We start from the raw sequence: 288,358 nt of genomic DNA, 5'->3' as shown, positions 1-288,358 counted from the left end.
TCATCAAACCTAACGTTCTAGACCCATGGAGTAGCCGAGTCTCCATGCTCCTCACCTAGAGGACAATTTGTATACTAGCACCAGTGGCTTAGAAAGCTACGTTAAGCATCTTTACCATTCTGCCATGGTTTGCTCCTCTGAGAACATATTTAATTACTGGAACGTACACCTCATCTCTCATTCCTCCTTCCCAGGCCCTCCCATCCCATGATAAATATGAATCTATCTCACCGTAAAAGAACCACGTCTCACTCTAATTAAGTTCTGGTCCTTTCTAAGCTGGATTTGAATGTTCAACTTAGGAATTTCTCTGCAGCTTTCTGGTGATCCAATGGTGGGATTTCTTCATAATTGTGTTAATGTTTAAAATGTAGCCTTTAATAAAGAGGGATTTGTTTTTAAAAGTCATTCACCCTAAGAACAGGCGAAGTGTTCTTTGGTAATACAGATCAGAATGGTGCTGGGGAGATTCTGGTGGAAAGGAGGCACACAGGAGCCTCTGGATCACAGAAGTAGTGTTCACTTTTATTTGAGTCTATGTGGAAGGCGGAATAACAGCCCCAAAGATGTCCATGTCCTAAATCTAAACTCCGAACCTATAGGCATGTCACCTTACATGGCAACACGGACTTTGCGGATTTGATTAGGTTAAGGATCTTGATATGGGGAGATCCTCCTGGATTATCTGGGTGGGCCCAATGTCATCACAAGGAGCCTTATAAGATGGACACAGGAGGATCAGAGAGAGAGGAGCATTTAAGGATGCTACACTGCTGGGTTGAAAGATGGAGGATGGGTCCATGAGCCAAGGAATGCAGGCGGCCCCTGGACACTGGAAAAGGCAGGGAAACAGATTTATCCCTAAAGCCTCTGCAGGCATGCACTCCTGCTGATCCCTTGATTTTAAGACTTCTGACTGCCAGAACTAACAACAAATACATTTGTATTGCTTCAAGCCACTAAGTTTATAATTTTTAACAGCAGCATTAGGAAACTAACCCAGAGTGTCTATATGTAAAAACACACTGACATACACATTTAAGATTCTGACGATTTGCTGCATGTCGGGTCAGATCTTGCCTTCAGCACTACTGGCCCTAGGGGCCAGATGACTCTGTTGTGGGGGACTGTCCCACGCATTGGACGGTGTTTAGCAGCATCCTGGGCCTATATCCACTAGATGCCAGGGGCACCCAACTTCCCACCCAATTGTGACAACCAAAAATGTCTCTCAATATTGCCACGTGTTTCCTGGAGGGCAAACCACCTCCCTTGGTTGTGAACCAGTGCCATATGAGTATTATTCTTCATTATAAAGAAATGTTTAATAAATGCCATGTAAAATAAACAAAATAAAAACTTTAATCCCACCCTAATCAGAGCAACCATAGAATGTGCTTACTTTTACTGAAGACACAGACAACCCTGCTCCTTCAGGGAAAGCTTGAGTCTCAGGGAAAGAGGAGTCTCTTGGCATTATCTTAGAGAAGCATCCTGAAAACACCCTGGGTTCCCAGGTGTGGGGCAAGGGCAGAGAGTGGCACGCAATGAGGAAGTGCCAGCCTCTATCAGGGACGCAGGGTGCCCTGGACGCACTGAGGCACTGCAGGTGTGGGAGCTGGCCAAGGACAGGCTGCAGGGGCCCCACTCGCCCTGAGTTCTGCCATGTTAAACGGAACTGCATAAATTAGACAGAACTCTGCCTGGGGCTGCTGAAACCTGAGCCCTGCTGAGTGGGGCACCTGGGCCTGGGGCAATGTGAGGCCCATACAAGACACTGCAAACTCCCAGGTGGCGGCTTGGAGGTGGAGTGTGGGTGGCTGATTAGTTGGAAGGAAAACAGGGTAGAAGGGACAGGTTTTGTATAGGAGAAGTCTCTGCCTGGCCATGTCCCTCTGATTCCACATACAATGCCTCTTAACCCCAATCCTGGACTAATTCTCAGGAAATCTACCTTCCCCATTTACCTAATTGCTGTTAAATGATGTTTGAAGAGCTCAAAGAGGACAGGGTCAGGGCTGACCCCTGAGTTAATTCTGCCTGCTCCCATCAGGGGCTACCTCCTTTACTAGAGTGAGTCGTGCCTCCAGGGCCTCAGGGAGGGTGGGAGGAGGGAGGCGAGCGTGGCTGGCTTCGCTCAAACGGCCACCTCCAAAGGCCTCAGCGCATTCCCACTTGATGTGGGGTCAGTAAGGTGACCTGGGAATTCAAAGGAGAGTAGATGCCAAGGGTCTGGAAACCTGGAGACAGAGAGCAGCTTGATGCCTTGGGAGACAGCCTTGCAAACAAGGTCCAGCAGTTTCTGGATCATTCGGGTCCCTTCCACAAAGCAGCTCAAGATGGCACTAGAACGCTTTCCCAGGCTGCAGGTGATCTGCGCTGGCAGAGATTCAATCTCATCTGAATGCTGAGAACAAAAGAACTGTTTATCAGGGTTTAGGGTGTAAGCCAAGTGCTGAAAACAGAGGATTATGGCCCCAGATCTTGCCTGTATGAGAGAAGCCCATTTATCACTTTTGTTTAAAAATGAGTGGGGTCTATCTTCACGCACCTTAGCAAGTCAGCAAAATGCTGCAAAGAGAGTAACCCTTTCATTTGTGTTCCCAGGCACTTTACTCCTGAGTGCTAAGCGTTAAAGAAAATATTATATCCCTCTGAAAGGGGCTTCGGGAACGAGGAGCTCCAGGGAGAGGAATTTGGGGTCAGACTCTTGCAGGACACGGTGGTAGCAGCTGGTGGCTTGCTGGTGTTTACTGATGAGGCTTTTTCTCCCTCCTCCTTCCGGACTGAGATTAAATGTACAGAACAGCCCAGCTGTTGAGAAGGCTTTTTGCAAGGTATTTAACAGACGGTGGTCACTGTCCAACTTAGCAGGATCAAGGGGAAAAAAAACAGACTCTTGCAATTATGAAACCTACAGCACTCTTGGTAACCCGGCGTGAAAATTTTGCCATCTGTGCCTTACTCTGCGAAGCAGCTAGATGCCCCACTGGGCTCCTCGGTGCCGTTCCTGCTTCTTGAAGGAGGTCCCTGGCACGGTCATGAGAGCTCCAGCACCTGGAGGCATCTGACCGAGTCCTGTCTGGTGGGAGAAGGGAAGTAATCAGCCCTATCCAAGTGTTTATTATTCACACTTCTTGGATTATTACATGTTAAAATATGTGAAAATGCAGATGTTCTTTTTATGATCCAAGAGTGTGAGGTTTAAACAAAAAGCCTCTATTGAGTTTGGCCCGTGCTCCCCCGGTGCCAGATCGGTAGGGTGGGGTTTTCTCTGACTGCTTCTTTTGAAAGTTCTCCCAAATCATTTAATTTGGGGAACCAACAGGTCCCAACACCGTGTGCTGTACGTGCAGCCTTCTTACAAGGGATCTCTCGAGCATTCAACAGGGTGATCTCTGCCCAAGTGGAGAGACGAGTATGGGGGCTGGCAGGGACGCACACAGGTCAGCGGGGCACACAGTGGGCCACGGAGAAGCAGAGGTTCCTGCACAGACAGTCACGGGTGCCCCTGAGTGGGTCCCTGAATCTCTGTCAGTCTTCCCATCTGTAAAATAGGACTGACAATACCAATCCCTGCCTCAGGGATCCCCAACCTCTGTCCCCAGAGGCCAGCAACTCCCTCCAGCTGTGACAATCAGAGATGTCTCTAGACATCGCCAGACACCCCTGACCTACCCGCAAAGGTGTTCATGGGGATTCCACAAGTGAATAAGTGCAAAACCCTCACAACAGTGCCTTGCATGGGAGGTGCTTTTAGAAAACGCTCTCTGAGTGGAAAGTGCGAAGGAGGCCCCCCTCTGAGGGTGGACGAGACTCGGAAGCTGCCTGCTGCTCCTCCCACCCCACAGGGCCCATGGCTCGCTACTTCCAGATGGCAGTGGAGCCGCACGGCCCCAGCTGTTCCCAGGGCCCTTATTTTGGCTTGGTGTCCACCATGTCTGATGGTCACAGTGCCAGGTGGCAGGCCACGCTCTCATTTTTCCCAGGTGCCCAGGGCAAAGTTCTTCCCCCTCAGCAGACGTCAGGTTTCGGATGATCTGCCAGGGGCTGTGGGCACCGGCCCTGTTCTCTCTCTGGCTTGTTCACGTTCAGGTGGAGGAATGTTCTTTCCTGACACTGGCCTCTTCTGAGGAGCTGAGGATACCCTCTTCCGGGCCTGGTGATGGCACTGCAGAAACACTGGCATCTCCTTAACAAGGCCCGGCTTCTGCCCGAGAACACACAGTGACACTGTGCAAAGTCTTTGCCATTCTAAGTGCAATGTAAACTCCTTCTGCAATAACCATCACCCAGGAACAAAATGCTCCCCCAATTAGAAACACCAAGCCATTCTCTACACGGCCTTGGAAGAAGCGAAGTTGGAGGTAATGGGGCCCAGAAATCCCTCAACGGGCCCAGAAATCCCTCAACGGGAAGGGTCTGAAATGGCAACTGGAGATGGTGCTCCTGAGGCCAGCTACAGCCTGGGGATGAGGACGGGAAGGAGGAGGCTGGCAAGAGAGGAGAGGGTGGGAGAAAACACCTGGCTGGGCCAGATGGTCCTCACATCTGCTTAGGAGGCTACGTCAGCATGTTTGGTAAATACTGTCTGTGGGCAAAGACATGTGGGCCCTTCCAGAAGACGGCCGTGGCATTTGCCACCCTTTGGCAATGCAATTTAGGAGTTGAATTATGAAACCCCAGATGGAGCCACAATTTGTCATCTGCAGCTCCTCTGGAAAAGTCAAAAGATCTGGCAATGCTGTGTTCCCATGCGGTGGAAGGTGGGTGTAGAGGGTTTGGGGGAGCTGAGAGCACTGGTGCAGCTCTGGCCCTGGGGCCAGGGCCCAAGGAGGGGCCCTTGATCCGGGCAACAGTGAATGTGTACCTGATGGCTCCAGACACAAGAGGAAGTCGGTTGCCAAAAGGCAGACTGTTCGAGGCATCAACTTCCCACCATAATTTCAAAGTGAATACACGAAATGGGGTAATAGAGTGACAGATGGAGTTGGTGGGTCTCTCATGAGGGGACGCTTGCATGCTTATCTCGGGTGGCCTCCTACAGTCCCTGGAGCCTGAACATTGGGGTGGGTGGAAATAAAACACTAATCAGCTTCTTCAGAGGTAGTTTACTTGCTAAGCCAGCATGAATTTCCTGGCAATTTCTTCTCACTCTCAACAGAGACTCTCATTGCCTCTCAAACGGCTCCTTTTAAATCTACTTTCTTTTTTAAAATTTTATTTTATTTTAGGTTCCATGATACAAGTGCAGAACATGCAGGTTTGTTACATAGGTAAACGTGTGCCATGGTGGTTTGCTGCACCCATCAACCCATCACCTAGCTTAAATCTACTTTCCAAAGTATCTCTCTCTCTCTCTCCTCTGTCTGCCCCTTACCCAATCTCTGTGTCTTCCTCATTTTTTTCCTGCAGTAACCTCATTAAAAGAACTTGAAAATAGATGTCAAGTTTTTAAAAAAATAAAATAAAATAAATAATGGCTGTATCTCAATGGCAACTCTTTATGAAATAAAAATTAATATTACTAATAATATAAACTTCCCTATCATTTCACACAGGGGCCATTTGGGGTTTATAACCCAAATTGCAGTCCTCAACCTTTTTGTCACCAGGGACTGGTTTCATGGAAGACAATTTTTTCCCGGACCGGGGAGGGGGATGTTTTCCGGATGATTCAAGCACATTATATTTGTTGTGCACTTTATTTCTATTATTATTACATTGTAACATATAATGAAATAATTCTCCAACTCACCATGATGTAGAACCAGTGGGAGCTTGAGCTAGTTTTCCTGCAACTAGATGGTCCCATCTGGGGATGATGGGAGGCAGTAACAGATCATCAGGCATTAGATTCTCATAAGGAGTGTGCAACCCAGATTCCTTGCCTGTGCAGTTTACAATAGGGTTCATGCTCCTATGAGAATCCAGTGCTACTGCGGATCTGACAGGAGGCGAAGCTCAGGCAGTAATGCCCGCTCCCCTGCCACTCACCTCCTGCTGTGCAGCCTGGTTCCTGACACGTCAGGTCAATGGCCTGGGGGCTGGGGACCCCTGACCCAAAGGGACCTTCTTCCCATGATTCATTCTGTCATCTATTATCAGTCAGACATTTTACTTCCTGGTTCATCATGTGGCTGAGTTGCTTGTTGCTTCGAAGGTGAGGGGACCACACATCCACTTCCTGTTTCCTCCTACATCTGTTGGATCCTCCTCACTGTGTGCACGACCAGAGAAAGCTCTGCCTGTTGTTCCCAAACTTCCCATGCTAATGAGGACCTAGACCGCATGTACCTAGCAGGTACCTAACAGTCAATAGGGTCTGGGAAATCTCTTCTTGCCATCTGAATGTGCTCCCTCACAATGAGTTATGCCTGATGAAGCACAGAGGAGAATTCAGATGCAAAATATAGGGTTGTTTGCTGTGTGGGTGAACTTCCTGCACCGCCATTTTTAAAGATGCCTATTAAACATGTCATGGAGCATGGAAAATACTGCAGTTCGAAGGCCAGGCACGGTGGCTCATGCCTGTAATCCCAGCACTTTGGGAGGCCGAGGCAGGTGGATTACTTGAGGTCAGGAGTTTGAGACCAGCCTGACTGACACAGTAAAACCCCATCTCTACTAAAAATACAAAATTAGCCATGTTTGGTGGTGCATGTCTGTAATCCCAGCTACTCAGGAGGCTGAGACAGGAGATTCACTTGAACCCGGGAGGCAGAGGTTGCAGTGAGCTGTGATCCAGCCACTGCACTCCAGCCTGGGTGACAGAGCAAGACTCCGCCTCAAAAAATAATCGAATAAATAAACAAAATAAATGTGTTTCAAGGAAATCTGCTCAAGAAGTAGATCGTGGTTCCTTGGGTGAGCGCAACTCCGGTTTTCCACTTCTGGTGGGGGCCTCCATCTTCTGTCTCATCCCTTCTTCTTTTGCCCCCCTTCCTTTCAAAGACACAATGCCCGAAGATCACAAAGATACGAAGAATGAGAAGGCCTCACCTCTGGGGGTAGGGCAGGGGGTCCTCAGCAGGCCCATGAGGACCAGGAAGCAACGCATGAGGGCCAGCTCTCATTTTCTTGTTTTTCCCATCCTGGCTCCTGTTTTTCCAGGCTGCAGCCCTAATTCATTTGCTCTTTGTTTCTTGTTGACAGTGAAAAATTGTGACCTTTTTTGGTTTTGTTCTTATCGACAGCAAAGGGATGGATCTGCCTAAATAGAAAATAAGACTTGCCATGCATATTTCACACTGCTTGAGAAAGATGAAGCTAGAAAGACCTTTTCCAATCACCAAACCTTTCAACCAGCTACTCTCACTCTATCATTCATTTAAAGTCAACTTGGAGCACCATAATGCCCCTGAATCTAAACAACTTGTGTTCTCACCTGAGCGCTAGGCTAGGAGCCCTGAAAAAAACATCCTACTTTTCTGGGTGTCTTGCTGAGCCTATATATTTATGATTAAAATCAGTCCTCCAAAAATGTAGCCAATAGAACTTTCAATCTTTTACAGGAGGCATGATAGAAGTGCTCCTAAATTCAAGGACAAGAAATTTTTTCCATCCAGAGTCCCACACACCAAAAAGAAAATGAATCCTGTGTGTGGAAAGAGGTTCCATGAATCACACAGTCATTCATTTCTAAAGTAAAGGACACATGAGATAAAACTCAATGTAATACACTTAATGAATAAAAGTATTACTGTACATGGTGGTCAAAGAGAGATGGAGAGAGCAGAGCTAGGAAGGAAAGAGCAAGGTGCAGAAACAGGGCTAGGGAAATGGAAAAGGGAAAAAGAAAAGAAAAGAAACAAGTAAGCAAAAGCTAAACTCCTCGACATTATCTCCCTAACTTGAGTGTAGAAAGTAGGGGTTTACTGAAGACACAGCCAGGTCCTGCTACTCTTTGTAACCTCAGGCTGAAGCACAGCCCCTGGAACACAGGAGACACTCAATAATTGCTTAAACAATTGGACAAGAGGCAGAAAGAATATGAAGTTTACGGAGGTCATCCCTCATTTTATGACTGAGATGAACCCAACGTAGCTCAATTCCCCTCTCCTCTTTTTACCCTTCTTTTATTGTTTTTCCTTCTTTCTTTATTTTCTTCTCCTCTTGAGGAGAAGATATAAAATACGTTTTCACTCCTTCTTGGATTGCAGCAAGCGGGGAGCCGCACCTCGCAAGAAACCTTACATCCAGGAATAAGGCTCTGGGATCTGGATGCACCTGCCTATGTTTATGTAACTCTGCACCCAGGTTTATCCATTTCTGATGGAACTCAAGGGAGGTATGTCTGGCCAGAGGCTTGCTAGTGCTCTAGGAAACCCTTTCTCCAGCTCTCTCTGTCCACAGATGACTTGGGAGTCAGAAGGAAGGCTTGGCCTGCTCACGTGACTGTAAGGAAGACACCCCCTGTGGGTTTACACTGAGGCTCAGAAAGGACAACTTTTGCACTGGCAACCTGGCAGTGCCCTCTTTCACTAAGCTCCTGTTTCCTAGCTGAGAACTAAAAGGTTTGGATTAGGGATTCAGACTCTTTCCTCATGGGCCTAGAGCTTGGCTGTTGTCACACAGGCAGAGGGGGAGCCAACACTCAAGCTTAGTACTCCTGCTTCCTCAGTAGGGCTTCTCTCTCAACTTTGGGAAATTGTTGTTTGTGAGGATCAACACTTGCCTTGCCCTGGATAGCTTTCCAGTCACCAAGTGTGGACTTCTCAAAGATTCTCAGAAATCTTGGAGCCCCCAGCATCACCCAGAACCTCCAAAGCCATCTTCAGACTTTGGTGGCCACAGATCCACTGCTCCTTCATTGGTCCACTGTGAAATTGGGACAAAAGATACCTTAGTTTTTAGGATTCACATGGATTCATGGTGGGGAGCAGGAACAAGTGCCTCGTGTTTAGACTAAAGTGTGAAGGGCTGATATAATTCTATTTCCAGCACATAAACATTGCAGGTGAGGTTCCACGATGAGGGCACATCCACAATGGATGGTTTCATGGCAAGGAGGTCAGTGTTCACCAAAATTTGACTTCTGTTTCCATTTCATCTAATGTAATCCAGTCTCCTCTTGGGGAAGTTCAGTCCAATGTGGGTTCAAAACATTTATCATTTGCAAATTATCATGGAGCTGAAACTTCTAAAAATAAACATGGTAAGATTTATGGCAAACTGAAAAAGTCTCCTCCTTGAAAGTGATTCTCAAGTGAAACTGAGTGAGAACAACTGTTTCGAGCCATCCAGGAAACACTGGAGTCCGCAGCTGTTTCATATCCACGCTTCTTCCTTGGGAACTCTGTAGACTGGTAATTTGGGAATTAGGCATTTTGTATCAACGACTATTACAGAACACATTTCATACTATGGTTTTGAATATCATGAGATGGGCTGTTTAAATATTTTATTTCAAACTTGGAGTCAAGGGTCCAGAGTGTGGATCTGGCTCCTCTCCCTCAGATGCTCATAAAGAAGTTGAATAGCTTTAAGTCAACGTGCAAGAATGCTGAGAACACAACAGCAATGCCCACAAGGAGACGGCTTTTCAGGGTTCATCCCCGCCCTCACAGGAGCACAGAGAGGGGCTCTGAAGCAAGAGGTCTTTGAGAGCTGACGCCATTGAGTAGAGAAAATGGACAGAAGCCGACTTGGCAAACCTTGGTCATCTGGTCAACTGCACATGGAGAGATCAAATTATGCGTTCACTCACTGACAAATATTTATTAAGTACTCCAATCCCTTACATTCTTTTTGCATCCAGCACAAGCCAGCTCTGGCCGCTTCCCTGACCACTCCTCCCCTGACCACTGCGCACCTGCCCCAGGGGCCTTCCTGCCATTCCTCAAATGGGCAGAGCTCATTCTCCCTGACCCCTGGGCCTCTGCCTGCTGCTCACTCTGCCTAGAATACCCTTCCTGCTGTTCTGCACTTTGCCAGCTCCTTCTTCTTATCCCTGCCCCCTCCCCTTGTGTAAAGGAGCCCTCTCCAACTACTCTCCATCCTATTTTGCTTCATTCACAGCCTTTGTCTTCTGAAACTGTCTTGTTTACTTATTAATACATGTATTTTGTCCTCTCTCCACCAGAATGTCAGTTCCTTGAGAGAAGAGGGACCTATCTTGTTCAGGCTGTGTCCCCAGCAGCCAGCACGGCTCCCAAAAGATAACAGGTCCTCAATAAAATCTGTTGAAGCAATGATGCTCTCTTTAGCCTATCTCAGCCAGCGGGTTGAGAGGGAGAAGTGGGTAGGACACCGGGAAGGACTTTAAAGCTGCACAAATATGCCCTGTGAGACCGGACTGGGATAAAGACAGGTTTTGAACACTGACCTCACCAGGATGGGGGGTGGGTGGGTGAGGACGACGGTGACTTTGCCTCATCTCCCAGCTGTGATTGAGATGCCCCCGTGGACCTGGCCCTGTGTGGCTCCATTAGTGGCCTCCCTAGGATCTGGCTAAGGTGGTATATTTTATGGTCTTGTCTACATTGCTGAGCTAATCCTTGTTAAGAGGAGACAAGAGGGCATCAGAAAGATTGCCGTGGCCCAGAACTTCTTAGCTGGGATACAGAGAACACAAATCATTTAAATTCCCGACCCCAGCAAAAGCAGACGTTCCTGGCATCCTCCTGAGCCTCTCCACTTGAACGCCTGCAGAGGTATCCATCCCATAACCATCCTGGGGTGGTCGATGCCAGGAAGATCCAGTTCCCCCTCGGCTGGGAGCTGTGCCTGCTTAATAATAATGATCCCTCCACCGTCTGGACTGCTGCCTCCTGAGAGCCTGTCGGGTACAAAAGCTCTCAAAGCTTCATACTTCATGTGATCTTCCCAGAAATTCTACCAGGGGGTGTGTCCTTTTAGTCCAGTTCCAGATGGGGAGACTGAGGCACAGAAAGGCAATGTGAGTTGTTCAAGTTCCCCCGACAGTGAGTGGATGGGCAGAGAATTGAGCCCACGTCTGTGTGCTGTCTGTCTGTGCTGCCTCTGGTGAACCAGGTAGGGCTGGACAGATGTGCGGGACCCACGAGTACAGGAGAGCCCCCAAGTCTGCACATTCTAGGACAGGAGATTGGAGACAAGTCCCTTTTCTTGGCATCCTAAGTGGGGTTCACTGTGTCCCTGAAATCAGGGTCTCTTGGGCCCCTAAAAGGAAAGGTTTCTGGAAGCTTCTAGAAAAGTCCCTTGGAATCTGAACATCTATGAGAAGAGAAGAAAGGAAAGGAACATTGTATACAAAGAAAGACAGCACACCTGCCCAGTGGGTCAGGGGCATGAGTCTCTGCGGGTCGGCTGAGAGCAGGCAGCTCGGAGCCAAGGAGAGATTCGGGATCCGCACAGCCGGAGGGGGGACCAGGGCGTGCGACCGCCGCGTTGCCGGCAGTTCCGCCAGAGACCTCATGGGGGCGCTGTTGTGCAACGAGTGAGCGCGGCGTGTGGGGGCGGCTTCGGCTGCACCAGGGCCCAGAGAGCTGCAGACTTCGCTGCGCCAGAGTGCGGGGGCGGGGTGGGGGCGGGGGCGACAGCCCGCTGGCCCCTTCTTCCTCGGGCCCAACGCCCCCCAGTCGGGCTCCTGGGGCAAAGTCATGGTTGTTGTCATCGCTCCTGATGGAGCCTAGATGAGACGTGGTCCCGGAGACAAGTGATTCAGGGGGCTGGAGGAGGGACCCCCGCTGGGTTGACTCGGTGGGGACAAACTTGCCTGACACCGAGATACCCGGCCCGGCTCCAAGCCTGGGGGCATTCTAGGAGACTGCTGCCCGGTGTCCTCAGGGGCCCAGCACGGGCTGGGTCCAGTGAAGTGGAGGGTCCCCTCTTTCTGGGCAGGGGCGTCTGACGCGAGGGTGTCACGGGGTACGTTGATCTCCTGCTGGGATCACCTGTGTATCCCAGCCCAGAGGAAGACAGACCGTCTCCCTGCAAGGGGAGGCCGGTTCCCACCTGGTCCAGGTGCTGGGGGCAGGAGGAAGGTCCCTGAGAGGCCCCTGGGGATCGGGCAGTGGGAGAGAAAATGCCTTCTTTCCTATGAGTGAAAGGCACTGCCTGCACAGGGTGCAGAGTAAATGGACAGAGATACTGGGCCCAGACACTGACACAAACACCCTTTTCAGACGTGGAAAGAGTGTGTGAGTGTGTGTGTGTGTGTATGTGTGTGTGAGAGAGAGAGCGAGCTATCGTAGCTAAAGAGAGAATAACGCAGGCACTCTGTTCTCATAAGAAAATGGGTGACAGTGACCCATGCCCCTTTTTCTAAAGAGTGGGAGGGGGAGCACCAGGTTTTCAGATTTGCAGGGCGAGTGTGTGCAGGTCTCCAGCCCGTGTAAGGGGTTAAGGTAGGAGATATTTCTGCTGGTGGGAAAAAGCAATAAACTATGATTTTTCCGCCAGAGGGAGAGAGAGACAGAGAGAGAGAGAAAGGTTGATTTTTCTTCTTGGAGAAAACACACACAAGCACGTGTTTTCCTGTGTGCAGGGAGAGACAGAGCAACAGACAGGGCTGTGTGCATGTACCCATAACATGTGGTACCTGGGGAGTGGGCATGTACTTACTTATGTTTTCCTAACGTGGTGTGTGTTTCTTGGCTGTGGCAGGGGAAACGTTTCCAAGACGGAAAGAGAGAAAAAAAGAGGGAAGGCATTTTCTGCCTGTAACATACACATACACATAATTTTCTGCAAGCTACAAAACAGTGTTTTTCAGGTGGTGCACACTTACCTGGAGAATGGAAGACGTATTTGCTTAGCAATGGAGCCCAGTGAAGAGATGTGTGTGTGTGTAGAGAAAGACAGAGACAGAGACAGTGAGAGGGAAAGACAGTGAGAGAAAGAGAAGAATTTTGTTCCCACTTGGAAAAATCACATACGTATTTTTCTGCTTACAGGGAGACAGATCCACACAGACATTTTTGCTTATGACCACACACACACGAATGCACAGAGTCTTCTTCTTTTCCAGTGTGTGTTTTTCATATTTTGTGCGTGCTTTCTTGGGGAGAGGGGACTTATTTTGCCTGGTGATGAAAAGCTTTAGAGAGAGACTTTTCTGAGAGGGAAAAAGAACATTTTCTGCCTGGAGACACATGTATTTCTGTGAGCCGAGAATTTCAAAAGTGTTGGTTTTTCAGGTGGTGCATACTTACTGAGAAAACAGACATTCTGCCTGAGACTGTGTGTGTGTGTGTGTGTGTGTGTGTGTCTGCCAGTGCCCCCCACGTACATGTTTTCCTGCATAGAAAAAGATGCGTATATTTTTCTGCCTGCAGGAAGAGAGAGACTAACAAAGTGAGGGTTTTTTCCTACTCCACACGTGCACGCGCACGCGCGCGCACACACACACACACACACACACACACACTTTTCTAAGTGCGGAAACAGGGCGAGAGTAGGTTATCTTTTAGGGGAGAATGCATTTGTGCCCAGTGAGTTTTGAAAAGTGACTTTTCTGAGTGAAAATTAAGAATATTGTTATTTGCCTGGAAACAAGCATGCACATAATTTTCTGCAAGCCCAGAAATAGTGATTGTTTGCTTGTTTTTCAGGTAGTACACAGAGAAGAGCCACATGTCTCTGTGTGTGTGTGTGTGTGTGTGTGTGTGTGTGTGTGTGTGTGTTGGGGTATTTTTTCTTTCTGGAAAAAAAGAACATATATTTTTGCTTGCAGGGAGGCAGCTCAACATGAAGAGACTTTCATCTGCTTGTACCCACAAACACAAACACACACACACGCACACACACAAAAACAAACACACAACCACGAACACAAACACACATTTTCCTTCTTGCTGTGTGTGTATGTGAGAGAGAAAGAGAGATTTCTGCCCAGTGGCAAACCTTTAGAGAGAGACTTTTCTGAGAGACAGAGAATATTTTCTGCCTGGAGACACACATTTTTCTGAGGGCTGAGGACTGGGAAGTGCTGGTTATTTCAGGTGGTAAATACTTAGAAAACAAAGACATTCTGCGTGTGTGTGTGTGTGCACATGTGTGTACATCTGTGTATATAAGAGAGAGACAGACAGTAGTTTTTCTGCCTGGAAAAAACAAAGATACATGGTTTTTGACTTGGGGAAAAAAAAAAACAGACCAAAAGGAAACAATTTTTCTCTCACACACACACAATTTTCCAATATGAAAAGGAAGTCAGAGTGGGAGTGATCTTCTGCTCTAAAGTGTTTTTCTTGGGGAGGGGAATCATTTCTCCCAGTGGGAAAGTGCTTTGGAGGAAGCAATTTAGGAGGAAAAAAAATCATTTTCTGTCTGGAGACACACACACACAGATTTTCATAAGCCGAGAATTAGAAGAAAATAAAGTTGATTTTTAAGTGGTGACACTTGATGGGCAGGAGGAAGGTTTCTTCCTACGCGCGTGCGTGTGTGTGTGTGTGCGCGCGCGCGCAGACATGGAAAGGCTGACAGGTTGTGTACTGACGTGCACACAGCGCTCTTCTGGTTGTGAGTGTGTGCGCACCTGCTGACTGGTGTGACTGTGTGTGTGTGCAGGGCAGGGCATGGCAGGTTGTTCAGCCTGGTGACAGAGCACTTTAGACATTTCTCAGGGAGCGACAGTATTTTCTAACCAGAGATACAGGATTTCTCAAGAGCCAAGAATTACAGAGCAAGATAATGATCTTTCAGGTGGTGCAAACTTATTGAGAGAAGGGGAAACGTGTGTGTGTGTGCGCGCGCGCGTGTGTGTGTGTTGGAAAGACAGGGGTTTTTTTCTATCTGGAAAAAAAATGCGTCTCTTTGAGCTCAGAGAAAGACTCAAACCAGACACGTTTTCTTGCCCAAGCACGCACACATGCACGATTCTATCAGTGTGGAAAGAGTGGCATGTGAGTGTGAGTTACTCAGCTGTGCCTTTTACTAATGGTGGGGTCGTTTCTGCTTCATTACAGGGAGCTTCAGATGGAGCCTTTTCTGAATGAAAGGGAAAAACATTTTCTGTCTAGAGGCGTACACGGACTGTTCTCAGGGCCAGGAACCAAGAGGAAAAAGAGCTTGTTTTTCTGGGGTGCAAACTCAGGCCTTTCTGCATGAGTGTGTGCGTGTCCGAGTGAGCTTGCACATGTCCAAAATCGTTTTTTCTGCCTGGAAAATGGCACACACGTTCTCCTGTGTACGGAGGGATCACGGGCCAGAGCACAGAGGTTTGGTTTTGGTTCGTTTTGCTTGTTTTTCCTGCACAGTGCATACACACACACAGATTTCTGAGTGTGGGAAGAGGGACAGTGGGTTTCTCTCAGTGTGTGTTTTTCTCTCCCAGAGATGAGGGCCTCCTCGAGAGACTTTCCTCATTGGGAGACACCTTGTCTCTGAAGACAAGCAATGCCGGCAGGTTTCTGGAAAACTGAGGAAGAGTGCCTGGGCTTTCCAGGGGCGCACCTTTCCTGAAGGAAGGAAAGACATTTTGCCTGCGTGTGCATGCATGTGGTATGTGTGTGGTACGTATGTGCATGTGCGTGCGTGCATGTGCATGCGTGTGTGTTTTCAAAACAGATTTTTCTGCCTGATGCCGATTTTCCTGCCCTTGGGAAGAGTAAACAACTCACAGACAGCAACTCTCTGCTGCCTGTACCCAGACACACACGAGTCTCCCAGGTGGAAAGGCGGGGGCTGCGGTCAGGGGCTTTCTCTGGGGGGTTGCTTAGCTGGGGATGGCGTCGTCGTTGCCAATGATGAGGAGCTAGTGAGAGAGACCCCCAGAGACACCTGCCAGGCAGCTTCCTGCTAGTTCAAACGCAGATCCGATCAAGTGCTGTCTTTTTGGGTGGTGCATCTTCAGTGAGAGAAAGGAGATACTTGGTATTTTTCCCTAGCGATAGAGCCTGTGAAATGTGTATGTGCGTAAGGATGAGAGAGAGGGACTTGCTGCATGTCTGCTTTCAGAGACACAGACAGAACAAGACAGCGACATCTTCCTGCATGCACGTGGACACACACACACACACACACACACAATCTTCCCGCTGTCACAGCATGACTTTTTGTCTGGTGGTGGTGGGGTGCCTATTTGCCAAGTGTCAGAAACCTTGAGAGAGAGACTTTTCTGAGAGAGAGAGAGAGAGAAAGAGAAAGGAAGAGATTAAGAGAAAAGACTTTCTGATTTTCTGCCTGGAGACACACACACACTTCATTCCACATACTGAGAAATAAAGAGTCTGTTTCACTCGTGGCACATATTTAGTGAGAGAAGGGAAAACGTGTGTGGGTGTGGGTGTGTGTACACGTATGCGCACATGTGGAGGGGGTGTGGGGGGAAAAGGGGACACTTTCTCTTCGTGGGTAAAAACATTTTTTCTCGTTGCAGAAACAAATCAACACAGAAAGGATATTTACCTTCTACACACTCACACACACAATTTTCCTCTTCCACAGACAGAATTTATGTGTATGTTTTTCTCCCTAGTACAAACTTTCTCAAGGGAACCAGTATTTCCATCCAGTAATAAAGACTTCAGAGACCCACTCTCTAAGACAGAATAATTTTTGACACACACACACACACACACACACACACCCCTTCTTTAGGGATTCATCACCCAAGAAGTAAACAGTCCCTCCGTTTCTCAGCATGCAGGAAATTGTGTGAGAGCATGTGCGTGCATGCACGTGTGTGAGAGTGTGTGCGCACAAGTTTGGCTCAATCACATCTGCATCTGGATCAAGTGCTGGCTTTTTGGGTGGTGCATCTTTAGCGAAAGAAGAGAGACATTTTTTCCCAGTGATGGAACCTGTAAGAGTGTGTGTGCATGTGTGTGTGCGCGCGCACCGTGTGTAAGAATGGGGGGCCAAAAGGAAAGGGACTGAGAGAAAAGACTTTCTGACTTTCTGCCGGGAGACACACACATCATTCTACGTATGTGGAATAAAGAGGACTGAAGGGTTTGTTTTCCCAGTGGCATATAGTGAGAGAAGGGAAAATGTGTGTGTGGGGTGTGTGTAGAGGGGGCGGGTGTCAAAGAGAGAGGGTGAGACAGAGAGGAGGTATGTTTTTCTGTGTGCATAAAGACTATATATATTTTTTCTCATTGCAGGGAGGAACAAACCAACCCAAATAACAAAGATTATTTTGCACTTCAGAAGGCAGACCCTTAGCAAATAAAAGAGGCTGTGTGGTCTAGAGCTGGTCCTGATAGAGAAGCATCTTTCTACCCACACAGGAGAGCATGGCTCAGAGAGCAGTAGTTTTCCATCCTGAAAAAAAGATACATCTCCTCATTCTGCTACAGAGAGAGGATTGGGCCTCACACACACATACAGTTGTGTCTGTACAGACACAGCTACCTGCAAGTCTGGCCCTGCAGACCAGGCAGGTCAGAGTGTGTGGGTCTCCCGATGCTATTCAGAAATCAGTGTGTTCTACCCAGAGGCAGAGAGTGGGGAGGGGCAGAAGCATTTTATCTAGAGAGGCACTCACACACACACACTCACACACGCATGCACATCACACACGCACACACACTCATGGACACACACGCACACACTCACACTCACACACGCACACTCACACACGCACACACATATGTACATATACTTTTTGATAAACTGAAAATGGCAACAATGTGTTTCAGCCCAATTCATTCTTAAATAAAAAGAATCATTTCTGCCTAAAGACCCACCGGTGTGTGTGTGTGCATGCATGTGAAAGAGAGACAGAGACAGAGAGATAAAAAAGAACACAGAGATTGAGAGAGATGAAAAGAGACAGAGACAGAAATAAGGAGGCAGAGACAGAGAGACACAGAAGAAACACAGAGACAGAGAGGGAGAAAGACAGAGACAGACAGAAAAACAGATGAAAGAAAGACATAGAGACAGAGAAACAGAGAAAGGCAGAAAGATAAAAAAGAGATAGACACAGAGGCAGAAATAAAGAAAGGGATAGAGGCAGAAAGAGATAAAAAAGATAGACACAGAGGCAGAGATAGACACAGACAGAGAAACAGAGACAAAGATAGAAAGAGAGACAAAGAGAAGGACAGATGACAAAGACAGAGGGAAGAAAGAGACAGACACAAAGACAGAACTAGACCCAGAGACGGTCAGAGACAGAGACACAGAGAAAAACAGAAAATCAGAGACAAAGAGAAAGAACAGAGACAGAGAAAGGCAGAAACAGCAAGACAGAGACAGAAAGAAACAGAGAGAGAGAGGTTTTTCTGCCTTCTGCCAATAGAGAGAAGCGGACAGTCGGCAGCTTTAGAAGGGAGGTCCAAGCAGGTGAGTGCCCACTGCTCAGCTCCCCACCTTGCACAGCACCGGCATGGTGCAGGCGCCTTACAAATGTGCTTGCGTGCTTCCCGTCCATTGCTCAGAAATGGGTCCAAGTAATAACAAGTTGTTCCTCCCAAGTTTCCATCAGACTCACATGAGTCTCAGTTGTCCCCATCCCCTTTCTGGTGGTCACTTTCCTGTGACCAAAGCGCCTGGAACGTTTTTGAGGCCCAAGGCATAAAACCATTCCCCAGTCAAAATGTTCCACATGAATGAAGACTGAAAGAGGACCTGCAGGAACAGTTGTCCCCAGTCACTTTAAGTGCTCCAGAAAGGCTGGGACCAAGGACACAATCCTGTTAATTAGAAATCACTGCCTTTGGCCTGGAATGTTGGAACATTGTGGAAACACGCAGTTGAGTTAGAGGGCAGACCCATGCCTCCTCCTGCAGCTGCTGCTGGCATCAGCAAGGCAGGGTGTATTCTTGGCTTCTCCTGCCAGACCTGAGCGAGGATGCATGGAATTCGGGAAGTGGAGGGGGAGTATGGGGTCGTTGGTGGCTTCAGAGTTTTTGTTCCAGCCTCCACTGACTGATGGGACATGCACCAGGGACAGCTTCAGGGACAGCCAGGACCAGGAACAGCTTCAGGGACAGCCAGCACCAGGTGCTCCATAGAATGCACTTGCCTCCCTTGAAAATGGGAACAAGAACAGTGGGTTCTTTTACGATCAAATTGTGAGGAACTGATGTCATTCAAACCTTTAACCGGATCACTTCTTCTGAAGTCAAGCCTTTAACCAGATGACTTGCTCACAGTAAGTCCTCCGCAAATGGAAGCTACTTTTATCTGCATCATTATTACAAACGGCAGAAATACTGACCGTCCAACCAGTAGTCATTTCTCCATTGTTCCTGCGACTAGAACACTGATTTTGTGCAACAATCACAGAAAGTGCAAACTGGTCCATTGCCACCTTATTTTCCTTTGGTTTGGTGTAGGGATGGGCATGTGACCTACTCCCCAACACAGAACTGTAGAAGAAAATCTGCTAGAAAGCTTCTGGAAGAGTTTATCCCCAAGAAGAAAGAGAGATTTATAAAGAGAAAGATCTTTGGCTTGTACCTCCTTCTTTCTTATGTAGGATACTATGGTGTAAGCATACGATGCTTGGAGCTATGGCAACCTTCTTGTGACTGTGAAGATGGCAAAGGAGACACATGCAAAACACAGGAGCCCCGGGTTACTTCCCTTCTCCAGGCTGCTTGTTGTACACAATTAATCAACCTCCATGTTTTAGTCACTTAGAGCTGGTTATTTTATCACCTGCAACTAAAAGGATTTTGACTGACACATTTATAGTGGATTAAAGTCAGCATCCTGAAAAACTGTAGATGGATGAATGTTTTGAAACAAGCAACAAGCTGGCAATGGAGTTCCCATCCTTGTAAAATTTCTTACACACAGGGTAAGCAAGCAGTCACCCTGTTCTGACCTCTTGTCTCCCAGAAGCTAAGAGCTAGAGAAAGCTGCAAATCAACCCAGCTCTCCTCCAGCAGTACTGTGCTAGAGGAAGTCAGCTCTGAGGGCCCTTGTAGCTTTGAGGATCATGTAGGACCGCTGGTCCTGCTAATCACAGTTGGCATTGATAGAGCATTGGCCACAGCTCTAGGAGCTCCAGACCTTATTTCACACTTATTTCAGTCCTTATTTCACAGGCACTACATGTGAAGTCGCTGAATGAGCTGCCCACAGGCACAGAATGAGTTGCTAAAAGAGTTAGTGGTCAAGTCCCTGTTCAAGTTGGTCTCATTCCAAAACCCAAGTCTCAACATGGTCTTTTGTGAGTATCCTTTAAGAACTACCAAGTCTTTTTCTCCCGTATGTGAAGGGCGGTAGGGTTTGGAAGCAGTCAGTGGACATCTGTAGATGCAGGAGTCGCTGCAACACATGAGGTAGGGGAGAGGGGAGGTTCTGAAAAGAGAGAGAGCAGAGGCGAGCATTGGGAGCAAGAGAAGGGGCTGAAAACAATAGGGTTGATATCTGCCCCGAGAGTCCTGGAACTGCCATTTGTGCAATGCCAGCTCAGCACGCTGAACCTTTGGGGATCATATATCCCCATGTTATCCTATGTCATCCTTTGGACGGCCCTAGAAAAATGGGAGCTTACAAAGTAGCAGCCTAGGGACCACAGTTGCCCTACAGATGTTTCCTGTGACTTGCAGAGCATTGTTGAACTTGGATTCTGAGCACTTCTGGCCGAGGCCTTTGTCCAGCAGTCTACAGATGTGGAATTCCTGGTGAGCCTTTCATGTTTCTGTTCTACCCAATCCACCACTTATGTGGTCCCAGTGGTGGGCAATTTTGGTTACACTCCCCGAGGTATTTATTGTTATCCCCATTTTATAGGTGAGAAAGGTAAATGTCAGAGAGGCTCACCAAGTGTCAAAATGACTCACCCAAGGCTACCTAGTCACAAGAGGCAGAACCCAGGTGGCTCTGTAAGCTTACGGTTGTCCGATCATGCTAAAGAAAGGATAAAAGGAAAGAAATAAATTTGAATTTCAAATAAACAACATACTTTCTAGTATAAGTATGTCCCATCCAATATCTGGGAAATCCTACCATGCTTCATGCTCCCCTCCACTGGAAAATGATGATGTGAAGTAGGCTTTGCACAGGTTTACTTCCTTGAATTACGGCCCCAAAATTCTTTAAAATGCCTTTCATTTCTTCTATGCCATTCTCCTGCCTGCATTCTTCCTCTCCACATAGAGAAAAGGAATCCACTCATTCTTCAGCCTCCCCTAGAATTCTCGTAGGGCTAGGGATGGGGCAACAATTGGTGTTTCCCAGGAGAATTTTCCTGGCACTCCCCAGGATCCTTGGCTAAGCCCATAGCTGACAGCTCTCTTTGGAGTTTTCCAGTAGTCACTATGCCCCCAAGGACACTTAAATGAGAAACATGCACCTGGGGTATGGTACATTGATGGAAACATGGATGGACGGATGGATGGATGGATGGATGAACTGCGATAATCAAATGGATGATTGGATGGATGATTGGATGGATAAATGGATGGATGATTGAATGAATGGGTGGAAGGATGTATGGACAATTAGGTGAATGGATTATTGGAGAGATGGGTGGAAAGGTGAGTGGATGAAGTATAGATGATTAGATGGATGACAGATGGATGGATGGGTGATAAATGGATGAATGATTGGGTGGGTGGAAGAATGGATGGATGGAAGGATGGATGGATGGATGGAAGAAAGGATGAATGGATGGATGGAGGATGATGGATGGATGACTAGATGGATGGATGGATAAATGTTGGGTCGGGAAAAGGGGGCATTTCAGGTTGGTCCCAGCAAGTCATAGGACAAAGCAAGGGGAAGGAGAATTAGAGGCAGAATGGACTTGGCTGTTCTGGGCTGCTCTGAAGAGAGGCGTGCACATCACCCCACTCATATCTTTGTGTCTGGGTGGCTGAGGAGTCTAGTGGTTTCTAATACCCTCCCTAGCATTACTAAGTCAGAAGATGTTGATTGTTGCCTGAGGGCCTCCAGCCTGGAGTCAGTTCCCCAGGGGACCCAGCTCAATACATTCTCTGACTCTGCTCCTTGCAATCTTCATGGGGGGCGGGACAGCTGAGCTGCTGGCAGGATTTCCAGGAGCCTCGGCAGGGTAAGAAACAGTAATGGGCTTTATTGCTTTGTCAAGAACTTAAAATTACAGTCATTTACACAACTTTATTTTAATTGCTATAATAAATAATTTTTGGTTAATTAGGATGCATAAACATATATCATTTATTCAAAAACTAATTTGCAGTAAAAATGGATGTGTTTTGCTGTTGGCCATACTCTGTAGTCTTTGGAAACCCTGAGGAGCAAACAATCACATAAACACCAGAAAAAGGCTCCATGGACTCAAATGAGCAGTGTTTTCAGGCCTACTGTGTGTCTTGCACTGTGCTGGTGTGAGGAAATCACAGAGGAAAGCAGACAAACAACAGCAAAAATCCTTTTTGAGGTCATTACAAAGAACCTTGTAGTTGGATTGGAGTCTTCTTACCAATTGATCAACTGTGTGCCACTGGGCAGGTCCCTTACTCTCCCTGTGCCTCATCTGTCCTCACATGCAACATGTAATGGTACCTACTTCTGGAACTTGTTAGGATTTGAGTGACAAGGGCCACAGAGGCGGCTTAGCATCCATTAGCCTTTCTTCTAGTAGCTGCATGCTGATGTTCCTAGAGGAATTCATTCCCCTTCTTGGTCCTTGTAGCTGAGCAGGGCAGGGGGTGGGGCTTGCAACTCAGTCCTCAGTCAGTCAGCATAATCCTGACCACAGTGATTGATTGACAGATGGGCATGTGACCCAGATTGTCTAATCAGGGCTAATTCTGAGACTTTTGTTGGAGTGACCAAGGGAAAGACATGGTCATTTTTTCCCATGAGTCTGGGGCTGCTGGGGGTCCCCAGGAACAGATAGTCTTGGCACCAGCACATAGACAAGCAGAGCCATGACAGTTCTTAGAGTCCTGTGATGACACTGGAACTACTAGGTCCAGCCAGGCCTGAAGGCAGCTACCCCTGGGCTTTTCAGCTATGTGAGCCAATAAAGTCTAGTTTGGGCTTAACTCAGTTTGAATTTTTCCTTCTATAGACACAGAAAGACCCTTAACTAACATAAACACTTAGAACAAGTCAGGCTCAAAGTGACATCCAACAACTGTTCATTAACAAGAGGGAAGACTAAAGAAGCAAAATCTGACTTTTAAAGAAGCACCCTGGCCGGCCCCCTAACCTGATCATCCCAGGAGGAATAGGAAGTGGCTCCTGCAATTCAGGAGCTTGTAGTAATTTGGAGCAATGAGATAGACACAAAATAGATGAAAATCCAAGGCCCAATAAAATCAAATGCTGAACCTAGATAAATTAGTACCAGTTGAGTAAGCTGTAGTATGTCTTTGCACAAAAAAAAGGAGAGATTCGAATTGGCTAAAGTGACTGACAGACGTTTCCTGAATTTCCCTCACTCAACAAACTTTGATTAAACTTACTACATTCCTGCTGCCTTCTCACAAACTACATCCTGAGAGCATCGTATGTAAGAACAACCATATAAAATAAGTGCCGCTTTTATTCCCATTTTATAGACTCAGAAACTGAGGCTCAGAGAAGTTAAGTAGCTGTTATAGTCAGGACTCATTAGGTTGCAAGTGACAGAAACTCAACTCGAAGTTGAGTCTCAACTCGGCAAATCTGTTGGCTCACGTAACTGGAAAGTCCTGGAGGAGAGGCTGGCTTCACATCTGGATCTGGCTGCTGAATATCATCAGACCCCTGTCTCTCCACCTCCCAGTTCCAGTGCCTTCTCTGAGGCCTCATTCCCAGCCCAGCTCTGCTCAGGAGGCCACAGGGGCCACAAGAGCTCCAGGCTTGCGTCCCCTACGTTAGCAGCCAGAGGAAAGAGAGCTGCTTCTGCACAGATTCTACCGAGAGTCCAGGACTTGACACTCAGTGGCCTGATTTCCAGTTTCTGCTTTGACCCAGTGAAGAAGCAGCATCACCCTTGGTAAAAATGCCAGACAGGGCACTGCTTCCATTCTCTGTACCCCTTGCCTGCTCCCCACCAGGATGGCAAACTTGGTGACAGTCAATAGCCTGGGGGCAGAGTTAATGAAATGCAGATCACTGCTCATACCATGTGTAGCCCAGGCTTCTGCTTCCTGGACAAAGCTGCCTCCAGGGCCGCAGGTATCTCTGCTTGCCATGTTCACACAGATGGGACTCCATCCTCTGGGTCCAAGCCAACTTTCCCACCGTCAGCTCAGGGGAAAAGGCATGTCTGGTTTGGGGTTGGAAGGCTGAGGCCACACCACTACCTGTAGCCCAGCTGATGTTCCAGCTACGTCTAGCCCTGGTACCTTCATGGGGAGGAGACAACAGCAAATGGCCCCTCTGACCACCATCAGCCTCTGTCTCTCCCTGTCCCCAGCAGGATGTAAGCCTCCCTCCCTCCTCTAATATGGTGTCCAGAGCACACAAATCGGAGACCACCTAGATCCATCCAGGAGGCTGGAGGAGGCAGAGGCTGGAGGAGGGGCTTATGAATGGAGGGAAATTGCATGGGGTCCCAGGGAAGCCTTGAGGATCTGGGCTGGGTCCCGCCCACATGGGCTTCTGCAGCATCCTGTGACATCAGAGCCCGGAGGAAGGAAGAAAGGGGAGTTCGCCAGGACTGGGGTCAGGGATGCTGCTGTACCTGCCCACATCCGCTTGGCACTCAGTTCCAGAACATTCCAACAGTGTCCTTCTGTGAGCACCAGCAGCTCTCCTCTGGGATCTCACATAACTGGAGGTGCCATGGAGTTCTCATACCCAGAAGCAGCCCTGAGCCAGGGATGGTGGGAGTTGAATGAGACCCCAGTTTCCTTGCCCCACAGCCTGCCTGGCACCATATCCCAGAGCCCCCTGGTGAGAACCGGCCTGGGTCCCTCACTGCTGTGATGCTCTGAGAACACTGCTTCACTCTTTCCTCTCTGCCGCTTTCTCGGGGTCTTAGGGCTGTTACCTGGGATTGCCTCCCAGAGCAGTTGCTTGCACTCAAAGCCTTGTCCAGGGTCTGCTTCCTGGGGACCCCAGCTTTAAACAACCAGCTACTACTATGGGTTGAGTGGTAACCCCCAAAAGATGTGTCCACATCATAATCCCTAGAATCTGTTATTGTGACCTTATTTGGGGAAAGTGTCCTTGTGGATGTGATTAAGTGAAGAATCTTGTGATGAGATCACCCTGGATTATCCTGCTGGACCCTAAATCCAATGACAGCCATCCTTGTAGGAGAGAGATAGAGTGAGACCTGATACACAGAGAAGAGGAGAAGGCCACATGAGGACGGAGGCAGAGGATGGAGGCAGAGATTGGAGGATGCAGCCACCAGCCAAGGACACCCAGAGCCACCAGAAGCTGGAAGAGGCCAGGAAGGAGCCTCTCCTGGAAGTTTCAGAGGGCACGTGGCCCTGTTAACACCTTGATTTCGGATTTCTGGTCTCTGGAACTGTGAGAGAATACATTTCTCTTGTTATAAGCCACTCAGTTTGTGGTCACTTGGTACAGCAGTCCCCAGGAAACTCCTAGAGCTGTCTTCTGTCTTGTGGGAGACTCTTGGGGCAATGGTATAGTATTGGGGTTCTAACTCGTTCACAATTCACTTGAATTTTATCCCTACGAAAAGTCACGAGCCATGGGAGAGATTTCAAGCAAAGGCGTGATATTGCCCAGTTGTGTTTTTATTTTTATTTTTGAGACAGATCTCACTCTGTCACCCAGGCTGGAGTACAATGGCACAATCTTGGCTCACTACAACCTCTGCCTCCCAGGCTCAAATGATCTTCCTGCTTCAGCCTTCCTAGTAGCTGGGACTACAGACACACACCTCCGTGCCCAGCTCATTTTATTTATTTACTTATTTGTTTATTGTAGAGATGGGGTTTTGCCATGTTGCCCAGGCTGCTCTTGAACTCTTGGGCTCAAAGGATCCACTCACTTTGGCCTCCAAAGTGCTGGGATTATAGACAGGAGCCACCATGCCTGGCCTCCCAGCTGTGTTTGGAAAGGGTCTCTGGTTGTTGTGGAAAATGCAGACCAGAGCTGGGATGAAGGTAGGTTTCCCAGGGAAGGCCTAGGTCAGACCCTAAGCTGCTCCTGCCAACCTCGTGTCCAAGGCAGGCAGGCGTTGATGATGGACATCTGTGCCGACAACTGCATCTTCAGCATCCAAAGCCCATCCTGGGCCAACCAGCAGCTCTCTGGGCAGGTGGGGCATCCTGGTGAGGGTCCTGGCCACCCCATCAGCCCCAGATGATGCTCTCCATCATGGAGGTGACGCCCTAGCATCTACTTTGTGCCAAAGGGCCTGGCTCACAGCTTTTCAGAAAATGTGAAACTAAAGGTAATTTACTTCCCTTCCCACTGAGGTCACTTTGCTCTCTGCCAATCATATTTCAGATGTGATCATCCCTGTCGCACCCTCCTCTTCTTGACCTGATTTGCAAAAACCCAGCTGAATGAATCTCCCTCCACCACATGCAATTTTCCCTTGGGGAGAAAGACAGCTCATTCTTTTTGACACCGGTGAATGTCCTTTAGGTGTGATATATGGCCTCTCTTTGACCACCAAGGTGGTGCACCCAACCTGAATTTATTCTTTTAATATCTCAGCCTAGGAGTGATAGCTCCATGTTCTTTATTCTCTTTGATGAAGCACTTAAGGGATTACCTGTACCTTCCAAGCTGAAGTGCTGCTCAGGAGAGAAAGGAAAGGAGTGTGGCCCTGTGACCTAATGGAATTAATAACTTTGGGGCAATTTATCTTCTCTTGTTGACTTCCCACACCCCTTATTTCCATCCTTACTGCCAAGACCCATTAGGGACACCAAGTTGGTGGTGAAAAACTGAGAAGCACTCTAAAAATGTGCAGGGGGTGGGACATTTGGGCATTTCTTTCTTTGTTTTGTTTTTTAGAGACAGGGTCTCACTCTGTCACCCAGGCTGGAGTGCAGTGGTGCCATTATAGCTCACTGCAGCCTCAAACTCCTGGGTTCAAGCCATCCTTCTGCCTCAGCTTCCAGAGTAGATGTGACCACAGTCATGCACCACCACACCTGGCTAATTTATTTTATTTTGTTCTCTTGTAGAGATGGGGTCTCACTTTGTTGCCTAGTCTGTCTTTGTAAGGAAAGAAGGAAGCTTCCTTATCCTGTCACTACTCAAGCTGCAGTGAATCGTACCCTTTGTTATGGCCCCTCTTGCACCAAAATGGGGAGCTCCCACCTGATGCTCAGCACCTCCTCAGCATTTTCTCTTGCTACCTCACAAGATGGTAAGCTCTCTTTGGAGAAACACAAACATCTCCTCCCACCACGTCCCGCCCTGGTGTCCCAGGCTCTTGGAGATGCTCAGAAAACACACAGAGAGGTGGAACAGCACATGCGTGACAGCTGATGATGGATGTTGTGGTGACTCCTAAATAGCTCTCCCCACAAACCCTGGAGCCCTGCACCCCAGCCCCCCCGAGCCTCCCCTCTAGACCTTCTGTGTTGCCAGAACTGTGATGGATGGCGGCGCCATCATCTGTCCTTCTCCCTGTCCTTCTGGCACACAGGACAGTGCCCAACATGAGGACAATTGGGAGGAGTTGGGAGAAAAATAACACTGTTGATGTAGCCAAGAAGCCAGGCGAGATGATTTACCATACATTCCTCATGGAGGCCACTCCCTCCACCCCTGACGCCTCACTGGCTCCAGTTTAAACATTCCCTTTGGTGTTTGAGGAGAATGGATGGAATTTGCCTGTTTCTCTTCCAACAGCAGCTAGTGCCTGGGGACAGGATTGCTGTGGCTGACATGTAGAGACAGCCATCATCAGCCAAAGAGAGGGGACTGGAGGGCCCCCACTGACCACCATGGAGCCGAGACAGAACTTGCTGCTCCTCTCTGACACCTGATCCCCACCACTCCCACCTGTATGGCCATCGAGGCTGGACTAATGGAGAGGAGGGAAACTGAGGTACAGAGGGAGGGGTCGAGTGAAATGGAAAGGTGTGGAGAAGAGCTGCAGCTGGTGTCTGAACCCAGCTATCAGACTCCCCTTTGACCTGATGCCTCTTTCGCTACATGGTGCCTCAGTTTCCCTCCGGGGTTTGAAGGGCTGCACCTGGTCAGAATTTGCTAAAGTGTGGCGTTACAATGACAGGAAAAATCTCTAATATATCCACAGGCCCCAATCACTGACAACCTTCCTTGTGAACAAAGCTGGACTCAGGCTCTGAATCCTCTTGAGGCAAGAGTCTCTAGCTAGACTTCAGTAACACGCGGTTTCTGTTTTTCACAGTTACCATCTATTAAATATGGCAAGGATTAATGATTTCCCACTTCTGACCCCGTGTAAAGAAATCTACTTAATGTTTTTAAAAGGTGAATGTATTTAGAAACAAACATGAAAATAGCACAGGTGGGAGTGAAATGGAACAAGCTTGATGGAAGGGGAGCCAAGTTTTGTCTAATTAGGCCATTATTGTGTCTGTGTCCCCAAATGCAAGACATGAGGTCCTCCGGGTCACCCTCCCTCCCAAGTCTAAGATTCTTTGAGGCTACGGAGATCAGCTCAAGGTTTGGGACAACCAGGCAAGGCTGAACAACAGGCTAACAGGACACCCTGTTCTGAGCAGATACCCTGTACATCCAAAGCTCAGGATGGGGTGGGTTGTCTGGGTTTCAAGAAGGAGGAATGCGAGACTAGCGACAGCCCCAATCCTCGAACAGGAGCCTCAGCCCCATGCTGGAGCAGACGAGGACAGACACGTGCTTGAGTGGCCACAGGATGCTGGCCACCTAACTAGGAAGGAAACCAGCTCATCTCTTTGGGTTTTGTCTGAAGCCTCCCTACTGAACTCACCCCCAACCCTCCCTCCTCTATCTACAGGGACCCTTTGAGAGAGAGAACATACCCCTTGAATTCAAAGCATCTCATAGCCTTCTGAACTCAGAAGCTCCCAGGCAGGAAGCAGCCTGTCATAGCAGAGGGAGCAGGAAGGAATGCAGTGAAGACAGCTGCCTGTCTAAGCCTCTGTGATTCCTCCCATTGGCCCTAGGAGGACTTGCCCACAGGTGCATGGTAAAGAGCACAGCCGGTGCAAACCCACATTTCCCCACTGAATCCAGCGCCACCCTCTGTGGCTGGCAGACCTGGGAGCGATGCTAGGGTGAGGGGTGCAGCCCTGTCCCTCCTTGACATCTGCAGGGCTCCAAGCTCATCATCGCCATGACTGTGGGAAGGTGGCAATGCCCTGGGATGGTGGTTGAGACCTTAAGTTGAGCAGAACACCTGGCAGGCTCCTATGAGCGCATCCCAGGTGTGAGACTGAAAGGGGCCCCTGGCCTCTCTGCCATAGCCCTGAGGTGGGGCTGCTCAGGGACTTGGTATTCTAACCCACGCTCAGCTCTGCGGAGCAAAGTTATTTCATGGGCCACTGAGGAAGGCCCACACCCAGATTGCTTGGCCTCTGCAGAATATAGAGGATGCTTAAAGAGAGGAGACATGCTCTGCCCCGCTCAGCTCCTTTCCTCCCCTTCCCCTCCCTTACCTCTTCTCCCTACCTCATCCCCCCTCACCTCGTCCCCATTACCTCCTTCTCCCCTCAAGTCCTCCCTGCTCACCTCCTCCCCATCACCTCCTTCCCCCCAACTTCCTCCCTGCTTACCTCCTACCCACTCACTTCCTTCACCTCCTTCCTCCCCATCACCTCCCTTGCCCCCTCACCTCCTCCCCTCTCACCAACTCCCCACTCACCTCCTCCCCATCACCTCCTTACTCCTCACCTCCCTCCCCACTCACCTCCTCCCCGTCACCTCCTTCCCCCCTACATCATCCCTATCACCTCCTTCCCCCCACCTTCCTCCCCATTCACCTCCTCCCCATACCTCCCTTGCCCCCCTCACCTCCTCCCCATCACCTCCTTACCCCACCTACTTACCCATCACTTCCTTCCCCTCTACCTCCTCCCTGCTCACCTCCTGCCCACTCATCTCCACATCACCTCCTTCTCCCCCACCCACTCCCCACTCACCTCCTCCTCCACCCCAATCATCAGCTCTCACATTTGAGGATGGAGGAGCCAGAGCTGTCTCCCAACACAGCCAAGGGCTGTTTGCTTTCACAGTGGTTCCAGGGCCACAGGACAGTCCCCTGGATTGGTGGAAGCACAAAACCTCAGCAGCCAAGAGAGATGTGTGGGCCAGAGGGACCGTGTATGGGCCAGAGGGACTGTGTGGGGGGCCACGTGAGCTGGAGGGACCATGTGTGGGCCTGAGGGGCCTTGTGTGGGCCAGGAGCCCCAGAGACAGGCAGCTACTAGAGGCCCCTGCCATTGTCTCGGCCTGTGGCTCTGAAATTCTGCACCTGTCAGATTTCTCTGAGAGAGCTTATTTCAGAAATAGATCCCAGGCCTCTTCTAAGAAAAAGCCCAGGAGCCCTGAGCGCTGACTCCCAAGAGCTTGGTTCTGTCAGGGTCCTGGAATCAGCATTTTTAGCACGGTTCCTCCGGAGAAAACCACTGTGGGAGCTGGGAGACCTCACTGGAGAGACACGGGCCTTGGGGCTGCACCCGCCCCACAAACTCTAACCAGGTGGCACAGAGGACACGTTTCCTGGCGCCGGTGAGCTTGCTTCCCCACCTCCCGTGTGCTCAGCACCATAGGAGATGCACACACACACGTGGAGAGGCTGCCACCTGTCTCTTACCACATGGGGACACAGGAGGTACCAGGAGCCAAACCAACATGCAGGCGGAAGGTCATAACAGTCCCAGCCTAGAACCCCCTCACAGAGGGCTTCCTGGAGGAGGTGGGCCGGGAGCTGGGTCCTGAGCAGTGGGGGTTTCAGGCCTGGAGGGGGAACACCTTGAATAGTGGGCGCAGCCTGAGGAAGAGGCCTGGAGACTGGGCAGGGCGAGTGTGGCCCTAGAGCGGGATGGGCACACCAAACAGCAAGATGGCCCGAGACATCCGGAGTGGAGCCACCTCCTGAATTACCATGGCCCCGTTTCCAGCCTTGGAAAACCGCCTTGTGCCTTCCCATCCACCCCACTTGTGGTGGGGGCACAGAGGCAGGAGAACATCGACAGGGATGAGGCCAGATTCTCAAATTGGCTCGGGTTGCAGAGGGAGGACCCTCCATTCCAGATGCCTGGCAGAGCTGTGTAGACAGACGCCCACAGGCAGACACAAGCACAGCCCAGGTCCGCAGCCCAGTAAGCCGCCCTGGGGGGCACCGGAGCTGCAGACGTTTGAGAGACAGCAGCAAGGCTCTCTCTAGAAACATCAGCTAATGGTTTCTGCAGCCCGAGTTTCTAGCGCATCAGCCGGTTCCCCTGCGCATGGGCTCTGCTTCTGGAAAGGACTACTGAGAAAGCTGCTGGTCGCCAAAGCTCCAACCTCCCTGTGCCAGATCCTTCAATGCCAAATGTGAGTTACTTGATAGAACATTTAGCAATTAATTTGGCTCCCAAAACGCTGGTTGATAAATCATGGAGAAGATGGTTTCCTAGAACAGTGTGTTTTTTGCTCAGAAACAGCAGCCACACAGCTGCAGCCTTTCAAGCCAGAGCAAGCATGCAGGAAATTAAATGCGTCTGTCTTTGCCACTATCCCGGACCTCTGCGCAGGCTCCATTTTAACCACACTTTATATATTTATATATACACAGACATATATATACATATTTGTTTGTTCTCTCATAGGAACAAATTACCATGAAAAAGGCTGCAAACCTAACGCTATAATTATGGGCTGCATCTGACCCTAGCAGGCACCTGCCGGGAAGAGGCAGGGTGAGCAGCTCTGCCACTAGACATGTTAATTGATTCTCTTATGGAACTTGGTTATTAGCTGGCTCATCTTCCTGGGGAAAGTGATGCGGTCCTCGCCTGTCAGAGTCGGGGTGAAGCAGGAATGAGGCGGTGATGACTGCCTGCCAGGCCCTGTCCCTCCCAGCTTCCTGCACAGGACACGGGAGGTGCCAGGGAGCAGAGGTCCCTTTCCTGCCTGGGCAGGGGTGGGAAGCCCTTCCCTCCCAGTGGCTGGCCTCTGTCCTGCCTGGGCCCCAGTAGCTTTCTCCCTTGGCCCTGCTGTCTTGCCTTCCTTCCTCGGCTCTGCCCCCTCCTGGGCACCCGCCCCTAGGGCTCACCCCACAGTGAGGATCCCTCCTCAGAGCCTTGCCTGTCGCCTGTCCCAGGAATGTCTTTCTGGTGCCAGACACTGCCCAAAACCAAAGGGCTGACAAAAACCTGGCCCTGTCCAGTTTCCGAGTCCTCATCCAAGGAAAAGGCAGGCACGGGCCATTAGCCACGATTGGTGGGGAAGGGATTATTTTTCTGGGGCCCTCCAGATACTGCTCTGAGGCTGGGGCACAGGGCAACCCCTTGACTCCATTTGACCTCCAAGGCAGCCCAGGGAGCACATGACTTGCCCTGTTTTATAAAAGGGGGTCTGGAGCTCAGGAATGTGGCAGGACTGGCCAGAGACCACCAGGTTAGGGGCAGCCGGACCTGAAACTGAATCCCAGTCCTGCTGCCAAAGCTCATGCTCTGAACTGCCCTTCAACCTGCCTGCTACCCTTTCCACTGAAAGAATGAGCTGTGTTTCCAGGCTCTTCTTGGGCTCTGTCCACGTACCCAGCAACACAGGTTGTGTGCCCCTGAGGCTGCCTTGTCTCAGCTGCACTGTGGTGTCCAGGGAGCAGAGAAGGGTGAAGGTGGGGTCCGGAAGGGCTGAGGCAGAGGGGTGGGCCGGCTTTGTCTCCTCACTGAGTGCCCAGGGCCAACACCTTGAGCAGGAAGAAAAGCGCAGGCACCCTCAGCTCCAGTTCTGGACCCAGCCAGACATGGGCTGGAAACCCACAGCCTCTTTACATCCGTGCACTCTGAAGGATGCTCTTCAACCTCATGCAGGCTCAATGTCTCCCAAACACAGCCACTGGCATGTTCCTTTATGATTTCAGCCCCTTATTCATCCTACCCAGACTACCATTTGCAAGACTGTTTTCTCTAAATCAACTCTAGATGTTTACTTTATAGAACTTAACCTACTCCTTGGCTATAATGACCGTGAAATCCCAGACTGCATGAGCAAATAAACATTTTCTAATACCTACCAAGGTCCATAAACCCACAGCTATGAAAACAAAAAATATCTGCACACAATCCATCAGAAATCTCCCACCAGTGGTGTGTAGACCTGACCCAGGTTGGGGCTGTATTGGAAACCCTTAGCACAGTGCCAACATGCAGTAGGTACTTCATAAATGGGGCTTCTTCTGTAATTGTGAGATAGACACAAAGAAGGCCTTGGAAGCTGGTCTGGACCTGGGAATTGTCTTCTCCGGGACTTTCGCTAATCTCTCCCCCTCTCCCCATCCCACCTTGTTGGCATTGCTCCCTTCCCAGGTTCCTGTAGCCTGCTAGCTGTTTGCAGTCACTCTGGCCTGTTTCCTCCCCTGCTCCCTGAGGGTAACCCCACCTTCCAGTTCTGCATGTTAGCCCTGAGCCCCATCTCCTTTTGCAGTTTCTCTCGGGACACATAAGAACAGGACTCTGGGACAGTTGACCCACATACCTCCTTCTCTGGATTGCAGGGAACCTATCCTCCCTCCAAGTCTAAAGAGATTCTTTGCAAGGTTCTTGCTTCAAGGGCCTGAAGTCACCCCTCTGTTTAATGACTAGATTCTTCCTTCAGTCTTTCCCTTCCTATAATTGTAGCACAAAATAAAGGTCCTCGAAAGGGGAGGGGTTGTGCCTGGGGGATCTTGGCCCTGATCCCTCACCTGTGCCTGCAGAGCTCTGAGGAGGAAATGGGTGGGGAGGCTCTATGTTCCCAGTGGACAGTCCTGGGTTCACCCCACAATGCAGTGATGTTCTGGGAGCTTCCAGTGTGCTCAAGAACCTGTTACTCCATGCAAAGCACTCAGAGACCCACTTCTGCTGCTTCTTCCCAGCACGGAGGCTCCGCCGGTGGGAGGTTCGGGGAGGGACTTTTAAATCATCTATGTTCACATGATCGGGAAGAGCAGAACTGCAATTTACCCCCTAATCATGGGAAACTATGTCCTGGCAAAACATCTATGAAACCAGAACAAAGATCAGGTTCCCTGCCACCATCACCTGCTCTTCTTTGTACTGGGACCCCATGTAGTTCCTTGGTCATGCATGTAACAACCTATCCTTATAGGTGTAGCTGTGGTGGGCCCTGTTGGATACCTGTCACCATAATAGATTTCAAGCTTCCTGAGGGCAGGAACCACATCTGCCTCCTGGCATATCACTGACTCCTCAGCAGGGAGAACAGTGCCTGGGCATGGTAGCTGCTTGGTAGGCACTTGGTAAAGATTAGAGGGTAAAAGGGCAGTTGTTGAGGGGGTGGTGGTCAGCTAACGAAGACTCCTACTGTACAGCTGGCTCTAGTGTCCAGGGTCTCCCAGACACTAAAGACCTCTCAATATAAGTTCTTTAGGGTCTTTTTCGGGATACTGAAAGGTGCTCCCCTACATTAAGGAGGCCAAATTGGACAATTTTAATTTCCCCCAAATACTAGTACTCGAGAGCTCTGCAAAACCAGAGAGGTCAGGGTCAGTTGTCTGAATTACTACTGGATGCTATTAATAAGACCTTGAGTTATTAAGAAAAGGCAAAATGATGCTGAGTATGTTCTGTTCACTAAGGCAAGAAACCGTGCAAAGTATCTGGCAATGATGTCCATCAAAAGGAAGGAAGTTTCGGTGCTCAGAGCAGTTCCTGCTTCCCCTCACTGGACAACTCACTTATCCCGAACACTTTGTGGCCTAAAATGTCAGACATAGGTCATTGTTGTGGATGCTCTGGATGCTTTTGCTGAATTTTGACATTCTTTAACCATACTCACTTGAACTATTGATTAAAATCAGGAGTTCCCCCTGCAGTTCATTTTTTCAATAATGCTAATTTTAGGAATTCATTAAGTTAAAGCTAACAATGTGTCTGCTCCTAACACGTGTAATGACTTGAATCATGAAATTAGATAACACACGAACTCCAGGGTCAAACAGGTAATTGGGCCAAACACTGCCAATAGACTTGGCACCCATCTATGAGAACATGAAGCCCACCACACGCTGAGACCCTCAAAGACCCCTGTGTGCACACTGGCTTCAAACCTCCAGCCAGGTGTTTCCTTCAGGGCCAGAAGGAAACTTTTCCAATTAGGACAAATGAGTCATCTTGTTTACAGAGTTCTTTGTATTACAAAGATATTCTACCCCAGACTGTCATCATTCATTCCAGAGTTTAATATCCTGAGACATCAGGAATTTGTCCACAGTATCTAAATTAAATTCTTTCTTCTGAAGCTCAGATCCATTTCCTTCTGAGTAGATAGTAAACTGCCAGCCACAACTGTCTGTGCGATAACTAGAGATTCAGAGATTTTTAGGATTATTCTGATCTAAACCCCTTTCAGAAGGAAACCACACTCAGAAGTGATCAAATGTCTTGAACAAGATTAATGGAGAGGTAAATGCATTGCTGGTCTTAGAGTCCAAGACTCCTGCAGCCGCTCCATGGCCTCCACCCCCAGTCCACTACCTATTGCCCTCTTGCAAGGAGCTTTGTAGAGTAGGACAGAGGCCACCAAGAGTGTCTGCTGAAGGACGGGAACAGCCACATCACAGTGAAGGAGATCATAGTTGGCTTTGAAAGTCTATAAACAGTTTCCCAGCCTCACTTATTATAAGAGCGATGCAGACAAGGCGTCCATCAGATTGGCTCCATTAGAGAGTCAGACAGCACCCTGTGATTGCTCTGCATGAGAAACTCGACGCCCTTGAACATTGCTCATGGGAGTAGAAAGAGCAACTCACAAAGAGCTGTTGGCAGCATCCCTCTAGATTAAAAAGGGATGTGCCCTTTGACTTGGCAACTCCTCGTCAAGGAATTCATCCCACAAACATTCTCACGCTTGCCCAAAGATATGAGAAGAACACTGTATAGATGCAGAGTAAAAGGGTAGCAGGATTCACCCACGCAAAGCTACAGGACATCACTAAGAATGAGTCAAGTCCATCTGCACTCATGCCGAACAGTTTGCCAAAAACCCTGTTAATTGAGAAAAGCAATGTACAGAAAAAAATGCACATTATATGTACTTACGTGCATAAAGAGTAAGAGGGTCATTATGCAAAATTATGCATAGAATATGTGTATGAATGGAATATCCCTAGAAGGATGTTCAAAAGATTATTATCTATTGTCTCTGAGGAGGGGGACGGGAGAACCAGGAAAGGATAGAAATGGATTTTGGTATCTCTCTTTAGCTAAGGTTTGAAGCTGTTAGCATGTGCTTGCATGTCTCACGTAACACATTTATTCACACATTGACATGGCATAACATAGCATGCCACGTTGATCATGGCCTTCAAAACCAGACAGGCCTGGCTTGAGGGCCAACTATACTACTTCATGCCTACTGGTGACCAAGTCTCTTGTCAAATAGGGAGAATCCTGGTCTCACGAAGCTGCTGAGAGTTCAGTGTGCAAAGTGCTGAGCAGGAGGCTCGGGTCTTGGACAGCACACAGGGAATGATGGCTGCTTTGCCAGCTGACCTTGTGGAAGCAGCTGGGGGTGATTTTCTTTGCCTGCATGTGAGTACACTCAGACAGCTGAGGTGTCTGCCATGGTTTTATTTTTCAAGGTCAGAAGCAGATCTGAGGATCGCGAGGCCTCATCTGTTCCAGGGAAGCACATGGTCCCAGCTGCTCCACAAACGCTTCCTGCTCCTCTTTGCTGGACTCGGAGCTCTCCTGGTGACTTCCCGGCCACACTCCAGGATTGTTTGTTATGTCTTCACTGTTCTGCCTGTTTCATCTCGCATCCAGGCCATCCATTAAGAAAAGGCAAAATGATGCTGAGTATGTTCTGTTCACTAAGGCAAGAAACCGTGCAAAGTATCTGGCAATGATGTCCATCGAAAGGAAAGAAGTTTCGGTGCTCAGAGCAGTTCCTGCTTCCCCTCACTGGACAATTCACTTATCCCAAACACTTTGTGGCCTAAAATGTCAGACATAGAATTCATAGAATGCTCCCCTGGTCTCCTTTGCGGACAACGTTCAATGTGATCTTAGGCAAGTTTCTCAGCTACCAGCTCCACCTCTCCACTGGAGATTGGCGATCTGATTTCAAACTTGGTGGCTGTGATGCTTAAATGATGGAGTCAGTCTAGCATTGTGCAAGCAATCGAGAAATGGTCGTCATCATCACCGTCACTATTGTCACCCTCCTCATCATTCTAAAATGTATTATGATTGAGATGGCTTGAAATATCCCTCATGGGAGCCTGAGAGAGTGAGAAGCAGGGAGGGGGCAAAAGTAGCCACGACACGATTTGCAGAGCTCTGGCAGTGTGCCAGGGAGCTGCTATGAACGAGGCCAAGACCAGCAAGCTGACCTTTCCCTGTGCTTTGGGATTTTTAAGGAGTGATATATTGAGTTCGAGCTGGAGGTGGGGGTGGGCCCCCCGTGGCTCAGGGCTGTCTATCAGGATTGACCATGCACTGGGCAGTGGGGAAATAAATCGATCTTGCATCAATCACCATAACCTTTCCCTGTGCCCAGCTGAGGCTCTTCTTGCCAGGTGGTGGCCATCTTGGCCAGCAGCAAGTGGCCTGGCCCAGCCGACTTGCCTGAGCAGATCCCTGCAACACACACCTGAATGGAGACTCCGGGCACTTGGGATTTAGCTGTGGGGCCTGGCTCTGGGCCTGTGAGGCAAGGCCTGTGCAACCCTGACACGTGGTTCATTGGAGACAAAGGAGTCAACCTGGAGAACAGAGGACTTGCCACCTCCCCTTGTCCTCCCTCGGTCCCTAACTGGACTGCTTAATCCTGAAACTGAGGGCTTTGAGGGACTAGGACTGCCCGTGAGGGCTGTTCTGAGTGGCACATGGCCCTGCCCTCCCTGATGGCACTTCTCTAAGGTGACTTCTGCTGTGTGTACTGAGACCCCTGCTAGCAGCTCCCCATTCATCCCAACTCATGGAGCCGCCAGCTGTTTTTTGACTTTGTCCATAGAGTATCCCAGGTGAAAGCAACCAAGCTTAATCATAATACAATACTACCCTTTGTTTCATAAATTAAATGACAATGCCATACCATTACATTCACGTAAGAATGACAAGAATTAAAAAGACCATTGAAACCAAGCCTTGGCAAGCATCTGGAGCAACAGGAACTCTCAGAAGCCTCCAAGCTTCATGGGAAATGGCACAACCACTTTGGAGCTTTCTGTTTTTAATAAAATCTATACAGTAATCATTGTGCAGCCCAGCAATTCCACTCCTAGGACTTTATCCAAGAGAAATGAGAACATATGCCCAAATTCCTGATAGTTTTATTCATAGTAGCCTCAAACTGCGAACAACCCAAATATTCCTCAATAGTAGGATGGTAAACATTGAGCGATGTTCATACAATAAAATGTTAGCGAGAAAAAAAAAAAAATAACAGGCCAAGCACAATGGGTTACACCTGCAATCCCATCACTTTGGGAGGCTGAGGCTGGAGGATTGCTTGAGCCCAGGAGTTTGAGACTGGCCTGGGCAACATAGTGAGATCCCATCTCTAAAAAAATCTTTTTTAAATTAGCTGGGCATGGTGGTGCACAGCTGTTGTGGTCCCAGCTATTCAGTAGGATGAGGCAGGAGGATCACTTGAACCCAGGAGGTTGAGGCTGCAGTGAGCCATGATTATGCTACTGCACTCCAGCCTGGGCAGCAGAGTGAGATCCTGCAGAAAGAAAAGAGAGAGAGAAAGGAAAGAAAGAACAAAAGAAAGAAGGAAAGAGAGAGAAAGAAGGAAAGAAGGAGGGAAGGGAAAAGAAGGGAAGGGAAGAATGGAATGGAAGAGAAGGAAGAGAAAAAGGGCAGGTAGGTGGGAGAGAGGAAGACATAACCACTTGCTAATACAACACAGATAATTCTTAGAGCCTTAGGTTGAGTGACAGACCCAGGCACGAACCAGTACATCTGCATCATCCAACCCATATGAAGTTCTAGAACAGGCAAAATTAACCTGTAGTAAAGAAATCAGAATATTGTTTGCCTCTAGGTAGCCAGGGTTGAGGTGGGGTGGTATCACCTGGAGGAGGAGGAGACAAGGGAACTTTCTGAAGTGATAAAACACCACACATCTTGACTGGGATGGTGATTCATGAGTATATACATAGCAGAATTTATAAAACTGTAAACTTAAAATTTGAGTATTCTGCTGAATGTAAATACACCTCAAACAAACAAAAAAGTGGGGAAAAAACTTCATATCTCCCAAGGCCAGATTTTTACTCAGCTTTTTTATCAATGTCTCTGAACTTTCTATTGTATTCCGTCTGCATGCAAAGACTCCATTGTCAGGGTCCTTCTATCTTTCAAGTGTATGGACTTAAAAAGTGCATCCTTTAAGCCATTTGCAGGAAAAAGGAAGCTGAGAATAATTTAGAGCTATTCTGAAGATGTGGTTGACATGCATGGAATTGTTCTGTATACATTAACACTTCCGGATGTTTTATTGCCTAATAAGGAGAAAGTTATACATGCCATTTCTCTGCCTTGGAATTCCTGTTGGAGCAATATATCGAGGCAGAGGAGGGTCTGTGTTATCAGTGATGGAATTTTGTTTATAGGGGCAAAAGGTACCCTGGAGCCTGCCTGGTAGTCTGGTGTAAGGAACAGCTCTCAGGTGATTGATGAAATGGCTTAATTGCTCAAGAAGCCGGATGTGCTGGCTGTGCCCTAGCAAGGGCTGAGCCCTCCAGAGACAGAACACAAACACCTCTGTGGAGTTTGTTGGAGTTGGTCTTGACCTTGCTGCCCATTCCCATCTCTGAAAGTTTGCTTGTTCTGCCCCCTACCCCACCACAACTCTTTTTTTTCTTTTCTTTCCGGAAACGGGGTCTTGCCATGTTGCCCAGGCTGATCTTGACCTCCTGGACTCAAGTGATCCTCCCACCTCTGGTTCCCTAAGTACTAGGATTACAGGTGTGAGCCCCACTCCTGCCCCCAACCCCCAAGGAAGGAAGAGGAGGCATCTCTTCCTCTTTCCTGAAAAATTCACAAAGAAGTCTCACCTCTTTTGCCTATTAGAACCTCGCTGTAGCCCTGAGAGATGGGGTCACTGGCTACATTATGCAGGGAGAATGGTGAAGCCCCAGAGTGGCTGAGAAGAATCCGTGAAGCTCAAACAGTGAAGAGTGGTTGAGCCAGGCAACCACTCAGCGTGTCGCCTTCATCATCATTGCCCACTGACCCCCTTCCCTCCAACTATGCAAATCCTCCATCTGCTTTTCTCCAGAAATCTCTACTCATGTCTCTGTCCAAGCTCTGTCTGCCTCCTTCCATACTACAGTTCCTTGAACTGTTTACCGTTTGATGTGAGCTCATCTCATAACACTTGGGAGATTCTCAACCTTTTGGAAAACTGCCCCCGCATTTGAGTTCCCAGAGCTGAACTGATGTGGGGAGGAGGGTGGAATGGGGCCACAGAATGCTTAATAATATGAATTGATCGATTGATTCATACCCTATTGGCAACCTGTTTTACGAGTCTCCCAGGGCATACACTCTCCCTGATTAGGATTTTTACTCCATCAACTAAGAATGCTGTGTATGATCCCACCACGTCAGTTCAAGAGCAAGCTCTGAGGAATGTTTACTGTCTGCTTTGGAACTGTGCGTGCTGAGCCTGGATCCCAGCTTTGAGAGGCCAAGCTGTGAAATGTCAAATACCACACGCAATGCAAACACACTGGGGAGAGCCTGTGTAAATCAGTTACAATAAGGTTATTAGCATTTAGGTGAAGGCAGTGCTACTGAAGGTGATGAGGTCTGGAGAGTTTTGCTCAACAACAAGGTCATTTTGCCTTCATCAATCTATTGACTATTTTTCTCCCTGGAACTAAACAATAAAGTATGTTGCCCAAGTAAAAATGCTGTGGTAAAATATCCTTATCACTCAAGTAAGGCTTCCAAAGTGTCAACTAGGAGGACGGGGGGAGGGTGGAGACAGATAGTTCTGGAATCATTCTCCTTGTCCTGATGCCATGACATTTCTAGCAGGTGCTTGGGTTTGTGAAGTTCTGGGTCTTCTTCTTTGTCTCTAATTCAGCACCCTCTTCCTACTTTGTCAGTCCCAAAGGTTTTTATTATTTTCCTTTCTTGATACTTTTAAAAATCCATGTGCTTGGGAAAGCTGGCAGAGCAGAAGGGTGCCACCCTGTGAATGGGAATAACCCTGCCATGTAATAGAGGCCAAGCCTGGCTCTGCCTCAGGCCCCGGTGGCGTCTTCAGCTTTAGCCCCAACTTTAATCTTAAACCAAAGCCTGAATGAACCACAGCCCAGCCCAGGCCAGCCCTGGCTGGCCCAGCAAAGTGGACTCATCCCTTGCCATCACCCCAGATGGAGCTGCCAAACTCACAGAGAAGGCGTGTGCTCTTCAAGCAGCCAACACTATTAACTCATGGAACAAGTAAGTTAGATTCGTGATGCTAAAAATTAAAAATGATGGTAACTCTTCTTTCAAGATGCTGACCTAAATACAAACTTAAATTAAAATGCATGCAAGGAGAGGGTGAGAGAAGGCTGCAAGGAAAGTGGAACCCAATAAAATTGGGGGCATGAGGCAGCAGCTCCCTACAAACCCATGCCGGAAAAAAACTTTAAAGTCCTTAATGTACAAATTTCTGACACCAAATGGAAGCACCAACATCAACAATAAAAGGTAAGTTGTGACTGTAAATAATGTAATCTTCTTAGGCCCTTCCAGGGCAGAGCAGGGCTCCTCTCTGGGTTGAAGCTGAAAGCACCTGCTCGGTGGCAGAACCTCTAATTGGGAATTTAATGAGTGTCCAGTCCTGGGCTAACCAGCAGTCCCGGGGGAGGTGATGCAGGCTGCTACCCTCCTGAATTCACACAAGCACCAGCACAGAGTGGCCCTTCCTCACCATCTAGTTTCATCGTCTAAAAATGTGACTGAAATGACAGCAGGATACTCCCCCTGGGATCCAAAGGGGTGACTGTGGTGCTGAAGAAAGACTCTGTGGACACTGGGCCTTTGGAAATGGCCACAGAAGCAGCTCCTTTTCCACGAGAAAGAGCCCCAAAGAGTAAGCAGAGATGGCTTGTTTTGGCCAAGCAAACTTGGGAGTTGAAGGTATCCGGATAAAGGATGTCAAGTTTCACAGTTCTGAAAACGAGTTCATCTCCAGCCAGCTGAGGAAGTCCAGGCCGAGGTTACAATCTGGTTGTTCAGCTGTCTGCACATACAGGACGGAGGCACCCACGCCCCTGGCTGTGGGCCAGGAGAGGCTACTTTATCTGTGGTTTGTCTTCTCAACATGGGGATATCGGAAGCATGCATGGAAAAGGTCAGGGAGAGGGGAAGGAAAGAGACCTGCATGTGGTGAGCTAGGCTCTCACCCCCTCTTCCCACCTCTTTCTCATTTTTCCAAGAAACAAGCCAATAGGAAGCATTCTGTTGGTCAATACTGGAAAATCTAGCAGTGACTGAAGAGGCCCAATACAATACACGAAGGGCTACGTGGACACAGTGCCTGGGCCATCCGGGTCTGGGAGCTGCAGACACAGGACTGGTGGTACAAGGTCTCCTCCAGGACAAGGGACAGCAAGTGTCACCGTTTCCTCCTGACGAAAATGTGGGGGCAGGAGAGGTTGTGATCTTTAAACACAGGGCCTAATTGACTCTTGGACATGTGTTCAGTGTGGTCCGGCCTTCCTTTCTCCTTCCTGAGTGTCGAAGACTCATCCTGAATTGGAGTTGGATTGTCTATCCCCAGACATGATCTGCCCATCAATGTTCCCAGCCACCTTTCTTATAGGTTGCGCTGTAGCCACAGGGGCCCCCCCTGGCCTCCTCAAACATCCCAGAGCATGCTTGCTTCAAGGCCCTCGCATTTGTTCCTCCTCCAGAAACATGCCTCTGCATGAACTGCTCCAGTCCCAACACGACTGTCATTCCCTTGGGGAGGCTTCGTTAACCTCCCATCTGAAGTGCTCCCCATCCAGGCCAAGTACCCCTCAGCTGCATCATCTTGTTTATTCTCTTGTTCTATTCTCTTCATAGTACTAGCTGCTGTCTGAAATTGCCATGTTTATTTATTGGATGACTTTATTCTCTGTCCCCACATGCTCTCTTGAACTGGGAGCCATATGAAGGCAGAAATCGCATCATTTTGCTTACCATTGTACCCTCAGTGTCTGAAAAATAAATGTTGTATTACTAAATGAATGAAGGGTGGTTTTGAGGGTGAAATTTATAATAGACACCAATGGGTTTGTGCACTTGTCAATAAATGTCACATTTATTATTGTTGTCAGTTATTATATTACTTATTATATGATTAGGCATGGTTCTTTAAAGAAGGCATTACCGTTCCTGACTCCTTGTCTGTGGTGGCCAGGCTCTCTCCTTGCCCAGGCTACCCTCCCTCCAGGGAAGCTTCTGGGTTCTCCAGCCTACTTTGCCCTGCCTCCTTGGAAAGCCTGTGTCATGCACTCTTTATACTCCCCAGCTAAATGGCCAGTCCCTTGCCTTGTATCTCTAAGTACATGAAAGGCTCTCAGTAGCAAGTTGATGAGAAGTAGGGTGACTATTAGATTTGTGCAAGATTTTCATTAATTTGAATGCAGTTTTGATGGCATAATAGCCATGGACTATTCATATCCCAGCTTGGCCCCACTACCCCTTCCCAGCAAGGCTCCTGAAAAGACCCTACACATACAAAGAATACCATTAAAATGAGGATGAGGCAAACTTTTTTATTACCTGGGCAAGCGTCTAATACCTCAATGCAGAGTTCTGGAAGAGTTGCAAGGGACACTGTAGCTTAGGCTCAAGAAGTCTTATTTCACCTGGGAACCCAGTTCCAAATTTTACTGCTGGGCATTGCCAAATTGAAACAGTACATATTATATTAAGCAAGTGGATCAGAGTGAGATGTAGTCATTAATTTGTTGAATGCATTCATCCCCATCAAGAAAGAAGATAAAAAATAGTTTACCATTCACTTGGCATGGACAACAGGGCACATTTACAGTCTTGCCTAAGCACTATATTAATTCTCCTATTCTCTGTCCTTCTGAAGGAACCTGGATTATAAGGATATTCCACTGAACATCCCACTGGTTCTGTGATATCTGATTATATCATGCTAATTGGACTGGATGAGCAAGAAACGGCAAGTTGGAACTCTTGGAAAGTCACATGTGTTCCAAAGGATGGGAGAGCCTGACCCCTGCAAAGAGCCAGCCATGTCAGTACAGTGGTCCAGTCATCTGTCATCTGGAGGCATAACAGCACATCCTCTCCAAATAAAAAACAAATAATTGCATCTCATATTTTTTACCACAAAAATGAAATGAAAACACTGGAAGGCCTCTATGGGACCTGAAGATGCATGTTCCATACTTTGGAAAACTGATCCAACTAATTCATTGAGTGATACACAAGGCTGCCCACTTCCAGTGGGGATCAAAGCAGAAAAAAAGCTGTGCAGCAGGTCAAGGCTGCAGCATAAGTGGCCCTGCTGCTCAGACCATGTGACTCAGCTGAACTTATTATACTAGAGGTGTCAGCAACAGGAAAAGATGGCATGGCAAATCCAAGTAAGAAAGTCACACTGTAGACCCCTTGGATGCTGGAGCAAGGCCATCTGCAATAGAGAATTGCTGACCATTTTCAGAAGAGCTCCTGGTAACCTCCTCAGCCCTGGTGGAGATGTGGAGCCTGACTATGGACCATCAAGTGACCTTCAGGCAGAGCTACCCATCGTAAGTAGGGTTCTCTTAGATTCATCAAGTCAGGAAGATCCAGCGACAATGTATTTAACATGGATAAATAACAATATATTTTAGATGGAAGTGGTACTTCCTGGATCAAGCACAAACAGGAGCAGAGGGTACATGTAAGCCCCAGGAGCAGGAGGAAGTCTAGACTCGTTTGTCATCTGCCATGATGACACCAGCCCCTCTCCCTTTGCTCAAAGCATTGCCAACTGAAGATGGGGGTGGTTCCTTTATGATGAGCTGAAAAATGAGAAAAAATCCTGAGTTTGGTTCATGAGTGGGTTAATTGCTTGTGAGTGAAAACCAAAAACAGATACCAGGTGCACTGTGTCACCACTCAGAAGTGACCCTGAAAGACAGTAGTGAAAGAAAATACTCCCAAAGGCAGAGCAAAATTGCACAGCTTTGGGCAGTGCACCTGGCCACTCATTTTTCTTTGAAAAAACAGTACTTCAGTGTAAGAATATACATGGACTCATAGGTTGAGGTAAATAGCTTGACTTGTCAGTCAGAGGTCTTGAGAACAAAGACTTAAATATTTGGGACAAGGAGGTCTGAAAAAGAGGCTTGTGGAAGGACCCGTGAAAGTTGTCATACAGTGCTAAGATTGTTGTATTACATGTTCATGATAGAGAGCATCTATCTTGGAAGCCACTAGACAATCAAGCAGACACAATGACTAGGTCAGCTGACATGAGCCGGCATTCATCATCAGCTACTGTGGACAGCATCATGGGTGCATTAATGGAATAGCTATGGTAGCACGGCTACCATATGGTAGAAGCTACACCTGAGCCCAACAGCATGAACTCCCCACTTACCAAGGTTGATCTAGCTACTGCCACCACCAAATATCCATCCTACAAAGGTCCACCCATATTAGTATAGTGGCCCAATCATCTGGGGAGACACACACAGAGTTTCTAATATGCCAGTAGCCCTTGAGAACACCACCAACCAGCTACTTCATGGCAAGTTGATTCCACAGGACCCTTTCCACCTTCAAAAGGGCAGCAATTTCTCTTGATTGTGGTTGACATATTCAGCTATCGGTTTGTCTTTACTATGCCCTGGGTCTCAGCTAGCCCTGTACTCGGAATGCTTACATCGTATTTGATCTGACAGTACAAGATCCCGCGTATATCACATTATACTAAGGACTCTTCAGCAAAGGAGTTCTGGCATTGGGCATATGACCGTGGGATTCACCCGTTCTCTCACATAACACATTACTCAGATACTGGCAGCCTGATAGAGTGACAATGTGGCTTTTTAAAAGTACAGTAAAGGTGCTAACTTGCAAATGATATCCTAAGAAGTTGGGCCATCATCCTTCAGCACACAGCGAAGTCAATGATCACCATGTGATACTGTGTCCCTAAGAGGAGCATATACAGATCCAGGAACTATGGGTGGAATTACGAGTGGCCCTGTTTGCCATCATGGCTAGTGACCACCTTGGGGGAATATGTGTCCCTTATCTGTATCTGGGCACTGTGAGTTTAGAGGTTCCCAGGACACTTCCGCCAAGGGTCACAGTAAGTGTTCCATTAAAACTTAAGCTATGGTTTTCTTTGGGCTTCTCATGCTAAGAGACCAACAGGCAACAAAAGAAGTAGCCACCTTGGCTGGAGTAATAGACCCTGATCATCAGGAACCAAGCTGCTATGAGGCAATGCAGCCAGGCAAGAGTATGCTTGACACTCAGTTGATCCACGGGGTGTCTCTTGTACTCCCTTACTTAATTTTGACAGTAAATGGAACATATGGCAACCATGACATAAGAAAAGTTTGGTAACTTGATGGCGTAGATACTTCGGAAACGTCACGTCATTGGGTATGCCCCTAGAATGAGCAGAGGTGTTGCCTGATGGAGAAGCCAATTCAGAACAGGCAGCAGGGGAGGGAGGCAATGAGTATCAGGTGTGGCTGTAGAGCACCTACAGCAGCAAGGTTTGCAGTTTGTCCCACTGACCTTTCTCTTGTAAGTCTGTCCGGGAAAAACGGTTGAATCCTGGAGGAGCCAAGTAAGTGAATCAGAAAGGTGAAGTGCAGTGGGTGCTCTGGTGCATGACCTGGGGCCTGCCTTTTGGGCAAAAGCCCTCATTCTCCCAGCTGCTGCAAGTGTTAAAATGTGAGAACTCTCAATTGAGTCCCTCTCCAGGCATTGCCCTTGGCTAAAAAAGATGCTTCATCCCTAATCAGGTCTTTCCCCCAGGGACAGTGTGCACCCAATGACTGATAATGAGTGCTAAAAAGACTCCTTGCCTCAAAGCAAGACAACTTGAAGGGCTATCCCAGCTCCAGAGCTCCCTGTGGGATTTGCAGAGGTTGCAACTCTGTCTCAGTTTGACTCCTCCTGCTGCCTGATCTATCTTTGTTCACTCTTCCATAAGTGTTGATCCTGAAGGCACATATCAGCAATTTTTCTGCATGTAAAACACCAGCTCAGAATCTGTTGCCCAGGGAAACTGACCTCAGACACCAACCATCTGCTATTCATTTATCATTTCAATATTCAATTATCTACCCAGTCACCCAAACCTCTATCCTAACAACTTTCCATTTACCCATCCAACCATCCATCCAATTATATATCTGACCATCCATCCATATGTCCATCCATCCATCAGTCCATCTGTCCAACATCCGAATATCTATCCAACCATTTAATCACCCAACCTTCTAATAACCAACATTTTATTTATCCAGACATTAATCCATTCATCCACTTAACTACCCATCCGATCAACCATCCATCTATCTATCCATTTATCCATCCATCTATCCATTTATCCATCATCCAAATATATATTTTGCAAGCACTATAGACACTATTCCATTATTCCAGTGGATATAAGGGTAGAAAAGAGACCTGGCCTTCTTGGAACTTTTTTCCTAGTGATAAAATCCTACAAAAATTCAGTACTTATTTTGTGCCTAGCCCCGAAAACATAGACAAAAAGCATTCCCAGCCTGCAAAGGGTTCCCAGTCTAGAGGAAGAGACAGATACAAGTAAGCGATTGTCATAGAACTCCAAGTATGGAGATGAAGGAAGTTCAGAATCTGTAGAAGCATCAAAAAGCACCTGACCTCAACTAGCAAGTCCCAAAAAGGCTACCTGGGAGAAATGACATCTAGGTTCTGACAGGTGAGTAGAAGAAGCCAAGTAAAAACACAGTAGTCAAAGCACAGGCATGTGTACTGCCGCTCTGTGTCTAGAACAGTATGTAGCACATGGTAGAATCAATAAGAATTTGTGGAATGAATGCTGGATGAAAGTGAGAAAAGGTGAGAGGGAGAGAATGAAGATAGGAACAGAACTTTCAGGAAACTTAAAATTCCTGCTTGGCACAGGCTCTCAGTCACATTTTAATAGAATGAAAGGATACTGAAAGATGCAACGGTTTTCCATCTCTAAAATGAGATGGTAATAGTACCTGCCTCATATGCTTGTGACCAGAATTATAGCACTTAAAACATGACTGACCTGGAACATATGATACTTGATGTTTTTATTAATAATTACAAGTAATATAATTGATCACAAGAATATAATTAAATAATACCATGTAATAATAATCATTGCTGATAGTACACAGCTATTCTAATTGTCATAACTCGCCATCATTGTAGGTGATATTTTTCTGTACCCAGCTTTGTAAGAGGGCTTTGCTCAGGGAGCCCAGAAGAGGCACATTGCCTTGGGGTTTCTTTCTCCCCAGTATAGGACAGTATCTGAGAGAAGTGGAGTAGCCCCTGACAGGAGGACTCACGAGGCTTGAGGAGGACCTGCCACATGTCTGGCCTCATGCCACTGGGTGGGTGGCAGTGGAAAGACACGAGAACAGGTGCGCCTGACACAAAGCAGGCCGCAACCCACAGCTGCAGGAGAGTACATCCTCCTCTCCCTTAATAATGCCATTACGGCTGTCACCCATGAATTTTGCTAAAACCTTTCGGGAAATTGTTTATATTTTCAGCTGAATGACCTCTTGGGGTAATGAGTTTCCATAACAACTAATGGGTGGCCAGCGTGCTTCCGCCCTGGGCTGGGGACCGCGTGCTCTTTGATTCGCATCAGCAGCGGCTGATGGCCCCTCAAGTGGTTCCTGTTTGCTGTCTCCCGGCATTGTGGCAGGCAGGCAGGGTGCAGGCACAGGGCACAGGCCCCTGCGCCTCAGTGCCTCCCACGTGCCAGTTCCGGCGGGGGCAGGGTGGGGGTGCGGTGTGCCTGGGCCTTTGGCTTTGCCCCAACCACCCTCTAACAGGGCTCTGCCCGCTCTTGGGGATGAAGGGTACACTTAGTGGCTGGAAGCTGATGGAAAGGGCTTCTGAACAAACTGCAAGCACCTGGCTCAGTGGTCACCTCTGAAGTCAAATAAAAGGAAAAGTCTGGGGCACAAGAAAATTAGTACACAGATCAAAGTGTCCATGTCCCATCTCCATGTCTGGCATTTTCTCTGCCCGATGTCCCTGATGGTAGGGGAAGAGAAGGGAATAGATTTACAGAGACCCAGACAGCTCACCTCCAATGGAAGCCATGTATCCCAGTGGACTGGATGCACCCAACACGGAGGTAGCAGCTGAGTATTACCCTGCAAGGCCTTGGCTGGCTCTGTTGGGCCAGGACCCCATCCTGGGAGTACGGGGTAGGGGCAGGTTGAGCTCAGTTTCCAGAATCAGGCCCCTGCCAGAGGGGAGAAGTGATTGTGAAATATTTTAAATGCACAGAGATGAGCTGATGGACAGGTCTTAATGAAGGATTAAATGGACATGTTTAAGAGCCTGGAAAGCACCAGGCAGATTTCCATGGCCCCAGAATAACTGCATTGTCTCTGACCTTTTCTATCTTGGGAACATGCACAGCTTTAGCTGAAAGAACTGAGCTCATGGCACTAGTTTCAACTGCTCGCTTCCGGGGCCTCAGTTCTGGACAAGGCCAGGTTGTCCCATTGGCCCAGAGGGCCCTTTGGCTGGACTCAGAAGCCTCATGGTACCAGCAACCTTCTTTTCAAATCCAAAGCTGCCTGGAGGTGCCCCCAGCGTGGACAAGGGCAGCCTGAGGACCCCACTAATAGCTGTGGGAGGATCACTCACTTTAGGATCAGCCCACCAGGACCTCCGCTCCCTCATGTGTAAAATGAGCAGCTCCAGAGAGCTGAACCCAGACTCATAAAGTGTCACTGCTGAGCAAGGCTCCATGACACTGCCTCTACTGCATTCATGCACTCATGTGACCTACTCCGTGCCAGGCCAGGGGCTCGATGTGGAGATGCGGGGCTGGAAGAGCACATCCTGGTGTGGCAGGCAGTTCGTAAGCAGGCAAACAAACAAAAAGAATAAAACTTCAGGCCGAGATAAGGGTTGCACAGAAACTCAAGTAGGTGATACTGTAGGAGGGAGACCAGGGGCTGCTCGCACACAGTGGCCCAGGGAGGTGACGGCGGGCCTGGGTATTGAAGAGGACCACAGGGTTGAGCGTGGACGGATGAGAGCATCCAGGCAGCACAAACAGGATGGGCAAAGGCCTTGGGGCAGCCACTCCTGTGAGAGTAGCACGGGCTGAAAGGCGGCCAGCGTGGCTTAGCAGAGTCTGGGAAAGACTAGCCTGGCGTGCACACTAAGACAGAGGAGGATCCTGTGGCCAAAGTCCCAACTCTGGGTTTCACTCTGAGTTGGGGGAGCAGGTGGGGAATTCTGAGCCGGTTTACACTTTATTTATTTACATTGAGACAGAGTCTTGCTCTGTTGCCCAGGCTGGAGTACAGTGGCACGATCTCAGCTCACTGCAACCTCTGCCTCCCTGGTTCAAGCATTTCTCCTGCCTCAGCCTCCTTAGTAGCTGGGATTACAGGCACACGCTACCATGCCTGGCTAATTTTTATATTTTTAGTAGAGACAGGGTTTTGCTGTGTTGGCCAGGCTGGTCTCAAATGCCTGACAAGTGATCCACTCGCCTTGGCCTCCCAAAGTGCTGGGATTAGCCACTGTGCCCAGCTGGTTTACACTTTAAAATTCACCTGGTGAAGAGCAGACATTGGACCCAAAGAGGCAGTGACCCCTGGAGAGTCTGCATCAGTCACCCTGGGCAGACTGGGCTGCCCACATTTCCACAGAGTCCCAGCTCAGGGCACAGGCTGACAGCTCTGCAGCCCCCGGGGCCTCCATCCTAAGCCCAGAAGGGTGAGCGACTCTCCCAAGGCAACTCCAGGTCTTTGGGCTCCTCAGCATTTTCTTAGCACCAAGGCCAAGCTATACCCACAAAGCCAAGAAACAGGAAGCAAAAAACTTTCTGGGCCTCCGTTAATTGTGCCTCAAGCAGAAGGGAAGAAAACAGAGCTCAGAAATGATGAGGGGTCGATAAGCAGCACAAAATTGGGCTTAAGAAAGAAAAATCCATTTGCGCTTCTTCTCAGGAAGTGGGCCGCGTGGGGTCTGAATCACTCTTCGGGGCCATTTGGTTTTGCCTTCAAATCAGAAAATTGTACTCATTACAGCCCCAGGACCGATTGGCACGGAAGGAGCCGCAGGTCTGTGCCTCGACCTTTGTCTGCTCCAAGTCTGAATGGAGAGCAAGTCTCATTTCCTCCGTGGTGGGTGGGGGTATCCGCAAGGGTGGTGAGGAAAAAGGGCAAAGGGTGGGCACCCTCAAGCGTGAAGAACCTAGCAAATGGCCTTCCCAGTGCATCCGAGCCCGGCTTGTTCAGGTCTGACATGTGCGGACATACTGCACGCGGTGGATGATAAAAGGGGTCCTGTTGGGGCTGCCTTCTTCATTCCTGTAGGCCCTGACCCCAAGACCACAGACATGCTCCGTTCCCTCACCCCACTGCTCTGTGGTCATTACCCATTGATCATCTTCAGGCTTTAATCTTAATCCCCTTAAGCCTCAGCAAATAGCCCCTAATTCACAATCATCTGAAATGCTATTGATTCTTTAAAAATTTAACTTGCAGTAAGTTTCCACCACCACTGCCACCCTAAAAATCATCACACAATCATCACACAAGGTAGATGATTTCAGGACCCTCCCCAGAGCCATTAAACCAACTCCTCCCCCCTAAAAAAATCCCCTATCTCCCAAGCACCAAACAGGCACATTTCATTTTTCATTGTAGCTCAATGACCTTTTACATTCTTAACAGCTCCAAGAACAAAGCCAAATCCCCTGTGTGCCTTAGTTTTGCAATTTGTTATTAATTTGAAGCCATTGGATGTTAAGAGCTATAGAACTTTCCCTTCGGTGTGTTGGGGCCTTCGGGTGCCCCCAACCTGTACATGGTGGGAGGTGGGCTTCCATTTGCCACCAGGTCTCTCCCGTCCCGGCTGTCCCAGGTCAGGCAGCCATGTGCTTTCTGCCCACATTACCAGACTGGAAGTCACAGTGACTCCCCACTCATCCCATTCCATCAGGGTCCACACACAGGAAGGCACTCTGTGAGATACACACACACACACACACAGCAGGAGAGTGAGCATGAGCACGAAAGTGTTCTGCCCTTTGTATATCATCTTTAGAAGAGATAAATTAACAAGACAACATTTTGACCACCAGCTCTATGTGTAGTTTAAGGGCTAACTTCATCCACAAGTAAAGTCTCCCCCATATTAATCACATTCCCAAAGGATAGAGGTGCTGGAAAACCTAGAGAGGCAGGCAGGGGTGCAGCTTTGGAGTTCAACCTTCATGCAGCTCTGCTTGGTCACCTGGGCAAATCCCTTAACCCTTTCTACAATTTGGTTTCCTCGTTTATGAAAAGGGGATAATACTGACAACACTGCATAGAACGACACACACAACACACACATATACAAATAGTACGTGGAGAACGGTGAAATCTGAAAAAGAGCTATAGCTTCAACCGATGCTAAAATCTTGCTTTTGGTAATCTACAGTCACATAAGGTGTCACCTCTAGGGGAACCTGGGGGAGAGGATACATGGAAACCCTCTATTATGTTTGTAATTTCCTGTGTATCTACTGTTATTTCAAAATTAAAATGTTGGGGATTTTTAAGGGCATACAAACAGCACCGATTTCACAAGTTTTTAGAGGGAATTTAGGGAGCTAAGTCCATGTCGAGTGCTTACCGCCAAGCCTGTCATCAGTGTGTGCTTAATAAATGGGATTTTTTTTGATCTATTACTCTATTTGTTTAAACCATCAGCAGCTCCTTTTCTCATTAGGAGTGTCCAGAGAATCAGAATGGTGTTTGTTGAAAGTGTGTCTGTCCAGCTTGGCAAAAGCAAAACTTTTCTTTTGTGATGGTTCATTTATTCTCAAGGTTAACTGTTGCTAATTGCACTATTACATTGCCAACAGGAGTGTCAACACCAGCTCAATTAGATGTGCTGAATGCTGATTGGCTCCGGCAAGGTGGGTCGGAAGCCGGTCCTTTGGGCAGTTTGGGGTCCATGAAACAAGACTACTGAAGTCTAAATGAGGGAGGAAGGGTGCGGGCTGCTGGTCAGTGTTGTGCTCGAAGTCTTCTTGTTTTCCCTCTGACCCCTTAGGAATTCGACCTCCTCTGCGCCTTTGCAAAGCAACATCCATCTTGAACATAAATGAGGTTCTGGCTTGATTTCTGTGCTTGGGCATCAGACATCTCCCTTTTGCAGATACCTACAGCTCTGTTCTTGAATTCTGTGATTGATTGCATGATAAGCACCTGCTCCTTCTTTTTAAGTCCTTTGGCACACAGTCATTCATGCTTACAGGATGTCCCAGGCAAAGCTAAACACAGATCCGGGCTCCAATCCCACCATGGCTGTGTGACCTGGGGGAGGTTCCTTAACCTCTCTGAGCCTCACCTTTCTTTTCCACAGATTGTTGATTAAAACACTTACTTTAGTGTTAACACAAGGGAAAGGCTGGGTGTGGGGCTCTATGAGAATTCTCTGTACTATTTTTGCAACGCTTTTGTGAACATGAAATAATCTAAACTAGAAAATTTTTAAAAAAGCAACCCAAACACATGCTTCCTAGGCTTTCTGAGGACTAGAGGTGGCAAATGTGCAGTGTCTGGCATGGACTAGGTGCTCATCAGCTTTGACACAGTGGAGGGACACGGCCCAACCATCACACCAGCCTGGACTCTTCCTCTTTCTTTTCCCTGCTGCAGCCTGTGCCCCAGATTAGGAAAACACATTGAACTAATGCTGAAGGGGCAATAAAAGTGGAAGGAGGTTATCGAGTATGAAAGAGTACCCTTGATACGGCGGGTAGAGGAGAAACTTATAATCACAACCTTAAACACGAGTTTCGACCACTAACTGACTTCTACCTCCCTCTCTCAGAGCAAGACAAGGTGGGTCTGGCACAAGATCCATCCTAAATCCAGCGAGAACAAAGGCGGCTCAGCATCCTCCCCTGTGGCTGATCCCACTATAATGCTCCCTGGCAAGCTCAATGCTTTGTGTCATTCTGGAGCCCGGGGAAGGTGAAAAATACCGTGCATCCATGTTAGCTATTAAAGCAGGAGAAGTCCCTGAGTGTATTTACAGGGGGGAGTTGGCAAGGGAAAGGCAATTCAATTAAACAAAAGGCAGGACACAGAGGAAGTTTGGAAGGAGGGTCGATGGCTGAAATGCTTCATCCAAATGCAATTCCGTCCCCCACCTGGAGGCTGCAGAAAAGCTGTGTCCAGCAAGAGATTTACAGCCCCAAGCATCGCCTCCACTGGGTAATAAACTGTGCTCTCTAATCAATATTGGCGCTGGGTTGTCTGTCTGCAGCATGGATTCCCATTTAGCAAAGTCACTGAGTAATGGAAAACGCAATTGAGTTGCATAATGAGTCTGGGTAATTGGATGGACCGGGCAGAATGGTCCAGCTAAGTGTATTCAGTCCGGCACATTAATTAAAAACTTGACACTTCAAGCGCCACCCAAAGTGCCCCATTAATTATTCTGTGAATCCAAAGGTCAGATGTAATGGATGAGTTACAAGACGATGATAAAATTGCTTGGCTCTGGGGCCATCACAAAAGCATGCATTGCACTGAGGCCTGGGCTCACCTGTAGCTTCAGTGGGAGTTGAACAGGCAGCCCTCTTCTCACTGGTGCCTGCCGGTGCCAGATCCAAAAGGAAGAACTGAGGCTGCCCAAGGTGCTGACCCCAGCGCGGCCCTGCTAGTGAGTGAGCTTGCGCATCTCCGCTTTCATCTCAGAGATCTGCAGGCGTAGACAGGTAAAGAAATATGCCCACAGTCAGAAATCAGCAGATGAGAATTCGAACCCAGGCCATGAAGCATCAGAGCCACAGCAAGGTTATTCCACGCAAGGAGAAACAACTTTTGTGCTTACAGTAAAAAGCAGAGTGGCATCTCTTCTGTAATGTAAGCAGCTGTGTGACTTTGGGCAAGTTGCTTCACCTCTCTGGGCCCCTGTTTGCCTGTCTGTAGTTAAACAGACCACCTCATCTCTGGGACTTCAAAAGAGGAGAGGACGGTCAGCAGGGGTGGCCTGCTCAGAAGGGCCATACTTTGTCCCCTGCACCCCTCAATAACTCCAAGCGCAATGCCACCCAAGACCTCACAGCCAGGCCTTCCAGAGTCCAACAAACTCATGTCCCATGAACACAGCTCGCTCCCTTGATCTATGTGCACCTGGGGATGCTGGTGGCTGGGAGGTGAGTTCACAAGGCCTCAGATCCGCCCCTGAAGTCAGTACTGTCATTCACCCATTCTACAGACGAGGGCACAGAGGCCTGGGAAGAGTCAGCAAGGACAGAAGCTGGGTTCACAGCCCCCCAGGCCAGCTCCAGAGGCCTCGATCTTCACCAGCTCTGTGCCTCTGGGCTTGAGAAGATTGGACAGGAAGAATATAGGAAGCTCCGAGAAAAAAGAACTGAAACTGCACCAAGAGTCAAGGACCCGCTGCCTCCTCAGACGTGCAGCAACCTGACAACATCCATCAAAATTAAAAGCACGTGCACCCTTGACTTCACAATGGCCTTCTAGGAATTTACCCTCCCAACGCACCAGTGCACGTGTCTAAGATACAAGGCTCTGCCGTAGCAGAACTGCTTCTGGCAATGAGTTTCCAACCGCCCACAGCCCCAGCCTCAAGTGAGGAGGCAAAACTCCACAGCAGGTTGGCACGGGCTGAGCTGTGCCCCTCCACTCAATGCAAATATTTCCTGGACCAAAATGGAACTGCGCCAGGGACCAAGACAGCCAGGACCTCCTCCACACCATGGAAGCGAATACGGAGAGAGGTCCCAGTGGATCCACCAGAGAACAGGAATGTCCATCTCATCTTTCAACTAGAGTGGGATCCAGTGCAAACCAGCACACACAGGAGGATCTACTGTCGTTGCTGGAATGTAAGACGGACATACCGTGTGTGTATATGTGGGAAACTTCTAGAAAATGCAATGCTGGGGTGAAGGAGGTAGGAGGCTTTTTCTTCCTATTGTTATGTCCTTCAGTCATGGTCCATTTGGTTTTGCACTATCATGAGCACATATTATTTAATACTTAATAAAAAAAGAGTTTGAATTTCAAAACTTCCATGAGCAGCTCTGAAGTCAGTGGGTCAGAGGGAGTTCCCTGCTCATTTTTGGAACAGACCCCCTCCCCAACCTCCCTGAGCTCTGCGGGAATCACACCAGCACCAAATTCAGAAGCTGACAGATGCCAGTCAGTGAGCTCCAAGTCCGTGCTCTGAGCCTAGCTGGCACTCAAGCTTAGGAGAGCCTAACTATTTATTTAACTGATGGCTGCCGTCTTCATTCAAATGATGCTCACCATGTTAGAAATGACAGCCCATTGACTCTGTCACTGTGACAAAGTGCACCTGTGTTTATCCCTCTGCCGCCAAGGCTGAATGTTCAATATTTTGTCCATTAATTTTTAACTTTAAAAAACGGGACTTTGGTGAGGGAGTGAAGAGGCCATCACTTTCCCAGGCACGCAGGCTTTCTGCCTCCACTCTCTCCCGGGATTCCGCCGGAAGCCTGGTAGAGTCACGCCCCCATGGGCCTTGCCACTCAGAGGCCATGCTCTCCCCAAGCTCTGGCTTTCTAACAGCCAGGGGACACTCCTGCTTGTGCCAAGACTTGTGCAGCTCTAGTAGGAATGTCCCTCTGTGCTTACAAAACACCCAAAGCTTGCCATGGCATCCAGGCTGCCTACCACACCCCTCACTCAGCCTTGTTGGGCCACCAGGTGCCCATTCCATGCCAAGTTTTGTCTCCTCAACAAAGGTGCTCTGGTTGAGCCAGTGAATTCTGTCTCCAGAAGGTTCTGTCATGGCTTTGTCTTCTACAAGCTCATGCCTTGGAGGGAAGGACAGAGTGACTATGACATGTCAGCCCATTCATTTATTCATCAACTCTAATACATTTCCTGCTGAGTGTCAGGTACTGGACCGGATTTGGGGAATCTGGTGATGAATGCATCAGATGGTGCTGGGCGCAGAGGCTCACACCTGTAATCCCAGCACTGTGGGAGGCCAAGGCAGGAGGATCGCTTGAGGCCCGGAGTTCAGGACCAGCCTGGCCAACAGGGTGAAACCCCATCTCCACTAAAAATAAAAAAATTAGCCAAGTGTGGTGGCGCATGCCTGTAATCCCAGCTACTCAGGAGGCTGAGGCAGGAGGACCGCTTGAACCCGAGAGGCAGAGGTTGCCGTGAGCTGAGATCATGCCACTGGACTCCAGGCTGGGTGACAGTGCGAGACTCTGTCTCAAAAAAAAAAAAAAAAAAAGCACACACACTTCAGATGGGACCCTCCCCACAGGGCTCAACTCAGTGAAGGAGCAGTGGGAAGGAGAAGGGTTTCTCCAGAGCAGCCAGAGCTTCTGGTGAACACCCTTGGCCTGCCTCCCGCCCCACCTCCACTGCGGTGCAGGAAGCAACATGGTGCCCAGCACAGGCAAACAGCCAGCGCCGGAGGCAAGCGAGGCCTGCCGAGGAGCCGCAGACATTGAGCAGCCTCCTGGGCTGCAGTATAGGGTCCTGGGCTGCAGTATAGACACCAGTGCAGCTGGTGTTTCCTGTCCCGTTTCCAGCACTGCCACACTGCCAGTGCTTAGTGGCACTGCCCTGGGAACGTGTTCCCTGACTCCAGTCCTCCAGGATCTTGTTTGCCCTTAACCCCTCAGGGCCTCCACTTCCTTATTTGAACAATGGGATGGCAACAGCTGCCATGTTGAGGGCCACTGCATGCTTGGCTGTCTGCTAAGCCCTCTCTGTGCCTTGTCCCTGTGGGTCACCCCAGCAGCCTACATGACGGGCTATGCCTTTGTCCCCACAGCACAATGAGGAAATGATGTCCTGATCCCTCCACCAGGATGGGATGAGGACTGACTGAGATGGTGTGTGAGAAAGCCTGGGCTTGCCCTGGGAAGGCCCAATGACAGCTTCCTTCCTTCCTAAGGATCCGCTGGAGGGTACATACCCGCCCACATCTGGTTAGCAAGAAATACACCACCGATGACCTGACCCTGCAGCTCCCACCACATCTGGGATGTGGCCTTGGAGGAGTGCCCAGAGGGCTCCCCTCTAGAATTCCAGCACTGTGCCATATGTAACCCGCAGATGCAGGTCCTCTGGATCTTCACAGAGCAGCTCCAAGCCCACCCCCAGGACACCATGTGGCAGCCACAGGGGCCACCTGCTCCCTCTGGGGGAAACTCCCTGGTATTCTTCATGGCCTTTAGTGCCTTAGAGTGTGAGCCCTGGCTCCTGTGAGCAGGAGGAAACAGGGAGAGAGAAGAGAGAGACAGGACAGAAAGGAGAGAGTAGAGAGAGGGGAGAGAGAAGAGAGAGATGGGAGAGAGAGGGAAGAGAGTGGAAGAAGAACAGAGGGGGAGAGGGAGAGATGGGAGTTGGGGAGAGGGGAGGGAAAGACGAGAGGGAAAAACAGGAGGGAAAGAGAGGGGAGGGAAAGTGAAGGGAGGGAGAGAGAGGGGAGGGAGAGAGGGGAGGGGGGAGAGAGAGAGGGAAGGGGGGAGGGAGAGGGGGGAGGGACAGGGGGAGGGAGAGAGGGGAGGGAGAGAGAGGGGAGGGAAAGAGAGGAGTGGGGGAGGAAGAGAGGGGAAGAAGGGGGAAGAAGAGAAGGGAGTGGGAGAGGCAGAGAGGAAGGAGGGGGAGAGGAAGAGAGGAAGGAGGAAGAAAGAGGGAAAGAGGGAAAGAGGGAGAGAGGGAGAGAGACAGAGAGGGAGAGAGACAGAGAGGGAGAGAGGGAGACGGGGAGAGAGGGAGAGAGGGAGAGAGGGGAGACGGGGAGAGAGGGAGAGAGGGAGAGAGGGAGAGAGGGGAGACGGGGAGAGAGACAGAGAGGGAGAGAGGGAGACGGGGAGAGAGACAGAGAGGGAGAGAGGGAGACGGGGAGAGAGGGAGAGAGGGAGAGAGGGGAGACGGGGAGACGGGGAGAGAGACAGAGAGGGAGAGAGGGAGAGAGGGGAGACGGGGAGAGAGACAGAGAGGGAGAGAGACAGAGAGGGAGAGAGACAGAGAGGGAGAGAGACAGAGAGGGAGAGAGACAGAGAGGGAGAGAGGGAGAGAGGGAGAGAGGGGAGACGGGGAGAGAGGGAGAGAGACAGAGAGGGAGAGAGGGAGACGGGGAGAGAGACAGAGAGGGAGAGAGGGGAGACGGGGAGAGAGACAGAGAGGGAGAGAGGGAGAGAGGGGAGACGGGGAGACGGGGAGAGAGGGAGAGAGGGAGAGAGGGAGAGAGGCAGAGAGGGGAGACGGGGAGAGAGGGAGAGAGGGGAGACGGGGAGAGAGGGAGAGAGGGGAGACAGGGAGAGAGACAGAGAGGGAGAGAGGGAGAGAGGGGAGACGGGGAGAGAGGGAGAGAGGGAGAGAGGGGAGACAGGGAGAGAGGCAGAGAGGGAGAGAGGCAGAGAGGGAGAGAGGGAGAGAGGGAGAGAGGGGAGACAGGGAGAGAGGCAGAGAGGGAGAGAGGCAGAGAGGGAGAGAGGGAGAGAGGGAGAGAGGGGAGACAGGGAGAGAGGCAGAGAGGGGGAGAGGGAGAGAGGGAGAGAGGGAGAGAGGGGAGACGGGGAGAGAGACAGACAGGGTTGCATTCATCACAAAGCCAATGGTAAGCAGCGAAAAAGAAGCCTGGCCCAGCTCAAATTCCCAACTTCTACAGTAGCTGAGTGTGGCAGGGGAGACAGGCAGAGGTCCTTGGAAAGGCCCAGCAGCATCTCCCTCTTGCTTTCCTGGATCCCAGCGGTTACTTGGCGAATGTTCCTGTGGCCCTTGAAGCCATCCCCAAGGACCAGCGATAACACCCGTGACAAGGAGGGTCCCTTGAGACCTCCCGCTGCCCCCACCCCTGTGCACCATTAATAATACTACTACTAAGGATATTAGAAATAGCCACAGTCCCTGTGGCTCTTGTCCTGCCTGAGGCACAGTGATCATTCCACTGAGTGCTCACCTCAGCCCCACGGGAAGAGGCTGCATGGTCGCGTCCATTTTTGAGATAAGCAAGCTGAGGCTCCATGAGTGAGTTCTGTGGCCACCACCCAAGGTTGTAGAGCGAGGAGAGGCAGGGCTAACGTCGTGCAGCATGGGAGCCCATGGCCTTAATGCCCCTTGAGCCGTGTTCACCCGTCTCATTTACTTTATTCACTCGGCCCCTTGGAGGTGCCAGGCCTGGGTGTGCTGGGGTCTGTGCTCTCCGCAGTGACTGTCCTCTGGGAGGAGACCCACCAGCCGCAGCAACTGCGTGACTGGAAAGATAGCAGGTGGGGTCCATCTTCCCAGAAGGGGTCATGAGAAAGGCCTGCCTCCTGCACTAGAGTGGCCGCACCTGAAACTGGGAACCCGCAGTCTCCTGACGGCCCCCAGGCTTGGTGCTGGGAGTTACAGAAGCCAAAACCCAGCCTGTTCATATCGAGCTCAGCTTTACCAGGTGATGCAATCAATACCTTTGTATAATTACGCTTAATTGAGGAGGAAATGGGCTTTTATCACAAAAGGCAAAGATCTGATTTTGCATTTTAATTTTAAAAGGTTTCTTCATCTAAAGCAGCAAAACAAAAAGCCTAAAGGGGGTATTTAGGATGAGGCAGTAAGTGGTGAGCAGAGAGTGGAGGGTGTGCACTCCAGGCAGAGAGAAAAGCAGGTAGGACCTTGCGGGGCCCTGCTGGGTGCACGCATGCAGGCAAGGCTGGTCAGCCCTGTGCACACAAGGCAAATGAGGCACCATGGCACTGCAGAAAATGCCCAGCAACGAGGCATCCATCTACCAGCTGGATGGCACTGTGGGACTCCCCCAGGGCTGTGCTGAGGTCCAAGCCGGCCCCAAAGCATAGGAGAGATTCTTATGGCTGGGTCCACCTGTCCACACGGCTCACCAGAGAGGTGCCCATTGCCCCAGTGATGAGACCAGGCTGATACAGCTCCTACAAGCATCTGACCTCTCTCACGTGGCCCGTCATGGTCCCTGAGTGAGGAATGAATGGCCTTCCACATTCCCCATCTTTTTCCCATCTCTGCCAAATTGCCCCTTGCCCTTCCCTTCTCCTTCCCCCTCCCTCTCTCCTCAAGGACACCCCACTTTAGTTCTGTAAATGCCCACAGCTGGGTGGGGAGAGTGGCAAGCGGGCAGGAACATGCCTCCTGAAGGCAGCAACCGCTCCCCAGCTCCAGCCCATTGCTGCCAGGTGGAGACACAGGACCAGACTCCCCAGTTCCTTTGGAGAAGTCAGGAATCCTGGGTTTTATGTGAAAACTGTGAAATGCACGTGGCCAATTCATTACAGGCTCATTTTTCAGGAAGGAAGAAGCTCCGGCAGGTGGTTTCCACCTGGGCGCCTGTAACACACCTGCCTGAAGGTGCAGGGACACAGGGGGCCCAGTGAGCTGCCAGAAATGGGGGAAGCAAAACTATGAGGAAAACCAGCTTGAATGACTAAAGAAATAACTGTCACACTGTCAGGGGAGGCCAACCCCAAGGGGAGCAGAGGAGGGCACGTCATGATCAGGGCGGGAGACCCTGAAAGTCTGTGACCCATCACTGGAAAGAAATAGAGCTGTCCAGGGGTGCAGGGTCAACTGTGCTCTGGGACAGGGCAAGAGGGAAAAATTCCACCACCAAGCAAGATGCTATCAGCTCTGCCATCTCCTGGGAACTAATTATTCAGATTAATTCCAGTGACATCAGCTCCAGGTTCCTCTGAGATTCCACACCGATGTCAAGACCCAGATGGATAAACAGCTCTGCCTTGAAAGGAAGGAGGCAGTGTCTGCATCGCTTCAGATGAAAGATTTCCAGAGTAGTGCCCACGTTGTTATAGCCACGCTCCATTAGACAAAGCAAGTTTAAACTCTCCCAAGCCCTCAGGATCATGAAGAGCTGCTGCAGTTTGAGAGGAAGGTAAAATCACTTTTTTATCTTTTAATTTTTGGGAAACAGGGTCTTGTTCTGTTGCCCAGGCTGGAGTGCAGTGGTTTGATCAGAGTTCACTGCAGCCTCAAATATCCTGAGCTCAAGCAATCCTTCCACCTCAGCCTTCCAAGTAGCTAGGACTACAGGCATGCACCACCCTTGCTTGGTTGATTTTTTTTTTTTTTTTTTTTTTTGAGACCGGATCTTGCTATGATGTCCAGGCTGGTCCTGAACTCCTGGGTTCGAGCAATTCTCCTGCCTTGGCCTCCCAAAGTGCTGGAATTACAGGCGTGAGCTATCACACCCGGCTCATTTTTCTTTTTCTTTTTTTTTTTTTTTGTTTCTTTTTCACTCTTAAAACTTAGTTTCACTTATCTAAGGCCTGCACTAGAGTTTCGTTGGGCTAACAAGTTGGGTCCAACTCCACGATCTGGCACATGAGACTCACCCAATTTGCTTCTCCTGCCTGCTTCCCTCTAGCCAGCTACCACCTCCCCTCAGGACAATAGGCACCTCCCTCTTGTGGGCTCCAAAATCCTCTGTTAGCACTCTTAATCCGACTGGGTTGAAATATAGGTATTTATTTGGTTATCTTTTCCCACTATGATTAGCTAAAGATCTCCTGAAAGGATCACTGTTGTGTTCCCAAGAGCCTCATACACAGCCTTCCATCATAAAATACTTAGTGACTGTTGGATGGATGGATGGTTTGATGGCTGGATGGAAGGAAGGGAGGGAGGGAGAAAAGATAAATGATGGATAGATGGATGATTTATGGATAACTTGATGACTTGGCAATAATTCAGATGGGTGGTTATCACATTTTAGATTGCAAATTCCTCATCTCTAAAATAAAAATAGTAAGAACACCTCTGAGATGGGGACTATTATTAGCCTCACTTCACAGATGAGAAGATGTGAAGTAACACGACCCAAGGTCCCCCAAGGACTGTCTCCTGGAAACCTTCCCAGAGCCCTCATCTCTCTATGCACTGAATGAATCCCTATCCCAAGAAGTTCAAGTCTCATGGGGAAGGAGATGGGCACTAAAGATACAAGCACATGAGTCATTTGTTTATGATCTGCCACTGGGTAAGGTTATGAAGGCGCAGTGCAAGATGCAACAGATGAGTTTAAGATGAGAATCGACATGGTGGGACAGGGACAGGGGTGGGTGTGGGGATGACCCAGATGGTTCTTGGACTCCACTGCCATGATGCTTATGTACTTTGCTTTGATTGGCTCAGGGTCACCCCGATAGCTGTGAAACAGTGACCTGGTCCAGTGGATTTGTCCACACTATCATGCCCTGAAAGGGCAGCCTGCGGGGAGGAATTCCTATAAAAGAACCAAAGGCCAACTCTGAAGTTGCCCTTCTCTGAGTCTCTGTGTCTTCGCTGACATCTTCAAGGGCTGGGTTGCCTCCTGGGTGGCCCACAGACCCATACCTTTTCTGGCCTGTTAAATGGTTTCTCCGTTAAAGGGGCTGCTTGGCCAAAGATCCTTGGGGGAGGAGAGGAGAGACACATTCATGAACTCATTGTGAAGCTGTGCAGTCTGCGAGGACAGTGATAAATCATCCAGGGCCTCGAGCACGCTACATTAAACTCTCATCTCACCATTTCTGTTTTTTGCTTCTTACATATTTGTTTAGATTACAACATTATCCCTGGAAAAGGTAAAAGGCCCTTCCGGAGTTTGTTTTTAAGATCCACTAGGAAAAACCTTCAGTGTTCAAATGGAAAAATAGAACCTGGGGTTAATCAACTGCTTGACTCATGTTTGTTTTAACTCAGTGTCCTAGAAAGTCAGTGCTAGAAGCAGCTTTGATGATCTCTTAATCTAAGCCCTGAGCTTTACAGATGGGGGAGCCGAGGCTCCCCGGACCAGAGTCCTATGGTAAACTTGGTGTAACCATGTAGTGAGGTGCAAGAAAATGTCACTCAAGAAATACCAAAGTGTGTGAAGATTCACTTTTTCAAATGAATTTAGAGTAGGCTCAGGGCTACCTGTCTAAACAAAACCACTTCCTGGAATTCCAATAGATTCTCTTGTGAGGGGGAGGACCCCGGGCTCCAGGCGGTTCCCCAGTGTCACACACGTGACAGCTGTCAGTCAGTCAGATGCACATGCTGGACATTCAGCTTCCAAGGAGTCCTACCCACTGTGCTTGGCATGGAGTCAGTGCCTGAAAACATTTGAGTGAGTGACTATACAAAGTGTCTTGCTCGAGATCACATGCCGTTACTGGAAGAGTAGATGTGAACTCTGTGGTGCACAGACATATTAGTGCTGCACCCGCATGCCTCTGATCCCCCTAATGTGTGTCCCCTCCCCACCCCCCGCCACCCGGCTTCTGTGTGTTTGCTCCTAACAGCTCACAGTGTCAGTCTTCTTTAGAGGATGATGCCTGTGCTACTGGAATGGCTCACTTGGACTGAGGGTCAGGAGTGCCTGGGAGTCTGGTTTCTCAAACCCTCATCTCCCAGGGTAGGTCAGAGCCAAGGGCAGAATGATGCAGAAATGCAGAAGCCCAGCTCCTTTGTCTTGAGCAAGACGAACCACAAGATAAAATTCATGATCCAGAGCTCCCCACAGGCTCAGGCTGAAGCTGGGACTCAGGTGAAGCCTCACCTTTCCTTGGTCTCTTCCCCTTCCCTCTCCAGTTTCTCTCTGTACCTTCTATCTCTACCTGATCAGTTTTTTGGGGGAGTGCCCCTTTAATGAATCACTTGTGCTCAAACCCTCATCGCAGGGGCCGCTTCTGGGGAACTTAACCAAAAACAAATTTCAAGTTCTCAATTTCCAGTTCTGCACATGCTTCCTGGCCCACTCAGCAATAGCATATGAGCCAAATAAATACTCCCAAGGTGAAAGTCATAAATTTCTTCCAAGTGTAACCCCAATATCGCAGGCCCCAATAGCCTGAGATGATGATGCTCATCATCACCATCATCATTAATTATCGTTATCATCACCATCATCATCATCATCATTTTCATTATCAACATCAATCATCATCATTATTACCACCATCATCAATCATCACCATAATCATCCATCATATCCTCATTATCATCCCCACCATCATCCTCACCATCATTGTCATCATCATCACTGTCATCATCAATCACCATCATCATCTTCATTATCAACATCAGTCATCACCATTATCATTGTCATAATCATCATCACCAATCATCACCATAATCATCATCCATCATTATCATTATCACCATCAATATCATCATCCTCATCATCACCAATCATCACCATAATCATCATCCATCACTATTATCATTATCATCATCAATATCATTATTTTTGACATTCCACAGGGCCCTTACTGTGCGCCAGTCACTGTTCTAATGAAATGAATTAATTTATTGATCCTCACCACAACACTTTAAGGCAAGTACTATGATTATTATTTCTCCATACTTTAAAGATGAGCAAATTAATGCTTGAAGGAGTTACATGCTTGGCTCAAGGCCACAGGGCTAGCAGGCAACAGAGCAGGAATAAGAACAGTTCTGCTCCAAGCCCTCTCCACTCTCCTGTGCCTCATTAACCTGTAGTAGACACCCACAGGGGCAGATGAACATTTGTGCTGAGATGCGATGCTGTTTATGAAACTCAGTACATACCCAGGATCCAATCTAGCCCCTTACAGAGGCCCCAAGTATGTCTGGATGACCCTGGAGCCTGCCAGCTTCAGTCTGGGTTAGGGTTGGAGACATCAGTATGAACTCATGTTGAGCTTTACATGGATACAGGTGGTTCCAAATAAAAATATTTGTAGATCTGTGCATATATGTAGGTTAATATGCACAATCGGATTCCCTTACTCTGTCAGTTGAGATGGTCTACAAGCAACAGCATCCCTATAGCAATGAGCCCACCTGCACCCAGATCTTGGTTTCTAATATCATTGTCCAGTAAAAGGAACAAAGGATCCTTGGGAAAGTAGCTTCTTGTAGGACTGATACAAGATGACCTTGGGGTCTTACAGTGCCAGAAAGTAAGGAAATGGTAAAGCAAATAATAAAAGTCCCACTAACAACAATGAGACTATGTCAAAAGGACACAGGAGCCAGCTGAAAGAGCTCCCCGTGGCCAAAGTTGGGACAATTTGTGCAATAAAATACATAAAATGTTATTGAATCGTAACCCAAAGTAAAAGTAAATATCCATAAGACCACAGACAATACTGATTAAATAAATGATTGAATAAGTAAATAAATTGGAGAGTAGAGATAAATCTCCCATGCAGAAGAATTACAAATAGTTTATGTAGATACTGTGCCCTCAGGGAGATGGAGGATGACCGGCTACTTCTTAAGTGTGGCTGCACAGTGACCTTCCAAAGTGTGTAATGAAGGACCTGACCTAATGTTGGAGGATAAGAGGCCCTCTTGATACTTCAGACAAGATCTGAGGATGAGAAGGAATTCGCAGACTGGGTGCATGGTGGTGGAGACGTAGGGAAGCATATCCCAGGCACAGGTAACAGCATGGGCTAAGACTCTGAGGCAGGGAGGAAGCATTTTTGAAGGAGCAGTGAGAAAATCAGGGATGGGATTCCAACTACAATGCACACGTACACAGTGGGCACAATCAGTGAGAACACATGTGTAGACTCTCACAGGGTTCCAGAGCTCTCCAGACAGACAAGCTTTATCCATAGATTGGGAGAGGTCCTGAAGGCTCCTGGGGAGGGTTAGAAGCGGGCTTTTGGGAGCTCAGGGTGGTGGTTATTTAATAACCAGCAAGGAAGGCTGCACAATTCTAAACGGGGGTGGGGGGAACAGGAAATCTTTCTGTAAAAGGCCATGTAGTATGTATCTTAGACTTTGTGAGTCACATGGTTATTAAAACTACTCAACTCTACCATGGTGTCAAGAAAGCAGCCACAGACAATTGGCAGATGAACAGGCATGAATGTGTTCCAATAAAACTTCATTTGTGGACATCAGAATTTGAATTTCACATCATTCTTTGTATCAAAAAATATTCTTCTTTTGACTTTTTAAAAATCAATATCACAAGCCTTATCAGAGAATTGGTCTTTTACCCCAAAGGCAAGAGAGCCTGGAGTGCAATTTTGGAAGCAAGCCCTGGACCCAGGCCTCAGGCACCTACTATTCCAGCCCTCTTGGTGCCGGGCCATGGGTGAGTCTTTGCCCCAGATCATCCCTTTGGACTTTCCAGAATCCCACGGAATGGCATTCAGGAGGAGAGGGCTGTGCTTGTGGGTCCCACTGCCCAGGGAGACTGGGAGAGCAGCAAGGGACTGTTTGCTGCTGGCCTGGGATTTTGACATTTGACTCTATGCTATTAGGTTGGTGCAAAAGCAATTGCCGTTTTTGCCATTATTTTAATGGTATTACTTTAATGGCAAAAACCGCCATTGCTTTTGCACAAACCTAATATTAGGGAAAGCTCAGGGTGAATTACAACTTGGTTGGCTCTGGAATGGAGCTGGGGTCTAAATTCACATCTTTAACCAGTCACCCTTCACCACCCCCACCACACACACACACACACACACACACACACACACACACATCTGATCTTGATCAATCTTGAAAGAATGAGAGAGAGGAGGCAATTTCCCCCCAGAAGGGAATCACTAGCCACAAAATAAGCTGCTTATAAAGCACATTTGTGGAAATGGTGCCGTGGTGTGGAAATGGCCTGCCTTTAGAATTTGAGGTGTGTGATAATGGCCCCTCAAACCTGCTCCTTCTCTGCACACCTTTGAAGAGAAGGAGCACAGGTGGTCTTGGCTGTCACCCAACAGCACAAGCCAGAATCCAGCAGCCAGGCTATGGTGCCAGTTGTTTGGCCAAACACTCATTGAAATGTTGCAGTGAAGATACTTTGTAGAAATGACTCACCTTTGCAATCAGTTGACTTTAAGGAGGTTACCCTCAGTAATGGGGATGATCCTCAGCCAATCAGTTGAAGGAGCTAAGAGCAAAAACTGAGGTTTCCTGAATAAGAAGGAATTCTGCCTTGAGACTGTCATAGAAATACTACCTCAGTTTCCAGCTTACTGGCCTGCCCTACAAAGGTCAGACCTGCCAACTCTCACAGTCATGGGAGCCGGTTCATTATATGTGTATGTATATCCTACTTGGTCTGTGATATGGTTTGGCTGTGTCTCCATCCAAATCTCATCTTGAATTGTAATAATCCCCATGTGTCAAGGGCAGGACCAGGTAGAGATAATTAAATCATGGGGGTAGTTTCCCCCATACGGTAAAAGTAAGTGAGATCTGATGGTTTCATAAGGGGCCTCCCCCTTCACTTCGCTCTCACTTCTCTTCCTGCCGCCATGTGAAGAAGGACGTATTTGCTTCCCCTTCCGCCATGACTGTAAGTTTCCTGAGGCCTCCCCAGTCATGCTGAACTCTGAGTCAATTAAACCTCTTTCCTTTATAACCTACTTAGCCTCAGGTATGTCTTTATTAGCAGTGTGAGAACGAATGAATACAGTCTGTTTCTTTGGAAAGCTCTGATGATATGGTATTTAAAGTACTTGTCATGTAGTAAGTATTCAGTGAATGGTGACTATTTTTTTCAGTGAATTCAGCCACGATTTATCCAGAGCCTATAACACGACAGGTCCTGGGCTAAAGCACTAGGGTAGGGGAATTTGGGGAAGAGGCTTACCATGGGCTCTGTCCATGATCACTGTCCTTGTATTCTCGTGGTCAAATGCTCCCTCCCTTTTCCAATGACAGAAACAAGGTTCCAAAAGTTAAGCAACGTATCCAGGTTGACACGGCTCTTAAGAGGCAAGAACCATACCTGAAATAAAGTCCACAGACTTGACCCCTGTGCTACACTTTTCTGTACAGCCTATTTATCTTTCAGGAACACTGTTCTCTTGCTTTTTTGCCTAGTGGGGAAGGATAATTATTACCCCTATGTTACCAAGGGAAAGCTGAGACAGAGAAGTTCTACAGGATGGCACTGAGTCCAAGCTGCTACTCAGCCGCCCACTTTCCCCCAAGGCCTCTGTTTGCGATGCACAGCCTTGGCTCTCTAGGATCAAGCCCCCAAATTGGGGAAGAGCATCCACATCTCTCCCACTGAGCCTTCCCTTTGCAGAATTGCGAGGTCCTCCCAGCCATGTGTTCCATGAAGGAAGCTTTGCTGTTACTTGTATTAGAGCTGCTTTTGGAATCCTTGCCTCTATTGGATTTCTCTTGCCTCAGTACAGCCCAAGATGTTCATTTCCATGAGCCAGGAGCCCCCACAAAGTGCTAAGAAATAGAGTCTGAGCTATAAACATGCCTGGATGTTCTCTTGCTGCTCAGCCTGGGAGCTGAGGGCCACTGCAGAGATTCTGGGCCACGTGCAGTCATGATGTGAAGCTTATTTCTACTGGAAGTTTTTTAAGGTTGTTCCATTAAACCCCTTATTGACTCTGGTTATGTTATTATGGTAACTGACTCCACTAGGGCCAGGGTCTACACTCTGGATCCAAGACCAACTAGTAATGTGACTTCGAGCAAACCAGCTCTTCTCTCTGAGCCTTGATCTATTTATCTATTTACTGTTTATCAGTTGACTTTTGCTGCATAACACACAAGCCCCAAACTTGATGTTATGAAACAAGACACATTGATTATTGTTTGTGAGTCTGGGGGTCAGCAGCGTGGCTCTGCTAAACTCTCTGGGCTTCCTCATCTGTGGTCAGGTGTAGTTCAGATGTACAACGCTGCTGTACTTGGTTGGGCTCTCTCTCGTGTTTGGGGTTTGGCTGGCTGTCAGGAGACGAGGGTGGCCTTGACTGGGACAGTTGGGCTCTCCTCCTCCTGGTTTCTCACCCTTTGCAGCCCAGTCCAGGCTTGTTCTCATGGCAGCCAGACAGGGTTTTGAGAGCTCAGAATCAAGTAAGCCTCCTGATGTGTGGAACTCTGGCTATCATTCATTTTAGGCTGGCTGTCATTCATTCTAGGCTGACTGTCATTCATTCTGCCCCTTGACCAGAGCAAGCCCCAGACCAGCCTGTATTCAAGGGCTGCACTTCTTGATGGGAGATGCCAGGAAGTCACATTGCTAACTGTATGGCTACAGGGAGAGAGTAAAACCACAGAGACTGGTAACCAGTCTATCCTCACCTGTGCAGCAGCCACTGGCTTTTCTTCTTTGTATCTTTGCTGTTCAGCATTCATTTCCTCTTCCTCACACTGTCACACAGTGACGGGGATGAAGAGCCTTCAGCAGACACGCCTACACTTCTGTGGGATTCTTTCCAGAGGTGAACAGCTGGATCAAAGAATACACGAGCTTCAAGTCCGGGACCCAGCTCCGATGACGGGAGGCTTTGTTCTGACTTCTGCCAGCAGAGTGTTGGGGTGCCCACGTCCCCATGCTCTCACCAGTGCTCTGCAGACAACTTTCAAGATCCCTGGGATCTTGTCACCCTCTCAACCCCTCAGACAACTTAGCTGAGTGTGACCCAAGGCTTGCTAGAGTGGTACGAGGAGGTGCTGAAGGCTCATTCCAACCCCCCAAAGCTCACAGGCACTCTGCTCAAGGCAGCACCAGTGACCAGAAAGGCAGGTAGAAGGGTCCACTTCCAGGACTGTCCCTCCAGGCTGATGGAGGCTCACACTTACGCAGGCGACAGAATCTGAGAGCTCACTGTCAGCAGGTTAGGACAGCAGAGGGGGTTGGCACTAGGGCTGGGGTTGGAGGAAAAGGGGAAACTGGTGACATTTCTAGGTCATCTTAGCCTTTCCCTAAAGCAGCGGGTCTCGGCCAGAAGTGACTGTGCCCTTGAGGTGACATCTTTGGTTGTCACCAAAGGGACCTACTGGCATCCAGTGGGTCGAGGTCAGGGATGCCGCTGAACACCCCGCAATGCACAGGATGGCCCCACCACAGAGGACGAGCTGCACAAAATGTCAGGAGTGCCGAGGCTGAGAAACCCTCGCCCATTGGATACAGGCTGGTCTGGGGCTTGCTCTGGTCAAGGGGCAGAATGAATGACAGTCAGCCTAGAATAAATGACAGCCAGCCTAAAATGAATGATAGCCAGCCTAGAGTTCCACACATCAGGAGGCTTGCTTGATTCTGAGCTCTCAAAATGGTGACAAGGCCAAGCTTGTGGGCTCTCAAGACAAAGGTCCAAAGTCCAAGTCAACCTTCTCCCACTTCCTCCTGAATTTTACTACTTTCCCCAGTTCCCACATCTGCAAAAGGGAGCCAGCGATCATCCCGTCCCCAGGGGGCTGTAGTGAGGTTCAGTGGGACAAGATGAGCTGAGTGCACAGCCCAGTGCCAGTGCACAGAGCTCAGTAAAGTACGGCGAGTGTCGAAAGCCATGTCTCCAAGCACATGCCGAAGTGTCTGCTCCCCACAGGTCTGAGCCAGCTCACATACCTGGCAAAGAGGCGACATGGGCCCAGCGCAAAGAAGATGCTGTGCCACCCTCACGGCATCCCCAAGAGGGCACTCCTTGTTCTCATTTCCGTCCCCAACAACACACCCAGCTGCCGGGGCCAGACCAGGTGCAGATGGGAGGAGGACACACGCTAGGGCCCCGGACCATCTGCAGAGACGTCCAGTGACCTCCTTCAAATCCAACCACCCCTGTCAGATGACAGGCCCCTTGTCACCTCGGCTGCCTGGTGGCACCTTGTTTCACAGAGCAACTTGGGACTGCCCCAAAGCTCTGCCCAGCTGACAGGCTCTGGACTTTCTGAGAGAGAACTGAGATCTGCCTAAGCCCAAGCCAGGAGCAGCCAAGCTCCCCTGCAAAGGACAGGAGAGCTGTCGCAGCCACCAGCCATAAATCTCTCAGGAGGAGGATTTTCCTGCGAGCACACAGGCGCTGCGGGAGGGCCGGGCTAGGATAGCAGCCTCCTAGGCCGCTGAGGCCCTGCACGCAGCCTCTGTCCCCTCTTGCCTGCTCGGCTATTGTTCCTGTGCCCACCCACACCCCCAGGGTGAAACCAAGTGAGGACCTGTCACCACCACCTCAGCCTCAGTGCTTCCAAACCAGGCTTGTTCCCTAAGGCCTGCAGAGGAAGCCTCAGAGCCTGTCATGTGACTGCATGAACCCCAAACTTGCTTCCCCTTTTGTCTCCTGCTGCTCACTAATGCTAAGTCCTCTCCCCTAGCAACAGACACACACACGTGCACACACACTCATACACATGCACACTTACGTGCACACACACTCACACAAGCACACACTCATACACTCACACACTCACACATTCCTATACACACCCTCATGCGCACTCACACAAGCATGCACTCACTCATATACACTCACACCAGCACACAAAGCACATACACATACACTACACATGCCTGCAGTCACACCCTCATACACACATGCACACACAAGCACATACACTCATACACTCACACATGCACACCCACCCACACACTCATACACTCACACACACATACACATGCACACTCACACAAGCACACATATACACTCACATAAGCACACACACATACACACAGGCCACACACAAACACATGCACACATACTAGCACACAGACTCAAACACATACACATAGACTCATACACACTCATACAAGCACACACATGCATGCACACTCACACACATACACGCACAGGCACACATACTCATACTCACATTCACATGCACAAACTCACACACACTCACACACTCACACACGCCCCACTCCCAAATCCTAGCCGTGGGACTGCATACATGCTTCCCCTCTGCCTAGATGCCCCTCCATCTCAGGGTGCACCTCCTCATCCTTTGAGGCCCTATTCAAGGGCTCCTTCCTCCAAGCAGCCTTCTCAATGCCCGCTGGGATACCGAGGCAGAAGAATGATCACGGGGAGCTTGCACCTGCTTTTAAAACACTTATCATCTCATCGAACCCTCACGAGAACTGCAGAGAAGGAAACCAGGACACAGACAGGTTGAATTACTTGCCTCAAGTCAAAAGGCCTTTTGGTTAGGAGCCCGGGTTTGCACCCAACGCCCCTCCGGAGGCCTGCAGGCTTAATCGCCACATGTGCTGTGGTTTCTCGAATGGATTAGCCCCCTAGGGCTCTTGCAATAACTTCTCATCTCTTAGAGCTTTGACCACACTCTAGAAGGCTTCCTGGATGCCACTACCCATAGGATCAGCCTCTAGAAAGCGACGACCATCCCCAGAGTGCCACGGCTCACTCCCTCGGCTCTGCATAATTGTTACCACAAGGCCCTCTTTACTCTGGTGTCCTTCGGAGCTGTTGGAAGAACTGGCTGGAAGACTTCCTTTTCATCAGGATCCACCTCCCCAGCTGCTCCCTAGCAAACACCCTCAGTCTCCCCATGCTGGGTGCAGATGTTGTTTTGCTACAAAGTGAGTTTGTCGCCACATAGCTGAACCCTGACATCCTCCCCACTCATCAGCGTCCCATCTCTTCTCTTGCAGCATATCATTCTTTGCAAAGATGACATCTCTGGGCCACACAGTCTGACACAGGGCACGCCTCAGCAACCCAGAGGGTCCTTCTGCAGCCAGCTTGCATCCCCATCGAGATTTAGAAAGGCCCCGAAGTGACTTATGCTCCACACAATGGGGCCGCCCATGGTGACGGATGTGACATTGTTTCATAGCAGACACATGAAAAGATTGCAAAGCAGACCCCCTTCTTCTTGTCTCTGCCTCCTCATTATTTTTATTGATAACATGTGCCTAGCACACGTTATTCTAAGCACATATAATGCATTATCTCATTTAGTTCTCACAACCAGCCCATGACAAAGTGTTACCACTATCCCCACAGTACAGATGGGGAAACCGAAGCAGTGATCAAAGGACTTGCCATGGACATTCAGAGGAGTGGGGCCAAGTTTCCAGCCTAGAGCACTCAGGCTTCTGCAGGCAGTGCTGGCAAAGATGGTGCCCATGCATGTCTGGGGCAAGGGCTGGCTCCTGCTAGTTGTGGATTAACACTGCCTTGGAAGAAAACGGAAATGCTGCTTTCAAATATTAAAGTCTCTTCTGAATGATCCCAGCCTGCATGTGCAATTAAAGGAGAGTTAACATTGATCAGACCTGACGTGCTGCTCCTACCCCCACCCACAAGGGTAGAATCTCTGGGGCTCCCCATGGTCATCTCCAGGAGTGCAGATAGCAGGTCCACTGGCCATCCTCTGGCCCCGCCAGCCTTTTCTGGACAAGCCTCCTCCACCTTCTTGCAGAACTTCCACAATAAAACAAATGTGCACAGTACAGCAGTTGCTGAGAAGGTAACGTGCCTGGGCCCTGGGCACTTCTGCCTTCCTGGTCCCTCTCCTCCATAAAAAGGATTCCCAAGTTTATGTCCAGCAGCACTGGTGTAAAGAGCATATAACCCACAGCCGCGTCCAAATTTGGCATGAATGTGGTTCCTGCAGAGCCCAGGAAGGTGGCCAGGGGTGGATGGGTCTGTTCCAGGAGTGAGCAGGGAACCCCCTCTGACCCACTGACTTCAGAGCTGCTCATGGAAGTTCTGAAATTCAAACTCTTTTTTTTATAAGTATTAAATAATATATGCTCATGATAGTGCAAAACCAAATGGACCATGACTGAAGGACATAACAGTAGGAAGAAAAAGCCTCCTACCTCCTTCACCCCAACATTACATTTTCCAGAAGTTTCCCACATATACACACATGGTATGTCCGTCTTATATTCCAGCAACGACAGTAGATCCTCCTGTGTGTGCTGGTTTGCACTGGATCCCACTCTAGTTGAAAGATGAGATGGACATTCCTGTTCTCTGGTGGATCCACTGGGACCTCTCTCCGTATTCGCTTCCATGGTGTGGAGGAGGTCCTGGCTCTCTTGGTCCCTGGCGCAGTTCCATTTTGGTCCAGGAAATATTTGCATTGAGTGGAGGGGCACAGCTCAGCCCGTGCCAACCTGCTGTGGAGTTTTGCCTCCTCACTTGAGGCTGGGGCTGTGGGCGGTTGGAAACTCATTGCCAGAAGCAGTTCTGCTACGGCAGAGCCTTGTATCTTAGACACGTGCACTGGTGCGTTGGGAGGGTAAATTCCTAGAAGGCCATTGTGAAGTCGAGGGTGCACGTGCTTTTAATTTTGATGGATGTTGTCAGGTTGCTGCACGTCTGAGGAGGCAGCGGGTCCTTGACTCTTGGCGCAGTTTCAGTTCTTTTTTCTCGGAGCTTCCTATATTCTTCCTGTCCAGTCTTCTCAAGCCCAGAGGCACAGAGCTGGTGAAGATCGAGGCCTCTGGAGCTGGCCTGGGGGGCTGTGAACCCAGCTTCTGTCCTTGCTGACTCTTCCCAGGCCTCTGTGCCCTCGTCTGTAGAATGGGTGAATGACAGTACTGACTTCAGGGGCGGATCTGAGGCCTCCTGAACTCACCTCCCAGCCACCAGCATCCCCAGGTGCACATAGATCAAGGGAGCGAGCTGTGTTCATGGGACATGAGTTTGTTGGACTCTGGAAGGCCTGGCTGTGAGGTCTTGGGTGGCATTGCGCTTGGAGTTATTGAGGGGTGCTGGGGACAAAGTATGGCCCTTCTGAGCAGGCCACCCCTGCTGACCGTCCTCTCCTCTTTTGAAGTCCCAGAGATGAGGTGGTCTGTTTAACTACAGACAGGCAAACAGGGGCCCAGAGAGGCAAAGTAAATTGCCCAAGGTCACACAGCCCATCTCATTATGGAGGAGATCCATATCTATTATTATTACAATGTTCACTTTTTCATCTGATTTTAAAAGAAATTAAAACATTTTTGGCCAGGTGCAGTGGCTCACGCCTGTAATCCCAGTACTTTGGGAGGCCGAGGTGGGCGGATCTCCTGAGGTCAGGAGTTCAAGACCTGGCCAACGTAGAGAAACGCTGTCTCTACTAAAAATACAAAAATTAGCCAGGCATGGTGGCGGGTGCCTGTAATACCAGCTACTCAGGAGGCTGAGTCAGGAGAATCGCTTGAACCCAGGAGGCGGAGGTTGCAGTGAGCCGAGATCATGCCACCCCACTCCAGCCTGGGTAACAGAGCGAGACTCTGTCTCAAAAAAAAAAAAAAAAAAAAAAAAAAAAAAAAAGAAAGAAAGAAGAAATTAAAACATTTTCATAGGACCCTAAAAGTTTCATGTGCCCTAGGCCCTGTACTCACTGTGCCAAGTGGGGAAGTTGGCCCTGAGGCTGCACCGGAGTTTGCAGCAGAAGGAACCACAGAGCCCTCTCCTAAGCCTGACACCTGCCTGCCTGCTGTAGGTCCCATGTCTGCCTAGCTGGAGGGTGGAGCTCACAGTCCACCTCAATCAACCTCAGTGGCTGAAATCACACCACAGGGGTGGACAGGGAAGGGATGAACTCCATGCTGTCCTCCTCCATCTTCTCTGTCCTTAGGTACCCTCGCCCTAAACTCTTTGAGCCCTCAACCAAAGAACAAGGGGTGTCAGCTCATGCAAGTCGATGTCACAAGGAATCAATAACCCATCAGTTCCCAGAATCAGGCTGTGAATTCCAGCAGGGGCTTGGCCAGGCTCCCATTCACCCATCCAACATTCCAGGATTCAGCAACAGTTGGCCACTTTCATGGAGAAAGAAGGCGCTACAGAGAATCTGGCACCATGCTGATATTGAAACTACACCGGAGTCCTCCCAGCGCAGCCTCCACTCTGTCCCCAGCATTTCCTGAGCTCTTCTGTGCTCCCAGAATCTGTGAGGAGCACCCCACTTTAGGCAAACATGCTCTTCTTAACAAGTTATGTGTAAAAGCAAATTGATATGAATTCTGTGTGTTCCTGAGACTTCAGTCTCACATTCTGACTTCAAGTTCCTCTGACCCGCAGACTCTCTGTCAAGGAGTCAGTGCTGATGCTCTGTAAATCAGCTTTGAACTGCCAAGAGGCCCACACATACGGCCTAAGAGTCCTTCCTGCACATGAGGAGTCACTTCCAAAATATCCATTCCAGGCCAGACTATAGCCAAACAAGAAGACTACACTTTTATTGCTTATTTTTTTTCACTCCAACAAAATCTTCATTGACATTCTTCAGAGGATGTCTTGATTTTTGCTGGAAAACTTAGAGGAAAATATCAGATTATTACTATCATTTAAGCAGTGGGTTTTTTCCAGGTGTTTTGTGATTTTAAGTAACATTATGGTAAATATGTTTGTAATCAAAACTTGGAGTATGAACATTTTCAAGTTCTTCAGTCATTTTGACAGACTGTTTATATAATAAGCATTCCAACTTAACACTTCTACTGTTATGCTGTGAGAATGTAAATTCCTCTGTGTTATTACCAGGTTTAAAAAAATGCCAAAATTCATTTTAGGATTAAAAAATTTATATTTTTTCAATTAGGGAATAAAGGGATGAACTACATCAGAGACAGATGCCCATTGGATCATGAGGAACTAAATCGCCTCGATCTAGATTACTAGATAAAATATACAACACGGTTACATTTGAACTTCGGGTAAGTCATGCTAATTTTTCAGTGAATGTCCCATTATTACATAGAACATACTTCTACTAATATTTTATGTATTGTTCATCTGAAATGTAAATTTAACTGGGTTTCCTGGATTTCTATTTGTTAAATTTGGCAACCCTACCTCAATTCCCATTTGTGAGCATGTACATTTTGTCTACATTTTCCTTCCACACATTAGCGTAAAACTTCTTACTTTACCATGTATGTGCACTTACTGTATGCTAAGACCATACTCAGCACTTGCTCTGCATTGATGAATTTCTTCCTCGGTAATCCTGTATGTCAGTATCATTATAAGTAGTATTAATTTACTTAGAACACAAAAGCATTTATTATCTTAAAAGTTTCTGCAGGCCAAGAAATCTAGAGAGGCTTAGCTGGGTGGCTCTAGCTTGGATCTTTCAAGATGCTGCAGTCCTCTGGTGGTCCACCTGGCACAATGGTGCTGACTGTTGGCAGAAGGCCTAGGGTATATGATCATTCCCATTTTACAGGCAGAAAAAGCAAGGCTCAGAGAAATTAAGGAACCAACCAGGCCAGCTGGGGTAGAAAACAAAGCTGCCTGACTCTAGACATGCACCCTTAACACCTATTCAGTTTCATTGCAGGTGAAAAGTCTTGGGTATATGATCATTCCCGCTTCACAGATGGAAAAAGTGAGGCTCAGAGAAATTAAGGAACCAACCAGGCCAGCTGGGGTAGAAAACAAAGCCGCCTGACTCGAGACATGAGCCTTAACACCTATTCAGTTTCATTGCGGGTGAAGACATGTTTCCATGTGCATCATAATGGAAATGGTTGTAATTAGCTACTTTAAAGTGCTAATGTGTGTGACCTTATGTATTACTTCAAGTACAATAAAAACTAAGAGAATATGGTCCATCAGAAGTCTGGTAGACCTGGAAAAGAACCATTTGTAATTATCCTATTAATTTATTACATGGTAACAGATACTTTGAAAAGGCCAGGAAAGAGTTTGTTCCTGTTAGAAGGCTGGGCACATCCCATGCAGTCAGGATTGTGCTCTTAATTTGCTTTTTTATAGATAATTTAAAAAAAAAGCTCCAACGCATGCCCTGTCAGAACAATTATAAACTCTGAATTTATGGAGTCCACATTACCAAGTGTTGACCGCAAACCCTGCAGGTGCAGAAAATGTGACGTCAGAGGATGATTTAATTGAGGCATCAGGGAAAACAGCACAAATTCTGCTGTTCTGGGCTTTTTTGGTAACTAACCCTGAGCCTCTGGGAGGCTTCCAGGCTGAACACCCATCTCCCTAATCCTTTCAACAAATGGTCTCCTCCCATTCTTCTTCCACGTTTCCCAAAACTCTGAGGGAGAAATGGCTGGGCCTCCGTGACGAGGGTGGGAAATATGTGGTCACTGGAGCAGGTGGTACCACCTGTGGTTGGCTCTAATTCCAGGCCCACAGCTGCTGCCCAGCTGCAGAGACCCAAATCCCAAGGTTTTTTGAGGATTTTCCCACCATCTGGGCTCCGAAATTCCCATGGCCAGAAGCTTTCTTGTGAGCCAAAGTGTCCCACTGCAAATGTTACCAGTGTCCTCAGGGGATCCCTTCACAGCCCCTTCTTTCCCTGAGACATTTCAAATCTCTCCCATGGGGCCCCCACAATTATGTCCCATCTGTCTTCCCGCAATGACTGTCGATCAGAAGAGGAGCTTCCGCCCACCCCCATCCAAGCCTGGATCAAAAAGAGCTTGGGACTCCTCCAATCATGTTCTGTCACCCTTTGCTGTCATCATGGCTTTACTATTCTAATGGAGGGAAAGAAGCATTTTAGAGATCTGAGAAAAAGCCCTCTTCCCATCCTTCCATTGTCTTGGTTACTCACCTGTTAGCTATATAACAACACAGGAACTCAACATAAGACAGGAGATGAGGAAGCAGTTTTCTTCTGAAAGAGACCCCAAAAGGGTGCCTACATTTCTATGCTTTCTTTTCCTCACAGATTCTCTGCCCTTGGAAAAGCTGGGCTTGCATCATTAATTTATTCATTCAACAAACTTTCCCTGAACACAGACTTGGTTCTGGGCTCAATAAGAGCAAACATTTTGTGCCAAGCACTTGACGTGCATTGAATGCTCACAATGACTCCATGAGGAAGGTAACCTTGCTTTCTCCGGGTGGCAAAAGTATTAGAGCTCAGAGAGGCTTAGTTCCTCAAACAACACCTAGAAAACAACTGGTGAAAACCAGAGTTACAGAGCCTGGAGCCCGAGCTCTCACTCGCCGGCCTTCGAGGCTTCCGATAAAACACAAGTGCCAGTGTATGCACATCGATGCCACGCCGCTCCATGTGGTAAAAGAGCATTTTAGCAAATGTGCATTTTGTATCATTGCCATTTGACGTAGATCAAGGTAACATTGATGACATTGTATAGAACAGACAGGATTTGAATATAGCAAAGGAATACTTTCTGTGAGGGCTAAACATTTCCTTGTAATATTGAAACAAATAAACGATAGATGTGCTAGTCAGCTGTTACGAAGATATAACTCCAATTCTCCCCCTCTTTCTACATCCACGCCCTTTGTAATGTGATTTTATGGCTCCTGCTATCAAGAGGTAGAGTTTATTCCCATGCCCCTTGAAAATCTGGGCTGCTTTTTGACTTGCTTCAAATAATAGAACATACAGGAGCCAGGCCTCAGAAACCCAAGTCTCTGAACGTAACCCTTTTTCTCACCTGCTGGGTCCCTCATTCCCACCATGAGGGCAAGCCAGGCTACTCTGCAGATGAGTGACTACGTGGAGCAGAGCCAAGTCACCCCAGCCAAGGCCATGCCAGACCAGCCAGTCCTAGGTCAAGCTATCAGCTGACTGCAGATGCACCAGCTAGCCCAGTCGAGATCAGCCCAGCTCAGCCTGGATGAGCAGAAACACTCAGGTAATGCATAGATTTATGGGGGGTGGTGGGAGGGAAGTTATATTTTAAGCCACTAAATTTTGGGGCGATCTGCTGTAAAGCAATAGCTCACTGACACAAAGCTAACAAAACTTCAAGCATTTTGCTTTCTCTCTTGATTGATCATTTGAATTTAGGCAACACTTGGACCCACATAGAAAAGAACCATATGGCAGCCCAGAGCTGCTTTAGCCCCAGACGCTTCCTAACAGGAACAAAGCTATGGCTTAGGAGCCTTCCAAGCGTTCCTGTGTTTGAGGGCTAAAAGATATAGAATCCATTGGCTCTAAAATACAAAACAAAGCAAAGCAAGGCGAAAACAAAAACAACCTTGCAAAATAAAACTGATAAATGCCTCATTACACGCCTTCAAAACAAAACATTATGTCAACTAGTCAACTGTGACTCTATTAGTATGTAACCATATGAGTTGCGTACAATTTTGTGCTCACAAGCAAAATAAATAATCTCTTAATGAAATCAAAACATTTTAAAATCATAAGAAAATTCAAATTATTATGATCTTTGTCGGCTGGGCATGGTGGCTCACGCCTGTAATCCCAGCACTTTAGGAGGCCAAGATGGGTGGATCACTTGAGGTCAGGAGTTTGAGACCAGCCTGGCCAACATGGTGAAACTCCGTCTCTACTAAAATTACAAAAATTGGCCGGGTGTGATGGCACACACCTGTAATTCCAGCTACTCGTGGGGGCTGAGGCAGGAGAATTGCTTGAACCCGGGAGGCAGAGGTTGCAGTGAGCTGAAATCACGCCACTGCACTCCAACCTTGGCAACAGAGCAAGATTCAGTCTAAATGTCTAAATATATATAGATAAAATCTCTCTCTATATATATATAATCTATATAGACTAGTCTATATATACATGTCTCTCTCTCTCTCTCTCTCTATATATATATATATACATAAAATCTTTGTCACTTTTACTGAGCCCAATTCCACATAATTTTCCAAGGAAATATGGTAAACGTTTTGGAAAATCTTAGTCCTCCGATAATTACCTAGCATGGGATGCATCTGCATTTTCATGGCATCGACGTGCCATGGCCAGCAACTTCTGAAAATGACTGCGCCCAGGGCCTGCAAAAGTCTTAAAACAGCTCTGGAAAAGCATCTTCTACAGGCTCATCGCACCCGATTGCCGAGAAAATGAGAACTGCGAGTTCCCCTGAGGAGACAATTAGCACTGGTCTGAATCAAGAAACACCAGCATGCCTTTTGATGAACACATGTGGTGGCTCCTAGAGGCTACATCTCCAGACAGGAGAGCCTTGCCAGGTAGCAGGTGTCTACACTGCGCCGATCCAGCAGAAATCTGCTTCCCCTTGGGTCCCGTTGCACTCTGTCAGTCCCTGAGCTCATGGGCCGATATAGGTCTGTTTGTTTGCTTGCCTTTTCACTAGACTGTGAGTCCCTCAAGGCACGGACCATGTGGTGCTTATCTTCATGTCTTCCTTCACTCAACAAATGTTTATGGAGAGCAATCAAGTGCTAAGTACTTGTCTAAGTACTAAGATTATAGCAGCAAACACAACAGATATCAACTCTATCCTCCCAAGAGGGGTAGACAGAGGGGACAAGTTATTTTTTAAAGTGACAAAGTAAGTATGCACAAGATAAACTATTTACAAATTAACCACGAGGTCTCCAGCCTTGGGCCTTCCTCTCCCTTTGGCTTTGTTTTCTACTGCCTCACCCTCCTCACCACCCCAGAGGATCTCTACACACTGGGCCAGTTCTCCAGACCCTCCGGGAGGTAGAATTGGGGAAAGGAGCTGAGGACAAGAGGCTCTCCAGTAGGATTGTGCAAGACATGGTTATGAAGGTGTCAAGAGAGAGGTGGCAGCAGTTGCAGAGGTGAAGGAAGCAAGCAAGAGAGAAAACGGGAAAATTTTACAAAGCATGGATCATGCTCCCTTCGCAGCATGTGGGAGATTAAGTAGAGCCTTCAAGTTGCCTTTTGGTGCCTGGACTGTGCTTCTGTGTGGCTCTGCTCTGAGACTGGACAGTGGGCGATGGCCTGCCATGCCATCCTGTGATAAATGCTATCAAACACAGAGCCATGGAGAGGCTGGACCCAGACCAGGAGGGGACGGAATCTATGCTAGCCAGGGGATGTGGAGGTAGCAGGGGAGGAAAGAAGAGCATTCTAGGCAGAAAAACAGTCTAATTGAAGGTTACAAGGTGGATAGGAATTCCGACAGCTGCAAGGAGCCTTGTGTGGCTGGAGTTTCAGGAGCAGTCGGGTGCCATGAGCCTGTAGAGATGAGCAAGGGCCAGATTATGGAAGGCCTCATAGCCCTGTGAAGCAGTTACCCTCACTTCGACTTAAGTGCTTGGGAAACAGGAGATTCTTAAGAACTGGCTTTTTTTTTTTTTTTCTTTTAATGCTGACTTAATATTTACCAAGAGAAAAGGCTCACCCACCACAGTTCTAAACTCGAGTCATATCTAAAGCTGCCCAAACGACTAGGAAGTACCTCTGTTATTAAATCACTTTGGAGAATGTCCAATAGCAATTCCAATGCAGGCTGGTGTTTCCGTATCTGAAACTTATACCTATAAGTAGGGCTCCCTGATTCCAGGTCCCAAGGTTAATCAATTAATTACCAGGAAGAAGGTTCCCCTGGTTTTTGATCCTAGCAACCAAGTGAATGCATACTTAAGATATTTAAGGTTGAACTTTTGAACTCCAGATACTCTGACCTCAGGTATGACTGGGATATGGTTGTGATAATAATTTCTTGGGCATCCCTGTCATGATGTCACTCGCTCACTGGCCACTGGCTTGTTGTTGCATTGTGATTTGGAAGGAAGTCTCCTCTGACACTTTCAAAAACAGAATGCAATTTTCCCATTAAATCATCTCTTTCAGCCGGGCGCGGTGGCTCACGCCTGTAATCCCAGCACTTTGGGAGGCCAAGGCAGGCGGATCACTAGGTCAGGAGATTGAGACCATCCTGGCTGACACGGTGAAACTCTGTCTCTACTAAAAATACAAAAAATTAGCCAGGCGTAGTGGCAGGCTACTCGGGAGGCTGAGGCAGGAGAATGGCGTGAACCTGGGAGGCGGAGCTTGCAGTGAGCTGAGATCGTGCCACTGCACTCCAGCCTGGGCGACAGAGCGAGACTCCGTCTCAAAAAAAAAAAATCATCTCTTTCCCCTACTTACAACATTAGGCTGTTTGCTGGATCACAGGTCACAGAGAGAAATAAAAGAAGATGTCACCAGGTCTTCTCTAGTGAGAAACATGGATAATGTGAATGGTTGGAAAGAAGTATCTGAATAAGCCTGTTGAGATGCATTTTCATATTGGAGGCTGGAAACTGATGGAAACCATCCATGGCTTCTCTTGGAAGAAGCATTTAATCCACGTAATTCTAGACAGGCACAGTGTCCTAATCAAGGCTCTTGGGTTACCAGGTACCTGCCATGGGCCCTTGATGGGTTTTGCTGCTCATTATCCATTTTCCCTTCCTCTGGGAAAAGCATCCAAACTTCCCTTGGGTCCAAAAGCTGAGTATGAGAGCCTAGGCCACTCCTTACACGGTAACCTTCAAGCCCAATGATTAGCTCAGGATGGACACAGTACCCACGCTGGCCCAATCACAATGGAGCCAGCACTTGCATAGGAGTAACTGGGGACAAAGCTCTCTCCCTGCCCTTGGACTTTCTGTTCCATCCCCTGACCTCTGGGCTTGAGTTCAGTCACCAATTGCCAATGATTTAATCAATCAGGCCTAGGTAACAAAACTGCCATAAAGAAGCCTTAAGTAAGTTCAGGGAGCTTCGACATTGGCGAACACACGGATGTACTGGAGGCTGGAAACCTCCTCTCCCAGGACCTTATTCTCTGCCTGTTTTCCATGGGGCTCTTCCTGGGTCACACTCTTTATAGTAAAGCTGAAGTTGTATACACAGTAGTTCCCTGAGTTCTGGGGATTGTTCTGATGGGTTCTCAAACATGGGGGTATCGCTTAGCTTATGGAATCCCCAAATTTATAGTAGGCTGGGAAGAAATGTGGATCAGCTGGGAACCCCACTTGTGTGGCTGGTGTCTGAAGTAGGGAGAGTCTTACAGGATGGAGACCTTAGCTTGCTGGCTCTGATGCTAACTCCACGTAGATAAAGTCAGAATTGGGTTCAGTTGTTGGACACTCGGTTGGTGTTGTAGAATTGGATAGCTGGTGTGGGAAACAACATGTATTTGGTGTCAGGAAAAAAACCCACACCCTCGGTGGCAGACGTGGTGTCGGAGGAAAACAGTGTTACAGGCCAACTTGCGTGAGAAAGTAGTGAGAAGCAAGACCACATGTTCCTGTTTGCTCCTACTCACACTATGCAAGATGAAAAGGTACTCCAGACAGTAGTGATAGTGGTTATCTGGGGGTGGAGGTGAGGCAGGGTGGACAGGACAGGGAGGGGTCAAGGAGTCCCTACATAGAATGTTTTCATAGTTTCAATTTTTCAATCAAAGAGTTTTACTTGTTCAATGTTTTAATTAAAAATACCTTCTCCATAAAATTATCCTGAGCCTTCATTCCTCACCATCACCTGCCATTAACTAATTATACAGTAGTACAGGTAGGCACAATGTGTTCAGGTGAGGACCAATTTCTAGCTATGTGGCCATAGGCTGGTAACCCCTGTGTGCCCCAGTTTTCCTCGTAATCCGTAAAATGAGGACACGAAGAATACAGACATCATGGAGTTATGTTGAGGGCTTAAAACGATGGCATATGCTTTGAACAAATTGGAGACTTATTCGTGTGTGTCCTGGGCTCCTCACACACATCTTGTGCAAGGAGAGATCCTAGGAACCACCATGGATTGACTGACAGTCAGGAACAAGCTTCCCGGAGAAATATCCCCCCTTGATAATCCACAACAGTCTCTAATGACAGCCCCGGGTTTTCAATACTAAACTCAGACTCAAAAATAGGGGAAAAAAGAAAATATCAACATATGCAGGCAAAGGAGAAATGGAGAAAATAGGCACTTTAAGTAAAGTTTAAACAGGCACTCCAGAGATGCCAGAGAACAGTGGAGTGGCAATGTTGGAGGAGAACACTAAGTCTTCCAGAAACAAGTAGGGGAGAGAGGTCCTTCAATTGAAAAGTCAAACCAATTCTAACTGGTATAAATTGAATGGAAAGACCTGCCTGGACACCTTATACTGAAACTGCAGAATGTCTAGGATAAAGAGAAAAACATTAAAGCCACCAGAAATTAACCCATGAAGGAAGAGTGATTGGTCTTAGAGAAAATTTCTAACCAGCAATAACTGACCTCAAAAGACAATGAAGTAACATCCTCCAACTAAGGGGCTACTACTGGCAACTTAAAATTCTATCCCCAGAAAAACTATCACTTACAATTTTCAAAATAAAGATATTTGCAGATAGACAAAGACATAGAAAAGAGAATAAAAGGTAAAAGAAAGAAATTGAGGCTGGGAGAGTTTAAACCTGGTTTCCCTAAAGGACGTGGTGTCAAATCCAGGTCTCCAGACTCCACAGCCTTTTTTGCTGGGCTTCAGCTGCAGGCAACTTTCACAGGTGAACAGGATCCTGGGCTCAGAAGGGCTTGACGCTCATGGTGGTTTAATGAACCATCTGAAGTTCTTAATCCTTCTAAGCCAGGGGCCCTACAATTTCCATAGCCAATCCTGCTCATAAATCCATAGACTGCCCCTTCATTCCTCCAGCCAGATGCCAGAAAAGCCTGCCATGTCTGGGCCTCGGACTGCCATGGCTCCTGGAAGTCCTTGGCTGTCCTCCTCTGCCTGGGGCCTCCGTGGCACCTGAGCGGGCTCCTGGACTCCAGGTCCTGTTAGTGCCTCCAGTGAATACTGCAGCTCCTGCTGTGTGCTGCCCCACATCCTGCAGAAAAAAAACCAACTCTCTCAATCCATCAAAGTCAAAACTCTCTAAAATGACTTTAATTAAAACAAGAGGCTCCCGGGTTTTCTCAGATCAGGTAGCCATCAAACCTACTCCTCTTCTTGAATTTCTCTTTGCTCTCTGGCTGGGCCTGTCTTTGTCCAATTCCCTGCCTCCGATGGTCTCTGATTCTTTATTCAAAAGGCAGGTGGAGAAGGTAGGAAAGGAAGTAAGAAAGAAAATGAAGGAAACCCCACCCTTCGGAACATCCCCAATCCCCAGAGATGTCTTACAAGCTTTAAAAACTTGCAGGTGTGATCACTGCTGCCTCTGGTTATCAAGAACTCAGCAGCCACACCCTCTCCCTAGAATCCTGAGCCCCCCAGCAGTGCCCTCTCCTGGAATCCAGCTCCCTTGCAGTATCCTCTCCCTAGAACCCTGAGCTCCCCTGCAGTGTCTCCCTAGAATCCTGAGCCTCCCAGCAGTGCCCTCTCTCTAGAATCCTGGGCTGCACAGCCATCTCTGGCAGGGCCACAAGGAAGCCTCCCCATTGCTAGGAAGGCACAATGGTCTGGAGGAAGAACCAGCACTCTCCCCAGGTTTCTCTCTTCCTGACTGCTGTGAATGTTTTGTCTTCTTGGAACGGTCCCCAAACCCCACTTCTTCCTTAATATTCAGGCAGCCCCTCATCTAGCTCCATAACTGACTTTAGATGGATTCCACTTCCCAAACCACAACTTCTTCCCATCCTCTCCAGAGGTCCATGAAAAGTCGACGCGCAACCACGCACATAAAGACAGTGATGAAAAAAATCCACAAATCAGAGCAAACTTTAGATTTTTTATTAGGCTTTTGGCAGTACTTTCTGAGTGTTTGCGCAATGAATGAGTTTCTCGCTGATACCATCTTGCCATGGTGCCAAACAGCACATATGCATTTTAAAAATGTAATTCAAGCTCTAAGGAATATGAGTTTGGATTCAGAATGCAATTTAAAATACCTACCTATCTATTCGTATATACAGTGACTACTTGGAACAGATCCACATAAAAGAGTTGGAGTAGAGAACAGTTTCACAATAAATAATCGCTTCTCTAAACTGTACAAAATTCTACCAGCAAATCAGCCACTTTCATTTCCTCAAGATAGGTCATCATTTTTATACCTGTAATAACTTATGAAATACGCATAGAGAATTTAACATTTGGTCAAGGCCAATGCTCTGTCATATACCATCTTAAATGTCTCCATACAGGGCCCTGGACACCCAACTCAAATGCCATTTCTTATCTCTCTGTGGCCGGGTGGGGAGATGGGTGGCCTCTCCCCTGCACAGGCGACTTTACATGGCAGGGCCACATTTCCACACTCATGGTAAGCTCAGCTCGGCGGGAAGAGAGCAGCTGAAAGAGATTTTGAACTGTCAGGCGGTACAATTCCCAGTTGTTGCCAATTTATATAGATAAACAGGAATTTACATAATTTACAAAGAATTTGTGTTCATGACTTATTTTGAAGCCATTCCCCAAAGATCCACATTTATTCATGAAAGCAAATATTCAACCTAATAGCCTTGAGCTGGGGCTGTCTTTATAGTCGGCTTCCTGCAAACAAGGCCTGGGAACTCCATTGTGTAGCGTCCTGGTGTCTATACAGAATACAGAGGGTCAGTCACTGAATAGGAACAAGCTCCGTATTGCAGATACTTTCTCCTTTTCTTGTCATAAACATCAAGGATCCTTTTTTCTTCTTCCTTCATTCTTTTGAGATACATTCTTTTGGTGGGTATCAAGCACAGCTGAAAATTTCTCTGACAAAATCCCATAAGCTTCAAATTCATAAACTCCTGTAGAGCTATGATCTGTGTCTAAAGCTGCTGCTCGTGGCCCTCACTGACATACACCAAGCAGCCTATTCTAGGCAAGGATATGAAAGTCACATGCTTCTGTTGCATGGGCATTTTGCATTTATTTCAAGATGGACACGTGTTTACATTTGCAAAGAGTTAGCTTGGAGTCCACTTATTCTCCAAGAGAAGTCATGTCAAAAGCCAGTAAGTGGCTTTCCAACTTGCCAAACCTCTCCAAAAACAATTTCCTGCGTGAAACCGGAGCTGTGGGCGTCATGCTCTGGGGCACATCTGGGATCATTTTACCCATTAGGAAAACTGGGGTCATTTGGATTTGGGCATTCTTGCAGTGGGGGGTATTGTTAAGTGGGGACTCTTTGGGTGGGTGTTCTGCCCCAGGCAAATTCACTCCTTGTCCGTAAAGAGGTGGAAATCTGAACTGTGTGTGAGCAATGACAGAAGCCTCCCAAGACCAGGATGCTTCAGGCCTGTCCTCCTAAGGGGCTCCTTCCTCAAAGAGGCAGCGGGGGCAGGTAGATGGAGCAAGGGCGAGTCCACTGCTGGGCACGAGCTTTGGATGGTGGAGGTCTAAAGCCTGCTTGCTTTGTCTGTCCTTGACTTCAACCTATCTTGGGGAAAGGGGGCAAAGGAAAAAAAGAAAGGTATGTTATGAAAGCATAGCTCTGTAGCTTTGTGAAGCTGAAAAAGGGAACGTCTTCTTACTGCCTCTCCAACCTGTTCCCTGATTGGAACTGTACGTACCCTCTTCCCAGTGCTTCTCAGTAATTTCCGAGCCTACCACCAGACTGGAAAAGTGTGAAAAGAACAACACCAGCAGACAAGGCTGCTGGGAGCCCTCCCGCAGCCTGGCTCCATCTTTGATTATCACAAGCTAAGGATGGTGGCAGCTTCCACTCTGAGAATGCAAATCTGGGAATTACTAACTTGAATCTTGCAAGAAAGCAAGAACATTGGCTTAATAAGAAACTTTTTCTTCCCAAGCAAAGCTTCTTACTAGAGCTTTACGTGAGTCATAGAGACCTGAAAGAACCACTTTTCCAGGCCCTGCTGGGACACCTGCACCACCAATCGCATCTTTTGAACATGTGACACAGAACAGTAATAATCACCACAACAGCAAAAGGATCTGTGTGCTTCTCCTGTATAGGGCTCCCTTCTGGCTGTTCCCTGAGCACACTCTGGGGCCTTTGTACTCACTGGTTCCCCCGCCTGAAATCCCTTTCCCTCACTCATCCCTATGGCTCCTCCCAGCCTTCCTTCAGGTCACCTGGTCAGAAAGAGGAGGCCGCGTCAACCCAATCTCAAACTGCAATCACCCCACGCTTCCTACCCCTGCCGTGTCTTTTGTTATTCTTTGCAATCTCACTTTATATTGTACATGTTTGCTGTCTGCATCCCCCACTAGTTAAGCTCCATAACCTTGTTCCTGCTGTGTCCCCAACATCGAGAACCGTGCCCAGCCCACAGCAGGTGCCCAACAAGTCTTTGCTGAACGAATGCATAAGTGAATGAATAAATGATGCAATGGATGGATGGGTTTAATTACATCCCGCCCTCACTGAGAGGAGCTTTGGTTTGGGGTGAGGAAGAGAAAAAGAGGAAAAAGAATGAAGAGGCAAAGTGGGACCATCTGGGTCTGACTCATGCTCTCCCGGGCTCTGTCTCTTCCGCCTCGGCCCTCCTCCTCCCGCTCCATTTTTATTATGGATGCTGACAGATCCCTCTCTGGACTAGACTAGAAGCGATCTGCCACCAATTTGGAAAGCCTCCTGTATACTGAGCATGGTTTCATCTTCCCTTGATCAGTCTCTGTAGAAACCCAAGCCACCTCCAGGCTATTATTATGAACATAAATTACCATCCCGTTGCAGATGTGCTGCTGAGTCTTAATAACGACTTCTGATTGATAGAATGACAAATAAGCCCAGTTTGACTACAGGAACATCAGGATCTCTCATACAAAAAAGACAAGTGGGTTAAAAAAATAATAAAATGAACTGGAGAACCAAGGGACCCTGCTGTCAAGCTGCTGTCATTCACCTCGGCCCGGAATCAGCTGCTGAAAAGAAGAAATGATTTTTTGGGGGGAGAAAGAGCACATGTTGCTAAGGAAGCAGAGGCAAAGCGTGGGCCTAGGCAGGGCAGCCTGCGGGGCCTCTGAGAGTGGTGGTTGGCTAGCTTTGTCCAGGCCAGTGAAATCCAGGCAGGACATCACTGCCCAGAGCCACAAGGGATGCAAGGGCTGGCTCCTAGGACACAGAGCAGGGTGGCCAGGGCCAGGTAAGTGACAGCAGCTGTCCACAGCTTCAGCCTGCTCTGCCCCCAGAAACGGTCCACCAAAGACACCACTGCCTGTGGGTGTAGCATCCCATGAGATCTGGGGTTCCCACTGGGCCAGACCAGATGCCATCCCCTCAAAACACCGTCCACCCACCCCCGAAGGAATGACACATCGCATCTTCACCTCCTTTGACACAGGCCTCTGTTGGCACCTCTCACCTTCCCTTCCTCTTCTTTGTCTGTTTTTTCTGCCGTCCTTGAATTACTGTGGGGAGAGAGCTGGTTTTAGTGAATCAACCTGCCTTTCCCTGTGGCTGGTTTTTCGGTGTCAAATTATGACTGCCTCTTCCCCACCAGTGAGCACATTAGTGCGTTCCCCAAGGACCGCGTCTCAGGCACAGTTTCTGAAGGCTGAGCGCTCAGTGGGTGGATTTCTACCAAAGTACAGAATATGCTCACCACTCAGTTATTCACCGGATGTTTAAACGCCCAGAAGGAGGGAAAAACCATGCAGTTCACACTGGGTTTTGCAGATGGCAGATCGTGGGGTCCTGAGCGCTACCGTCTGCCTTGTTGGGGTGTTGGGAGCTCACCCCTGCCTACGTCTCTTTTGTGTGAATCCGGGCAGCTCAACCTACACCTGCTCCAGGAAGGGTTTTGAAAGGGCTGATCTGCCTGACTGGCTTCATGAATCTTGGCCCAAAGTTAAGAAAAAGAGGAGTAAGGAGTATTAACAGGAATACCTGTTAAGTGAATAACAGCTCAAAGCCCCTGGGTCAAACATGGAGTCTGCCTGTTGGTCCCATTCAACGTGATCTACAAGCTTCCCTAAAGCAGCCAGGACAGACCACAGGGTCTCAAACTTGGGGGCCCCCAGGGGCTACAAAGTAAGATAAATTAGTGACACAGGTAAATGGATATTGCACGTCCTACTCAAACATGAGATGCCCCCGCTCAGTTCCAGCTGAGAGCGGCCAAAGAGGAGAGAGTCTCTGAGACCAGATGGTCCTACGTGCTGGGTTTTTGTTTTTGGTCTTGTTTTCCCCAACAAGCCTTTTGCACTTTTATGGGCTATTTTCGAGAAGGCTAAAAACATGCATTTGGCAGGGGTTAATTCTTCAACCTTTTAAGTGTGGCAACTTATTCAGATTTTCACAAACTGCTGTACAGGCCAGAAAAACATGTCTGGAAACCAGATGCAGCTATGGCCACTGTGAAGCCTCTTTCCAAAGGGCAGCAAGCGGGTGGGCACGCTGCATCTCCTGCCCTCCTGATGCTGAGGACCTGGGTCTTTTCTGGGCTCAGCACCTCCTTTCTCTGGCCCACAAGATGACAGTGGGTCAGGATATGACCGAACCATCCTAGACCCTCCTTTGAGAAGCCCCTGGCCTGGCCCTGCCAAGGGTTGATGCCTATCTGCAAATGAGTGAAACTGGAGGAGGGTCATACCTGCTGACGTCCAGAGTTTGGGTGCAAAAGTGCAGGCAGGCCTTGTCATATCTCCCCACACAAGCGCAGCGCGAGTGTGGTCGATGCGAAAGCTGCAGGTTCCCTGGAAGCAGCCCCGCAGACCTCTTGCCCCGGAAGCTTCCTCTGTAGTTGGACAGTCCATAGGGCACGGTCTGTCTGCAAAGCACAGGGTAATGTTAGGCAAGCACACGCAGGCCTCCCTGCTCAGGGCCCCCAAGGGTGTGGAGCGAGAACTGCTGCTTGGCTGAAAAGGTCTCAGAAACGGGTGTTCACACCCTCCCTGCTACAGCTCTGGGTCTTAGGAAGGTTCTGGAGTGAACTGTGCACTCCCTGCCCTCCGCAACCCCCAGGAAGAGAGTTGGGGCTGAGGGCATGGAAGGACATGGAGGGTCTGGGTAGCTGGGCAGCAGCCAGCCCTCTCAGAGTCCAGCAGGCGTCTGGGCATGTGTGCCTGCACTTGTGAGGCCCTTAGCCTCACCCGAGGCACCGGCTGCAGGTGTGGCCTGAACGCCCCAGGGCTCGGCGCTCTGTGAACATGGGTGGGCTTTCATTCTCTTCAAGACCAAACCATGGCTGGCCTAGCTCCTCTGGGCCGGGTTCTGCTCCTCGGCTCTGGAAGTACCATCTGGGCCTCCACCTCTCTTCGTGGAAAGCCGAGAAATAATTAAAGACAACCATAGCACCCTTTCCAGAGGCTTTTCTTCCTATGCCAAGGGCATGTGGGGCAACCTACATGCTGGTCCAGGTCTTTGCCCTGATCAGACCACCTGCCTACCCCACAGCCTGAGGCCAGAACTGGGCCTCGAACTGAGTTTCTTCCGTGTGCACAGCAGGCCTTGCAGTTTGTGCTAATGAGAGGACGGCAAATGCAATTACAGTCATTAGAGATGCATCCTGGCCTCTGAAAGTTGCTTCCTCATCAGAAGGAACACTCCGTGCCCTCAGAGAGGCAGGCAAGGGCCCAGCCATGCGGCTGAGGGTGGAGCCAGCCTCAGAAGAGCCACGTTATGAAGAAGGCTTGAAAGTGTTTACCAATTTCATCTATGGTTGGTGTTGGCAGGAGGAGTGTAATGGAGTGGTTCAGAGCAAAACCCATGAAACCTGGTTCTAATGAGTGTGCACATCCAAATCATCACTCCCCAGAGAAGAAGGGGGCGCCTGCCAGGCAGTTCAGCGGGAAGAAGTTAAAAGCAGATTCTTAACTTACTAGCATGATTTGAGGGACAAATTACTAATAGCTAGAAGAAACATGTGGCCAAATCCACTTTTTCAATAAATCTTGGTTTTCTCACTAGTCCCCAAAGATTAACCACGTAGGTTTCCATGAACCCCACTTCGTAGTAGCAATTATCCACTTCAAAGGGAGTCCTGACATCCCCTCTGCATTTTCTTTTTTCTTTCTTTTTTTTTTTTTTTTTTTTTTTGAGACGGAGTCTTGCCCTTGTTGCCCAGGCTGGAGTGCAATGGCACAGATCTCAGCTCACTGCAACCTCCGCCTCCCTGATTCAAGCAATTCTTCTGCCTTAGCCTTCCGAATAGCTGGGACTACAGACACGTGCCACCGTGCCCAGCTAATTATTATTGTTATTATTTGTATTTTTAATAGAGATGGGGTCTCACCGTGTTAGCCAGGATGGTCTGCATCTCCTGACCTTGTGATCTGCCCACCTCAGCCTCCCAAAGTGCTAGATTACAGGTGTTAGCCACTGCACCCAGCCCCACTCTGCATTTTCAAAATAAAATCAAATTGAATTTCTTTTCATTTGAATCACACACCATAAAGCCTTTTTGAGGCGGTGAGGGCAAACTGGGCAAGGGCGCCTCACAGTCTCCCTGCTGGGTTGGACACAAGAGCCTAAAACTGACCCCGCCCTGTTTTTCAACTCTTGTTCTCCCCGCTAACTCCTTCCCACCCAAGTTCCTCGAGAAACAGAGGTGGTGGGTTCCCTCCAGGCAGAGACAGGCTCCACTGATGAGCCGTCTGTGCTCAGGAAACGGAGACAGAGGGCAGGATCCAGCCCTTTACTGAGCCAGTTTTTTCTCAGGAATGGGAAATGGGGGTAAGGGGTGCAGCAAGACACAATGTAGACATTGTTTTGAGGCAGGGTTTGGCTAAAGGTGTATTTTTCCAGTAATAGGGCCACATTGAATCTCTAAGTGTTGACATTAAATCCAGACCCCATTTCTCGGTGAAAATTACACACAAGGAATAACAACGCTCCCATTTCTCCATCAACAGTGAGACCTGCAATTTTGAAATTGCTATCAGCTGATTATGCATTTACACACGTAGAGCCACTCAACTTGAGCAAAAACACTCTAAAGTGTTTTAAGTAAGGAAACAAGGCAACGTGGTATTTGTTAATAAAGACAGGCTTAGCACTTCCCCAGCCGCCAAGCGCAGCAAAGTGCTGGTATGCAAATGAAACCTGGCAGTTTCAGAGAATGTTTAGAGAGGCAGGGCCCCCCTCCCCTCCCCCACAGCCTTGAGGCACACAAACCCCTCCACCAAGGCCTGGGCCTTCCAGGTGTGCATCCTGCTGGCTCACCTGTGCGGAGGTGAGGGAAGCTGATGGCCCAGCAGGGCCTGCCCCTGACATTGTAGAGTACGGAACAAGAGTTCACAATGGAGGCCCACCTCCCACAGGGCTAATCATTTAAAGGTTTCAATCGATCTGATAAGCCCTTAAACGAAAAAGTGTTATCTCCTGTATCTGGACAACTGTGGCTTCCAAACACCTTGCAGGTCCAGCCTTTAATTTAGAATCCTGGGCTCCTGGCCATTCCGTATTGGAATGTGGTGGAGACCCAGCACCTTCTCTGCCATCCTGCTCCATCCCACACCAGCGCTGGCTTCAAGCACTCCCCGTGGATGCCCCAGGCTGCTTCCCTGTAAGCAGCTGTCACCCTGCAGGCCTGCAGATATGTACCCGGAGCCCTGCTCACCCCCAAGTGTCAGGCCCTGGAGGATACCTGTGCAGGCCCTGGAAGTGGTCTTGGGGGATGTGTGAGTAGGGAATTCCAGCCCCTGAATACCTGGAACATGGTCTTGAAGAGGGTGCATTTGGCTTTCAGTCCCAGACTCTTGCAGTGGGGTGGGAGGCATGGCCAGAGTGGTGTCAGAGGCAGTCCTCTAACCCACAGGGCCCAGAGTTGCGGTGTTTCTTACCCAAGTCTAAAGGCAGATTACCGGATCCTCAAAAGAGAGGGCAGGTCTTTTACTTCCTTTTTACCCACCATGGGCCTCACACAAGGCCAGGCGAACAGATTATTGATTGAGAACTGATAGTTCATGGTGAGATCATTCTAGTCTGGCAAGACTGGATTCTTTTCACCCTAAAGAGTTCAATAACCACAAAAATCACTGAAAGAATCTCCAACATTTTTAAGCATCCACTATATACGTAGTATCAATGTAAGTGTCATAGGGACACAGAAAGGCGTAACCCTATGTGTCCATGCCTTCAGGAGTTATATGCTGTTGGACTACGAAAACAGGTAAAGGAAAAAAGGCCAGTAGGTACAGGTATGTGCAAGGTACACACAGAGACACATGACCTGGTAATACTGTTCTTATGTTACATGATGATCACCCTCTCAACAACTTCCTGGTCGACAAAAGGGTGGTCGGACAAAGCAAAGGAGACACTGCATGGAAAATACTTAGCAAAGTGCCATAAGCAAACAGCAGCTACTACTGTTATTTATCTGGTCTGGGAGGTCAAGTGAGTTGTATCAGGAAAGTTCCATCTACTAAGCCTGGCATTTGAGATGTTTGACTTAGCAATAAAAAAGGGTAATAAGGAACCCAAGGCCACAGGTCACCTCATTCGACACCACCTTCTTACCGAGGTCTGACTCCAGATTACCAGCTCATGAGCGCTTCTATTTCAGTTGTGATAACGTACTCATATCTCATGAGCCTTTATATTTCATTTTTGTACTGCTTCGTCACTGGCTGTTTACTGAATAGTGAACAGGAAAGACCTAACAGTGGACCATGAACGTGAAATGAAATTGGCCAAGAACCTTTGATCAGCATGCCCTGCCCAGCGGTTGGGGCCTACTGCTCTGTAATACAATGGAGTTTTCAGAATACAATCCTTTATACAAGTAGGCAGCTCTTCCATCTGTTCATGTCTCAGTTATAACACAGAGCTCCATGCAAAAGAAAAGCAGGTGAGAAGATTAATCCAAATACCCTTAGAAAAAACAAAATACCCTCTAGCACACCTACATAGGCAATCTCTGGTGTTGTGTGTGTTCATCTAATAAATTATCACTCAACTTATGTATTCAGGACATTCATTATTTGATTGGTGACATCAGAGTCTTATTTATCAAAAGTTTCTTATTTGTCACATTTTTCCAAACATCATGTCTAAGTATTATTAAATATTAAATTCCCAAATCTCCCATATTCATTCTTCATCTGCAACACCACACTGAAAATGCTTTATTTCTCTCTACAAGAAGTTTCTGAATAAGGAAAGCTGACTTTTGTTTTAAAGATTCTGTTTTTAAGTTCCGTGTTGCCTTCTCATAAATGAATTAATACTCTCCATCTTTCTGATCAGGAACCTGGCCTGTATATCTGAAGCTTTTAAAGAAGAGACACAGGTATTCCCACTGACCAGATTCTAAATTCTTAGGAAAGCTTATCAAACTGTCATTCCCTATTGAAAACCCAGTTTTTATTCCACCCACCACAACTGCATAGCATTCAACAAATACTTGCCAACTGCTTTTCAACATGCAGGTGCTGGACTAGACTCCGGGTGAAACTTATGAAAAGACAGACAAGGGGCGGGGCCCTGCACACATACACTTTTAATCCAGTACTGAGGTTAGCAAATTGGCATTTTTGTCAGCTTTTTACAGTCAACAGTGTTTTGTTTTTGGTTTTGTTTTTGGTTTTGTTTTGAGACAGAGTTTCACTCTGTCGCCAGGCTGGAGTGCACTGGCGCAATCTTGGCTCACTGCAACCTCCGCCTCCTGGGTTTAAGCGATTCTCGTGCCTTAGCCTCCCAAGTAGTTGGGACTACAGGCACATACCACCACACCCAGCTAATATTTTTGTATTTTTAGTAGAGACAGGGTTTCACCATGTTGGCCAGGATGGTCTCAGTCTCTTGATCTCGTGATCCGCCCCCCTCAGCCTCCCAAAGTACTGGGATTACAGGCGTGAACCATAGTGTTTTTTGTTAAATCTGGAAATTTCACATAAACATCCCAATTTCCAGCTTTTCTTGAAAATTGGAAGTTGTGCTAATACCAACCTCATATTCCAGCATGGCAGCCAGGTAATGATGTCAGAGACTGGGCGTAAGCCCTTCATTCTGCCCCAGTTCCCACCATTTTCAGTAGTTTTATACCTGGCCCCATTCACTCATCTTTTTTATGTGTCTGGCCCTCAGGAGCATCTGAGTTTACAACTCCTAGTCTAGTGGTTTATTCCATAAAGCGAACGCAGACAGGTCAGATGACACATGAACAAAATTAGTACCTGATACTATTTTCCTCTTTACAAATAGAGGTGTTGTTTCATTTAAATAGAGGTATTGTTTTCATTTAAAAAGCCCAGCTGGTGACTTGAGTGTCTCCCCAACAAATAGAACATGTTCATGTCACACTTACGATACATGTCAAGTTGATGATTTACTTCCTCGGTTCACATTTTTCCTTCTGAACTGGGAAAGCAGAGGCAATATTGCCTTTTGGCCCAGGGGACATATTGTACAGAAAGCGTGGCTCTGTGACTTGTCCTGTGGCCAGGAGGAGGAGAAACAACTGTTTCCCACTGGCAGACAGTCAGGAGGCAGCCCCCAGCTGCCAGGCACCAGCAGTCATTGGACACCACCTCCTGCCATTCCCTGGAGAAACAACTTCTAGACCCTTGCACGCTTTCTAACTACAGCTCGATTTCAGATTTTATTACATTCCCTAGAAGGCATCCCTCATCAACTCTCCCAAGCTTAGAAATGTCTGCCTGGGCAGGGAGAAAAGTGTCAATCACCTTTATTTACCATCCGTAATCTGAACCAGTTAGAACGTGGCTCTAATGAGTAAGACAGGGTGAAATAGGAAGATTAATCCAAATACCCTTAGAAAAAACAAAATGCCCTCCAGCACACCTACATATGCAATTTCTGGTGTGGAAGTGGCTGACTATTCAAAGGCCCATGAAAGGGATCCTCTGCTTCAGCAAACATCCAGCAGACACTGCTACGCACGAACACATGGAGACAAAGGGGAGGGATAGGACCAGGAACAGGGGCACCTGCACTCCAAGGACTGAGAAGCAGGGAATTCTCTGCAGCCGGAGGCCAGCATTGGTTATTTTTGTCTCCTAGGATCCAGTCTGCCATCTTTTCTTTGGAGAATTATCCCCCTCCCATTGTGTGAGGTCCCTGGGGGGCAATCAGTCGATGGGCCTCACCTACCTCTGCCTGAGGACTGGTCAGGAGACCTAAACTGGGCCAATCTGACTCCCTCTCTCCCGAGACTCCTGAGAGGGGAAACTCAAGATCAGAAAATACTCTGGAGCTATGATTTGCCAAGCGGCCCCACCCCCCGCTTGTCCACTTGGTACACCCCTAGACCCCCAATCCTGTCCTAGCACCCCTCCTTTCAGAGCCTAGGGTTTCTTCTCACCTCCAGTCTGTGAGCTTTCCGGCATCCTTCCAATAAACTCCTCCTGTGCTTTGCCAGCTAGACTACGTTTCTGTTGCTTGTGACCAGTGAACTCTGGCTGACCCTGGACCTCACTTTCATGAGATGGCAACCACGGCCTCTTGGGTGTAAGAGGAAGGCTTGTAGTCTCCCCAGCTGCTGAGGACAAGCAAAAATTTTCTTCACTGCAACAACACAAAAAAAAGCATGTTCAAAATCAGGACAAACCCAGCACAGTCAGCTGACTGGAGTCCTTTCCCCCAGGTGTGCGCACTGTGAAATGTCTGCCCTCCACAGGTGGAAGCAGGCTATGCCCCTCCTTTCCCCTAGGTGTGCCCACTGCCCGCTGTCTGTCCTTCAGCAGGTGGAGGCAGGTATGCGATCCCTTCCTTCCAGGAGGCTCGGAGCCCACCCCCGGACACTCATTTGACCACCTCAGAAGTTTTGTCCTCTACTGAACTTATTCCTTGCCCACTCATCAAATGCTTATGAATAGTCTGCTGTGGGCCAGGTCTTATGCCAGACAGCCCATGGGGTGCTCTTCCAACCTCCAGGAAAGAAAATAGGCCAGGAAACATAGCTCCTCAGTGACCTCATTATACAAGCAGAGAACACACACGGGCGCTTTCTGGTTCTAAAGAATATTATACAAAGCTTATGCTTCCTAAACATCAGAACAGTGAACCGGCAATTCATAGCTTTACTTCTGCTGCAGAAAATTCTCACGGTTTAAAGTTGGGAGGACCCAAGGCAGACCGTTCATCCCACCACCCCACAAGATGGGAAGTCCATCTCCTGCAGCCTTCTGAAAGAGCCCATGATTCTAGAATATTTGGAAATATCAAAAACAGTGAGCAGCAATGTGCTGTGGGTTAATTGTCACCTTTTTAAAAAATACACTCTCTCCCCCTCTTTTCCCCCTCAAAAAATCTTTGGAATTATCCAGGACTTGGCTGTTTGAGAATTTTAACAGTATCACCTACATTTTCAAAAAGAATACTGAGCATTGACCCCTACCAATCAGACCTAAGAATGAGGGTCAGTTCCTTTGTTTCATTTAAGAGACGGTGTCTGGCCCAGGCACAACCCACTGGCTCAGCAACAGCAAGACCTTGTCCAGCCGGAGCCACTGGTTGTGTCTGCCCCATTCACCTCTCCGTCCAGGGCAGCTGACACCATGTCTGGCTCAAAATCAGGTCCCAATATCTCAAAAATAAATACCTGTTAAATGAATGAATGACTAAGATCCAAATCAGCCATCACTTCACAGCCCTACCCAGTGTCCCATACGACGTTCTTGGCTGACTCAATGGATCTCTACTTATTTTGTCCTTAATCAGCCAGTCTTTGAGGGGTTTTCCTAGAAAACCTTCTAGATTACTGTGGCCTCTAGATTACTTGAAGTGGAAGAATTATGTCTTGGCAATAACTCCTGCAGGCCACATCAGCACCTTGGTGAACAAACTAGGCTGCATCGATGGGTAAGGTAGCAGAGGCAAAACAGAGGCTTTACTAGGCTGGCAGACCCGGGCTTCTAGTCCCAAGGATGACTCATTCACAGGAAAGGTGGGCACCTTCCCTCTGGATCTGAGAAACAAAAGGGTTGGCTGGGTCTCTCCAGGGTCCCTCTGGCTCCAAACTCCACTCAGATATTTCCAAAGGCCCTCACCATCCCTTGAATATCCCTAAACAGCACAATCACTGGAGAAGGTCTTAGACCTTTGCCCCAGCACTAACACCAAACTCAAAGTGTGGTGCTCCACCCCACCCCAGATAAGTGGTTCCCAGGATCTCATCAACTGTATTTAGAAAGCTTTAGCCCAAACTGTTTACACTCTTCCATGGCCTATTACCATAAGGCTGAGATTAAAAAGAATCTCAAAGTCACAGAATTTATCATCCCGTCAGCTCATTGGACCGTAGACATATTCCTCCCCTAACACAGGCACCCGCACACTTAAGGATATTTGGAGGAAGCACCAGGGGGTCAAAGGAAAGGAGAACAACAGAAAAATAACTCTGTTTTTGTTATGTGGTGTGGGATTTTCAAGACTTATGGTTAAAAAAAAAAAAAAATTAGAGAAACAAACTCCTCCAAAACGTGGGGAATTAAGCTGTCTATGGAATCCTACAGATTAGCAGGTTTCCCTCCATCTGGTACAACCCAAATGCATCAAATGAGTTAGGCTAGAGTTTCTCTCCCCAGCCCCCAGTGACCCTGCTGAATTCCAGGCCGAATGTAGGCATGAGAACTCCGTGGCTGCCTGGCCCAGCCTCATTATAACTTTATGCAAAGCTGCAGACAGACAGGGCTCAAAATAGTTCCCAGCAGTGGAAAGAGAAGAGGGAAAACAGGGAGCAAGTGTTTTCGTAAGGATGGGGGTATGTGCAGAGGGATTAAAAAAATGCCAACACCATCATACATGCCTTTGAATAAAGAAAGCAAGAGAAGACACCCTTGCTAATTTTCAGGAGATATCAGGTTAAGGATGGAAAAAATCTTCATGAGCAAGACTTACGCTCACCATCACAATGACTGTAAAGATACACTCATCTTCCACCCAACCTAATTGTCTGTGTCCTTGCGTAATGTCCTTTTGGTAGCTCTGTCAGAGGTGTTCAAACCACAGCAACTCCATCTTGAATAGGGGCTGGGTAAAATGAGGCTGAGACCTACTGGGCTGCATGGCCAGAAGGTGAGGCATTCTTAGTCACTGGATGAGACAGGAGGTCCCCACAAGACATTGGTCACAAAGACTCCCACTAATAAAACAGGAGGTGGAAAAAAAAAAAAAAAAGATGGCCAAAATCCACCAAAACCAAGATGGCAACCGAAGTGACCTCCTGTTGTCCTCACTGCTCATTATACGCTAATTATAATGCATCAGCTGCTAAAAGACACTCCCACCAGTGCCATGACAGTTTACAAATGGCATGGCAACATCAGGAAGTTACCCGATAAGGCCTAAAAGGGGGAACCCTCAGTTCCAGAAATTCATGAACAACCCACCCCTTGTTTAGCACATGATCAAAAAATAACTGTAAGTATTCTCAATCAAGAAGCCCATAGCACTGCTCTATGCAGCAGCCATTCTTTTGTTTCTTTACTTCTCTAATAAATTTGCTTTCGCTTTACTCTATGGACTTGCCTTGAATTCTTTCTTGCATGAGGTGCAAGAACCCTCTCTTGGGGTCTAGATCGGGACCGCTTTCCAGTAATAGCTCCAACAGATTTATCACTTACCTCAAACTACTGAGTCTGTATTAGAGACACAGGCTTTATCCTCAAACAAGATGCCAGGACTGAGATTAAGGTGAGGCAGGTGAGTAAGTGCAGCAAGCTCAGGGCTGGATCCTGCCTTTATTAAAAATAATATTCGGTCGATTATGAATTTTTTGCACTCATTTTGGCTTTCTGAAAACAGTGCATGACATTTTACTTGTTTTTTCCTACTGAGTTTTTGGTGCCTCCTGAAAGTTTGTACGTGAGGGAATGCCTCACTCGCCCCAGTCTATTCCCAGCCCTGCAAGAGACCCATGGAAATCAGATTTCCAAAAACCCAGAAAAGTTACATGGACCTCTGCTGTCTCATGCAGTTGCTTCTGACTCTCGGCAGAGCTATTTTACACTCCGCAAGCCATGGGGCGAAACTGTCCACCAGCGGCCAGTCATGTCATCAGCCATGTCTGTTAGCACCTTTCGCATCAACGCGTATGAAATGAAGCTGTTTCTAGTTTTTAAATTACTGAGCTGGGGAACAGGCCTCCCTGATGGTTCTGTTCCTGAGTTACTGTTTATTAAGAGCTCCCTCCAAATCTGCCCTGAGGAGGCCATAGAAGAAGAGGCCAGTGCTTCCAGGCCTGTGAATGTCCCCAATTTCTCCCGAAGCTCTTGGCCCTCCTAAGACTCTGAGGTGGGGCAGATGAGAAACAGAGCCGATGCCTCATCCTGTCTGTCTATTTTTGGGAGGACTGGTGGGTGAACCAGGGTTCAGAAGCACCCAAAACTATGCAGACAAACAATTCATTCACGTGTGGCCATCTGTAGTCAGCCATGCTCTGCCATTTATTTTCCAAGTGCAATTAATTTCTATTCCAAAGTGCACAAAAGTCTGTGTGTATATGTGTGTGCCTTTACAATTTTGAGGAACTCTGTTTCAACTGAAACACCACAACGAAGGAGACCTGGTCACTTTCTCATGCAAAACAGAGACCATCCATTTCCTATACACTGGAACACGGGGCGGTGCCGTAGACAAGGTCACCCTTTACAGCTCCCCCTCTGAGGTTTGGAAATGGAATTATAAAGCAGCAGCATTGTTTGCCTCCCAGCTTCCTTTGTTTTAAATTCTTGCAGGAACAAACATAACCAGACACATCAGAGCCTTTCATCTGCCTTCAGATTTAAGGCCAAGTTCCTCACTGTAATGGCCCTTTCATCTAGCAGAAATCCAAATTCTCCCTTGGGGTCACACAGGGTCACAACCTCTTTGTACCAAGTTTTCTTGCTACAAATCAAACTGCCTTCCAGACTCAAGTCCCTGTCTCCCAAGTGGAGATTAGTTGCATTCCACCAAGTCTGTTTTTGTTCCTGGACCACTCACCCCTCCTGCTGACTCGGGGCAGAAAACGGGCTTTCTGCCTGTGCATCCCCAACAGAAAAGTCCTCGTAGGACTGACTTTTCCAAAAAACTGCGAAATTAACTCTAAGTCCCTCCAATTTTAAAGAAGTATCTTGCCATCCAGTGTTCTAAGAAATATGCCACTCCAACTCAAAACTGGTACCCAAAAGTGTGCTAATTTCTAAGGAAGAGATAGAAATGGTTATGTGAGAGGAAAAAACTCCTGAAACCATGATCAGTCAGAACCTCAAGCTCAGGGTCCCTTTTAGTCTGGCCAACACCCTCTTCTTTCACATGCCTGTCTCAAAAGCACATCATGAAATGATGTTTTCTAAACTGATGTCTGTGGGATTTCCTCAATTGCTTCCTGGTGACTCCCAGTTGGTGACATTCACTTCAGTCCTGGGCAATGTTGGGTGAGGTCGGAAGTGAGGCTACTGGGGCTCCATGGGGTCCTCAGCTGCAAATTACAAGGCATTATATCTACTCTGCTGGACGTACCAAGGACATGAGAGCCGCAGATGCCCCACAGAGCTCTCAGCATAGGTGTTTAACAAAGAGGTACTAAACAGATCATTCCTATTCTCCTGAACTGACACCCTAATCACCCCAATCACCACCCCTACCTCCTATTTCACAGACACAGCCCCAGACTGGTGGCCGCAAAGAGCACCATGCCCCATTCCTGAAAACTTCCAGTGATTTACCAAGGGGAGAGGGAAGCAATAGAAAGCAGAAAGGAGGGGCTGGAAGGGCGGGACTGAATCTCAGCCCAGCCCAGCAACCTTTGACCACAGAGTCTTTATCAGGCTCCTTATCAGCAACAGCAGACAGCCAGGCACACCTTTTCCCAGGGTCTATAAGCCTTCTGCTAATTGAGGCTAACAGACCGTCCTGCAGGGGACAGGGTGGACAGGCTTCCTCCGGGGCACTCCAGGAGCTAAGATCACAGTCAGACGGTCCAAGGAGGTGGACCCCAGCAGCACTTGAGAAAGGACTTTCTACTCACCAGCCAGCATCCTCCAGTCACAGGATGGGATATGGCAGAAGGACTGGTTCTGGCCCAGGAAGGGCTTCTGCAGGGCTGGAGGTTGTGTTGTTATCATTGTGGCCACCGTCTTCAAGACGTTGAGTGTTTACTAGATTATAGGCACTGTGCTAACCAAGCCCTGTGTACTTTCTTGTGTCATCCTGAAAACATCTTTCCTCATAGAGTGCTATCTAGTCCCCCACTCTCTAGATGGGGACACTGAAGGTCTCAGAGGTGACATCTCCTAAGTGGCAGGTCCAGATTCCAGCCCAGGCATTTGAGCCCACAGTTGGAGCTCTTAACCCATGCAAATGGATCTGTTCCTCCTCCACAAGACAATTCAGATGAGTGGGTCACAGCCCCATTTCTTTCTAAACCCCAGGAGTCCCTAAACCATAGTGTGAAACTGGATCTGCAAAGAAGAGATGGATTTGAGCAGCCCCACCTCCTATGTCTGCCCTGCTCACATAACCACACCGAGAAACAAGAAGACAGAACAAGGCACGCAGTAGCAGCCAAGAAAAGAAAAATCCTGCACCAGGAATGCAGCTCATGGCCTGGGGGTCCCTTGCCCTCTCCCCCAGACTCAGCCTCCTCTGTCCCAGCATCTCTGACATCAGGACAAACCTTCTGGTTTGCTTGGAGTGCACACTCAACCAGCCCCTCTTACCTGCAGAGAACCCACCAAGGGCTCTGGTAGGCTAAAGAAGAGTCACGTGCTTCTATGCAAGCCAAGGCTACATTTCCAGAATAAAATTTAGGACTTGTGATGGAACAAGAACTTGGGCTTTGCCCATGTCTTAACATATGTCAATAAAAATAATCTTGCAAAAGGGCAAATATATGATTACATAGAATTATACATATGAATCATCACTATCAAAAAGAACAACACCCCAGCCCTAACAACGTAACAAGACCAGATCTCTACAAAAAAAAAAAAAAAGAAAAATTACAAAATTAGCCAGGCATGGTGACATGCACCTGTGGTTCCAGCTACTCAGGAGGCTAAGGTGGGAGATTCGATTGAGCCCAGGAGTTCAAGGATGCAGTGAGCTATGATCACATCACTGCACTCCAGCCTGGGCGACAGAATGAGACACTGTCTCAAAAAGAACAAAACCACGCTGAATCAGTCACGGATGGGGAACCATGTCTTTTATTCATTCTTGAGTCCTACAGCCCCACTTGGTACTGACTCAGGTGAGGCACTCAGGGAAAACATATTGAATGAAGGAAAGCAGGAGTCACCTAAGAAGGCACATTAGTCACCTAAGAAGCCCATGTTGGGAACGTGCACCCAGCGGGAGGCTTACAGGGCAGGCTTCAGGGCCAAACTTCTGGGCTGGCAGCCCAGTTCCCTACTCACAAGCTCTGCAACCTTGGGCAACTGACTCTGCCTCCTGGGCTCAGCTTCTTCCTGTAAACTACAGGGACAAGAGCATCCAACTAATGGGGCTATCATGCCAATCCCATTAGATGACATGAGGTCAGTCATGGTCGGCCATCCTCACCATCCATGCATGGCATCAAAATTAGCAGCAGGCTATTCATGACTCCTTTCCAAAACCATGATGGCAGAAAGACTGGCCCTCTGCCTCAAATGGCCACATGTCCAACAACGATACTGCCAGGTGTGGCCCACAGGTCGGGGGACTTTTTTCTTGTTTGAGGTGGAGTCTTGCTCTGTCACCCAGGCTGGAGTGCAGTGGCGTGATCTCTGCTCGCTGCAACCTCCACCTCCCGGGTTCAAGCGATTCTCCTGCTTCAGCCTCCCCAGTAGCTGAGATTATAGGCACACACCACCATGCCCAGCTATTTTTATATTTTTAGTACAGACGTGGTTTCAACATGTTGGCCAGGCTCGTCTCAAACTCCTGACTTCAAGTGATCTGCCCACCTCAGTCTCCCAAAGTGTTGGGTTTACAGGTGTGAGCCACCACACCTGGCCCAGGGTGACTTTTATCAGGATCCCAAAATCACCTTCTGGTGCTCAGCTGGCTCCTCATATTCGGGAAGTTGGGGTTCCAGATCGAGCCGTTCTATTGGGATGTTCTAAAATTTGGAATATCTCTTCTTGAGACCATGCCAAGATGCCTTTCTTGAAGAATATAGAAGGCAAAGTCAGAATTTGTGACGCTGCCCTTTTGTGGTAGAATACATTAAAATGTAAGTTTAAATGTTTTGTTTTTGTTTCGTTAATTATTATTATTGTTATTATTTTAACTCTTTACGCCTTTAGGGGAGAAAAGAACTCAAAACAAATGGCATTCCTGCTGGATTAAGTTAAGTGTGGCTTGCTCCATGGCAGCCTGGGAAGCCGGCCTGGGCATTTTGATAGGAGCTGATCAGACTGTTGGGATTAGGAGAGACCCGGCAGCTCACTGTCCTGGAGTGGCTGATGTCTGCACCTTCCAGAGGGTCACAGAGAGGCAACGGCACCTCCTGGTTCGAGGCCACACAGAGAGTCACGGCCAGGACTCAGGGGTAGCACTCTAGGGTTCTGGAGTCTTCTCCACAAGTGGAGATTGTAAATCCCAAATTTTCCACCATGGTCATGATTCCCAACATCCTGCCCTGTTCTTTTCGTAACTACATTCCTATTTGCCAGCCCATGTGTGTCAGATTTTGGTTTAGAAAATCCGGTCACCATCCAGCATCGCAATGCCTCCCTCAGATGTCCTTAGAGGGATGAACAGGTGTAGGATCCCTCAGCCCATGGGTTGGGGAGGAACACAGCGGGGCTCTTTGCTGGATGCTTCACAGCTCAGTCAGCCATTGGATAAACAGGTTTTCAGTCTTCAGCCAGGCTCTGAGGGGCTGGTCCGCCGTGAAATGTGGTTCGAGCTGATATCCCCGTTATGGGTCACTGTAGGTGTCAACTTTGCTAGACTACTGTGCCCACTTGTTTAGCCAAACAGCAGCCTAGATGTTGCCCTGAAGGTATTTCTGACATGTGATTAACATTTAAATCAGTAGACTTTGGGCAAAGCAGCTGACCCTCCAAAATGTAGGGGCCTCATCCAATCTGCTGAGGGCCTTCACAGAAAAGACAGGGTCCCAAACAGAAAAGAATTCTGCTTCCAGACCTCCTTGACATCAATTTCCTTGGGAATTTTCAGCCTGCTGGCAAGCAGATTTCTGGCCTGTGTAGCCCCCACAATCGTGTAAGCCGAATTCATAAAACCTCTCTTTCTCTCTCTCCATATATATATTTCTGGAGGGACATTGCCCATAACTTCTGTCTTATCCTCCATAAAAATCCATGGCCCCCAAGAGCAACCAAATATTTCCTTTGGCAACTACACTTTTGATATATGCATAATCTGCACACACACCCCCTGTTGGTTCTGTCTCTCTGGAGAACTCTGTCTCCTACACTCCCAGCTACCTGGTATCTGTTTCTTCAGTCTGCTCATAGAGAACAGCCGCAGTGTACAAGGACATCAGCACACGGACCTCTTATTCACCACCTGTCCCCTTACTATCTTATTCTTGGCAAATTTTCCATGACAATAGGATGGGATATGTTTTTCTCTGATTTGGGACCTTGTTTTTGTTGGCAGTGGTGGGATGGCTTGGGGACTGTTGGGGACAGCCAAGGAAAGGCTAATGGAAATCATGCTAGCCCACTGATGAGCTGTGATCCCAGCAGCCCTGGTGGGGCAAGTATAAATTTGGTTCCTCTTTGGGGCCATGGACTCTTGGGAAGACATCACAGAACTTATGGGCCACATCCCCAAGGAAAATTCTCTTGCCCATGACCGTCTACAGGGATGTGCAGGCCCCTGAAGAGCAGCCAGGCACCTGGAGAAAGAGGCCTCCTGTGTGGAGAAGGCACTGGAGATTTAGGGGCTCAGCAACAGCAAAGATGAGGCAGAGTTCCTAGGTTGCAGGACTTAGCCATAAATCAACCAGCATTTCCCGAGTATCTGCGTCATGCTGGGTGCTGACAGAAAGGGCCGACCAGTCTCGGGTCTGGAAGGACTAAGGAGGCGAAGAAAGCAGGAGGGCCAAAGGGACAGCTGAGGAATCTCAGACCTTCTTTCCAAAAGAGACTTAAGAGACCAACTAGTCTCTTGAACCTGAACTAGACAGTTAACTTTCCTCGAGGAGATGCAAAGCGGGTCTCGGTAGTAACTCCCAACATGACTCCTGCAGCATCTCAAATCCTCAAAGGGAGCAAAAATGACCGTACTCAAGAAATTTCTGTCCAAGATAAACTAGGAGTGTTGATCCTGTCTTCACATAGTTGGATGGGCAGTGGGAGAACTCTGAAAGGTGAAAAGCACCCAAAGTTCAAGACCCCGACTGAGGCACAAGAATCAAGGCTCCTTCTAGTGCCCAGAGCAGCCACTGCTGGGACAGGCAGAAATCACACCTGGTGGAGAAGTGCGGAGAGCGAGGCCAGTCCATGAATGAAGAGGACATGACAGCAGGAGAGGGGAACACGCGAGAGGTGGGGTTGCGATCTAATGGGGAGACAGAACCACTAGAAAAGACTGTGTCACCCACTACCATGGCCTCTTTTGCTCAATTCAGTGATTTTTTTTTAGATTGCTCCCTGTCACTCATGTTCCCTGTCACTATAGCCCATTTTCTCAAATTGCAGTCTTGTCTGAGATATTTCAAAGATGACAAACAGACCTATCTACACACCTACAGAGTTTCAGAAAGGAAGGGAAGGAGAGAAGGAAAGGAAAGAAAAGAAGGAAAGAAGGGAGGGGGAGAGGGAGGGAGGGCAGGAGGAAGTTTGGAGGGTAAGAAAGAAAGGAGGGAGGCAGGAAGGGAGGGAAGGAGGCCATTCGGGAAATTCTGCCTCACAAAAATTATTTCACCTGTCTCATTTCAAAACGCTCAAGTCTGGCTATTGTCATTTTTGTTTCCCAAGTAGCTCAGGGGACGCCCAAACACCAGATTTAATCCTTCTTTCTTTGTGTTTAAATTGAACCGGGGTCGGGAAGGAGGGGAAGAGGTAAATCACACTTGAGGGGGAAAGTTATCAAGTTGGCTGTCCTGGAAAAAGTCAGAGATCCACAGCTTCATTTCAGGACAAACTCAAAATCATGAGACAGGACTTCAAACAGATGGCAGGGTGCACGAGACAGAATTTTAAACAGATCACTGGGTGTTGGTTGAGACTCTCGGACAAGTCTCAAGTCATCGCTTCCTCCCCAGCCAGTGCTCTGGGGCTTGGTAAACAGCAACGAATGAGATGGTCTCTAAATCCTCTCCCGCCTGCCCACCACCCCAGGTCCCTGCCTGTCATTCCGTTAGCTTTCTTCTTTCTCCTTCTAGATTCACAGCTGGGGATTCTGGCCAAGACAAGAACTTAGCTCCTGGTGACCGCCCAGTGCCCTCCATTCTATGAAGTGAATTTGATCACAGCACAATGACACGGGATAAGAATCAGAAAGGGCTGTGCCAAGGTGCAGGGGCTATAAGGAAAGGTGACTCCCATTGCTGTCTGAGGATAAGAGGCAATTGATGATGGCCCAACACTCACGGTTTCTATCTTCTCCACAAAGGGAAAGAAACAGGGAGGTACCTCCCATCCTCTAGGTGGACACAGCCCAGCCAGCAAATCAGGGTATCACGACCAGCTACAGAATTTGTGGGACCCAGGAGAAAATGCAAATGTGCAGCTTTTGGTTCAGAAAGTATTAAGGATTTCAAGACAGTGACAGCAGGACTTTAAGCCAAGCTAGAGTCTGTCTGAGTGCGGGACCCTGTGCAAGTGTCCTGCTGGCTCAACGTGAAGCCGCCCTGCCTGCCCTTCGAGCATGATGGCGTGATGTTCCAGACCTATCCCAGATGTGATTAGAGGTCTTGTCCCCTGGTCTGAAAGACATTCCACCCCTCAGGTTTACTACCCTCCTCTGCACTTCATTTTTGAGGTGCCGATGACACAAGTAGGTAAGTGAGCCCCATCAAAGCTGCTACCGAGGGCTCAGAGATTACAGGGCTTGGGGGTAAAGCTAAAAGTGAGGAACCTGAATCAAGATGGCCCCAGGACACGGTGGCAAAGCTGCCTTTCCAGACTTCCAGGGGTTTGCATTCACAACCGTCTCTGAGTTCCCAGCTAAAAATCCCTAATAGGGTACAAGCAGGAGTCCCAAGAGATCCCACGAACACCCAGGGAACAGAACTTAGAGGCATCTGATCCAAGTCCCAGATCTTAGAGATGGGGAAGCCAATGCTGGAGGGTTGGTGACCCAAGCAAGGTCAAGCCCTCTGGATAGCTTGCAAGATGATGTGTCAGAGGGAGGGGCTCCCTGAACAATGGGAGTCATCAAAGCCTCCCCGGTCAGAGCCACACTCTCTCCACATGGCCCCAGGAGAAGGCTGACTTCCCCACAGGGCAAATCCCAAGACAAATTCAGGTCTAGGCCCTAGGGTAAGAGAGTTCCTAAGGACTGCGGGAGAGAAGGGAAGGCCCTCTGTGGCCGTGGCAGTGGGTGACTGGAGCCAGACTGTGGAAGGCCCATGGATGACTTGATGTGAATTGGCCCTGCCTTGGCATCCAGCAGGGCCCGCAGGGAGGAAGGGAGCCCATCCCGGGGGAATTCCACCCTGAGTGGACTGCGCAGGTTCTATCAGGCTCAGCTAAAGCCACGCTTAGACTCCCTGGAGACCAGGATGCTTTCAAGGAATTTTAAAGCCCTTGGATCCTGGTGGAGTCAACAGTGAGTATGAGCCCCCTTAGCACCTGGGGAATGAGATAAACTTTCGGGGCTTTCTCTATCTCAAAAAAGAGGCTCAGAGAGACTTCTCAGGTATCTAATCCCCCTGGTCAGTTCACTTCACTCAGAGGCAGCACCCCCCCCACCCACCCCCCTTCCACAGGATCAAAGTCAGGATTGAGTTTCTCTTGGGCCAGGCCCTCCGGGGGATGTGGCTCACACCCCTGACCTGCAGAAGAGACCTGGGCTGGCAGGAGGCCACAGCAAGAGCTAAAGGCTGTGCCAGGGCAAGCTCTGGGCTGACTGAGCTGGGCTGGGGTGGAGTGAGGTCCTCCTGGAAAGGCGCAGATGTGGGCCTGGTCCGGGACCCATGTTCCTCACCACGAAAGGCTGACTTACTCGGGAGTGTTGATCCAAATGATGTCCAGGTGGCAATAGTAGACACACTCCTTGTCCTTGTAGGTGAAGCACGTGCAGCGCCTGGATCGGTGGTGCTCAGGGGCCCCCTCCGCCACCTGCTCCTGCCCAGGACTTCCAGGGCTTGGACCCTGCAATGCTGTCGGGGCCACAGTCCCCTCACCAGGGCCAGCCACAGTCTCTTCACAGTCGCCCTCAGATCTGGCTGCAGTGGGGACCTGGGACACGCCGCGCCTGCCAGCATCCCCAGACTGGGAGCAAGGCACCAATCCTGCAGGAGGCAGATTAAGGGGCTCCTGAGCTGAGTGTGCAGACCCCTCAACACCCGCCACCCCCAAACACCTGAGGAGGGGGGTGGAGCAAGCAAAATGTCTGCAAAATCTCTAAAGCTCTGCGCAGTTTCTGAAAAGTTTCCAAGCTATCTGCACACTCTGTGAGAAGCTTGCAAACTATTTGCACCCGTTGAAAACTTGCATGCATATTGCATACTTTCTGAAAACTTTGCAAGTTTGACACAGCCTCTGAATAGTTCGCAAACTTTCTGAGAAGTCCCCAATTACATGAAAAATTGACCAAATCGGCCCAGGCAGCAGGTCTCCAGCCAGTGCGTGGGCTGCAACCCCCAGAGCCCGTGGGGGTAGTCGTTGAGCGCCGCTTCTGCTCCCCAGCCCGCCCCCAGACGTCTTCAGGAGTGCAGAGCCCAGGCAAGAGTTTGCTCCCGGCAACGCACATCTGCACGCCTCAGGTTCCCCGCCCTGGGTCCTTTTGTGTGCGCTCGCGCCAGGAGAGGCGCGCCGCCCCGTGCGCTTACCTGCGGCGGAGGTCACTGTGAGCCCGAAAAGGAGCCACAGCCCCGGCTCCATGAACCCAGATCAGGCGCTGGAGCACAGGACCAGGAGGACGGCCGCCTGTGGCCGCGAAAGGGCACTGGGGCCAGGTACAGCTGGCCTCGCCCTCCAGCTGTGGGGGTTCGAGGCCGGCCGATCGCTCTCAGTGTCTCCAGCTCCAGCCAGGAGTTGGCTGCGGCGGTCATAAACTTTCAGAGCGCGCTGCCCATCCCTGTGCGGAGCTGGCCGGCTGCGGCTCGGGCTTTTCTGGTTTCTGCACCACCCCCGTCGCCTCCCCGCCCCCCAGAGGGGCTGGAGCTGCCTCGCGGGGCCTTTGAACCCGGGCGCACTGGGGGTCGCCTCCCAGGCGCTGGGGGGAGCTGGCCAGGAGCGCAGCGGCCCGAGGCGCACCCAGGACAGCGAGGGGCGGGGGCGGCGTGGCGTGGCGCGGCTGGGTGGGGTGGGGTAGGGTGGGGTGGGGGCCGGGACAGCTGCCAGCTGCTGGAAGGCCACGAGAGCGCGCGCACACACGCACACGCGCACTCACAGGCGCAACCCCGCCCGCCAGTTCGCTGCTCCGGAGTAGCAACCCCCCCCCCCCCACCATCCAAGAGCAAGAACAGATGAGAAAAAACTGTGCTCAAGGGATGTTATCTTTTCTATCAGGGCCTGAGGGAAAGACACATTTCTCAGTGTTCCCCGAGTGACACCTTCCCCTTGAAGAGCCTGCTTGCCAAGGAGCTCAGTGTACTTTACACTCTTGACTCACGCCTCAGGCTGGCTCCCTACCTCTCCCAGGAGTTCAGAGCCTGCGGGTGGGGCAGTGGCCTGGGGGCAAAGTCAACAAAGATCCTGGGTTAGCGGTCCTGGGGTGTCCAGGGATTCCTCAGCCATCCCCGCAGATGGGGTGGCTTCAGGGGAGAGTCGGGCTCCTCTCCCTAAAGGCCAAGTTCATTCACACAACCGTCCCCACCATAGGAAATGGCCTCCAAGAGCCCCCTATTTCCTTCATAGCCTTCCAAGTCCTGTGTGTGGGAGACTGTCCCCATCTCCAGCTCAGATAAAAATGTCTGAGACTGGGAAGCCCTCCTCACTTCTCAGGGCACTCGTGGTCAAAGGACCCTCCTTTCATAACAGATGGAGTTGGGGGTGGGGGAGCGGCAGTGGTTCACATCTGTAATTCCAGCTCTTTGAGAGGCCAAGGTGGATGAATTGCTTGAGCCTGGGAGTTCAAGACCAGCCTGGGCAACATAGCGAGACCTCATCTCTGAAAAGTGGGGTTGAATTTGGTCCTGCCCTCTACTAGCCTTAATGACCAGCTTCTGAAAACTAGAAAGCAGCTGAAGTGACCAGAGCAGCTTCTGAGGGGAGTCCAAATAAGTGCTACAATATCCACCTGGCTTGATGGCTCGGGACACCTGTCCTCTGAACACAGCTGCTATGCCAGGAGGAAGCCCTAACAAGCCCACTTGGAGAGATCGCATGGAGAAACCTACATGGAGAGAAACCAAGGCCTCCCAGCCGACCGCCAGTGTCAGCCACTGACCTGTGAGTGAATGTGCCTTCAGATGATTAGAGCTCCCAGCCCTCAAGACTTCCGACTGAGGAATAGCTGTCCCGCTGTACCCTGTCCGAATTTCCCACCCACACAATCCGTGAGCATAATAAATGGTTGTTTTACAGCACTAAACTCTGGGTAAATTGGTACACAGCTGCAGTAACTACAGTAGCACTCAAGCTTCCAGAATTGAAGCTGATGCTGAAGTTCTCCATCCCCCCACTCCCATCCCATCCTGCCTAGCCCTTGAATCCAAGCTTTTGTTTGTTTGTTTGTTTGTTTGTTTGTTTTTGCACTTGATGCTCTGAAAATAAGAAAAACCCAATACTCACGATATCTTCTGTTCGTGCTGGGCTAGAATTTGGATCACTTTAGTATTATCTTTGTTTGTTCGGGCTGCTATAACAAAACACCATAAATCACAGAGTTTTATTTTTCACATTTTTGGGGTCTGGAAAACCAAGATCAAGGTGCCGGCAGATTCGGTGTTTAATGGGGGCTCGATTTCTGATCGTGGATGGTGACTTCTCACTGCATCCTCAGATGGGGAAGGGTCAAGGCAGCTCTCCGGGAGTTTCTTTTTTAAGGACACCAATCCCATTCACGAGGGCTGCACCCCTCATGACTTAATCACCCCCCAAAGGCCCCACCTCCTGCCATCACCTTCATGGATAGGATTTCAACAGATAAATTTGGAGAGGACAAATATTCAGACCATAATACTTACTATCTCTTTGGAATTAAAATTTCCATCTCCAACAAAATAAAAAGTAATTGGATTGGGGGATGGCTGGAGGAATACAAAATATACTAATCAGCTAAAAGGAGGAAAGGAGTAGGAGGAGGTTTTCGGGTACCATGTTCAGACACAGGAGGTATCATGGCTGTTTAGATCACTCTCTGGGTCTATGGCCTTCAGTAGCTCGAAGCCGACCGTCACTTGTCTTCACTGGGATTAAAAATCTACCAACCCTGGATGAGCCTCTCAGGCACCAGGAGGTGCTAGCCAAATACCAGGATGGAGCTGGCCCTGCCCTCTGGGGCTTCTACTCTTGTTGAGATAAGGAAGTTCAGTGATAGATCGCCAAAGATCCAGGATGCTGAGAACATAAAATGCTGCACAGAGCTCAGAGAAGAGGACAGTGTGTTCAGCTGGATGATCAGAGGAGGCGGCATTGTCCTTGGTCCCTAAAGCAAGCCGGGCACCATGATTTGAGGCAGCAGCCTGGAGTGACACTCGCCAACACCAGCTCTCAAGCGAAAGAGCTCCCTTTCCTAGTGTTCTTCTGGCTTCTGACAATGGCCAGGGCAGTGACTCAATGTGTCTTTAACAGCTCTCTAACAAAGAGAGAGCTGTACAAAGGGATTTTTGTACAAAAGGATACAAAAGGGATATAGCAGGCCATAGGTTTGTACAAAGGGATAGCAGGCCACAGGCTTGGAGCCTTTGTCAGGCCAAGGAATTGAGCTTACTATGCATGGTAGTGATTGACATAAAATTCCTTTCTAAATTAATATACTTAAGGTAACCTCAATTAAAATATAAAGTAATTCATTGTAAAGCCGGCTTGGAAACTTGGCAAGATCACAAAGCCTCCTGGGTTCCAGGCTAAGCAATGTGCAAAGGAAACATACAGTTTATGTAACTCGGTGGCAAGCTGGTGGTTTCCATCATTGTTTTGCCCTTATGACAATTCAACAAAATTTATACTAACATTAGCCCCATCTCACAGATGAAAAAACTAAGGTTTGAAAGGTCAACGTAACCAGCCTACAACCATGCATCTAGTAAGTGGCAGTCAATCAGGATTCAACTTTAACTCCACATGATTCCAGGGAGAGTTCATAACGCTTAAGCAGCGCTGCCTCTGGAACTCATACCTAGGATTTTAATGGTTCCCATTTTCTTCTATGTATCATTGACAACTCACTGCCTCTCCATCTGTCTAGTTTCCATTCCAAAATCTCTGATGGAAGGTCATGATGACCTCTACAGAGGACACGAATGAATAGGTGTTTTTCTCCGCAGACGTCTGCCAATATTCCTTGATCTGCCTTCACTGCCTCAGCATCCAATGTGCCCCTAGGAGAAGTCATGTATCAGGACACTGCTGGGGCTCGGCCAAGTGCACGGCTTGGTCATTGTGTTTATTTTCCCTCAACTTTTTCCAAGTCAGCAGATGTGCGACTGTTACTTTGAGACCTTACCACTTACATTTTGATTCGAAACCCAACCGTTAAGAATACTGCAATTTATCTCAGATGAGCATCCCCTCCAGTTGTCTCTTTATGTGCTTTATGATTCTTTGAAGATTGTTTTTCCTTTAATTTAAGGGATTTAAGGGGGAGTAACATAATACATTATGTAGTTTTCCATCATGCTGGAATTTCTTCTCCCCACCCACCCGCAGCAGCAAGAACTCTGGACTTACTCAGAAACCAAGTAATTGAGCGCTTTTCCGTGTTGTCCAACTCTTAACTGTGTCTCCCATCATTGGCATGTGGTTCATTCTACAATGCACTGGAGGAAGTGCCAGGTTCCAAATCCCTTGCTTTACAAATGACATACACTGTGTATAATATTCCCAGTGAAATAAAATGATCACAATGCATTCTGAACTTTAGTGCTGTCAATCAAATGTGCTCAAAGCCTAAAAGAAATCAGGTGATCCCAAAAGGAACGAAAATTGTTCAAGAGAGTCCTGAAGTTTTTTCCTGTGTTTTCTGCTGTGGACATTTGCTGTTGTTGCCCTGCCAGCATCCCATCCCTCCAGGTCTGGTAATGGACCACATCTTCCCCTGGGGAACCACCCCTCCCCATCTCTGTCCACATGGTTTCAGGGGATGCTCCAGTTCCAGGCTTGTGACTATGGACTAACTAATCAGACCACCACATCATCTTTGAGATAGGAAGAATAATGGTACCCTCAAAGATGTCCATGTCCTAATCCTCGGAACCTGTGAATATGTCAACTAACACGGCAAAAGGGATTTTGAGGGTGTGATTAAAGACACTGAGATGGGAGATGATCCTGGATTATTGGGGGTGGTGGGCGGTGGGCAATGTAATTTTTTTAAATGTTCTCATAAGAGGGTGGGGGAGGGTCAGAGTCAGAGAAGCTGTGACTATGGAAACAGAAGTTGGAGTGGTACAAGGCTTTGAGCTGAGGAACGCAGGTAGTGTCTAGAAAATGGAAAAGGAAAGGGAATGAATTCTTTCCTTCAGTCTCCAGAAGGCACACAGCCCTTCCAACCTGTTTTTAGACTTCTGAACTCCAGAACTATAAGATAATCGTTGGTATTGTTTTAAACCACTACGTTCATGATGATTTGTTGCAGCAACAATAAGAAATTAATACAACTTTAAATATAGTGATTTGTCCAGAGATAGGCCCATGAGCCAAGCCTGGCTGCTCAGGACCCAGGAAATTCAGTTCTGGGACTTTGAAAAGAGGCTCTTCTGTTTTTCTGGGGAGCTGCTGAGAAAATCAGATGGAAGCTTGCGGGTGCCAGCAGTACTTGTTATCATGAGGTGAAAAGTCTCTCCGGGAATGGTGCCAACACAGAGAAATCAGTAGAAAGTAGAAGCAGGGAATTGAGGCTGAGTCATAAGCCCTGGACCCAACATGGTTCCTTGGACCTTCAAGACATCTCCATCTTTGCTGATGCCAGTTCAAGTTAGGTTTCTTCCGCTTGCAGTCAAAAGCATCCCGATGTGTTTTGTCTCAATTTACTGTGATAGTGGAGTAGGCTGTCAAGAACATGGATGCTGCTAACGGTAATTGTCTCCAGAACCAGCAGCAGAATGGCTATGTTGGTTCATTGGTCAGGGAATGAGAAGAGCTACTGAAATAAATACTTCGTTTTTTTCTAGAAAGTCTAAAATGCCACAGTTCTAGCAGGCAAGACATGAGTGCTCGTTCAAAACCATCTCTGGTGGGAGTAGAAACTATGCAGGGAAGAGAGGAAGAGTGGCTATTTGGACCCCGAAGCAGCACGTTATATAACCATCCAATGCAACACTAACCTGGAGCCTCACATCCATAGACAGACCACTTCTTGATGGAAGGGCACAGAGATTCCATCTCTCAACAGCACCCAGCCCTTAGGGGAAAAGGGTAAAGGAAGTCGATTTGTTTTTGGAACCTCTTGAATTTGGTATTTGTTTTATTTCAGCAATGCCTCTAACTCATACCTTTCCCATCCCTCCTAGCAGCCCTGAACCAGACCGCGTGAATGCACACACACACACACACACACACACACACAATCTGAACTTATCTCAAACAACATGTGTGTACTTTAACTGGAGCCTTCAATGCCTCAGCCAAAGGTGGGAATTTCAAGCATCTTAGCAGGTAAATGGGAGAGATGCTTTTGAATAAGTTAAGTCAACATGCCACAAACACACCTGTGTGTTTTAATTACCTTGAAGTAGCCTTGACTTTTATCAGAGGAATTTTTCACAAGCTGTATCCCTTTAAAGTTCATATAGTGATGAGTTCCTTTGTCCACCAAATGCAGCCAATCACTGGATGTGGAAAACTTTCCAGCAGCTGCCAAATACCTTGATCTGTTTGCAGAATAAAAATATTCACATAAGCACTCCTTCATTCCCACCTCATTGCGTGGAATCCTGACCAAAGCCACTTTAAGTCCCAGATCAAATGCTGCCCCTTCTAGCAACCTGATTTGCCTGTTTAAAAAAATAATACGTTGAGATCCTCCTGTAACTGCTAAAACATTTAGACTTGCAGGAAAGCATAATGGCCTCATTCATGGGCTTTGAAGTCAAATAGACCTGGATCAAAATACCGACTTCCCCCTTGCTTAGCTGTGTGACCTCGGGCAAGTCACTGCACCTCTTTGAGACTCAGTTTCCTCATCTGTGAACTGAGGATAAGCATTGTAGCACAGATTAAATGACAGTGAAGCATTGAATATAGGACCTGGAGCAAAATAAATAAGCATTGAATAAATGTTACCCACCAGTGGTAGTAGTTGTAGTAATTATGGTTATGTGTAAACTTTTGTCTCTCACCAGATTGGAAGTCCTTTGAGGATAGGTTATCCATGGTCACATAATGTGCATTACAAGCATTCCTCAAACCACAATGATGGTCAGCAAAGCATCCAGTGGCTAGGCAGCTCCGTGGACTGCCTAGACCCCCTGCTGGACTCAATAATTTGTCTGGGGATAGCTGCTGGAGGATCCGGGTTGACCTTGATTGAGACAATGAGAATTACTCACCTCTACTCCCCAAGTCTCTTTTCCTCCAGCAGGCCAGCCAGGTATGTCCTTCTCATGGCAGAAGAAGGGGCTCCAGAGATGAAAGCTTAACACACAGGCCCCTTGCAAGCCTCTCTTGGCTCCATGAACATCCCAAGAGCCAAAGCAAGTCCCATAGCCAAGCTATTGTGACTCAGGAGGGCACACCATGGTAAAGCGTGTAGTCAGAGAGGTGTGAAGCACTGGGTCTATCTGCAATCTACCACAAGCAGGAAACGAAGTCCTACAACAGCCTAAAGTGCTGTTGTGGTCCTGAGAAATCCATTTGTAAATGTTGGCTGAGTTGAACATGAATTTGGGCTCCAAACCTAAGTTGTCACTATTAAACATCAAAAGCAGTGGTTAAAAATAGAGGAATTTATACAGTGCAGGTGATTCATTGTTGTTGAGGCTTGTGGGTTTTTCCCCCCACCCCCCCCCAAAAAAAACCAGCTAGCTTTTTTTCCTTACATGAAACTATTTAAACTTTTGTCCTCAGTGTTAGAGAAAAAAAAAGATATTGAAGGTCCTGCATTCCTAGTATGCCACCTACTTTTCCTCCTCCCTCACACCTGGGAACAGTTCAAACTTGAAAGAGAAGTAAGGAAATGAATGGTGAGAGGGCAGCGAAAACCAATGGGGCGGAGGAGAAGCCACCGCGGGTGAGGGAAGGCGGAACAGAAATCTAAGCCTGCCTGATTCTGGAACTTTCAAAACCTAGAATAAGGAATGGACTTCACAGAACTTCTCAAGCTAGGGCACAGACGCATTTTCTTCTGAAAGAAATTTCACAATTGTGTTTTTAATGAGCTCAAACCACCTTAGCAGGACACAGTTAAACAAAAGAGTAACACGATCAAGCCCGGAAGTCATAACTCAAGTTCAGAAATGCAGGGGGGCAGGACTTGACCTGATACCTTCTCAGAGATGTAGGGCTCAGAGAGAACAAAATCTCCTGCTGGAACGTGCTGATGGACTGGGGAGGAAATGGGAATCATTTGACTTTTAAAAAAATAAATAAATAAATAAATAAAAAACCTTAAGATTAAACTCTTAGTTACTGAGATGTCAACTCATATCACTGTGAAAATACATGTAAAAGGGTCCTATGTTTTTCCCTTTATTCATTCAACTACTTATTAAGCACGTACTGGCAGTCAGACACTTTGTCTAAGTACTAAGCTTACACCTGGGAACAAGACAGTGCCTCCGTGAGACGCCTCCAAGAACTAAGACAAAACAAAGAATTCAATAATATGACATTGGGCTTGATGAAAAAGACAGTAATGGAAAGGGCAGAGAAAGACACGCAGTGAGAAGAAAATGGCACCATTCTGAGTGGAGTGAAGAGGAAAGCCGTTTGAGCAGAAACTCAAAGAGGTGAACCCACACTGTCATGCGGAGTGTTCCACACAGGTGGAAGTGCACGGTATGAATGGACTTTGTGGGTTCTGGGAGGAGCAATACCATGAGTCTATGAGGGACGCTCTGCTGCACCATCAACTCTCTTTTCAGATTACAGGTCACGGACAGCTTCTTGGGGAAAACTCTGACCTCTCAGGCTAGGTTGAGTCACCCATTGCTGATGCTCCAGGGAAGACCCAGGACTTCTCCTTAGAGCATCCTTCAGCATTTCTGAAGATGCCTCTTTCTCTGATCCTGTTTCTGGGCTGATCTGGAGAGTGTCTGTCACCCCTGCGACATTACTGGAAGCCGCAGGTCACATCTCCCTGTCCACCACTGTGGCCCCGGTGCCTAGACCGGGGCCTGACACCTGGTAGATGCTCCACAGAGGGGCTCACTGCCTGTCCCGCATTCTCTCGGTTCATCCTCACAGCTCTACTGTGCTGCCGTTATCCCCATTTTCCGAATGCAGAAACCGAGACTCAGAAGGGGAGGTGGCTTGCCAGAGCCACACAGGTAGGCAAGGGGTGGGGAGAGTGGTGGGAATCAAAGCCCAAACAGCATGCCTCACCCTCTGGACAGGTGTTTAAACAGGCATGAGCATGCCACCCGGTCAGGGCCAGTGACACATCAGCAACGTTGGTTGGAGCTTCCAGGGAAGAAACGCCATCTGCCCTACTGGAGAGTCTCAGGTTGAAGGCGAAGCCATGGAAGACGGACCAGAGCCTGGAGGGAATCAGGCCTGCAGTGACATTGTCGGAGGCACTGCATCATGCCTCACCTGAACTAGACATGCATCCGGCACCCCAATCCCTATGCTCTAAGTCCATTTCCATCTCTCTTTCACTTGGAACAATAATACTTTCTAATTGATACAAAATGTTAGTGTTGGTCACTGTCATCACCACTGGGGTTGTCATTTTTTATGGAAATTAAATATAAAGCAGGTTAAAATACAGATGTACTGTATATATGTTACCAGAGCTGGTTAGACATCCAGTGTTCTAGACAGGTTACCCTTGGTTTCCTCTTCTGCCCTAGTTCTCCAGTCTTCTCCATATGTAGCTTCGCTACCCTGCTAGACCAGCTGTCTCTACTCCCTGCTGTGGCCATCAGGACCCAAGTCAGCCCAGAAGGAATGAGATGCCTAGTGAGGCTTATAATAGGAAAATTCTAAGCCCACATCTGCCTTTTCCCTCAATACCATGACTAAGTGATTAATCCATACCAGTCGCTAAAGTCAGGCATTTGATGGCAGTTAAGCCCTCAAGAGATGAGCCCATGAATCAGGAGCAACTCAGAACAGAGTGCTTGGTGCCTGGGGACATGCAGAAGTAAGACATACTCTTTGCACATTAAAAGCCTGTGGTTTACCAGAGAGAGAAAGGAAAAGGCAGGGAATTGTCAGAGAACAATGCAAGACAGATACAATCAGAGGCTAGATGATGTCTCCCAGCCATGTCAGGACAGTGGCCACATGGTGGGTCCTCAGAAGAGGCAGGCGGGGCCTCTTTTCCACAGCCTCCCCCAGGCTGGGTCCTGCCACTACCATCACCCTTTCCACCACCATGAGGTCTGGTACACCTGGGTATTCCCCCCACCATTATTCACTTAATATTTTTCTTTTACTCGATAACGTTTTTTTCATCAAGAGTTTTGCTTTAGAAAGAGACAACATCAGTTACTCAAACAGAAACCATGTGCTCTAAATAGAAAGTATAATAATTATAAAATTAAGTAAAAACCAGGCATGGTGGCTCATGCTTATAATCTTAGCACTTTGGAAGGCTGAGGTGGGAGGATAGCTTGAGGTCAGGAGTTGGAGACCAACCTTAGCAACATGGCAAAACCCCATTTTTATAAAAAAATTTTAAAAATTAGCCAGGTGTGGTGGGGCGCACCCATAGTCCCAGCTACATGGGAGGCTGAGGTGGGAGGATCACTTAAGCCCAGGAAATTGAGGCTGCAGTAAGCCGTGACTGTGCCACTCCAGCCTGAGCAACAGAGTGAGAACCTGTCTCACAAAAATAAAAATACTTATAATGAAAGCACAGAACACCATCATTAACATTCTAACAAGATATGACTGTGGGCTGTGCAGTTCCTGGCTGGCCTTCTCTTTCTGTGTTGGGGAGGTGTTACAAATATGCTGTCATCAAAGGGAGGCTGTCCTGGGGCAATTGGGATTGGAACAGAAGGAGGCAACAGTCTTATCATTATGCGATTTAGTATCAGTGTCATGTCCATGCACATTATAACATTATCTCAGGCTTCACTCTTGAGCTTGCCTGCAGGTAGCTGGCGGCAAGGGCCTGTGCATCACAGCTTGGGTTCAGATGCCACTCTAAGTACTCACTGTGAGCATATTGCTTAGTTTCCTCCTTGGAAAAATAATCACCATAATGATACTAGCTAGCTCGCTAAGATCCTGATCGGGAGGACCTTAAGTGAGATACATGTGTATGATGATATGCACATCCTAATAACTCCACAAATATAAGCCGTTATTATTTCTGTTACAATGACAACGATGATAAAAATATTTGGAGACCTGCCTGACTGTTTGAGTGGCTGGTTCTGTTCCATGTTTATGCATCCAGCAAACACTTGAGTGCCTCCTTGGTATCAGGCTCAATGCTGACAGACCTTGCCCCTACCCTCTAGGAGTTTGTATTTTAGCAAGGAGGCAACATTTGTCTGGCCAAAGTAAAAAGACAAATGTGACAGTGGCTGGAAGGACAAGTCCAAGGTGTTAGAACAGGGCAATGCAACCTTGGTCCCTGAGGAAGTGTGCCAGCGCTGAGATGTGAAGAAGAGAACAGGTAAGAGGGAACATCCTGTTACACAGGAGGGCAGGTCTGGGCAGCCAGTGGGAGAGCAGCTCCCAGCACCTGGCTGGCTGGTGGGGCTGCTTCTGAGGCAGGACCCAGCTTCAGGCCTGAGGATTTCCAGCCAGTGTCCATCCACTCTGGCAAAAGCCAGGCAGGTCTCACCAGGCCCTGGCTGATCACAGCTGACGGTGTGGCCCATGTTCCAAAGGGCTGCCTGAGTGCTGCCTGGCTGCTGCCCCAGTGAAGTGGTGACATGCTGCCACCACCCCTCTGTTCCCATCGCCCAACAAAGCTTCCTTCTCCCAGCAAGAGCTCCTTGCTCTCTACAGAGCAACAAAAGCTGTCAGGCACTACTAGAGGTTGACTCTAAACCAACCCTGGTTTGCAAAAAAATCACTCCTTTTGCGAAATAGAGGAATTATTTATAAAGTGAAAAACTTTGTATCACGTCTGCTGCAAGGAGACTGAGAGACAGTCTGGAGGCAGCTCTGGCAACAGTCCGTCTCTCAGCCAAGAATTCTACTTTGGCTCTTGAAGGACATCTTAGGAGCAGCTTTCCACTGCAGTGATTCCTGAGTGTGACGCAAACACAGGCAGGATGCAGTTTACCTTCCACATGGTTAGATAGAAAACACGGGAGGTGGGTTTCTGCAAATTTGTAGATGAACCATAATCCATTATTGTGTTTAAAAGCCATAATTTCTTGAGTCTCCACTCTGTTCCAAGCACCACACTAAGCTCTTCCATATCTGATCTCATTTTATCTTCATGTCGACCATTGGATAGGCTCTCTTACAATCCCTTTTCACCATCTGAGGAACTGGGGTCTGGACAAATTCAGTACCTGGACTTGGGTCATAAAGCTACTTAAATGGGGGTATGAGGGCCAGAACTGAGGTCTATCTGATGCCAATTCCAGGCATTTCATCGCTGTCTTGCACTCCCTCCTCTATGGTAGCATGTCCTTGCCCTGGCACATCCCCCTGATGACAGGGGAGCCCCTCGATTTCAAGGTACATGCCATCAACACCCTCATGTCCTCAGCATCTTGCAGTACCTGGCAGGTATTGGCTCCCAACTGAAGCTCATTGAATGAGTTTGCTGAACTGAGCAAACATCTGCAAACACGTGAACAAGGAGCGGTTGGTGTCAAGATGTGCTCTAATAGATGGGGTTTCTTTCAAACAGAAGTGAACCCAGCCCCTTCTCTAGAGGAGACAGCAGGAATCCCCTGCCTTGGGGATCTGTGTGCCTGTCTCCACCTGAAACCAACTTAACATGGCACCACCTTGGGAGCAGAGGCTGGGAGCAGGTGGGATCAAAGGACCCTACGACAATGCTTCCTCATGTTACCAGGCTTTCTCCAGCCACCCCTCCCCTCCATAGCCTCTGGGTCTTTGTTCAGAAGCAAGGCACACCACCTGTAGGGCAGCTACAAGCCTGTGGAGCTACTGGGGGCAGCTGAAATGCCTCTGGCTTTTGTAGAGGCCTGAGGGCTCCCCAACCTCCTGGCTAGACTGGGGATTACCCAGGAGATCGAAGGTCAATCGGTCATAACTTCACATAACTTACAAGCATGCACACATGCTTTGTAAATAGCTGTGCTATTTGCAGGTTTGGTCCTATTGACTCATTCACTCATTTACGTGTGGGTTCCACACAGGGGCCTGGCAATGGCCCACCCAACATGGAGTTACACAGACCTGGAGAGAATAGCCCTTGATACCATGACTTTGTGAAGCTGACAAAGATGATCCGGACCCTGAGGGAGCCTGCCCCTAGAGAGGAGGAAAGAAGGAAGAACAGGACTGAGGCCAGGATTAGGGGAGGGGCAAATAACACCTGCAGGACCTCAGGACCCTACAGTCAAGAGTCCAGGGCAGTGGTGGGTAACAGGGGCACAGGAAAGCCAGGGACCAAGCAAGATGGGACCCTGGGTTCCTAGAAAAAAAAGTCCACAGCCAGAAGAGGAAAGAATAGAGCCCAGTGATGGAGCAGAGGCCCAACTAGCACCCAGGGGCCCCCAGGGTGGTGGTGGGGCGACAGTGTGAGCTCTGTCCCAGTCTTGCTGATGGTTTGCAGCCCATTTCTTCCTCTGTACACAAAGTTAAAGGAAGATGCACTCTGCAAAGAAGGAGGTCTTCCCTGCTTTCATTCCATCAGCAAATTTACTAAAGACCATCTGTGAGCCAGGTACTGTTTTTGGCACCAGGGAGCAAGATCCCAGCCCTTGAGATGCTTATAGTTCGGTTGGGGAAGAGAGGCAATAACAGGTAAATAACATAGTAGAACAAAACTACAGACTCTGAAAGTTTCCATAAAGGGACTGGACAGGGTAACGAAGGGAGGCCGTTTACAATGGGTGGTCTGCGAAGGCCTCAAAGGTGGTTGAGGTTTGAGCAGGTCCCAAGGATGGGAGGGAGCCAGGCATTTACATCCTCGAGGAAAAGGTATTCCAGGCAAAGGAGACGGCAAGTGCAAAGCCCCAGGCAGGGCTGGAATCAAGCTTGATGTTTGACAACCCTTTCTAGGCTGACGGGGAGTGTGTTAGCATGGCTGCTATAACATACTGTCACAAAATTGCTGCATTCAAACAGAAATGTATTATCTCACAGTTAATATGAAATCAGGGTGTCGGCAGGGCTGCACTTGCTCTAGAGACTCCAGGGGAGAAGCCTTCCTGGCCTCTTTCAGGTTCTAGTGGTTCCAGGTTGAGGGCGGCATAACCCCAATCTCTGCCCCGATCCTCATGTGGCCCGCTCCTCCCCATCCTTTCTCTTTCTCTTTTCTTTTAAGAACATTTGTCATTGGATTTATGTCCCACTACTATCCAGAATGATCTCATTGCTTAGTTTAACTACATCCACAAAGATCCTTTCTTTTGAATAAGGTCACACTCACAGATTCCAGGTGGAACCTGTGAATATCTTGTGGGAGACCACACTTCAGTCCACTAGAGTCTGCTCTTTGGCTCCCCAAAATGCACGCTTGTCCCACGTGCAAAACAGCCCATCCCCACCAGCTCAACCCATTACAGCATCAACTCTATGTCCAAATCTCATCTAAATATCATCAGGTCAAAAGTGCCAAATCTCTTCATCTAAATCAGCATGAGTGAGACATTGGGTACAATCCATCCTCAGACAAAATTCCTCTTCATCTGTGCCTCTGTGAACCTAGAAAACAAGCTTCCTGCTTCCAAAATACTGTGATAGGACAGGCAAAATACAATGATAGAACAGAGTAGACATTTCCAATCCAAAAGGGAGAAATTGTACTAAGTAAAGGAGTCACTTACTCCAACCAAATTAGAGATGCAGCAGGACAAATTTCAAGAAGTTGCAAGGACTTGGAACAGCACTCTGTGGTTTTTCGCACCCTTGTCTAGGTCAGGTTCTGCCTCTTTGGTTCTTAGCTCCATCCTCTAGACCCAGGCCCCACCCACTGTGACTCTCAGCTCTGCCCTCTGGACCCTCTAGCTGTATATAGAGAATGGGCTGTATTGATCGAGGATAAAAGCCAGGAAACCAGATGGGATGCTTGTGTAGGCCAATAGGCGATGGCTTAACCTGGGGTTACAGTGATAGGGAATAAAGCATTGTGGTCAGCTAAGATTCAGAAAATATTCTGGGTGCAGAACCAACTGGATTTTGCAACAAATTGAAGTTTGGAGGCAGGAGAACAGTGATGAAAAGGAATCAAAATGCCTTCGAGGATTTTGGTGGGCAACTTGGTAAGAGGGAAAGATGTGGAAGTGCTTTGAAATGTAAGAAGTTCTGTGTGAGTGAAGGGAATCTTTCATACCCCATAGTCCTGGCAGCTAGAGAGGAGACAGACCCTACATGCAAGATAAGGTCGTATCTCAAAAGCCTTTCCTTTAGTGCTCAAATAGTTTCTCCCTTTTATTCCAACCTTCATCTCTACTTCAAACTCAAAGCACATTTCCCATAGAAGAGTTCTGGGGATAAAAAGAGGAAAAGAGTTATTCTTGGAGGCCTTCCCCATAACACAGCATGCTGAGAGGGCCTCCCTCCAGCTGCTGGGCCCTCTGCCCCATACCACCTTCATTCTTTAGACACACTTTTCTTGACTGGGCCACCCCAACCCACTACCACCAGCCCAGCAAATGGACTCTGGGCATCGGTTACATAACTCACTCATTTTCACTGAGGTAGGAGATGGGACTCGACTGTGGATGTGGGACTTGGACACCAGACCAAATTGAGAACTAACTAAAACAGGGACAGGGTAGAAGCTGTTTTCCATAAGACATGCCCAGCAATGTCCCATGTCAGTTTACCATTGCCTTGGCAACACCTGAAAGTTATCGCCCTTTCAGTGATAGCAGCCCAATGATCTAGAAGTTGCCACCCATTCCTAGAAATTCCTACATAATCTACCCCTTAATCTGCATGTAATTAAAAGTGAGTGTAACTATGACTACAGAACTCTGAGCTGCTGCTCTAAGCTCACGGCCTATGGGGGAGCCCTGCTCTGCAATGTGCGGTCCCTCTGCTGTTGCTGTGCATGGCCCCTTCAATCAAAGCTGCTGTTGAACACCGCTGGCTCACCCTTAAAGTCCTTCCTAGACTAAGCCAAGAACCCTCCAGGGCTAAGCCCCAATTTGGGGGCTCTCCTGTCCTGCAGGATCGCCAGGCCTACATCTCAATACCACAGTCATTTTCAGTTTGAAATCACCCCGGCCTCTGTTGATATTGCTGCTCTCAACTGGTCGAAGACAAAAGGAATTGACAAACAAAAACCCTTTGGGAGGGCTGGGCGCAGTGGCTCATACCTATAATCCCAGCACTTTGGGAGGTTGAGGCAGGTGCATCACCTGAGGTCAGGAGTTCAAGACCAGCCTGACCAACATGGAGAAACCCCGTCTCTACTAAAAATACAAAAATTAGCCGTGTGTGGTGGCACACGCCTGTAATCCCAGGTACTTGGGAGGCTGAGGCAGGAGAATCGCTTGAACCCGGGAGGCAGAGGCTGTGGTGAGCCAAGATCATGCCATTGCACTCCAGCCTGGGCAACAAGAGTGAAACTCTGCCTCAAAACAAAACAAAACCCTTTGGGAAAACAGATTAACATGGAAGAGTACACACAATATACACCCTCCACACTTTGAGGAGTCTAGGGTGGCTTTGAGCTGCCTGTCATGCATGCAGATTTCCACATTTTAACTCTTGGTTTAATTTTTTCCAAATGTTCTTTATTGTGGAATATCTGAAAGTATAAGTAGTCTTTAGGGGCTTCCTACAGCTGACTCTTAATAAGATAAATTGAAATAATGCTGATCACTTCCTAGGTGCCCGGCATTGGCGCACAGTATCTATAATACACAGCAGCAAGCAAGATCATAGTATCCCTCGTTTACAGATGAGGAAACTCTGGCTCAGAAGGGCTCAGTGGCTTCACTAGTTCTTACAAGGGAGAGGGAGGGTCTAGAGATTTGGACTCAGCAGTTGTCAGCAAATGGATTGCATTTAAAGCTTCAGGATAAACTTAGCCTGGAAATCAATGTGGATGGAGAAGAGATCTGAGGCTGAGACCTGAGGTGATCCAAAATTTAGATCCAGAAAGAGAAAGGAGATCCAGAAAAGGGGACTGAAAAGGAGAATCCACCTGTGATTCAACCCCTCTGGGCCACGCTCCCCCAATGAGTGTAGCAGTCTCCAGTGGCTACTCCATATTCTCAACAGCTATTTATCCACAGGCTTATCTGTTTGCTCAAAACACTTATTAAGAAGTGAGCAATGGGCCAGCCACTGCCAAGATGCTCACTGGCTAGAGAAGGAGGCTGGTAGAGCAAAATCATTAGAATACTCATAATCATCCTACAACGTGCTCAGGGTGGGTAAGCTTCACACGGGGATCAATGCAAACCCACTTGCCAGGTCATTTATGCCAATATAGCCTGCCTGACTACATTGATCAGATTAGCCCCAGTAAATAAATAAAGCCACTAGGCAATGGCAACACACAAACTAGTGAAAACAATCTAGACACCATTCTCAAGAAGTTTGTAATCTGTTGGAACAGTGAGATAGGCACAGAGAACATGGATAACATAAAAATATGGCAAATTCAAAGAAAGAATGCACAAATACCGTAAAAGTTCCTGATGGCATGCCCAAGAATAAACCATCAAATGTATGTGACAATGACTTTCAACAAGGATGCCAACCCATTCAACAGAGGAAAAGACAATCTTTTCAACAAATGGTCTTGGAAAAACAGGATATCCACATGCAAAAGAATAAAATTGGACCCTTAGCTAACACCACATACAAAAATTAGCTCAAAATTGATCAAAGACCTAAATGTAGGAGCTACAATTCTGAAACTCTTAGGAGACAACATATGGGGAAAGCTTTTTCCATGCTAAATCCATGACAAAGATTTTAGCAATGATTTATTGACACCAAAGGTACAGGCAACAAAAGAAAAAAATAGGCAAATTGGACTTCATCAAAAATAAAAACTTGTGCATCAAAGGACCCATCAACAGAGTAATAAGGCAGCCCACAGAATGGAAGAAAGTATTTGCAAATTGCTTATCTCTTAAGGGATTAATATCCAGAATATGTAAAAATTCAAAACGCAACAACAAAAAAGCAAACCCAATTAAAATATGGCAAAGGATTTGAATAGACTTTTCTCCAAAGAATATGTACTAATGGCCAATAAGCACAGGACAAGACGCTCAACATCACTCCTCATTAGGGAAAAACAGATCAAAACCACAATGAGATACCACTTCACACCCATTAGGATGGCTATTATCAAAATAAAACAGAAAGTAAACCAGTTTTGGTGAGGATATGGAGAAATCGGAACACTTGAGCACCACTGGTGAAAATGCAAATGGTACCGCTGCTGTGAAAAACAGTATGGCAGCTCCTCAGAAGACTAAAAATAGAATAATGATAGCCGGGCATGGTGGCTCCTGCCTGTAATCCCAGCACTTTGGGAGGCCGAGACGGGTGGATCACAAGGTCAGGAGTTCGAGAACAGTCTGGCCAACATAGTGAAACCCCGTCCTTACTAAAAATATAAAAAATTAGCTGGGTGTGGTGGTGCATCCCTGTAATCTCAGCTACTCGGGAGGCTGGCTTCCCACCTGGCTTCCACAATTTAAAAAATACTTTTCTTTAAAAAAAAGCGTAGGGGGGAAGCTTCCTGTCTTCCCTAAGAAAAGTTACCAAGGGCAACATAGCTGAGCAAGTTGATTTTTCAGAGCCCTTTAGTTCAAAGCCAGAAAGGCATCCAGGGAAATCCTGAGTCTTTGAAAAAGTCATTAAGGCAAAGCATTTCTTCCTTCTCTTTGCTCCCCTACAGAGCATAACTGTCTCCAGTGACCCTGCTCAAAATCTTTCTCCCACCAGCTCTTGAAAGGGGAAGTGCGGCCAAGCATGTGACCCTGGATAGGGCCTCCTGACATTCGATCTTTGCTCATTTTGCCACTTGATGCCCAGGACAGAGTGAGGCACTTGGAATGTGACCAGTAGATGCTGTGTGAGTCATGTGCTGGGATCAGCTGCATCTTTTCTGAAGGCAGTCTTAGGGAGAATGGAGGCAGGAGTTTAAAAAGTCATAAACGTTTCAAGCACAAGAGACGCTCCAAATCTCTTAGAAAAAATTGTCAGAAAAGAAAGAAATAAAGGTCATGTGATTATGAAATGGGAGGGCACAAACCCCAATGTGGCATTCATTTTGCATTTAAGTCCTGTATCAGATTGCCAGCATCCTCTCTGCGCAAATGGGAAGCAGAGGTGCTGCAGTGGGGCTATGACCCCAAGGATCAAACTATGCCATTTTGTTACAGACTACACTCTTTCTTTCTCTGGGAGGAACATTGCAAACTTGGGTTGTGTTGGTTCAATAGATGCACAGAGGCTGATGTCCTGGGTGGAATGGTCTCTGCACAAAAGTAAGAGGATACTACCATTCCATTTCACACCTGCAGCAGAAGAAAAAACATCTGTGCCAACTTCTGACTGACAGTCCTCTGGCAGGTCCTCTCCTTTCCTTTGGGGTCACCTGAATTATAATGTTTAAACTTATCTTGTCTTTGGACAGAACCAACCTCTTTTTGACCAGTTCTTTTCTCTTGAGGGGGTCCTAACCTTAATTAACCAATAGGTATATGCATGAGGGTTTCCATTCCAGCTTGGGTTGTGTTTGGAAGAAACACGTTATTTAATGACTTTTTGGAAAATATTTCAAGTTAAGGGATTCTTTCGATATTCAGATACATTAAATAGTAAACTGTTCCAGGGAGCTGTGAGCAACAGGAAACAAAATTATTGACTATTTACACGTTTGGGTTTAACTTAAATATTTATGGTGTATCAGCCCCTTAGATTTCCTTGAAACATCTGTTTTCTAATGTATGTTTCCATGGGTTCACCTAGGCAGGACCTCAGACCAACCACTGATTTGATCAAATCAGTCTAAAAACATGGCATATTGAGCAATTGATCTTGCTGGGGATTTTGTTGTTGTTGTTTTCCTGCATTGGCTAATTAATTTAAAATCAATCTTTGTATGTGGCACGAGGGATAGATGATCACCTCCTCTTGTTGCCTGGCATTTCCTCTTGATACAACCCTCCTTCCCTTATCCCCAAAGTTTATGTGTTCAGGGTAGGAAGGAGGGAGGAGAGATGATTGGAAACTTACCTCAACAGATTAAAAAAATTCTGGACAAAGCAGGATTAATAAAATTTCAGGCAAAACAGAACGAGTGCAGTCAGTTATGCGATTTTTAGATTTGTTTTTTTGCCATAGGTACATTTCCCCAATGGAGTCGAGAACACTGACACTTCTGGCAAACAGAAAAGCCTTGTGGGAAAGACTGGGTAAGGATAGAGTTGCTTTTTACCTCTGGTGAAGTTATGTAAATTGGGTGCCTTTGTTCTGTCTCACAATAGAGTTATGAATAAGATTTCATGGTTAGCAGTAGCCTTAGACACTTGGGGAAGCAAGGCATGGGCCGCATGAGAAAATAATTACATAACCCAAAAAGGAGGCCAGAGGTTCTCTAAGTAAGCTTGGAGAAACAATAATTCTGAAATAAGCTGAGACCAATTCTGTGGCATAATGAACGTTCAAAGCTGTGTAAGAGGAGATGGTTGTGTCATTAAGAAACTATGTCCAACGTCAAAAGCCAATTAAAAAACGAAGGTGATGAAGGTCTGGTCCCCTCTGGCTAATGTGTCTGGAAGCTACAACCTTACAAGGCCGTTTCTGAGATTTTCACACCTGCAAAGCAAAGGGAAAAAAGCATGCATTCTAGTGACAAAATCCAATTAATTACAGGATCTGTTATAAACAGCCAGCTGCATAACTTTGGCAGAAAGCAAATTTGTCATCTCGAGAGGATTTTTCTGTTCTAAATAAATAAGTGCGATTAGGGTGATGAGCAAACTTCTACCTACTTCAACCTCCTTCATTATGAAGAGAGAGAAGGACAGAGACAGGGTGCAAATTTGAGCAAGATGGGAAGCACTCAAGAAGAAATGAAATAACTCCAAACACAAAAGCGGGTGAATGGTGACTGGTAGCTTTAGATGAATGAAACCCATTTATCTCCCAGAAGCCCCTGGAATGCCCATGGCTGGGCTCCACTTCAGTATTTGAGGATGGCAAATCTCTTCTAAATCATAAGTAGCTCGGGGAGCAAAATCTTGACTTTCATTTCATTTCATCTTATTTTATGTTTTGGTTTTCTCATCCAATCCAATCTTTTTTTTATAGAAGGTGGTCAATAAATTCTTCAAAATTAGATATTGTAGATTTATGTACATCAGTGGTACTCCGCTGGGGGTGATTTGACCCCCAGGAAACACTGACCAATGTCTGCATACATTTTTGATGGTCACAACCAATATGGAGGGAGTGTTGCTGCCTGCTGCAATCTAAACGGTAGAGCCCAGGGATGCTGCTTACCATCTCAATACACAGGACAGCCCCTATAAAGAAGGATCTGGCCCTGATGTCAATGTGCCAAGGTTGGAAAACGCTTGTCCAGTGGACTGTGCATTTTAGAGCATTCAGCAAGTCAGACAACAAACCCTCCCGAGCAACCCTTTGTACGCTAAGCACTGTGTATACTACTCAGAGGAGACTGTGGCTTACAAAGGGCAAAACCCAACTCATAAGCTCAGACAGAGTAGGGAATCCACTGGCCCTAGTAACTAATACGCATGGCAGGAACCTTTCATGAGTTAAGTATACCCGGTTCCACACATGGATTCTGTTCAGATGCACCAACATATCTACAAATGAAAGCTGTGGTTTGCACTTTTTCATGTGTGTTATCCTGTTGAGGCCATATGCCTTCTCCAAGCAGAACTTGTGTTTCTCATCAATGAAAGAGGAGGAAAAAAGAGAGTAGAGCCCTCTGATTTTCTATTGTCTTGTAGATTTGTTCTAGGACTGGTTATTCCTCTGGGGTTTGAACTTTTCTATGGAAAATAGTGGCTAACATAAATGCAATTTATAAACAGCATAAATGTAAAACTTCTGAAGCTTGAGCACATGTACTGTGCAATATGGTGCCACTTGGAGATGTTGCATACAGCTCTGCTGGGCAGCACAGTGCTGAGAGGCTGTTTGGTAAGCTTTGGAGCATCTATAAGTCCTAAGAGATCGGGCAAAGCACAGTACTAAGTTAGCATCTTCCTCTTTTCCTCAAAAGTAAAAAAAAAAAAAAAAAAAAAAAATTGGTTTTCCCTAGTCTCCATGGTTCACCTATAGCCCTAAATGTGCTGTGGGCTCTTTATTGATCAGAAGGGTTTGACTAAATATGTTCCAATAATTAAAAAGAGCAAAGGGCAATGTGCACACACACACATCACTGCTTCTTCCTCAGCCACAAAAACCATTTGAGTTCAACCAGACATTCATTGGAGCAAAAAAGAACCCAAGAAAACAAGTATCAGGAACTTTTTAGATGCCTTCTCTGAAACCATAAAGTTTGCAGTATTGAAGCAAATTGCTGAGCTGTTTCCTAAGAGATTTCAGTGGAAAATCATAAAGAAGTGATGCATTGGAGTTGTGAGGAGTCTCGCTGACCATGTGTTTGGCTTGGTTGGAGGCTTGTCCTTTAAAAAGCGCCTATTTCTTGTAAAAGATGAAGGAAGTTTTTCCTTGTTCTGCACATCCAGCCACTCAGTGGCCGCGGGACTTCCATGGCCATGCAGTGGGCCTTTGGAGCCTTACAACATTCTGACACTGTGAGCTTCTTGAGGATTGGGGCTTTGGCTTTGCACCCACGTGAACCCAAAGTTCTTGGACATCAACTTAGATAGAGTAGAACTTTCTGAGAAAAGCCAGTCAAATGTCACTGTCTTCATTGTCCATACAAGAAAACCAAAAATTGGCGTTTGGAGGGATCGTGCCACATTACATAGGAAGGTCATAAAAGATCCACAGCGGATGTCTGGGCCACATTGTTCTCCTGAGACTCTACTCCCTTCTTGTGGTTCACTTTCCCCGCCACAAGCTGAGCCATCACTCTGGAAGACTCTGTCCCTTTGTTTACTGGGCTTTTCATCTCCAGCCAGAAATTGCCACGGTTCTTTGCTTTCTGGTTTTCTACACACCCCAGTTGCCAGCAGCTATAGCCGTAACTCCAAGCAGAAAGTGACTGCTAGAAAGCAGCTGAACAAAGCAAAGTCGATAAGGTCACTGGATGGGAGATAAAGGATACATCGACACCTCAGGCCGAAGGGTCCTTGAGGACAGGACTCAGGTCTGATTCTTCTTTGTCTGAAACCAACACATTACCTGACAAAGTCGAAATCCTCAATAGCCACTTACTCAATTAACCCACTTGTCTAACCATGGGTTTGCTATGTGCCCTAAGCACCTTACATGGGTGATGTCACTGAATTCTCAATATAGTCCTATATGATCAAGGCCAACATTACCATTGACAGTCTGGACCTCTGATAGGCTAATGAGAAGCATGCTTCCCCTCTGACATCTTCCTCCCCAAAATCAATAAGCTCAATCTAAAATGAGGAACGCATCTGACAAAAACCCAAATTGAGGGACATTCCACAAGACACCTGACTATACCTTTTAAAACTGTCAATGTCAGCCGGTCGCAGTGGCTCACACCTGTAATCCCAGCACTTTGGGAGGCCGAGGCAGGTAGATCATTTGAGGTCAGGAGTTCGAGACCAGCCTGGCCAACATGAAGAAACCCTGTCTCTACTGAAAATACAAAAATTAGCCATTCGTGGTGGCAGGTGTCTGTAATCCCAGTTACTCGGGAGGCTGAGCCAGGAGAATAGCTTGAGCTCGAGAGGCGGAAGTTGCAGTGAGCTGAGGTCACACCACTGTACTCCAGCCCAGGCAACAGAGCAACACTCCACCTCAAAAAACAAACAAACAAACAGCAACAAAAAAAAACCTGTCAATGTCATCAAGACCAAGACAAGTCTGAGAAAATTGTCACAGATCAAAGAGGCCCAAGGAGACAACTAAATGTAAGGTGGTGTCCTGGATGGGACCCTGGACCAGAGAAGGACATTAGGAAAAAGCAAGTGCTGTTTGAATCAGCCATGGAGTTCAGTTAATAGTAATGTGCTGTTGTTCGCTCTGCGGCTGTGGCAGACGCACTACAGGAATGTAAGATGACGTACATACAGGAAGAGAGGAACCTGTGTGAGAGGCTTACAGGAACTCCCTGTACTTTCCTTGCAACTTTTCTGTAACTCTAAAGTGACTTTAAAGTTAAAAATTTATTTAAGTAAAAACATTTGCTAAAAAAAGAAAAAATAACCTTCTAAGGCAGCTACCATTGTTTTTCGCAATTGATGGGTAAGGAAACTGTCCAGGTGAGTTCAGAATCATTGTCTCCTAAGCTGATGATCATTCTAGTAACTTCTGGGACCCTGCTCTGAGGCTCCTGTTTACACCAGCGCTCCTGAGAATTAGATCATGAAAGATATCCAAGGGATAGTTTCTCTGCTCAGAATAATGAGTGACCCAAATTGCTGGGAGGGGAGAGAGGGAAGGACCTTGTGAGGTCTGGCTATGAAAGTCTGACACCGTAATTGAATCATTCGAACACTCCCAGGGAAAAAATGTCTGGAGATTGATTTAGAGGGGCATTTGGAGACCTCCTTAGAACCCCTGTAAGTCTTGGATGTCTGAGTGGGATGAAAAATGGTTCCAATTCAGTGGGGCCCAGGAGGCAGGAAATCGTCGGGCATAACCTCTAATGCCATAAAGACACCAAACTTTCTGTCCCTCTTAAAAGTCAAAGGACCACAGCTGCTTCCAATCAAGGAAAGCAAACTATCCAGGGCACCACATTCTCACACATTCCCACTGCTGGCCCTTCAAGCACGGTTCCTTCGTACACCCAGTGCAGGGAAAAAAACACATCCTTTCAAGATCCCTGGCCCATCTTCCTCCCTTTCTTCTCCTCACTTCGATAACGCTGTTGCATTCCTCATAGTGGGCAGAAGGAGGGTTCCCCAAGTCCTCGGATGCCTCTGGCATCACACACAGGGACTTCACGAAAGGTCTCCCTCGTCCCAGTGCTCACCTCTGCCAGCTGGATTTCCCCATAACATTCAGCCTTATAAACTCCCATGCTATCCAGATATGCAGTGGACTGCAAGGCAGGTGTCTCTGCGTTTGACCTTCCCAGCATCTGTTCTCCCTGCCTCCCAGAGCAACTAGGTCAACACTACATCCCCCATGAGCTGGCTCTCATCTCTGAGGTTCTCATAGAAAACGTCCCACCTCCGCTGTCCAGTCCCAGCTTATTCACAGTCCTAGTGAATGCTGGACTTAGGGAGAGGGAATATGAACCAAGCATATTTGACTTGGATTTTCCACTAACAAACAAGAGTCCTGAGTGCTCCACGACCAAAGGGTAAGTCCCCTATGATGTCTCCCAGATTACCTGTGTGGCTGCAGGTCAGTACCCGTTGCACAGCTTTAGCAAAGTGCCTGCCTCTTTCGTTCCCTGAAGTGCCCCATGTAGACCAATTACAGGACCATGTTGCTTAGAATACCACCTTCTTCCCATAAACTCACCACCAGCTGTTTGATAAACATTCTTCTCACTATGTACTTCTACACTCAAACACATTATTGTTTCTCCCTTATTTCTACAAAAATGCAAATATCTGGGCTGGGCACAGTGGTTCACACCTGTAATCCCAACAATTTGGGAGGCTGAGGTGGAAGGATCACTTGAGCCCAGGAGTTTAAGACCAGCCTGGGCAACATAGCAAGACTCCATCCCTACAAAAAAAAAATGTTTAATTAGCTGGGCATGGTGGTGCACACCTGTGGTCCCAGCCACTCAGGAGGCTGAGGTAGGAGGATCACTTGAGCCTAGGAGGTCAAGGCTGCGGTGAGCTGTGATGGCGTCACTGCACTCCAGCCTCTGAGCAATAGAGCAAGACTTTGTCTCAAAAAAAAAAAATGCAGACATCTTATTAACACTTGTATACACTTTTCTTTTTGGACCCAGTCACCCTTCTGTGCCATACTTATGGATTTACTTGTTCTTTTGAACACTGCAGAGTATCCCATTGAATTAACACACCATGGCTTATCTAACATTGACCTTTGGATGGACATTTATATTGTTCCCACTCAGTCACTGTTATAAACAGTGCTGCATCTTCCTACAAAAGTCTCCACACACTTGTTTCTGTAGGACAAGTGTCTAGAAGTGGATGGGCGTATTACCTGAAAGGGAGAATGTGCAGTACCTCCCTGGCGACAGACCTCAAGTGGCTCCAGTATCACTCACCTTGACCCAGGGTCTCCGTGGTCACTCCCCGCTGGGACTTTGTAGCTTGCCCTGTGAACACAGAGCTCACATTCAGTGGGCACCTCAGCGTGTCAGGCTCTCTGATGCTTCTTTGCCTCTAGAACTTCGTGTGTGTTTAACTCTGTGAAGGACGTGCAATTATAACCCCATTTTACAGATGTGGAACTGAAGGTCTGGGAAGGTAGGTAATTTTCCCAAAATCACATAGATGATACACGGAAAAATACAGACTCAGCTCCCTTCCTGCCTAACTCTGGAGCCTGAGCCCATCACCCCCACTGTCCCCCCGTCAGCTGTGTGCCTTGGAGCTGGTTCCACTGTCACAGTCCCCTCCACTTCCATGAACTCTGTTAATGCCACCTCCACAAAACTTGATTAGAAATCAGAGGAATTGGCTGGGTGCGGTGGCTTGCACCTGTAATCCCAGCACTTTGGGAGGCTGACATGGGTGGATCACTTGAGGTCAGGAGCTAGAGACTAGCCTGGCCAACATGGCGAAACCCTGTCTCTACTAAACATACAAAAATTAGCTGGGCATGGTAGCGGGTGCTCCCAGCTACTTGGGAGGGTGAGGCAGGAGAATTCTTGAACTTAGGAGGCGGAGGTTGCAGTGAGCCGAGATCGCGCCACTGCACTCCAGCCTGGGAGACAGAGCAAGACTCGAAAGAAAGAAAGAAAGAAAGAAAGAAAGAAAGAAAGAAAGAAAGAAAGAAAGAAAGAAAGAAAGAAAGAAAGAAAGAAAGAAAGAAAGAAAGAAAGAAAGGAAGGAAGGAAGGAAGGAAGGAAGGAAGGAAGGAAGGAAGGAAGGAAGGAAGGAAGGAAGGAAGGAAGGAAGGGAGAGAGAGAGAGAGGGAGGGAAGGGAGGGAAGGGAGGGAAGGGAGGGAAGGGAAGGAAGGGAAGGAAGGGAAGGAAGGGAAGGAAGGGAAGGAAGGGAAGGAAGGGAGAAAGAAAGAAAAGAAAGAAAGAAAGGAGGGAGGGAGGGAGGAAAGGAAGGAAGGAAGGGAGGACAGAAAGAAAGACAGAAATCAGAGGAATTGGCATGGGGTTGGATGTGAAGGGTTTTTTTGTTTTTTTTTTTCATCTGGTTTGAGTTATGAAATCAGGGTCATATTGATATTTTTCATGCTGTACTCAGATGACAGTGATTATTTTCTTTTATTCATTTATTTTCTTTTTGTATCAGCTTCAGTCATGAAATCCTCCTCAGTACAACCTTCCTGATCTTCCTAAAATTGCACAGGATGAGAAGGATTTGCTGTTTCCTAAGCAAGTCGGCTCCGTGGGGGTGGGTCAGACACTTCGACGGTCTTTGTCTTTTGGTCTATTTTGTCTGCAAACTTTCGGCTCCACAGAGAAAACACATTTCTGCAACACTCCCATAAACTCTTTCACAAACTGGATGCCTCTGAAGCCAAATAAAAGCAAGTTGTGCCCTCCCGGACTGTGAGAAACATGTTCCCAGCCACTGGTTCTGACAATGAAACATAAAGAGAAAACATGAAAGATTTCAAGGCAAACTTGGCTTTACTCTCCCTCACTTTTGTTTCTTCCCTGTGGCTTTCTTTAAACACTTTTCTTAGGATTTCTAAGCTGCTGAGTGTCAGGAAGGATGAGCAGGCCCTCACAGGAAGGACCAGTGAACACTGGACCTTCTTGTGGCTCGCTAGTGTCATCCTGCAGCACGCCTAAGAGGAAGTGGGAGATGCTATGCATCAGATTGAAGGGTGGGAGGAGCATTCTACATCCAGAAAGTAGCCACACCACCTTTGCCTGGGAGGTACTGAAGATTCAGCAAAAACATCAAGGACATAACACAAAACAGGCTCACCCATTAATCTCCCTCCCCCACATCCCCCAGGTTTAAAACTTGACCTTCTGGAGTGTCGGCAAACTGAGAAATCCAGCGGACTCCCATGCATGAGGACTCCGGAGATGACCACAATGCCGTGACCAGCAGTGGAGGCAGCTTGGGGGATGGACGAGGCTAAGCAGGTAAACCCTGCCTGCTGAGTAGCACACACGAGTTAGAAGTCAGGAGTTGCCTAAGGTGAAAACCTAGCAACGCATTGGGTTTTAACAACATAGGGCTTGAAAAATATGAAGAAATAGGCAAGATATATAACAAGACCATGTATGTCAATAAAAAATACATGCCAAAAATGTATCTATGGTGACAGATGTCAGAAAACGGTTACTTCTGGATGGCGGAGATAGTAACGGACTGATGGGGCATGAGAGACATTTCCGGGTGCTGGATGTCTTCTGTGTCCTGATCTGGTTGGTGGCTGTGAATATAGATATATGTGAGCTCCATCAAGAGATACGCTTAATATTTGTATATCTATGTGTATATGCATACAAAGCAATGATTCACATTTTCCAAAAATGAAAACAAATGATTAATGCATCTGTATGGTGGTCAGTGGGGCAGAGGGGAAAGGGAGTGGAGTAGGATATTAATGGGGACAGATAGATGGATGACTGGATGGATGGATACATGGGTGGATGGATAAATTGACAGATAAAGCTAGTTGGTGGAGATGGATAATGTTACCATTCTTGACCCAGCATAGCTGGCAGGGTTCTAAGTTGCAGCCATCAGAACTGACTCTGGCTAGCTTAAACATTGAAGGAATGGATCAGCAGGACATCAATGAGCACACAGAACTGACAAAAATGTTGGTTCATTGGACTCAGAAAGCAAGCCAGTTCCAAGGAAGCTGAGTTGCCACAGAGACCATGAATCTGGACATGGCAGTTGGCTCTTCTACTGCACACTCAGAACTCCACTGCCATGTCACGAGCAGGCTCCAGTGGTCCTGAAGTCTTTACCTGTCACTCCCAAGATTCCAAGTCCTCACTGAGAGTATCAGATTGGCCAAGCAAAGACAGGTGGTTGAGCCATTGCCACAGGGAGGCAGAGAAGGAACAAGAGTCTCTACTGCCCCTTGGCTCTGGTAGGGACTGACACACTAAGGGGATATCCCCCAAAGAGGATAAGTGTGCCCCACTGCTCTGACAGAGCTGGGAAAGGAAGACTGGAGGGGCGCAGGTCCTGGGTTAGGCTGTAAGGCCAGCAAAACCAAATACACTTGTCAAACGTGAAGCACCAAGCAACTCTGCCAGAAGAAAAACCAGGGAGATGAAGAAAAGTGTGGTGTAGACTCAGAGTATGTGATGCTTTCAGGCATTTGTTGCACATAGGATGACCAATTATCCTGGTTTGCCTGGGACTTGGAAGTGGCAGATCCCAGGACACTGGACTTTCCATGCTAAAAGTGGGAAGTCCTAAGCAAACCAGGACAGATGGGTCCCCTCACTGTAGTGAATAGCTCCATCCAATTAAGGAAAAGAATGAAGCTCACAGAAGACTCTGCTTGGATCACTCCCCAAAACTAGGCCTGCACCTCTTGATTCTTCAGGGTGAATTCTCAAAAAGTTTGACATCGTTTGGGAATGCAATTTTAAAAATCATTGAATATTAATGACTTCTCTTCCCAGGTACTTCTGATTAAATCTGGAGTGGTTCTCCATAATTTGGGGCGTGATGGTGAGGAAGTAAAATCTCTGTGCTGTCCTGCTGGCTCCAGCCAGAGCAAAAACTCCATTCCACACAGTTAACAGAGTAAAATCCATGGAGTATAGAACAGGGCCTTGTAAATTGCAAAGCATTGTGCAAATATAAGTAAGTTATCATCATCCTGGCTTGTGAGGGTCTCTTGTGGTATTGATGATCTTTTATATGACAAAGAGCTATGCTTTTTTGCGCTGAATTAATAATTCACTGATGCTAATAAAACAAAGAAATCCAGCTGCCCGTGTCTTAAAAACAATCTCATTTCTTCCCATGAATTCTAATGTGGTTTTCTTCTTCTTTTTTTTTTTTTTTTCCTTTTTAACGGGCACATGGGAAGAGGTAAGTTGCAAAGTCTGTGGAGTATTTTGAGCTGAAAAGAGTAAATGGTATATGGATTTTTTTTTTTAAAGAGTGGGAAACACTCCTGTTTCTGCTTGACGTCCTGGTGTAGTCCCAGATGCAAGCCATTTCAATCAACTCCTCACCTTTTTGGTCACATGAGATAAAGCAGGAGAGGTCTACGCTGAAGTCACATTTTCCACATTCTCCCTGTACCTGCTTTCTTTGTTGTCTGCAAATGTGCATGACAGTTTGGCCTCACCACAAGGTGAGGAGAGCTGCCCTGATAGCCAGGGGATTCTAATGGTTTCTAGGTGATCAGACAGACAGACATGGTCTTCCTCTGTGAGTGGCTGCAGCCCCTGTAGCTGCTTTAGAATGAAACTTAGGCAATCAAGGAAATGTTCAGATTATGAGTGGCTCTTTCCAAAGCCCTGTACATGGATTTCAAAGAGTTATGCCAGTACCTTCGGTAGGAAGTGAACTGACCGTCACAGAATGGGGTGATATCACCTTCATCACAGAAGGACGTCCAGCTGCTCACATCTGCCCAGAGCCTCCTGTGGCCAGCACTGCTCTGGGTTCTCAGCGTGAACCGTGGTATGGTGGTGGGGACACAGACCCTGAGGACAGCCAGCTGGGTCTCAATGCCAGCTCTGCTACCCTTAATTGCGTAGCCTTGGGCAAGCTCCTTAGATGTTTGTGCCTATATTTCCTCATCTATAAAATGGGAATGAAAATAGTACTTACCCTTGAGGGTTGTGGTGAGGAGCAAGTGACTTAATTCAGGTGTGCTCAAGGTGTGACCTGAGGTCCCCTAGACCCTGTCAGGGAGTTTGGCTCACAATTGGCACAATAATGCTAAGATGTAATTGGCCTTTTATGCTCAGATTCTCTTAGGAGCTCAGAGCGGAGTTTTTGAGAGACTACATGAAATGTGATTTAACAGACATGAAAGAAGATATGCAGAACGTGGAAAACAATGCCCCTATTTTTACTAAATCCTTGTTCTGAAAAGTGTTTTTTTATTTTAAAGCATGTAATAGGTTTATTATTGTTATATTTTAATGAATTAACAAGTGGTTTCAAATGTTTTCAGTTTTAATTTATAACACAATAAATATGGGTAGCTATTTTGTAATAGAGACTGTGTAACAGGAACTCTTTGGGGTTGTCAATCACTTTTAAGGTATCAAAGAGCAGAACTGCCCCCTAAATCATGAATAAACACTCTAGGTTCAATCAGAAGCAGCTGGGGAAAGAAGTCATTAATATCTAACAGTAGATGCAAAGCACTCAGAACAGTGCTAAACAGTAGGCCTTAGTATTTCATTTAATGCAATAAACCTGAGAGATGATTATTCCTGTCCCCATCGTATAGAAGGAGAAACTGAGGCATGGAGACGTTGCAAAGCTAGACAGATTCAGAGCAGAGCCAGACTCAAGTCCAGGTCTGTCTGAATACAAAGCCTGAGTGTTTAGTCAGAGATAGAATTGATTCTAATTCAATCCATTTTTTTAATCTGGTGGCTAGTTGACTATTAGTCTGCATATATGAGGCCTCTGAAAGGCTTGCTGAATGAATAAGTGAATGTGCGAGAGTTCCAGCTTAGGCAATAGAATTCAGCAGACCTTATTTTGTGCCGACACTGGGACTGAAATACACTTTGGGGACATGTCTTTATTGACCTCTAGGACTCCGATGTCCAGCACAGGCTGGACTCACAGTAGCTACTCAATATGCAAATAAGCAAGACAAAGTTTTTTTTTTTTTTTTTTCAAATTTTGGGGGGTGGGGGGTCTCTTCTCCATGAAAGTAAAAGTATTTCTTGTTAAAGAAAAATCTCAATAATTCTTATATCAACCCCAACACAAAAATCTTGTCTTTTGTTTGAACACTAGAGGAAAAACCTCTGGAAGCTTAACAAAGGAGGATCTTGCAACACTCTATGCTAAAGAATTCCCATGAATTAGGAGAATTCCTTGCTTATGCTACCCCTAATCTTATCTTGACATTTAATGAACTCCTGAAATATCATTTAAGGCCCCACACAATCCACCTTTTGTCCCTCTGAGTTTCAGGGTAGAAAATGGTTGAATACATCCAGAGGTATTTCATATTCAAGGCAGATCTGAAATCCATTCAGGCCAGGGCTATTGCAAATGCTTTGCAGGAAGAAAAAGCACATGTGCTTCAAAGAGAGCAGACAAGGTGGGGCCCTCACAGATTAGGGCTTTACCTCCTGCCCATGGCACTCACACCCTGTTCTCTAATTGCATTTTTTACAGGGTGGTGTGGTTCTGCTCAAGTACATACACACATGGGGTACAGCTCCTGGTCTGCATGCTTTCTCCTCTCTAGTACACCAGGTAGTCATTTGAAATTCATATGTATGTAATTGAAAGCTACATTTCCTCTCACTGCACATGCAACCACCAGGCGTGACCACAGTGGTGATTAATAATATAGCTTCCCCTACCCCCCAGCTCCTAGGTTTAGGATAGAAGTCAATTAAATTTCCACCTTTATGTTCTCTGCTGCTCCAAAGCATATTATGTTATTCAATCTGTCAGTAATTTCCAACAATCTGGTTAAAGAATCAGAGCACAATCTGTAGGGGTTTTTTTTCCTGCTCCATCCTCCTTGTAGGCTCTTTCTCTCCCAGACGAAATAGTAATGAAATCTGCACAACGACATTCTGATTCTTCAGCATTCCTTGCATGTCCCCAGGTCTAGGGGTCTCTCTTGACAGAGGACTGCTTCTTCTCCAGCTCTGTCATTATGGCAGATGTGTTCCATGGGAGGGGACAGCAGCTTGACTTTCTTTGCCACTTGTGAAAATTGAGTTGTCACAGCCCAGGGAGTCCAAGATCACTTATAATCTCCCCTGCTGGGAAGCGTTTAGCTGTAGGTCAGCTGTACAGGCCAATGCAGGTACCAGGACAGCTGGGACAACAAATGCATCTTTGTTACGCGCCGGCTTCATGCTGCCTTTGAACCACTGGGGGTTTAAGATGTTAAATGCCCTTCATTTGCACCAGTTTCCTTAATTAAAGACCAGTAGGCACCTTCTGTTCCCAGCCTCCAAGCCTGAAGTGTTATCTTCTGAAGACACTTTCAGGACAGGACATTTTGAGGTGCTTTTCCCTGATGTGCTCCTTCTTGGTCATGGACCTTTTTCATAAGAACCAAATAAAAGACATCTCGTAGACACCAACCCAGGAATTGGGTTTTTAATGGGATGATCTCTGTCGGGGAGAGCTCAGCTACTAATCGAAAAGGTCAAGCTTTTCAAACTTCATGTTAAATAAGGACTGCAACTGATGAACAAAACAAAGCAGCCCCAGCAGGTGAGGCATTCTGAGTGGAGCCCAAGCAAGACTGCAAAATTGTTACAGCCTGTTCTTCCTCAAGACAGAAGCGGTGTGTTTTTCAAATGCTCCGCCACCATTCTCTCGGTATGAAGAGCGAGTGAGAGACAACAAGATGGGGGTAGAGAGTGGCGGGGAGAAACACCAGATAAGAATCAAAGTTTCTAAAATTTTATCAGAGCCCAAGTCCTTTAAATTCTCTTCCTCAAACAGTTTGGAAATTTCTCAAAGAACTTAAAGCAAAACTACCACTTGACCCAGCAATCCCATTACTGGGTGGATACCCAAAGGAACATAAATCATCCCACCATAAAGGCACGTGCATGCATATGTTCATCACAGCATGATTCACGGTAGCAAAGACATGGAATCAACCTAGATGCCCATCGACAGTAGACTGGATAAAAAATATGTGGTACATATACACCATGGAATACTACGCAGCCATAGAAAAGAATGAAATCATGTCCTTTGCAGCAATACAGATGGAGCTAGAGGCTATTATCCTAAGCAAATTAACACAGGAACAGAAAACCAAACACTACATGCTCTCACTTGTAAGTGGGAGCTAAACACTGAGTCCACATGGACACAAAAAAAGGAACAATAGACACCAGGGTTTTTTGAGAGTGGAGAGTGGAAGGAGGGTGAGGATCGAAAAACTACCTATCAAGTACTCTGCTCATTACCTGGGTGACAAAATAATCTGTACCCCAAACCCCCATGACACACAATTTACCCATGTAACAAACCTGCACATGTATCCCCTGAATCTGAAGTAAAAGTTGGAAACAAAAATTTAAAAAGAAAAAAATAGAAAATCAGAAGGGAATTAAAACATTTCACTGCAAAAAACCAACACAGGTTGGGTGCAGTGGCTCAAGCCTGTAATCTCGGCACTTTGGAAGGCCAAGGCAAGAGGAGTTCGAGACCAGCCTGGGCAACACAGGGAGACACTTTCAGTACAAAAAAAAATTAAATAAAAAAATAGGTGGGTGTGGTGGTACATGCCTGTCGTACCAGCTACTCAGGAGGCTGAGGTGAGAAGATAGCTTGAGCCCAGGAGATTGAGGCTGTAATGAGTTATGATCACACCACTGCATTCTAGCCTGGGCGACAGAGGGAGACACTCTCTTAAAAAATATATATATATATATATATTATATATATATATATATATATATCTCAACACAAGAGAGATAGTAATGCAGGAAATCAGGGACAAAAAAAGCTATAAGGCATATAGAAAACAAATCACAAAATGGTAGATTTTATTGGTAATTACTTTAAATGTAAATGAATAAACACTCCAATCAAAGAGATTGACAAAGTGCATTAAAAACATGATCTATCTATATGTTGTCTACAAGAGACTCACTTTAGATCCAAAGACACAAATAGATTGAAAGCGAAAGGATATTTGTACATCCATGTTCACAGCATTACTCACAATCATGAAAATGAAGATCAACGCAATTGCCCATCAACAGATGAATGGTAAAATGCAGTATATACAAACAATGGTATATTATTGAATTTTTAAAAGAAAGGAAGTTCTGACATATGCTATAACATGGATGAACCTTGAGAACATTATGCTAAGTGAAATAATCTAGTCATAAAAAGACAAATTCTATATGACACCATTTATATAAGGGACCTAGAGTGGTCAAATTCTTAGTGACAGAAAGTAGAATGGGGATTTCCAGGGAAATAATTTAAACAACTCTCCAACCCCTCCTTCCTGAAAGGAGAGGGAGGTCAACCCTTTCTGAAAGGAGGGACTGGGGAGTGTGTGGAATACTGTACAGCTCACACTGAATGAAGCTATTTTAATCTTAGTTAGCTCCCATTTTCAAGAACAATACAAACCTTGTAGGTAGGAGTGTACATTTAAATTTTAAACTAACTTTCTAGCTTTCTGGTCCCAGAAGAACCTCATTCCTAGATCTCCAGACACAGTGTGGATTTTTTTGGTCCCAGGGTTTAGGATGAAACTCCTGAGCTCTTGAAATCCCCAGATCTCGTCTCATCTCTTCCTTCTCTCCCCTCCCCACTATCCCTGGGCCACCCCCATTGTCAAGCCAATTCCTCCAACTCAAAGCTCCCTCCACCTGGAAAACCCATTTCTCTTTCATCCTAATTCATTCCTCTGAGTTCAGCCTAAACATTCCCTGATTCTGTTGGTTCCTGGTTCCCCCAATTATCTTCTCTCATCTCACTTGGTGTGGTCACTTTCTAGTGTGTATCAAGTTGTAAATAAATAATGTATAATATTTTGTTTAATGACATCTTCTCCATCAGGTTGTGCCTGGCAGATGGCAGACACAAAATAAATATATGTTGGATGCATGGATGGGACAAAAGAAAGAAGGAAGGAAGGAAGGAAGAAGGAGGGAAGGGAAGGAGGGAGTGAGGAAGGAAGGAAGGAAGGAAGAATGGAGGGAATAAAGAAAGAAAATAAGGAAGAAAAGGAGGGAGGGAGAATGAAAGGAAGGTAGGAAGGAAGGAAAGAAGGAGGGAAGGAATGAAGGGAGAAAGGAAGAAAGAAAGGAAGAATTGAGGAAAGAAAGGAAGAAAGAAGGAGGAAAAAGAGGGAGGGAGGGAGGAAGAAAGGAAGAAGGAAAGGAAGGAAGGAAAGAAGGAAGGAAAAGAGGGAGGGAGGAAGAAAGGAAGAAGGAAAGGAAGGAAGGAAAGAAGGAAGGAAAAGAGGGAGGGAGGAAGAAAGGAAGGAGGAAAGGAAGGAAGGAAGGAGGGAAGGAAGGAAGGAAGGAAGGAGGGAAGGAAGGAAGGAAGGAAGGAAGGAAGGAAGGAAGGAAGGAAGGAAGGAAGGAAGGAAGGTTGGTTCAGTCCTCAACGGAGCCTCACAGTAGTGAATGCTGTGATATGTTACCCAGAGCCCCTTTAGTGAAAGATTGTCAGCAAGCAGCCTTCAGCAATCTGTCCCTTTAGAGCTTGCTTCAGTTGCAGAGAGCTGCCTCCCCCAAGGTCACAACTTGCTCAGGTAGCCCCAGGCAGCCCACATCCAGTGACTGAAGAATGGAGGGGTCTAAACTCCTGGTCTAGCCAACTTTAAAGGCCCATTCTAGCTGCAGAGCATGGGTTGGCCAAGGGCACTGTTGCCTGTATCCACTTCCTCCTCTACACAGATATGGATGCCCATGGTAACTCCCTAATAAGCCCCTGGCACACCGAGCTCCATTTCAGAGCCTACTTCCCAGAGAACTCAACCTGAAATACTCACAATCCCTAGTAATCTAAGGCCCTCTCCTTGCAAATGGGTGGCCCCCAAAGCTTAGGATAAACCAATCACAGAGAACTCGGGTTCCCAGGGGGATAAACACCAAGTGATATTCCCAGCTGCACTTCTAAGTTGAGTCAAAACAGTTTTTGCAAAAACCTCAGGAAAAAAAAAAAAGTGGCCTTTCTAGAGCTACTGTTGGAATCAGTAATGAGACATCTAGAAGTTTCTTTCACATGACTGAAAGTAATTTTTTTTTTTTTTTGACTGAAAGTAATTTTAAGAGTAGAAAAAGTCACAGAAAGTGTAGCCTGGTGCCTGGCAACATACTAAATATTCAATAAATGTTCGTTGCAACAATGAAAGCTTCTTTTTTCTTATTCTCAGTTTCTCCCCTAAGAATTTAAAACTAGAAGAAGATTATAAGACTAACACATTCAGCCCCATGCAGTTATTTTCTCCAAATCACTTGTTTTTAGCACAAAAGGGATAACTATCTGTGATGTATTTTTCCATTATTTTCTTTGTGCAGGAGGTTTTTAAATTAATTTATTCTCTTTCTGCATCAGGTTGTCTTACAATTGAAGATGTGAAGTGTTTGTCTTCCAAAGGCTTTCTGGTGATGTCTTTTTTTGCTGTTAACGTCTTCTTTGTCTATGCCTGTGATCCCTGCCAAATTGCCCATGGAACAGTAACTCAAGTGCATAAATTATGAGACCACATAGGCACCAGGCACATCTATTCGAGTCTAAATGTCTTAGGAGAGAAGTTTTCTTTTTGGAAAACAAACACAATCAAACCTTGATTAACTGGAACATTTGGGGGATGAGCAGTCTAGATAATTTGATTTTCTGGGTAATTTTCAGTTAACCAAAAAGTCATCAAAGTTTTCAAACCCTGATACAGAAAATCTTGATAAAAATGTTCTTCTTTCCACTTCTGGCAAAGGCGGTAGAGCATAATGGAAAATTTTGGAAGCAGAAGGTGGTGGTGTCATGGCAAAAATGTTGGACTTTAGGGGTGAAGTCCTGGTGTCAGTCACCACTTTGCCTCTGACTCAAGCTCGGGCAAAACCCTCTGGTCCTTGGTTTCCCCTAAAAGGAAGAAGGTGCAAACCAACGCTCTGGATTTTCTCAATGTGGTGCCCAGCATTGATGTTCATTATTTTTCGTTCCAGTTGGCTACAGAAGTTTGTAGAGCGTTTGGGTTGCATCTACTTTCACAGTAAAATCCTATCCTTCCCTATGTAAATATTTCCTTAGTGTCTACTCAGTGTTCAAGTGTGCTTAGGAATGGTAAAGCAATAAACAGCATCTATTCCCATAGACATGTCATCCTTTCTCCTGGCTCTTTCTCCTTGAGGTGGAATGGAGCAGGGCAGGGGGAAGATTTTGGGATTTGATTAAATTATCACCAATTAATGTTGTGCTGTGTGTAGGCTCTAGAAACATGTCCTAATGGAGCTGGGAAGAAATACTGGACTGTGGGCCCTGGACTCTGCCTGTGGTCCTGCCAGGGTACGTCTTTCTCTCCACTCCAGTCTCATCATTAGCATGAGGGCTGAGCTGTTTCTGGGGCCGGCACTACACTGTCACCCTAATGCCCAAGACCAGAGCTTCTCAACCTCAGCACCACTGCACTACATACTGGATACGTCTTTGTTACGGCAACTGCCTTGTGTTATGCACTGCAGGATGCTGAGCAGAATCCCTGCCCTCTGCATACAGACGCCTGGGAAATAAAATTGCCCCCTCTGAGAACCACTGCCTTAAAGCATGATATCTTAATCTTTCTTGGGAAAAAGAATTTGGGGATAACATCAGGCATCAAATATTTGATGGTTTCTCCCAAGGAAGTTAGGCCTCAAATAGTGTCCACCTGGGTTTCTTTGCTATGTGGGATCGAAGACGCATTCATTTCCTTTATGCTGAGGTGCCTGGAAATTACCTTCTAGCAAAAGTAGTCCCAAGTTACCATGTTCAGGTGGAGAAGACACTGACACGGATTGAAGCTACCAGGAGGATAATAAAAACTATAAGCACAAGACTAGTGGGAAGCATCTTTCAAGCTTCTGTGCTCCACGTAAGGAGAAATGAGGCTGCTGGCATGAAACAGAGGAGGAGACGCATCTTAATGCATAGGATGATTTCTTCTTCTCTACTGAGGACAATTTTTAAACATTTTATTTGCATTAAGCGTTTTGAATTAGGGTAAAGATACACTTTCTAACATTCCCTTAACATTCTTCACCCTTACCACCATCTGATATTATGTAGTTTACATATGTGTCTGCCTGACTCCTGAAATACTTCCTCTCCCGCCCCCAAATAAAAGCTCCATGGATTCTGTGTCTTTTTCACTCTTATATCCTCATGTGCCTGCTACAGACTTAAGCACCCAACAAATATTGGCTGAACTAACAAGATGGAGTAAGTAATGGGAAACAGTTGCTAAATTCTGAAGTGGATGAATAATGCCATTGTTCATCTCTGATAATGAGATAGATCTTCATAAGGAAAGGGGTTGGGGCCAGGTGCGGTGGCACGCCTGTAATCCCAGCACCTTGGGAGGCCGAGGCAGATGGATCACTTCAGGTCAGGAGTTCGAGACCAGCCTGACCAAAACATTATGTGATTATTCATTTGAGACCAAAATCCTTTGATTTGAAATGTCAATTATTTAACTGTACAGTTTGACCAAAGAAACTTATCCAAGAAACCCACAATTCTACTTGTGGTCATCAGTTCTATCGTCTTGGAGAAAAAATGGAGACAGAGCTCTGCTCAAAAAGGAGCTAGAACAACTAGAGAACTTAACTGCAAGTATACCGTTTAGGTTAGCTCGATGTTTCCCCAAGTGCACTGGGTAATATGAAGATGATATTTAACTGGCACATGAACAATTTTTAATAGTTTTACATTTTCACGCATATTCAAAAATATACTTAACTAGAAAATTCAACGAGTTTTCATAGACATTATTGCTTAGGACAATAATTGCTTCTTTAACACAGAGATAATTTAAATAAAAGTATTAAATAAACAACATACCCACATGTGGCTTCTTGATACATATGACAAAAAGCGTTAAGATGGTTCTCAAATGACTGAAGTTTGGAACAAATAGATTAATTATAATAATTGCGATTACAGTTTGATGAGTTCGGAAAAAAGCTATTAAGAGCCATCAGTTAGTATATCTGTTCCTTCCATATCCTCAATCCCACTTTTCCCTCCAATGAATTGTGCCCCACTGACTTCAAGTGTCTTCAAGAAGTATGTAAATAGACTAATAATATTGTGTTGCACTGTAAAAGTAAGTCTACTTATTCTTGCAAGGAGTACATAAATCACCTATATAAGAAGCTATGATTTTGGTTTAAGGACATGGTGAAACCCCATCTCTACTGAAAATACAAAAATTAGCCCGGTGTGGTGGTGTGTGCCTGTAATCCCAGCTACTCAGGAGGTTGAGGCAGGAGAATTGCTTGAACCAGGGAGGTGGAGGTTGCAGTGAGCTGAGATTGCACCACTGCACTCCAGCCTGGGCGACAGAGCGGGACTCCATCTAAAAAAAAAAAAAAAGAAGGAGTTGGGCTATATTATTTATCTTAGACTATTTTTTTCATCCCTGTTTACTCTCGGCGAGCCATTTTCATTTGTTTACTCAGTAAAAGGGCACTAATGCCTGTTATGAGCCAGGCACTCTTCCAGCAGCTATGAAAACCAGGATAAAGACACCATGGGCTCTGCCTCCAAGGAGCTCCCTTTTGGGCCATATATGTAGTCATCTCATTTCCTAACTCATCGGCCCTAGTCCACCCAGTTATTTTAACAAGGGGAGGACTTTTGAGGAAGTTTTCAATGTGTTCTCTCTCTCTCTCTCTCTCTCTCTCTCTCTCTCTGTGTGTGTGTGTGTGTGTGTGTGTGAGGTTCTCTGTGTGTGTGTGTGTGTGTGTGTGTAAAGGATTCCTTCAGGCAAATATGTCCAACTAGAGTATTCGTATTCGTGGTTTACACATCATGTAGAAAAAGCAAGGCTAGATATCTGACCTTTCACGTATGATGGAGCCAACAGGCCTCAATCCTGCTGTGTTATACCCCATTGCACGCAATATGTGCACAGAAGGCAACCAGATCTCTGCGGCCACAGGCAGAGCTGGGCCACTCTTTCCCAGGTGCTGCAGGTACAAAACCTCTCATTCCCAATAGGAATGAGATATCCATTCACTCATACCTTACACAGAAAAATAAGTCACCTATTTCTGGGCTGAAATAGCCATGGACTAATCCCAAGATGCTCAACGGTAGAGGCTGTTGAATTTGCCTCTGGCAGAAACTGAAGGAAAGCGAAGGCAGACTGAATCTGTCACCACTGGAAACAAAGGTCCCAGACGCCACTGAGCAACTCTGCATACACAGCCCAAAGATCAACAAGCTGACACTAAAGAGACTTGAAAGGTGCTCTCTGTGGTTCTTAGTACGGCCAAATCAATTTTCCTCACAGTTAGAAGTATGGAAGCAGTTATTTCAGCAGAACTTACAGCAGTGCTTGTAGCTGGGCATGAATTCCTAACTATGCATTCCTATATATCATTTCTGTACTCACTGACTAATCAGCCAACACTCAAAACACCAAAACAAACAAAAAAAAATGTTTATGCAACAAAACATTATGTGATTATTCCTTTGAGACCAAAATCCTTTGATTTGAAATGTCAATTATTTAACTATACAGTTTGATCAAAGACCCTTATCCAATAATCCCACAATTCTGTTTGTGGTCACCAGTTCTATTGTATTGGAGAAAAAATGGAGACAGAGCTCTGCTTAACAGGAGCTAGAATAACTAGAGAACCTAACAGCAAACATACTGTTTAGGTTATCTCGATGTTTCCCCAAGTCCACTGGGTACACCACTGGTAATATGAAGTTGATATTTAACTGACACATGAACAATTTTTAATAGTTTTACTATATTTTAATGCATATTTGAAAATATACTTAACTAGAAAATTCAACAAGTTTTCATAGACATTATTGCTTAGGGCAATAATTGCTTCTTTAACACAGAGATAATTTAAATAAAAGTATTAAGTAAAAAATATACCCATACGTGACATCTTGATACATATAGCAAAAAGCATTAAGATGGTTCTCAAATGACTGAAGTTTGGAACAAACAGATTAATTATAATAATTGCGATTACAGTTTGATGAGTTTGGAAAAAAGCTATTAAGAGCCATCAGTTAGTATATCTGTTCCTTCCATATCCTCAATCCCACTTTTCCCTCCAATGAATTGCGCCCCACTGACTTCAAGTGTCTTCAAGAAATATGTAAATAGACTAATAATATTGTGTTGGGCTATAAAAGTAAGTCTACTTATTCTTGCAAGGAGTACATAAATCACCCTCATAACAAGCTATGATTTTGATTTAAGGATGTTTTCTCTGTTAATGAGTAATGCTAAATGTCCAGAAAACATCAATTCCAAGGGAAAAAGGTTCTAGATTATTGCACTGTGGGATCGTGCCCTCCTGTGGCTTCAAAGTTTCGCTACATTTAAGAATTTAAAATTAGATTCCTCAGTTACGGACTATAAAATATGGCAGATAATGACAAACAAGCTATATGTGAAAAGGAAGCATCACAAGAAAATGAGATCATTGGACATGACCTAATCCCTTTGTTGAGTGGAATGGGATACCAATACGGCCGACGAGGCATTGGGTCAATGATTAGGAATAATCAGATGTCCCATTCGTAAAGGATATGGTTTGCAATGGTTTTAGTTAAAATATTAACAAATCACATGAGACATTTGCATTTTAAGTTTTATTTTTATCAAAACAAAATAATTTAACCATATAAAGAAATTTCAACAACCAACCCAGAAGCCAATCAATTCCCTGATTGTGAACAAGCAATTGAGTAGTAAATCCTGAACAGTCGACCACATATAAAAGACATTCCGTCATCCTCTAGTGCTCCAAGTAGCAGAGGCTGATGTTTTTCCCTGGTTCCTGTTCTTCCAATGGTGAAGTAATGTGCTCGACTGTTCCTATACTTCTTCAGACCAAATTATGTATAAGTGCAAAGCATGGATGAAAAGAATCATACAGTGTATAAATCTAGCACATAATATTTTCTAGGTCCTGACCCTTATATTTAATGGGTTCTGAAAAATAAGGACAAGAAATTGTGCTTAAGTATTGAGAAATGTCGTGTTTCAAAAGCCAAAGTGCCTCCCTACATGAACTATGGGAATAACAACTGAAGTGAGGAAAACTACACAAGCCCAGTTTGCTGCAATAGTAGAAATACGATCACCCATAGAGCCGGGCAGGCCATTTTCTCCTCACCATATTAAATTATGTCTGGGGAGTTGAGCAGCAGCACATTCCGATAATGATGACAGTTTCCATAACTATAAAAATCTGCTGCACCAGGCAAATTTTGTGCAAAATGCAAATTTCTGTGCTGGGGGAAAAAAATGAATAATGTGATCATTCTAAGTAATGAATGTAAATGCAAGGAAATACTTTTTGGCATGAGACTGCAAATTGTTTATCTTTCATGCCAAGAACTGTGGTCACAGTGCGCTTCTACAAGGTTCCTCTTCCGGTCTCAGCTTTAGAAGAGTGATTTCAGGAAGAAAAAGTCTGACTTACCCTAGGTTACCACCATGCTATTGGCAGTGTTTTCATTAAAATTCAGAGACACTCTCCTCCATCTTTTTTTTAATCACTTGGCAAATGAACCATAGGTTCTCCTGGTTACTGTGAGATGTGAACCAAAGGGGTTATTAGCTTTGTCTCATATCTCAAGGGTTAAGCCTAACAGGAGAGATGAGCTGTTTTTCAATGTGTTTTACAAGAAGGAGGATTCCAGTTGTCCACTAAAAATCACATGACTTTGAGTCACTTAACAATGTAGGTTGCCAAGGAGGGGAGGATTGAACCCTCTTCCCTCCATACATCTTTAACAGCAAGATTTAGCTGGGTGTAGGTACAGGTGGAGAGAGAAACTTGGTGAGTCTTGAACATCATGGGGAAATGTCACTTTTGAGATTGGCAAAAAAAAAATTCAGTGCCCTTTCCTTAGGTCATGACAGCGTCCCTGTAACTACTCTCTGTGGAAGAAACTGAGGCATCAGTTGGTTAAGATCCTTACCTAAAGATACAATAAAATTAACACGGGAAAATTAGCACTGGGGAAAGAAGGAAATCCCTGATCTTTAAACTCTGGTTGCTTTGTTCTAAAATAAATTTGTTTTTCCTTAACCATCATGCAGTACACACTTGCAGAGTATACAACTGCGGTAGTTATCAATTGATAATACTGACATTTTATTTTCATTAACCCAAACTGGGTTCTAGGTTGTTGATGTTACCCTTAAAATGTATTCTTATAATTGTATTTCGCTTTAAGAAACCCAAAGGAAAATTAAGATTTATAAAATCAGAGATTGTTCATTGCTTTATAAAAAGATTCTTCATTAAAAAAAAAAAAATCTTTACCTTAGGATGCTTTTCAAGAGCCAGCTCCCTTAAGGTCATTCAAAATACATTTTTAATTTTAAAAAATCCATTGAAATACAGCTTTTTCACAAATTCATGTTGATATAAAGTAAGGTACACTTGTAAACACTGCCAGCCACTAGCCAAAGACCAGCAAAGCAAGGTGGTTTGGCTACCTGTTCTACCTTTGTAAGAGATACAGGGAGTTAGAGATGAAATCAATATTCTGCCATATTTGACCCAGGTTGGGATGTGACAGCCGGCAACGGTGGCTCCTAGAAGGACACAGCTTCCACCATTATCCTGAAGTTGGTGCTATTTGGAGCTATGACTTACTGATTTACAGCCAGTGATCCCGTTCATGCCACAGTAGCCACCCAGAAAGGAGGGGTCTAGAAGACAGATTTTTTCCCCTGACCAGTGCCTCCTAAGACAAAGGAGCCAGTTCAGCCTACAGATAGGTTTTCTCCATTCTTACCGGAGAGTTCTGGTTTTGCTTTTAATTTTTTGAACTATGAGTCACATGTATAGGTTGGATGATTGCACCCTAAAATCTGGAACTCTGGGGAAAAAATTAGATGGAGCTTCTTCAGGTTCAGGTTCTTCACAGCAATAATTGGTGGAAGGTGTTTGCATTTCAGTTCCTCACTGTCCCCACCCAAACTTCTTGCATGCAAGGCCCCCGTGGCAACGGTTCCCCATGGGGAATATCTTCAAGCCATTGAGTCCACGCATTTTAAGGAGAGAGCAGCTTCTCTATCAACCATTCTCAGAAAAATTGGAACCTGGAGATACATTCATCTTGTCCAACTCTCTTATTCTTACTTAGGGAAACTGAGGTACAGAGAGACTCTTAACCAAGATTTCCCAGCTAAAGTCAGGACTTCAATCTCCATCCAAGGCTCAGACCATTTGCCTACACTGCCTCTCTCATTATAGTGGCATGAATCATTCAAAAAGGGAGATAATCACCACATCACTTTTGTTGGGTTTAAAAAGTACACTAAGTGAATGTCCAACATCCTTTTTACCTCCCTTCTTATGTTTTTCTTGGCTGGGCCTGAAATCCTTGGATATTTATGAGTGCATATGAAATGGTCACAAATATATACTAAGTAACCAGGGAAGCTGGTCTGGCATTGAAGTTTTCTATGAATAACACCAAAATTGGAAAATTCACATGAAGATACTTGAAATTTGACCATACTTAGTCACAGGCACAGACTGACGAAAGTGTATTCGTATGTGTGAGATGCTCTGCATTGCCGTGTCTTTGAAGTACAAGATGTCACATGAACATCATTACATCAAAGTTAAACCAAAAGAGCTCAGCTATAAATTTCAAATTGTACAAAATCATACCAAAAGCAAGTATAAAATTTTATTGAAATACAGCAATGTAAACCTCTTTAAGTTTCTCCTCTCCCATGGAAGGATGGGGAGAGGAAGGCAGTGGGTCTGAGGCTTTGCTCACTGGGCTGGTTGATGCAGACCTGCTGTTTTCTTCTGCACAGGGGCGCACTGGCTTGGAATACTGGAGAATTTTATCTGTGCAGTTCTGACGTGCACAATACAGAAGCTGATTTAATTTGACAGCAAAGTAACACTAAGCCCCGAAAATAAAATTACTGAGATGTAAAACAGCGTCAAAACTCCAATTAGTTTTGTATCCTTGAAGCTTCTGAAGGAAATCTAAAAGGCTCCCGTCACGATGAGCAGGCATCAGTTTAAGCTGTACAGATTACTAAAATGTAACCCTCTAATTGAAACTGCTCAGAGCACAATATGACAAAAAGAATCAGAGGAAAATAAGTGAATTTTTCCCTCTTAAAAATGACTCATTACAGACAGACAGTTCTATTAACTTTTAACACAATGTTCCTTTGCAAAAACTAGAAAAACCAACGGTCTCAGAGATCTCCACAGCAAAGGCACCAGGCACAAGAGCATGTACTTGCGTCATCTGACCATAAATAAGCATTGACCATTTGTGCAACATTTAAAAGTAATCAGCATTTCACCGGATCATAGGCATTTTGAAGTGTATTTACAACTCCACTAAGGACGTGAATACTCTGAACAAGCTTCAGTTTTTTAATGTATCCGAATTTTGTCTCCAAAATGAACAGAAGTATCTTTGTGCCCAGTTCACACTCCTGTCTCTTTGTCAAGCTACTCCAATTATCCCAAGTATGCTCTCTACCTTGGAAGCAAACCCTCAGTTTACTAACGGAGAAAGCCAGTTGCCTCGACTGTGTGGGATCCACTTGTGAAGAAACGTGTTGATTGTGGCTTTCTTGGTTAGTGCCATTTGATTGCAGAGAGGCAGTGGGGGACAGGTGCAGAAGAGGAGGCTGGGAGTCAAGGCCCAGTCACTGTGCACGTTGACCATTTCCGGAGTTTGCTTCCTTGCCATGTCTGCCCTGCCTGGCACCATGTGAACATAAGCAGAGCACTCCCAAGGAGAGCTGGGGAACACTGTGGCTGAGTTGGGGGTCAGGAGTTGGTTGGAGTTGGCTTGTAAATAACTCAAAATGGCTTTCCTAATCTGTAGGTGTTTCACAGATAGAGTTTAGTTCTTCCGCCAGTCTGACAACATTTACTTGTGAAGCGTCAACAGTCTTTGACCAAAGATACCATCTTTCTCTGGAAGCTTCATATTTCTATAACCAATCGGTCTTCATCGTCGCTGCTGGTATCACTGAACTCCACACGAGTTTGCTTTCTCATTCCTTCCAGACTCCTCTTCTTGAGGGATTTAGAAGGGGCTTCAGGAATTTCTATGGGCTGCTCTGGCTTAGAAGGAACCACAGAATCCTTCCGAGTGATTAATTCAGATACCTGACGTTTCCTACCGTCACTTCCTAAAGAGGGGCAGGGGACGGCCATTTCCCCACACCCATACTGGCCTCTGGAAGGAAAAAATGTCTTATGTCTCTCTTCCTTTTGGTGTGAACTAGCTGAACTTGGTCTTGAAGCTGGTATTTCAAGATGAGTTTTTTCAGTTGACCCCAATGGAACCGAATCTGAAATTCTTTGTCCAGATGAAGGTCTCCCTGGCAAGAGGGTCTGTGCTCTGCCCTCTCCTGTGGCTTTGCTGTCCGGGGAGCTTGGTATCAGAGTCCTCCCTGCAGTCTGGCTGTGGTCTTGTGGTTCAGCACTGTGAATTTCCTGGGCTATGTGATCTGTTCTCGCTGGCAGAGATATACAAATGGCAGACACAGAGGTAGCAATGTCGTGGCGGGGAAAAGTTCCTTTGGACCCAAAGGAAGAAGGCCCTTGAGCATCTGAGAAAATGCATGGTTTGGGATCTGTTGAGACTGGATCCTGGGAGGCCGGCAGCTGAGTCTCCAGCAACCCAAGGTCAAGACTTTTGCCAGCGGGTAGAAGAGCGTCATTAACCACTGCCAGGTAGGTGTCAGATTGCAGAGAGAATCCTGATGTGGCAGCAGTGCTGTGAGCAGTACAGTCACTGTGCTCACTGGCAGATGGAGAAATATCCTACAACAAAGTGCAAAGAGAAAAAATAGGGGGAAAAAAGGTTAATTGGTACAAAGAAAAATGTGGTCAGAAACGTGGTCCTCAATGAAAACAGGTCTTGAGGTCTTAATGATTCTTTACCAAGCGTGAACTTCAATATGACACCCTCAATAAGTTTCCATTAATAACTAATTGGTGCATTAACTCGAATAAAGCTCCCGATTGATATAAAATAGGTTGCTGAGATCCTGTGCTTTTATCTGGCTTTGTGAAAAACAGAACTGCTCAATCATCTAACCAGTTCTCAGCTTCCTTTTTTAAGTCACTACTGCTCATGAAGCGGATGTACTATTTTATAGGACTGTGTATTGAAGGTTTTTGCTTGTTTGTTTTTGTTTTTTTCCAGATGAGTGTTTTTCCAAGTGTGGTCTGGATACATATCTTAGTGGTTTTCAACACGCAGCCCCACAATCTGTCTGGGGGGCTTCATGTTGCAGTGGCACCTGTCAGCCATCTCTCTATTCAGGTGTGCAGTAATAACATACTTGGGTTTTTTAAAGAAACCATCAGAAATCATCCCAATGTTTGCACTACCAAAGCTGCTCAGTCATTTGATACAGAATGTTTTGACTTATTTGTTTGTCTTAATGGGCTTTCTGTGAGGCGAATCTTCATAAGGTGATCCGAGCAAGTTCTGCCACACTGAACAAGAGCAACAACAAGAAGCAGAGCTATAAATCTAGACCAGCAATAGGTAGGGGCAGTTCAAAATCATCACGCCCACCTTCACAGTTCGTTTGTCCATTTCCCTGACAGTCCTTGAACTTGTGCCAAGAGAGAGGGTTCCTGAGGTTTGTCTGCAGTCACCTTCCTTCTTCTCTTCCTTCCCACAACAAGGAGGTGATTCTGTGGTGGCATGAGATGGCTCCTCTTGCAGATTCAGACCTGAAAGGGGAGAGGCACATTTACGTACATCTGGAATTATAAAATTAGCAAAGAGTAATTTCCTGGGAGGTGGTCCATGACTTCATGATCGCCTCTGAGCTCATTAACCCTCATCTCACAGGGTGTGTGCAAGAACTCAATTTATCTCCAACCAATTCACGCTTGGTCAAATAAAATATATCCACTCTATGAAAAAAGGAAATGGCCAAACCAGTTCTCAAAGGAGAAAAATCCCTGAATGATACATATCATAAAATATATCTATATTTCATGTTGCTTCTTCTCATCAGAGTTGTATTCCTGGTCATGTCTGTTTAGGTAAATTTTAGATCAGCTTGAATTCTCTGGACATATTACAAAGTGGTCAGAATAGACATTTCAATCGATGTATAGTGGGAACTTAGAAATAAACCATGTCTTAATTCCCACTAGAGTGCTGGGCAGCAAGGGATGAGGTTGGCTTTTGTGATGCTGTTGTTTTGTTGTGGTGGTTATTGTTGTGATTGTGGAAAGAAAGAAGGGCCCTGACAATATCTGCAAAACAGCATTTCTTGTACCTGTCTTTCCCTCATCCTTCACCTGCACTAATGACCTGGCAGACCAGTCAAAAGGATCACAAAATTTCAGAGAGGGCAGGTTCCATCATGATATGAGATCAGGGAAATATCTTAAAACGACTGTGTCACTAGAGAAGAAGCACTAGACCCACTTTTAAATTTGCTTTCATTTTGATGAAAGGTACACATGTGCAGTCTGAAAAGTCAAGCCTAACTATGTATTAAGAAAAACAGCAACCCCTGCCAACCCATCCATCTTTTCCCATTTGGGAGTCTTTTGACTTTTATCTCCTTCATGTCTAATAACATTGTTATAGGACTATATCTGGTGGAAGTAGTAGCTGTGACTTCTCATGGGGAGAGAGGAGGGTTTCCCTCTTCTTCCAGCTCCCCCACTCTTCAACCTTCATGACCCCACACACAAGCACACATTCCGCCTCTCTATCTTCTCAACAGTTCTCTAACACTGATGGCCTGTTTTCATTTAGACGAATATTCCGTGTTTATTGTGTGTGTGTGTGTGTATATACATATACATATACATATATATATAATCTATTATTATATTTTACCTGTCAGCACTGAATCATGTAGTATACTATGATTATGTTGCCTTTCTTGCCAAAACTGCTTTCCCTGGAATTATTTTACTTTTTAAAAATTTCGCTGAGTTTTCTATGGACTTATTTCTAAAATCATTTTCCAACCGCCTCTCCAATTGTCTGGGGTTTCATTTCATTCCCTGAGAAACGTTTCCTTGAAACTTTCTGATTTGCTCCAAGTGGACCATGTTTCTCTACAGCATGGCTGTGCCCTCAGGGTCTCCCTTCATCCCCGCCGTGCTGATTCTCTTCACCTTTTTCCTGGTTCCTGAACCTCTACAACTTCTTTTTTCTTGGTTTACTCTCCTGCTTTCCTAACACAAAACTTCTAGTAGTTTCATGAGAAAGGGTACATGAAGTATAAGTCTTTAGATGTAATTGGCAGCTTGGCTGGGTATGACATTTTGAATCAGAAATCATTTCCCTTTAGGGTTGCAGACATGGTTCTATTGTGTTCTAGTTGTTGAGAAGTCTGGAGACAATATGACTTATGATTCATGATCCTTTGGATGAAATCTTTTTGTTTGTCGCTCTCTGGAATCCCCGAGGCTCTTCCTTATTTCTGGTGTTACCACAGTCTGGGTCTATCTTCATTCATTGTCTGGGCACTCAATCAATTCTTTCAACCTGAATCATGTCCTCAGGTTTTAGAAAAATGTGGTTCTGTTTTTATTTCCTTTTTCTTTCTCATGTACAATGCATTGTTTTGAAATATATACACATTGTAGGTTGACTAAATTAGCTTATTATTAATAACATACGTATTAGCCCATATGCTTATTTTTTTGGCAAGAACACTTAAAATATACTCTTAGCAATTTTTAAGAATACAAAACATTGTTATTAACTATAGTTACCATGTTGTACAATATAACTCTTAAATGTACCTGTTATTTCTGATTTTTTTTCCCTTCTGTTTTGTCTTTTCTCTCTTTCTAGAACTGCCCTTATTGGGTTATTGGATCTCCTAGTATAATCTTCTAGTTTTCTTATCTTTTCGCTCTGATGTTCTATTTCTTGGTCTTTTTGTTTCACTTTCAGGGGAATTTCCTCAACTTTATATTCCAATGAGTTTCTATTTCTGCTATATGCTTTTAATTTCTAAGAGTTCTTTCCCATGTTCTTTTTTTATAGCATCTGTTCTTATTTCATGGCTCTAACATCCTCTCTTTTACCCCCAGCAATGTTAATAATGGTTTTTTTGTTGTTGTTGTTGAAGTCCATAGTCCCTCTTCCAAAATTCCTTTGTTTCCATTAGTTTATTTTTATTTCTCTCTAGGTTAGTGGCTTTCCTGAGAAATACAGCAATCTTAGCTGCTTATGTTTAGGAAATGGGCACGAAAAGGCTGACTTGGTGTTCTTTACAAGTGTAATCTGTCAACCATGGGCCCTACTGTTAGGTTATGTGGTTGCTCTGTTTCAGTGGGAACCCTGAAGTAGTTATCTGCAGGTCTCCATGTGTGCTGGTCAGCTTCTACAGGAAGAGTCCTTGGGTCTCCTGACTGTAAAATAGAAGCCAGGCTGCTGGCATTCTGAAGTCAAAATTGGAGAAGAGATTCTGGGGGCTCATATGCAGTATTCACATTTGCTCAAACCCCATTTTCGATCTAGTCCCCTCACTCCCCTGCTGAACTAATTACGCCAAGTGTCCCCCAGCATTTTGTATGCTGTCCAGAGACTAAGCCCCTAGACTTCCACAAGGGTGAAGGAAGTTACCAAGCTAGAAACGGGGTGGGATTTGAAGTCTGATTGCTTCTTAGTCTTTCAATCAATCTTGTTTTCAGCCTCACCTGGTACCATGAATGTCTGAGTTGTGGGGAGTCTTCCCACTGTTAAATCAGGATTCCATTCCTTGGGGTCAGCTACATCAGTTCCCATTCAGACTCTGCACTCCAGCTTTCAAACTAGTGGCATCATTTCTTCTCCAAGTCGTTTCTCCTTGTGAGCTTATACATTACAAACACCTTTAATTACTAACCTCTTGTGAGTTGTTAGAGAAAAGTAGAGGTAAATAAATATGTTCCATCCTCCATCTTAAACCAAAAGAACAGTTCCACTTCTTATATCTAAAGGGGTAAGTTACTAGATTACCAAGTGTGCTAATCCTGAGCAAATCAACTTTGAAAATCCGTAGAGAAGTGCACAGTTTGGGAAAGAAAGCAATGCTTTTTTCTTCCACACAATCTTTCTTGACCCTCCCGTGTACTCTGGTAGTCTAATGGCACACAATGAGGCTTTTGTTATTCCATTCACCTGTTCAACAACCACATCCTGGGCCCCTTCAATGACCCAGGCACCATGCTCCACCTTGAAGAGTCTGAGAAGAACAAAACAAAGATGGCGCTGACCCTCAAGAGCTTCTACTGTAATGGGGAAAGAGAAGCAAAGACAAGGAAGCAGACACATATTGTGATGGGGTCACAAAGGAAACACATCGAGGAGGGGGGTATTACCGAGAGTGAAAATCAGGTATTACAGGCAGTAACGATTAACAGGAGGCTATTCCAGAGACTAATGAGAAATGGAGGGAAGCATACTACAGAGTCACGATAAGCAGGGGGTAGTAAAGAGAGTAATGAGGGGGCTTATTCCAAAGAGTAACTGGGGACGACTTTTATATAGTCAAGGAAGACTTCTCAGAAAGGCGACATCAGAAATGAGACCTTCAGAGTGAGAAAGAACAAGTCCACGAAGGATGTTCTAGACAAAAGAAGGAACAATACAGAGACCTTAAAGGGGAAAGCAGCTTGGGGGAGCAAGGGATTCATGGGGGGCCAATGTGGAAGGAAAGTCATGAATGAAGAGGCAGGGGCAAGATGATGTGGGGGAAGTCAACAGGGACTCAGATCTTGCAGAGTACAAGTGACTGTGGTAAGAAGTTTAAATTTTGAAGCCAAACTTGGGAGAGAGGTGAATAGAGGTGGGAAAAACAGGTACAAGCTTACTAGGATAATCTAGGGGCCAGATGAGATGGCTTGACTAGAGCACCAGAAGTAAAAAGGGAAAAAAGAGGTGGATTCAAGGTACGTTTTCATTCTCACCCATGAAAAATTACCAAAAATTAATGGTGATGATATGCATTTCCTTAGCCTCATCGTTCACCAAGCACAAGCGCTCACTCTAAGTGAATTAAGCTCTGTCCCCACAGTGACAAAACAACCAGGCAATTCATTCAATTCAATGAAGAAGTAAAACCAATCAGTGTAGAGAAAATAATCAGATTGGCCAAATGTCTTCCCAACAGGTTGTTTTGGTTTTTAAGCTTAAGCAGAAAGGTCATGTACACATTTGACCAATAACTTCTGACTCATCTATGAAAGCAAAGGAAAAAAATCCATTGATCTGATTTGTTTTTGACCCTACAGTCTACAGAGAAAAGTGAGTTATCTTTAATAATTGTGAAAAATGCCCAAATAATGTCACTGAAGTGTGTTAAACTGATTTGGATTATTGAGGAAGGACACTAACTTGCTTTTAAATGAATGGCCCTTTTCAAAAAGTAAGTAGTTCCCTGGCCAAATTTTAAATCACAGAATGTGATTCCGTTTCGGCTTCAGCATCATACTATATGAATCACTTCCTACATCTTCAGAAATTACAAACTCCACTGTCTTAATGCAATCTTCAGAAATTCAATCGCTCTTACACAATTATGTGACTTTTATTAGAGAGACCATCTCTCATCACAGCTCTCTGTGCCGTGCTCTTCCTTCCCTGATTAAAGGCTGTGTTTTTAATAATTTCCCTCAGAAATAATCGCCAGACTGCATTTAGAGGAAGAGGCCGCTTAAAGTGTTACAGCAATTTTAAATGTGGCCATCTTGAAAAGGCTATAGGAAACTGTAAAATACTTAGAAAGAAAATGAAATAAATAAACAACATGATGAAACTTACAACATGACTGTAGACATCTTTAATGCCAAACCTTCTTCCAGCTGCCTAATGTCTAAGCCATACTAAAATGCTATAAATATACTGCTCAAATATCATTAACTAAAAATGTAAGTAATTTGATATATGTCTTTTGGTTTGTCCCAATACACCAAAACTCCATGAATTTGGATTCCAAAGACTGAATTATTATTTTTAAAAAGGGCTAAAAATGAGTCTACAAAATCAACCTTCTAAGCAAACTGCAAATATGAACAAGAACATAGGAGTAATTTCCTAGACTATTAATTGATCTGTGATTAAATTGTTTAGAAGCATCCCTGGAATTAAAAGATCCACAATGTGCTAGCAATTACTTAAAGAAAGCTGGGCAGATCTCTAAAAGTAATCACTTTGTGGATAGTTAATTATTCAAATATTTTTAAGCCTGTTTTCGAGCCTACGTTATTGAGCCTAAATATTTACTGGGCACCGAGCACAGCCAACAACTGTGCCAAGGACTATGCTAAACACAGGGCATTTGTTCCCTGGAAAATGAGGCAGACACACCCACATGATAATTCTAGTTCATTGGGGGAGAAATTCAGTAAGCAAATAATTATATAAAAAATTCACCAAGCAAATGTGGTAAACAGCATGAAAGAAAAAGCATGAAGGTACTAGGTGGCCATGATATAGGACCCCAACCCAACATCTATCTATGGAAAAGAGTAAAACCATGCGCACAGTCAATCATCTGACATCGCCCCTGTTCTGGACGGCTTTCTAAGTCTGAATCATCTATTCATGTAATTATTCAACCAATTTTCTTTAAGTCTCTGTCGCATACCTGACGTTATGCTAAAGTTTAACAGTAAATTCATTTGTTTCTGCAATCCTATTACATTTTTTGTTTATGAAGCCTCTTTAGGAAAAAAAAAATGGCTAAAAATGATGGAAGAAAGAGGTTTTATTCCTCTCAGGCAGAGAGAACGGGAGACGTCGGATGTCAATGCCAATCAAAAAATAATCAGAAGTTAGTGGGCGGTAAGCAGTGAGAAGCAGCCCCGACTTCAGCTGCACAGGCACGGAGGGTTGTGGGAGAGGACCAGAAAGATGGATTTATCAAGTACAGCCTCGGGTATTTCTGCACTATCCTAATGCAATCTTTTGAAAGTTTGCCTCTAAGTAATCATAAACAAATCTTTTATTTCAGCAACCATTTTTCTTAGTAATTCTCATCTCTTTTCTATTTCTTTGATGAAAGGCAATCAAGATAACCGCCCTCCCCTTGCAGAAATCCTGAATTCAGTGCAAAGTGGTGTTTAAAATTTTGCTTTGAGTTAAAAATTCTGTCATGTCCAGACATCAAGAGTGTGCCCTTAAAATACAGAGTGAAAATAGGATTATGAAATTGGAGAAGGAAAAAAGATGATAAAAAAGCAAATGCCATTTGCAAGATTGAACGCCAAAACAGAAACTGGCTGATCTACTTTGTGTATCATTCTTTTAAGTTTCTTGTTGCTAAATGAAAATTGTCTTGCAGGTCTCTTCCCTGGGACATAATCGATATACCTGAAACAGCTTCTCATCTTTCCTCAAGATTTACGCCCTAGAATGAAGGAGGAATTATTCTGTTTCAGCAATTTCAGAGCACTATGACTTAATAGCTTTGGGGAAAGAATTAATACTTCTTCATTAATTCTAATGAGAAAAGATGTCGGAAGTCCTGTCAGAGAAGGAGAGTGAAGGCACAGAGAGAGAAGAGGGCTCTGGAGAGACCCCCCTGACCCATCCCCGGCCTCCTGCTGGCTCCAAATACCTCAGAAATCCCTTCAGAGGAGGATTATGTGAGCCCAAGAAGAGAGACTGTGGAGGGAGAGGTGAGCTTGCCCAGACCTGTGATGAACGAACAAAAGAAACCACTGAAGAAAACCAAAGTGTACAAAGCCAATGTCTACCTTTGTGCCAGAGATGTATTCAACCCTCTTCATACAGTATTTAGAAATTGTATCTTTTATGTGTGTGTAATTAGGTAAAGCTTTTACTTCAGAAACCACCTGTAATCGCCGTCGTCTCTCCATTTCTGTTCCTGAGATGAAAGGAACGTGTTTTGATCACTTTTTCCTCTCAAATACTTTCTCCAAACTCAGTGAATGGGGCTGGTTTGAAACATTTCGGTGACTATAAAGCTTGGTCGTGTACAGAATTCAACAGTGTTCCTTCATCAAGTGGAATAATGAAAACTGCCCAGGAACAGTCTTTGAAAAGTTTATCTCAAAATTGACTGAGGAAAATGCGTTTTGTGAGTTTGTTAAAAACCAGTGGTTCCAAAGCAATGGTGATGTCTAGAGACATTTTGGGTGGTCCTGACTTGGAGTGGAGGGGATGCTCCTGGCATGTTGTGGGTGGAGACTAGTGACCCTGCTACACATCCCACACTGCAACAAAGAATGGTGTGTCGCCAAAAGTCAGCAGTGCCCAGGTTGAGAAACCCTAGTTTAAACCAAAGATCACAAACTCAAATGCTACAGGAGCCAGACAAATCACTAATTCAGGCGCCTGCCTGGGGATGGCCAAACAGCAAGCGCAGGCCCCAGGCGCGGCTGACCCCCAGCTTCAGCCAACTGAGACAATGAAGGTTGGAGGGTCCAGCTCACCAGATCTGTTCGTTTTTCAGGAGAAAAGTCGAAATCTGTATTTCACATGCTTTCAAACATTCATAATTAATTAGTTTTCAAAACAACAGTAGCACTGTGCTACCCAACACACCTGTGGCCTGAATTTGCTAATGAGAGGCCGGTTGGTGGTGACCTCTTGTTATTTAAGAAACTCACATGCGCCGCCCACTCTGAGAGCAAAGCTTCACCCTGGTTTTGTTTGCTGTCTTGCTGAAGCAAAGTTTCTTTTTAAAAATACTGTTAAAAATATTGATGGGAGAGTAAAGCTGTTTTTGAAAAGTAATTTGGTGGTATTTTATAAGGTGATACAAATAAGTATAAAACCATTGATCCAGCAATCGCTCTTTGGGAAATTAGGCAAGCATGTGTACTGCAGCAATAGCTGTGGTAGGAAAAACAATAGGTATCAACATAAACATCCATCAATAAAGTAAGGGTTGAATAGATAAACAGTAGTACATCCAAACTAGGGGATTGGATGCCACTATTAAAACAATCCATATACATATCGGCCTGGAGTTATGTACAAAACATATTAAGAAGAAAAGAACTGCCGATTACTACATCTGATATAAGCCTTTGTATAAAAAACAACAACAACAAAATGTGTCTGTCTGTATTCGTATGTGAGTGGAGAAAGATGTAGAAGGATGTGTGTCAACCTAACTTTCGTGGCCTCAGGGGCAGTGAGGCTGGAAGTTGTCAGGCTTTCCTTGGATAAGTCAATGCTGCTTTCTTTTTTGCAACAAACGTGATTTTGTGTTATCAGTTGGAAAGAAAAATAAGAGACACAAAATCATATTGGTTCAAAAATTCAGACTCAAAATAATGAGAAAACCCCCAAAGTATATTATACCTGAATATGCTCAGGCAAAACTAAAAGTCAAGTCAGTCCTCTTACCAGAAGATCAGAACAGATTCCTGAAAGACAGAGATAAATCCTCACACATCAGTAACTAAAATTTAGTTTTTCAGGCACAGAAAAACTGAGAGATTCATGAAAGGAAGAGAAAAATATATTTTTTCCATCTCTAGCCAAATCTAGAGTATTTCTGTACTATCCTATTTTTTTTTTGAAGCTTTGCCTCTCTAAGTAATAATTTAAAATCTGTCTCTTTTTTTTCCCCCAGAAACCACTTTTCTCTATGGTTCTCATTTGTCTTCTCTTTCTTTGATGAAAGGCAATCAGTTGAAGAACACTTCACTTACCATTTTCTTCAAAAAAACTTCATTTTTAGTGGGGAAAGTATGCTTAAAATCTTTTGATAAGTCAAAACTTTAATTGTGCCCAGACAAGAAGAGAATGCTCTAAAATAAAGGAAGGATAAATTGTAATGAAGAAGGAAAACTAAATGAAGGGAACAAATTACTAATATTATTTGCATTCTTCAGTGCCAAAATTGAATCAGGAGAATCTACTTTATGGATCATTAATTTCAAACTTTCTTAACTCTAAATGAAAATTGTGGAGAGAAAAGTTCAGGCTTTGGAACATAATTGATGTGTTTAAGCAATTGCCTCATCATTTCTTAAGATTTACACCCTGGGGAAGGAGATGTTATCCTGTTTCAGCAATTCTGTAAGCAATATTACTTAACTAATGGCTTTAGGAAAAGAATATCTCCCTATTAATTCTGACAGGAAAAATAATGGTACAGAACCATTACTTCTAGTCAGAGAAACAAGAAGGGAGAGAGTGGATGAGGGAGTCCTAGAGTTCAGGCTGCCATTTTGTTTCTCCTTGGGAAAACATTTTGAGGTGATTTGTGACAGAGAGATCGGGCACAAGAAACACCAAGAGCACTTCCTCCCACCTCCCTCCATCACCTCATGGCAGAGTAACACAAGTGCAAAGGGTAAAAAGAAGAAATAACTCTCATCTACTTGATTTCAGAGAATTACATCACCATCCTCACATAATACTTAGCTATTCGACCTCTTCAACATGATTAGGTAAACCTTTTACCTCGAAAAGTATCTGTCTGAGAAGTTTTCTTTGCTTTTCTATTTTTTCAATGAAAGGCAGCTGCGTTGATAACTTCAGCCCCAGAGGAATTTTCCTAAACTATGTTAGTGGGGGAAAAAAATCCAGTTAAAATATTTTAGTCACTTAAAACCTTAGTTATGTGCTGAATTCAGAAGAAGAGATTCCAGTGAGAGGGAAAGTAAGAAAGACAAGGAGAAAGAATAGAGGTCTCCCTCATCCCCTGCCCTGCCTTGCCCTGGAGTTAAATACAGGTTTATTGCTAATAATTAAGAAGCTCTAATTCTATGTACTTGTTGTAGTATACACGTAGCTGAAGATTTAAAAAAAAAAAAAAAAAAAAAAAAACAGGACACAACTACACAATGATTGGTATTGTGGTAAATGCCACAGAGGAGATGGGTTATGAATCATCCCATCTCCACACCACAAGGGCGCTTCGTCTGCTTTGAGAGTCAGAAGTGACCAGCCTGAGGAATCGCCACTTCACAAAACTATCTAACGAGGGCTGACTTGGTGATGAAGCCTCAGCCCTGGTTCCTCAGAGAGACGTGGCTGAAGGACCCATCGAAAGAGCAGAAAAATACATTTATCAAAATCGAGCAACCCATGCCAGGGTATTTCTCTTTCCTAGTGCAATTTTTTGAAAGTTTGTCTCTTCTAAAGTAATCATGCATTTTCTTTCAGAAATTATTTTTCTTAGTGGTACTTATTTCTCTTATTTCTTTGATAAAAGGCAATCAATTTAAGATTTCCCATTTAGAGATTTTTTTTTTTAATTTTTCTAAACAATATTTAGTGGAAAGTCATATTTAAAATCAATCCTTAAGTTAAAATTTGTGCCCAGACCACAAGTGTGTATCGAAAATTTAGAGAGCAAAAGGATATATAAGACGAGGAGAAACAAAATATGATTAGTGAAAATACCTCTTGAAATATATAATGCCAAAATTGAAATCAAGAGTATCTACTGTTTGAATGATTATTTTCAATGTTTCTCAACACTGGATGAGTTCATAAACAACAGCCCATTTCTTGAAATATAATTAAGGTATTGGAGATTTTTCCTCAAGATTTGCATCCTTAAAAAGGAGAAATTGATCCATTTCAATGATAATAGCTGGGAAGAAAGATCTCCCCTTCTCTCCTTCATTAATCCTGAGAGGGGGAAAAAAATGGGCTCTTGTCAAACTAGAAACAGAAACAAGAAAGAAAATATTAGAGTTGGCATCATCAATTTTGGTTTTCTAATCACCTTAGGAAAGAAAACTCTCTAAGTCCAGCCTTTGTGAAGCGACAAATATTGAAGGAGTATTCAGGGCTTCGCTCAAACCAAGACTTCAGACGAGTAAAACTTAATTCGACGAGAAAACCAGCAAAAGATGATGGGGGAATACTGTTCTGTTTTCATAACGCGTTTAGATATTCTATCTCGTGGAGTACTTAGGCGATTGTACTTTTCTTGCTTCTCTTTCAGTTCTCTTATTTTTTGTGTCGTAGAGGAAAGTGAAGCATTTGGAAAGCAGAAAACTTCCTTTCACCCAGTTATTTCTTCTAAACAATACTAGTGGAACAGTCAATTTGAATATTTCAGTAATATAAAATCCTGTTCAGGTACCAAATTCAACAGCATTTCTTAAATACTGTTTAAGACAAGAGGACTGAGATAAAGAGGAAAGAAATAAATATCGCCCAAAATACTCTTTAAAAACTTTCACACGCAGAAATGTACCCAAGAATCTATGCTTTCTGGCTTATTTCACAAGTGTCGTTTTCTTAATAATAAAACAAACTCAACTGGGTGGACTGTGGGGGTCACTGAAATACTTTCAGCTTGGCTTCTTTTCTCAAGATTTCCACCTCAAAAGAAAAGAGTACCCTGGGAACTGCAATCCTTAGCAATGCAGCTCAAGTGGCGTGTTTTGTTTTTTTTTTTTTCCAGCAAAAGCCTCTTGATAGTTTCTATGGGTTCTGATAAAAAAAATAAATAAATAAAGTGGGCCGGTTATGAATTCTTTTAGACCAAAGCAAGGAATAAAATATCAAGAGTTAGATCTGCCCTGCTATGAACAGATCATGGAGACTTGAGCCTCAAAGTTGCGTATAACTCGGAAGCTGAGACGTGGGGTAACAAAGAGGAATGGAGGAATAATAGGAAGAGAGGGGCCACATTCTTACAGAATTCTGAGAAGTCGCTCATTTGTCCTCACACCAGTTGTAGAAATTATTTTAAAAATGAAACTTAAATTATAGGACTTTTTTTCTTTTTTTACCTCAGAAACTATCTCCTAGACGCACAGTAGCATCTCTGTCTTCCTGTAAATTTCATCAGTCTGGTTAAAATGCATTAAAAATTTACAAGCTCAGTCACGCACAAACCCAAAGGCTTACCTGAAAATACAGGTAGGACGACAAAAGCAACATTTAGGAAAGAGAGGAAACAAAAAAGGAAGAGTACTTCCCTAGATATATATATATATATTTTATTTTTTTTATTTTTTTTTTTTTTGAGAGTGAGTCTGGCTCTGTCACCCAGGCTGGAGTGCAGTGGCGCAATCTCGGTTCACTGCCTCATCCTCCGGAGTAGCTGGGATTACAGGCACCCACCACAAAGCTGGGCTAATTTTTTGTATTTTTAGTAGAGACAGGGTTTCACCGTGTTACCCAAGATGGTCTCCATCTCCTGACCTCGTGATCCGCCCGCCTCAGCCTCCCAAAGTGCTGGGATTACAGGCGTGAACCCCTAAAAATAATTTTCAAACCAATCTAATCAATCCGTAAATCTCATTTCTAGATGTTTTTAAAAGAGTAGCAATTGATGTATTGCTAGAACTGCCCAGAAAGTCCAACTTTTGAGGCATAGAAAAAGCCTTTACGTCTTTCCTGAAGAATTCTACTCTACCACTCACAAAAGGAGTCTCTTTGGCAATTCTAAAGCAATATAGGAAAGGACATCCATGATCTGACAGAAAATGGAGGTAGTCATTAACTCTCGTCCGGAGAAGAGTGTAAACAATGTCAGGCATCCAGAAAATTCCATCTGGAGAAGGGGTAGAGGATGCCGCAGGAAGAGAATCTTGTGGCAGGCACACAATTCCGCACAGAAGACAGACAGCAGCTGGGGGGCTGGGGGGAGGGGGGCGCGGGGCGCGGGGCGCGGGGCGGGGGCGGTGAGAAGAACACAATGAAAAATACGCAAACCTTCCCCAAGGGGAGAGAAGGTAATCTTTAGAGTCTTCCAGCTTGCACTTCCCTGAATCCTCCCCTGGGGGTGGTCTTGGGCCGGGGTGAGGGCTGGAGGAACGGGTTCACCATAGCACAGGGTGTCTACCTGGGTATTTTCTTGAGTGAGACAAAACTGGAGAAGTAAGACTGTGCTGCCCCAGAATCTTCTCTCAATAGAAGTCACAAAGTCTGCTTAAAATGCTTACAGATGGCCGGGCGCAGTGGCTCACCCCTATAATCCCAGCACTCTGGGAGGCCAAGGCGGGCTGATCACCTGAGGTCAGGAGTTCAAGACCAGCCCGGTCAACATGATGAAACGCTGTCTCTACTAAAAATACAAAAACTAGCCAGGTGTGGTGGTGCATGCCCGTAATCCCAGCTACTCGGGAGGCTGAGGCAGGATAATTGCTTGAACCCAGAAGGAAGAGGTTGCTTGAGCCAAGGTCATGCCACTACACACCAGTCTGGGCGACAGAGCGAGACTCCATCTCAAAAAAAAAAAAAAAAAAAACTTACGAAAGAACTAAATCAAGGATGTAAAATAAAAGTCAAAGTCAAATAAAAAGAGATGAAAGAAGGAGGGAAACTTGAACCTTAAGCAGTTGTCATCAAAAATGTATTCGAGACATCTTCTTGGCTTATATTTTAAACTATGTTATGACTAAATTCAAATCACAAAAATAATACACAGCTTAAATGATCACGGAGTAAACTAACATAATGGTTTTGAAATAAAGTAGTTTACACTGTTTCTATGAACACTGACAGAAAAATAATGAGAAAATTGCGTGAACATCCAACAAAACCTGAGGGCTGGAAGCGCTGGGAGTGGGTTCTGTTTGGTTTTCTCACTCAGGCCATCATAAAAATTTATTTAAAAAAAAAAGTCAATGTGGAGAAAGGGGAAGAAAATGGGAAGTGGGCCTGCATCCCAAAGATGCTATGTGGGGGGAGTAAAAGAAAAATAATTGTCATATCCACATGCTTTCTATCACTTTATGGAGCTTCAACTTCTCTATGCAAAAGCAACCTTCAAAACTTCTATTCGGGGAAATTTATTCGTCCATTTTACCTCCAATATTCCAATATTTCTCTCACAGAGAGGAAAACAAAGCTACCATTTTCCTTGCTGAACCTCTTCTGGCCCCACGTCTGCTGTGTGTGACTGCCAAGTATACTTCATGATTATGAAGGTTATCTCAGGGAAAGAAATCCATACCCAGGCTCTAATAAATACAAGGGGGAGAGGACGAGAGGAGATGAAATAGCATGAGGTGGATAAGAAAATTTAAAATAGGTTTTAGCGTAGAAATGTACCCTGTATATAAGATCTCATCTCGGTACTCATTATCGCTTCTGGGTGTATTTTCCAAGTCAGAAGGGTGCAGTTTTGATGCTGTCTCCCTCACGAATTTCAAAGAGAAAAGAAAGTTAACCCTTTTTCTTCCGTGTATTAGCTTTGAAAACAAAGAAAGCAAATGTGGCCTTTCCTTTGTGGCCAAGTCAAGGTTGGACAATCTAGGCGACTGGCTGCTCCTCTCCTCTGGTCAGGGTGTTTGGCTAAAATGCCCCAGGTCTTGAAAAGGCCAGGCCTTACCTAAGCCAGGCAGCCCCACACAGAGGGGCGGGCAGAGACCACATGAGAAATAGAAAGGAAGAGAGAGAGAAGTCGAGATGGACTGATTCCAGGGGAAACTGGGAGGTCAGGACACTTGGTAGATGGGAACAAGCTTCCCAGTTCTTCAGAGGTAACCAGTTTAGTATTTGAAAAACAGAAGGCCCAGAAATCAAGCCAGCTGTGAGAAGGGCCCCAGGCCGACTGAGCAGGGACGAACAGGAATGCCCAAACTGATCAGGATTAAAAAGAAACAATCAGAATTGGGTAATTTTCAAGCAGATGAAGTCCCCCAGGGAGGAATACGCCAGAAAGGACAAGCGTCCGAGGTCTCTACCGCTTTGCCATAGGGAAGGGTTGGCAGATAAAATATGGATGCCTGGTTCCCGGTGAACATCAAATCATTTTTAGCATAAGTATGTCTTACGCAATGTTCAAGGCATACTTATGCTAAAAGAAATTATGTATTCTGGGAGTTCTCTTTTTTTATTTGCAAAATCTGGCCATCCAACTTTAGGGAGGTGGAAGAGGAAGCAGGGCAGGGACTGGCCGAGCTTAGATAAGTCAGTCTGAAGATGTCAGGCCTGGCAGTCGCCACCTCCTCCCAGCTCCGGGCACTATAGCACTACAAGCTGTACATCCAAGGATGACCGCGGGCTGCGGTTTGGGATGAGTAATTATCATCAATAAAGACATCTCCATGGGGGGAGCACCTCACAAATATCCCAAGCATGGAGATGGCCCTGAGAGCCCTCAGAGAATAACTTCCATGAGCTCCCGAAACTCAGCAGAAAAAGTTCACAGCGGCTCACGCCCATAATCCCAACACTTTGGGAGGCCAAGGCAGGTGCATCACCTGAGGTCAGGAGCTCGAGACCAATCTGGCCAACATGGTGAAACCCCATCTCTACTAAAACTAGAAAAATTCGCTGGGCATGGTGGCAGGCACCTGTAATTCCAGCTACTCGGGAGACTGAGGCAGGAGAATTGCTTGAACCCGGGAGGCAGAGGTTGTAGTGAGCCGAGATCACAACACTGCACTCCAGCCTGGGTGACAGAGCAAGACCCTGTCTCAAAATAAAAAGCTCACAAGCAAGAGGTAAGACAGGGACAGGTCTGTGGAGAGAACCAGCATCCCACAGCCCTGCTATCCTCTTAGGAAGTTTTTAGGACCACCATGAAAAATAACCTTCTAAAGATCTACTTTGAAAAATCATTAGTCTATGATCATCTCAAAAATACTTCTCCCACTCTATCCATTTTCTTCCCTGAATGGTCCCCTAACTAGGAAAGGCTTTTAGGTATAGTTCACTATTATGAAGGTTCTTTCTGGGTGAGAAACCTTAGCTAGCCTCTAATAAATGAGAGTGGGAAAGGATGAGGGGAACAGAAATGGCATGATGTAGATAATAACCTTTAAAAGGGACATTATGTGGAAATGCGTCCTGGTGTTCCGGATGAGGCGGCCACACTCCAGTAATTGCAGGTTCGGGAACATTTTCTAGATGAGAGTTTTGTTATGCTCATAACTTCTCCCTCAATTTTAAAAGGAAGAAAAAAAAGAGGGAAAAAAATCTTTTTCTTCTTGTCTTAAGCTGGGATGGGGGAGAAAAAGAGCATAACCTTTGGCTTTTATTATTAAAGTTGTCAATAGCATGGCCTTCAGAGAAGGGCAGGAGTTGACTTTTTTCTACCAAAAACATCTTTGTCATCCACTTGAGGGCAAAGGGCTCATAGGAAAATGGCCCTAAGCCAGGCATGGTAGGTGGTTCCTGCCTGCAATCCCAGCACTTTGGGAAGGGGGATCACTTGAGCCCAAGAGGTAGAGACCAGACTGGACAACATGGTACAACCCCATCTCTGAAAAAAAAAAAAAAATGCAAAAAACTAGCCAAGCATGGTGGTGCGTGCCTGTAGATTGCACCATTGCACTCCAGAGTGGGCAACACAGTAAGACTCTGTCTCAAAAAACAAAAAACAACAAAAAAAGAAAAAAGGAGAAAAGAAAATGGCCCGTCATGCAGGGAAAAGGAATCAGCCTGAAGGCGAAAGCTCTTCAAAGGGAGAAATCAAGCAAGCCAGGAAGACCCTTCTATATTCATTTGTCCTCTGTACCTGGGAGAGGAGAGAGATGAAATATAAGAGGACAAAAGGGCATGTTGTTTGGCCCAAGAGACTCGTTGGCTGGGCAGGGATGGACAGACACCCTGCGCTTTTTGTTCCTCACCTGGCTGCACAGAGGCAGAGAAAGGTGCGGCCACATCACCAGTGCCTCCTGACTGGGGAGGGATCTCGAACAGACCAGGAAGGAAGAATCAATTCACAAGGATGTCAGACAGACTTGGGAGGCCACAGTACATTGACAGAAGGCAAGGGACTGACAGAGGGCCAGGGTGAAAACCTGGTATCCTCTATCCTTCTTGTCTGTTTGAGACATTGTTAACCTCACCGCGCAAAAGCAACCTTCAAAAAGTCTATCTTAAAAATTATTACTCTATTTACCTCAGAACTATTTCTCCCCTACATGTGAGGACCCAAGGCTATCTGTCTTTCAGCACTGAGCATCAGCTGGTCTTCTGCTCACTGGAAGAGAATCGGCCGTGTGCTGCACTCTTTTGGAAGGTTCTCTGAGGGGGAGAAAGCTATGCCCACCTGCTAATAAATACCAGGAAAAGAGATGAAAGTTGATGAAACAGTACAGGGCAAATAATAAAATATAAAATAGGTGTCAGTACAAAAGTCTACCTTATGGTTCTTTTTTTTTTTTAATAGGTAGCCACTCTCCTCTGATTATAGGTCCAGGGTATATTTTCTCAGTGAGGATTCTAATGTAGCTCATCTCAAATATTTTCAATGAAAATAAAAGTAAGTTATGCATCCAACAAAGTTCTGGTTTGGGTAAAGACTATAATGAACTTGGTCTCACACAGCAGCTCTGATAAGGGTCTGGGTTAACTCTGCTCTGGAAACACTAATTGCAGCCTGCATCACAGGAAATACAAGTGGGGTGAATGGGGAAACTCCTGGGGGCAGGGGGCAGAGGTTACAATGAAAGGAAACATGTGCAGCAGCAGAGAGATGAGGCAGGCACCAAATACACTCAGCAGAGAAAAGCAGAACCCCCGTGGGTCAAAAGTCTCACAAGAGAAGCAGAAAATGATCGTGGTTGGGTGTTCCAGGTCAGCATCACAATGGGGAAACGTCATGTTGGCAAAGGGGACCTTGGCTGTGGCACGATGACAATGGTACTTCATCCCTGTGGTCTTCCTCCTCAACACCCACAGCCCCAGACTCACCATGAGGAAAATGTCAGACCTACCTCAGCAGAGGGACATCCTACAAGGCACCTGACCAGTCCTCCAAAGTGCCATAAAAATAAGGACAGTGACTGAGAGCCGGGTCTGAGAGGAGCCTTAGGAGCCATGATGACTAAATGTCATGTGGGACCCTGAATGGCAAGAGGAGGGCATTAGGGAAAAACCAGGGGAATCTGAACAAATGGTGAGTTTAGGTAACAATGATGGGTCAACAGTTAACGGTCATTAATGGTAAAAAATGTGCCATACGAATATAAGATGTTAATAATAGGGGAAAGGAGGCACAGAGTTTATGGGACTTCCCTGTAGTATCTTTACAACTTTTCTGTACATTTAAAACTGTTATAAAATTAAAAGTTTATTAAAAACAACAACTGCCCAATTCCTTAGGTGGTCTTCAAAAGATCATAAAAACTCCTTTGTCTTGGGGGAGGGATTTGTGTTTGCAGGGGGCATCTTTCACTTCTGTTGTTTTGAGTGTCTCAAAACCTAGACTGTCTCTAAAACCCTGGAAGTCTACACGTTCTCCTTTATTCTCTGGGACTTGGACAATACAGCTCTTCTTCTAGGATGTTGCTTCAGGGTATCTTTCCTTCCCTGATAGGCCGTGAAATAAACACATTATTTTTTCAGTTCTCTCATTTCAAGCCACTTTCTTTAACAGTATTTGGGGTATTGTACTGTCCAGACAAACGATCTAATTGGCAGAGCCCAATGCAAATGAAAATGGAGGGCCTTGGCCGGGCGCGGTGGCTCAAGCCTGTAATCCCAGCACTTTGGGAGGCCGAGACGGGCGGATCACAAGGTCAGGAGATCGAGACCATCCTGGCTAACACGGTGAAACCCCATCTCTACTAAAAAAATACAAAAAAACTAGCCGGGCGAGGTGGCGGGCGCCTGTAGTCCCAGCTACTCGGGAGGCTGAGGCAGGAGAATGGTATGAACCCGGGAGGCGGAGCTTGCAGTGAGCCGAGATCCCGCCACTGCACTCCAGCCTGGGTGACAGAGCAAGACTCCGTCTCAAAAAAAAAAAAAAAAAAAGAAAATGGAGGGCCTTTACTCAACATTATTAAGAATTTCAAGCCCACAACAGGGGAGCATCAAACTGAGCATGGGACCTTGGTCACACACCCATCAAGATGGCCTTGGATATTGTTCTAAACTCTAGTTTGGAAGATGTTTATTTCTTATTATGAAGCAGTTCTTAATACCAACCATGACAACCCATCCAACAACCGCAAAGACAGGAAGAACCAAGGAATGAAACTCTCGTGAAAGTGCTTGCAGCAAGGTGAGGCTGCTCCTTAAAGACGAGCCCTGCCCGCCAACAGCACTGTACCCCTCTGTGTTCTGTGGCTACCCCAAGGTGGCCCACCATGACCCCTGGCTGACTTCTCTTCTTAGAAAGGAACCCAAAAGCCCATTGTAGAAAAAGCTGCTTATCATCAGAAGTAGAAGAAGCAGACAGGAGAGGATGGCCCATCGGGGTTGTTTTCTCTTCTGCTCCTTTCGAGTAGGTGGGGATGAGGGCTGCCAGATGCGTGTGTGCGCGTGCATGTGTGACCCACCCTAGGATCAACTCCTCAACAGCGGGCATGCAATTGTCAGATGAGAGTTCTCAGCTCTGATCCCCAGGAAAATTAGGGAGGGCTTGAGAAAATTCTTTAAGGTTCTTGTCCTGATTCCTGTCATGAGTTTGGGATAAAGCAGAGGAGTGACGTAGGTCTGAGAAATAAAACTTTCAAATGGCCACAGTCCCCTAAAGGGGACATGATACTTCCATATTTATTGAATACAAGGTATTTCGGATGGAGAAGAGGTTGGATGGCCACTTGTTTACTCTCCTTCCACTGAAACAATCATCTGTGGAGGCTTTGGCTTTCATAGAATCTCAATTCTTTGCTGTTTCCCGATAAGACTGAGGTTTTTTTCGTGTGTGTTTTTCGGTCTGTCATTTGCTTTGCGTTTTGGCTCTACTACTGTCCAGTGGGGAAACAGACCTATTGAGTTCCCCTTCATTCTCAGGCCACCTGTGTTCTTGCTACTCAGACTTTTTTCTCCCACTGCACCAGGAGGGACTCAAAGGCAAATGTTGGGAGAAGAACCTTGGCCATCATTTGGGTAAGCTCGCTGCGCCAGCCACTGTCCTGTGCCCAGTACTGAATGGGAAGGGAAGAGACAACAGCTCCTGTGTCTCTAGGTTGTAAAGACAATGGTGACTCTCACCTTCATGCAGAGGCAGGTAACAATGCAGCCACTAAGAACTTGGACCTCAGAGCCAGTTGCCGGGTTTAAATCCTGCCTCTGCCACCACCAAGCCATGTAACCTGGGGCAAGTCTGTCTGTCGGTCTCGGTCTCTGTCTCTGTCTCTGTGTGTGTGTGTGTGTGTGTGTGTGTGTGTGTGTGTCTGTGTGTGTGTGTGTGTGTGTGTGTCTCTGTGTGTGTGTGTGTGTGTGTGTGTCTCTGTGTGTGTGTGTGTGTGTGTGTGTGTGTGTGTGTGCGCGTGCACGCCTCAGGGTCCTCACCTATAAATGAGAGGAATCCTAGAACTTCCTGCAACGAAGGTGGGGAAAGTTAAATGAATTGATACTACAAGCACCAAGTTTAGGATCTGAAACATAGTGCTCCAAAAACGTGGGGCTGTTATTCCTGTTAGTACTGTCTTTATGACATCATTGTATGTTGTTGTCTGATTCATTCACTTGTGGTCGGTGGCTCATCTCCCACTAGCTGGGACATCAGCTCCATGAGTAATCTGCCATGATCATCAGTTTTTCCAACACCTAAAACACTGTGTGGGGCGCATAATAGATGCTCATGAGATAGCTACTAAAATTAACGAATGAAAACTAGTCTGTCTGACTCCAAAACTTATACCATTGACTACTTTTCCAGTTCATTTATCAAAATCTCCAATATAATCCCTGCACAGGGATGTTTTCTCCTTGAACATGATGTAGATCCTCTTGGAGGTTCATCAAAGGGTTAACTCAGTGCCCAGTGTCTTTGGGGTCCCAGGGCTGAACTGGACTCTGAGGAGGATTCACATATGGATAGGCTTTACAGAAACTCTCCTTTTCTGATTAATTCCCAGCAGTTCTTTCCTCCCACCCCCATGAGCAAGATCAATCATGATTTGACTCTGCTCCACTATTCTGATTACAATCATATTTTAAAACTCCGATCATTTTTTAAACTCCATTTAATGTCAATTTGCACTTATCAAGTGGTTTTTTCTTCTTTAAAAAGGTAGTTCTCTTTAAAAGCTAAATATGAATTTTGAAGGTATTTCCAAGAAGAAACGGATTAAAGGTGCCCATAAATTTCAGCCCTGTTTCAGCAGGGGCTGTTGCTGTAACGGAAAGTGAGAGCCAACCCAGGTTTGTGTATTCCTTGTGCCAGAGTTTCTCTTCTCTTGTTACATACGGTATTAACTTTCTGGAAGGGTGTATAGGTCTATCCATAAGCTCTCCCTCAGTGATCAGTGGGGTCTACTGGGAAGGAACAACAAAATATATACAAATAATGGGACGCTTTCATGCAGTGGTGATGGTCTCTCACGCCTTGTTCTGTGTCAATCACAGCATGGTGTTTTTACTTCTCTTATTACTGTAGCTCACCATATAATTTGAGAATTCTTCAGTGAGCAATAGTGGAAAAGCAGCAGCAACTGACTGGAAGTGACAAGGAAGAAAATTAACCTCCCCAGGTGCAGCACCCATAGCTGGGAGACCTTGTTCCTTCTTTTACAAACGGCAAGGGGCGGGTGGTGGGGAGAATGTGCAGAGAGGTTTCAAACAGAAGTGTTTGAAAGCAAAAGAAATTGAGAGCAATGTGCATCTCCAGGCTCATAAGCATGAACATGGAACACGGGTGCTTAGGCATAAGACTCTTGAAACAGGATCATTTGCTTTCTTCAGATAAACAAGCAAAAACATATTTTTCTCTAACAAGAATTTAAAAATTTGTCATTTTTTTTTAACTTGACTTTTTACACTGTGCTGGGGAGCGCAATAATGAGTAAGATTTTACCACTGCCTCGAGAGACTAATGGTCGAAGCATAAGGGAAATCTTAGCCTGAAAACAGCACCTGGAAAATGGCATTCCGGCATCAAGACTAACTGAAATTATTCTTTGTAAGGAAAAAAACATGTGGATTTTCACCTTATCTAGATCTCTAGCTCATGTGGCAGAGCATGCAAGTTGCCTATTTCTGATCCTTTTCCTCAGTAATAAGAACCTACTTTCCAGCTAGAGTACATTGTTGTTCTGCTAAAAACTACATTTCCCAGGTCCCCTTACAGCTAAGTATGACCGGGTAACGCATTTCTGGCTAAAGAGATATGAGAGGCAGTGATACATGCAATATCCACCACATGTCCTTACAGGGAAGTAGGTACTCTCTCCTTCCTCTTTTCTTCTTTCTTTCAGCTGGAATGCCAATCTAATGGCAGGAGCTGGAGCAGCCATTCTTGACCACAAAAAAGTAAGGAAAACCTACTGTGAAGAGAGCAGAGGAATAGGACAGAAGAAACCTGGCCTCCAGTACACCATGGAGCCTCCTTAATAGACCCAGACTGCTCTCACCTGGTGGTTATTTGCGAGAGAAACAAATTTTATGTATCTTTTTAAACTCATTGGCATTTTCAGTCTTCATAAGACTGCCAAAACTGTATTGTACTTAACACCATGGTAATGTGAAAGGTTACAGTGTGAGCTCTAAATTTTAGCCTAGTTCCTAAACTTTGGCTATCCCCATATAACCTTGGTAAATTTGCTATGTCTGTCAACCACCAAATATTAGGACTTCATTGTTTTGTTATATCTGCAAATTATCTGGACCAGGCATAAGCAAACTATAGCCTACAGGCCAAATCTTTTTTGCCTTCTATTTATGTAAATAAAGTTTTATTGAAACACAGCCATGTCCATTTATCTTTAAAGTTTTATTGAAACACAGCCATGTCCATTTGTTTATTTTTATAAATAAATCAATAAAATATAAAATTGTTTATATTTTATTTATTTATTTATTGAGACAAGAGTCTCACTCTGTCGTTCTGTCATCCAGGCTGGAGTGTACTGGCTTGATCTCGGCTCACTGCAACCTCTGCCTCCTGGGTTCAAGTGATTCTCCTGCCTCAGTCTCCTAAGTAGCTGGGATTACAGGCACCCACTACCATGCCCAGCTAATTTTTGTATTTTTAGTAGGGGTGGGGTTCCATTTGTTTACATTGTTGTGTGTGGCTGTTTTCTCCCCACAATGGTGTTGAATAGTTGCAACAGGATGGCATGGCTAGCAGAGACAAAAAAAATTTAACTCTCTGGCCTTTTACAGCAACAGTTTGCCAACGTATGATTTAGACTAGTAATTACATTCAAGTATTTAATGAATTCCTTTTTTCACTTAAATAAGATTATTTTAAAAATAAATTTTATATTACTACCTCAGATGGAAAACTAGTATTCCATGCTGGGGCAGACATTGTGAGATGTCAACCTACTCTCATTCTCCCCTTTCTTTCTCACCAGCAAGACTCCAGTGATGTTTAGTGTCACTCTGGAATACTCTTTCTCCAGGATTCCCCAAAGCCAGGGTAGTCTTGTGACCCAGTTCTAGACAATGAGCTGTACAGAGGAATTGCTGGAAGCCCTCCAGAGTGCTTTTGAAAGGCATACCCCTTAGGGATTCAGGTTCTTTATTCCCCGCCCCTCCCCACCGCTTGAAACACGAGCATGGTGCCTCACCCTGCTGCTGCGATCATGCTACCCAAAAAATTAAATGAAAAGAGTAGGGGTGGGTACGGCGGCAATAGAGAAGGATCCTAGGTCAATGGTGATATCCTGGACCAGGCATAGTAACCAGACCACCTATACCCAGATGCCTTGTTATATGGAAAAATATATCCCTCGCTTATTAAAAGTTTCTAGCAAATGTGTTCTAAATTGCTACACACGTCTAAAGTAGAAGGTATGATTGACTGATTGGGGGAAAAGAGCTTCCATTCTTCACCACTCCCTGTATTCATGCCCTTTGCAATGCGATTTTCAGGGTCTCCCATCAGGACCATCAGGAGGTGGGGCTGATTTTCCCACGCCTCAGATCTCAACTGGTCTTGTGACTCTCCCTGGCCAGCAGAATGCAACAGAGTGATGCCATGCCAGTTCCCAATCTAGGTCTCAAGAGCCTTGTGCTGCTAGGTGTTTAGCCAAAAGACGGGAAACCGTTATACCAAAGAGATACTTGCACTCCCATGTTTACTGCCACACTATTCACAACAGCCAAGGTGTGGAATCAACCTAAGAGCCCATACCTGAATGAACAGATAAGGAAAATGTGGTACATATACACAATGGAATAGTATTCAGCCATAAAAAGGAATACAGTTCTACCATTTGCAGCCACATGGATAGAAGTGCAGGTCAGTATGTTAAATGAAATAAGTCAGGCACGGAAAGAAAAACGTCACATGTTCTCACTCACATGAGACTAAAGAAGTAGATCTCACAGAGGTAGTGTAGAATGGTGGTTAACAGAGGCTGGGAAGGGAAGGAGAGGGGCAGATAAAGAAAAACTGGTGAAGGCATACAAAAATATAGTCAGAAAGAATAAAATCTAGTATTTGATAGTACAGTAACAAAATTCGAATTACACAACAATATATTGTGTGTTTCCAAATAGCTAGAAGATTTATAATGTTCCCAACACAAAGAAAAGATAAACATCTGAGGTGATGGAAATCCCAATTTCCCTGACTTGGTCATTACACATTGTATGCAGGTATCAAAATATCACATGGACTGCAAAAAATGTGCAACTAATATATATATATCAATTTTTAAAGAGGCCTTTGTGCTCCTGTGCTCACTCGCTTGTCCTCTCTCTCCTCCCTCTGTCATCATGCCTAGCCTTCATGGGAGGATGGAAGACATAAGGTTCTTTCACCCCCACTGGCTGGTCTAGGATGGCCTCACTAGGCCTAGGATGTTCCCATTGGCTGGTCTTCTACCCCTACTGGCTGGTCTAGAATGGCCTCACTCACAAGCATGGAAGTTGGTTGGCTGCATGGAACTTGGCTGGCTATCAGCAGCCAACTAACTTCCATGCCTGTGAGTGAGGCCATCCTAGACCAGCCAATTCCCCATCAACCTGCCAGCATTTCCCCCAGCTGGCTCCACAGATGAATGAACAAACCGAGCAAGATCAGCCGAGCCTGGCTCAAACCAGCACAATACCTAGCTGACTCAGAGATCCATGAGCAGAAATAAACACATGTTGTCATGAGACACTGAGTTTTGGGGTGGTTTGCTATACAACAACATCTAACTTACATAACAGGTAAACATACATTTGATAGAAAGTAGACACTGCTGTGTTACAAATATACCTGTGGTACCTTTGATATATAACAGGTGGATGTTATATATTTATGGTAATTAATATGCATATTTTTATTAAATTTTTTTCTGAATATTTATTTGCAATTATCACTATAACCTATGTGGTTGAAATGGAAAGCTCAGTGTTTCATAACAAGGGTCTGGAGTCAGACTTCCTAGATCCATAGCTCTTGCTTTTTCTGTAACCTCCAGTAAAGTCACTTAACTTCTCTAAGCATGTTTTCTCATCTTTAAAATCACTATCATTATGGCACTTATATTTTTTTCAAAGAGAGAAAGAAAAAGGGCCCATAAATAGTCACTGATCCATCATAAACACCCCACTGAGGTGTTTATGATGGTGTTAGCTAAGATTATTCCTACTACTATTCTTATTACATAATATAAGACAATGGAAACCAATTATAATATGAATGAGGAATCAATATAACTGAAGTTTGAGGGTATTTAAAACACTGAAGGTCAAAATAAATGATTATTTTAAATAATGCATGAGGAAATAGAGTTGCTCCCAAATATCCCTGTATGACTGGATCCTTCAAGTAGATACTAGGTCTTTTTCTACTTCTGTTTGTATTAAAATAAATAAGGCATTTCTCCATGTCCAGCCAAATGTTATTTTACTTTCCAAATGTTATATCTGAGTCAAGCAAGTGGAGTTGGTCCCATTTCAACCCCTCTAATGAGATCTCAGAGCATCTATTATACTAAGGAGCAGATATGCCTCAGTGTAAGAGATTTTTCTTCCAAAATTTATCTCAGAAAATAGTTACCTTAAAAATCGAATTCATACAAAGGCTCCCATTTTACAGAGAACTCTCTCAATTACTTCATTTTGAATTACAAAATACTGTTTGGGAAGATACATTAGCCTGAAATGACGCCATTCAGTGCTGGTCTGGGTCACTTATAGACATCATCTGAGAAAATTGGTTTAGAAAAAGGTGATGGAAGGGGAACCTTTAACAGAAATTTAGTCATTATTCTTGAGCATTTGGGATACAATTATAAGTAAGCATTGGATGCTATTGTAAACAAATCTCTTAAAAACTGATTTAAAAAGCAAAAGAGAACATGTTTATTTGCTGGAAATTGCAAATAGGCGCCTACAGGAGAAATGAAAGTGACTGTCCTAATGTCAGGTGAATGGGTGCTTATGGCTGTGGATAGATTTCTATTATGGCATTGTACTTGGATTCTAAAAGGACTAAATCTCAAAGAGCTGGGATGAAAGTGAAATGCTATGCTCTGAAAACTCTATTAGATGACTCAAACAAGTGGCTCTGGTAATGACAAAGACATTATCAAAGATGCCTGCTACAAGTTCAGCTAGAATTACTTTGCAAAATGTGAGCAGAGAACATAATGTCCCCAAACTAAGATTTTATGTAATGCATGATTTAAAGGGACATAGGCAACTAGATTAATAAACTAAATATTATAAGTAGAAATTTGCCTTTTTCTTCTACATCTTTATATTTTCAGGTTGGCCCCCAAATTTTCAGTCTTTGTGTTGAGAAAATAGGGGATAGCCTTTTATCTGGCATGAATGAGAAAGAGCTGCATTTCATGATTTACATATAACTTGGGCTCTTGTGAAAGTGATTTATTAAGGGGGTACTCCCAAGAAAAATGTGGAGGGAATAAGAGAAGCAGGAAGGGGTGAGACAAAGATGGGAATGGGTGGAGGCCTGGCCTGGTGGAGAGGGGTTCTAGGCAGGACACCAACAGCATCTACTACCAACATCACCTGTAGCACAAAACATGGAGAAGGCAGCTTGCTGGCTGAGCAAATCACTGAGCACCTCTACCCATTAGGAAGCAGATCAGGCTGTGATCAACACTGTGCTGTATGTTCAGCAGCCACGCCCCATCTCAATTCTCCTTCAGGGAACATCCCTGAAGGAGACTTAGGACCACTCCTTTTCATCTCTTGGAGTGAGCATATTTTACTTGCCTGGCCAAGTAGAAGGTTTGGGGCCAGGCATAAGACCCACACTGATGCTGGGATTTTGAACAGAAAGTAGGTAGGATATAAGCCAGGGCCATGGGGCCACCATGTGCCTAGGGATGAAGGCAACCCAGAGGGAAGTCTACTCTGATGTGAAGAGGGATCAACAGAGTCCTGGTGACAATGTTTACATCCCTGAATCCAGCTGGAGCTACCCTGGGCTCTTCCATCACATGAGCAAACAAATTCCCTTTTGTGCTTAAGCCTTTTTGAGCTGGGTTTTAGTCTCTTTCTACCAAGAATGATAACCCATACCAAAACATTCTCCTAACTCTTACAGACATTGCACGATTTCCCTGATGCCCCACAGAATGAGATGGGTGAACTCCATGGAGGCCTGCTGACCCGCACCACCCTCCTAACCATATTAAAGGTGGACTAAAGTTTACCTCATGTCATCTAATGACAGACCTAAAATTCAGAGTTTGATTGTCTGCTCCTGCCCCCTGGAAAACCATTTAATGTGTCTGCATATGAGCCACAAATCATGACTCTGATGAAAGAAGCCAGTCTTTTCTATAAAGAGGCATTTCCAACAGACATTGATTAATCTAGTTTCTCATCCTTCTAAGCAAAATAATAGAGAAATAATCATTTTCTGCCTTATCAAATTACACAGGTGACTGCTTGGTGACTCCACAAATTTATTGAGTGGTGAAATGGGAAGCAAAGAAGAAATATGCCCTGCGTCCTCAGAAGCACTGAAAGACTCGAGCTGTCAGGACCAAAGCAAGTCTTGCTAAACCAGCCGTGGAAAATCCAAGGCAAGATTGGGAAAGGTAAATACAAAACCTAACAAAATAAAAAAGAACAACGTCTTCAAGGAGACTTCCAGAGTAAACCACGTTAAGTGGGTTTTCTTAGCTTTAATGCAGAGTTACTTAAAACTGAGCAAAAAATGTTCCCCATTTCTTAAGTTAAAAATATATATATATATGCATTGAATCTATAATGGAATATTACTTAAATGAATCCAGATTAATTGAAATTAAACACAATGGAACACGACAGATATAGACTAATGAAAAGACTAATAAAGAGCTTTTCCCCCACCACTTAGAAGCATGCAGTATTCTACTCTACAGAATGAAAAAGGAAAAAAAAAATTACAAAATTTAAAAACCCTACAAATCCAGGAAGCAATTTTTAAAAATATTGTTTTCATATTAAAAAATACACAACCAACTACTTTTCAACAATTAGTGTATGGACTCTTAAAAATCAACAACATATTTAATTTGTTTGGACAAAGATAAATGAGAATACATGTCTCTCTGGGCTGCCCTTTTGGAATCACTGTAGCAAATAATTCTGTTGTTGTTTTCTCTATTAGATTGAGCAACTCTTAAATCTTCTCTGTTAAACTGTAAAGCCTCAACATTTTAAGAAACAATGGGAAGTCAGAGAAATGTGCTTGATTTGCCCCTCAAGAAACAATGTCTAATGCCCAGTAGTTGCCTAGCAAACAGCTGCTGAATGCATGGATGCTTGAATGAATGAAGCTACCAGAGCTGGATGATGTGCAAAGAACAGTAAGATCTGTCAAGACAATTGGGCAGTTAGAGTAGATTAGATGATCAGGGCATCAGGGTAAAGCCATCACGAGGGGACGAAGGAAGGCTGGGATGGGATGAGGCAGAAGAGGCGCCCCCCACCAAGTGCTCTCCTGCCTAGGGTGCAGGAGAGTGTTGGCCTCCTGGAACACATGAGAAGTCAGCCTGGAAGAGGATGCTACCAAACCACGGACGAGAAGCCCACGGCACCTCGAAGCAACCAGGTGGCGAGGTACCTCGGCTGGTGAGAAGCCGGGCATGCAGGGCCCATACTTGATAGGAGGGGAAGCAGGGTCTCCAGGAATAAGAGGAAGTCCCCCCACCCACCACGCACCATCACATTTCCAAGGCAGCTTCTGAAGGCCTCCTGGTGCGAAGGTACTTAAAGTGGGTGCCCTCCTATATCTCCCGGGGGAATGGAAAAGGAGGACATGGTTCCCCGTAATCCATCTACCCCCAAAAGAGCGCTGGCCACACTGGTTTCAGTGTTTGGCTCAAGGGACCTGGATGCGGGGGTGGCGGATGACAGGGAGAGGTGACTCCTTCCTTCCTCCCTCCTGTCCCGTGGCCTCCTGGCAGCCTTTGAAGTAAAGGTCTCAGACTAGCTGACTGTATTTGGGCCCAGATGGGGTATGTGTGCAAGTGCACATCCGCGCGTGTGTGTATGTGTGTTTAAATTAGCACCCTGTAAAAACTGAGAGATGTTACTTAACGTAAAATTCTAGGTTCTGTCTTCCCTGTAGAGCTAGATGAATACCAGCCAGCTGGCCTTCTCACCACACAACAGCCAAGGCTATATGATTCAAAGCACTCTTTCAAATTCCAGATGTATTTTGTGTAGTGTTACCATCACCCCCATTTTAAAGATGGGGAAACCGAGGCATAGAAGAGCTGAGACACATCCCTAGGACGACACGACTACAGGTGGTAAGACTCTGCTGTGAGCCTGAGTGCTTTTCTCCGAGGCCCGTTCCCATAGCTGCTGGAACACCGCTGCCTCTGCTGGGAGGCTGCTGCCGGCTCGCTCCTGCATCTCTCTGTTAAAACGTTTGCTTGTTAATATTTTTCCACGTGCTTTTTAAAAACATGGCTAGTTCTGAAAGAGAACCGGTGTGTCTGCAACATGGAGAGGAAGGAACCATCGCACACACTTGGCAAGCGAAGGGTCCGAGAGTCCTGGTCATTGTGCAGCGATTGGGAGCCTGCATTTCGCGGCAGAATCCTGGATTCTGCTTTACATCCCTGCGGACAGGCAGCACCCAATACAGCCTTCGGCACCCCGTTTTGTCCTTTTTCTTCTTTCACCCCCATCTCTCACCCTTTGGTCCTGGGAAACTGAAATCATGCCCCTCTCTCCGACCTCCTCCAAAGCCCCCTTCCTGCTTCCTCCTGTTCTCAGCTGGGGCTCCTGCCTCCCTTCTTCGTGAACATTCTTACTCTTGCATTTCTGGGCGGTGTTTATGTGAGGGCAGTGAAATGTTATCCACAGGCTGGGGTCGTCTGGTGCGGAGGTCGTGACGACAGTCGCTTGTTCAGCGGGGGTCCCAGCCGATTTCCAGAAGCCAACGAACTGGGATCAAAACCCTGCTCTCCCTTCCTTCGGCTTCAGCCTGCCACCTTGGTTCTACCACGGAAACCCCTACAAACATAAAATAAATTTGTACCGCCAGGTCCCTGGTGTTCAGAGTAGGTGCCCCCGATTGCACGGGTCTGGGTCTGGGGTCCGCCCGCCTCCCTCCCAGGCCGACCCCAGGCCCTGCGGCGCCGCGGAGCGAGGAGCGAGCCGGGCGCCGGCAGTACCCGCGGCGGGCGCTAGGGGGCCCCCACGGAGCTTGGAAGGCGGCTTTGCTGTAAACCCCAGCCCGCTGCGCTTTTTTCCGGGTAATAAATTCACAAGGCTTGTTTTTTAACCCCCACCAGAGGTTAAAATAGTTTCATAAAAAGTTTTGGTAAATTCATGGGTAACTTTTGAGGTTATGTGAGGTTGTTGTCAAAAAAAAAAAAAAAAAAAAGGAGAGAGAAAAACAGAGCCTTTTTCTCTGCTCCTGCAAGACTGAGGCTCGGCGCCGGCGGGGGCGGAGGGGGCCCGGGCTTTGTGTTCTTCCAGAAGCGTCCACATGGATAGGCGGCTCTCCAGGCCCCCAGGCGCCCACCCACCGGGGTGGGGAGGTCTCGGGAGCACCCAGGCAGGGGTCGGCGCCCGCCTCGCCGCCCGCCCGGGCGCCCTGCAGCCTTCTCGAGGCTTCGCTGAGCTCGACCCCCAGCCCAGCCCAGCCCAGCCCAGCCCAACCCGTGGGGCGAGTGGGGTTCGGGGCTCTGCGTTGATCGCTTGCTGCCATGCCATGGGAATACAGCAAAAGTTACAGCCCCTGAGTAGGGGTTAAAAAGAACTTTATCAGATTGATAAGCCAGGAGACAGGAGGAGGCAGAAAGAAAACAGCGCAGTTAAGGGAGGGGGCGTCGCACATTAACTATGATTCAGACTCCGATGCACTGAGTTCATTTTTCAATCTGCCTTTAGCTAGGGGAAAAAAAATAAGGAAATTATGGAAAATTGAGAAATAAACATCTCTGAGAGTGCTTTGCACCCGGGGGTGCTTAATGAACACTTAATAATTTCAAACGCTAGTACTTAGAAAAATGGCTTTTGTCCGTTCCCGGCACGCCAGGTGCCTCCTAGCAAAACCGGAAAACTGAAAACGACTGAAAATGATCGCTAATGTCTATATGGAGGGTGGTACAAAAATCACTTTTCACGTCCTTTGGAAGTTAAGGAAATAAGCAAGCCAAAAATTTTAAGAGTTTTAGCAAGGGAAAAACCTTGGAACTGAGCTTGCATTTCTTTTCCTCAACGTATGAACTTGGGCAAGACTCCTAATTAGGACAGGGCTGGCCACACATCACCTCCTGACCCCACGGGGCCATACTGAAAATTAGATGAGGAAAAACATTTGGAGGAAACTCTCAAAATGCTACTGCAGGAAGCAGTGGTTGTTTTTGGAGCAGATTTCCCATCTCCCTGCCAGCAGCCAGCAGTGGGGTGAGGGCCACTGTGAACCGTTTACCTAGAGGACGATGGGGTCCCTACCAGAGCACAATATTGCCAGGGAGGCCGCTGGAATGAGCTGGAGCTTGGAAGATTATTCCAGTTTCGTTATTTTCTCAACCTTGAGGGCAGGTCTCACCCCCGCAGGAAGAGCACAGTAGGCATGCATGTAGCACAAACTCAAGGGCCCCGAATGTACTCCCGAATCCCCAAGAGCTCCCTGCTCCGGGAAGTATAGACCTGCACCGTTTACTGACTCCTTCCTTAGGCTTGAAGACGTCTTATCCAGACCTGGGGTGAAAATTCAGCACATGCTCACCCCTGCCAGCTCCCAGCCATGATAACCACACACTGTAAAGCCCTTTGTAGTTCACACAGCACTTTCACAGTCACTGTCTCATGTAACTTGAGCCTCTCCTCAGTCTTAAGGGCAAATGAGTCAGGTATTCCTAGACAGGCTTCATGGAGTTCTTGGGCATCAGATTAAATGAATTATGGACTCAGAAACTCCAGGCCCATTCTACAGATGAGGACCTGAGACAAGGAGAAGGAACAATCCTGCCCAAAGAACTAGTAAAAGTCAAAACTCAAACCAATTCCTCTAAATCCAGAAAGCAAAATTATTTATCCTGTACCCACCTTGGCCTCAAAGGAGGCTGAGAGAGAGAAAGGGAAACATTTGGCTTTCCAAGGTTAATGGAGTAAGATGGTTGAGGAGACTTTGGAGTGTCTGGCATCAGAAGGAGCCGATTCTTCTGTAAAAATAACAATAAAAGCAGAATTGTGTTCTCAAACTCTAGCTAGATGTTGAGACCTAACCTCTTTCTCTCTGATTAAAAGGAAAGTTAGGAAGGGGTTTAGGCAAGTGTTAAAGATGGAATCAAAACAAGACTTTCTCCATGGCATGATCAAGAGGCTTGAGAGGGAGCTGAGAAGAGAATCGCCTTCCCATTATGAGTCAGTGTCACTGAAGGTTTCTCTCTGTAGCCCCTAAAGTTACTTCTCCCCTAGGCTCCACTCACACCTTAGTTAGAATTAATCCCACAGGCTCATCTGCCTCCAAAACCAAAAGGGCCTGGTCCCTTGTGAAGCCCAGGTAGCAGGTGGGTGTTGGGGAAACAGACCCCGCAAGGTATGCCTGGTGCCTCTGTGATTTTGTTGAGGATGAGTCATGCCCTTTGTGTCCCATTTGTAGCCTGTTGAGTTCCATGCCTGAGATCCTCATTTTTCTTCCTGCCTCATCCTCTGATTCTATTTGGCTACTGGTTCCAGCACGTTGCATAGGAAAATTCCAGAACAAAACTCAGGATTCATTTGTGGCTCTCTGCTGAGAAGGGGGTCTTCCAACTCAAATGTGAGAATGGTTTTCAGAAAGTCTTTCCAAAGCAAAACCGTCCCCATTTCAGGTATGGGATTGAAGAGGATTAGAAGAATTTCTCTCCCTCCCTTTTCTTTTTTTTTTTTCTCTCTCTCTCTCTCTCAACTTTTAACATAAACACATATTTATCTTTAAAATGCCCATATTTCAACCTTCTCCTTCAATGACTATATCATCCTGCCCACCCACCTCCCCACTGAACCCATCATTAGTGCACTACCTATTGTTGCCTTCCCACCTTCTGTCGGCACAGAAATCAGAATTCTAATCATGGCACTCTGTTTCTACAGGAATCTATTAGTGATTGCTAAGGGAAACACTTAGCATTTTAGATAAATAAGTACATAGTAGTTAAGTGCTCCATTCCCAGCAGTTTAGAGTATATGGCAAAAATTCTTTATGATCGAGGGACGAAAGAAGGCATGATAAAGAGTGACAGCCTTCGGTTCTCCCACATGCCCTGTTGACACTCCTTTCTGCAGTGGGGGGCCGGATGGAGAGGCTTTTGGGGTGAGCGTCAGAAGGGTGCCCCTCCCCATGCTCCTGTTTATGCTAGCACACTCTCCCTTCTCCGCTCCAGCCGGCCTTGTCAGGATCCCTCATTTGGAAGCTTAATCATATCAGCAAGCTCACCGCACTGCATTTGTAATGACTTGTTTACCAGTCTGTGCCGGCTCCCCTTGCCACACTGGGCCCTCCCTAAGGACAAGGGCCATGTCATGTTCTCGTCTGCCTCTCTTCCTGCTCCCACACATTGCCTGGCGCAGAACAGGCCCCAGTGATTGCCTGGGACCCTCAGGCCGCGTGACTCTCATCTGTCTCACAAAGGTGTCTTGCTCCACCAACTGTTTCCTAAGCTCCTTGAGGTGAGGGCTCAAGCCATCTTCTGTTCCTTTCCTCTCATGGAGCTTCAAAAGATACTCAGTGGCTCACAAATGCATACCTAATTGCATTAAGCCATGAGTAAGATGGTTTCCCCAGGTCTGCATGAAGGAAGAGGGGACATCTGCTGTGATTACCTGCCTGACCCCCCTTCTTTAGGGGGAACCATCTCTCATTTACTCTTTTTATTTTGTATTTTTTATTTTGAGACAGAGTCTCACTCTATCACCCAGGCTGGACTGCAGTAGCACGATCTCGGCTCACTGCAATCTCCGCCTCCTGGGTTCAAGCAATTTTCCTACCTGAGCCTCCCAAGTATCTGGGACTACAGGTGCATGCCACAGAGCTAATTTTTATATTTTTAGTAGAGAGGGGGTTTCACCATGTTGCCCAGGCTGGTCTCAAACTCATGACCTCAGGTGATCTCCCCTCCTCAGCCTCTTCTTAATGGCTGTAGCAGAGATGGCCCCAACTCAACCCTCAGTACAAGGACAGGTGCAGGACCCATACCTGGCCACTCAACATCCCCAGTGACGGGGTCAAGGACAGGCACATGACTAAACCAGGCCAGTCAGACTGAGTTTGGGGACTCAGTTATTTAAAAAAAAGGTCACGCTAACATAAGCATGGCACAGCTGGGCAGGACCAGAGCTGCCCAGAGATGGAGAGAGACGAACACCCACCTACAGAGCCTCTGGACCCAGCTGAGCTTGAAGCAATTCTCATTGTTCTGTGAGATAATGAATTGGGTTCTGTTTGTTTGTCTAAGCCAATTTGAATAGAGCCTCTTTTCCTCACACCCCAAAGAGTCTCTCCTAATACAGGCATGCCGAGTTTAAAGTTCTGCCTCCAGTAGCAACATTTCAAAATAAGATAACCAGGGAATCTGTTTGGGAATAATAAAAGCTTGAAAAAAGAAACACTGCTCTCATATTGTAGCCCCAGCTTTGTGAGCCTTCTCATTTTATCCCAGGAGTCTGGACGGTGGCCCCAAATCCCACCCTAACCCAGGAAGGGCTGAGAAATTCATCTCTCCAGCTTCTGTTTGTAACGAGGAATAATGCCTCTGCTCAGCCTCTGCCTAAAGCCTTGCATATTAGTGTTTGCTCGCTCAGGCTCCCGGAGGCCGGGGCTTCTCTGAGCTTTCTGGGAGGTAGCTGAGTAACACTGGGCCTCAGCAGCCTGCAGATCAACTCATCTCTTTTGCAAATTGCTAACCGGGTCTAATGAATTGGCTGGGCACAGAGGAAGGCCTTGTGTCCTTTGCAGTGACAGAGTCCCCCCAGAGCAGGCTGATCCGTCGTGCCTCTGCCGAGGAACAAATCTATTAATATTTGGTGAGAACATCAAATTGTGCCCAGTGGACATAACGTCTGGTCAAGAGAAACACACTTCTCTGTTATTTAAAAAAAAAAGTCTTATCGTCCCTCCATGTTCTTTTTTCTACTAGAGAATGCCAGCCTTCCACGGACGGAATGGATAAGAGACCCCTAGTGAGAAGCAAGGAGGGCTGGAAAGGCCCTCCCGTCCATAGGCATAGAAGGTAATATCTTTTACTCATCCAAGGGGAAAAGAAGAAAAAGTTTTATAAGCTGGAGGAAAGGAGTGGTATTTAATATGCTACTGGTAGGCGTATAAACTGGGAAGCAATTTGAAAATGGCTATTAAAAATGTGCAACACAACACTTAAAGACCCAGCAATTTCTCTTCTTGGTTATCCCCTAGAGCAAACCCTGCCTGGGCTAAGGAGATATGAACAGTGTGTCCAAAGAGCATCATGCGTGAAACACTGGTGATGACCAAACTCTTGATTAATAGGAGAATGACTTCATAAATAAGAGCATTCCCACCCAGAGGGACTCTGTCCCTGCTCAGGAAGTTGAGATAAATCTACATGTATTCATAATGTAGAACCACAAAACATTTTTGAGTAAAAAGAGCAAGTTGTGCAATGAGATATGCAGTGTGATGCTGCTGTGTTACACACACACAGAAGCGGGGGGGGAGAGAGAGAGGAAGATCTGTCAGATGCACTCCAGACTCCAAACTGTCATTTTACCTGAGGATGGTATTGGAATGGGGTAGTGGTGAAACTGAACATCAGCCTTATGTATTGCATTTTAACGGGTTAAGATAAATATTATTCATGATTACATGTGTAATTAAAAACTAATAATTAACTTTTTTGCTCCCCTATGTGGAGCATCACTTTTTCCATGTTTTTTTTAAGAACAAAGGTACTCCGCCTGTCAGTGATCTTCTAATCCGTCACCTCATACCCACTCTGTTTACCCCAATTCTTGCTCCACTGTGTGTCTACAGTGAACTTTAGAAAACCTAAATGGGATTAGCTGCACCTTGCCCTTCACCCTTCAGTGGCTCCCTGTTCTCAGGAAAAAAATTTCAGGCCCCGACTGAGGCCTGAGAAGCCCTGCAGGTGATGCCCCGTCCTGTGAGCCTCCGCTGCGCCTGCGCCCGTCCCCCATGCACCCTGGCACACTGGCCGTCTCTCTATCACGTGTGTACCACCTCCTCCTGCCACAGGCAGCATGCCCACCATGGGCTCCCAATCAGTGTCCCAGAATCTCAGAAATGCAGAGTTCCCGGGAACCAGAGGTTACAGTGAGCCGAGATCACGCCACCGCACTCCAGCCTGGGCGACAGAGTGAAACTCCATCTCAATCCATCGGCCAATCAATAAGAAATGCAGGGATTTGGGCTGACTCCGAAACTCTTGGCGAGTGTCTCTCACGCTAGCCCAATGAAGCAGAGAAGGGAAGGGTCTTCCAGGAGGGTCTGTGCAGAATGTTGCCCATGGCCTCTGCAGCCAATTCTGCTGAATTGGTTCAGTGGTTTAAATTCATACAGGTCAAGGCCTTACAAAAGTTGAGGAAATTCTAGATGAAACAATGTAAGTCAATGAGGATCCTACTGACAGAGAAAAAGGGGGTATGGCCCTCCAAGAGTGGGGGCCCAGGGAAGGGTGTGGGGGTTGGTGGTTATTTTAGGTGATTCATAAGCAAAAAGTTAAAGAAAACTGAATTGCACAATGATGAAGCTGTTCTCTCTTCTATTCTCTGTTAATCTTCTGATTAAGGAAAGAAGAAAGTCTTGACTAGGTGCTAATGCATCTTGAATGCTTCCCTAACACTTCCAAATCTCTTCTTAGCAGGAGTATTCCTAGGGCTCACGGACTTCAGCTCACAACAGATTCTGTCTGGAACTTATATACCAAAAGCATTGTAGTGTTTGTATTTTTGCAATGTTCCCTTAATGGTGCATAATATTAACTTTTCATTTTCAGTCTCGATAAACAGCTTCTCTTTGAAATAAATGGACCTAAGTTTTTTTGTAAGTGCACCTAGGGGTAAAAATAAGAATCACATAGGTGACATGCAGATGCTACAAAAGTTCTGAAGGTAGCACCTAGATGATTTCAATTTAGGAATCAGTGCTGATCCCCAGATCAATCATCTGGGTGCCTCTGGGCAAGTCACTGGACAACTCTCTAAGCCTCAGTTTCTCCATCTGCCAAAAGAGGATAAAAGTCACTCATCACAGGTTTGCCCAAGGGAATAAATGTGTCTGACCTTCCTAAATTGAAAGCGCCTCCTGATTTTAGTTATTGAGAGAGTTTTCTAAAATCTCCATTGGAAATATAGCCCTGAACCTCGCCGTGTTTACTGTTATAAACCATGCCAGCTGCAGGAAATTGCAAAACCATAAACTCAATGTAGTTCTTATCGTTCAATAAAACATCTCCCTCAATCAATATGACTTCAGATGTGTCATCTGGGCACAGGGCCACGCTCAGCTCCTCTTCACTGTTCCAATTTTAGTCTGTGTACCAGGAGAAGCGGCACGACATCCAATGTGCCCAGCAAAAGCCCAAATAATTAACCTCAACCACATCAATGTTCTCCATTCAGTTCCGCAAAATGTGTTTCTAAGGAAATATATAAGAGCACTCTTTATACCACGGAATGTTTTAATGTACCCAAGCATTCAAGTAAATAGAACAGGTCTCAGTTAATGGAACTTTTAGCACAGAGGTTTTCAATAATAATAATTTTTTACAAAGCTGATATGTCATCAGCTAGAAAGAGATGTGCACATAAATATAAAAACAGGGCAAATCTATTTATGAGGCTACTTTTTGCAGCCCAAGGGTCAATAACTATCATATTAGGAGAATGATAATAAGGCTGTTTGTTGATGGGCATTAGGATCACAGAGAACAGGACGTCCCAGTTGAAATACAAACAAAATCAGTGATGTTGCCTTCATCCCCCCACCTCCCCACATTCTGAAAAATAATCATTTCAGAGCAGTGACCTCATCAGAAATTGTGTAACCACAACCACAGAGAATCTTCGGCAGCTTTTGCTTAGGTAGCGTCGCCCTTCGTATGGATGTGTAATTTTCAGTTGCTTTTTCTAATGGAAAAATGACACAGCAGCACGTGAGCACGTGCAGACACACACACGTACATGCGAAGCTTATCTTTCTAAGCGAGACTCTAACTGGGAAAATAGTGGAAAGAGCATTTTCAAGACATGATTTGCTGTGAATTTCTCCTTAGGCTAGAAGGCATGGCTTTTGACTGAGTGGCACCAGCTGACCCAAGATGACATGGAGTAGCTGTCCGGGGGAAAACTGCCCCCAGCTCCTATGCTAGAATAAGAAAGGCGTTCCAGGTAAGAAATGAATCGGCAGCACAGTCCCATCACACATGCATTTAACCTACACCCTGACTGTTGAAGCTCACCCTTCCCTGACCCAAGAAGACACAACTCCACTCTCTTGCTTAATCCTCACCACAACAACTCAATCCATTAAGCAGTTTTAGAGGTTTAATGCTGCTGTCACAGCAGTTTTAGAGGTTTAATGCTAAAACAAAATGGCACACACCACGCAATGAAGCAGGGATACTTGGGAATTTCTCATACCCCTCTCCAGTGGGAGGATTTGCTGTTTATCTTCAAAGCTGCCTACATGGATGGATGGCCTTTTTTCTTTCCTTCTTTCATCTCAGCAGTCCTCAAACATATTGTGTGCGAGAATTTCTGTTCAGAGTTGTATACACAAATCGTACCCTTATGATAGATTTGCAGGATTCTCAAAGATAATTTTGACAATAGGGATTGTGCCTTGGGGGCCAGCTTTGGAAATGAACCTCACCACCCTTTACAACATGACCCCACTTTAGTGTGGGAGAGGACGTCAGGTTAAAAGGCATGGAAACGACATTAGCAGTTCCATTACTACTTTTACCTCCCCAGAGCTTCCATCCATAAAACAGAGGTGACATAAGATGACTCCTAAGATTGGAAATGGTGATTCCATAGAGTTGAATTTTACGGTTCCTCTACTGCCATCCCACTGGATACCCACTGGGTTTTTCCATTATTGACACAACGCACACTCAGAAACCAAGACTCCAGGTGGCATGCTCGCTCTTGTTCATGCTCAAAGAAGATTTGGGGGCTGGTCTTTGCTTGTGCTTTCATCTGAGACTAAGCTTCAGGAACCTCAAGGTAAAGAAACTTATGTTTGTTAAATTGTTCATTCAACAAACATGTATTGAGGACCTGCTACAATGCTAGGCCCCTGGATGCACACATGGAGGAGATGACCTAACAGCTTGGTAAATAAGGTCTTCTTTAGTTGACATCATTGCTACAGGGGAAAGGCCACCTAAAATTAATTCATTCACAATTCATTCGCAATACCACAATTTCACAGTGAATAGTATTAAGGACTTTGAGAATTTCTCTGGAAAAACGACCAAACCAAAAGTTGTGAAAATAAGTTAATATGCCTACAAAGATGAAAATAAAACCTCCATTTTGGAGGTTATAATGGCAAACTATGAGCTAATTGTTAAAAATCAGCAAAACTTAGTCAAGTATTGATGAGGACATACATTTTTACATAAAATTGTAGGGTAGACCAATGGACTATTTACCTTGCATTTACTTTAATTGCTAGGTCATCAAGAAGGATACCCCCCCAAAAAATATTATAGAGCTTTATCAATTTTTCCAAAGACTTCTCTTAAGCCTCTGATATTCAAGTCACTCTTCTAGAGTTATCATCTTTGTCACTCTTCTCTTGTTCATTTGTCACCTAGTCTGATTCTGCCAGTGGGTGTGAATCAGCAGGCTGCCAATGGTCTTTTCTATCAATTTCACAAAATGCAACATCTTGAGCACAATTTGCAATTTCACTTAGCGATCAATTTACATGATATTGCAAAAATTAATCTGAAGGGCATGGATGGATGTGATGGTAGGCAGGGAGACAGAGAATTGAATGGGGTCTATATTTACCAGCAGTCTATTAGGGAAGGTTATCATATTCCTACCTAACCAGCCAACCTTATGACTGGAGTGTTCCATAAAGAACATCTGGATTTTAAGGTAGACGCCTGTTTTCCCTGGCACATCAATGACTTGATATCTAAGAACTTTTTTACCAATCCCTTCAATGAGACAGCCCTAGTCTATGAGATTAAATGCACCCCTCAGCCCTTATCCTAAAGCGAATGTGATGAGGAAGGATGTTCTTTAAAATAGCAAAACTTCTGTCCATTCTTAGTCACACAGCCTGAGGTGCCTGGGAAATACACCTTAGTTGATATTTTAAAAGAAATTTCAAGTTTCCTGCACCAACTAGCTGGAAACTTGGATGGAATGGACTACTGGATTTAGGATTAGGGAAAAAAGACTCCGTTGTCCGGGGAGTCTCATAGACTCCAATCAATGTACAATCTTATACATTAGGTCTTTATCCCTCATAACTCCTCTGGCCTTCTGCTTTCAGATGACTTCACTGCCAAGCCATCTGTTAATTCAAATGATTAGAACCATGCTTTTGGAATAGTTTAGGAGTGAGGAAAATTAAACATCTTTTTTAAAAATATTTTTTAAAAAAACATCCTTTCTCCATCTTCCTCTTAAGTTATTGACAGGAAGTGTCTCCAAAAAATAAAGAAGAAAAAATTATCAGTTATCACATCTTATTTCAGTCCCTGGACAAAAGCATTCATGACTTCTTATTTCTGAATGTTTTACTGATTCTAGTTGGCCTATAAGGATTAGGATCTAAAGTTTTTCTCTACCTTTAAATTGAGAAATCCCACCCACCCCCACCCCGCGTCCCGCCCCCCCAACACACAAAGATCCTTCTCAATTTCTTTGTTGGATTCTACCAAGTTTCCCCAAGTTACAGCCCCTTGGGTCACCCAAAACAGATTACCCCATCACTGTACCGCCATGGAAAACAGGTCATCTCTCCTTCAGAAAGAAAAAAACACAAGCACACTCACAAGCACACCCATGTACACGCGCACGCACACACACACACACACAAGGTCAGCTCCCTCACCGAGGACCCAGCTCTGATCTCTCCATCCGGGACGTGCCAGGTCAAAGGAGACTCGAGAAAGTTGTTTGTAAGCAGTGGACCGCCAGGCTCAGCTCTGGGTTCCTTTGAAGTGACAGTGCTTTGTCTTCAAACACCCAGTGCCCTCAGAGTGCCTGTCACTCCACTGTGAAATATTGGTATTGGCTAGGGCTGGTAATAAAACCCCTATGCCCCTTTGATTTCCAGTGGTATTTATTTTAAAGCATTCTTCCACCCTCCGACTCCATGGTGTCCATCATGATCTGTCAAGTCCGGCTTGCTGGTTTGCCCTACCAGCCTTCCCGGTCCCCTCTCTGACACTTCAATAAGGAGCAGTTGGTGATTGATATTCTCTGGGCTGGGGCTTCTACCACGTCCTGCAGCTCACAGCTGCCCTGCAATGGACATCCTCTACATCCTTCCTAATTGCTGGAGAGGAGGGCCTCTGAAAATGGGAGCCAGGGCCCTAGGCCCCTGGTTCAACTTGATGCTCAAATAACAAACATGAAAGCATAGACATTTGTCACCATTCCAGGCTATTCCTGGGGCCTTATTACCTATGTAAGGGGATGGGGTGGTAGAGCTGTGTTCCCAGGAGGAATCTGAGCTATGGAAAGCCGCTTGTTTCTTAGATCTATATTCAGGTTTTGTTTCTGAATTTTTTTTTCCTTGGATTTGGTTTTATTCACCATTCATTGGTGCCCCCAGTTTGCTCTTGGGATTTAAGTGTGAAGAAAGCAATGCAATGCTGATGTTGAAACAGGATGTGTATGGAAGTGGGATTTCCCCCGCATGGAGGGAGCTCAGGATCTCTGGGATTCCTCCATTAGTCCATGGGGTGAGTGTGCAGGACCCTTCCTGACACTGAAGGGAAGAAGGGGTGAAAGGGCTTTTCATTCTGGGCTTTCTGCTCACACCGAGGCCCCCAGGGTCCCCATGAGCATGCAGGGTAAGCTGCAGATGAGGCAGGGGCGCCCGCTTCCATGGAGCATGTTGGGAACTGTGTCCCCTGTGGAGGGGAGAGAGGAGCAGGTGTTCCTGCTGCAGCTGACACAGTCTCATGCTCAGGGCCAGCGTGTGAGCCGGACAAGTCAGGCCACAGCCAGATTTCAGCTCCAACAAACACCATCCACATACATGGCAGCCCCGTCAAGCCCCATCCCACCAGCCACTGGGCTTTTTTCCTGAAGGGAAGCCAGTGGGCCCCATAGCTATCAGCATGGAGGCTACCCGTGGTCACTTGGACAACTGTTCCCCCAAGTGTGGAGCATGTCCTGCTGGCAGTGGCTGGGGCAATTCTGTTTGAATTGTATTGGGTTTACAATAGAACTTTCCTGCAAAAATGGTTTACAAACAATGAGAGCCCAGATTATGTGCATTCTTGTGCACTGAGTATCCATGTGTGTCCCTGCCTTTTTTGTTTACAAACACATTTTAAGGTCACTTCTGTTGGTTCAGAGATAGGATAAAACCTGTAAGGATGGTTGAATAATGGCCCTCAGGTCCTAGTCCATGGAACCTGTGGATGGTTATGACCTGAGTTAGAAAAGAGTCTCAGAAGCAGTAATCAAATTAAGGGTCTCAAAATGAGATAAGCCCATGTTTAGTGAGGCCCCTAAATCCAATGACAAGTGTCCTTATAAGAGAAAGACAGAAGAAGATATGACCCACAGTGACACAGGGAGAAGTCCACATGAAGATGTAGGCAGAGGCCACAAGATGTAGCTCAGGCCACAAACCAAGGAAATAGTTGGAGGCCCCAGAAGCCAAAAGAGGCCAGGAAGGATCATCCCCTAGAAAGTCCAGAGGGAGCATGAGCCTCCTGGCCTCCAAAACTGGGAGAGAATCCAGTTTTATTGTTCAAAGCCACCACGTTTATGGCAATTTCTTACAGCTACCTTAGGAAACTGATACAGGTGACACCCAACTGGAGACACTGTCATCAATGGCAGTCCCACGTCTTCGGGCAGCCCAGCATGTGCCCAGCCCACCTACACTCTATCTGACCTTCCCATGTTCCCTCTTCCTGACCCTGAGCCTTTATCCACTCAATCCCCAGTCCAGAAAGCCTCTGTCTGTTCTCCCTACATCCAGATTTCCAAAAGAACCACCATCTTTCCAGAAAGAGCCTCCTTTTTGTGTTCCCCCCCCACCCCCGCCCAACACTAATGAGATGACCTCGTCCTCTGCTGAACAACAAGAAAACACTCATTACCCACGTGCACACTCATGGGCGCTCAGCATGTGCTAACTGTCGTGCACCTGTGTTTATAATGCTGAGCGTATGATGATACTTGGCCATCTGTGCTGGAGTCTGCAAGGCGTTGCTGCACCTTGAATCTCACACTGACAGACCATTGACATCCTAGACAGACAGACAGATGTCCCGGGGAAGCAAACTGATCTGCCAATGTCATTCCCAGTGGCATTTGAGCTAAGGGGTGGTCAGTGGGTCAGTCTGTCTGTCTTTGTCCTGTACCACATTTATCGAGAGCAGGGGTCGCCTTTGTTCCCCTCCCTGTCACAGTGCCTAGTCCAATGCCTGGGAAGCTAAGCAGGGAGGCTGATGGGGAGTTCCAGGAGCAGCTCCATTTGGCTGTCCTTAAGGTGCTGGGAAGAGAGCTGGTGGTAAGCTCCTCCATGGGGGCAACTGGCAGAGCTCTGGCTGATTCTGTTGGATTCTACCAATGACCATCAGAACCTCCTAGGTAGAGGGGCTACCAGCTGTCTGCCAGCATCTCAGCAGGGGTTCCATCCAAGCTCTACTCCATAAAGGAAAATTCGAGAACTGGAGCTGATGGGGGCAAAAGTGAGGGAAGAGTCCATGGGAACAGGGAACGAGGAGTCAACCAGCAAGTACCATGACCCCCGGGAGCTCACTTTGCACTTGGAGTTCCCACACCTCTGGAAGTCACCCCCACACACACAATTCTGTGCACAATTCCCAGGTGCCCTGAGTTGGCACTTCAGAGGGGATTGGGCTGGCCCTGGATTCCCAGCTGTGGGTTATACATTGGAAAACTCTTAAGGAGAGAGGAGGGGCATCCACAGGGCACCTGGAGAGCACAGAGGTGACATCAATGGCCCCTGTGGCTGTCACAAGAAGGCCCAATGATAAAGCAGAAAGCTGCATGGCCCCCTGGCCTTTGCATGGGGGAGCACACCCTCTTGTCCTGGTGGTACAGACCAGCATTTAGCCCTGAGATGCCCTCCATGGGGCGTGGCAGCATCAAGCACAGCTCAATGGGCAATTCCGCTGGATATAGAGGAGGGAGATGGAGGTGCAGATGAGAGGTGCAGATGAGAACCACAGAGGAGGAAGAGAGCTCAGAGCCAGTTCCCTGATGGAATTTCCACCTACCCACCCCCCTGCATCCCAGCCTCTCCCACATGGGGCTTGACCCTTGACCTTCCTTAACAAAAACAACCTTTCCTCTTCAACAACTGGCCCCAACTGTAAGATGAATTCCTGACTGGATTTAAATTCTCTCTGGGAAGCAAGACTACTCCTTGTCCTTGCCTACTCTGGAGGCCTTTGGGGGTTGGGGAGCAGAGGTGTGGGGAGAGCACTCAAGTGCCATCTGTCTGTAGGGGGCACTGGAGCTACACAAAGGTGGAGGCGGAGTTGCCCCAGCAAAGGATCCCCTAGGGCCAAAGACCTCAAGCATGAGAAAAAGCCCAGGGTTAGCCCTTGAGCCAAACAGACAACAATGAACCACAGAAGGATGGTAATTCAGGCACTGCTGGCCAGATGGGACCCTGCAGCCTTTCCCACAGGGTATTCATTTTTCCCAATCAACAATCAAGCAAGGCTAAGGCTGAGCTCCTTAATGCTGGGGAGAGGGGAGAAAGGGAGAGGAAATTGAGGTCCAGAGAAGCTGAGCCATTTGCCCCGGTTGCCCAGTGATTGCAGCTTAAAATAGCCATTTTTTCCAGGAAGCAGCCCCACTTGGTTCGCCCTTTATTTATTTCCGAGCATGGTGAAGAGTGTGCCTCTTACCACTCCACATGTAAGCAATGTACCCTGCAGTTTCACAGAACTACTCATCCTTCTACTTCACATGGGCTCTCAAGCCCATCCACAGACCCACTTTAGCTTTACAATAGCCCTGCAGAGAGAACTAAACAAGCTTTCTTTTTAGAGATGGTGAAAGCAGAGGCACCAAGAGCTGTGATTCATGTTCTCCTGAGTCCCAGAGGGAAGCTGCACCTGGTTCAGAGCTTGGCACAGGTGGCCAGTGCTCAAGGATGTTGATGACTTCTCAATATTGAATTCTCTGTCTTCTACCGCATGCCCTCCCCACTAGTTTAGGGTCACTTTGATTGTCTCATAGACGTCACGCCTCTGTTACTCTCCCTTTCGGGCCTGACCCTTGTGGCACTTGGGGCTGACTCCTGCCCATCCCGAATCCCCAGTGTCTATGCCTTGGGTGGGTGCCTTCAAGTGCCCAGTCTGGATGCACCTCCAAAGAGAGCATTACCTGCTATTTCTGAAGAGGTCTGTCCAGGGGTCCTGCATGGCTTCACTCCCTCGAGTGGGGGAGGGTGGCGGCTTCTTCTTCGCACCCAGGTTGGTGTGCGAAGTCTACTGGCTCTCAGCTGAACACAGCTCTGCAAGAAATTCCTTTTGTACCTGTAGAAGAGAGAAGCACACTTGCAGCAACCAGCCTGGAGAGCACATGCCTGGAAAAATCTGGAAAGTCCCTGCGGGGTGCCCAGGAGAACACGGGGCTCAACCTCTAACTAGCTGGTCAGCTCTGAGCAACTCCCGATCCCTCCATACCTCACCCCCCACCTCTCCAGGACAATGCGCCTAGCTTCAGAGGTTGTTGTAGGAACTAAATGAGGTGGTCACAAAATGCTTCCCAGGATGCTAACTCATAGCAAGGGCTTAGTCAAGGATAGTTGCTGCAATTAGGTTTTAAGCTATGTGGTCTTGACTACTTGGTTCACAGACTGTCCGACAGATTATTCTTCAATGATGGAAATGTTCTGTAATCTGTATTGACAAATACGGTAGCCATTAGGCCCATGTAGCTATTGTGCATTTGAAATGTAGTTAGCGTGTCTGAGAAACTGAGTTTTAAATTGTATTTCACTTTAATGAATTCGAATAGCCACATGTGGCTAGTGACCACCGTATTGGATAGTATTCTTCGTAGACCTTCCATCTGGAGGAGACCTACGGAATCATCTGATTTATTTATCTTCAAAACAAAGTATTCACATCTCAGAGGGAAGGCATGATGACAGTAGAGAAAGAAAAATACTAGAGCTTCTATTTACATTTATTTTCATCTAGTCTTTCTTATTTCTATTGTTTCATGTCATTTCTTATTTCTATTGTTTCATGTCATAGAGTAGAATATATGTATAATTTGTAAATGAACAAATACACATTTAATAGAGTGCAGGCTATAAATTATTTTACTAATAGGACTGTGCAACCACAAACAGGCCATCAATCTAGTCTAGCACCCCCATTATACAGGAGCAAGAATGAGACGAAAAGCCAGGCCTGTAATATGCCTTAAGCTCTTTTAGAAGATCTTTGCACTGCTTCTAACTGCCTGGTCAAGCTACAAGTAATCCCTTCCCTTTACGAGCCTCAGTTTACAATATTTCTACTTCACAGTGCTCCTCAGAACTGGCTATTTTCCTTTCTCATTTATCTGAGCCACTGCCAAGATCCAGCCGCAGTCCCGTAATCACCAGGGCTGCTCACAGAATTTTAAATAAGATCTGCAGAATGCAGTATCCTCTTGGGCGCTGGTTTTTCCTGGCAGCAACAATGAGAAAGTGACATTTTGTTCATCTTTTCTGGCCTCTGTGTTTGGGAGAAGCTCCCCTCATCTGGGCATGATTGCCTCCCCTGCCTGGGGCAGGAGCTGTTATTCCCGGGGGGCGGTTGTGGGGTTTGGGGGGCGGTGGTGGCTGGTTTGTTCTTTGATGCAGTTGTCAAGACCACAGGTTCCTGAAAGAGCTATCTGAGCCAGGGTGGGGACCGACAAACCCCTGAACCAAATCCTGCAGGGCCTGGGTGGAGAGAGATTTCAAAGTGCAGAGACAAAAGGAGGAAGGAAGGGGTGGCACATGGAGAGAATTCTTCTACCTGCTGCTGGGTCACCTTTGCACGAGTCAGTGGGTGGCTGCCACACACTTGCAGGTGTTAAGAACGGCACAGTTTGAACTGCAGGGAGGTTTTACTTTTAGAAAATTAGGAAACCGGGATCTTTCTACTCAAGCAAAATAATGAGGAGAGAGCTAGGAAAGGCCCAGCCTCTGAATTCACACTTCATCAAGGTGGAATTTCAATCCTTTTGTCTTCGAGAAGAGCCCAAGTGGACCTTGGCAATGTCTTCAAAGGACTGTTTAGTTTAGTCATAGGCAGGGTAGGTTTCTGTCTTTCCTGGTTCTCCCAGAACGTTCTGTGTGCAGCCCCTCCTGGAGAAGCAGCATCCTGGCTTAGGAAGGTTTTGCAAGCTCATCTCCACCACCAGCCATGCAAGGCCCCTCAAGGTGTGGCTAGTGCTGTTGGGGCCCCATCCAGGAGACTTTCGCCAGGCTGCACCTCCACACCCGGTTGTGAGGGTGACGTGCTCCTCACCCCGCTGACACCTTCATCAGGCTCTCTCAGGGAGGGACAGTAGACCCAAGGACTGGGTCTGGCAGGTGTATGCAGCCCACGACACACACATTCCTTTCTGGGGCAAAACTATGAGATCTGACATGCTATTTCCCTCACTTTCCTCTCTTGACCCCACAAAGAACAAAGCAAAGAGAAGTGCAGTGGAGGTGTGGATGGCAGAGCCGCTGTATCCTGCTAAACAGGACCTGGGACTGCTGTCAAAGCTCTGGGGCTGTGGCCAACATGACAAAGAGTCTCAGCCACGTGTGGTGGGGGCCACATGCAGCAGAGGCCACGAGGACTCAGGGCCACATCTGTAGGCCTTTGTTTTTACCTCACTGCAGAGATTGTGTTCTCATTACTGAGAGTGCTATCTCATTGAATAAGTAAATTGTGTGATGACTAAAGTGAATAGACACATGGCTTAGACAGATAAACATCCACTCCATAAGGAAAAGCACTAGCTACTAATAGAATTGCATTCTCAAACCCCAGGATTTTTTCTTCTCTACTCTCCCCTTCAATGACTAATGTATATTTTAGGGTTTTACAGGGTGCCCTTCTCCCATACAACCTGCAATCTTCTCCTTGCTCATTTCCATTCACTTGGGGCTTCACAATTCATTGTTCCATTTGTTGGAAGCTTCCTAGGCACAAGTCTCTGAGTGTTTCATGCTTCATACAGCACGATACACAGCTACAAATTAATCAATAAAATCCAGTTCCATGGTCCTGCGCTTGCTTTGGGCAAGGCGGGGAGGTATTTTGTGAGTGCTCCGGATCTCCATGCCTCTAGTTTAATGTCAGGGCAATTAGTCTTCTGAGTATGAATTTTCTGCGTTTTTCCATTTCCACTCTGAAAGTGGATCCTGCATTTTCTAATCTCTCTCCTTTAACTCATGTAGTTTTGTTAATGAAAACAACTGTTTTCATTATAGTGTGGTATTTGTAGTTGGCAAAAAACATAGAGATGAATGAAAGCAGAATGAAAGGCCCTGAAAGAAACTTCAAGTATAAACAAGAAGTTAAAATTTAACATGTAAGTGGCCAAAAGTGCATTAATGGAGGGGTCTGCTTGATTTTTACGGAAAGGTGCAGCTAATAAATATTTTAGGCTTTGTATGCCACAGACAATCTGTGCCACATATTCTTCTTCTGTTTTTATATGGATAAGCTTTTAAAAATAGACAAACCAAGCCAGGCGTGGTGGTGCGTGCCTGTACTCCCAGCTACTCCAGAAGCTGAGGCAGGAAGACCACTGAGGCCAGGAGTGTGAGACTGTGGTGCACTATGATCACACCTGTGAATAGCCACGGCCCTGCGGCCTGGGCAACATACTGAGACCCTGTTGATCAAATATATATATGTATAAATAATGTGCTGCTCATGGTTAAAGTAAGTTAAAAACCATATTTAACCCATGGTCCATAGTTGTCTTTATAAACAAAAATAGAAATAAATATTTCTCTATATATGAATTCATATAAGAAGAAAATATAAGAGAACATATCTGCATATTTTTGAAAGTAGGAAATTGAGACTAAAGAAATATTTCTTAGATATACCAAAAAGTAATAACCATAAAGGAAAAGACAGCCCCATTTGACTACATCAAAATTTATAAATTCTTAATGAAAAAACCGTGATTATCAAGGTTAAAAAATAAGAACTCCATTTCCAACAGCACAGTGGACTCAATACTCCGACTGATTACCACCAAAATTATCCTTATACTGAAAATAATTAAAAATGCAGCATAAAATGTAAAAATTTTTTAAACTTATATTTAAATTTATTTATGTTCTGATTAAAAGGTAAGAAATAGTTCAAAGGCAAAAACCAAGTGAGAGCTGCACCCTGGAAAAGTGAGACTGCTTTCACTTCAAGGAATCTGCCAAACCAGGTGAGGATGACCTTCCCATTTTCGTGCTCTGGTGCAGTTGAGGGTACAGGACTCAAAGCCCAGAATGTTCTTCAGTGAGAGGCAAGTGGAAGACCCAACGTCCCTTCCTGCATAAAGCTGAGACCTCTGAAAGGCATACTCTCAATATGTGGGTGAATTAGAATTAAATACTCAGTACCCCTACCACCTGCCCAGGGAACATAACAACAAACAAACGAGCACCCCCAGGCACCCAGGGGAAGCAAAACAAATATTTATTGGAGGAATCCACCTTCAACCCACATCTCAAAGTTCCAAAAATATCAACTAACTGTCAAAAATTTTAACACAAACAAGGAAATAAGTTAACATATGTGACAGCAAATATATAAAACAGAGTCAGATGTGCCAAGACTTCATATGTTGTCATTGACAGATGCAAAACATTAGATGTGTTTTTAAAAAAAAAAAAAAAAAGGTTGAAAATCAGAGTCAAGGGCAAGAGACTATAAACGTGATCAAGCAAATTAGAAAAATAATTAAATAAAACTTTTTGGAAATAAAATATAATTCACATAAATAATTAAATTTAAAATTTAGCAGACCAATAAAAGTAGGGGAGATCAACTAAGAGGCACTGCAATAGGCCGGGGACTTCTGACCAAGACTTTACAAAAGTAACCAACTTTACCATCCCAAGTAAAAAACTGAATAAAGATACAAAACAATAGTGTTCAGGGCATTGGACATTGAGCAATAAGGGCAGTGATCCATGAAAGAAGAGAAACAGATGAGGTAAGCCTGATGACACCTCAACTTATTGATGAAGAAATTTTCCAGGTCTGGAACCATTTGTTGAAAAGACTATACTTTTTCCACTGAATTTCCTTTGAGCCTGTATGAAAAATCAATTGACCACAGCATGGTCTATTTCTGTATTCTCTATTTTGCTCTACTGATCTGTGTATCCATTTTGATGCAAATACCACACTCTTTGGCATACCTTAGCTTTATAGTAGGTCTTAGAGTCAAGAGGCGTAATCAAGTCGGCGTGCTATTTGCATTGAAATAGACAAATAGATCAACAAATGATGCTGGAACAACCAGATAAGATATCCACAGGCAAAATAAGAACTTTGATCCATACATCACACCATATGTAAACATTAAGTGGAAATGTATTATAAACCTAAATATAAAACTTAAAGGTATAAAACTTTAGAGAAAAAATTAGAAGAAAAGCTTTGAAGCTCTGTTAAGGCACACTTTTCTAAGCTATGACACTAAAAACATAATCAACAAAAAAAGGTACATTAAATTTCATCAAAGTGAAAGACAGTTGCTTTTTAAAAGATGCTACTAAAAGAAAAGAAAGATAAGCCACAGACTGAAAGAAAATATTTACAAATCACATTTCTGATAAGGAACTTAGAATATATAAAAAAATTCTCAAAACTCAATAAGAAAACAACCCATTTTTGATGAGCAAAAGATTTGAAGAGACACTTGGCCAAAGAAGATATACAAACACTAAATAAGCGCATAAAAAAAGACGCTGGATATCATCACTTGTTAGGGAAATGCAAATTCAAACTATAAAGAGATACCACTACACAACTATTCAAATGACTAAAACTAAAAAGAATTACCACACCAAGTGTTGGCAATAATGTAGAGAAATGGAACTCTCATACACTGATAGTGGAGATGTACAATGATACAACCACTTTGGAAAACAATTTGGCAGCTTCTTAAAAAGTTAATAATACATCTACCATATGGTCCAGGCTTTTCACCTCTAGATATTTTCCCAAGACAATTTAAAGCATATGTCCATCCAAAGGCTTGCAGACGAATAATTGTAGTCATTTTATTTGTAATAGCCGCAAACTGAAACAAACCAAATGTCTATCAACAGGTGCACTTATATACAAATTGTGACATACTCACTCAATTGCATACTAGTTAGCAACAAAAAGGAATGTGTTATCGATAAACACAACATGGATGAACCGCAAAATAGTAATGCTAACTGAATAAAGCCAGGCAAAAAAAAAAAAAAAAAGAGAGCATATATTGTATGATTCTGTTTCTACAAAATTCTAGAAAAAGCAAACTATCCCTATGTGACAGAAAGCACATCAGTGGTTACCTGGGGACGGAAGGACTTCAGGATGGGCAGAAAGGAGGAATTACAAAGGGACAGGAGGAAACTTTTGGACTTGACAGATACGCTCATGATCCTGGTTATATTGTTTCACAGGCATATACATATGTCAAAATTTATTTAATTGTATGTTTTAAATATGTGCAATTTATTAAAATTTAATTATACTTTAATAAAGCTTTACAAAAAATAACTCAGTAGATTAAAAAACTGGTAAAATTTTAAAGACAGATTTGAACAAAGTATCCAGATTATAGCACAGAGAAACAAGGTTATTAAAAGTATTAAGAGACATGAAAGATAGAAAAGGCCTAATATATACTATATCAGTATTTCAGAAAGGAAGGAGAGGGAACAGGACAGAGGCAATATCTGAAGAATGATGGCTAAGAATTTTTTATAGAGAGACACCAATCCACAAATCAAAATAGCCCTGTGGATTCCTAATGGAACAAATAAAAAGCAACATACATCTATATATATCAAAGTAAAACTATGGAACACCAAAGGATAAAAGAAGATCTTAAAGTTAGCTTGAGATAAAAGACTTTCAAAAGACAGATGAGTAGCCTAAGAACTGCCTTCTTTACCACAAAGTGGAAGCTGACGGATAGTGCAATGATAGCTTTGATGTGCTGAGAAAATAACTGTCAGCCTGGAATTGTGTACCCAGCAGACATATTTTTCAACATCAATGATGAAATAAAGATATTTACAGAGTAATAAAAACTAAGAGAATTTTCTTCTCTAATAAAGGAAATTCTAAAGAATATGATTTAGGTAGAAGAAAATAATCCCAGAAGGAAGATCTGACATGCAGAAACAAATGAAAAGACAAGAGATGGGCAATTATGTGGGTACATATAAATAAATGGGCTTAAAAAGACAAGTAATAGGCTTGGAAACATATTTGCAGTATATATAACAGGCAAATAATACATATGAATCTAGGATATATATAGAATCCTATAAATTATATTCATCACTTTAAAAATTTGATAACAACAAATATTAGGAAGCATATGAATGAAGGGCAAACTCTCACTCATGGATGAGACACTCTGTAGCAATCAGAATGAATAAATTTAATCAGTATGTCCTGACACGATGAGATCTTCAGAAACACAATGTTGACCTTAAAAATCAAGCTGAAGAATGATAAATAACTATGATACTTTTATATGTACTTTAAAGACACCAAACAATATTATATATTATTGGTGATTTGCAAAGTATGAAAACACAGATTGATACGATTTGTGCCAAATACATAAAACAACATAATCATCTTTTAAATTTTTCTTTTCTATGTATTGTTATATAATATTTAAGGTAATATTTTACTTAGAAGAGAACTTTATCATTCTCTGTGAGCTAAGGACTATAGAGCAACCTCTGCTACAGTATTTCATTTTCTGTAGAACATTAAAACAACTGAAAGTGGGAAAATGAATCAAGTACTAGGCTTCCTTCTTGTGGAGAGAACACAAAGGTTAGATGATAGATAGACCGAAGATAGACAGAGAGATAGAGAGATAGATATGTAAGTGGATGGGTGGGTGGGTAGGCAGATGGATGGATAAATATCTACAAACATATGTGTATGGGTGGTTGGATAAACAGTGTGGTAGGCAGAGTAATACCTCCCCTCAAAGATGTCCATGCCTAGATCTCCATGCCCTCGTGGTGCTGATTCTTTTTCTGAGACAGGGGAGCCAGCCATGTGAGGAGCAAGAGGAGGAATGTGCAGGTGGAGGTAGAGGGACTAGCAGGTGCAAAGGCCTTGAAGCTGAAATTAACTCAAAAGACAGTCATGAGCCAACAAAAGGATCAATGATAAACAAATCACGATCAACCAATAAATGTTTGTGGAACAGCTTCCTTCTCATTTGACCCAGTCAGGAGCTCTTGGTTAGAGCTCCAAGTCCTTGTTCAGACTCTTTCCTGTTCTGTAATGCCCCTGCCCCCCTCCTATGCCCATCCATGGGCTCTTGTTGTGATTTGTTGAGTGGAGAGGGTGTCTAGTCCCACAAGGCCAAAATTTGCGAACTCAAATCCTATGGGGGCCAGGCAGATAGCATAACTGAGAGAGGCTGGCCGAGGGTAAGACATTAAGGAGAGGTGAGCTACAGAGCGCAGAGGAGAGCAGAGCTCTTTTTTTTTTTTTTTTTTTTTTTTTTTTTTTGTTGAGACGGAGTCTCGCTCCGTCATCCAGGCTGGAGTGCAGTGGCCGGATCTCAGCTCACTGCAAGCTCCGCCTCCCGGGTTTACGTCATTCTCCTGCTTCAGCCTCCCAAGTAGCTGGGACTACAGGCGCCCGCCACCTCGCCCGGCTAGTTTTTTGTATTTTTTTTTAGTAGAGACGGGGTTTCACTGTGTTAGCCAGGATGGTCTCGATCTCCTGACCTCGTGATCCGCCCGTCTCGGCCTCCCAAAGTGCTGGGATTACAGGCTTGAGCCACCGCGCCCGGCCAGGAGCACAGCTCTTACCCACAAGGTGTGGCCACTGCTCATCTCCAGCTGGCTGGTGCTATGTAAGGAGGCAGGCCCAGTGTCTTCAAAGCTTCCCATATTTCAAGAAAAGTTAGAAATCCAGATTTTATGAGAAATCTTTACATCTAATTATGTGGCTGCTAAATGCCAAAAGTTTTAGAGCACTGGCCTAACAAGGGTTTTACATGCACTGTGTTTGGCCCAAGAGCTGCTAGTGGGTTTGCAAGGTGTCCTGGAGTGATATCTCCACGCCTCCTGGGCTCTAGTCTGGGACCCTCAGCCTGGATAAGAAAGTTTTCTCGGCCACCTCCAGGTATGGGCACCAGGCGCACAACAGGTACATGGTAAATATTTTCAAATTAGTCAAGCTGAAGTCTTGGGAAAGTGGGAGCTGTTAATGAGGCAACTCATCCTCTCCCCTCTCCCCACATCTTTCCAACGATGCCTGGAGGCTTCAGGCTCGTCAGCTGTCAGTCAGATGTAGTTGAGCACTTCCTCCTTATTGGTGAGATACTGAGGAGGACCAACAACCACGAGCCAATGTCCCTTGGTTCCCAGAGCCCCGCATGCAGCTCCTCCACCTGGATGGCATGCATTCCCCTTTCCTCCAAGAGCAGACTCGAATTTTCCTTTGGAAGACTGTCCTTCCCACAGCACCAAGTTTGGGCCAGGGCTGATGATAAGGCTTGGAGGTCCCATTACACAGGCAGGCAGACCTTCTTTTGTTCAGACTACCTTGAGTCAGGCTTCTGTCTCAGGACCCTGAGTGATCCATGAGCAAGGAGGGACGCTAGAAAGGAAAGCCCCACTCCTCCAAGCCTGCTCTCAGAGCCACGCCAGCACCATCACCTGGCTGTGTCAGAAATGCAGAATCTCAGGCACTGCAAGAAAAATCTAGAAAACGCCAGGCCACGAGCGTGCCCAGGACAGGCTGGGGTGCACCAAGACAAGCCACTAGTTGGCACACAGGCTATGGAAGGAGACTGGCTGGTTCAAATCTGGGTCCTTGGGGAGGTTATCTAAGCTCTCTGTGTCTCCATTTCCTCATGAGAAAAATAGGATAATAATGCCATCCACATCGTGGGGGGTACTTTGTGGGATCGCCTGAAACGACACACACCAGAAAGCAATTAGGGAAAGCCTGGCACACAGCAAGCGCCTCATAATGTTAGCTCTGAACACATGGTCCCGGAAGACCATTGATAGAGGCGGAAGGGGGAGCCAGAAGAGAAGAGGTCATCTCCAGCCACTGAGGGTCTGAGCAGCTACAGGGGATAGTTGGGAATTTGGATTGCCCCTTAAAGAATGTCCAGGTTTTGGAGAAATTACTGACAGGCTATGTGCAGTGGCTCACACCTGTAATCCCAGCACTTTGGGAGGCCAAGGCAAGAGGATTGCTTGAGGCCAGGAGTTCGAGCCCAGCCTGGGCAACATGGCAAAACCCCGTCTCTACTAAAAATACCAAAAAAAAAAAAAAAAAAAAAAAAATAGCTGGGCATGGTGGCCCATGCCTGTAACCCCAGCTACTCAGGAGGCTGAGCAGGCAAATCGCTTGAACCCCTGAGGCAGAGGTTACAGTGAGCCGAGATTGTGCCACTGCACTCCAGCCTGGGCGACAGAGTGAAACTCGGTTTCAAAAAAGAAACAGAAAGGGGAAAAAAGGACTGACGGTCTAGAGGGAGAATGTTGACAGTTGAGGTGTGGAGTATAAATGCATCAGGGATCTGGGATTAGAATGTGGATTAGAGAATGCGGTGAGGGTGAAGGGCGAGCAGGAGAGAAGGAGATCACAGGGAAAATGATGGCAGAAAGAGGACAGGGGTTAGAGAATTTGCTTTTTAGCTTGTATGCAATGGGCAGCCTGAAGGGTTTTGAGCAAAGGAGAAAGACAATCCAAGAAAGACACAATGAAAGAGTGGCAGGAAAATCCTCATGGCCGCCCGTTTGTTGGGGGTGGACATTTGCATATGCATACCGCAAAGAAAAGCCTGGAAGGGCACACTCCTGAATGCTCACGGTGATTATCTCTGCGTGGTGAGATTACTAGGATGTTTTATTGTCTTCTCTTTGCTCATCTGTATTGTCTAATTTTTCTGCAAAAGACTTTCATTGCTTGCATAATTAAGAAAGCAATAAAAGCTGTAAATAATTAACAGGCTCTCTCTTCCGGACTTAAGTTGAATGGATGTGTTTTCCACCCAGTTATTTCAAAGATTTGCTGGATTCCTGGCCTTAGAAAGGTGCCATCGAAAAATACACAGGCGATGAGTTGTAAGGGGTGGGGGACTAACGGGGAAACAAATTCAGTCCTTTAATCATGAAACTCTAAACCCTAGCAAACAGGAACTCTTTCTCTGGAGCACACGGATACCTTTCAAATCCCATAGTAAATTCTTCTTGGGGTTTTGCGGAAATGACCGAGGTGGCCACTCACCCTACCTTTTAGGGTTGGTCCTCAGTTTTCTCTGCTTGCCGTTCCCATGAGACATCTTTGCCCTCCGAGGCAGGCCTTTCTTCCCTTCTGGCTCAGACGCCTGGTGCTGGGACATCACCCCTGGGACTGTTGGGTAGGAGAACTGAAAACACCAAGCATGTTGGCATCACATTACTCAAAGTCCTCATGATGAGGAAAACTCCAAAGGGTTCTCACTCTGCAGACAGGATGCCTGTCTATAGAAATCAAAGCGGAGATACTGCATCACTAAATGGCCTGAGCCCCTGCAAAGTTCAACCAGGCAAGGGCAGAGCATTCCTGGACAGAACCTCCTGAAACCCTGCCTGGGCTCGATCCACAGAGGAAAGCCTATGCCATCGGTGTTAACTGGAGGCCAAAGAAACACGGTGACCAGCCCCTTTACTGTCCCCTAAATCCACCTCCCCAGGAGCCCCCGCACCTCTGGGGCCCTCCTGATTAACCCACTACTCTCAAGATGAAAACAGCATTCCCCACAACTTTGGGTTCCACCTAGGGAAAGCTGAACAGCCTGCAAGACTCTGGTCTCCAGGCCTTTGTCACTGTCCACAAGGGTTAAATTACAGCTGAGCCTCCAGCACCTTCCTCAGTGGCCGTGGCCCAAGCCACCCCAGAGCAGGACTAAGCTCTCAGTCATCACAGCCAGGTGTGTGAACTCCCTCTCAAGGTGGAGCTCGGCATTATCAGTTCATCACCAAGTGAGAACAGCTGTGAGCATCCACCACCTTCCCCCTTTTCTCTCTGCTCCCAGGAACCTGAGAGGGAGGCCTGAATCCAATCAACAGTAATTCCTTCTCCAGAATCCCCAGTATAATGACTCTCTCAATTATTGGGAGTCTCTGGTTTATAATCTTAGAACGATCCAGAGAGCTCACCTCTCTGCTGGAGTGTTTCATTTTACTTTTTGCTTCTGTTACCAGGAAGCTCAGTTAAATTTTACATTTGGTTATGAAGACTATCTCACCTAATGTCTCGAGGATAGTAATTCTTTCCTTTGGAATTTATGTTTTCCACAACTCTGTTAAGGTTCGCATTTGGGCCTTTATTCCTTCCTGCCATCTCTGTGGTATCCCCAGTCTGCCTCAGGAACAAGTGAGCAGTGAGCAGCAGATGCTACATGGGATGGCTTCAGACTTCCCTCCCACACGAGAGGTCCTGCGGGGTCGCGACACACTCTCTCAACCCTGGGCCCTGGGGCAAAACCCAGCTTTACCTTGGACATCTGCGCCAGCCCTCCCTCTCCAGGGCTTGTCCAGGTCCATCCTCCACTGCTCCCAGGAGGGCCACTGGGACCCTCATCTCGGAGGCTGCTACCGGGAAAGTGCGCCGCCAAGTACACAGACGCCGCCCTTGCCTTCTGCTCCGCGGGCAGAGGGACGCTGCGGCTCAGGCAACACCACGTGAGCTGCGGCTCAGCCTTCAGTGAGGGAAAGGGGTTGTGGGGGCTGTGGGGGCTGTGGCTCCGGGACGTCCCTGAGTGGGAAGACAGGGCCAGCTCTGGCCAGCCTGGGGACACACCCTGAGGCCGAGTGAGGGCAGTGAGGAAGGAGCCAGGCTGGAGGCGGGAACACGGGTCGGGGCCCACCAGGGGCCCTGAAGAAGGATCTTCTGGGGCATTCTCAGGAGGCTCCCCCAGCTCCCAGTTGGGTACCCAGGGATTTGGGACATCCCCAGAGGGCCTGGCCGTTGCCAAAGTGCTGCCCATGCAGAGGCGATGGATACGGTCGCTGTCACCCTCCATGTCCTGAACTAAGTGTGCCTCACACATTGGAGTGGGCGGGGAGGAGGTGGCCTCCCTGGGAGCCCCGGGTGCTGAGATAGGCGACTCCCTGGCTGCTGGCCTGTTAGTGGCCATCCTGTCCCCCTTGTCCCCCCTCAACTGTGCCCCTTTTCTCCCATCCCGTGGCCTGGAAGAGCTGAGGTCCTCCAGGATGCTGTCCGCCTCACCTGGGGAGGGGCCTGAGGCTGGGCTGGGAGAAAGAGGGGTCCCCAGTGCTGACCCAACAAATGATGCCCGTTCCTCAGGCCACCCACTGCTGCAGAGAGAGTCCTGGCTGTGCCTGGGTCCCCGGGGAATGGGCAGTGGTGAGGGGGTCTCTGCCTGAGGTAACCTGAGGAGGTACTTCGGGGAAAAGGCATTGTCTGCCAGGGCAGAGAGGACTCTGGGAGCCTGAGGTGGGGTGGCCAGTGGGGGGTGCTCCCCAGGGGCTGGGACTGCAGGATGCAGTGGGGGAGCCTTGTCCCTTGGCCCCACCCTCTTCAGGGCAACAGAATCAGCAGCCAAGGAGGCTCCAGAGGACTCCAGAAGCTCGCCCCCCTGCCTGGCACTCTCCTTCGATCCCCCTGGCACTTCCCCAGGATCAGCGTCCTGCTTCTGGGATGACAAAGAGGCAGCCTGCACGGGCCTACCCGGGGTCTCTGCGCCCACAGGCTCTGGTTGCTCCCAGCTGTGCAGGTCCTCCACTTTCAGCTTCTTCCTCTCCGAGGGGAGCTTGTCCTCCCCAGAGCCACTGCTGGGCCATCTCAGGACAGTCTGGGCCCACGGGCAGGTCTCCTGAACATCCCCCACACCTCGGGCGCCTCCTTCCAGCTTGGGGTCTGGCAAAACTGGCCTGGGGGCCTCTAGGTCACCCCCTTTGAGGGGGCCAGGTGCTGGGGTCAGCTGCCACCCCAGTTCCAGCCTTTCATTTGGAGAGACCAGGGGGCTCCGACTGCCTGAACAGGGACTGTCTCTGCCGCCCAGTGCAGGAGATGACACAGCCTCTTCCACCCTGGGTCGGTTCCTGTCTCCTGTCCTGGTCACCATCTCCCCATGCTTAGTGGGCTCAGTCACCAAGGAGGCCTCCGGGGCTGGCGGATTTCCCCAAGGCTCTGGCGTTGCCCCTGTGGATGTGTCCTCATGGACAGGGGTCCTCCTGTCTTGGGTGGGGACTGTGCCTGAGCTCCCTGCTGCCTCTTTCTGCAGGGGAAGGCCCAGTTCTGTCCCACTGCCCACTCCCACCTCCCTGGTTTTCTTGCCTCCATGGGGACTAGCTTTCATTTTCTGGTAGATCCTTTTGAATGTCTCATCCCCGTACACCTGCCACTTCTCCTGAGAGAACATCTTCAGCCTCCTCTGGCCACACTTCCTGCCGCCTGCTCTGCCCTTGCCGGCTGCGGCCTCCCGCGCAGCAATTCTCTTTACATCTGTATCCTCTGTGGGCACCGGGGCATCGCCAGTGGGGATGCCTGGCAGGTCCTCCACCGCGGCCTGTCTGACCAGGGCCCGGGGATGCCCACCAGGAACGTCAGTCGAGCTCAGTCCCGAGCGGCAGCCAAGGCGGGCTGGGCTGGGCCTGGGGCTCAGAGGCTTCTGCGTCCTGGGCCAGGGGTCCCGGGGCTCCAGCCATGTCCTGGAGCCCTCGACGAAGGGCAGCGAGTTGCTCCTGGTGACAGGGACACATTCCACGGTGGTGGAGAGCTGAGTGGGGACGGAGTGGAAGAACAGGGGCCGAGACTTGTCTGGAGGCGTCCAGGTGGAGCGCGCGGGGCCCAGGGCCCTCCTACGGCCCGGCTCCAGAGCGCGAATGTCAAAGTGGAAGGAGTCCTTGTAGGTATAGGGCGTGGGAAGGTCGATGCTGCCCTGTTTGGACAGCCCGGTCTTCCGGGGCCGCACGTTGTCCAGCTGGGCATCGTCCACCACCGCCTGGTTGTGGGAGATGAGCCGGGCGATGCGCTCCTCCAGCCGCTTCTTCTCCAGCTCCAGGCCGGCTCCTCGCGCCCCGGGCTCGGCCCCCGCGCCCCCTGGTCCCGGGCCCGGGCCGCCCTCCCCCTCGGACTCGGCGCTGTGCTCTGAGAGGCTGTGCAGGGGGCTGCAGGGCGCGGGCGGCTGCTCCGCGCTGTCTGAGCGTGACAGGTACCCCGAGTCGGTGCTCTCACACTTCCGCAGCCGGCCCTCGGGGGCCTTGGCATCCCAGGGCTTCTCAGCTGCTGTCGCCTGCTGCCGCTGCAGGGCGCACGGCTTCCCGACGGTCGGAGACTTCTGCTCCGGCAACTTGCGCCAGGGCTGTGTGCTGGCTGTGAGGGCAGAGTCCCAATGAGCCTCTCTGTCGGCAAATGCGGACCCTGGACAGGGAGCAGCTTCGGTCTTCATATCCAGGTTCTTGGCAACTAGGGGCACGTGGGCACCTGGAGAAAGGGGTCTCTCCGAGGCCCCTTCGTGCATCTCCTGGCTCCGGCTCTCACCCCTGCAGTCTGTTCTGGGAGGCTCTCCGGCCTTGTCTCCTTCCTCCAGGAGGCCGCCCCCACCCCCCTCGGACTCCGAGGACAGCCGGGAGTTGTTGAGGTGCGTCTGCGTCCGCCTGTGCTTGTAGAGATTGCTCTGGGTCTTAAAGGCGATTCCACAGGTGGCGCACGGGAAGGGCCTCTCGCCCGTGTGGGATCGGATGTGCTTCTCCAGAACACTGGGCTTCAGGCAGTCGCGACCACAGTGTGGACACAGGTACTTGCCAGCATTCCGCACCTTGCCTGGGCTGCCCAGCGTGGGGCCCAGGCCTGGCGACAGGATAGGCAGAGTGCCCACGATGTTCACCGTCAGCGTAGGGGCCGCCGGCTTCCCCACCTGGGTGGGGCCAGGCCCTTCAGGCTGCAGCACAGGGCTAAGTATGAAGGGCACGTTGCCCCCATCCAGGCTGCCCGTCACCAGCGGGGCGCGTGGCTGGAGGCCCCCGGGAGGCACCGTGTGGTACAGTGGGATGGGCAGGGCCTTCAGGAACACAGTGGGGGCCAGGCCCTGCTCTGGCGGCAGAAGGACGGGGCCCAGGGTCAGGTGGGGTGAGGCCTGGCCACCTGGGGCCCCTGGAGGGCCAGGAGTGGGAGCTGGCTGGTCCCTCGGAGGAGGGGCAGGGCAGGTGGGTTCTGGAACCTCCATTCCACATCATCTGGACGGCCCACGATGCTGGAGAACCTGCAGACAACAAGCAGACTTTACCATCGGCACCTCTCCTCTCTCCTCATGCAGTAAATCTTCCCCACCCCGCACCAAGCACTTCACCACCCAACAGAAGCCTGACGATCGCCCTACGAATGTACTCTCATCCGAAAGGGAAAGCTGAGGCTCTGAGAGCAGAAGGAAGTTGTCATACAAGCGGACACGCGGCAAAGCGGGATTTGGACCCAGATCCGTCTGAATCCTGCCTCTTATTTAACATGCCATCTACACAGGTCCATGGCAGGTTTGCCACCATCATTCCCTGGCACCAGCACAGTGCCACATGCAGAGACTCAGAAAATGTGCTGACTTCACGAAAAAGTCATGCAGCTTGTCAAGGTCCTCGGAGTTCACAGTGATTCCATGCATTTGCACAAATCCCTTTTCTTCTCTGGGACTGTTTCCAGATCTGCAAAATGGACAGCGAATCAGGGCCTTCCCACTCTGAGGTTCTGAGTCTCCACTGCAGGATGAAGACAGTAAGAAAAAAATTGACCCAAGGAAAGGCTTGCCAGATTTAGCAAACAAAAATCCAAGACTCCCAGTTCAATTTGATACACAATGCATAGCTCTTTAGTGGGAGTATGTCCCAAATATTGCATGAGAATTACTTTTGGTATAAGTGTGTCCCAAATCTCACATGTGCCATGCTTATACTGAAACACTGAGTGCTGCTTATCTGAAATTCAAATGTGGCTGGGCATCCTGTATTTGATCTGGTGACACCACCAGGAAAAGGAGCACTTCCTCAGCCTCAAGACAAGACTTAGATCTCTGCTTAAAAGTGGGGCTTCCAAAGCCCCTCCACATTGAGTTAGGACAAAACTGGTTCCCTCTAAGCCAGGAGGAGTAGCTTGGCAAATGCTAGGGGAGAGAGCAAGAGAGGTCCAGCTATGCTGTTCACATCACAAAGGAAAAGCCAGATGCAAGAAGGAAATTCTGGACAGGCCCATGACTAGAGAATCAGGGGTCCCCAGATCCTTTTTCCACAGATACCCATTGCCAAGGAACTCCATAAGCACACTTCACCCATCCCCAGCTCCGCTCCCCAAGAAAACCACATTCCAGCCATTAGCAGCAAGGTGTTCTAAGCAGGGTGTGGTAGAAGTAGTAGCACGACTGGACATGGTGGCTCACGCCTGTAATCCCAGCACTTTGGGAGGCTGAGGCAGGCAGATCACCTGAGGTCAGGAGTTCAAGACCAGCCTGGCCAACATGATGAAACCCCATCTCTACTAAAAATACAAAAATTAGCAGAGCATGGTGGCAGGAGCCTGTAATCCCAGCTACTCACGGAGGCTGAGGCAGGAGAATTGCTTGAACCCAGGAGGTGGAGGTTGCAGTGAGCCAAGATCATACCACTGCACTCCAGCCTGGGTGACAGAGTGAAACTCTGTCTCAAAAAATATATAAATAAAAATTTAAAAATAATAAAAAACATAGAAGTAATGGCACATTAAGCTGGCTCATACTACTCACACTGACTCGAGAGCTGATTGTTAAATTTTCAAAAATTATGCAAGCCAGTTGTGAAACACAGCCATAATTAAAAGATACATTATACAAACTTACAATTAAATAATATTAAAAACAAATAAATGACAACTGGATAATTCAAAATTGATTACAGACCTAAATGTAAGCGCTAAAATCATAAAACTCTTAGAAGACAAAGGATTAAAACTTCATGACTTTTTTGGATTTAGCAATGGATTGTTTTTTTCTTTTCTTTCTTTCTTTTCTTTTCTTTTTTTTTTTTTTTTTTTTTTTTTTTTGAGATGGAGACCTACTCTGTTGTCCAGGCTGGAGTGCAGTGGCACAATCTCGGCTCACTGCAACCTCTGCCTCCTGGATTCAAGCTATTATCCTGCCTCAGCCTCCCGAGTAGGTGGGATTACAGATGTGTGCCACCACACCCAGCTAATTTTTGTATTTTTAGTAGAGACCGGATTTCACCAGGTTGACCAGGCTGGTCTTGAACTCCTGACCTCAAGTGATCCACCTACCTCAGTCTCCCAAAGCGCTGGGGTTACAGGCATGAGCCACCACATCTGGCCACAATGGATTTTAAAATATGACACCCAAAGCACATGCAGCAAAAGAAAAATAAATTTTACTTCAAAATCTAAAACTTTGGTTCATCAAAGGACACTTTCAAGAAAGTGAAAAAACAATCCACAGAATGGGAGAAAATATTTGCAAATCATATGCATGATATACCCAGAATATATAAAAAAACTCTTACAATGCAACAACAAAAGACAACCCAATTAATTAATTAATTAATTTTTTTTTGAGACAGAGTCTCGCTCTGTCACCCAGGCTGGAATGCAGTGGTGCTATCTCAGCTCACTGCAACCTCCGCCTCCCATGTTCAAGTGATTCTCATGCCTCAGCCGCCCGAGTAGCTGGGACTGTAGGCATGCACCACCACACCCAGCTAACTTTTGTAACAACTCCATTTAAAAATGAGCAGAGAACTTGAATAGATTTTTTTTCTCCAAATGCCCAAAAAGCATATAAAAAGATGCTTCATACCATCAGCCATTAGGGAAATGTAAATCAAAACCACAATGAGATAGGACTCCAACCATGGCTATAGTAAATAATAATAATAAACTAATAAGCAATAAAATAACAAGTATTGGTGAGGATGTGGAGAATTTAGAACCCATAAACACAACTGGTGGGGATGTAAAATGATGCAGCCACTTTTAAAACAATTGAGTAGTTCCTCAAAAAGTTAAACATGTATTACCATATGATCCAGCAACTCTGCTCCTAGGTATATATCCCAAAGAATTGAAAACGGGTATTCAAACAAAAACTTGTACATGCATGTTCGTAGTAGCTTTATTCAAAATAGCCAAAAGAGAGAAATGACAGAAATGTCCGTCAGCTGATGAGTGGACAAACGGCAATATACAGTACCGTAGAATCATAATCAGCCATAAAAAGCAACGAAGTGCTCGCACATGCTAAAACATGGATGCACCTTGAAAACGTCATGCTACGTGAAAGAAGCCTGACACAAAAGATCACGTGTTTTATATGAAGAATATATAATTCTTCATATAAAGAAGCATTTCTTCTTTGCATTTGTCTGAAGAACCTGGAATAGACAAACTCATGGAAACAGAAAACAAATTACAGTGGTTGCCAGAGGAGGGGGAGAATGGGAAATGAGGCTTTAACTGGGTATGATGTTTCCTTTTGGGGTGATGAAAATGTTCTGGAACCAGACAGAGGTGATAGTTCGTAAAACTATGAATGTACTAAATGCCATAGAATTGCACACTTTCAAATAGTTAAAATGGTGAATTTGATGTTATATGAATTTTACCTCAATTGTAAACAGGTACTGTCTCAATTTTTTTTTTAAAGTATTGTCTTCATTGAGCACAGGTACTCAATTTTTTAAAAGTACTCTGGGCTGCTATAACAAAAATGCCCTAGATTGGGTGGCTTAAATGACAAATATTTATTTCACATAGCTCTGGAGACAGGAAGTCCAAGATCAAGTCCAAGTCCAAGACAGGTTCAGTGCCTGGCAAGGGCCTGCATCCTGGTTCCTAGATGGCCATCTTCTTTCTTGCTGCCCCCTCACATCATGGAAAGGCCAGTAGCGCTCTCTGGGGTCCCCTTTATAAGGCACTTGTTCCACTCATGAGGGCTCCATGTCAGGACCTGACCACCTCCCAAAGGCCCCACCTCCTAATACCATCACATGGGGAGTGAGGATTTTACATATAGATTTGGAGCTGGGGGGAAGAAACATCCAGTTCATACCAGCTCCTACATACTCAGAGCTCACCACCTGCTAAGGATTCTATGGCATCTTCCATTCTCAGGGATCTTGGGGCCATTTATGTGGAATGTGCTGGTGTGGTGGGAACGCTCCCTGGCAGTGTGGAACGTCACACCTCTGGCTCTTCCCAACCTCAGCGTCAGGAGCATCATGTCCACAGCTTGAACTGGCCACAGTGGAAGCACTGACACCACAAAAATCTGCAAATGCTACAAGTCAGTCCTTTTTTTTTTTTTCATCCTGAAAGTCAGTCTCAACGTATACCAGCACATCACTGAGCAGAAGGGAGGACCCAGAAGACCATTGCACCCACTCTCTGTCCCTCTCCTAAACCTCTGGTCTCATTATGAATCTCACCACACCACACCGTCCGCAAGAGCCCCTGGCTTCAAAACAATCTGAGACGTTCTAATTTTTTAAGGAAAGATGTAAAGGCAGGAATCTTTTGAGATTAATAGGTGGCTACTAGAATGGATAAGAGCTAATAGTAATGGAAGATAAAGGCTTACCTCAAGACGCTGCAACCTTTCTACTAGTTAAGAATTTCAGGAATCTCCCTAGGAGACCAGTAGGCCTGAATTCTTGTCCCTGCTTAACCATCTTGCTAGTGGGTGGCCCTGAGACTGCTTCTTCATCTCTAAGAACAATGGTATTGGGGCAGAGCCACCAGGAGGATCAGATGAAATAAGTTATGTGAAAACACCAAGTGCTGTGCCCAGCACAGAATAAGCGCTCCATTTATTTCACTTTTCAATTATACGCCATAATATTTTGAACTATTAACTACCGGTTCCTCCCCCACCCTGTCTTCCTCCTACCCTTGTCTCTTCCCCCATCCGTCAGCTCAGCAGTCTCCATGCATCGCCTCTAGCAAGGGATGCTGTCTCAGGGTGGGTTCCTGAGAAAAGGATTCCATTCCAAGTATTTTATTTGGGAGGTGATCCCAGGAAACACTTGTAAGGAAATGGGAAGGCTGGGGGTGAAGGAGGCTACAAAATGTCCAGCAAGTCCCCACTGTGGGTGACTGGAGCTTAATCCCACGGGGGACACCAGGAGATCGTGTAGAACATGCACCCCAGGGGCAAGTGAGCTGCCTGCATCAGGGCTGCCTCTGGGAGCAGCCGTGTCCTGGCATATCCAGGTGCGTGCATGAATGCACGGGGCAGACTCTGGCCGCAGGGAGCCATCGGACACAGAAGCACTGCCTGCAGTTGGCTCTGAAATGCTGAGTCGGGGAATAGGTGGGCAGAGCTTCTGTCTGTTCCTGTGGCAGAAACTCGGTAAAGGTGTTTTAATTCCAAAATCCCTAAACCCTAAGGAAACTGGATGAGTACAAGCCTGTTGTCCTGATCCCCTGGTTATAAGGGTCATGGGTGGGGAGGTCATGGAAGGGAGGAAGGGAGGAGTGAGTGCGTCCAGCTCCTGCCTCAGTGGCAATTCCTGCTCCATTCCCCAGGGCAGTCTGGAAAGAGGGGTGCCAGGACACAGAGCATCAACGGCCCAGAGCGCGCATCCAGACAGGAGGACAAGGCACACGCAGAGCTCTCGCCGCAGGACGAATTCCAGAGCACCCAGGAAGGCCCTGAAGTGGCTGGGAAAATGGGGCCAAATTGAGGGGGTTGTCACCTGAGGGATGTCTCAGTGAGGGCCTGCCTGGGGAGCTGAGGGCTGAGCATCACACGCCCCCCACAAACTTCAGCCCAACCTGGGGGTAGCGGGAGGAGGAAAAGGAGCCCAGAACTGACTCTCACAGGGTGGGAGACTTGAGGCTTCAAAACAGAAATGCCAGGAAAGAGCGCCACGCTTCTGACACACCTGCCACGATGATCGTTTTGTGCTCTCTGCAGCCTGTTCTGTGAGCACAGCAAAATTGACGCCTTTGAGTAACAGCTGATCCCTGCTGGCAAGATGACAGCTGACTAACACCTTCCTCCAGGGAGATGACGCTTTTCTCAGGAAAACCTCAAAAGGTTGCAGATAATTTTGCTCACTCTGAATCAAGGAGATGGCAGGTCCTATTGTCCCCATTGGACTGATGGGGAAGCTGGAGGCCAGGACTGGGAAGGCAGTCGCTAGAAGGCTTACCTCTTTGTGTGAGTGAGGGAAGGGTCCGGGACAGCCCCTTGATCACCTGGACTGAATGCCAAGTCCTCACCCTGTCGCCATCCCCAGACTCCCGCATGCAGGGAACTTGGCACATCCCTCATCTGCTGCGTGTGCAGCTCCCCACCTCCTCCCAATTCCCCCCCCCACAAACAGTCATATCTTTCGGCGCAAATGTGCAGCTTTATGGAAGAGAGGGGGAGCAAAGAGGTGGGAGAAACTTGAAGAGAAGAAGTGACAATTTCCCAAGCCCTCCTTTGCAAAAGCAACCCATAAATGAGCCTGGGCCAAGAGAGAACACGAAAATGCCATAAGTAGGTTTTTAGAATTTACATTTAGGGCCCCGAAAGAGAAGGCCATGGAGAAGCATATTGGACACATTAGGCAGACAGAACTTGGGTGCTAAGACGGCTGGTGTAGTTACAAGTTTCCCAGACTTCCGTTCATCCTGGACCACCGTCACCCACTCCGCTGCGTATGGGGCCCACTTGCACTGTTACTCCGTCCCACCCTACCTGTAGAGAGCCTTGTGGCTGGAACGCCATTGCTTTAAAAGGAATGCATGCAATGTGAATGTACTTCAGGCCACTGAACTGTATGCTTCACAATGGTGAAAGTGTTCTATTTTATGTAAATTTTATCACAATTTTCAAAAAGTAAAAGAAAAAAAAAATGGGAGGAAGGGGAACTATATCATTGCCCAGTGAGTTGAAAACTGACGTTCACACAAAAACCTGCACACTGATGTAAACATCAGCAATTGTATTTGTAATTGCAAAAAGCAAGATGTCCTTCAGTAAACAAACATCAGTAAACACACAGCCCGACAATGGAATATTATTCATTGATAAAAAGAAATAATCTAGCAAACCACAGAAAGACAGAGAGGAACATGAAATGCATGTTCCTAAGTGAAAGAAGCCAATCTGAAAAGACTTTGCATTGTGTAGTCCCAACTGTATGACCTTCTGGAAAAGGCAAAACTATGGAGACAGTGAAAAGATCAGGGGTTGCCAGGGGTTGGGGGAGGAGGGGATGAAGAGGTGGGTGGAGTGAAAGGGACTGTTCTGATCCTGTAACACCAGATGCTTGCCACTATACATTTGTCAAAACTCATGGAACATGCAACACCAAGAGAGAACCCTAGTGTAGACTCTGGACTTCGGTGTCTATCAATGGGTTCACCAATTGCAACTAATGCATCACCCTCATGCAAGATGCTCATAACAGGGAAAACAGTGGGGGCATAGGCTGAAAGTGGCAGATGGGAAATCTCTGTACTTTATCCTCATTTTTCTACAAACCTAAAACTACTCTTAAAAATTGTCTATTCAAAAATTGTTTTAAATCAAAACAGTATTTAAAAAGAAATGTGAAAAGATATTTATCCCGACCAGCCAAGAAATGCAAGGTATAAACCATGATGTCATGTTTTGCCTATTGCAGGAACAAGGGAGCCAAAAGAAATAAATACTTGTAATAATTGGGCATAAAAGTGGGGAGTGGGGATACTAAATAAATCATCATCAAAAAGAGAAGACCGTTTTTCCCTATGAACCATTAACATAAATACCTATTACATTTTTTAAAATATGTATCTGTAGGCCACCATGTATGCTCTCGCACACCTGAGTGCTATGGTCCTCTACTTTGAGAAGCACCTCCCTAACTTAAAATCTTCACCTGATACACCCTTGGCATAGACCCTGTACCTGCAAAGCTGGAGCAACATGCTCCCTAGTCCACTGGCGCCCAGCGAGGTTTGCCCAAAGGGAGGTGCTGGCAAGTCAGGGGAAGGAGAGGAAGGTCAGGCCTGGCTCCAAGGTGGCCTTTGTCCCTCTACTCGGGCACAGACTTTCGCTAGGTGGTCCTTTCTAGGTCCAAGCACGGTTCCCAGGCTGGCCTCTCATGCCTGGGTAGGTAACACTCCCCCACTGCTACCAGCCCTCAGGTACCCCAACATCCCAGAACCAGGCCCACACTTTGTAAATGGCCCTTCATCTAAACCCCTCTTAATTGCCTACCCACTTGAATGTGCATCTAGGCTAGCCAGGACCCAAAGTGAAATTACAGCTTACGTTATGTGTGTAGGTGAGTGTTCCCGGAGAGCAAGAGCAGCCCTAACTTTTGTCAGATTCTGGAAGGGTCGAAAAGGGTCTCTGAGGGTGAGAGTAGCTGGTTAGAAACGACACCTCCCTAAAAGCAGGGAAGGCTGCCCGCTTCCTGTCAGGGCCAAATACGTGTTAGTTCCCACTACGACTTCACCCAAATTCATTCTGTTTAGTGACAAAATATGTTTTGCCTAAACAATTACGATAAAGAAGCAGGCCAGAAGAGAGTTTACAAACACACAGTGTGCAGAAAGCTTAGGCAAGTTGGAGGAGAAGAGTGTCTCCAGCAATTGCCTAATTTTCATACACAAATTACGTGGTTTCCCTGTAGATGGTCAATCGGTTGCAGATGTGTGGAGGGAGAAGCTTGATGTCAGGTTGGCTTTGGCAGGAGGGAGGGCCTGCCAGCTGCACTCAGCCGTCCCCGTTCCCTGTCTTCTTGGTGGAAGAATAAAAAAACCTGGGTTTGAGTTCTGGTTTTGCCACCTTCCCCCTCCCTGTGAGGCTCAGCAAGTTCCTTAACCTCAGGATTTTCATTTGTAAAATGGGGAAAACGAGGATTAAACAGATGCTACCTACAAGCACTGATCACAGCACAATGCAAAATGGGAAAAATCTGCTGAAAATTATTCAGATAATTTTCTCTTTTTCTTTTTCCCAAGCCCATCAGCATTACCTTGATCTGTCTAAGACATCTTCTGCCTAAGCTTTGCAGGTTCAGAGCACAGGGAGCTGACCTTTATATGACACCATGTCCAGGCCACAGGCCCAAGGTCTATACATGCCCTAAGCCATCTAATCCACACAGCAGGGAAGTTCTGTTTTTATTCTAACAAGAGGAATAAGGCGCTGAGAGATGGAGGGATTCACCCAACATCAAGGAATTGAGGAAGTATATTCCTTCTAGTGAAGAAAGACAGAGAGAACAGGGAAGCCTGGGCTGGCATGCAGAATAAGATTGGTGTAAAGGACCTCTTCAAGCAGAACTACAAACCACTGCTCAAGGAAATAGGAGAGGACACAAACAAATGGAAAAACATTCCATGCTCATGGAAAGGAAGAATCAATATCGTGAAGATGGCCATACTGCCCAAAGTAATTTATAGATTCAATGCTATTCCCATCAAGCTACCAGTGACTTTCTTCACAGAATTAGAAAAAAACTACTTTAAATTTCATGTAGAACCAAAAAAAAAAAAAAAAAAGAAGCCTGTATAGCCAAGACAATCCTAAGCAAAAAGAACAAAGCTGGAGTCATCACGCCACCTGACTTCAAACTATATTACAAGGCTACAGTAATCAAAACAGCATGGTACTGGTACCAAAACAGATATATAGACCAGTGGACCAGAACAGAGACCTCAGAAATAACACCACACATCTACAACCATCTGATCTTTGACAAACCTAATAAAAACAAGTAATGGGGAAAGGACTCCCTATTTAATACATGGTGCTGGGAAAACTGGCTAGCCATATGCAGAAAACAGAAACTGGACCCCTTCCTTACACATTATACAAAAATTAAGATGGACTAAAGACTTAAATGTAAAACCCAAAACCATAAAAACCCTAGAAGATAACCTAGGCAATACCATTCAGGACAAAGGCATGGGCAAAGACTTTATGACTAAAACACCAAAAGAAATTGCAACAAAAGCCAAAATTGACAAATGGGATCTAATCAAACTAAAGAGCTTCTGCACAACAACAGAAACTATCATCAGAGTGAACAGGCAACCTACAGAATGGGAGAAAATTTTTGTAAGCTACCCATCTGACAAAGGTCTAATATCCAGAATCTGCAAGGAACTTAGACAAATTTACAAGAGAAAAACAAATAACCCAATCAAAAAGTGGGCAGAGGATATGAACAGATACTTCTCAAAAGAAAACATTTATGTGGCCAACAAACATATGAAAAAAAGATCTTCATCACCGGTCATTAGAGAAATGCAAATCAAAACCACAATGAGATACCATCTCATGCCAGTTAGAATGACAATTATTAAAAAGTCAGGAAACAACAGATGCTGGCAAGACTGTGGAGAAATAGGAATGTTTTTACACTGTTGGTGGGAGTGTAAATTAGTTCAACTATTGTGGAAGACAATGTGGCAATTCCTCAAGGATCTAGAACCAGAAATACCACTTGACCCAGCAATCCCATGACTGGGTATACACCCAAAGGATTATAAATCATTCTACTATAAAGATACATTCACACGTATGTTTATTGCAGCACTATTTACAATAGCAAAGACTTGGAACCAACCCAAATGCCCAGCAGTGATAGACTGGATAAAGAAAATGTGGCACATATACACCATGGAATAATATGCAGCCATAAAAAAGAATGAGTTCATGTCCTCTGCAGGGACATGGATGAAGCTGAAAGCCATCATTCTCAGCAAACTAACACAGGAACAGAAAACCAAACACTATATATTCTCACTCATAAGTGGGAGTTGAACAATGAGAACACATGGACACAGTGAGGGGAACATCACACACCAGGACCTGTTGGGGGATTGTGGGGGGGAAGGGGAGGGAGACCATTAGGACAAATATCTAATGCACGCAGGGCTTAAAACCTGGATGACGGGTTGATAGGTGCAGCAAACCACCATGGCACATGTATACCTATGTAACAAACCTGCACATTCTGCACATGTATCCCAGAACTTTTAAAGTAAAATAAAAAATAAAAAAGATTTCTGGTAAGATGATCATCTTTGCTTGAGCCCGGGAGTTTGAGACCAGCCTGGGCAACATAGTAAGACCCCCGTCTCTACAAAAAATAAATAATTAGGCGGGCATGGTAGTACATGCCTGTGGTCCCAGCTACTCAGGAGGCTGAGGTGGGAAGACCACTTGAGCCAAGGAGGTTGAGGCCACAGTGAGCCAAGATCGCACCACTGCACTCCAGCCTAGGTGAGAGTGACATTCTGTCTCAAAATAAAATAAAATAAAATGATCATCTAGAGAGCCAGATATTGTTTATGCGAGTGAAGAGTTTTTCAAAATTACCTTTGCTCTTTGTTTAATGTTTCATGCTCCAAGGAGGGAGGACCTGTGCCCAGAACTCGCCTGTAGAGAAGATGCGCCTCTAACAGTGGCACAGCAAAGATATGGGCCTAGCTGCCTGATAGGTGAGGGCAGCTTTACGTAAGGGAAGCAAGGTGGGTTGAATTGCATTCTCCAAAACAGCATCCAAGTCCTGCCCCTACTACCTGCGAATGGGACCTTATTTGGAAATAGGGTCTTTGCAGACATCATTAAGGATCTCAAATGGTATCACACTGGATTTAGTGGGGGTCCTAAATCCAGCAACTGATGGTGTCCTTATAAGAAGAGGAGAGGATGCAGGGACCCAGGGAGTAGGCCATGAGAAGACCTGCATGAGGACAGAGGTAGAGATGGGGCACAATCCAGCCACAAGCCAGGGAATGCCTGGAGCCACCAGGAACTGAACGAGGCCAGGAAGGACCCCCCGCCCCGCACCTCCCCCGCCCCCAGAACTTTAGAGGGAGGGTGGCCCTGTGGACGCCTTGATTTCAGACCGCTGGTCTCCTGCACTGTGAGAGAATCCATTCTGTTGCTGTGAGCCTCGCAGTGTGTGGTCATTTGTTACTGTAGGCTCAGGAAACAAATCCAGGATGTGAAAGGAAGCTCTGCCCTTTGCTGGACTGTAGTGAGAAGCGGATGGGTGCGGAGGAGGAAGGCAAGTGGGAGGGTCAGGCTTCAACCAGGGAGGAGCAGGTATAAGTGGGGGTAACACTACGGCTGTCCCCCAACTTCCCATTGATGGACTCTACAAAAAGTCATCTTCACAGGCTGTCCATGTGTGACCTGGTATGAGGCACGGTCAGGCAGTGGGGGCCCCAGGGCTGCACTGTCCTGAGCCACCATGGTCCTCCCATGACATGAACAGAGTCTGTCGTGGAGCTCACAGGGTACCAGGGCAGGGACAACTAGTGGGAAGAGATGCTCTATAATGAGGGCTCCAGGGTGGATCCCCCACCCTTCAAGGTCTTCATGCTGGGGGTGGAGGATGGGTGAAAGGACACGACATATGGGACATAAGGAGACTGGGTGTTTATTTCATTTGCTCTGCAGAGTGTTTAGAAGAGAGCAGGCTCTGGACGATGACCCAAATCCCACCACGCATTTCCAAGTCCTGTGACTCAGATGAGCTGCACAGCCTCCCTGGGACTCAGTTTTCTTGTTTGTAGAATGGAAAAATATTGACACCTCCCCCATGGCATCATGTGATACTCAAATGAACTGTAAACGTGCCTGGCCCAAAGTAAAACCCTAATGGAATCAATCAATGCATGTTTTTTCTTCCACTCCCACTGATCTTAGAGAAGATCTGATCAGCTATGGAAGAGTAAAGGAATTTTTTTTTTAGTATGTCCAAGTTGTAGAGTGAGTTATTAATAGATTTTTTTCAAGGCATAAGACTCTTTCTGAACCATTACACTTAATAGCTGCATAGTATCAATCACTGACCCAGGATGGCCCAGGGCGCTGTACACTACCTGGCACATAGTAGGTGTTCAATAAATATTTGTTGAGTGAATGAATTATAGCCTTAGATAAGACTATAAAGAAATGGCCTGACTTAAATTATCACATTTGAGAAACAGGGAAGGCATTTTTACATGAAACTCCTCTGAAGAGTTTCCTCACTTGTTTGAGCCAAACCATGCTGTTCCATCTAAGATTTCTCAGAAATTCCCAAAGGTTTATACAGCAGAGTCCCTTAACATGCAAATTTAATTCACTTGAATTCAACCTCACAGGCTGCACACAAAAAGAACAATCTCCATCACATGGTAATGCTCCTGGCTGTCAACTCCTAATGCCCAAGTGAAAGGAGGGGGCTTGAAGCCCTGGTTCCCTTAAGCAGGCTCAGCCCCACATCACCCTCACAGCTACTGCTAAACACCATTCCAGTGTTTCCAGCATTTTTGGTACAGCATGTGCCAAAAATACAAGCTTCTCATCGCATCTGCTGATTAAACAAGGAAATAAGACAAAATTCAAAACCAAAAGAAAAACTGGCTGAGTTGGAGGTACTGAGAAGTACTGTGAGCAGATTGGAAAAACAGCCTCACTTCTTCAATCCTCTCTGTTTCTGTGGCCTCTGCAAGGGCACTTTGCTACTCCTCCCATCAAGATCTGGAGACTTTTTCTCCACTCCTCAACTCCAGGCAACACCGTGTCACATTAGGAATGGTGTGCCTAGGTGTCCCAAGAAGCTTGCACGCTTCTGCTCTGCCTCTGCCATGAGAACAAGCCCAGGTGAGCTCCCAGGAGGATGAGAGACCACGTGGAGTTGGAGCCGAGCAATCCCAGGAGAGACCCTCCTCATCCAGCCAGTCCCCAACAGGCCTGGCAGCTGACCACAGACACAAAAATAAGCCTAGCCACAAGAACCACCTAACTAAGCACAGCCTAAAATACTGACCCCTAAAATCATGAACCAAATAAGCAGTTGTTATTCTAAGCCACTGTTTTAGGGGTGATGTATGAGACAGCAAGAGGCAACTGAATAGCATGACATGCTGGCTAATAATATGATGCATGCCTGAAGAATTTTAGGGTTAATTTTGCCCTGTGGTGATTTTTGTCTTACCACCATCCCTCATAGCCTGTGACTCTACGAACAGCCCACTTTTCCCAGAGTGCATAACTGGAATGAACAATTATATCAGCATTGAAAGGAGTCATTATTGATTCATCCCTCCGGAAATGGCACTGTGCTTTCACTGTCTTCATATAACACCTAGGCCTTGACACAGCTTAGACCAGAGTTTCTTCTGCTTCCCTTCTGGAGCCTACTTGTGGTCAACTGGTTTTTCCCCTCTGCTTTGTCATCCATTTCTTTGAAGAGCCTGGACAGTCCACAGATTTGCATTTTAACACACAGTAAAACTTTCTTCCGTCGTTTGTTGGGTCAGTTCAGCTCAAGCACTTGCACACTTTTTGACACCCATTTTAGGTCCAAACTGTTGGCTGGAATGCAAAATAAAGAGAAAGCAAGGCCACACGATGCTGGATGGTACAGTAGAACCCTCACTGGCTGAGAGAGTGGGCATGTGGAGCCTCAATTCTCCTTGGCTTAGAGGACACTGCAAGGTCTGCCTCTCCAAGTCTCACTAGCTGGGGGCTGTACAATAGTGCTTGAGGCACCCACATTAACAAAGCAATAGGTTTGATTTAGTAATAGTAGTAAATATAGTAGTAAACTATTTCAAAGGAAAACTGGCAGAATGAATTAACACTGTTTAGGATGACATTACATGGAGCATAGGACCATTGCAAAACCAAGGCAATTGTTCTAGCTTAGTTTTCACCTATTGAATATTTATTTATTCATCCATTCAAATGTTTATTGAGCACCTACTACATGCCAGGTGCTGTTTTATGTGCTAGAAGCTACAGGGTCCTGTTTTGCCTGGGACAAAGGGGATTCCCAGAATGCAGGACTTTCCATTTCAGAACCAGGCAAGTCCAGGGCAAACTAGAATGAATTGGTCTCCCTGGGTATAGTACATTGGTAAGTAAAAGAGCTTATATTATGAAACTTACATTCTAGTTAGGAAGACAAACAAGAAAGTTTTTAAACATAAATTATATAATGTATTGAAAAATGGTAAGTATTATGGAAAAAAATACAGCAGGGGAATGGAGGGTAGGAGCACGGCACAGGAACATCAGCAGGGCCAGGAAGGAGGGAAGAGTGCAATTTTAAATGAGATGGGCCAGGGGAGCATCCCTAACAAGAATGTCAGCTCTGCAACACATGCTCTTTAATTTACTGGTGTACTATACACCAACTCGTCCTAGTTTGCCCCAGACTTGCCTGGTTTTAACATGGGAACCTATTGGTAGAATGAGCCATGCTGGCACCTGGGATAAGAGTGTTTCTGGCAATGCAAAGGCCAGTGGATGCAAACAGCCAGTGCAAAGGCCCTGAGGCGGGAATGTGCCTGGCATGTTTGCGGCATGACACACTAAATCAGAGGGACTACATCCACAAACGCTGGCCTGCTTAACAATATATTTTTTTAATTCTTTCTGGGCAAGCATTCTATTTCCCTGGGCCTTTGTTTCCTTATCTGCAAAATGGAGAGAACAATGTCTGGGCACCTAATGACCTGAAATTATGGATACTAGGGATGCCATGCTTAATTAAATGACAAGAGGCCTGTCTTGATTACTGCTGTGACTGTTACTCTCCTCCATGGCAAATGGAGAAAGCAAAGCCTAAAGCTTTATTGCCAGATAGAAGACAAGGCCAGCACAAGGATGAGAACTGCCATCCAGAACTGCTCTCCTTCCGCCACTGAGGGCCACTTGGAAGGTGACCTCGGCTGGCTATCATGTGTGCCAAGGGCAGATCTTCCTAGTACGGGCCTGGCTATGTTGAACGTTTATCTTGATTCCTCGTGGCTTAGAACACAAAATAAAATGCTACATAGCACACAATTCGTGATTGCCTAGCAGGCTATCAACAGATTTGTTTATGATGTGAAATAATGAATTCAGAATATTGCATTGGTGATGGTTATTCTTTTATATAATTACAACAATTATCCAGGAAAATAGCAAACAGATGCAATGCTGAATTCAAAGAAAGGGTAGGAAGAAGTGTCCCAAATACTGACGTGATTCAAAATATTATATGAGTTAACCCTACCTCTTAAACTGCCCATGTCGGAACTACAAGATATGGATAGGCACTCTTTATAAATGGACATAGCGTATGCACGAAAGCAAAATACACATGCATGTTACAGAGGGTCTGCGGGCGTTACTGAGAAAAGGCATGTCAGTTAGGACCCAACATCATTCTATGGCTAGAGACTGAGAGGTGGCAAGAGATCATGTTCCTCAAATTTCTCCACCTCTCAACAGGATGTATTTTTTAAATTAAGGTACAATTTACATACAGTAAAATACACCCTCTTTAGTGTACAGTTCTGTGAATTTTGACAAGTAAATACAGTCATGTAACAACCAACATAATCAAAATGAAGAAGGCCATCACGCCCCCAAATCATGCCCCCCCTCTCTGGTCAATCTCTTCCTCCACCTCCAGCCTCTGGAAACCACAGAATCTGTTTTCCGTCCCTATAGGTTTGTCTTTTCCAGAATGTCCTATAAATGCAACCACATATTATGTGGCTTTTTTGGTCTAGCTTCTTTCATTCAGGACAATACCTTTGAGAGACATCCAAGCTGTTGTGTGCTCCAATCATTCATTCCTTTTCCTTGCCAAGTCCTATTTTACGGTGTGGGTGTGCCACAGTGTGTTAATCCACTCCCTCTTTCTGTGGGAGGCATTCCTAGCTCTTCCAGACAGGGAAATGTCAGTGAAGGCCTGGCAGAAAGCCAGCACTACTATCCTTCCCAGGAGGTAACAGGGCCTTCCCAACGGGTACCAACAGAGGCTAAGTGGGGAACCTCGACTTCCACTCACCTCTTCCCCAGCCAGAGCAGTAGCAAAGGAAGCCAGCTAACACAGAAGGGTCACTAAACCCAGACTTGCATACCATAACGCCCAAAGCATCCAAGTCGCAACTAAAAATCACTTGTCATATCATGAACCAAGAAGACCTCAAACCGAATGAAAAAAGACAATGCACAGACGCCAACACCAAGATGCAAAAGATGCTGGGATTCCCTGACAGCTGTGAAGCAGCCATCATGAAAATGTTTCCATGAACACTTACAAACATGCTTGAAACAAAGGAAACCTAGAAAGCCCCAGCAAAGACATAGAAGATAAAAGAAGAACCACATGCAAATAATAGAAATGAAAAATACTATAATCAAAAATTTAAAAACTCAGTGGATGGGCTCAACAGCAAAATGGACAGGACAGAAAAAAAAAGAATCAGTGAACTTAAAGATAGGACAATAGAAATTACCCAATCTGAGCAACAGAGAGAAAACAGGATGAAAATTTCAAAAATGAACAGCCTCAGGAACCCATGGCACTAACAAAAGGTCTAATATTCATATCATCGGAGTCAGGGAAGGAGAAGAGAAAGAAGACGGGCTTAAAAAGTGCTCAAATAAATAATGTTCAGGAGCTTCAATTTGGCAGAAGGCAAAAAGCTACAGGTTCAGGAAGCTGAGAGAATCACCTACCCCCTGCCCCCCACCAGAATAAACCCAAAGAAATCCACACCAAAGCATGTCATAGTCAAACTCCTGAACTCTACAGATAGAAAATATTGAAAGAAGCAAGTGAGAAACAATGCCTTAGCTACGGAGAAAACAATGCTAATGAAAGCAGGGTTCTCATCAGAAACTTGGAGGCAAGTTGAAAAGGGTACCATATTTTTCAAGAGCTGATGGGAAGGAAGTATCAGCCCCAAATTTTATATCCAGTGAAAGTATGAAAACATCCTCCTGGAATGAAGAGGAAATCAAGATATTCTCAAATAAATGAAAACAAATAGAATCTGTCACCAGCAGGCCCACCCTCAAAGAATGGAAGTTCTCTGAACAGAAAGGAAGTAACAAAAAGAGAAACTTGGAACATCAGGAAGGAAAAAGAACAATGGAAAGAGTAAAAAAGTGGGTAAAAACATTTCCTTTTGAGTTTTTGTTTTTTGTTTTGGGATTTTTGTTTGTTTGTTTTGTTTTTTGTTTTTCCGTTTTTGAGATGGTCTTGCTTTGTCACCGAGGCTGGAGTGCACATACATTGATCAGTGGTACGTACATGGATCACTGCAGCCTCAACCTCCTGGGCTCAAGCAATCCTCCTGACTTCGCCTCCCAAAGTCCTGGGATTACAGGCATGAGCCACCACTCCTGGGCAAGTTTTCTTAATCACGTTTGGTGGTTGAAACAAAAAATATAACACTGTCTGATATGGTTCTAAATGTATGTAAAGGAAATATTTAAGATAATTCTAAATGTGAGTGCATACATGGAGCTGAGATTTCTACTTTCCACTCCAACTGGTAAAATAATTACACCAGCAGACTATGATAAATTCCATATATATATATATATATATATATATATATATATATATATATATAGTAATACCTAGAGCAACCATTATGTGGGGGTATCTAAGAGAACTAGCCAGAACCGCAGGCTGCAAAAGTGCTCCCTGTGCAGCCTACAGCCTTGGATCAGGGATAATCCATCTGCACCCTTCCAGACAGGGAAACTAAAGCCATGTACAGCCAGCTAGCCTCCTGTGCCAAGAGTCCACACACAGTGGCCGTTTCTTCTGCAAGCCCCACTTCCTCTATGCATGCCACAATCTCCAAAGCCTTCTATCCCGCTGGTGCCGAGGCTCCCAGATGCACACCTGCATCTCTGCTTGTGCATGGTCTGCTCTCCAGCAGCACCCCAGAGGGCTGTCAGCTGTTGGCCTAGCAGCTCCACACAATCTCAAGTCTAGCTGAATCAGTCAACTTCTCTGCTATCTGGTGGCTAAAATCACAGCTTCTCCGATGAGACCTGAATGCCTTCCAAATGTGTTGTTCCTTGAGTACTCTCCCTCAATCTTAGGGCACTCTATAGAGTTTCCTTGTACCTAATAGTCACTCTTTCATTGTACCTAATCATTCCTATGCTAAGTTTCCCCTGCATAACCCACTGGGTGGTTTCTGTCTTCTGACTGGGCACAGAATTCTACAGAATTGTCTCTGGGAATGGTCCCAAGAGATCCCTAATGATGGGATTTAGGGACTGGTGGTGTTGTGCTTTTGGATGTGAGCACAGTGCTGAGCTCCTTGCCAATGAGAAATGTGACTCTTGTAACCTGTGAGGTACAAAAGCATCACAATTAATAAAGCCATCACCTGTTGTCGATTGTGGCAAAGTGCCAATTTAGAGCACGTGCCTTGGAAGCTCAAGTGGCTTCTGCTCCTGCCGTATGGCAGGAATGATGACCGTAAGGGATGTGGTATGAAATGGATTTCTTTTGGTGTCCTTGAGTGCTTACAGAGAGCAAATGACAAGCTCTGGTCCATTAATTCCCACTTTGAGTCATGGTCTGAGAATCATACAGCTTCCATGATAGTCCTAAAAGAATCTCTCATTTTTGTAGCCACAAGGCTGACGTTGCTGAAAATCAAACAAAAAATTTAATGGTGCAAGTTACTGAATTAAAATGGCAGTTGAATTCACAGTCATGCCAAGCTTCTTATGTGAAAATCTGGGCAATAATCAGGAAAAAATGGGATCCTAAAACTTAAGGTGAGGACATCTTGTTGGACCTAGAGAAACTGACAACATTGACCTCCAGGTCATTCTGAGCCTCCTGTACAAGTGGCAGCAGCTTCCCCCTCACTGTCCACAGAGGCCAGACTTCCTGAGCTGGAAAACCTTATGATGCCTTCACATAGGGTAGATGCCTTGAAAGGGGATACTGATCCTTCTCAGAATCCACCACAACCAGTCCCTGCTCCCTCTATCTAGACTTAACTAGATTTAACTAGAGTCAAATCTCAGCATGGCCCAAGGAGATAGGTGCTCACTATGACCCAGGAGGAAATGGCTCACACACCAGAAGAGCTGAATGCCTTGGCTAATATGTCAGCAGAAACCTAGGGAACTTGTGTGTGCAAATGAATTCCATGGGTTTATACCAAGGAGGGCAGAAAACACCACCAGCCATTGGACCAAATTCATTGACAGGAGAGCACTTACCAGAGAATCTCAATTTAATGTATTAGTTGTGCAGCTGGATATGGCTTTAAAGCTTCCTAGGTTGGTTGACTGAAACCTGGAAATGATGGTGACCCGCATTTAGTGAGGCTGGAATGCTAGAGCTTCCCTGGCATGACACAGAGGAGGGGATCTAAAGACCATGATAAATACACCTGCTGGGCCAGGTGTATCACAGGCAACCTTCAACTCTCCCAACGGCATGCCTCAAGAAGACCCAGAAGGCCCCTCTTCAGGAGGGCACTGAGAAATGCATTAATGAGGGAAGCACCCGCATCCCCAAAAAGATTTGCGGTTGCTCTTTTTCCAGGCCAGGAAGAGCTGTAGGGGACACCACTATTGAGACAGGCTCCCTCATTTCACTGTGGTTGTTGGGGGGTCCCAGAATAGCAGAGGACCAAGTGGCGCCACTTCATTGCCAAAGACAAGGAGAGCATGTCAACCACAAGAGCAACAGGGAATGGCAGGAATTCGAATTCTTTGGCTGGCAGAGATCTTAGCAGTAGCTAACTGATCACGTTGTCCCTCGGAGGGAAAGACTAGTCAGTCTACTAAGATATCACCTGATATCATAGGAAATCATAGGAAATAATAGGAAAAGTTCTAAGTGTGGTGGCAAATAACCTGACTCAGTCATCGAATGGAGACTCACTGCCCTTTACCCACTTTTCAGAACTAAGGCAGTTTGCAGACCTACGGGCCCTTGATTGAAGGGAAACCCAGGTTCCCTTGAAAAGGACACTCTACTATTGCCAAAAGGACACCTTGTAAATCTTTATTTATGCCTTCTCAAAGGGACCTATTGCCACATACTGGAACAACTGCAATTTGGGAGAAAAGTAAATACTCAAACTTTTCAGGAGTTAGTAGATATTCCAAGAGGTAAAGAACTCAGAGCAGCTGAGGTCAAGGAAGATGTGGAATAGGTGGTGGAAGAAGAAAGTCACAGATATGAACTACAACTTCTTCATCAATTATATAAACGAGGACTGGAGGGGCTTCGTGTATGGTCTCTACATGTGTTATATGAATGAGTTTTATTTTATCTTTACTAATCATTCTCTACTTCTTTCTCCTACTTCATGTTTTAAATTTTTATACATGAGTTATTAGAAGTTAACTTTACAATGTAGGCTTTAGGGAACAGAATATTCAGTGATATCTTGTCTGAATTTGAAGAGCAATTGATACAGCCTGTGCTGAGTACAATGACTGCGTCTGCTCATTTCGAACAAGTGAGAACCTCTTCACTTGCTAGAAGCATGGATGTATCTTGTTAGGTGGAAATATTACTATAAAATATTCTGTTGTAAGAAAGTTCAAATGCATGTAAAGGGTACACATGGGGCTGCATAGGCAAAGGGATAGACTGTGCCAGGTAGAAATGTATTGCCTCTCAGCTCCAAAAATGCCATTCAATACATGCTGTATGATGAAAGATGCAAACTTTTAAAGCTTTTCTCCTTTAAAGTGGACACAGTGCTAAGTTTTTCCAACACAGGATGTTGGAGGGTCATTGCAGGAGGAAGAGGCTTCCTGCAGTTTCCAGGAGGGGCCCAGGAGAGGGCCAGTGGTGTGGGTATGAGGACATGCCATGGAGCTCCCCCTCCCAGCCACAGGCCCCAGGACTCACTCCCTCTGCAACCTTGCAGCCTCAGCCCAGCAGTAATCTGTCTGCAGCCCCCACAACATAAAAACCAAAGTTCTTGCACAGCCTGCCTGTGGCTGGGGGGTTCACATGGATCTGCTCCTTCTGCAACGACACAGCCAGCACACTGTCCTTCTGGGAGCTCTGGAGACTTCTGTCCTACTAGTGCCACACTCCCAAAACACCCCCACGTCTCTGGATGCAGATTGCCTGCCACCTCCCACCTGTACTCCGGAAAGTTGCCCATTGTTTGCCCAGCAACTCCAGATAAGCTTCAGTCTCGCTAAGCCAGCCAACTCCTCTGCTATCCAGTGGCCAAATCACATCTCCTCCAAGGAGGTCTGACTCCTTCCACGTGTGCTCTTGCTGGGAGAACTGGAAGCTATCTCTCTCAGTTGAGAAGCTGAATCTCAATCCTACGGTGCCACATGGAGTTCCCTTATGTCTTACAGTCCCTCTTCATTATAGTTACTAATTCTTATCATCAGCTTCTCTCATTTAGCCTATTGTATGGCTCCCACTTCCTGATTGGACCCAGACTGTTACATCAAGATAGACCACATTCCAGGCCATAAAATCAACCTCAACAAATTTAAAGAACTAAAATCACACAAAGCATGTTCTCTGACCACAGTGGAATCAAACTATGAATCAACGACAGAAAGATAACAGGACAGCTTCATATACTTGAAAACGAAATGGCACACAGTTCTAAATAATCCATGGGTCAAAGAAGAAGCCCCAAGGGTAATCAACAAATACACTGATGTGTGAAAACAAAAATACATCTCAAAATTTGTGGCACACAACTAAAGCAGTGCTGGGAGGGAAATTTATAGCACTAAATGTTCACATTAGAAAAGAGGAGTATTTCCCACAATGTGATTATTTCACACTGCATGCCTGTATCAAAACATTTCATGTACCCCACAAATATATATACCTACTATGTACCCACAAAAATATTTTAAAATAAACTGCTATTAACTGTTTAAAAAGAAAAAGAAAAGAGAGAGGGTTTCAAATCAAGACTCTAGACTTCCACCTCACTGTAGTAAAAGGAAAGCATAATAAATCCAGAGCACGTGGAAGAAAGGAGATAATGAAGGTAGGGGAAGAAACTGGCCAAATCAAAACAGAAAAATAATAGAGAAAATCAAGAAAAAGCTTTTTCTTAGACAAGATTAATAAAATTAGTCTTTTAAGACAGTCTCACTCTATTGCCCAGGATGGAGAGAAGTGGCATGATCTTGGCTCACTGCAACCTCCACCTCCTGGGTTCAAGGGATTCTCCTGCCTCAGCCTCCCATGTAGCTGGGATTACAATTGTCTGCCACTACGCCCGGCTAATTTTTGTATTTTTAGTAGAGATAGGGTTTCACCATGTTGGCCAGGCTGGTCTCAAACTCCTGATCTCAAGTGATCCTCCTGCCTCGGCCTTGCAACATGCTGGAATTACAGGTGCGCACCACCACCCTGGGCTAATTTTTGTATTTTTAGTAGAGACAGGATTTCACCACATTGGCCAGGCTGTTTTCAAACTCCTGGCTTCAAGTGACCCACCCATCTTGGCCTCCCAAAGTGCTGGGATTATAGGTGTGAGCCACCGTGCCCAGCCAAAAATTGGTCTTTAGAATCTCTACAAAAACCGACACAGGACAAATGAGAGAAGACACAAACTATTGATGTCAGGAAGGAAAAGGGGCTATCACTACAGACCCTGCAGACATTGAAAGGACCTCAAGGGAATACTGTAAATAACTCAGCTCACATAAATTTGATGACTTAGATGAAGTGGACCAACTCCTCAAAAAGCACAAACTACCATGATCCACCTAATGTGAAACAATCATTTGAATCACATGAGAATCACACTATAACTATTTATCAGATTGAATTTGCAATTTTGAAGCTCCCTACTAAGAAGTCTCCAGGCCCTAATGTGGAGAATTATAACTTTAAAAGAAGGATTAACACAAATTCTACACAACTTTATGCAGAAAACAGAAAAGGAAATAATACTTCCCAGTTAATTTTAAGCACCTAAGTATTACCCAGCGACCAAACTAGACACAGACAGCATGAAAAGACAACTACAGACAAATATTCCTCATGAACACAGATTCAAAACCTCTCCCAAAATATCAGCACATAGAATTCTGATAAGAAAAAAATTATACACCTTGAATAAGGATTCCAGGAATGCATTCAATGTAATCCACCATATTAACAGGGTAAAAAGAAAAATCACATAATTGTATCAATTGATGTAGAAAATGCTTTTGGCAAAATTCAACACCCGTTCATAATAAAATCTCGCTGGAAAATAGAAACAGAGGGAAATCTCTTAATGTGATTAAAAGCATCTACAAAACACCAAAGTTTACATTATACTTAATGGTGAAAAACTGAATGTTTTCTCCCTAAGATCAGGAAAAAGAAAGATGTCGACTCTCATCACTCTCATTCAGAAGATGAAAGTTCTAGCCATACAATAAAGCAAGGAAGAAATACAGAATACATACAGGGAAAGGAAAGACTTGCAAGCAGGAAAAGAAAAAATAAAACTATCCCTATTTGCAGATGAGATTATTGTCTACATACAAATTTTCAAAGAATCTACAAAAAAATAAAAATAAATAAAATAAAATAAAACCTTCCTTGCACTAATAAGTGAGTGAAGCAAGGAACACAGGATACAAGATCAACATGCAAAAGTCAATTACATTTCTATACACTAGCTGTGAATGATTGAAAACTAAAATTAAATGAAAAATGAAATATGTATTTGTAAATCTAATAAAACACGTACAACACTATTACACTGAAAACTACAAAACACTGATGAACTAACTCAAAGAAAATCTAAATAATAAAGAGGCATATTGTGTTCATGCATTGGAAGATGCAACATAGTGAAAACGTCAATTCTCCTTAAATTGATATATAGGCTTAATGCAATTCCTATCAAAATCCTAGTAAGATATTTTTGTAGGCACAGATAAGATTATTCTAAAATTTATATAGAAAGGCAAAAGAACTGGAATAACTCAAACAAGTTTGAAGAAAGATATTAAAGTGTAAAGAATCAGTCTACCTAACTTGAAAACTTATTATATAGCCAAAGTAATCAAGACTGTATTGTCAGAATAGACACACACATGAGTAGAATTGAATAATAATAAAAACAAAAAACAGAAATCAATCTGCACAAATATGCCCAACTGATTTTTTTTTTTTTTTTTTTTTTTTTTTTTTTTTTTTTTTGAGATGGAGTCTTGCTCTGTCACCCAGGCTGGAGTGCAGTGGCACAATCTCAGCTCAGTGCAACCTCTGCCTCCTGGGTTCAAGCAATTCTCGTGCCTCAGCCAACTGATTTTTGACAAAGGTTGAAAGCAATTCTGTAGACAGAGTGTAGCTGTTTCAACAAATGATGCTGAAACAATTGACTTTCATAAGAAAAGAAAAAAGAAAAAAAAAAAACCTTGACCTAAACCTCACATCTTACTTATATAGAAATGAACTTAAAATAGTTAAAACAGTCTTAAATGTGAAATATAAAACTGTAAAAGCTTTAGGGGAAAAAAGCATAGGAGAAAATCTTTAGGATATCTAAAGTGGGAAACAGTTCCCAGACTTGAAACAGAAAGTATTAGCCATAAAAGGAAAATATAATAAAATGGACCTCATCAAAGTTATTTTTTTTTTTTTTGCTCTGTGCAAACCCCTGCTTATAAGAGAATAAAAAGCTAGCTACGGATCTGGAGAAAGTATTCACAAACAACGTATCTGACAAGGACTTATATTTAGAATCTATAGAGGACTATGAAAATTTAACAGTTAAAAAAAATCCAACAACAATCCAATTAGAAAGTGAGCAAACACATGAAGAAAGTTATCACCAAAAAAAGGTATACAGACAGCAGATAAGCACATGAAAAGGTGTTCCACATCTTTAGCCACCTGGGAAATATAAATCAAAGCCACAATAAAATATCACTTCACACCTGTCAGAATGGCTAGAATAAAAAATAGTGAAACAGCAAATGCTGGGGAGGATCTGGAAACACTGCCCACGTTGCCAGGATCCATTTCGGTGTGGATGTGAAGTGGCACAGCCATTCTGGAAAAAAGGGTGGCTGTTTCTTAACAAATCAAACACAGAACTATTATTCAACCCAGTAATTGCACTCTTGGGCATTTATTTCAAACAAATGAAAACTTATGTTCACACAAAAGCTTGTACATAAATGTTTCTAAAGCTTTATTTGTAATAGTCAAAAATTGGCATCAGCCCAGATGCCCTTCAACAGATGAATATTTAAACCAACTGTGGTACGTCCATATCACAGAACACTACTGAGCAATGAAAAGGAGGATGCTGCTGACACATGAAACATTCGGATGAATCTCTAGAGAATTACACTGAATGAAAAAAGTCAGTCCTTAAAGGTTACATACCACACTGAATGATTCCATTCATATCACATTCTTGAAATGACAAATTATAAAAAACTGGAGGACAGACTAGTGATTGCTTGGGGTTAAGGGGTGGGGTGGGTACAGAGAGAGGGAGAGAGCAGGAGGGAGTTGGGGTGGCCACAAGGAATCCTTGCGGTGATGGAAATGTTCTGTATCTTGACTATATCACTGTCAATATTCTGATTGTGATTTGCAAGATGTTGCTGTTGGAGGAAATTGGGTAAAAACTACATGTGATCTCTGTATTTTTTTCTTACAACTGCAGGTGATCTGCAATGATCTCAAAACAAAGAGGCTAATTTATAAAAATAATAAATACATAAATAGAATCAAAACAGGAACAACCTTCCCAGTGTGTGAGTCAGTGTTATTTACCGCAGCCTTCATAGTGTATCTAGAACCGACACTAGCCATGAGCACCACAGCCTATCCTTGGAGAAACACTGACTCCGCACAGACCATTTTCCTTTCATTTTCTTTATATCAACTCACTTTTCCTTATGTACCCTTATATATTCAAAGGAAAATTGACATCACTACCATTTACCATATCTGGAAAAGCTCCAACATTCCTATGAATACAAAGTGATCATAAAGAAACTACAAGGGGCTGGGCGCAGTAGCTCATGCCTGTAACCTCAGCACTTTGGGAGGCCAAGGCAGGTAGATCACCTGAGGTCAAGAGTTAGAGAACAGCCTGACCAACATGGCGAAATCCCGTCTCTACTAAAAATACAAAAAAATTAGCCAAGTGTGGTGGCGAGCACCTGTAACCCCAACTACTCAGGAGGCTGAGGCAGAAGAATCGCTTTAACCCAGAAGGTAGAGGTTGCAGTGAGCCAAGATCATGCCACTGCACTCCAACCTGGGTGACAGAGCGAGACTATAGCTCCAAAAAAAGAAAAAAAAAAAAAAAGAAGAAGAAAAAAAAAAAAAGGAACTACAAGGAAAGCAATGAAAATCTGCAAAGATCTCTCACTTGGTGACAAGCCTGTGCTGAGAACAAGCTTCCTACCTATGCCCCAAAGTCGCTCTGCAGAAATCCCTGAGTGTGACCTTCCAGCATAACTCAGTCTTCCCTGCCGTGCCACACCCAGACAGGCAGCACGGTGGGTAAAGTGCCCAGACCTTGGAGATGAGACCTGCCTTTGAACCTCTGCTCTGCTACCTACAAACCCTATAACCTGGAATAATTCACTTAAACTCTCCACGCTGTGTTTTCCTTATCTGAAAAGTGGGGCTCATGTTCATTTGTTCGAAGGATTGGATAAAACTATAAATGTGATTTGTCCAGACATGGTAGACTCTCCCTGTGTCTGTTCCCGCCCCACCCCTCTAACCAAACAGCCTACCCTACCTCCCTTTTACAGTCTTGGTTCTCTGCGTACATGGTGTTCATGGTCTCTACCAGGAGAAAAGTCTCTCTAGCTGGTAACTCCGTGGCCCCTGATGGTGAGCCCATTTTCCCTAGGCAGGCGCTTTTGGGTAATCCTGCTCACATGGCACTCCTCCTTCATGACCACCCCTCCCCAGCTTCCCAGCAGAAGCACAGCTAAGGAAGCAAATCTCACAGGACCCAACATTGCTACAGAACCTAAGCATTCTCTCTGATTAATATTAGCTTATGGTCCTAAATACTTGCTCTTAGCTGGGGCAATAAAGCAAGGGTGGTTAAAAAGCATATTATTTTAAACTGGCCCTGACGTTGATTCTGTTTTTCCCAGTCAGCTAATGTTATCATTTTTCTAAGTTGCATCCTGTCCCTCGTTGCATTTTGGTAGATAACATCTCTGGTTTCATTCTTACAGAAAGATTTGCTACGGGAAAGGAGAAACACGTTACCTCTCAGAGCATGGCTTCCATGGCTGATCTGAGATAGCCTCTAGTTCTTTGCTATTTTGGACACTGGGAAGTCAGATATGTGTATAAATACATGGTCTATTGGCCCTTGTAAATCTAATTGAAAAATGCTACCCTTGGGTGGCTGATCAGTAGAATTGCTATAAATAGTAGCTCTATCAAATATCTTGATATTTCAATTATATTATATATAAATAAAAATGGGCTAATAAAACATATATATATATGTATATATATACACACAAATACTTGGGCTAATATGTTTCTAAACAATTCACACTTTCAGTTTAATTAGGTCCATCATTGGAGGAAAAAAAACAGTTTATAAAGCAATAAATTTTCTTCTAAATGTTTTTCTGTTTAGTAGAACGTGGATTGTGGACCTGGTTTTTGACAGCCATTATGAATTGTAGCAAATATTTTGACAAAATCTACAGCGGTATTAAGCACACAAGAGAATTACTTGAACTGGGTCACACAGTTTTACGTAGCATTTTCCCTTTAACTGCGTGCTTGAAGATAAATATATCATTAAGAACACAGAGTAAAGAGTTTGTTTTTTTTTAACTGACATTTTATATATGCTTATGTCATGGAGCATGTTACATACCTTTGTAAAGAGTGGAGTGTTTTCAGCCAGTGATGCTCTGATTCAAACACACTGATCTGGTTGCCCAGAGAAGACAGCCACAGGTCCAGAAAGGACCATGGGGCTGGCCCCGCAGAGGAGAGATGAGTTCAAGAGGACCTGCTCACACTCTCTGTAGGGAGCCCGCTACTCTTTGCTGAGAGGGCATTTTAGTGTTCTCTCCCAGTTCCTGCTCTGCAGGCAGCATCTCAGAGAACAGAGAGATGCTCCCTGAGCCTTAGAAACTAAAATAAAAGAGGGCAGCCTCCTGTGGCTTGGCCTTTTTGTCAAGTCCACGTTTAACTGAGAAAAGCACCATTTCAAGCAACCTGGAAGAGACTCAAGCAGAGATAAAACTTGGTATGGCCCAGAAATAGGAAGTAAATTATTTCCTATACATTACTTAACGTCACAATAGCAACCCTTAGAAAACAGGAAGAGATAGAAGCAGAGAGAAAAAAAAAAGCCACAGCTCAGCTCTTTAGTAATTGTTACTATTGGCCTAACTACCTATAAACAGAGCCTGCTGCCCAGAAATGTAGGTGTGCAAAAACCATTGCATTAGAGATGAGGTTGTTCTGCGCAGGGAAGTAAGAATTAGAGCCTGGGTGGTTGTTTTCCTGGAGATGTGGATGGAACAAGTGTTTGCAGAGCCTCCACATGTAACCCCAGAGGTTCCCAAGGGCCCAGAATGAGCATTTCCACTGCAATTGACAAAGCAATGGTGATATTTTGTTCAACATGGATGTGTTTGAATTAGTTTTTATTTTTAAGACATGGCACTGATCACTCTATTCAACATAGTACTAGAAATCCTAGCCAGAGCAATCAGGCAAGAGAAAGAAATAAAAGGCATCCAATGAACTAAGCATGTGGCAATAGTCACCAAAGAAAAAGAAAACTAATTCCAAAGAATTGTTAACTTGCTTTCTCAGGCCCTTTTTTCCAAAGGAAACAAACAAACAAAAAGATGTCTCTCTAATTTGCCCAGAGCAAGCCTCATTCGGAAAACTGAAGTCTGCATCGACTGTTCTTTCAAACAAAACTACCTCATGCAGCTAGAAAAAAAAAAAAAGCAGGAAAACCAGGAGGAGACATGAGATATCCTGTGTGTCCGAGGGAGACTCACGGGTAGAAAGGATAACTCTCTCATCGGCCATGCCCCTCCGGCTCTGCATCATCAGACACACATGCCTGTGCAGAAGCTGCGGTCAGGAGGAGCAGGGACACCCCTCGCCTTTGCAGTTCAGTCCCTGGGCCCTTCTCCAGAACCCCAATGTGCAGTCACGTGGCAGGAAGCCCCAGGGAGAGGGGCTGGAGCAGCACCCTGAGTGGAGCCATCTGGCACACTCAGGGCTAAGTGTCTGGCTGGGTCTCAGCAGGAAACGGGGGCTTGGGGAGTTGACGCAGCCTCACAAGCAAGCTGGGGATGAAGGAGCACCTCTGGGGCCTCAGAGGAGTGCGATCAAGAGCAGCCATAAGACCAGCCCCCTGGGCTCCTGCACGGCCCCTCACCACAACCTTCCTCCCTCCATCATCATGACCCTCTTCTGAGGATCGAACTCATGGCCCCAAGAGTATGTGTCAAATAAATGAATGGAAATAGATGAATATTTCTTGTGTCTTGTGTCTCTTGTATATACCAAGGAACACAATTTGTGAAGACCCAAGTCCTCCCAAGGTCAGCCATGATGGGTGGTCCTTTCTCCTCTTCCGGAGGCTCCCCAGGTCTGGGCACCTGGCAGCCTGTCTCTCGTTCCTGTGGATCCGTCCATTCTCTGGTCTGTGGAGTCTGGTGTCGTGAGTGACTGTAGGAATGCTCATCTCTGCCTCGGCTGTGCCTGGTCTCACAATGGAAGCCAGCATCCGGCACGGGGCCTGGCACAGAGCCAACCCTCAGTCCACACCTGCTGAATGACAGAGAACTGCAACTCCCTCACTTCCCTGAACTTGCTGGAGAGACCATAAACTTACACACCAGGTGGGAGCTGACGCCAAAGGCTCCAAAGCACAGTCTATATTCCAATGCAGGTGCTGTCACACCTTGTGCTGTGGGGCAGGCAGCAGAACCCAGGGCTCCTCTCTGGGGCTCAGCAATGCCCTGCCTTGGGAAGGCACGCGCTCCACTTTCCAATGAAGCTGGTTCCCTCTTGGGGTTTGGTTCCCCTAACATCCTCTGTATGCTCTCTCCATTGTCAGAAGAGGTTGATCATCACCAGCCCTATGCTAGGGAACAGGAAGCTGTACCTAAGGAGCCCCCTCAGGAAGGAACACTCCTCAGATGTGCGACATTGTGCTGAGGGCCACTGCTCTCGTCTCCGTGCATATAGAAAACTACCTCCCCCTGGAGTGTCATTGGATGAATACCCCATGCAATTATCTGCTTGCACATCCTCAGGGCCACTTCAGCGATGTTTTTAAGGCATGATGCATCCACCCAGTTTTTGATTATCCATAGTAATGGGGGTCAAGGATCAGTTGAATAATTGAAATGGAAACTTTATTCGCACTGAGGGTTCCTCTCCTCTCCACGTCCTTCCTCCCTTCCGCAGCATCCAAACAGGAAGAGGGGCGCTGTTGGGCGGTGGAAGGGGTACTGGGTTGCTAGTCCTTATCCCAGCCCCACCAGGACTTCGTTAGGGATTTGCTTGGTGTTCAGCAAGCCTGAGCTTCTTGGTGGAGTCTGTGAAGTAAAGGGCTGTACCATGTCATCTTTATTTATTTTCATAACACACTTCTTCAAATTGACTTGCTTTTATCATTTAATTTGTCCCAAGCTATAATAATCGATCTGGTATTTTTTGTAATATTCATTAAAATAACTCCATAATTATGGCACTTAAAAAAAAGTGATACGAAAAGTGACCACCCACCCTGGCTTAGATCCTAGGACAGAAAAAGACATCAGTTGACAGACTGGTGACACGCACATAAAGTCTGGAGTTAGTTCATAGGTTCAAAACTATGGGTTGAACCCATAGTTCATGGGTTCAAAACAAAACCCATATGCGTTTCTTAGTCATGACAAATGCCCCATGAGCATGTAAGATGCTACGGGGGGTTCACTGACTGAAGGGATGTGGGAATTTCTGTGCTAACTGTGCAGGTTTTCTGTACATCTAAAATGATTCCAAAATAAAAAGTTTATTAAAAAGAAAAAGTCCCTCCTAATGTCAAATAAATGAGGTAAAAAGTTAAAAACCAAACAAAAGTGCCCCCTGGGGGCTGCATGCCAGCCTTTGGGCATGCAACCTGCAGGTCTGAATGGTCTGACACTTTGAACAACAGGGATGGCCTGGGTTTAGGTTGATTTCTCCAGCCCAAACTCCTCCGGGGAAGGCTAAGTGAGAAAGAGAAAACGGATGATCCACGTCGCCGTCCCCTGCGGCTCAGTGGGCACAGAGTGGGCAGAACTTTGCCAAGACAGTGTCCTCCTGACCCACAAACAAGCTCCCTGCATCCTGCCCTCCCCTCACCTCCGCTGACCTGCGGCCTCATCCCCTCTCCCTGTGCAGCACAGGCTGTTTGGGAAATAAATGCCCCCGGACACTTTCTGGAAATGCTCCCGTCACATTGACGGAGATGGCTCCATCAAGCTGGTTTCCTGCGCACGCCAGGCTGTGACTGTGGCGTCCTGGGGAAAAGGCACACAGCCTCTCAGTGCCCAGTGTTCCCCTGGAGTAATTGCCTTCTGCAGCTCCCTGTCGCCGCGGGCCAGTCTCACCACATCACACAGATAATGAAAGCGCCTGAGGAACAGAAAACAGAGCCAGAGGAGGGCAGGGCGTGGTATATTCCTGCTTAGGAAGATGTGATGTGGCTCTGAGCACTTGGCTACCGACTTTTAATCATAGAGTGTGAAAATGAAATCACTTCCAGCACCTGAAGTGATTTCTTTGGTGTCACCTACTGTTTTTGTAGATTAATTTTTCAGACCAGAAAGAAAAAATGTTTATATTTCAACTACAACAAGAAAAGCTGGTTCCCCCTCCTTGTAGCCCCAAAAGTTTCTTATGTAAGGAGTTTGCTTTCTTATTTGTTTTTTTTAAAGGGAAGAGCTTACTGGCCCAGATGGGGAACAAAATGCCAGGGATGGGGCCCTGCCACACCCATCACTCGGGGGGCTGACTAATCAGTGTCTGTTGGATGTATTTTCAAAAACAATATGTTTAAGACTTTCAATAAACAGATTTAAACACAGATTTGTATATTGGCCTCTGCCAACTCTTCTCCAAGCCAAGAATCCTTTGTCCTTATGAAACCAAATAATGACTGTTCCTTGAATCCAAGTCCTGGCCCGAGAGACCCTGGCCCTTCCCGGGGTTTGGTTTTCTCTTCCTTTTGGTGGCCTCTGACCTCTCACTCTGGCTTTATTTCCCACTGTCTATCCTCTGGGTATGTTCTCACTGTAAGTCCCCTCAAATCCTTTTTGGAAGGAGGCAGGGCTCAAATGATAAACCACCCAACTCGCCTCCCAAGCCAGAGTTCAGAATCCCAGCCACAGCAGGAGGAAAGAGCCAGCCTGGCTTCATTTTCCTCTTCCCTTAGCACAGGGATCCACCCCCACACTTTCAGTAGGACTTGCTTTCATTTTAGTTTTTAATTTTGTTTTCTTCTTTCTCACTCATTTGTGGGAGGTAAAAATTAAAACAATTGAACTCATGGAGATAGAGAGTAGGGGAGTGGGGGAAAAATTGGGGATGGTTAATGGGTACAAAACTATAGTTAGAATGAATAAGTTAGAATTTGATAGCATAAAAGGATGACTCCAGTCCACAATAATTTATAGTACATTTAAAAATTAAAAGAGTATAATCAGTATGTTTATAACACAAAGAAATAATAAACGCTTGAGGTGATGGATGCACCATTTACCCTGATGTGGTTATTAAACACTGCGTGCCTGTATCCAAATACCCCACGTACCCCATAAATAAATACACCTTCCATGTGCCCATAAAAAGTGAAAATAAAAATAAAATTTTAAAGAATTTTTTTAAAGTTCTTTCTTCTTTTAAAAAAAAAAAACATTTAGTTGAGATGTTTATTCCGCCTTTGAAGAACTCTGCTTTGCAGCAACATTGAGGGACCGGAGGACGTTATTCTCTGTGAAATAAGCCAGGCAGAGAAAGAAAAATGCTATCTGATGTCACTTCTATGTGGAATCTAAAACAGCCAAACTTATAGAAGCAGAGAGTACAGTGGTGATCACCAGGGAGTAGGGAAGGAGAAATGGGGAAGGTGAGGGTTAAAGGGTACAAAGTTTCAGTTATGTGAGACGGCTAAGTTCTGGAGGCCTAGTGTACAGTGGAGTATCTGTATTGCATACTTAACATTTTTTTTCTTTTCTTTTTCTTATTTATTTATTTATTTACTTTTGAGACAGAGTCTCACCCTGTCACCCAGGCTGGAGTGCCATGGTGCGATCTCGGCTCACAGCAACCTCCACCTCCTGGATTCAAGCAATTCTCCTGCCTCAGCCTCCCGAGTAGCTGGGTTTACAGGCGCCCACCACCATGTCTGGCTAATTTTTTCTATTTTAGTACAGACAAGGTTTCACCATGTTGGCCAGGCTGGTCTCAGACTCCTGGCCTCAGGTGATCCGCTTGCCTCAGCCTCCCTGGGATTACAGGCGGGAGTCATTGCACCCAGGCCATGCACTTAAAATTTGCTAAGAGAGTAGATCATATGTTACATTTTCTGGCCACACATAACAATAAAGAAGGCAAGAGGAAACTTTGGGAGGTGAATACGTCTACAGCCTTAATGGTGCTGATGGTCTCACAGGCGCATATTTATCCCTAAAGTCATACAGTGTATGTTAAATATAGACCACTTTTTACACAACTCGCTTTTAAGTGCTGGGAATTTCAGTCTTTAGTTGAGCATGAGGGGAAGCACACAATTCCTCATGTACCCTTTAGGTGGACCCTACTTCTTCCTCTCTAGGAGGGGTTTCCTGGCACATGTCTCAAGGCCAGCCTCTGAAGATGAAGTCTTCCTAGAGGAGGAGAATTGTTCCTTTCACTCAGGGTCTCCAACCCATCTCTTACCGTTCCCAAAGCAGGGGAGACTTTTGGAATTTTAGAGCCAACAGTGCTTCGGGGATTATCTAACACAGCCACATCACAGTACGGTGCCCCCTCTCTCCTTCCTACACTCAGGGTGGACAGTGCAGCCTGGCCCCAGCGGTTCTCCCTGCTGTGCTGGGCAGCGGAAGCCAGCTTTACCTGGACTTCCAAGGCAATCATTGCCAGTAAGATTTGACACCTGAGCTAAAACCAATTTGCTACCCCCTCATTCTAAAGATCACAGAGCAAGAAAAGTTGACCAGCTAAGGAGCAAGATGAGAACAGACCTACGTCTCACCAGAGCCCAGCCAGTCACCCAAAACACCAAATTCCAGCTGCTCCCACTCACATCAGAGTGCTCTAGGCATGTATGTGCAGACACAGACTCAGGTGCACGCAGACAAAAATATGAGTGCATTTCTGTGCCCAGCCTTGTCTGCTTTCCCACCTGCTAACAAGTGTTCTGGCTTTGTCCAATCTCTTCCTTCCCTTCCTCCTACCTCTGAGAGGTTTTGCCTTTACTAGACTGTTCTATAGTCTTTTGTATGATGCATAATCAAGATCATTGGGAAATAATGACAAAAGCCAAACAGGCAGATTGTAACGAAAAAAAGCTATGAAAGAGGAAGACATTATCCCTTCCAGGTGTCAGGGAAACTGTATTCAACAGTTACTCACTTGTCCAGCAAATACTGACTGAGTCCCCAGCACATCCCAAGTTTCATTCAGGGCTGCAAGACTGGGGGAGAATAAGAGAGTGGCCCCCTTGCCCTCACGGGGCTGAGATTTCAGTGTGAGACACAGGTATAAATAGGAAAATACATACATGAGTGAAGTGATTTTAGAGAACACTGCAATGAAGAAAAGGAAGAGAGTGGTATGAGTCACAGGGGAGGGGTCGGAGGCTGTCTATGGAGACAGACCTGGGAGATAAGAAGGATTCAGCCCCGGGCACATCTGGCTAAGGGTGAAAGACAGAGGGTACGGTGAGTGCCAAGGCGCTGAGATGGGCACTCTTCCCTGTGATGCAGAAACCAGCAGAAGGCTCATGAGTTGTCAGGGTCACCACAAAGTGGGCAGAGCCAGGAGAGAAGCCAGGCAGCATGCCGGGGACAGGTGACACAGGGGTTAGGCCACAGGAGAAGTTTTGTTCCAAGTGGCATAGGACCTGTCTCTGAGAGAAAGTCATCAAGAGAAGCAGCGAGGGCAGTGCGGAAGGAGGAACTTCTCACGGAGTCTGAAGAAGAGGGACACTGGAGTTGCTGCAGGATGGCAAGAAAGTGGAAGGAAAAGAGGCACCAATCGCAGGGGATTGTGGTGGAGCCTGCTTCGGTTTCACAGGGTTCGAGCAGAGAGCTTGAGTTCTCATGGTGCTTTCTGCTTGCTGCTCTGAGTCTGGGGCTCGTAAAGCTGCTCTGGGACTGGACCACCTGGGTCCCGTCCCAACGGGGTTATGTGTGCCTTCTATGCGGGTTACTAACACGTGTGAATGAGCACGTGTGTATTCTTGGACAAGCACTTAGTCTCTGCATGTATATCTTTCCCCAATTCTACATGGGAAGACCAAATCCGGATCTCCCAACCCGCTGCGAGAAGTGATCTCCCCGCTGCCGAACCTCAGCAGCAGGGTCCCTATGACACTTTTAGGTGAATCTTGGCTCTTCTCACATTGTAGCGGATTTAGCTTAGCTCTCTGGACTCTAAGATCTTCAAAAGTGAGAGCTGCACTTTTTTTACGACTAGCTCTTTCTAGCATCCTCTGTGAAGCGTGACCCACCTGACAGGCTGCAGGAGTCTCCACCACCTCTAGGGTCCCGTGCCACCATAGTCACTCCTCACCACCTGAACAGGACAGTGCCCTGTAATGACTGGTTTATACATCAGGCTTTCTCACCAGACCATGTGCTCCTTGAAGGAGTAGATGAAAATTTCTCTTTCTTAGCCCAGCTCCAAGTAGGTACTTGGTAAGCAATTGTCCAATGGAATCTCTCAGCTATTTTGGGAGAGCAAAAAATTGCTGTGGCTTTTTCAAAGAGTTTGCTACAGTAGGAAGTAGCAGGACAGTAATTCCCTCTCCAAGACCATGCTGGCCAAAGTCCCTCCTGCCCTGTCCTTGACCTCCTGGAGTTCAACTTGATGGAGTCGCCAGCTCCCATTCTCATTTGCCCTTCATAGGGTGTGCTGGTGAGGCCCCAGGACCATTGAACATGTCTGTCCAGGCTTCCAATCAGCTCTTGGCAGCGGGGCACCTAGGCTGCCAGGGCAGCTTCCAGCACGAATAAGCACTTGGCCCTGTGTGCCTCGGCACTCACTCCCTCGGTGAGGCAATCCACCACTCCTTCCAAGCCTTCCGTTCCCAGGGGTAGGCTGTCCCAGGAAGATGCGCCCAGCCCAGGGAGGAGGGACAAACAGAAATCGGGCCCTGACCTTCTCAAAAGTCGGGCAAGGGGTCTGGAGCACGCTTAAGATCTTGTTGACTCCTTCCTGTTCTCTCCGGGTCCAGTTCCACAGGAATTGGCTCTGTTGGGAAGAACACAGAGCATGTGGGCTGGGGGCCAAGGCACGTGTGCTCAGCAGCAAGGGTGGTGGGGAAATCAGGTGGGTGCTGAGCTCAGGAACAGGGACTGGATGAGACACTGCTCAGGGGCGAAAGAGTGAGGTATTGAGTGTGTTGGGCTGAGGATGGTGGCAATGGCAAAGTGGGATTTTGATCAAGTTGTACAGTCCACAGCTGGCCAAAGTCCAGTTTCCTCCCTTCACCTTCACTCCTGCTGTATACAAAGCCTTCTCCACCACCACCAGAGGGATCTTTTTTAGACATAAAAGTCCACCTACACATCCCCACTCTAGCTAAAACCCTGCAGTAGCCCCATCGCTCTTGGGACAAAGTAATGTCCTCCACCTAGCAGGGCCCATGTAGGCTGGCCTCTGCCCACCTCCTCAGCCACTTCCCAAGCCCCACTTCTTGTTGCCTGCAGCACAGCCACACACTGGCCTTTTGGCTCCTTGGATGCCGGCCCATGTCAGGGGCCCCAGGGGAGCTGTACTCATGGCCTGAAGTGCTCTTTCCATTCCCAACTGCCTCCTACTCAAGCTTCACTTATGTCCTCAGGGAAGCCTCAGGCGCCTGCTCCCTGACCAGCTCAGATTCAGGGTGCTCATCACAACTACAATTAAAAAATTTAATGTATCATTACTTGCTTAACGTTGCAATCCCCATAAGAGCAGGGACTTTGTACCCTATTCCCCAGCTCAGATCCCACTGCCCTGGCATGCATGGATGGATGCATGCACCCTCCAATCAAACCGAAGGCCCCCAAGTTCTCCTTCACGCTTTGCTTATGCTGTTCCTCAGCCAGGAATTCCCTTCCTTCTCTTGATCCACAAACCCAAAATCCACCTGTCCACCTACTCGCTGCCTCCTCAACAAAGGCCTCTGGGACCCCCCAACCCTCTGTGAGTGGTGATCTCCCCGCTCCCGAACCTCAGCAGCAGGGTCCCTGTGACACTTTTAGGTGAATCTCTGCCTGTCTCACATTGTAGGGGATTTAGCTTAGCTCTCTGGACTCCTAAGATCTTCAAAGGTGAGCGCTGTACTTTTTGTTCTCATTGCTAGCTCTTTCTAGCACCTAAACTGGTGCCTGGCAAACAGCAATGAGTAATAACTATTATGATTGATCAGGCAACAGACCAGTGAAACCTGGTGTGTGAGGGAGATGCTGTCATTACAAATATTACTTAACAGATGAGGAAAGGAGCTTGATAGCAGTGAAGCAGCTCACCCCAAACCACTCAGCCAGAGACTGGCAAAGACAACCTGTGGCCGAGGCTATCTGGCCCCACACCGGCATGTTCAACCACTCAACCAAGCCCCACCTTTGGTGTACACCTTCCCCTCGCACTGCTAGACAGAGGGGCTGGGCAGCCACCTCCTATGGGTCTCCCAAAGGTTCAGCGTTGCCTCGTGGAGAACATCTCCAAATGGGGCTCAGTCGGCAGCAGTATTTGAGGCCAACCCTGCTAACTCTAAGAGCGCAAATCCCCAACAATCTTAGCTAAAAGCACTACAAATCTCCATAAAGGACTTTTCAAAACAGTGCTCTCTTCAGAAAGTCCATGCCCAGGAGCTGGTGTTGAAAGTCATCCCTCATTCACCTGGCAGTGATTCACCTGACCAGCCTGCAGAACTCAGGTGGAATCTTGGCTCTGTATCTCACCAGTTGTGACCAAGTTACTTTACCTTCCTAAGCCTCAAGGTTTTCATCTTCAAGTCAGGGCCACAAGAACCCCAGGCACGTGGGAGAATTAAACACAAGATGCTCAGCACTGGGTAGGGTGTATCATAAACACCCGGTTAACGCTCACGGTAGCATCACTGTGGTTAGGATTATTCTCCTCAAAGGTCTGCAGTCCTGTGGCATCTCAGCAGGAAGGTGCCCAGGGAAAGGGCCGCTTCCTTCTGTCCAGAGATGGGTGCTGGAGCCTCAGGAAGGATTACCCCAGGAGACAGAAGCCATGTGGTTTGCTGGGAATACACAGATCAGGGTGGCAGGTCACAAGCGCCTCAACACACCCCCTCCAGCCTTAGGCATCCACCTCCACACCAGCCCCTTCGCATCCTCATCCACGCCAGGAGGACAAGTGTGTGCATGTGTCCCAGCAGCCCACATGCACCAGGAACATGGGCCTCTCAGGAGACCCAGCCACTATCAGCCTGGTACCCCTGCCCTATCAGAAACCCATGGACGGCTGGAGGCTGTGCTCATGGGTCTCCCATCTGGGCAGGCAGGCCAAGTGTATTTGCATATAATTTGCGTGTGTTGACACAGCCGTTCCCATCTCTGCAAGGAGCACTTCCAAGCTAACCTGTTATTACTGCTCCTCTGAAGCTGGCACTGCCTGCCCGCCCACAGCCGGCGAGTACTATGCAGAGAGACAGGCCGGGAGCTGACTGAGCTCGGGCTCGTCCCGCTGACTTCCCTGGGCCTCTGTTTCTCTCCTGGACAACAAAAAACTACACACCTCCGTTGGGCAGACTCAAGGAGAGCTCCTTGCCCACAGAATGTCAGCGTGTGCTGGCGCGGAGTACTGGCCACAGCATAGTGGGCTGTTTGTTATTCTCAGAAGATCAGGAGTTAATCTGGATGGAGAAGTTTGCCTCAATGTTTTTCCCAGATGCTGGTTCTGAGTCTCACATGGTGGATCCCCTGTGCTATGGTTACTATTCATAGATGATATATAAAAACGTAGGATTGCCCAGTTAAATTTGAATTTCAAAGACATAATAAATGTTTTAGCATAAGTATATCCTGTGCAGTCTTTGGGACACGCTTCTACTAACAAAGTTTTCATTGTTCACCTGAAATTCCCATTTTAACTGGGCATCCTGTATTTTATCTGACATCCCTACCTGTGACCCGAGGCCCGTTGGTTTCCATTACGACTTATATCCTGTTTTCTCACAGTTTTTACCTAAACTCAAAGGAACACAGTCTCCATTTCCTAAATGTGCAGCTTCCCAATCTAGAATAGGGAGGGCAGAGGTTACATGTGAGGAAAATTGAGACTTGCTGAGGGGAGAGAGGGAGGGGAGGAGAGAGAGAAAACATGTGTTTCCTAATTGAGGTAAAAATCTAAAATCTGTTCCTCTTTGGTTTCTGTGAGGAGCCTGGTGGTTACCATTGTGAACGTGAGGCCACATTTCCTGTGGCAAAGGGTATGTGTGTTTTTATCAACAGAGCCCGTTTCTAGGGCTCCTCTCAGGATGTGAGGCCCATGGCAGGTCACAAAGGAAGAGGCGGGCCACGGCAGGGCGAAGGGGGCTGCCCTGGCGCTGGTGTTGGATGGGGGTCCAGCCATTGAGGCTCCCTGGAGAGCCTTAGCCCTGTGTGGGACGACAGCCCCCCTCAAGCCCTCGACTCAGATTCCCCTGTACACACCGGCCAGCTGGAACATTCCACAGAGAAACGCTGTGGAGACTGGGCCTTGACGGATTCCCTGGGGCCCTCAGGGCAAGTTCCAGCTCTGCCATCCACACAGCGTCAACATCACAGGGACAAGGCTCAGGCACGAAGCGTGTGTCGGGGGCCCTGTGGAGGGCGTCTGCTCACCACACAGGGGCTCTGCAGCCTCTCTCTCCGACAGGCTAAGCCCAGGCTTTTGGCACTCACTCAGGAGGGAACCATTTTCCTTCACAATTTTTTTTGGAGGAGGGAGATCTTATTTTATAGTAAGATCAATAGATATATTATGGAGTGTAAGGTTAAAGTTTTATATCTTTAAGATACAATGCAAAAAGTACAATGAACTGTATAAGACTCCATTTCTTCCTCCATAAAATGGTATTGGTGAAGGTGCCATCCACACGGGCCCATTACAGAAATTAGACAAAGAGACGTAAGCAAAGCCCTTCTTAGGCACAGCCCCAGGCCACGGTCTTATCTTCTTTAATTGGAACTTTGCCGTTCAGACTGGGCCCAAGGATTAACATCCCTTCATCTTATCTGGCTTATCAGACCTCTACACACAGAAAGAAATCGCAAAGCAGCAAAGGGAGTCTAGGTTTTGAGCACCAGAGGAAGTTGGTTAATCTTCAGTTGATTTTCTGATGGCACCTCTGGTCTGATCTCAAACAGAGGATGGGGTCTGACAGTCCTTACCTTGTCTGACCCATCAAAGTGGGCACCCATCCTATTCATCTGTGGCCACAGACATGGCCAGCCTGGAAGGGATGGAGACCTTCATTACCAATGGAGACACTATCCCCTGGATCTGTCCCTCACGGCCTTTGGCCAGGGCTGAACTCGAGTGCCCCCAGCCCAGAACACTGCAACGGCACCTGCCCTCCAAGGCACAAGATGCTTTGGGGAAGGATGTGGTAAGCTGTGTCCAAGGTGCAGGGGTGTGGTCAGGAGGGCAGAACTTACACCAGGTATGTGGGTCTGAGGTGGGAGGCTGCAGGACCTCTGAATCTCCTGGCTGGGTGAGAGGAAGGAATTGAGCCTCAAGACACAAGACCCAAGGTCAGCACCCTGCTTGCTCTCACACTCTGTTCTAACCCATCTTCAGAACATCAGAAATGTAGTGGTAGTGATGCTTCCTGAGGACTGAACAGGGACTTTGCCGCTGGTCCTCGGAACTCATGTGCACCCCTTGGATTTCCCCCCTCAACAGAGAGGCCAGCCCCATTCCATCATGGAAACCCTCCCAGCCTACTCTGACGAGATTGTCCATGCCCCTGTCTTGGATGGGTTGACCACAAATGACTTAGGAACTAAATGAAGACTATGCATTGGCCTTGACCAATGGCACTGAACGATTAGCATCGATGGCTCCATCAGGCTCTAGGTTAGTAGGAGAATATTCTCAAAAATGTCAGAGTATAAGGGATGTCTCTTCTAATTAGAGTCCATGATGTAGTCATACTTTCTCATTGATCTAATAATTGGTACAAATATACAAAAACAGCTATCCCAACAGTGTGCTGCCATGTGGCCTTGGGTTTTTCATTCTCGCCTGTAATCCCCCCTTACCACCTCAGAAAGCAAAGCTTCAGGCGTACAATAATGCCTGTATTTCAGTTGCTCTTCAGATTTACAGCCTCACCTCTGAAATATGAACGGGCTTTTTGGAGATAGTCTCACACACAATTTCAGCCAACAGCTGATGAACCCCAGTCATATAATGAGTTCTTGCTAACATATTACACTTTGCCTAAACTATATTGGAAGATGTTCTCCAGTTATGAAATCTGATTTGTCAAAACCAGCCTTGTTTGGAGATGAGGGGAGCCTCATTCTTCTTCCTTGCAGTGGGAAAGCGGCCCTCAAAGCCTTTTCTTTAAATTCTAAGCCATGATCCAACATCTTTGTCTTTTCCCAATTTCAGCTTGTACAGCCTTTCCTTTTAAAAAACAAAGTATAACAATTGCAATTCTCCCTTGGCCAGTGGCCAGACATCCAAGGGCCAGAGCGAGGAGATTAACGGATACACCCAGAGGGGACAAGGTCAGAGAGCAGAACATTCTGGACACATGTTTGTGTCAGAGACCAGACCCCAAAGGACTGGAGAGCTCCCATCAAGACGGGCTGGCACCTCCAGCTATAGTGACACGCGAGGGCCCTTCAGAGCCTGTGCATGGAACATGCCTGTGACATTAATTAATGCCAGGCAAAATGCAACAGCAGATCTTGGAAACTAAAAATAGATCTTTACTAACTGATTCATCCCCTGACTGCACAGAATTTGGAGCTTTTTATCTGCTTCTCTTCTACATGTATATTATATCACGGCCTTTTTCCCCCTTTTCTCCATCTTTGTTGTTCTTCCTTTTTCCTCTCCTTGGTGAAAGGTCTAAACCTTTCAGAAGCGATGTTCCCACTCAGCTCCCCTCCGACCCAGAGACATGCTCGATAAGCAAGGAGATCACTGCTTCTCCTGCTCCCATGGTTGTCAGCCATGTAATTTGTACTTAGTATTTTCCATGCCGATGTCCCTGCCTGTTGCATTCCACACAGAACTCTGCAGCTTCATTTCCTATTACAGTCCCTTCTATTTTAGACTTTGTTGATTTCTACTAGGAAGGAGGCCTATTTTATACAAATTAGCTGGACAGCTGGGTCTGATTGCTTCTGATTACTGGGCTTGGGGCCACTAGGGAAACAGGCTTCCCAAAGCCCCTTGGATGGAGGACCATTTCATAGGCCCCCAAAAGTGTGAGTCACTACTCACTCTAGAGAGGAAGGGCCAGCAGCCCCGGTTGGAAATCAACAGGTCAAGTCAAAGGCAGGACGGCACCTTCATCCACATCTGAGGTTTACAAGGCTGTACTGAAAGGTGGGGAGGAGGGGCTAGAAGCCCCTTGGTTCAGAAGATCTCACGGGGACCTGAGTGGGGCTCGTGTCAGAGATAACTGCGTGTGCTTGGAAGGAATCATCCATCATGCTTGCCTGATAGAATCACTCGGGAGGCAACAGACCAGGCTCAATGATTAAGATCCCTTCATCTGGCCTTGCATCCCAGACCTCCAGGTGCACAAAGAAATCACAAAGTCCTCTCTCACCTTTAAGTGCTCAGTCCACAGGCAGGTGGGGGCTGCCGCTCTCTCCCGAAAACCGGTGGCTCCGATGAGGCAGGAGCATTCTCCCTGCTCGTCCCATCTCTGCCTCTGCTTCTCTTTATGCCTTCTCTAGAGAAAAACCGACTGCTGGAAATTTAAAAAAAGAAAAATTGTGTGTGTGGAGGGTGGTGGGTGTCGGGGGTGCCGGGGCGGTGGGGGTGGCAGAGGGACACCGGGGGTAGGTGTGCAGCCTGCCCTGGTGTGGGCTCGGGTTTAATGGCCGACGCTGGTGATATGGTTTGCCTGCTGAAGCTCAGTGCCACGGCAGCTCTGTGTGTGGGCGGCGGCAGCTACACGGCTGGGTTTCAAACCATTACACTGAACATTTGCAAACAGATAAAAAAACAAAACCATCCGGTACAAATGGAAACTTCTGTTCTCCTTTCTCTTTCTTCACTCCTTCCCCTTGCACCTCTCCTCTTCGGTTGAGGAGGAGGAGGGTGAGGGTGGGCATTTCTCTCGCTGGGCTCCCTTGGCCCCCTCTTTTCCGACCACACCACTCCCATGGCCACTCACATGGACAGGGAAGTCAGGTCTTCCAAACTGACTCCCCCAGCTTTGGGAACGTCCAGTCATGTGAGAAGGACTTTCTCTCCTCCAGGGTCCTGCTCAGAATCCAGCCACTGAGAGCCACCAAACCAAAAGACGGTGTGGGCTTCCATATCTGACAATCTTTCATCCTTCCTAGTTTCAAAGCCACCTTAGAAATGGCCAAACACAAAGTGGGGCGAGGTGTACTTTCATATCTAGGTGACACTTTTTCCCGCAGAATATTAGGCACACAGTGGAATGTGATACTCCACGAAAAGAAAAGAGGTCTTGTGGTCAAATTACTTTGGGAAATGTTGCATCCTGTATTGCTCTGGAATAATCATAGAGCACATTACCAGGTAAAGGCTCTGAGAAGTCCTGCAATAAAGAATCTTGTTTTACTTTGTTTAATCCAACATTTTCAAAATGTGTAAGACCTTAAAGGACCGACCCCTCCTCTCCCTTAACAAAGACAATGACACACACAAACACACACACAATCTTCTGTCCCTCAGCCCAATGGTACATGACCCAAGTCAATTATTTTCGCCAGAGAGCAAGATTGGGCAGGAAAGGATACATGTGGGTAAGGGGTCAGGTCAAAGTTCACCATCTAAGGACACTATCAGCTTGGAATTAACCAAGGTGCCACAAATGGTTATCAATGAACATAAGACTGTGGCTGTGGTTCATGAACAGAGTGTGAACTGAACCATCCACAAATGATTTCTCAGAACTATGGGTCACTGTCAGTACATCTTCCCTCCCACCCCAGCAGGTCTACTCCTCAGTGCTCCTGACCACGCATGGCGGGCAGCCTATGGCCAGGCAACAGGAACAAGTACTGTGGGACAAATTAACTGGGCCTCCCTGCCCAAGAGCCCTCCAGACAGTCTTCTGGACACTCTAAAAATCAAATGAGATGTCCTCTAGGACACGAAACTTAGGAGGCAGAAGAACAGAAGCCTGAAACACATCAACTGCAGAAGACACATTTGCTGAAAACTGGCGCTTATGCTGGCAGTGACTCTACCAGGAAGAGAGGCAGCGAAGTTGACACAGGGGGTAGGAGAGGAAAGAATGGTGCCTCTGCTGGGTTTGAGGGTTTCTATGAGTCATCAGTGCAGCAACAGAAGAGGCTGACAGACCCTCCACAGCACGCCATCTGTGGGGCCTCGGGCAAGCCCTTCCCGTCACCATCTCCTCATCTGAAAATGGGTTAAGTCAACTGTTCTCAACCAAGAGTGATTTTTTCCCCCTCTGGGGACATTGGGTAATGTCTGAGGACATTATTAATTGTCATGACTAGGGCAGAGTGCTAGGCCTCTAGCGGGTAGAAGCCAGGGATGCTGCTGAGCACCATACAATGCCCAGGATGCCCCCACCACAGAGAACTGGTCCAGGCTTCCATGTCAGGAGGGCAGAAGGTGAGGAATCCCAGCCTCAGCAGCCCTTCCAGCCTCCCTCTGTGGGGCTCAACTGAGATGACACCTGTGAGAATTCTGTGCACATCGAAGGCAGTTATGTTCTACTGTGTGTGGTAAGGAAGTGACTGTCATATCATTTAAATGGCATTTAATTTCTTGTTGGGTGACAAGATGGAAACAGATGGAAAGTAGAGTAAAAACTCTGCTTCAGACCAAAAAAAGAGAAAGCTGGCCTGCCTTATAAACACTCCAAATTATATGATTTAAAAAAAAAGAAATAGAAAGAAAGAAAATGCCTCCTCTTGCTTAAGTACATCAGACAACTTGAACTCTGTGTGAACAGAGTGAAATGGGCACAGAAAAGCTTTAAAAAGCTTGCGAGCACTCAGCGGATAATCACTGGTAATTAGAGCATTTTATAGAATCCATTAAAGAGGCTTTAAACAAAGCTGAAAATTATTTGTTGACCTTCACTCTGAAGGAGGCTAACGGTCATGCTGACAACAGTAATGCGTCCAGCCTGGTTGGGGATTTTCTTTTAAAGAAATCCTTGGCCAGACTTGCAATATAATCCTTAGCACACACTGAATTAATAAAGGCCAAGAAAAGGAGAAAGTGAAGTTAAAGTTCAGACTGATCCTCAGGCTGACCATCTAGCCTTTAAGAAGAAAATCTGGCCATGTTCTGATCGGGCAACCCATCCTCCTCCCCAGAAGGACCCCAAAGGTGCAATTCCAAGTCCACAGGCCCAGGACATGGTTCTTTCTTCCATGGCAGAGAAGTCCCAGGTGGGTGCGAGCTCCAAAGAGCCAGGTAGGGCCAGGCCTGCCGTGGCTGGAGCGAGGTCAAGGCACAGCCCACGAGGGAAGGGAGAGAGTCTTGTGTGAGGAACAAGTACACAGCTCACCGTTCTCCCAATGAGGCTTTCAAGGAAGGGACAACCAGCCAAGTTTCTGACATGGACTCTGAATGGGACTCACACTAGCCAGTTCCATCAGCTACCTCTGGGCATCAGCATAGAGACCAAGCCCAGCCTGCTAGACTTGACTTTCCTGTGTCTTCTCCACCTGCCTACTCACTCACCAGAACAAGCAATGGTTGTGTATTTGAGCACTTTTCTAGGTCCTAGGAGCAAAATGGCAAAGAAAAAACAAAAGCAGGGCCAGGTGCAGTGGCTCACGCCTGTAATCTAAGCACTTTGGGAGGCCAAGGTGGGAGAATCATTTGAGACCAGAAGATGAAGTCCAGCTCCAGCAACAGAGCGAGACCCCATCTCTACAAAAATCAAAAAGTTAGCCAGGTGTAGTAGTGTACACCTGTGGTTCCAGCTACTCTGGAGGCTGTGGCAGGAGATCGCTTTAGCCTAGGTGGTGGTCGAGGTTGCAATAAGTCATGATCATGCCACTGCACTCCAGCCTGGGCAACAGAGTGAGACCCTGGTCTAAAAAAAAAATTAAAATGAAAATGAAAATGAAAAGCACAGTCCCTGTCTTCAAGGAGTTCACAGTCGGTTGAGGTTAAAAAGACAAAAATCAGAGAATAATGAAAAATAATCAAATTAATTCAATGGCTGAGAGTTTGAACCTCTACGATGTGCTAGGCACTGAAAATATGAGTAGGCAAATTACTGTCAAAAGCGATAATGAAAACAGAAAAGCACTGTGAAATTTTTGCTAGAGGCATTGCTCATCAAATGCTGTAAAGGCAGGGCCACCTCTCTTTGTTAAAAGGGATTAGGAAGGACTAGGTGTTAACAACCTACTCTACTGAGATCACTGGAAAGGGAGTAGCTTGCTGATTCTGTGATGTGTTGTTATTTAATCCCAGGTTCTGTGCACCCTAACGTCATCTTGTGCTCTTCCATGGCTATGAATCCCAAGCTTTGGAAACACTACCTTAAATGTGGGGGTGGGAGGTATTGGGGAAGAAGAGAACACAAGCCAGCTTCAGGCCTTTCACAGAGAAAAGAAGGCTGTTCAGGACCTAGGACAGCTCCAGTGCCCATCGTCTAGTTTCCCATCCTTCCCAGGCTGCTGGCAGGAGGAAGTACGGCTCCCAGCTCAAGTGCTTCCCACCACGAGGAATCAGTTACTCTTTCCACGGGAGTCTACTGATTCCTTCATGCCTCACTCCTTCATGGCTCTGCTCCTTCATAGCTTCCACCCTATTCCCACTGCAAACTACTGACTCTACTACCCATCACGCAACTGTGCTGAGGGAGGATCTGATTGGTTCACTTAGTCCATATGGTGCCTCACAGTTGGGCAGAGCTTGCCCTGTGGGCCAATCCGTTAGCTGCAAGCCATCCATAGAGGATTGCTGTGGGGCTACACAGACACCACTGAGCCAGCACTGAATGAGGCGGCCAAGCCACGTGAGTTTCCCCAGATAGGCAGAGCCAGCAGTTCACCGCAGAGTGCTCTTCCCAACACAGGGGTGCTGGGAGATGAGGGTCCAGGCCAGTTTGGGGGTTCATGGGATCATTTCACATGGTTCACAGATAGTTTTTTAAACTATAATTGTTATATTTTTATTTTAACTGACTTTGACAGTACAGCTCTAGCTGACATAGCAAACTCATGTGTTTTCCTTTTAAATAAAGTTGTAACCATCAATTTAAAGAAAAATATTAATTTTGTTCCAAAATTTACATGGAAAGGCAAAGGAACTGGAATAACTCAAGTATTGTGAAAAGGAGAATAAAGTTGGAGGAATCACATGACCTAATTTTAAGACTCACTCTCTGGCAACAGTAACCCAGAGAGGGCCATGGAGAAAAACACCTAAATCAATAGAACAGAATAAAGATCCCAGAAATAGACCCACACAAATATGTTTGGCTGATTTTGACAAAGGTGCAAAAGCAATTTAATGGAGGAAGGATAATCTTTTCAACAAACGGTGCTGGAGCAAATGGACTCTGTGGGCAAAAACGAAAGAAAGAAAAGAAAAATCTATTCTACACCTCACACCTTATACAAAAAGTAATTCAAAATGGATCATAGATTTAAATGTAAAACTATACAACTTTTAGAGAAAAAAATTGGAGAAAAACTTTGAGACCTAAGATCAAAGCAGACTTCTTAGATGTCACACAAAAAATTACAATCAATAAAAGAAAAAAATCAATAAATTAGACTTTATTAAAATTAAAAATGGCTGGGTGCAGTGGCTCATGCCTGTAATCCCAACACTTTGGGAGGCCAAGATGGGCAGATTATTTGAGGTCAGGAGTTCAAGACCAGCCTGGCCAACATGGTGAAACCTCGTCTCTACTAAAAATACAAAAATTAGCCAGGGGTGGTGGTGCGTGCCTATAATCCCAGCTACTTGGGAGGCTGAGGCAGAAGAATTGCTTGAACCTGGGAGGAGGAGGTTGCAGTGAGCTGAGATCGTACCACTGCACTCCAGCCTGGATGACAGAGTGAGATGCCACCATAAGTAAGTAAGTAAGTAAATAAATAAATAAATAAATAAATAAATTTTAAAACTATCACTCTGCAAAAGACCCTGCACAAACCACATATCTGACAAAGGGCCAATATGCAGACAGAGTATTATAAAGAACTTTCCAAACTCAACGGTAAATGAAAAAGTAAAGTCATGATAAGATATCACTGCACACTTGTCAAAATGGCTGAAATTTAAAATGACAACACCAAATGCTAGCAAAGATGTGGAGAAACTAGGTCACCCAGACCCAGTTGCTGGTATGAACGTAAAATGGGACGGTCACTCTGAAAAGTTTGTAGTTAAATAAGATGTTAGCATTGGAGGAAACTGGGTGAAAGGTCCCTGGGACCTCTCTGTACTATTTTTGCAACTTCCTGTGTATCTATAATTATTGAAAAGTAAAAGGCTTCAGAAATGAAGAATATTAATTAAATAGTAGTCAGGTGATTTATGAATGCAGAAGAGACATTGCGATGGTGACAGACATGCCTAAGTTCTGTGGTTTACTGTTCCCATGGGGTGGAGGGCCCAGTCTCAACCAGGAGCAGACTCTCTGGCCAGGCTAACCATAGGCACCCAATGGATTTGCTAGAAGCAAAACTCCAGCTCTTCTCGAGGTATCTGGTCAAATTTAAAATCACAGTAGCCTCTGAGTCCAAATGAGCCAACTTTCTAAATGGCCAGAGGCCTTGTTAAACTCAACTAAAATTGAACTGAATGACACAGCAGATGTCTTTGTGATAAGGGCAGTCTCCAAAAGAAATACCACATTTCATCACCTCTAAGACACACAATTGCAAGAAGCACCATTATTTTTTGTTCCACTGTGAAAGAAAAATAAGCTGCCAATTAAACCATGACACAATGCATTCTTATCACTTAGAATTTTTAATTTTACTTATTGTAAGAGTTCTTTGAGACTTAATTAGACAGATTTTTATCACATATTACTATTGTGCATACATAAAAATGAAAATACAAGTGAAATAAATTGGCTGTTATTCCTCAAACTACTTTACACTGAGTCCAATTCTTGTGAATCACTGTTCAACTCAGACTCATCAATTTGGGGTTTTTCCACACACTATCACCCTCTGTGCATTCATCCACGAGCACTGATGATATGGCATTTCTTCAAAGAATCCATAAAAAGATTGAAAGTCAAGAGTGCTGGGCTTTGAGGACACTTTAAAATTATACACAGTTTTTCTGTTTCGGGTCCCACTTCAGCAACGTCACTACACATATTTGACTTGCCCCAGTCCTCCAGTCTGTCCCTGAAACCACGACATTCATAGGGGTTAAAAGAGGGCTCCACTGTCCAATCTTGGATTCTTTTCCAGCACACTGATGCTGGTCAGTTGTGTATTAGTTACACATGTCCGCTGGTCATTTGGGTGTTCACACCCTGTGCAGGTAATTCTGTCATGGCCTGAATAGCACACTGTGGACTCTAAGAGCCATCCTGATTTCAGAAAAGCAAACATGTGAAAAACTTAGGGGGGCTGGATGGAGTAAAAACAGAAAAACAGAAACAAGAACGGAAAATAAAAATGATTTTTATTTCACGTTTCCATCTTAGAGACAATGAAATACAGTGAGTGGACTGTATTTATAGATATAAATAAATGTCCTTCAACAGGTAAATTACTAAATAAACCATAGTACATCCATACCATAGAAATATTATTCAACAATAAAAAGGAAGGAACTACTGTTACACCCAGCAAGTGGATGAACCTCAAGGCCTGAGTGGAAAAATAATAGTCCCGCATACTGTATGATTCAATGTATAACATTCTCCAAATGACAAAACTACAGAGATAGAGAAACACTTTATTTATAAATTGTCACGTTATTTATAAATGTAAATAAAATAATGTCAGAAGGCAGTAACCACTATTTAAACAACAACAACAAAAAAAAGCAGGAAACAAAATTGAAAGTGGCTCTGGGGAAATAGACAGAGAGGACCTTTCTGAGGAGGGGATTTGAGAGCAGTCTGAAAAATAAGAGAGCAAAGATCAAGGAAAAATCCAAAGGAACATCCCCTGGCTATGTCCATCAAGGCCAGTTAGATCATGCTGCAGAACTAAGTCTCTCCAAGTCTCAGTAGCCTAAAACAATAAAGGTTTGTTTTTACTTTATACTTCAGGTCCATACACAGGTAACTTCAAGACCTAAAACCTAAAACAATAAAGGTTTGTTTTTACTTTATACTTCAGGTCCATACACAGGTAACTTCAAGACCCCAGATTGATGGAGAAGCTGCTGTCTGGAGAATCCCCAGTTGCCATGGCAAAGGAAAAGAAAAGGTGTAAATTCCACAGGCTTCTAAAGCTTCCACCCAAAAATGGCACGTGTCCCTCTGCCCACATTGCCTTAGTTACTAGGGAGACCCAGCTTCGAGGGGGTGTGGGAATGGACCATAATCTATTATGTGCTTGTGAGAAAAACCAAAAATATTTGTTGAATAACAGTAACGATGACCTCACAGACAGAGCAGAGGGCAAGCCAGAGTGCAGTGAGGTGCAAACAAGCACAGTGATCAGGGGACAGGGGACAGCGAGCCTGAAGCATGGCAGACGCAGAGACTAGCGGCAGGGGAAGACAGCACCGTAAAACATGGGGAGCCTGTCAGCACCCTGAAAGTGAGGAGCCTGTCAGCACCACGGAAAGCGGGGAGACACATCCTAAAGCCCGGTCATGCCCCAGAAGCCACAGCTTCATCCTGATTATGACCTCAAATGCCTGCAGACAGAATTAAACAACTAATTGTATAATGAGGTGGTTGAATTACACCTAATTTCCACAAATGCTTTTGTTGAACAAACATTGCAATGCCAGAATGTGGTTTTCAATCATTTAATTAGTCTTCCAAAATGCTTCAAAATCGGTGTTAATCACAGTTTTAAAATAATACATCTAATGTGTCCTTAAATACATTACTGTGTCTCAGCATTAATCCTGCAATTAAATATGTCAAGTAATTAATACACATTTAACACCTGGTGCTTGAGATTTTGAAAACAATGTGTTTCTGAAAGCAGGTAACCAATGCATTAAGTCCAAAGGACCTTAGCGATTTTCTCTGGGATAGCCAGAGAGGAAGGAGCCACAGTCTTGGAATTAGGGGGTAGGTGCAGAAATGACACAGGAATTGAAATGAAGGGCTTAGGATGTGACACAGGGTCAGAATAGGCCTATCTTAGAATAACACAGCTGTGCCCCAGGGAAAACATGGGCACTGCCAGGTCCCTTCACCGGTGTGAATTGCTATAAATGATCTGCTGGCACCACTCCCACCTGCCTGGAGCTTCTGCCAGGATGTGGCCATGTTCATGATACTGCCATAAACCAAAGGTTAAAAACGGCAGGTTGACTCCGGCTTTGCAACTTCCATTACACACAAGAGTCCCTAACCCTGTGTCAGCTCAACTTCTACGGAATTAAAGGAAACTCTTCCAGGGGCAGAGAGCTGATACAGATTCCAGCTTTGATAACCCTACAAAGTTTGAGCCACTAAGAGAACTTAAAAGGTCGGAGTTTGAAGCTGACCACCTCTTAGGACCTAGAGATGTCAAGTAATATCTTGGCACTCCCTGTTCTCCATCTTGACATCACTGGTGAACAGAAATAGAGACTGATTACACAAAATGTAGTGAGAAACACAAGGTATTTTTCATCTTGTATACAGCACTTTATTGATGCACTCCAAAAAAAAAAAAAAAAAGATGTATTGGGAGCATATTAAAGGCATATTAGTGCACATAACATCTAAAGAATCTGGATTTTGCCTGTCTTGGTATGAAAGTTTGGCTTTTGTAATAGAGACCCCAAATAAAGTGGCTTAAGCAAGATTAATGTCTTCTGTATAATAATCACAACACAGACAATGCAGAGGTGGGTGGTGGATCCACAAAGTCAAAGACCCAGGCTCATTCTAACTGGTTGCTCTTTCTCCCTAACAAATGCCCATGCCCACATAGCCCAAGGTGCTTCACCAGCTTATTCCAGGAGGAACAAAGGGGTGGAAGGTGGGTGCGCCCCTTCCCTTTACGGGTGGGACATGAAACTGCATAACTCATTCCTGATCACAGCTCTTTCATCGGAATTTAGTCATCAGGTCATCCCTAGCTGCAAGAGAAGGTGGAAAGTTTTATTTCTATTCCAGGTGACCACGTGTCCAGGTAAAACCTGGGGGATCAGTTGCTATGAGACAGAAAGGAAAAAAGATTTTGGGGGACAACTGGTAGCCTCTGATATGTTGCCTTACAGAAGTCTAGACTCTGGTGGGGAAGAAAAGAATATGGCCAAATTCCAACATTTTATCCTAGAATGAGCCAAATATCAGGATGAAAGCTCAGAGGAGGCGGGGGGGGAAGTTTTGGACTGCAATCAAGAGGGAGCTACAGTATCTACCGCAAAGGATCATGGCAGGTTTAAACATGAACGTGCAAGTACAGCAACAGTTGGGTGTCAGAGGGCATCTTGAGCTCCAGGATCTCAGGACAGAGCTGGTGTCGTGTCCCACCATTGACTTTCTGGATAATGTGGAAGGCAGAATTCTAACTACATCCCCTGGTTACTCAATCAAACTTTAATCTAGGTACTGCTGCAAAAGGACTTTGCAGATGGAATTAAGGTTACAAATTAGCTCACTTTCAGATAGGAAAAATACTCTCAATTATAAAGGTGGGGCTGAAGTAATCACATGAACCCTTAAAAGCAGAAGAGAAAGGGAGGGCAATGAAGCAGCAGTGGAGGGTAGGAGATGAGGCAGGAGGGGAAGGAAGAGAGACTCAAAGCATGAGAAGGACTTGACAGCCCATGCTGGCCTTGAAGGGGGCCATGAGCCAAGGAATGAGGCAGCCTCTAGACCCTGACAATGTCCTCAGCCCACAACTAGTAAGAAAACAGGGACCTCAGTCCCCCAACCACACGGAACTCAATTCTGATGACAACCTGAATAAGCTTCACCAGGGCTTCCAGTAAGGAACACAGCCTACTGACTTTTTTTTTTCTTTTTTCTTTTTTTTTTTTTTTTTTTTTTGAGACAGGGTCTTGCTCTGTTGCCCAAGCTGAAGTGCAGTGGTGCCATCACGGATCACTGCAGCCTCAAATTCCTAAGCTCAAGCAATCCTCCCACCTCAGCCTCCCAAGTATTGGGTTGGTGCAAAAGTAACTGCAGCTTTGCCACTGAAAGTCATGGCAAAAACTGCGATTGCTTTTGCACCAACCTAATAACTGGGATCACAGGCATGCACCATTATGCCTGATTTTTTGTGTGTGTGTAGAGATGGAGGCTCACTATGTTGGCCAGTCTGGTCTCAAACTGCTGGGCTCAAGTGATCCTCCCAATCTCACCTCCAAAGCACTGGGATTCCAGGCATGAGACGCCACACCCAGCTCTGCCAACTTCTTGATTTTAGCTTTGTAAGACTCAGAGCAGGGAACCAGCTGAGACATGCTATTCCTGGACCTCTGACAAACAGATTGTGAGATAATAAATGGGTGTTGCTTCAAGCTGCTAAATTCGTAGTAATTTTCTACAGCAACAGTAGAACATGAGCCCAGTGATCTTGTTTGAGTCCCTTCTCTGTGGCTTATTTTCCTTATGGGTCAACAAGAAGAATAATAGTCATTATTCCTTAGAGCTACTGAGAGGCTGAAAGAGGACCGCTGGGGTAGCTGGTGTAGAGGAACCAGTAATCAATGTTCCTGCTGCCATGCAGATGGTTATTTTTCTCCATCTTGGAGGGAAAGGGGCTAGTGGAGGTGGACACTTGTCATGCATGGTCTTCCTCAATCCTCACCACAACCCTCTAAGCCAGGTACTTTTATTAGCCTCCCTTGTAAGAGGAACCTGAGGCATGAAGAGATCGAATGACTTCCCCCAAGGTTGTACAGTTAGTAAGAAGCAAAGTTGAGATTCCACCCCAACCCACGTGGCTCCAGGGCTCTGTGAGGAAGACTGCAGATGCTCCCATCCCAGATGAGCACAGCGAGGTTGGGAACAGAAAGGCCACACAGCCAGTCTATGGTGAGCCAAGCACATGAGGACAGTGTCTTGGGCCAAGACAACAATAAATACATGCCTTCTGGCTTGGCCCATGGTGGGACCACTGGGTTTCTCTTGTCCGTCTCAGGTTTCTGAGAGGTCCAGTGTCTCACTTGTAGCTTCTCAGAGTAGACTGAAGAGAAACCCCACAGTTTCCATCTGCTTAAAGGTCAAAAGAGAGAAAAGCAGATAAACAAAGCCCCATGCAGCTGTTTTCCCTTCAGTCTCTTTGTTCCTCATTTATTTAGCAATCAATGGCCTTCTACATGTCAGGTACTATCCTTGGTGCTGGGTGACAGTGGTGAGCAGGATGGCACAGTACCCATAAGGAAATACAAGAGACAAGAAAATAACTGAACAAGGACATAAGATCACCGCGGATAGAGAGACTGCTCTGGGCCTGGGTTCTGCTACTTCAAGTCCCCTTTGGTATGGAGGGAGGGCAGGAGGGGAGCAGGGGATCTGCTGGGTGCTACAGCCACTGCTCCCTGTCCACCATTCAGCAAGATTCTGGGCATGATAGTCCATGTTAGAGGATTCTGGGGCAGTCCTCAATGCCATTGAGAAGCCAGCAGGGAGCTGACCCAGAAACATGCCCAAGACATCTGCTGGGAACAAAGGAGGTGCATCTGAGCTGCGAGGTGTTCCCGTATCAGGGCACAAAACACCAGCAGCCCCACTAAGGGCCAAGCCCAGAAGGCATGTGCTTATCATCATCTCAGCCCACGGCACTGCTGACCAGTGACCCACACTTGATGGCAATGATGCGCTCTTCTCTGAGACCTGACTGAGCAGCATGGAAGTCAAGCAGGGCCTAAAGGAGCAGACAGCCAGGGGTAGGCACGCACTCTCACTCCAGGGTTCGTCCTTGCCGCTGAGCTGCCTTCCCTCTCTGAGTGTCTGTTTCCAAGCTGGAAAATGACAGAATGCAGGGAGATGAGTTCTCGAGTCTCTGACCCCTGGACTCCAGCATGTGCTTCTTGCTCACTTGGTCAACCAGCCTTTATCTGCTGCTTGTTGTGTCCCCAGCCTTACACCCATAACCCAAAATCCATGCTTTCTATTCCCTTTTCCTCCTTGGCAATTGTCAAATCGAGGCACACATGGGACCACCTGTTCCGCCCATGGGCAGGGCCATCTGGTTCTGCATGGAGGTGCCTATGGACAGATGTGCATTTGCATACGTTGCTTTAAATTATCATAAACATTGACTTTGGATAATAACTTGACAGGGGAGGTGTGTTTTCCTACTGGAAAAACAAGCATAACAACTGCCCAAAGTAATCCTATGGAAGTCACACAGGACCAGAGGTTGAATAGGCCCTAACGGGTTAGTTGAGAAGCCTCCAGCTGTGGTCAGCAGTGCAAGGGGCTACTGTCAGACCTTGGGAGCCTCAGCAGAGCGGAGCCTCAGCCCAGCCGACTCTTGGCACAGCTCAACCAGGCCAGCAAGGCTGGAGAAGCAGCCTTTAGCCCTGGCCGGCTCACCTTCTTCCAGCTGAGGGGTGCTTGAGATGAAGTTGAAAGTTTGCTGAGGATTCAAGTTAATTCACCAGTGTAGCAATCTGGTGATTACAAAAATGTATAAAAAAGATAATGTGCCCAATTGAAAAAAAAAATAGGCAAAGACATTTCCAGAAGCCATGCCAATGTCCAAGGAGCCTATGAAGAGATACTTCACCTCTCTGATCATCAAAAGAAAAGCAGGTGAAAATGAAATGTCATTTGTTGTCTATCAGACTGACAAGGAGGTGAGATATTGCCAAAGCTGGGCTTGGCAAGGCTGCAGGGAACAGGCCTGCTCTGGCCCTGTTGATGGTCATGTAAAATAGTAAACTTTCTGGAGACCAGCCTGGCAATATGGGCACAGCGATTAATCATCTAGAAAATTTTTCCTGACAACATAATCAGACACACTCACAATAGGTATATACAAGACAGTTTACCGAAGGCAGACAATGGCCAAAAAAAAAAAAAAAAGTTAAACCTCCAACAAGAAGAAGCTGGAGCAACTAAATTATGGGACATCGCTGAAATGCAAGGCAGTCATTTAAAATGCTGAGAGAACGCTACAGTTTTTATTTTTTTACTTACGAAGATGTCTCTATCATATTATCGTGCAGGAAAAAACAGCAAGTTACAGAACAACACAGGACAACGTTCCCACTTGTGTGAAATTTCTCATGCCATGGGGTATGTGTGTGCTGTGCACAGCGAGACGCCACAGAGGAGGCATCCAGAATGTTACCCCTATGTGGAGAGAACTGGAGGAAGTTTAATTTTTATCTTTATACTTTCCTGTGTGCTTTGAATTCTTTACAGTGATCATGTACCATTTTTATAATCGAAAAAAGTACAATGAAAACAATTTCCATTTTACGAAGAAAAGAGCAATTTAATGAGGCACAAAGAATGCCAGCACTCTAAAGACCTGGCCATGCCTGGATGGATAGAGATAAATCTGTCTCACGCCCTGGAGACAAGGGCTCTGCAAGGCCGACCCTGCCATGCCTGCACGTGCTGCTTCACACCTCCGTAGGGCTGTACCCATCACCCACTCAATCCCTCACTCCTCTAAAAATGTGCCAAGAAGCAGGCCTCCTTGTTCTAGTCCAGGCCCTTCCTTAAGGATCCTGGTGCTCAGAGGGACACCTGTGTGGGGCTGGGGTCTATAGAGTGGAGGATAAACAGGCAAGGACCACCATGGGGTGCAGGGCAGAGTAGGTAGCAAGAAATCCCTCGAGGCCAAGACTTCTGGAGCCATACACACTGGCATGTATCAGTAAGCAAGGAACTCCACCTCCTCTCTGTCAAGTGAGAGGTGATGACACCTGCCACGTGGAGCTCTCCCAGGGACCCCCTGAGCTGACGCACATGAAGGCTATTGCACCTGGACCAGGACCCTGGCTTTAGTGCAGGAGCCAACTATTAGTAGGAACCATTGCCTTTATTAGGAGTGTGGTTCCTGTCCTCCGAGGACATCAGAATGTGAGCTGCGGAAGAACGTGAAGTACAGAAACGGTGACTTGGGTATTGATGACCACAAAGCTGTTTTCAAACATATGAAAGGAAGGGGCAGAGAGGACACCTTTTCCAACTCCAAACCAAGAAGCAGCCCCAAGACCCAAAGTGGATGCTGGAAGGTTAAAGCTGGGAGTCTAGCATTTCCTTCAACCTTGCCCACAAAAGAGTGTCTCAAAGGGAGATGGATTCAGACACATCTCATGTTTACTGAGCGTGAAACATGCACCACATGTTTCCATGCCCATTTACTCGGGCCTCACAACCAGCTGTGATAAGAGATCTACTAGACCTCCTTTCAGAAGAGGAAACGGGGGCTCACAGAGCTCAGCCATGGTCAAAGTCCCACTGGCAGAAAATGTCAGGGCCAAGAGCCCCACCCAGACACTAGGTTCCTGAGTCCTGAAAGCAGAAGCTAGAAAACTGCCCCCAATTCCCAGACTTCCCACCCAAGAACCATTCAGAATATCCATTAAACACCAAAGGCACAGACGTGTCCATACCCAGGGTGAGTTTGAGGCATTTTTCATCCTGGTACTCAAATTTAGATTAATCCCACTACCAGCAGCTTCCAACATCACCATCAAGCTCCGCCAGACAGAGCACCTTGCCTTTCCAAAGTGCCTTTGGCGTTTAGAAGCCCCAAGGTGCACTCACATCCATAGGGCATGTTCACACAGCCTGTCTTGCTCATTAGGAGGGGAGGGGAGACAAATGCCTCAAACTTCTTTTTCTGGGCCTCGCCCCAGCAATGTGTAGGGTGAAGGGAGAACCATCAGGTGTCTGTTTGCTCAGAGTGCCAGGCCGGATGCCAGCAGTTCAGTGCACCCTGGAAACTCAGGGGCCCTTTCACACTTTGCAAACCCTCACACCTTCCAATGGCTACAATGGTTCACATCCTGCTGGAAAAACACAGGGAGAGAAGGAACACGATGCTGAAGCCAGGAATGTGCTTCCAGGCCCGGCTTAACTGCCACACCTCTCACGACACCCACCCAAGAGAACCTTCTCTCCTCCCAGCAAATTAATGGCCCTGTCTCTTTAATAACAGCAAATGTTGGTCAGCTTCTTACCAGGTGCCAGGCCCTTCCTAGATCCCTGAATCCCACCATCGAGACTGTGTGGGAAGTGCTGTTCTTATGCCCATCTTACAAATGAGGAAACCAAGGCCAGGAAGTTCATTTCTGCTCTGACCACACCCAATTCAAGGGCTGCTGGCTCTGGTTCAACGTCCGTCAGGAATCCTGAAGTCTGCATATGGTCTGAGTCTAGTTAATAGGATAAATGGAATAAATGTCCTTCAACAGGTGGATAGGTAAGCCTCCCATGGAGTCCTAGTCAGCTGGAAAGAGGAACGAGCATGGGATGCATCAACAACATAAAGGAATCTCAGGGACTTTGTGCTGAGTGAAATGAAAAAGGCCAATCCCGCATACCGTGTGAGTCAATGTATAGCATTCTCCAAATGACGAAATTACAGAAGTGGAGAACCAATAAGTGCTGGCCGGAGGTTAGGGAGGTGGGCTACGACCGTGAAGGGGCTGCATAGGCAGCAACTTCATGGGGCTATACAGTTCTGTGTTGTTTGTGTGTGTGTTTGTTCGTTTGAGCCAGAGTCTCACACTGTCACCCAGGCTGGAGTGCGGTGGCGCAATCTTGGCTCACTGCAACCTCTGCCTCCCAGATTCAAACAATTCTCCTGCCTCAGCCTCCTGAGGAGCTGGGATTACAGGTGCCTGCCACTACGTCCTGCTAATTTTTACATTTTCAGTAGAGACGGGGTTTCCCTATGTTGGCCAGGCTGGTCTCAAACTCCTGACCTCAGGTGATCCACCCACCTCAGCCTCCCAAAGTGCTGGGATTATAGGCATGAGCCACCACACCAGGTCCAGTTGTGTGTCTTGTTAGTGTTGGGGGTTCCATGCATCTACACAGGTGATAAAATGGCACAGAACTAGATACACACACAGCACACACATGCACACACATACACACAACATACACACACATGAATGCATGCAAAAACTGATGATAGCTGAATAAGGCACTGTGCTTCCATAAGGTGCTATCACTGGAGAAGCAAGGTGAAGGATCCATGGTAAAACTCTGCACCATTTTTGTAACTTCTTGTGAGTCCAAAATTATTTCAAAATAGGCCAGGCACGGTGGCTCATGTCTCTAATCCCAGCACTTTGGGAGGCCAAGGCTGGTGGATCACCTGAGTTCAGGAGTTCGAGACCAGCCTGGCCAATATGGTGAAACCCTGTCTCTACCAAAAATACAAAAATTAGCTGGGCGTGGTGGCAGGTGCCTGTAATCCCAGCTACTCAGGAGGCTGAGGCAGGAGAACAGCTTGAACCCAGAGGCGGAGGTTGCAGTGAGCCAAGATTGCGCCACTGCACTCCAGCCTGGGGAACAGAGCGAGACTCCATCTCAAAAAAATAAATAAATAATTTCAAAATAAAAAGATTTTTTAAAGTACATCCATTTCTTACCACTTCCCCAGCCTGAGCCACCACCACCTCTGACCTGGTCACACTGCCTCTGCCATCCCCAGCCCCCCGACAAGTGGCTACCATCTCATGGAGAATAAAGGCCAGGTGCATCCCCCTAGCTGGCAAGGGCCGAAGTGGTCTGCCCGCCAGCCAGCTCACACTGTGGTTCTGTCTCAGCCACTCCTCCCCGCCACGCTGCCTCCTGGACCATCCCGCATCTGGGCACTGTCCCCCAGGTCTCCTGTGGCCACCTCCTCCCACTCCTTCAGGGCTCAGTTCAGATGCTACCTCTTCAGAGAGGCCTTCCCTGGCCAGTCATCTAGGGGGCCCTTCTAGGAATGACTAGGGAGGGATGGCAGGGAAGACAGATGGAAGACGAAGTGTTCCATACCCCGGCAGGGACAGGAGTATACATCCTGGTCACTGCTCATCAAAGCAAACACTTGGTCTGTACATTTTACCATATGTAATTATACCTAATGTTTTAAAAAACACCTAATTAGTATCCCTCCTCACTGTGACTACTGCATTACCTTGTTTATTTTCTTTGTGGCGTTTGTCATAATCTGTGATCATCTTTTCGTTTATGTGCTTACATAAATGAAAATTTACATAAATGTCTGTTTCTGGATCGTGCTGCACACGCACCGTTGCAAACGCCTAACACTGGGCCAAGGCCATGGCCCCCAGGGTAGGTGGCCCAGCGTCCAGCCAGTGCCAGGCTGGCTACGGCGAAGGAATGTCTCCCAGGCTTGGCACACCATGTGGGCACTGCCCTGTGAGCTCACCAGGGAAGAGTGGAAGACTCCACTCTGCATCCTCTCCAAAGTCTTCCTCTTTTGTCCAGGCCAGAAAAGTTCCGCTGGCGGGAGTACTTGCTCATTTGAGGAATGCTTCCTGAGGCTGGAGAGTGCTGCAGAAACCACAACAACCCATGCCCTGCCCTTGAAGCTCCTCTATTCCAGAGGGAATCACAGGCAGGAAGCACACACATATCTCACAGACAAGGTGGCAAAACCACCAGGCTGGAAAATAAAGTAGGAGACCTCTGAGTAGAGCTCAAATGAAGTAGGAGTGAGCCCGTCAGAGGGGAACAGTTATGGAAATCGAGGAAAGCACGTGTCAACCATCTGGGCTGAAACACGCATTTGTGGCGATGGAGGAAGAGCAGGGAGCCCTGTGGGGCTGGCTGGCAGCAGGAAGGTGCAGGGCCTCGAGGCCACGGGAAGGACGTGGGACTTTACCCCAAGTGAGACAGAGGCCACAGGAAGATCTGATCAGAGAGCAGCATGACCTGACTTAGGTTTTCACAGGATCCCACGGACTGCCTGGAAAAGAAAAGCCTCTAGGGTGAGATGACAAGGCCGGGGAGTCATGAGAAGTAGATGTTCTACGATCAGGGGAAATGGAATGGTGGCGTGGACTCAAGAGACAGTGATGGAGGTGGGACAAATGGCCAGATGCTGACTATACTTCAAAGGCAGGCCCAAGGGCGCTTGCTGGTGATTAGATGTAAGGTGTGAGACAGAGAAAGGATCAAGGATCCTCTGAGAGTTTTGCCCGGAGCCCAAGGAAGAATAGAGTTGAAATTTACCCAAGAAGTAAACCTCCTGGGATGCACCCCTTCAGACGAGGAGTCATGAGGTAGGTAGGGGCAGTGGGGCAGTGAGGGGACCAGTTGGGTGGGGCAGCAACCCAGGCAGAAATATAAACATGGAGCCCACTGGCTCAAAGCCATACTCTCCACCGCTTACCCAGGAAAGAGGGAGGAACGGGTCCTGCGACCCAACACCCAGAGCTCAGAAGAGGAGAAGCCACAAAGAAGACGGAGCCAGAGTGACCCACGCTTCACAGATAATCAAGAGTTTGTCCTAGAGGACAAGCAAGAAAGTCTTTCCAGAAAAGGAGAGTGACCAATCATGTGCAAGGTGGCTGATGGGGACAGCAAGCGGAGAAGAGAGACCGTGAATGTGCGGCCTCAGGCCATGCATTTGTATCAAAAGGGGGAGGCCGTGGAAGCTGAATGTCAGTGCGTTTGAATGAAAATGGAGGACAGCTAGAGACGGGAGCAGGCAACTCTTGGAGGAGACAAAGCGAAGCAGAAAAATAGGGCGTGGCTGGAGGAGAGTATGGAATCAAGATCGGAGAGCTGTTTCTAAGGGCATAGAAACAAACTTCAGTGTGCACACGCAGTACCTGGGTATCTTGTTAGGAACAGAGCCTCAGAGTCTGCATTTCCCACAAGCTCCCCACGGTGATGCTGCTGGGACCACTTGGAGGAGCAAGGCATTTAGGGTGCACTAATCTGCAAGTCACAGAAGCCAGCACTTCCAAATGGCTGAAACAATAGGGACTTTACGTTATTTTACAATCCAAGAGTTCCTACAGCAAGTTATAAACACCTTGGAGAGTAAAGGGGAATTGACACCGGGGGAGAGAGAGGGGGCCGTTCGAGAGCAAAGTGCTCTGGCACACATGGGGAAGGTGGCCTAGGATAGGAGCACAGGCTGCTTAAGAAACGGCATTTCCTAAAGAAATCTGTTACTTCCAGCATGGGTAATGATTAAAAGTAACTTCTAACCAAGTGTGTTCTGCCAGCCGGGTACGTTTGCATAAGGGACACTCAATAACTCTTTGTTGATAGATTGATTTCCAAGTGTGGTTCCTGCTGAACTCAAACACACCAAGGGTCGTTTATAATTGGAAGCATCTCGTTGCACCCACCTGGTGAGCCCAAGTCCTTCAGAACAGTTTGCTCTCAATCCTGCTCTCACGCCAGCCAGCCCAGCCTCCATTTAAATTATCACTTCAAAATTGGTGAGGCCTGGATTAATGAGATTTTACTGCACTCACAGCTTTAGATTAAAATCAATGTGGTACCCAAACACGAGTCAATGAAAAATGGTTGGGTAGAGCAGGAACTACTAAACAACTCTCTCATAATTTCATTTAAGAGATGAGCTAGGCCCTCCACCTTCCTTCCTGGGCTTTTCCCCAATTCCTTGACATAGCTGAGATTTCAAAATCTGCATAGCTAACACCTCCTACTCTGTCTTGAGAAAAAATTGAACCCATTACTATTAAAACCCAAGTCCTCCTCAACAGAACATGTTGGACAAAAAGTAAACCCATCGGCGGAGCTTCTCAGACTGCAGTATGCACACAAAGTGCCTGAGGATCTCACTAAGGAACAGAGGGTGATGCTGCGGGGGCGTGGGGGGGAGCCTCAGAGTCTGCATTTCCCACAAGCTCCCCATGGTGATGATGCTGGGGCCACTTGGAGGAGCAAGGCATTTAGGGTGCACTGATCTGCAAGTCACAGAAGCCAGCACTTCCAAATGGTTGAAACAATAAGGACTTTGTATTATTTCACATATCAAGAGGTTCTACAGCAGGGCGGGGCCAGGGATGTCAAGTGTGCAGGAGCCACAGCTCCTAGCAGTGACCCAGGTGCCTTCTCTTAATACCTCCCTGATCTTGCATCCCTAGTGTGCAAGCTCTGTCCCCAGGCTGTCACAGTCACAAGATGGTTCATGTAGTCACAGGCATCACCTCTAGTCCTAATAATGTCCAGCCAAAGAAAAGAGACATCTCCCCTCTTTGAGCCTCTTTTTAAGGAAATTTTTTTCAGAAGGCCCCAGCAGACATTATCTTTGCCTCATTGGCCAGGCCTAAAATGCTTGCTCACTCCAGACTGAGCCCTGGTCTAAGGAACGTGACAGCCAGAAATGATTGCCTCCCATCAGACTTGACCCCCTGCACGGGGATGGGATCCTCATCCTGAACACACTCCCAGCGTGGAGGAGGGTGGACACTTAAACCAACTAGAGGTTCTACCAGCAAAGACAAGGAGAGGCGGGCTGCCACACCCACTGCAATAAGAGCCATTTTATTCTACACTGAGCCTCTCGAAGGGGCCAGTCCCTTACACGAGAGAGATCTGCGGTTCAGAGAGGCAACCTGACAAGCACACCTGTTTTCTGACTACAAGTTCTGTGTCCCCTTGCGTGACCTCCTCCTTGTTGGGGTGGTGAGCCCAGCAACAAACAGCGACAATCCTGGACATGCTGTACCCATGGAGGCATCTGGCCCCACTGCACAGGCTGCTTAGGTGCATCTGTAATCCCCCAACCCGGGGTTTAGAGTCAACAGAAGCCAGATCAACAGCTAATCATGCTTGTGAAGCCCAAATGATTTCAGAACTTGGATTGCTAACCCTGAGACAGATGGTGAATCAGGTACACAAAAACAAACCCTATGTGGCACTGAGGGATGTTGCCAAGGGACAAAAGAGGTGACAGTTTTATTCAAAATCAGACTCTGTACCCAGCTGTGCTTCCAGCCAGCCTATGGTAACAGGAGGCCAGATGAGACCACCAACACAGTCATGATTTTTCTTTGGCAATGGGGCCTGAGGAATGACCCTGGAGGCTAGAGTTATAGAACACAAACAGGCAGCCCAGTGTCCTCCTCCCGTTCAGAGCCAAGGGAAAAGAAACAGCCATAGGAAGAGTTTATTTTTCCTGAGCTGCTGGAGGATCACCTGACATTGCCACCAACACAGATTATTTTGCATAGGAGGCCACCCCACCTTGTCCCCACACCTGAACCAACAACCCTGACCGTCACCGGGAATGGAAAAGGTTCTCCTGGCAGGAGGAAGACCTGTACTGCCTGCTCCGTGTGCCCTGGCTCAGCTAGTTTGAAGTCAGAACTTTAATATCCTTTCAACTGGCACTGACTTCAAATATGCTGCACAGAGCTTCTTAATCTGGTTTATGTTCTGTGGACGAGATGCCTGATTGGAGCCCAGAAATGCTGCTATAAAGCAAATGCCCCGATTAGAGACATTCATCAGAAAGCAAGATCCCTTACAGCTGTGTGGCGGGGCTGGGAAGACCACCACGCTCCTGGGAATTAACGGGTAGCCCGCTCTCCTCACCTGCACTGACCCTGTCATCGAGTCACCTCCACATCGCTCTCCTTGAGCTTTCGTCCTCCTTGCCCTGCTTGTCAAATACAGACAGGGCTGCTGACTTTATGTACACCCCTACCCTTCCCCATTTGGGGGTCCCCAATAACCCCCGGCACTGCTGTCTGCAGGCTCCTCTTTCCTACGGGGTGGTGGCCTCCTTAGACT

At 46.3% G+C, this 288,358-nt stretch overlaps 2 protein-coding genes and 1 long non-coding RNA gene across 28 annotated transcripts; all 3 read right to left on the bottom strand.

Annotated features, from left to right (window-relative positions):
- Nucleotides 1-84,916: 84,916 nt before the first annotated feature.
- Nucleotides 84,917-112,568, bottom strand: EDN3 (endothelin 3). Of its 24 annotated transcripts, none has more exons than XR_013400084.1 (7): nt 112,175-112,568; nt 111,346-111,634; nt 98,594-98,796; nt 91,919-92,095; nt 90,689-90,734; nt 90,048-90,248; nt 87,140-88,793 (listed from the first exon to the last, which is right to left on the bottom strand). XR_013400084.1 is itself a non-coding variant. In XM_077952111.1 (6 exons), exons 1-5 carry the CDS (start codon nt 112,224-112,226, stop codon nt 90,685-90,687), a joined length of 771 nt encoding a protein of 256 aa, XP_077808237.1. In that variant the 5' UTR covers nt 112,227-112,568; the 3' UTR covers nt 84,917-86,319; nt 90,654-90,684. The 24 variants fall into 24 exon arrangements, 19 of the variants coding, with proteins under 19 accessions (XP_077808237.1, XP_077808233.1, XP_077808234.1 ...); XR_013400085.1 differs by having other exon boundaries at nt 90,048-90,245; XM_077952111.1 differs by lacking the exons at nt 87,140-88,793; nt 90,048-90,248 and adding an exon at nt 84,917-86,319 and having other exon boundaries at nt 90,654-90,734.
- A 3,485-nt stretch (nt 112,569-116,053) lies between these two features.
- On the bottom strand, nt 116,054-119,351 carry LOC144332211 (uncharacterized). 2 transcript variants are annotated; one of them, XR_013400098.1, is made up of 3 exons: nt 119,000-119,351; nt 118,177-118,321; nt 116,054-117,852 (listed from the first exon to the last, which is right to left on the bottom strand). It is a non-coding gene; the product is annotated as an uncharacterized LOC144332211 (long non-coding RNA). The 2 variants fall into 2 exon arrangements; XR_013400099.1 differs by lacking the exon at nt 119,000-119,351 and having other exon boundaries at nt 118,177-118,404.
- A 35,070-nt stretch (nt 119,352-154,421) lies between these two features.
- On the bottom strand, nt 154,422-266,466 carry ZNF831 (zinc finger protein 831). Of its 2 annotated transcripts, none has more exons than XM_001083661.5 (6): nt 266,174-266,466; nt 218,934-222,665; nt 217,687-217,823; nt 206,559-206,710; nt 160,386-160,546; nt 154,422-159,622 (listed from the first exon to the last, which is right to left on the bottom strand). In XM_001083661.5, the coding sequence occupies exons 2-6, from the start codon at nt 222,627-222,629 to the stop codon at nt 158,777-158,779; spliced, it is 4,992 nt and encodes a 1,663-aa protein (XP_001083661.4). In that variant the 5' UTR covers nt 222,630-222,665; nt 266,174-266,466; the 3' UTR covers nt 154,422-158,776. The 2 variants fall into 2 exon arrangements, with proteins under 2 accessions (XP_001083661.4, XP_077808164.1); XM_077952038.1 differs by lacking the exon at nt 266,174-266,466 and adding an exon at nt 251,024-253,505.
- Between the last annotated feature and the right edge of the window lie 21,892 nt (nt 266,467-288,358).

Source organism: Macaca mulatta, chromosome 10 (genome assembly GCF_049350105.2).
Source record: "Macaca mulatta isolate MMU2019108-1 chromosome 10, T2T-MMU8v2.0, whole genome shotgun sequence".
NCBI classification, from domain to species: Eukaryota; Metazoa; Chordata; class Mammalia; order Primates; family Cercopithecidae; genus Macaca; species Macaca mulatta.
Note: the sequence above shows the minus strand (reverse complement) of the source record. Positions and strands in the feature narration are given on the sequence as shown.

Coding starts and splice junctions, on each gene's coding strand:
- ZNF831 (XM_001083661.5), bottom strand. CDS start 222,629: ATGGAGGTTCCAGAACCCACCTGCCCTGCCCCTCCTCCGAGGGACCAG. Junction 206,711..217,686: donor CTGAGGACCAACCCTAAAAG/GTAGGGTGAGTG, acceptor TCTCTTCTACAG/GTACAAAAGGAATTTCTTGC. Junction 159,623..160,385: donor TGGACAAACGAACTGTGAAG/GTGGGCGTGATG, acceptor ACTTTGTTGTAG/GATATTTCTCCATCTGCCAG.
- EDN3 (XM_077952107.1), bottom strand. CDS start 112,226: ATGGAGCCGGGGCTGTGGCTCCTTTTCGGGCTCACAGTGACCTCCGCC. Junction 90,735..91,918: donor CAAACTCTGGACGTCAGCAG/GTATGACCCTCC, acceptor CTCTCCCCACAG/TAATTCAAGGACGGCAGAAA. Junction 86,320..90,688: donor ACAAAGAAGAGGAAGGGAAG/GTGAGAGGTGCC, acceptor TTTTTTCTGCAG/GATGTGGGGCAGCACACAGC.